Source organism: Emys orbicularis, chromosome 17, assembly GCF_028017835.1.
Source record: "Emys orbicularis isolate rEmyOrb1 chromosome 17, rEmyOrb1.hap1, whole genome shotgun sequence".
In the NCBI taxonomy this organism is placed as follows: Eukaryota; Metazoa; Chordata; order Testudines; family Emydidae; genus Emys; species Emys orbicularis.
In genome coordinates this window covers 12,264,701-12,553,058 of record NC_088699.1, presented here as the reverse complement: position 1 = coordinate 12,553,058, position 288,358 = coordinate 12,264,701, and the positions used below count along the sequence as shown (strand labels likewise).

The 288,358-nt window shown below is 42.2% G+C and overlaps 1 protein-coding gene across 1 annotated transcript; it reads left to right on the top strand.

Annotated features, from left to right (window-relative positions):
• The first annotated feature begins 45,804 nt into the window (after nucleotides 1–45,804).
• On the top strand, nucleotides 45,805–286,171 carry PITPNM3 (PITPNM family member 3). The gene is made up of 20 exons (XM_065418512.1): nucleotides 45,805–45,848; nucleotides 46,188–46,339; nucleotides 97,169–97,276; nucleotides 141,786–141,836; nucleotides 183,962–184,038; nucleotides 190,530–190,765; nucleotides 223,571–223,760; nucleotides 231,094–231,213; nucleotides 240,717–240,898; nucleotides 244,282–244,454; nucleotides 250,985–251,155; nucleotides 263,072–263,266; nucleotides 264,261–264,409; nucleotides 270,584–270,700; nucleotides 272,067–272,183; nucleotides 279,619–279,767; nucleotides 282,696–282,845; nucleotides 283,792–283,975; nucleotides 284,942–285,070; nucleotides 285,863–286,171. Exons 1-20 carry the CDS (start codon nucleotides 45,805–45,807, stop codon nucleotides 286,169–286,171), a joined length of 3,003 nt encoding a protein of 1,000 aa, XP_065274584.1.
• The last annotated feature ends 2,187 nt before the right edge of the window (nucleotides 286,172–288,358 follow it).

The following is a 288,358-nucleotide window of genomic DNA, read 5'->3' as shown; positions in this document are numbered from 1 at the left end:
AATAATTCTACTCTCACCCAGGCCCTACACCCCTTTGCTGTTCCTAAGTTGAGATCTTCAAAGCGGCCTAGTAAATTTGGATGGCAATTGGGAATCCAAATCCTCTGGGCATCTTTGAAAATATCCACCATAGAGCTTGGGATGTTGTTCAAATTACTTAAATTTCTTTTCTTTCACAACTGCTTTGGTGGCACTACTGAAGCAAAAGCGTTTCTTAAAATCTCTAGTCACTGTATATAATGGTATGGTCACAAATGGTCATCTCCATCCCTTCCGTCATACCAAGGTCTGCACTGGCCGTTCCTCTCACACTTTGAACCATAGCCTCTAGTTGTCTCTGGCCTCCCCGTTGTGCCAGGAGTGCAGGTCCTGGTGCGAGAGGCGCTTGACAATCTAGGGTTAGAGGGAATGGGTTAGCTGCATAGGAAGGTAGCAGGTTTGCACCTGCTGCACCATTGCATCGGCTGATGATGCAAGCAGCACTAAGCTGTGCCATTTGATCCTGCCTTGGGCTCTGGCCCAGTGCACAAGGACCAAGGCGCATGGGCCAAAGACGGGTTTGTGCTTCCATTCGTTCTCCCTTGGCCCTGTCTGGGTAATGTTCTCTTCATTAATGGGCACAGAATATGCCTAACATTTAAACGACATGCTTCTCTCTCTGCCAATCTGTGTGTCTTTCTGTGATCCCGAGCAGTTTTTCAAAAATCTACCACACCTAGTGATGGTAATTGCCTGATTGATTTTGTACGTGTTTAGTTTTGTATGGAATTTTGCATCTGCCTGTCAAGGCCCTTAATTCTGCTTCTTAGCTTGGGGCCAGGGATGTTGGTGCCTAGCTGCAGAAGGTATAAGTTGTCCGAGTAATATGGAAAAGAAAGGATGGCCTTGTGGACAAGGTGTTGGACTGGTACTCTGCTCTAGGATCAGCTCCTAGCTTGACCAGACTCTCTCTCTGACCTTGGACAAGTCACCTCATTTCTTTGTTCCTGAATTCCCCATCTGTGCAATGGAGAAGATACTTTCTTGCTCCCACCTTTTGTCTGTCTTATCTGTTTAGTGTCTGATCCAGAGCCCATTGAAGTCCATGGCAAAACTCCCACTGACTTCCCTGGGCTTTGGATCAGTTCTTAATACTTAATATTCGATGAAGCACCCAAGTCTCCTTGATTCCCAGTCTGGTGATCTATCCAGGCTGTTACTCCCCCATGAAGTCAATCTAGGAAGGGCAGAGATCACCCTCCCCCAGCCTGTGTCTCATGTCTGCCTTTTGGAGAAAGGGGGATGAGAACCCAGCTGTTGTTTGGGGGCCGGTGGAGTCCAAGGGAGAGTTGTCAGCGGTAGGTGCTGCTTCTGCAGAACAGCACCATCAAGCAGAGAAGATGCTCTTCTTTTAGCCACTGGTCAACACTGCTAGGGGCTTCCTCCTTCCCATGCTGGCAGCTCAGCTCTCAAAACTGCAAATGCCCCAGCTGGAATAGGAGCTGCCAAGGGGAGCTGTCCATTGCTGTTGCTCATGCGAAATACCTGCCGCCTCTTGTGCTGTGCTATCAAAGCTCCCTTTGATAATTAGTGTCTTGGAACGTAGTCAAGTGGAATGATGTTTAGAATGGCATCCTTCCTCCATGAGATGAGATGTCAGCTTTGCCCTCTGCGAAAAGATCAATTTTCCCTCTAGTGCATTGGTCAGAAGCACTTAACGCTTAGTAGTTGCTCTTTGTTCTTCCCGTGACACGTGGCACAACCCTGAAAAATAGCTTGTTTCAAATCTCTTCATTGTAATGACTTTGGCATTCCTTTTTGGTTGGGGTGAAGGGGTCTTGTTCCTGTAGTCCACGTTGGTGAAGGACTGAGTGGAAGCCCGAAGAAGCCAACAATGTGATTTACATTCTGAATGGCTGGAATTTTGTTACATCCTCACGGCTTAAGCAGTCAGTCAAAGGTCTGTCAGCTTTCTAGACAAATCTGTAAGAGCTGTGCCTTTCTTCCTTGCCAAAGAGCCTTGAGAATGAAAGGCACGCACGTGTTCCCTGAGCATTCTATCACTTTGATGTCTGCTGGGATGCAGTGTGCATGTCCATTGACTCCTTCTGTAGGCTTCCAGACGCTGAGATTTACGGCTTGTGGTCTTATCGGAGACGCATTTAGAATCACACAGTGACTTGTTTATTTGACTCATATCTGTAAGTTTTGCATGTATAGCTTAAGGATGAGATTTCTCAAAGCTGATGAGGGGATTTAGACACCCTCTTCCGATTTAATGAGACTTGGGCATCCAAATCTCTTAGCTGGCTTTGAAAATCTAAGTTTAAGATGTGGCTTTTCCAGCTACCTGTCTGCGTTGCCCATGTATCAGCTAGGGTGACCAGACAGCAAATGTGAAAAATCGGGACAGGGGTGGGGAGTAATAGCAGCCTATATAAGAAAAAGACCCAAAAATCGGGACTGTCCCTATAAAATCGGGACATCTGGTCACCCTAGTATCAGCCTCTCCTTTGTCATGTATTTCCAGGGTGCAGCTTTAAAATGTGTCATCAGAAAATAATGCCCTATCTCCTCTTGCAATCTGAAAATGAATTGTATCTGTTTCTGATCAGAGGATCAATAACAGGTATCAAAGGTGGAAGGGGGAGCTGGGCAACCCACGTCGAGAAACTTTGATCAACATCTATATGCAGTAGCTGATTTTTATCCTTTTGCTTTTTTCAATCAAAATCCTGTTTAACTTTATCCCCGTGAGCTCTGATTGATTATAGTGGAGCTAAATATGCTGTAGCTTCCTTATGAGAGAACTATATGGAAAAGAAAGGATGGCCTTGTGGCTGAGGTGTTACTCGGATCTAGGATCAAGAACTCCTAGCTTGACCAGACTCTGTTTGGGACCTTGGACAAGTCCCCTCATTTCTTTGTTCCTGAGTTCCCCATCTGTAAAATGGAGTTGATAATACATTCTTGCTCCCACCTTTTGTCTGCCTTATATGTTTAGTGTCTGAGCCAGAGCCCACTGAAGTCAGTGGCAAAACTCCCACTGACTTCCCTGGGCTTTGCATCAGCCCTTAAACGGTAAGTTCTTTGGGGCAGGGACTGTATGTATGTGTCTTTATAGTGCCTAGCACAATGGGGCCTTGATTTCAGCTGAGACTAGAATATAAATAGTAATGATAGATGAATAAATACACAGTAGGAATGGAGGTGCTTTGAAGGACTGAATCTCCTGTTTAGCCAAAACACCATTTTTATACAGACTTAAATATTGTCCAAAGCCTTCTTGGAAATTAGAGTTTACCTGCATGCACTTTATAGGCCTATACAAACAGCAGTTGGAATGGACTGAGGTGAAATTCACATTAGAGCGTAAACAGTTCAATTACTGGTGACATAAGAGGTTATAGAGTCAAAACTATTCTATCTGCTGCCTTAAATAGGCTATAATTAGGTGCCCTTTGGATGTAAATTACTGTCTACTTCAGCTTGTGCTGCCCATCTGTGGGGGCTAAGGTCCAACAAAATATCTAATTTCTTGCATTTTATTTGGGAAGAGAGACATCAGTTTGAAATGAGTCCTAGAGAAACACTGAAACCATCACCTTTTAAGAGGATTGGTTCACAATTTCCCTGAGGTTTTAGTTCTTTAGTCTGAGCTAAAGACCTGAGTGTTGGATCCCACAATTATGGAACATGAAAAATGATTCCTTTAAAGAAAAAAGAAAAAAAAAACGTTAAGATTTGGAGGGAAAATGCTGCGTCTCTGATTTAAAGTAAGGGGGAAGTGTCAGAGAATGTGGCTCTTTCTTATTGACAGTTTGTTTTGGCTACTCAAGAAGTATTGGTTACTGATCCTACATAAGAATGGCCAAACTGGGCCAGACCAATGGTCCACCTAGCCCAGTATTCTGGCTTCTGACAGTGGCCAGTGCCAGATGCTTCAGAGGGAATGAACAGAACATGGTAATTATCACCTGATCCATCCCTTGTCGTCCACTCCCATAGTCTGGCAGTCAGAGGCTTAAGGACACACACAGCATAGTGTTGCCTCAACAACCTCTTGCCTAATAGTCCTAGATGGACCTATCCTCCATGAAATTATCTAATTCTTTTTTTTTAACCCTTCACAGCATACCTTGGCAACAAGTTCCATAGGTTGACTGTGCATTGTGTGAAGAAGTATTTCCTTACGTATGTTTTTAAACCTGCTGCTTATTAATTTCATTGGGTGGCCCCTGGTTTTTGTGTTATGTGAAGGGGTAAATAACACTTCCTTATTTACTTTCTCCACACTAGTCATGATTTTATAGACTTCTATCATATTTCTCTTTAGTAGTTTCTTCCCCAAGCTGAGCAGTCTCAGGCTATTTTAAATCTCTCCTCCTATGGAAGCAGTTCCATACCCCTAATCATTCTTGTTGCCCTTTTCTGTACCTTTTCCATTTCTAATGTATCTTTTTTTGAGATGGGGCGACCAGAACTGCACGCAGGATTCAAGTTGTGGGCATACCATGGATTTATATAGTGGCCATATGATATTTACTGTCTTATTATCTATCCCTTTCCTAGTGGTTCCTAACATTCTGTTAGCTTTTTTGACTGCCACTGCACATTAAGAGGATGTTTTCAGAGAATCGTAGGACTGGAAGGGACCTCGAGAGCTCATCTAGTCCAGTCCCCTGCACTCATGTCAGGACTAAGTATTATCTAGACCATCCCTACAGGTGTTTGTCTAATCTGTTCTTAAAAAATCTCCAATGACGGAGATTCCACAACCTCCCTAGGCAATTTATTCTGGTGCTTTTTTGCCCTGACAATTAGGAAGTTTTTCTTAATGTCCAACCTAACCCTCCTCCCCCCCCCCCCACTGCAATTTAAGCCTATTGCTTCTTGTCCTATCCTCAGAGGTTGAGAACAAATTTTCTCCCTCCTTCTTGTAACAACCTTTTATGTGCTTGAAAACTGTTAAGTCCCCTCTCACTCTTCTCTCCTCCAGACTAAACAAACCCAATTTTTTTCAAACTTCTCTTCTCCAGACTAGGTTTGTTTTAATCTTCCCTCATAGGTCATGTTTTCTTGACTTTTAATCATTTTTGTTGCTCTTCTCTGGACTTTCTCTAATTTGTCCACATCTTTCCTGAAATATGGCACCCAGAGCTGGACACAATACTCCAGTTGAGGCCTAATCAGTGCGGAGTAGAGCGGAAAAATTGCTTCTTGTATCTTGCTTACAACATTCTTGCTAATACATCTCAGAATGATGTTTGCTTCTTTTGCAACAGTGTTACACTGTTGATTCATATTTAGCTTGTGATCCACTATGACCCCCAGATCCCTTTCCACAGTACTCCTTCCTAGGAAGTCATTTCCCATTTTGTAGGTGTGCAACTGATTGTTCCTTCCTAAGTGGAGTACTTTGCATTTGTTCTCATTGAATTTCATCCTATTTACTTCAGACCATTTTTCCAGTTTGTCCAGATCATTTTGAATTTTAAACCTATCCTCCAAAGCACTTGCAACCCCTCCCAGCTTGGTATCGTCCGTAAACATAAGTGAACTCTCTATGCCATTATTTAAATCCTTGATGAAGATATTGAACAGAACCGGACCCAGAACTGATCCTTATGGGACCCCTCTCGATATGACCTTCCAGCTTGACAATGAACCACTGATAACTACTCTCTGGGAATGGTTTTCCAACCAGTTCTGCACCCATCTTATAGTAGTTCCATCTAGATTGTATTTCCCTAGTTTGTTTATGAGAAGGTCATGCGAGACATTATCAAAAGCCTTACTAAAGTCAAGATATACCACATCTACTGCCCCCCATCCCATCCACAAAGCTTGTTACCCTGTCAAAGAAAGCTATTAGGTTGGTTTGACATGACTTGTTCTTGACAAATTCATGCTGACTGTCTGACTGTTACTTATCACCTTATTATCTTCTAGGTATTTGCAAATTGAGAACTATCCACAATGACTCTGAGATCTTTCTTAAGTAGCAACAACTAATTTAGACACCATCATTTTGTATGCACAGTTGGGATTATGTTTTCCAATGTGTATTACTTTGCATTTATTAACACTGAATTTCATCTTCTATTTTGTTGCCCAGTTACCCAGTTTAATGAGATCGCTTTGTAACTCTTCACAGTCCACTATGGATTTAACTTTCTTGAATAATTGTGTATCATCTGCAAGCTTTGCCGTGTCACTGTTTACCTCTTTTTCCAGATAATTTATGAATATCTCCTGCAACTTGAAGTGTGCAGACAGGCCCCTGCTCCCTTATGGAGCCCCACTGACTTCACCAGATGACCTTGGTTTCCCAAATGCCCAAGGTCTCTAACTCAGCCCATTATAGAGGGAGGTTTGAACTGTGAACTTCAGTCTCCGGCTTTGGTTCAGGCTCCTCTCCAGAGGAAAGTGAGTTGCATTCTGTCCATCTGTGCCCTGGGGTTGCATCAGTAAGCAGCGCAGAACTTCCCCAGTGACTTTAGTTTGTATGTAATCTTGAAATTGAAGCTATGCAGCTTCCTCTTTGGCTCTGTCAGAAGTGCTTGTGCAAACTGATTGTGGGTCAGAGGTTGTGTTTGTGTCCATTTTCCCAGTTGAGGGTAAGGGCCCAGGCAGGGACATGTGCATCCTGGAGATGAATGCATGGCTTCCTTGACTGAGTTGCTGTTCCAGGAATAAGGGCTGCTAGGAAGAGAAGGATAGGCTCATCTCCTGTGGAGGTGGGGAGAGGGGAAGAAATACTAGCAGTTATGAAGTCTTAATTGCTTTATTTACTATATCAATGAATCCTAGCAAATGAATGATCATCATAATCAAGAATGAGTCCTCAATGAATCATACTTACTGTATTGGGGTGAATGAATAATTGGGCAATTATTCAAGTGGATGCTTAACAAAATATGCAGGAAAGATTCAGGTTCTAGTGAGCAGAGAATTGCACTGATTGAGTAGGGCTTTTTGGCCTATCTATCAAATGCAGCCATCACTTGTGGAACGTAGCATCCTTTTTAGTTCCCCTACCCACCCTCTCTGTGATGAAGGTCCCAATCTCAGAATTAAACACTTGATGTAGCACTTACTCATTGATTTCAGTTGGTCTGCAGAATTATTATATATACGTTTGCTTTGGAGTAGCACCCAGGCGCCCTAATCATGGCCCTGGGCCCCATTGTGCTAAGTTCTGCACAACCACAGAACAAAAACACAGCCCCTGCCCCAAACACCTTACAATCTAAGTAATTTCCTCCCCTCCCCAGGGCTTTCATAATGTTAGGATCTACTATACCATAATAATGTCTGCACTTTGGGCTATGAAGTCTTTAAGTTTGTAGATTCCAGTAATTATCTCAAAGAATGGGGGTGAAGGCAACAAGCCATACTCAGTGGCAGGATTACATTCTTCATGGTAAGTTTCCAAAAATCTGAAATATATTGTAAGAATATTCTATTTATTTTTGTCTGACTGGTATCCTAATGATCAAGCTCAATTATAATACACTTCTATAGCAGAAGGTTTGCTCCTGACCCACTCAGATCAATGGGAGCATTGCAATTAATTACAATGGAGGAGGAGGATGCACGGATACTGTATATTCACATGAAAGTCTCTCTCAAAGCAGCCACTTGGGAACATTTTGTTATAAAGTGCCCTTTACAGCAGATATTCATCTTCAGTGCATAACATTTTAACTGGTAAACCATGTCTTCATTTTCTTGACAGACAACTTAAAGCTATACTTCATTGTGTTATCTTTAAAGCTTGAAATAAGCCTCCCATCATAGTGACGCTGACTCAAAAACATGAGGCTTTTAAAATCATTTTAGACTGTGTCACAGATTTAAATAAAAAAATACATAGTGCGCAAAGAAAGCTCTTTCTTTTGTGCACCACATACACAGAAAAATAGGCAATGGATCAATAACTGAAATAAACACTTTCTAAATACCATCACCTCAATTGCAAAAGCCATATTTCTTGGGCTTTTGCGAGCATGTAGCCTCTCTAATGAGACTGTCAAACATGACTTCTATAACCACAGTGTAGACCCTGCATTCTATGTACCCTGCAGGGACTGAAGTGCAATCATCCGTATTCTATAATTACTCTGAGTGGGGTGGCCTTGGAGTTGTGTGTCATTCAAAGAGGAAGGCTGTTCTCTGCTTTGTGAAGACTAGAACACTTGTAGCATCTAACACATTTAATAATAGATCTCAGCCAGGCGGGCCCTCACTTATGGTAATCTGCAGCTGACTAACGTGGTGCTGTCTAGTCCTGGGGCTGTAGGAAGATGTTAATAAGTCAGTAGAGGTGGGTGAACAATGCCATCCAAACACACTTCTTGTGACTGGTTATCCACACTAGGATTTTGTGGGGTTCTCTAAAGGTTCTTGCATTCACCTTTACAATTAAACCTGTTCTTGCCCTGCTTTTTAGCCCTCCTTGGTAGAAGGCAGCTCCAGTGGTGTCTTGTAGCTCACGATGCACATGTCATCAGGAGAAACGTGAAAGATGACCATGCTCGGAGAGAGAGGCACTTGAGTAAGTGAGGCCTCATCTCCCATGCCTTACAGCCCAGTGCAGTAAAACACTTTAACCTGTGCTTAACTGTAGGCTTTCAAGTGCAGGGTGTGGATACATGAGTGTTTGAAAACTGGGACCCCCTGTTAAACTGAGACAAGGAGAAGTGGAGTCATTAGGGACACTGAGGTCTTGCACACATGAGAAAATTGTACCAAGTTAACTAAATCTGTTCAGGAGCTTATTTAGTTAAGTCAGCAGTTCTCAAACTGTGGGTTGGGACCCCACAGTGGGTCACAACCCTGTTTTAATGGGGTCACCAGGGCTGGCACTAGATTGGCTGGGACCTGGGGCTGAAGACTGAGCCCCACTGCCCAGGGCTCAGTCTTTGGCTTCAGGTTACAGGCCCCCTGCCTGGAATGAAGCCCTTTGGCTTTGGCCCTCCCACCCGGGGTGGCGGGGCTTGGGCTCTGGCTTCCCCCCGTCCTGGGGCGGTGAGGGTCAGGCGGGCTCAGGCTTCGGTCCTTCCTCCTGGGGTCATGTAGTAATTTTTGTTGTCAGAAGGGGGTAAGTTGAAAGTAGCTGGGTCTGGATGACAGGAGATGGGTCACTTCATAATTGCTCTGTTCCGTTCATTCCCTCGGAAGCATCTGTTGCTGGCCACTGTCGGAAGACAGGATACTGGGCTAGATGGACCATTGGTCTGACCCAGTACGGCCATTTTTATGTTCAAAATCTGAATGATGCAGTGGCAAACTGCAAATGATTCTTAGCTTTTTTTTAAAAGCCCTTTACACTACAGACATGAATAATTTTTCCCTGCTCCAGTTGCTAGAATTCCTATTCCACATTCCATTGAAGGATTTCTAGGAGAGTTGTTACTGAGAATGTACAAAGCTGAATGACTTGTATCCAAAGAAAAAGAAAAGCTTTAGCAAGGTGAGCTGAAAGTAAAATTTGTGAACAGCATCTGTTGCAAAACAATTAACCAGAAAAACTGTTTTTTCCTCCTAGAAAATTGCTATCTAAAAATGCAAATTAGCCCTTGAAATTCTGTTGGAGGCTCCATAATTTGAAAACGTAAATTAACATGTTGTGATATTAGGAGCTACGGTGGCAACATAGAGGAGTCTAAAAGAGACAAGCTTAGCGGGGGAAAAAATAGCATGGTTGCTAATTATATGTAGCATATAATTGCAGGGGTTTTCAGAGCTGAAATCGCCATGGTGGCTGTCAGTTTTGATATAATGGGAAAGAAGCGTTTTTGTTTACCAAGGTATTGTGTAAGCAAAGTCCACATCAAATGCAATCAAGGTACACTAATGCTTACTGACTACTGGGAGACTCATTGCATTATGGAATTTTGCAAATTAGCAAGTGTGGTGAAATGTATTACAGTCACGTTGTCGTCACATGCCCGACTGGATAGGGCACTAGACTGTGAGTTAGAAGACCTGGGTTCTATTCCTCGCTCTGCCTATTGACTTGGGTATGATCTTGGTCAAGTCACTTAACCTGTTTCCCTTCCTGTCAAATGGAGTTCCCTTCTCCTTTCTAAAGTTCTGTATGGATGAAAAATGCTACCTATTCTTAATGGTCACTAAGATCTCAGTCCTGGAGTTGCTTCATATCAATTGCACTGTTATACTGCCATCTACCTAACAGTCCCTTTGATGTCTGTTACTACTAAGTTTCAATGTAATGCTTTCTTGTGCACAGGAATCATGATTAACTATAGTATAGTATCACTGTATCTTAAGGCTGCTCCTAAGCCCATAGGAGTCAGTGGACCTCTTTCCACTGACTTGAATGGGCTTTGGGTCAGGCTCTTCATACTTTTCGTTCCTTGGAACAGGAGAGTAACTCTCAGGCCACTACTGTGAATATGTGATCCTGGCACCATCAGTCCCAAAAGCCTCTGCCCTGGTTGGGGATGGATGCTTGACCTCACAGACTCGATGGGAATATGTCCTTCCTGAGCTAGAAGGTTCACCCATGGTGTCCTTAGTCTGAATAAGAAGGATAGATTTAAGACCTGGTGTCTGTACAGTAGACTTTGGTTTGCATGTTGGTAATGTAGATCAGCCTTGAACAGGTAGAATCCTCAGTAGGATTTGAGAGTATAAGAGAGGCAAAATGGGCAAACTGAGTGTGGTGGTCACCATCGGGACTTGAACCAAGGGCCCCAGGGCTAGATGCATGCGTCTCTACAGTATAAGCTAAAGAACTAGATCGTGTAGCTAGGAGCTGTAATGGACACTTATTCTCTGTGGGTCAGGCACAGAGTGAGATATGTAATACATGCTGACCAGTATATTGCAGGAGTATACAGAACCTGATGCTGAGTGGGTCCAAATGTCCTCAACTCCCAATGAAGTCTATGGACATTTAAAGGAGCATACAGTGTCTTGCAGAATTGGGTCCTGGCTGCTCATTCCTCATTTACAGAGCTCTTAAATTAATCTGGAATCACAATTCCGTAAAGCAAGGTGCTTCCCGGCAGACATTACAAATAGACCTTATCTCTAGTGTAACTCCATTGTGTTTGGTGGAGTTACAACAGGGATGCATTTGACTAGAATAGTCTGTCTTCATTAAAATGAAGTGTGTTTGAAAACAGGCTACAAAACAGACCTCTGTTTTGATCTCTAGATAGATAGTGTGCCAGTAGATGGTGCTCAAGATTATGCAGCGTCGTTCATGGGTAGAGGGCGTGAAATTTTTTGCCTGAAACATTTTTTTTCTGTTTAAAAAAAAAAAAAAAAAAATGCACATGTGGCGACACTTAAACATTTTGTGAATTCAGGATGGATTTTTTCCCCCAAATTGTTCATTTAGGAGGAGGAGGGAAGCCTGAAAAACTGAAATGTGTTTTTAATTTTGACATTTTCAAAACAAAGTGTTTTCAATTTTTTCAGGTTGAAATGACTTCTTGCTTCAAAATTTCCTTTAATTTAATTTTTAAAAAGAATCCAAAACCATTTTAAAAAGAATCTAAAACCACATAACCTGATGCACCTCACTCATTGTATGCATGACTATTCCTTTTGAAGACTGATTGTGTAAAGTTGTGTGTCTAAAGCAGATACCAATCAGACAAAATAAACGTTGTCTCTGGAATATATAGCCTATGATGTCATTACTGTGGCAGTTTACACAACTGAAGGGACTTTGTCAACTAGTTTAAGGCCAAATGTTTAGATTTTGTTTAAAATATTGATTAAAAATATTGTGGTGTGCATGTTTAGGTGTGATTTGATAAGTACAATAACTTTAAATAGATATTTCCATAAAGTTTTGTGAACCATACAATATTATGTTAGTGTACAGGAACTATTGAAATGAAACCTGCTAGAAAAGCAAATGCCAAGCTGATTGGACAGCATTAGTTGTTGCTGAAAAATATAATTCCACTGAAATTATGTTAAGCAGAAATAGCTTTGGTTTTCATTAAATTTTTCAATTTCAATTTTTCAACAAAAATGAAATGAAACTAAATGATTTTTTGTCTTTGAATCAGTTTAATTTTTTGATATTTTTTTCAACATTTTTTTTCTTTCTTTAAATTTTTTTATTCCTTTATCCACCCTATCTCGTTTTTCCTGCACACTTCTTTTTCTGTAGAAAAAGTGAGTAAAATTGGTGGGGAAAACAGATTCTTTCCCTCCTCTACACACTTTCTCCCCCCCCCCCTTTTTTTTTTTTAAATATAACTTTTTTGGTCGGGGACAGCATTTTGATTTTTTTCGCCATACCAGCTCTACTAGAGATGAATGAAATGCAGAAATATAAACAAATAAAGGGAGGGGGAATAAATTAAAGTGTATGCATCTTAAAATTCAATAATTTTTATTTTTTTAAAATGTTTAATACATTTGAATGTACTAAAGATGGATTCCACCCAGTGCAGAAGGCCAGCCTAAGGTATATGCATCACAGCTTAAGTGGAGCATAGACCTTGCACTATTCCGCTGCATAGTGGGGAATTTCACCCTTAGTGGGTGACTATCAGTTTCTTGGTGTCATCAGAACAACCCAGTGGAATTGTAATGATGCCTGAGAGAGTTTTTTCCCTTTTATCATAAGGAGAGAAAACCCTTTAGGTATGAAAATCATACCTCCAAGTTCAGGTAGGGAGTCGGACTTACCATTCCAAGTTCTTTGGGATAGCAAAACCCCGTGGGCTATCTAACTTCAAGTGAACCCTAGTGATAAGCTTGGCAGTGTCTAGAAAAATTGCAAGTGAATTGAAGGTGAGTCGCTGAGCCAGGAGAGTTGAGAAACAGCATGAAACCGATGATTTGATTGTTTTGCGAATCCGAATTAGGTTACTGCAGTGCTTGGAAGGAAGAAATGACGTGACTAGTTAAGATAGACGAGCGAGAATAATGCCTCCGTGTCCTCGTCTATCCATCCCAGCAGGCGTTTTCTGGCCTCCGGAGTAAGGAAGCAAGGGAACTTTGATGAATAATTCAAAGGGCAAACATGCTTTTGCATTAATTAGAAGTGACCTGCTTTTTTTTTTTAAGAAAACTAAAATTGAAAGAGTATTCTGAAGATTTGAAAGATGCTTTTTGTTGTTTCTGGCTCTTCTTAGATTGTTGCAATCTGACCAAGACAAGGATCATAAAATGAGATGATCCGTATTCATGCTGAACACCCAAGAACCAGAAGGCAGTAGTCAATGAAGATGTGTAGTTTGACTACAGAACTCCTTGGATTTCATGGCTTGAACAAGCGTTGAGTTAGTGTGGAGAGGGCTAGGAACATCAGACACACCAAATGCCTGCCCCTGCCTACAAGTTTCTGGCAAGCTGAGATACTAAGAATACATTTTTATTTTCATCCTTTTGCTCTTGAAGGTCTGAAGCTTTAGAAGGTTTCTTGCATGAAGATCAAAATCCTGCTTCTTGCAGTCTTGCTTTCTGATGGCAGCCATTCCCTAGGTACTGTGTGACAGACTTCACCAGATTTCCTAGAGGGAATGTATGGGAAGGAGCAAACTCCTTATGGTTTGAGAATAAACTTAGTGGGTCAGCTGTATTTATTTTTGTTTTAAATTGGATTTTACACTCAGCAATCTGAGCATTGCTTGATCTTTCTTTTCTAAGAGGCAAAGGGCCAGGTTTTCATTCGGCATAAACTGACCTAGCTTCACCGAAGTCACTGACTTATACCAGCTGAGGAGCTAAACTAACCCATGCTGTTTGACACTAACTCACTGGTGAGATGCAAACAGTAGTTAGTGAAGGGTGCTTTCAGGAACTACTGCTGTGAGGTTAGGTTGGACAAATGCCCCTTCTGATTAGTGATGGTCTGGTAATTGCTGACTTGTTTTCCTGATACATTTCAAAGCGAGAAAAGAATCTGAGGCCTCAACATGGGGACCAAACCTTTTTTTTGTCCCTAAATACTGACCATCGTCAATCATGTCTGCTTTCCAACTGCACCAGTGTTGTAAAGAGCGTGAGCGAGCTTCATGGTTGAATCAGTATCCTGATTCTGCCCAGTAACACAGGGGTCATTGTTAGAGCTGGCTGTAAAATGGTTAGGTTCCCACCTGCTAGTGGGAAAGCTTGGTGTGTGAGGTCATCTCCCCCACACACAGACACACACCATTTTTTGGCTTATGGACAAGTGAAAATTCTTGACCAAAAAGCAATTTTTTTTTCCCAATTAAAAATTGTCAAGGCAAGCAGAGACTGAAATTTTGTATTTGGTCAAAAATTTAGTTTTCTTTAGGGGACGGGGGCGAGATTTGATGGAATAATTTCAACCAGCCTGAGTCATGGTAGCTTCCTCTATAAACATTGTTTGTTGGCCTCCATTTATCACTCCTTGTTGCCACCCAAGCACTCCTTTTTTGGTAGCCGTACATGCTTGAAGCAGGAGTATACACACAAGCTGCCAATCAGCAGCATCTGTGCTTGACAGTCTTGGTACAGGACAATTCTGTTCCCTTTTCAGTTCCCAAGGACGTCCCTCATTTGATGGGTTTATGTCAGTGTAGTTCATTTTCTGTGTTTGCCACTGAAATCTTTGGTTGAGATTTTTCCAAACTGCTTTAGGGATTTGGGCACCCAATTCCCATTTTAAATTTGGGTGTCCACATTTCCCTAGGTGGCTCCTGGAGTGAAAACACATTCTTTGATCGTAACCTTTCTGTATAACTAAGTTACCATGGTGAATCCTCTTTGAAAATCCTCCACCTCTTAACCTGGGTTCCATTTTGATTCCTTTGCTGTTGGCCATGTTAAGGTTTGTATACACTGGAGCTGGAGGCATAATTTCCAGCTTGGGTGAACGTACCCACGCTAGCTTTGATCAAGTGTGCTAAAAATAATATTGAAGCTGCTGTTGGGGCAGCTAACCCAACCCCACCTGTACACGTACATATCTAGGGTTTAAGGTGGGACTTTACTTGTGTGGCTAGCCCATGCGCTGGTAGCTACACTGTTATTTTTAGTGCACTAGCTCAATTGGTTATATACCTGAGCCAGCAATTACTCCTACAGCTCCAGTGTAGATGTACCTTAAGCTGTTGTGAATTCAGACAGCCGAAACAAATGCACTAAAATCATCGCTCACGGAATTGGAGGAGTAGAATTGATGAGAACAATGGCATGTTCTAGAAGGGATCAAACTGTTTGTAAATGAGCCGCATAGTCTAAAATGTGTCCAGCCACCCAAAATGGTGATTTATGATTTCTGAAGCTTTTCTGTTTGACTCCCACTCCAATGTCATTTGTCTGCTGCTTGTTATTTCAAACCTCAGTCTTGCAATCAGATCTGCGTGAATGTACCCTTGCAGAGCCCCATCAAGGACGGTCTGTGCAGGTATAAAGGTCTGCCTGCATGGATCCAATTCAGGCAATCAATAATCCTGCAAATGATCAACTCTTTGGTGTCTCTGCTTGTGTGTTCAGATCTAGCACGAAGGGACCTTGTCTTGACTGGAGCTTCCAAGCACTACTGTAATAAAACTATTCCTTACCAAAATATTACATTAAAAGAGCATTAAGGTTGCAAAGTCAAGCCTTCAGAAGCTAAGAATTGCCAGAATTAAGTTCGCATCTGCAACTTTAATCTGAGAGCAACATCAGGGGACAACACCCATCATGGAAAATTTCAGCCACAAAGTTAAAATTTGGCAAATTTATAAGCAATTGAAAACAGGGTCTTATAATGGAAAGCATTAGGTGACCTTACCTGTAGGTGTTGCTACCAGCTTTGCTTATAATTTAGAACTACTTTAGTTACATCTTTAAAAACTAAGTAAACAAAGGGGAAAAAATCTCTTGACCCAATAGGTCTTTCATGAGAAGTCTCAAAACCGTCTATGCTCCATAGGAGGAAGAAATAGGGTCAAAATGCTTACGGCCCTGATCCAAAGCCAACTGAGGTCAGTGGGGAATCCTGCCCAGGCCTGCTGATGGGGGAGGGGACGGGGGGGAGGGACAAAGGGGGCAATTGCCCAGGGGCCTGGGCGACTTAAAAGGGCCCAGGGGCCGCTGGCAGCGCAGCAGGCCTATGGCACTAAAGGCAGGCTTCCTGCCCTCCCTCACTTTGCATCGCTCCTGGATGTGGCCGGTATATCCTTGGGGAGGGGGACTCCACGTGCTGCTGCCCCCACCCCGAGCGCTGATGGGAGCTGCCGGGGCTTTCACCTCCTCCTGCACCCAAACTCCCACCCAGAGCCTGCACCCCCTCCTGAACCCCAGGGGCGGGATGGGCGTGATCTCAGGGAAGGGGCGGGGCAAGAGTCTTTGTGTTTGCACGATTAGACCATTGGCAACCCTACCGGGCAGGCATGTGGAAGCCCTGTCCGTGCCGGAAGAGCGTGCCCAGCAGCGAAGGCAGCAGCTCGCTGGGCACCAGCCAGCACTGCCCAAGTGTCAGGTGGACCGCGGGCGCGGCTTGTGCATGCGTGGGGGCCCACTGACTGTTCTGCCCTGGGGCCTGAAATTGCTGTCAGTGAGCCTGATCCTGCCCATCCACTTCGATAGGCTCTGAATTGGGCCCCGAATGCTTCTTGTAATGGCAACAATAATGCATCTTTCTTGGGGAAAATGATACCGTTTTTTGACCAGCTTGGCCACTAGAAGTCTGGCAAATGGGTGTTTCTGTGCTGCTCCTGGCAGCAGACACAACTCCTAGAGAGCAAGGCAGCTAAGTAAATGGCAGATGGCATCCCTATTCCTTTTCCCCCTGCAGCATTATAGCGAGAGGCTGCAGCTGCCTTGGAATTATCTCCAGTAAAGATTACAGCAGAAATCGATCAGTGGAGGGGCTTCCCATTTGAAAGCTTACACCCACTAGTTCTGTTTGCTTTTTAACCCGCAACTTCCCTTGGTTTGTATTGATTCCTCTCCCTGTCCCCCGCCTTGAGCCTGATGAAAGCTGTATGTTTTCCATGCTTAATCGGTTCTTCTACAATTAGTCTCTTCCCCCACCCCACCCCAAATATTCTTTCTGTTATGCTAAGCCTCTCTGGCCTGTTGCTCTGATACAGTCTGATGGCTATGCTCCCCAGGGCTCTCAAAATCCCTCCATTCTGCCTGTGAACTCTGCTCCTTGTGTTCTGCCACATAGATCTGCCTCTCCTCCCTGTGTAGAGCTGCTCAGAGCTGCGAAGCATGAAGAATTTTAATCTGGGCACTCAGGAAGTTTTTCTTTATGTTCTCTTTTGGGGGCTTCCCCTCCCTTCTCTGGGCTGTTCCTCACCATTTTCCTCGGTCTTCCATGCCCGTTTAAATGGTTTGCTTTAATGCCCCTTGGCCTCTTTCCCTCTATCCTCTCATATTTCCTTGGACTTTTAAAAATAAATATTGCCCTCCCTTTTGTCTCTCTGTTCTTCCCAGTGAAATGGTTTCTCCAGCTTAATTAAAATCAGACCTGGTTCTTCGATCTCTTTTTTTTTAAAAGGTCTTTTGCAGCTGATTAATTTCCATGAATTAATAGGTGGTGGCGGATGTGTGTTTTGGTGCTTGGAAATGATGCCAGCCTGGGTTCTGTGTGATTAAAAAATATAATCTGTCAACTTGCCATTGTTTATAACTTTATGAATTTAAACATCATATTTTGCTTAGATTTGTATTGAATATCTGCAACAGATGAATGAAATCACCCTTTCTCTTCCCCCCCCCCCTCCGCCGCCTTCTTAATAATTAGAAAATAGTGAAACCTCCTTGACTGAGTGCATCACTGATTGATGCTTTTGTCCGCCTCAGAATATTTAATATAATTGCAGTGACTAGGAGTTGAAAGGGCCAGTTATCAGCAGTAAGATGTATGCTGTACACTGCTTGTTCTCATTCTGTCTACAGACCTGTATCTCACCAGCAGTATGTAACTTTTTTTTTTTTTTTTTTTTTTGGCAAGAGACATTATTCAGCACAGGATCTGTTTTACAGCTGCAAACCATAAATTTAAGATAGCACAATCAATCTATAAACCTGGATGAATTAAATGTATTAAAAGCAACACCAGGAATTTTCTGGCTTGGATTGATCATTTCAATGTGAAAGCGTAAGACAACAGGTAAAATTTTTAAAGGTGCCTAAGTCCCATGGGGCTTAGGCTCCTGAGTCACATAGGTGCTCTTGAAAATTCCGCCCTAAATATTAAACATTTTAAATATAGCTTGAGGCAGAGTGGTTTAGTGGATAGAGCGCTAAACCAAGGCCTGGTCCACACTAACCCCCCACTTCGTTAATAACGTAGCTGAAGTCGAAGTACCTTAGTTCGAACTTACTGTGGGTCCAGACGCGGCAGGCAGGCTCCCCCGTTGACTCCGCGTACTCCTCTCGCGGAGCAGGAGTACCGGCATCGACGGCGAGCACTTCCGGGATCGATTTATCGCGTCTAGAGAAGACGCGATAAATCGATCCCAGAAGATTGATTGCTTACCGCCGGACCCGGAGGTAAGTATAGACATACCCCAGGACTCAGGAGACCTGTTGGGTGACCTTCGACAAGTCGCTTCAACTCTCTCTGTCTCATTTCCCACATCTGTTAAATGAGGATAGTGACACTACCTCTCTCCTTTGTAAAAGTGCTTTGAGAGCTCCTTATGAAAAGTGCTATATGAGAGCTAGGTGGTGGCATTATTAAGTTCATTTCCAGGTGAGTGTTTCTCCAAGCATAGGGCACTGATGTAGGAAGACGAAAAATTGATCATGTTACAGAGGAATAAAGAATGCAAGTGCACAAAGAACAGGTCATGAACATCAAGCTGCATTCCCATCTCCAGCTTTCTCTTGATTTTTGCTATTTAATTCCTGAATGCTGTGGCCTCTTCTCTCTCTCCCACCCCCCCCCCACAAAAGTGATTAGGAATTGTGGGTATTCAATTTTGTGTGTATCTAATTTGGTGACACCATAAAAGAGGCCTGATTCTCAGGATTTGAGTGCTCAACATGTTCTGAAAATTGGACACCTTTTAAGGTGGGCACCCAACACCATGACACTTTTAAGAACGTAGACCTGTGTCTTTTTAGTTTACCTGTTGCTAAATATAGATATAATCTTAAATACCTCCTTGCTTGCCACCTCAATGGTCTCTCTTGCTTTATTACCAACATTTTAATTACCTGTTTGCAAATCAGTGTGATTTTCTTTGGTTGCACCACCACCACAATTAATTCACAAGTTGCATTCAAATGATGTGAAGCTGTTTTTCAGCCAGCCATAATGTTCTGAATTTCCTGAGCTAATTCACATGTGATCAGGAAACAGTTACACAGTGCAACCCAAGGGGTTAAATTTCCAAAGAGATGTCTGTGGTAATCTCCAGCTAAATCCTTGTGTAATACTTTGAAAACGTTGACACTAATCCAGCCAAACATACAGAAATATACGGATACAGCATTTTTGCAAGGATAGCCAAAAGGATGCATTTTACTCAAAGCAATGTTTTGAAATAGCCATGGGTGTTTTTAAATACTTGCTCACTCCAAAACACCTTGAGATGCTCTTTTAATAGATATTGATATTTCTACCCTAAGGTGTTCTCATGGTTTTTTGTTTTAAGTACCCTAACCACCTTGGTGTATATAGCTGTAAAACTGTGGTGCCATTTTGTTTTCTGTTTACTAAACTTTTTAAAAATCCTAAAACTCTTTCTGTGTGTAGAGAGAGAGCTCTCATTGAGATTTTTATTTTTATCCTTTCTTTGTGGTATTTCTCCTTACCCTAAAATAAGTCACATTAGACAGGCTGAAAATATTTGGTAGCTCTCTGAATATGGAAACACATAACATTGTCCTTACTTCTATAGGGAATTTGTATACTATAGGCTTTGTCATATTCAGTAGTTTTTGTTTTTAACTGAATCTTCCACGTGGAAGGTATTGGCTATTTCATTGTGTTCTGGGTATCTTTGTTTGCTTTTCAGTTAAACATATGCTTTTCTACCATTCAACACATTCTATGGTATATGGGAAATAGGGTAGTATCCCTTTAAATAGCTTGTGAGCCCTCTAGGGGTGCTCACTGTGTGCTATGTTTTTGAAGCTTTCAGAAATCCGTCAGAGCAACGGCATGCTGTGTGAAGAACAAAAGACATGACATAACATTTCTCTGCACCAAGCTCCAGCCTCAGCTTGTGTCCTTGCCCCTGCCCCTCCCAACATCCCATCCCTTTCCTCCAAGTGAATGAGCAGTTAATGTGGACAGTAAACAAGGCCCCATCTTGGAAAGACCTCTATATGAACTGATTTTCGACAATTGATTTTCCATCATTCAATTAGCATCCATGGGGTACCACAAAGGCACAGCGGGAACTATGATAGCCCTTTCCTTGCCATCCTTAACTACTGTTTGCTGGGGCTGAGTAGCTGCACTGAAAAGATGGAAAAGCCACTCCATTGAAAAACTGTTCCTATGGGGGTTTCTTTCCAGTATTGACATTTTTAAAGTGCTGTAATTGTATAGCAGCGCATACTGCAGATTATTGATTTGGTATAAAACTGTTCCCAAGGATCATTGTTGAACTTCAGCTACTAAAAGCAATAAAACATTAACCTTCATCTGTCAAACACCTTTATTTCTGTGTAGAACGCTTTAGTTTCAATGGTTTGCTCTTGTTCCTTAACTAACACTGCTCTATAAACAATATAAGAAAAAATATTGTCCTAAAGAGAAACAAGTGTTTTTTGTTTTTTTTAAATTAGGAAAAGCTATGGTTCTTTGCTGCTTGTGGTGGTGAGTTTTCAAGCAGAGGAAGGATGGTCCAGTGGTTAGGGCACTAGCCTCGGATTTGGAAGACTTGGGCTCAAGTCCCTGCTCTTGTGTGCTTGGGCAAGCCACTTAGACTCTCTGTGCCTTAGTTTTACATCTGTAAAATGGGGATGATAGCACCACTCTGCTCAGGATCGTGTGGCTAAATCCATTCAAGATGTATGGTTCAGATATGTGGCTCGCAATACCATAAGATGTTGCTGGTACTGAACTGTAGGCCTGATGTATGTATTTCAGCAGGAGACACTTGTCTCACAAGCAGATATAGCAAACTACACAGCAGTGAGGCAGCTAATATTTTAAACAATCACTTGGACTCTAAGGCCCTGGACGTTTTGCAGGATATTGTGTTTCAGGGCAAAATTGCTAGGCTGGATTCAGTGTTTTAGAAAAGACCACTGGCAGCTGGTAGTGACTTTTGGCTTCCTTCTCGTTAGCTCCTCCAATAAAATGCAAGTCCGATTACTTCTGCGAACACCACCGAATGATTTCTTGAATGGAACATTGATTTCGCTGTGTTGCCAGGAGGCTTCATTGAGAAATGCATTCTATATTTAGCTCAGTTCAGTTAGGCTTTCCTTTTGCACAAAGAGCAAAGCTGTGTAGTTCTCAGTCTTGGATGACTTTTCATTTCAAATTCAGAAAACAACAGAAGGAAAACCAACACAGAATTTCCAGGAAAGTGGCAGGGAAGCAGAGCTGCATTCTGCTGCTGAACTGACGGACCTGACTCTCCATTCTTTGTGCCAGTGCAGTTACGCGAGCTGCATCAGGCCCTCAATTTAATAGAGTTTCACCAGTGTGAAAGAGATCCTGCAGATAGCTGCTGCCTCTCCAACAGGATATGGGACTCCTCTACATTTTAAGGTGAAGTACACAGAAAACAGACTCTCTTCTGTTTTCAGTTTCGTAGCTTCCCCTTGAAGTCCATATTCAAGCAGAGTCAGTCAGCCTTCTCACTGGGGTCACTCAGCCGTTGTGGTGAGAATCAATTAAATATTTTGAGTCATTGCCCCAGTCTGGGCTGTTCTTGTCCTTTTGATTTGCTGTTCATACTTTAAGATTATATTTTGTTAGACTATTATAGCTCTTAAGTAGCGAGACATTTCTGTAGGCATAGAGAGGATGTTAAAAGTTCAGCACTCGCTGGCTCAGGTTCCCGTGGGTGCTTCTGTACTGGGAACAGGGAGTCTCAATCACAGTGGAGAGATCTATAATGAGCCTGGATTTCCTCTCGCAGAGGTATAAATAGGGAGTAACTCCACTGGCATCAGTAAAACTGTTGTAATGAAGTGGAGGATCAGGTCTGCTGTTTTTAATGTCACCCTTTGTGTTTGTATTAAGGGTTAGAATTCTGGAGAAATGTTCTTATGGTTGTCAGATATGGAGCAAGCAACTAAAGAGTCGGTAGTGACCATACACTTGAGCAGAACAAGCAAGGCAGCCTAAGGCTATGTTTATGCTGCAATTGGAAGGTGTAATTGCAGTTTGTGTAGATGATGATATACTTGAGTTAACGTTAGTCTAGCTAGCTCGAGTACTGAGAGAAGTGAAGCTGCAGCAGCCGTGAACTTCAGCATGGGTTCGCTGCTCAAGTAACTACTCAGGGTTCCAGGCAGGCTTGCTGCCTATACAGCCTGCTCTGCCATAGCCTCACTGCTGTCGGCACCCTAGGTAGCTAGATTTAAAGCTGCCCTGAAGATCTTACAATTTAAGCAGACAAGGGTTGGGGGGGGGGGGGGGGGAGGGGGAGGGCATTCAAGCAGAGTGAACAGAGTGGATTGCAAATGTCATTAGTGCCATGATTAAAAAAAAAAAAAATTCCTTGAGGTGGGGATTGTTAGGAGGGGATTTGCTAAATGGAAAGACAAGGGAATGTAGCATGAAGGGTGGGGGGAAGTGGGAAGGTAGAAAGGAGGGGTATGAGATACGTGGATTTGCCACTGGCTCCAATTCTTGACTTTTTTAACTGAACAATTAAGAATTCCAATGGTAGCAATTACTAGCATTGGCCAAATCCATTGGCGATATAACAACTGGCTGAGGCCATCCTATCGTATTGTTCTTGACTAATATAATTAAAAATGATGAGCCCATTAGGATGTCATGACGATCTTTTCCTTGGTTATAGGGAAAGAAATTGCTTCTGGCCAAAATAAGGGATTAACAAGCATGTCCCCAAAATACTACTACTTTTTTAAAAAACGATGTGTTTGAAGATTATGGTGCAGTAGATAATAAAACAAACAGCAAGATGGGCTTAAACCTTCTTCCCTTGATGCTGGAATGTAAGGCTGAGATTAAAAAACAATAAGAGCTGTAATCTAGGCTCTGAAGTACATATGTAGGCTTATAAATGAGTAGCTTGATTTTTTTCCTAAACGCCAAGCACTCAGTAGCTCCTCCTGACACCTACATTTTCTAAAATGTCGTCTGACTTCGGATACCTCAATATTCTGATGCCAAACTGTAGACCTATTTAAAGCGGCCTTCTTTTCAGAAGTGATGAAAATCTGGCCCCACCAAGGCATCTCAAAGTTAGACACCCAAAATTGCTAGTCTCTTTTTTGAAAATGTAGGCCATTGGCTTTTCTAGTAGTTTAGGATGCTCAACGCTTCTGAAAATCAGACTCCTTTAGGGTTGCCACCCATCCAGGTTTTAGCCAGACAGTCCGGTTTTTGGCTTCTGTGTCCAGGCATCATTACTTAGTCTTAAGTCCGTAGTTAGGCACCTAACTCTAAGCACCTGTTTTTGAAAATCTTGACTGAGACTTCTCAGTGTGAAATGCATTTGTGCTAAATGTGGGAGCTTCTGAATCCCCAGGCCCCCGAGCCATAAGGGGGTGCATGACAGCCTGTTTGCAAAATGTCAGTGTGCTAACAACGAAGTCTGTCAGTATGAATGCTACAGCTCTTTTATGAATAGCCATAGCACAAACATTCAGCTTCAGTCAGTTATTTGATTACCAGGGTAGCTGAACCATGGACTGCTGCTTACTATGAGGAAACCTACAGAAAATCCTGGAGATTGTCTGGGCTGAGTCCTTGGCCTTCTTGTGACATTTCTCTCTCTGATCTCATATGCTCCTATGGGTTTAGCTGTCACCTACCATGCTAAATATACCTCTCCACTCCTTTTACCTTTTCACTCTGCCTATTCATATATGGTGAAGGCCAGAAGGGACCATTTTGAACATCTAGTTTGCATAACACAGGCCAGAGAATTCTACCCAGTAATTCCTGTATCAAATCTAATAGCATAATTGCATCATGTTTTTCCCCTCTGCTCTTCTCTGTGTCTAATCACCATCTCCAAAGGTGGGGCAGATTTCCCCCCCCCCCTTTTCCACCTTTTTGAAAGATGGCTCGGCTGTTACCAAAGGCAGAATTTGTCAGATGTCCCAAATCAACGTTATCCCATCTCCTCTTCTGTCACTATTGAAAATCCCATTATCCTTCCCGTTTTTCAAGCTTACAGCTTGGAATACACCTCTTAAAAATTCCTGCTCTCCTCCCCTCTGATCCAGGTCCTTGCCAAATGCTGACTCTGCTTTCCCCCTATTATTAGCAACATTTTCTCTCCTCCGCTGGTGTGATAACTCTTAGGATGTGGGTGTGTATTTTGGGAGATACCTCAGTCATCCTCTGGCAAAACATTCCAAGCCTGACCAACTCCATCCAGTTTGCAATTCCCTCTCATTATATTCTAGTAAGTGTAATGATCTCTAGGCATATTTTGCTAGCAGCACAAATTTCCCTGGGTGCTTTCCCAATACGCACTGTACTGTAGTAATGAACAATGACTCCTTGATAACCAGTAAGTTTGTATTTTTTTTAAAAAGCTGAACTTTCTGCCATATAGCCCACTAAAATCTGTTTCCTCTTTCTACCTCCTCTCATTCATGTTGGTTTTTTGTTTCATCTATAAATAACATAAAAGAACAAAAGGATGTTGGGTTTTTTTCTTGCCAGGATATTGCAAGTTCTTTCTGAATGATCCTTATCTTATTGGTGAAGACAGGATGCTGTTGTGGCCTGGGACCCAGAAGTTCTGGGTTAAATTTCCCATTCCCCATGTGACACTTCATCTCTGTGTCTTAGTTCCCCATCTGTAAAATGGAGATGATGATAATACTCCTCCCTTTGTCTTGTCTATTTAGATTTAACAGCAGTTCTCAAACTGTGGGTCGGGACCCCAAAGCAGCTAGTGACCCTGTTAGACTTGCTGGGGGCCAGGTTGGTGTTAGACTTGCTGGGGGCCGGGGTCGAAACTCAAGCCCCTCTGCCCAAAGCCAAAGCCCGAGGGCTTCAGCCCTGGGTGGTAGGGCTTGGGCTTCAGATTTGGCCCCCCTGCCTGGGGCGGTGGAGCTTGTGTGGGCTTAGGCTTCAGGCCCCCTCCGGGGGTCATGTAATAATTTTTGTTGTCAGAAGGAGGTCACTGGGCAATTAAGTTTGAGAACCCCCGGGTGGTAGGGACTAGTCTTTCTTACTACTTGCCTGTAAAATACTTAGCACAATGGATGGAGCCTCAATCTTTGTTAGGGACTAGGGTGACCAGGTGTCTGGTTTTCGACCAGAATGCCTGGTCGAAAAGGGACCCTGGCAGCTCCGGTCAGCACTGCTGACCAGGCTGTTAAAAGTCCGGTCAGCTGTGCCTAGGTCATGGGGGGGGGGGGGGAAGGAGGCCACAGGGCTCCACATGCTGCCCCTACCCCGAGCACCGGTTCCACACTCCCATTGGCCAGGAACTGCGGCCATTGAGAGCTGGGGGGACGGTGCTTGCGGGTGAGAGCAGTGCGTGGATCCTCCTGCCGCCCCTTCCTCTCCCGCATAGGAGCCGGACCTGCTGGCCGCTTCGGGGCACAGAGCGGTGCCAGGACAGGCAGGGAGCCTGCCTTAGCCTCACTGCGCTGCTGACGGGAGCCGCCTGAGGTAAGCCCGCACCCCGAGCCCCAGCCCTGAGCCCCCTCCGGCACCCGAAACCCCTCATCCCCGGCCCTACCCCAGAGCCTGCACCCCCAGCCCAGAGCCCATACCCCCTCCTGCACCACATCCCCATCCCCATCCCGCATTCCAAATCCGTCAGCCCCACCCCCTACTCTGGAGCCCCCTCCTGCACCCCAAACACCTCATCCCCAGCCCCACCCCAGATCCTGCACTCCCTGTCGGAGCCCCCTTCTGCACCCTGACCCCCTCATTTCTGGCCCCACCCTGGAACCCACACCCCCAGGTAGAGCCCTTACCCCCTCCCGCACCCCAACCCCCTGTCACAGCCCAGTGAAAGTGAGTGAGGGTGGGGGAGAGCGAGCCATCAAGGGAGGGGGAAAAGAAGTGAGCAGGGGGTGGGGTCTCAGGGAAGGGGCAGGGCTAGGGTTTTTGGTTTTGTGCGATTAGGAAGTTGGCAACCCTATTAGGGACTGTAGGCACTATTGTAAAACAAATTAACAGTAATATGGGGCTTGATCCAAAGCTAAGCTATTGAAGTCATTTGGGAATCTTCCTTTGGCTTCAGTAGATTTAGGATCAGGCCCAAAATGCCATAGGATGCTTCAGGGTGTTGTTTTCTTAGGCCTTGTCTACACACAAAAAAATTGTACTGATTAAACTAAATCAGTTTAGTTACATTAGTCAAGCCGCTTGTGTGGACTTGCTTGAAGAGAAATGAGAGTGCAAGGGGTTTGCACCTGATTTAGTTAAATCAGTACAATTTTCTCAAGTTAGACAAAGCCATGGAAATAGGGTTAATTACCCAATCCCAGCACCTTCTTTTAAAAATTTAAGCTTTGTTCAAGTATATATGGTACGTAGAGCCTGATTCTGCCACATTTACTCACATTGAGTAGTGCACACTATGGGAGTGATTCCATTGGATTAATGCAAAATTGCATCCTACCTGAAATCAGTGGGACTCTTTGTGGAGTGAGGCACTTCTTGTGAGTAATTGGAGGCAGAATCTGCTCGTTCAAGATAAAGCAATAGTTGAAAAGCAGAGGATAGCTGGCCTCAAGTGCACTTTTGTTCCCTTTCAAAGAGCTGTGATTGGATTTCTCTGAAGACTGGATTTCTATGAAGGCAAGTTAAACAAAAGCTTGTCCTTGAGAAGCACATTAAAAGTCATGTAAAACATACATACTTTGTTGAAGTATATATGGTACGTAGACCCGGATTCTGCCACATTTACTCACATTGAGTAGTGCACACTATGGGAGTGACTCCATTGGATTAATGCAAAATTGCATCCTACAAGTTAAACAAAATTGCATCCTACACGTTAAACAAAAGCTTGTCCTTGAGAAGCACATTAAAAGTCATGTAAAACTACAGATACGTGAGACAGAATGGTAGCCAAGTTTAGACAGGTTCTGCTCTTCATAAAGAATTTATATATTTGGCTCCAAGTTATGAGGTAACTTAGTGCATTCAAGGTCAGGAAGTTTTGTGCCTTAGGCCATGTCTACACTTACCGGGGATCGACGTTGCTGCGATCGATGCAGCGGGGGTTGATTTAGCGGTCTAGTAAAGACCCGCTAAATCGACCGCAGAGCGCTTTCCAGTCGACTCTGGTACTCCACTGGAACGAGAGGAGTAAGATAAGTCAATGGGAGAGCATTTCCCATCGATGCAATGTAGACACTACAGTAAGTTGACCTAATCTATGTCAACTCCAGCTATGTTATTCACGTAGCTGGAATAGCGTAACTTAGGTCGACTTAAGGATAAGTAAGTGTAGATAAGACCTTAGAGTTGTCAAAGGTTCTGGGCTGTGAATTGTTAGTCTAATATGAAAGACTTGTAGACTGTCATTTTGAAAACAGATGGGGACATTCAAAATAAAAGGAGAAAGGAGTGTTATTTTCTCTACTTTGAATTATCGGTCACTGATTTGAAATAAACATTTACCTTGTATGGCCTTGGATTCTGAGGTGCCTGGAAGTATAGCAGCGCTAGCCATTAATTATTAAGCAAGTAATTATCTCAGAATGGATGTTGAAGGAAGTGTTGGAATCTGAGTAAAAACAAGTTTAGGGGTGGGGGGAACCCTTGAGTTTTAAGATACATTGTGAGCTTTTAAGACCGATGTTTCCCCATGTTATCTTCCTAAAATAAAGCAAAATGAGTTGTAGATCATCACCACTTGTTCAATGGAAAACTATTTTTATTTAAAATATTAAAGTCCTTGGTTTGATCTGATGTTTAAGAAAATCATGTCTCTCAAGTGATTAATGCAACAGTTGGGCCTGATCCCCATCCGGTGTATATCTGTGTGGCTCCATTGACTTCAACAGAGCTATGCTGATGTGCACTAGCTGAGGATCTGGCCTATTGATTCTACATTTCTCTAAAGAGTTTCTTCCAGTAGAATCCTAAAGATCTCAAGCCACATATAGGAATAACTTTGCCTGCCACCAAGATACAGTCTCTTCTGGGTCAAGATCTGGCACTTTAGGGAAGAGAAGAGAGATGACATGAGCACAATCTAGAAGTACTTACACTGGTAGATGATTGGGGGGACTACATCCTGGAATGCAGTAACTCTGAAAAGGACTTTGGGGTTGTGGTAGGTAACCAGTGAACATGAGCTTGCAGTGCAGTGCTCTGGCGAAGAGATCTGGTGTGATCCTTGGCCATCCTAAGGAGGGGAATGTCAAGTAGAAGTAGGGAAATGGAGTTACCACTGAATACAGTGCACTGCTGGCTACTGTGTCCAGTTCTCATGACGTAGGAATGACCGAGTGAGATTCTATGGCCAGTGTTACGCCGGAAGTGAAACTAGATTATCAGAATGGTCCCTTCTGGCCTTAAAATCTATATCTAATATTAGAGAGTTATTTAAATTAGCAAATAGAGTCATGGTTTTTAGGTGAAGTCGCTTGTTCCACAGTTTCTGTAGTTAAAATCCATGTAAACAGAATGTCACTTTTCCCACTGAGGAATGCTAGTCACATTGGTCATTGAAGATGCTATGAAGTCCATATTTGCTAATAATTTACACTCTTCACAATGTGCATTCTTAATACAAAAATGGATGAATGGAGGCTGCAGCTTTTGATTTCTCTCTTCTTGGTGAATCTTTCTGGGTTCATTTAATAAATGTTAGAATTGGTTGAGTAAATCCAAATGGGTGCCTGTGGTCTGTACATTGGCAACCTACATTAGACAACCAGTATTACTATAAGCATTTTGGCTATGTGGTTCTTTGTTTCTGACCTACCATCTTCATCTGATAGACTTTCAGTTACTGCCAAAGGCTTGTGGCTTGATATTGTGAATAATGGTTTTGTTTTAGGGTTACCTCCCTGCCGTTCAAGAAGTGATGATCACCCCATTACAGGAGGCTGCAATTTTTCAAATTTTGATTGATCTTACTATGTGAATGCTAAGAATGCAGTTAAAATATATTTAGGGATCATAGAAGTGTATGAGGATGATCCTAGTTTACATTTGTAATCTTCTTCATTTTGATTGACCCCAAAGAACTTTACCAAGTACATATAGAAAATTATCTCTTTACCTCTTGCTGGAAAACAGACACCTCTAGAACTGAACTTAGTAGCTGCTGAACAATGAACAGTGACACCACAGAATGACTTAGGACAGGAAGTGGCGGGGGGGAGGGGGAGAATATTGTATGCATCTGAAACTGCAGGGAAATTTAGATAGACTAAGATGGGACTGAGACTCTGACAGGGACTGTAGCTAATATTTTGGTTCTTATAAAAGGAGATGAGGAAGCTTCAGTAAATGCAAGAGGTCAGGATCTGTTTTACATCTCATTCAACGGATTGCATCTGCAGCAGTGCCGTGCTCATGAGCACCAGGCTGGGGCACTGTTTCAATACTGACTCCCAAGGATGAATGCTGCCTACTGAATTGCCAACGTAGTTACTTGGGGCATCTGGGTTTCCTCTCCCCAAAACTGGCAATTTTTAGATTCCATTTAAACAAATGTTCCCTCCCAGGGGTATTCTTAATGAAACTTAAGTCATCCACAGACATAACTGTGATCCTAGAAGTTATTTTGTACGAAGAGTTCATTGGAATCTAGTTTATGCCTACTTGTCTCCTTTTGCTGTGATTACTGATCACCTTGCTGGGAACAATTGGCTTGCTGTAGTGTCTGACTCCAAGTGATTTTTGGAAGCCTTTAAATTTGACACTAATGTGTGAGTTGTTGCCTTATTTTGACATGCTCCTTCTAAATGCACCAAAGGTCTATGGGCTAAATTGTTCTGGGATATGGAAAGCCATGCAGAAAGTCATTAAATTAATGACTCTCTCTTTCAAGAGAGAGGTTTCTAAGCTCATTATATTTCTCAACAATTGAAATCTGATGCACTGCTTGCATGGTGTGCAAGGGTCCTTTCTGATTTTATAGGAGCCAGGGCAAAATTCCTGAATGGATAGCCATTCGGCAAGAAATATAATGACTGTTATAGGTACAGCTGCTGGTAAAGTCTGTAGTTAAGTTTACTTGCCTGTCTCTATTGATAGTGTGTGTGTGTGTGTGTGTGTATATATGTATAATATTACGTTGTTTGTTCCTCAGATTTAAACAATAAAAAATTAATTAAAAGCATTAACTCTTAATTAAATCTGCCAGTAAAATGGGCCCAATTTAGGCAAAGCATTTTAAGTACATGCTTAATTTTGACCGAGTCAATCTAGAATCTCCCATTGAAGTCAATGGAACTGACACACATGCTTAACTTTAAAGAAGCACTTTGCTGACTAGGAATGGGCTTCTGAATCAGGGTCATAAAGATAACCCAGCCAGCAGCATTCAGTCCTCCTATAAATTTAACAAATTAACGCAGCCAGCCAGTAAATCAAAGCAATAGAAAGGCCCTTCCCTCCCCTTGGCTTCAGCAACATACCCTCCACCTTCCCTCTCAACCCTGTCACATAAGTGTGTGTGTGTGTGTGTGTGTGTGTGTGTGTGTGTGCAGGGGGGTACACAATATACATAGAGAATTATTGTTAATCGGTCTCTAAACAATATATTGATCGTTTTTATATTAGACGGAGACTTCTTCATCTCTAATGATGGCATGAATTGAATGGCTGAGTCCAAAATAAAATCTTCTGCCAGTTAGAACAGCAAGATCACAAAACCCACGTAGTCCTTCTGCAGACAGTGCAAGTTACCATTTATAGTATGTTGTAGGATAGCTTGAATCCTGACCTGAAGAGTATTATGTTGCCTTGGTTCTCTCCGATCAGAGAGGGCTTGATGTTGGCTTAGTACAGACCTCGCTGTTCCTTACTGAGGCTGAGATCAAAAGCAAGGAAGAAAGCAATTTGTCACATCAGAAAATGTAGCATTCCTGCAAGAGAGAGGAAGACAGCCATTAATCATCTATGTAACTTGTATGCTCTGCCTGTCATTTGTCTAGTGGAGAACTGATATTAAGACCACAGAATAAATGACACTTATTTTGACCAGTCATGCACTATGTTTGGAAAGGGTGTGTACTGTGTTCAGTATATACATTTTCTATGAATAATTAGGAACACAGGAATTGCTACACAATGGTTCATCTAGTGAGGTGGCCTGTCTCTGACAATGACCAATACCAGAGGTTCAGAGACCAGTGCAGGAAATCCTATAATAGACAACTGTGGAATATCCTTCCCATAAGCTAAATTTCTTCTGATCAAGCAGATACTGATTGGTTTATGCCCTGAATCCTAATGGCATATAACTCTTATCAGGTATCATCCTGTATTATGTAGCTGTGGATGTTCTCATTACCCATCTAAATGTCTAACCTGGTCTGAATCCCGCTAAGCGCTTGGCTTCAGCGGTACCTAGTGTATTTAAAAATTAGGCCCATAAGTGGAATTCTTAACAAAGAGGCTGTAAATACTGGTGTGTGTGTGTGTATGTATGTGTGTGTGTGTGTGTGTATGTATATATATATATATATATGTATGTATATTTTTTTATTTTTTTGAATGCCAGCAGTGATTTGTTTAATCTGTTGTTGAGCTGGGACCATTTGAATGAGGGAGATTGCTGAAACCAGAGTGAGATTTTAAAACTCATTGCAAAGCACGCACAGCAGAATCTTTCAGCACAAGAGGGAGATTTTTACTACTTAAGGCATGTTTTAAAATCCTTAAAGTTTTAAAAGGAGAGCATTTCCTTCCTTCCAAGTGTGTGAAACGTGCCAGCTGAACATGTGTGACTGCTCATGTGAGTTAATGAAGTAAAAGGCATGCACTGGATGGTTGTTTCATGTCCCCTGTCGTCTGCTCTTACTCCATCTGCTGCTGTAGTTTAGTCTTGGAAATTACAATCTTTTTAAAGCAGCATTTTCAAGACTCTGGGACATGCCAGATTCTTTAGAACCTGGAGCTGTGCTCCGGCTCCACTCCAGCTCCAGGCAAAAACCTGCAGCTCCACTGCTCCGGAGCTGCTCCGGGCTCCGCTCCAAAGCCCTGTTTAGAACAGCACTTTATGTATTGATGCATGCTCCAGCCTTCCTACCCAAACCCATTATGAGTTTATCTTATAATTTTGAACGTGTAGGGCTAGAAGGAGGTTCTGGATTGACAACCCTGCAAAGTGAAGGCCAGATCCTTAGCTGGTGTAAATCGGCAGAGCTCCACTGAAGTCAGCTGATTGTATGGCTGCAGATTTGGCCCAGAACTCCTCCATGGGATAGGTTTAGCACAGGCAGCAGTAGTAATATAAGATTTTCTTATATCGCCCTGTCAACATGCCTCTGGAGAGAGCATCTGTGTGGGCTAGCAGGGAGTTCTGCCTTCAAGGGCCATTCATAGTCTTTTTGCATTTTGCCAGCCAGTGCCAATTGTGGGCGGTGGCTTAGGGATAGAGACAATCACCAGTTTGTTTCAACAACTCTCTTGAGAACTGCTAGTTGGTGGCAGATCTGAAGTGGTGACCTAGATGTGAATGCCTCCACAGTGGATTTTCCAGCTTCATTAGTTCCCTCAGTAAGGGCCTTACCTGCCAGGTGCTGAATGCCCTGAATTCTGTGGCCTCATTGGGATCCGGAGACACCTTGCAGAAGACTCAGCACAGCGGCAGGATTGTTCCTTAAGTAGAAATTTAGCCTGAGTACCAGCTAGGTGTCGATCACCACTATTTTTGTTAATGTATTGTTGATCAAAAGAGAGCGCATCTTTAAATAGAAAACTTTTTGCACCATACATATTTTATTTAACATTTATAACAGGAGCTTATTATGTAATCTGCTGCTAGACTGCACCCATTGTTGGGGGTGTGCAGTAGAGTTATAAACATGCCACTTAACACACACACACACACACACACAAAAGTCAGCTTGCATGTGTTTTTTCTCAGCAACATACAAATGAACAAACAGCTGATGCCTCAATTTATGTCTCTGCAGTTAGATACCTTAGATTTGCTATATCCCGTTGATTAGCACAATTTAATTGCTAACTCTTCAGCAAGCTCTTGGTGCTGGTATTCAGTTCCTTGGCTCTTAAATGTAAGGCTAGTCAAAAAATGTTGGATTGAAACTGATTTTGACCCCTGCCCCCCACCCCCCAAATAAATTGTTCGTTCTCTCTCTTTTTTGAGAGAACATACTTCAGTCTAAAATTGAGTCAGCTTCTTATGGAAATTGTTGATTTTTTTTATTTAAAAAAAAAAAATGCATGAAAATATTTTGATTTGGACATCTCCCTGCAGTGCTCCGTGGGAGTTGGGATTTGCTTTCCTTGTGTTTCCATTCTTCTCTAGGGGCTGGATTTCCCCAGCTGCACCACATCTCCTATGATGAAACACAGCCAGGGATTCTCAGGATGAAAACACCTCCAATCACCATGAGGGGATACTGTGGTTCATCATGGATGATGTAATTCAGCCAAGGCATCCAGCCTATAGAGGAGAAAGGGAGTTTGAGGCACCCAAACTACAACTCCCCTGAGACACTGTAGCAACATTTCTTAACTGGAATATTTCAGTTTTTGATTCCTTTTTTAACAAAAATCTTGAATTTTTCTATGGAAATTTTTTTGTCAAAATTTTCATTGGGGGGGGGGGAGCCTGTTTTCCAGTCAGCTCTACTTAAATACCTTGACAAACTTTTTTGTTTCTTTCAATAAACCGAATTGTCCTACAGATGTGCAAGATCCAAACGCTTAGATCTTTAAAACTGAATCTTTAGCAACTGGACCTAATCTTGTGGTCTGAATCAAAATCCTGAATCCAAACACGCTTGAAATTTAGGATGTTCAAAAATCTGGACCTGAATTTTCCTCCTTAGGTCCATCTTCGTGTCACCCTAGAATCATTTATTGTCCCTATCATCTGGGATTGCCGTTTGTGAGCAATAGAGCACTGCAGTTATTGGGAGAAGAAGCAGTGCTGTAACAGCTCTTATAAAGAGATTCCCTTATAATTGAAGGTATTTTGCCTGTCTTCCCGTAAGAGCTGAAAATTAACACTTGTCTTTCTATCGGTGCCTATTGATTTGGCCCAGATCTCTCTTGGTGCAAAGCAGAAATAAAGAGAGAATAGTTATCTAGCTTACAATACACTGCATTTTTACATTGATTGGTGTCACTATGTAGAAAAAAGCTGAAATTGAGCAAAATTTTCCTCTGTGCTCTTAAAGGAGACTCTTAATCAAATCTTTTCTTTCTAATTTTCCCTTAAAAGCCAGACAAAAGGAATGAATTAGAGATGGGACCAAAGCTGCAAATTCTGGATCTGCAGCCAAATGCCTCCCCCTTCCTCTCCTCCTATCCCTCCTACGGGGCTTGGGATGAGTTCAGAGCCAGAGCATTGCTTCTGGCTTCTTTCTAGAATGAATTGTAATGACAATGGACTTCTATTTACATCAAATGTGCACAACTGCAAACATTTCATTTAGGAAGTGAATGTAAATTCTAAAAGATTGTATCAGATTAGAGAAGTTAGTTACAAAAGGACCTCCCCTGTAGCCATAATTAATAATGTTTAGTTCTCATGTGACTAATATTTAGCTCTGAATGAAAAACTAGTTGTTGGTTCATTTACACAATTACTTAGGTTCGCTAAATTATTCTAGTTGGGACATTTGGATGGAAAGATTATTTTCCATGATTGTTAATGGAAGCCAGAGCAGAAAGACACTTTATCAGGAGAATTCTATTAATTGGTATTAGCTATAATGTAGGGGCAAGATGAGATTCCTCAATATAAAACTAGGAAAAAGGAGCCACCACTTGTTAAGAATTACTGCACAGCATGTTTGAGATACCATATTTCCACTCATCTTCCCCCCCCTCCACACACGCACGTACCAGTAACTATGGTAACCCTGTGGTGGGCAAATGCTGACTTTTTACTGGTGATCATTATATTTACTACAGCAAGTAATCCTTATTCAGGCAATTTAAATTGGGCCACCAGCACTGATGTTGTTGGAGCTCCAAATGATATAGTGGGGAGGAGGGGATAGCTTTCAGAATAATGACAGAAAATAAGAAACAGGCAGTGTTTACTGACAACTGTTAATTCATATTGAAAAGCTGAACTTTGCTGATGGGATAAACATATTGATATTAATCCACTTTAGCCCATTTCAAAAGCAGGAGAGAGTGCTGGTATTGGAAAGAACCCCAAGAGGGTTAAAGACAGAAATTAGATTTTCAGCCAGGTCTGTATCTGTAAACAATACAGTAGCAATGAAAGTGACTAACTGCTGCTTTACCATATGAGCCATTGATTATATCCCAGGCTTTCTCTTCTGGTCCCACACTTTCACACTGTCCTCCTATTTATAGTAGGAGAGAGGGTTATCACTGCATGCTGTTAATGTTGATGAGCCAGATGGGTGGCTCTGACAGGAATTAACAGGATGAATTGCAGAAATGCACAGATACTGAAAAGAAAGGGGGGGGGGGGGGAATCTCTGTCTTGCTTCCATTTCTGAGTGGCTGAGCCGACATCTAATTATACTATGGGGCTTGTCTGTGTGAATGAAAAGACACCAACCACTATGATTGTGCAAATGCTGGGGGTTGAGAAATAGACGATTTTGATTTATGGTCCCAGCTGAGCACTTTTATGTTGGTAAACATTTTTGCTCTGAAGCAACGGTTCTCAAACTCTGGGTTGGGACCCCAAAGTGGGTCGCGACCCAGTTTTAATGGGGTTGCTAGGGCTGCTGTTAGACTTGCTGGGGTTCGGAGCTGAAGCCCGAGGGCTTCAGCCCTGGGTGGCGGGGCTCGCGTTACAGGCCCCCTACCTGGGGCTGCAACCCTTGAGCTTCAGCTTTGGCCCCTCCACCCGGGGCAGTGGGGCTCGGACGGGCTCAGGCTTCGGTCCCCCCTCTTGGGGTCATGTAGTAATTCTTGTTGTCAGAAGGGGGAATGAAGTTTGAGAACCCAAGCTCTAAAACCAGGATAATAAAGGAAAACGTTGAGAGAGGCCGCAGTGGTATTGAGTGAGTTGATGAGATACTGGGCTTGGATAGTTTTTAATTTTTCACTTGTGTAAAAGCAAGGTAATGTTCTTCTCTGATGCAGCATTACCCTGCAATGCAAGAGCATACCGTAAGTAAAATGAATGGCCTCAATCTCAATACAGGCCCATCAATTTACAGAGCTCTTGACCTAGAGCCTAATCCTGATAAATGTAAGGCCTGATCTTGCAAGCACTTACAACCTGACGTTGGGTCAAATCCTCTCCAAGGGTAAATTGGTGCAGCTCCACTGACTTCATTGGAACTGTGCCAATTTACACCAGCAGATAATTTGACACATTATTGCTTACTACTGTACTTGTAATCTTATTCTTTTAAATGGTTCTATAACATGCTAGCACGTGGTAGTAGGCGTTTGCAGGATTGGACCCCTCGATTCAGGCGTAATACCTACTCTAAAGAGCTGAGGATATGCTAGACAAGACAAAAATGTAGAACAATAGTTCAGGAAAAGGAAGAGTGTGGAGGGTTTATCTGAGAGCAGGGCTGCATTAGAGTTTACAGTGGTGCAGCTGTGAAGCTGTAAGATCTCTAATGTAGCCAATCTAAACGGAAGGGAGAGAGCTCTCTTGTCAGCTTAACTCCTCCTGCCCCCACGAGCGGCGATTGCTATGTCATCAGGAGAAGCTCTCCCACCAACACAGCGCTGTCCACACCAGCGTTTATGTCGGTGTAAATTATATCGCTCCGGGAGTGATTTATTTACCCCTCTGAGTGACATAAATTATGCTGAGAGAAACTGTAGTCTGGACATAGCCTGAGAAGAAGTTAGGAAAGGTTCCTAAAAGGAAGGATTTGAAGGATGTTGCTTGGTGGAGAAGTGGGAGGCTGGGTGGGTATAGGATGTGCATGGGATATAGGAGGTCTGGGTTCAGTGAAGCTCGTGGTTCGTATTGAATGGTGCGGGAGGAATGGAATACCGAGAATGGACAGGAACTTTCCATCAGTGTTCTTTTTCAATAGAAAACGCAGTTTCCACAATTAAAATTTTCTGTGGTGAAAATTTCAGTATGCCAAAGTATTTCAGTTTTTCTGTTGGAGAAAAATTAAGCTTTTGAGCTTGTAGTCTCTCACCCACAGAAGTTGGTCCAATAAAAGAGATTGCCTTACCCACCTTGTCTCTCTGATTTCGTTGTGCGTCAGTTTGGCATTAATCTGTGTTGGCCTGAGCTGCCATGGTAGCTCATGGGAATTATAGTTTGGGTGCCCTCCCCCCAACTGCCTTCTCCTGTATGGACCGGGCTCTGTGTATGGACTACATCTCCCAAGAAGCAATGTAGTCTCCCTTCTAGTTGAGCTGATGCGATGTATCAAGAAAGCCCAGCTCATGAAGTTGTAGGTGTGTTGTTTCATGGCCTCATCCAATCCTTATGAGGTGCTGTGACAGCTCAGGAAGATGGAGATTAATGTTAAATCAAGCCAAAATGAAATATTTCAATTAGTTCAATAAATGAAACACAATATTTAAATTTGGAAATGCTAAAATGTTTCAACTGGAAATGTACAAAGTGTTTCTGGCTTCTTTTAAATTTTCTGTTCTGTGCTATATTTTGACTTCTCATCCCAGTTCGGAACTAATTTTTTTTTTTTTTTTGTAATCAGAATTTCCTATGGGATGGAAATTCCCTTTTTGAAGTAGTTATGGTTTAGGGAGTTCCTGAAAAGAAGCATAATGTGAAGATTCAAATTTTGGGGATGGTCGGTCTCTGACAGGCTCATTGCTTATGTGTTTCTTAAATCAACACGTAACATTCCCCGTTAGGTAATAAAATAAACTGCAGCAGTGATGTTAGAGATTCTGGTGGCTGAGTTAATTATAACAACTTTCCCATTTTAAATGCAAATGTAAAGGCTTTAAACAGTCCTTACCCTAAAATGAAGATGGAAAATAACTTGTCCTTCAGGTATCTTGCTGTACACGGCAGAGGGAGTCAAAGCAAGCCATAAACATTTGTACTAATCAGATGCAGCACTCAATTAACTCCTGCTTTGGAGGTTTTCCAGTTTAATTTAAAGGGAGCACTGGGAGTCTGGGAGCACTTCCGCATAAGTGGGTGCTATTGAATAGGAAACAACATTAGTATTCCTTGTGCTCGTATGTATTAGTCTGCATTATCCAGGTGTTACTCCATGGGTGCCATTTTCATTAGCAATAATGGGACACACTATGTTTATGCACATTACATTAAGAACACAGTCTGTGTCGATCAAATGGGATTGATTAAAGTAATCGTAGTATTAACAGTGACAGACTGAGTATTGTTTAGCTACAAGGTTAAATTTGCCTCTACCATTAATGAATCAGTGTGGTTTTCCCACATAGACAAGGTGAATCATAGGAAATATTTTGTCTCTTCCTTGTCTAATTTCTGTGATTCTGTTAGATCATCCATTCCTCGGAGATCTGCACTTCCGTGGAGGTTGTCTTTTCTCCTTCTTTGTTAGAGGGTAGCAGATTTGGCTGGAGGATTCTGTAGAGCACCCTCCCGTTATGGGTCTGCTGTAAAGCACCATATTTTTAGGGTCATAGTGATCCAGGACTTTTTAGGGTGTTGAAAGTATCCTTACCTGGTATAAACAGCCTTCTATTTTTGCATGCTCTGAAGGACAAGTGACTGTTTCAAAGTATGATATTTTGAGAAAACCCAAGGTTAAAAACTGAGGGCTACATCCTCAGCAGAACCCAAATTCCAACAGCCGGGGACTGTTAGGTTGCAGGGACACCTCTTTTCCCCAGACACTGCTACTACAGAGGAGGATAGGTGAGGATGTCATAGGAACTGCTATGATTGCTCTGGGCTACAGGAGGATTCCCTATGCAGGACTCCCCTTCAAACAGCCTTGTGCCTGGAGTCTGGCACAGAGCAGCCTGAACTTGAACAGATCTAGAAGCTATATGCTGTCAGAAAGCTGACAGCCCCCGAGTTCCAGTGACGTAGACCAGTTTTATTCTAGCTTTGGTGGCTCACAAGGTGTCAGATGTTAAAAGCTCATTATTTTGATTATGTGATGGGGCATTTGTGATGGGGCACCTGCCCCACACTGGCCCTGACAGGGTTAAAACCCAGCCTGGAGGGTTGCAAAGAAACGGCCAATTAGGGCAGTGGCAGCAGTCAATTAGGGCAGCAACTGGACCAGCCAATCCGGGCCCAGCTGGAACATATAAAAGGAAGCTGCAGGCCAGAGCAAGTCAGTCTGCTGCAGGAAGCCCAAGGGAGGGGACCAGCTTCCTAGAGGGTTGCAGAGACTAGCACTGGGAACAGGGCTGCTAAGGTGTGCAGGCCTGAAGCCCTGGGAAGAGGGTGAAGGTGCCAGAGGTGCTGGGGCTGCAGGGAATTGAGATAGACTGGTGGAGAAAGAAAGGGGCAGCGGGAAGCTGTTGTTTTCAGGGTCCCTGGGCTGGGACCCAGAGTAGTGGTGCGCCAGGGTCCTATCCCACCCCCGCCCACACACTCGCCGCTGAAGAAGCAGCCAGGCTATCGACCTCCAAGCCACTGTGAGAAGCAGCTAGACTGTTGCGGTCCCCCAGAAGGGGGAAAACCGGATTGTGACATGGCCAGAGGGGAGTCAGACTGGAACCGCAGTGGGTCTGCAGGCAGAGACGAGGACGGGAGAGCCACCGGAGGGCACACCCGTTGACCAGAGCTAATTCCTGAAATGGCCAGCAGGAGGCGCCAGTGTGGTGAGAGATCCCGTGACAGCATTTCATATCCACAGTGTGCTTATCAAATAGCACCCCTGGCTGTGACCCAGCCAGTGTACCTTTGCTGGCTGGATGCATAACTCAACAGCCTTCTTTTGGCAAGAACCCTCGATAAGTATTTCTCAACCTTTGTAGGCTGGAGACTCCTTAGTCTAAATAAAAAAATGTTGACGGCTCTTATGTATAGTATAAACTTAAGAGTTAAAAAAAAAAAGAGTAAAAAAGTGTCAGTGAGAACAGTGGTAAGTCTATATAATTTATATGCATGTATGTGTGTTCTGAGAGGTTGGCAGAGTACTTACACGTAAAGGGTAAAGGTGTGGTGGGAGTGGTGGAGTAAGGATTTCTTTGCTTTAGACTATAATAACATTTTTGATGCCTCACAACTCCTGGGATCGTCATCTGGGGGTCGTGACCCACTGGTTGAGAAACCTTGCCCCGTGTGCGACGTAGGTTTAGTTGATTCAGACCTGAGAGACAGAATCCCGGTCCCCTGTAGGTTTGTCCTGAGAGGGCTGTCTACAATAGCAAAATTTCACTTTGCTTCCTGATATTTTTCACAGATTAAAATGTTTTGCAAAATTCTCATCAGTGGGTAAAGTAAATGACTTCACTCAGCTCTAAAACCAAACATACACTATTTCAGCTGTGTGAAAGCCCCTCTGAGGTCATAATAAATACCAACCCGTACAACTCTGCAACCCCTTCCATTTTATATTTTCATTGCAGTTGTGCCTAGAGATCCTAAACAAGTATCCAAGCCCTGTTGTACTAAGCAATGTATGAATGCATTATACAAAGACAGTCCCTGCCCCAGAGAACTTGCAGTCTAGGATTCATTAATCTGTGGTGTGTTGTCTAAAGGAGGACAATGGAATGGTAGAGTCATATGTGGTTACTTAACTTGGCGGTCACAGGTGTTTTCCAGACTCAGTAAAATGTACATTAAAACCTTTGTTCTGGTGCAAAAGCCAGGCTGATATTTTTGAAATTCAAGTCCAAAAAACCTCTTATGCCAAGATTCAGCCCAGAGAGACTTGTTAGAGCCAAGATATAAACCCCCTGCAGATAAAGGCTTACAATGGGAGTGCTGACACAACCAGGTGCGAATGAACTACTGTAATAAACGTTTTCGTTTAAAGCAAATCTTTTAGCACTCCTAATCCCTATGTGGACCTCAATGAGAGGTTTACACAGCTATTAGGCAGCTCCTTAATGAAAGAGCAGGTTAGATAACATCAGCACATCCCCTTGGTACAGACATGTTTTTTTCCCTTTGGGGAAGGAAGACTTGCCACTTTCTAGTAAAATCATCACAGTATCTCTTCCAATTCAGCCTTCTCTGTGTGAGATAAACCAGAAGGTAAAAGATCTTTAGAGCTCTCCTTGTCGTACCGGATTCTGTAATCTGAGCAGAAATGTACATGGGAAGCTCCTTTGTTTGTTTGTTTAAATAGGGGGTGGTTAGGTCAAATATTAGGGCCAGATTCTGCTACTTTCTCCACAAGCAATAGCATTGAAACCAATGGGTTTACCTGTGCAATCAGGTGCTTTTCGGTGGAGCTGGGCAAATAGCTGATTTTCCAGTTTGCTGGCAGTTCTGAAAAATAAAATAAAAATCAGTTTGACCCAAACCAAAATAAAAAAAAAAATCAGAATTTTTAACAAATTGAAAGTCAACCAAAATTTCATTTCCGGTCAAATGAAACATTTGATCCAAAACAAAATTGTTTTTATTTCTGAGCATTTTAATTTTTTATAAACAAAAGTAAAGGGAAATGTCCCCTTTTTATCCATTTGCCCAGTGGTTAGCACACTCACCTGCGATGTGGGAGACCAAGGTTCAAATCCTTGCTCCAGAGCAGGGATATGAAACTGGGTCTTCCACAATGTAGGTGGGTGCCCTAAGCACCGAGCTATCTGTATAATAAGAGTCCAGAAATGTCACTCCGCATGTCACTCTTAAGTCTACAATTTCTGTTGAGTCAGTGTGAAGCAAACGAAGCAGCTAAAAGCACGGTGAGAGATCTTTGTTCAGAATATCACCAGGCTGAATCATCACTGGGTTTCACAGTGTGTTACCATCCAATTTTTAAGTTCTGAGCCATTTTTGGCTTTTTTACATATGACTTTACACCCATGAGACAGCATAGGCTTTCAGATACTGAGGATATCACCATCTCCTTCTCCTTCCTTTTTGTGGATGGCACTTGAGTCCTGAAAAGGGGAGTGTGTTCAAAACTATTCAGTGAATTCATGTCAAATTCGTGGATCATTTCAGTCAACCTGAAACTGCAATTTTCAACAAATAAAATTATTTAACTGAAAAGTTTTTCCCATCTCTACTACTCAGCTCGTATAAGGGAATCAGGATCTAGCCCTTTGGTTTTACAAAAGAAGTTTGTCTAAAGCCGAAGCCTTTTAGAAATGTTTGAATAATTTATTTTTATTCCACTGGGAACAGTAGTTTAAAAACAAATAAACATTCTCCCTCAGTGATGGTAACCATTGCCTTGGGTTACTTCACCAGAACGCTTCTTGTTTGTCTGTTTCCCTTTCCCAACTTTATAGAGATGCAAAAATAACTGCAGATGGCACATATAGCACGAAGTACCCTCATATCCACGTTTGATGATCTAAGACAGTGTTTCTCAACAGGTAAGTTGCACCCCCCCGGGAGTGTCATTAAAGATATTTGAAGGTTGTGAGGTGCTGAAAATCTTATTACAAGCTAAAGCAAAGAAAATCTCACTTCCCACAGTCCCCTGTCCTTCAAGGTCAAGTATTCTCTGTCAATCTCTTGAAACACACAATTACATTATATAGGTTTATCATTGGTATCACTGATACTTCTTTATTCTTATCTTTATAGTAAATGTAAGGGAGGCGGGGTCATGAAGATTTTTGACTTCAAATTAAGGCATCGCCAATCTGGAAAGGTGGAAAAACCTTGATCTTAGGTGCTGGGTCTGAACTCTCCTTCCTGCTCTTGGCCTTTTGGCACAATTGAGATTCATGTCTGGATCAGAACTTCAGCACAGGCCCACCTCTCCAGTTATTAGTAATGTGGGTAAGGGTGTCTTCATTGTTGGCAGTGGACTATATCTCCCATGATGCATCATGACCAAAGACTCCCAGGATGCAGCTGCCTCACGTCAGTCTTGCATAATGGGAAATGTAGTCAGACCAGGGAGCTCTGCCTATAGAATAGAATGGGAGCATAAACCACTTGAACTACAGCTCCCATGAGGCACCATGACAGCATTTCCAAATTGAAATATTTTTGTGTTTTGGCCCAAATATATATATATATGTGGGGGGCCTAAAAATAAAAAAAAAGCATAAAAATAAACAAACCAAAAAATCCTTTTGTTGAAATTTTCTGTGCAGGTGGAGACAGGAAGGGATCCTGTCTTCTGGTCAGCTCTAATGATTTTTAACTTGACAGTGTCCCTTGTAATAGGGCGGTTGCCTGGCACGGCACCTTCACTATCACTGAAGGAAGGGAGGTTTCTATGTAGATGAGAGAGATTGAGACGTAGCATCACCAGAGCAGAGTATTGCTGCACAACTCCTCTGGTAGCTGAAGCATTTGTGTTAATTGTCACTTCTTCACTGACTGAGGGCAGGTCTACACTACAAATTTACATCGGCACAGCTGCATGACGCTGTAGCGTGTCTGGTGAAGACACTCTAAGCTGACAGGAGGTGGTAGCTATGTTGTCAGGAGACGCTCTCCTGCCAATACAGCGCTGTCTACATGGGAGGTTAAAGTTGATATAACTACATTGCTCAGGGGTGTGCATTTTTCACATCCCCGAGTGACCTAGTTATACCGAAGTAGTGTATACCAAGCCTAAGTGTGATTGAAAACTTGCTGTTGAATGACAACTTCCCTAAAAGGGATGGAGGAAACCATTAAGGCTCTGAGGTGCATTGTCTTCAAAAGAATAGTTGATGAAGAACAAGTTCTCATCCTTGCACATCCCATTGAATTGGAAATTGTTTCACAGTGGTTTGAAGGACACTGAGAAAGTGACGCAATGCACCGGACTGATACTTTTGCACTGTACCTACTGTAATGTTGAGATCTTCAATTTTATGAGCTTTTCAATTTTTATGATTCCCCTTCAGTCCCCTGTTAGTTTGTAAAATATGGGTTTTACTTTGTGTGTGTGTGTGTGTGTGTGTGTGTGTGTGTGTGTGTGTGTGTGTGTGTGTGTGAAGAAAAAGGGGGGGGGAGGGTTTAAAATATGTATGAATATAAATTCCTTCATACCGTTCATGAAGTAATCTCCCCACAAAACTCCTGCAATGAGACTACACCACTGAATCATTCCTCTTGCTTTGAAACACTTCTGTCAGGTCAGTGGCAGTGATGTTACCAACTTATATTAAAGTGAAATGGACAAAGGCTTTTTCTGGGTGGGTTTGATAACAGCACAGTGGATTATTGATTCTGGCCACGTAGAAATGAAGATTGCTAAAAAGCTTTAAATGATTGCTTGTTGCCTAGGCATTTGCTAAGTGGGTAGCTCTGCTCTTACATTATCATACAATGAAATCACATATCTTGGTGACTGTGGGTTTCTCTGAGGAGTCCAAAATCTTCTGCATTAACAAGGGACGTCAGTTGTCGCTAACGAGGAGCAGAAAGGTGATGTCAACTAGAAGATGGACAGAGTTCAGATCGAAAGCCAAATGCTGTGGTTGGCCCAATCTCTCTATCAAGGACCATACCAAAATGCTAGATGGAGGAAAAAACTTGGTTTGGCTATTAAATCCCCACCATGTTACTTAACACCAGGATGGTGTCTCCTCTTCTCTGCGTCCCTCTGGGTTGGTTGTGTGTGTGTGGGGGGGGGGGGGGGGAAGAACAGCCAAGGAGAGAGAAAGGGTTATAGAGATTGAGAGGCAGCACACTCCATTGGACAGGGTGCTAGACTAGGACTTGGAAGAAGGTGGGTTCTTTTCCCAGCTCTGACATTGGCCAGCTAGGTGACTTTGAGTTGATTCACCAAATGGTGCCTCCATTTTGCTATTTGTAGAACGGGGGTTGTGATACTGACCTCCTTTGTACCACATTTTGAAGTCTAAGAATGAAGAGCCCTATTACAAGAAGGAAGTATTATTACTAGGTAATAATAAGGTTTGCCAGAAGGCCACCAAATTAAGATGACCAATTGGGCCATTGTAGTTTGAATCCACCTCTTTTGGGGACTCACTAAGTGAATAAAACTTAGGGGGCTGTTTTGATATGGTAAGTAGATGCTCATGAAAAGATTAATTTAGTTCTAAAATGTTAATGATGGACCTTTTCCCCCCTTGGCCCTCCCATTGGTTTGAAGCGGGATTGTAAGTTTACATGTCTTGTGATACAGCCTTTCCTTCGTAGAAATAAAATACAGCCTGTGTATATGAATGCACTAAATGGAATGAAAATTGTGGCAATATTAGCCTGGAAGAACGCTGGCCAAATTCTTGCTTTCTCCCTAGCTATGTATCTCTCTGCAGGGTTCAGTTCTTAGACATTTTGTTACATCCTGTCCGAAAGTGTGGTGTAGTCCTGTCATACACAGGTACCACACACCATCACATCTGAGGAATGGATGACGCAAACTGCGCAGATAGCTTCATGTTTTCATATCAGCGTAAGGTTGTATAATGTGTCCTCGCTATATTAATGTGACTCTGTTATTTAGCTCTCCCAAAATGTTTTGGCCTTCTTATCTTCAAATGCCAAGCTTCTGTCAAAAGCTACGGGAACATTTATGTTAACAATAAAGAAAACAAAGCTCTTTGGTGTTCATTTGAGGAAGCCACTCAGTGAGTGGGAAATTCAGTAGTTTTGCATGCAAATCTGAAAGCCAAACAGAATGGTGCATCTTCATAAGAGCTATGGAAGAAATTCAGTTCTAACGTGAGCTGCTCTGCTGTCCCTAAGAAATGCTTCTTTCTGCCTTTAGAAGTCTTTGCACAGCTTGAGGGTGAGCTTGGAATGTAATGGTCTGACAAGTTCAACTGAGTGGAATTTTTCTTTGTCTTAAGTCACTCCATTCGGTGAAAGCATTGCACACTGAATCTGAACAAAGGGTTTGCTTTAATCATTTTAATTCAGATGATTTTGCAGAAGGTATAATTTTTGCTGTCATCCCACATGTTCTGAGTGGCCCTCTCATTAGGTTAAAAAACATGAATTGGCCAAAATGAGCATCTCACACAATTTAGGAGGACTTAATTAGACTTTTTCTTTTTTTAGCTTGGCAAGCAGATCATCATTTAATTTTGTTAATGTGAGTCTGTCTTTATTTCCAGCTGGTTCGCGCAGATTCAGTGGCACTCAGTGGCACATGCAGAACATCATTAATGACTCTGTGGAGAGCTCAGACGATGAATTTTTTGATGCCCGAGGTATGTACAGTTTTTTTTTTCTTCCCCCCCAGAATTTTACGGCAGGGATAGCTCAGTGGTTTGAGCATTGGCCTGCTAAACCCAGGGTTGTGAGTTCAATCCTTGAGGGGGCCACTTAGGGATCTGGGGCAAAATCAGTACTTGGTCCTGCTAGTGAAGGCAGGGGGCTGGACTCAATGACCTATCAAGGTCCCTTCCAGTTCTAGGAGATGGGATATCTCCATTAATTTATTTATTTTTTTATTTTAACACAAGTAACTACATTTGGATTTGCTTTTTAATCTTCTACCTGCCAGGTCAAGTTTTGTAGACCTTTCTCCTGCAAAGTCTTATGCATGTGCTTAAATTGCACACTGTGTGTATTCCCATTGGCGTCAATGAGGCCACTCAGGTTGTAAAGTGAAGCATACATGTGAATCTTTGCAGGATTGGAACCTAAAAGCCAAATCCTGAGGGACCTGATTATCTAGCCTATCAGCTAATCATCCCTTCATATGTCACCTATCACCAGAGCATCAGAAGTACTTTGCATCCACAGCTCCTAATGAAGTCCATGGGAGTTGCAAGTGCTCAGCACCTTTGAAAATTGGACCCTCCATCTTTACTCTGGCAAAACTTCCACTGAAGTCGATTCGAGTTTTGCAAATGAGTGAAAACTGCATAATTAGAGCTTCAGGATATGAGCCATAATGAATGCGGTCAACAGGTTAATCTGAAGGGCTAATTTCTTTCTGTAACCCCCTGGGGCACTTAGACAGACCACAAACAACTTTTACTAGGGAATTCTGGGTTGTCTTCTGTAACATGCTGGGGAGTTTTTGGATTGGAGCCGATGTGGTTTTGTCTACAGGAAATTAAAAATGCGAACAGCTAAACTGCAGGCTTCCATTGGGTCTTTTCCCACAGGAGATGATTGAGTCCGTCAATGTTGAGAAATCTACTTGTAGCAGTTTTGTAATGTGGGCTGTTTGAGGTGAATAAGATTCTTTTACACGCCAATAGATGATGCAAACTCAAGTTGCATTGGTGCCTGAATTCCAGGAGTGAAGAGGACTAGAAAAAGAGTTCAGTGAATTTACTGGATTTGTAGCACTTGGTAATTTTAAAGGGCGGAGCAATCTGTCTGGTCAGAAGCAAGAGGATTTCCCCCCCCCCCCCCCCAAGTTGGTTGATTATAGTGTGTACGTATGTGTTTGAAATAATGAAGAAACAACAACCCCACAGGCCAAAGCTAAAATGTATGTGCTTTCAAACCAGCATCTGGACATTTTTTTTCCATTTGATTGTTTTGGGTAATGGCATATTCAGCAGGCTTCTTTTGATGACTTCTTTTTGAAAAAACATTCAATGCTTAACAAAGAAAATGGATATTTTATTTCTAATGGCTGAGATTGTTAAATTTCCCCATCTGTTGATATTTATAGTACAGAGCTGACATTTTCCAAATGCTTCCACTCTCCGTTTGAACATGGCTTCTCTGGAGCAGATAGAATTAATTTTATGAACTTTCTAGGTTCTTGCCTCATTATTGTGTGTCTGTTGGATGTCTGGGGATCTTGATGGTGCTACAAAAGGTAATTGGTGTTTTTACGTCGTATCCAGGCATGCATGTTTGACTGCTTTGTCTGCTGTCTTGCAATAAAATTTCATAGCTCAAAATGGGTTTTCTTTTCCGTTGGTGGGATGATTGGAGAACCAGCCTGCATTCATTAGGGAGCCACCTGGTGGGTTGAAAGTCAGTAGGAAGGAGACATTTTGTTAGGGTTTTTTTTTTTTTTTTGGTTTGCTTGCGAAATCTAAGGGGGGGCGGAGAAGGCAAAAAGGCTGCTGCAAAGAAGATGACAGAGCAAATATGAAAATCTGCCATAAACATGAGAGCTGTAAAGTAGTGTAATGGAGGAGGTAGTTTGGCGAATTTAGGAAGAGGAAAATCCAAGCACTTTTGGTTCGAAGGATCAGTAGCGTAACTTCAGAGGAGATACAGCCACTGTCAGATTCTGACCCCAGGTCCACTGGTGGTAAATCTAGAATAGCTGAACTGATCTCAGTGGAGCTATTCTGATCTCAGTTACGTGAACATAAATCAGAAATATCCTTCTCTCTACCACAGGCTGTTTCATTCTATATGTATGATTAGTACGGCTGACATATTACCTGGGGAGAAGTGTGGTCTGAACACAGGACTAAGAGCCACGAACTTTTGAATTCTCTCCCTGCCTCGGACAATGGCTCCCTCTATGGCTTTGAACAGATTGCTTAGCCTCTCCCCTTCCATTTTGCTCTCTGTGAATCACTTACGGTAGCTGTAAAATTAATGCCAATTTGATACTTGGAAGACCAGGTGTCTGCCTAAGAGCTATATTTATTCCAGGGTTGAAAGGCAAACCCTTGATTTCTAAATCAAAGAAATAAAAATGTGTTTAAAATAAAATTTCATCATGAAATTTGGGACAAAATTCTATTCTTGTTCATACCCTTGCCATCCATGTGGGGCAGCGGAGGGCTGCAGAGGGGTATGCAAGGGTATTCGAATGGATGTCTTTCTGTGCAGTGCTGTAGTTGTGTTGGTCCCACGATATTCGAAAGACGGTGGGTGAGGTAATAACTTTTATTGGACCAACTTCTGTTGGTGAAAGCGACAAGCTTTCGAGCTTACATAGAGCTCTTCAGGATGCCTTTCTGGAAGATGTGTGTTAACTAAATATAAGTTATTGGGCTGAATGAAGTTGACTTGGGAATCTGTTTCCATGACTCTCAAATGAAACTTGCTCACATCGTATGGAATCACAGAAGATAGAAATGGACCCAGTAAAGTTACAGCTATAGCTCAGACAAGGTGGTGTTAATGTTCTCTGCATTTTCATCCAGAGGGACATGTGTCTATGACCTCCCCCTTCATTTATTTGTAAGCGCAGTTTCTAGAACAACATTTTCTTATCCCTGACCTCTGCGTAGTATTAGTATTATTGTAGTGCTAATGAGAGTATGCTGTTTAGGGCCTTTCCTGACTCTCAGAAAAATGCATAGCGTTGCAGGCTTCTTCTGTGCTTCTGTAAATTAGAATTAAAATATTACTGGGCTGTTCTATAGGGCCTTCCATCTGAAAATCTTCAAGTTGTTTACAAATAATTAATGGATTAAGTCCCACAACACTCCTGAAAGGTAGATAAATATTATTTACCCCCTTTTATATATGGGTAAACTGAGGCACAGAGTGATACGTGACTTGCCCGAGGTCACACAGCACATCTCTGCCAGAGCTGGGGATAGAACCCAGATCTCCTGGCTTTGAGCTGTGTTCTGTAAGGAAGAGCCTTGCACAGTTGCAGTATTTCTTACAGGGGCTGACTACAAGATCTCAGCTGCTGTAGTGGGACATTGTACAGAGCAGGTCACTGCTAGCATATGAAAAACCAACTCAAGTGACTAAAACATTCCTCAGTGTAATAGCTTCCTGAGGTGGGACCAAAGCAATTTGCATTATGCAAAGCTACTGTTGTAAGGAGGCTATATGATAGGTAGAGTAGATGATGACTCTTATGGCTCATTGTGATGCGTTCCATCTTTCTCCATGCTTTGTCCAGTGACTTACTATGGACAAACAAGAGTGGACAGTGTTAGCTAAAAAGCTATAGCCAAGTTGGCAGAAATTTGCACGCACACTGCCACACAATCCACAATCCACGGGCCTGACTCCGAGCCCGTTAAAATCAATTGAAGACGTCCCATTGATTTCAATCTTCAATGGGCTTTGGATCATGCCCTTAGCTACTGAAGTTGAGGTATGTTCATACATGAAACTTTGTATCCATGCCAACCTGTAGTGGTTGGTATGCACATACCCAAGCTGCGTTATGCATGTTTGAATATTTGGCCCTAAAAGCATGAAAGATCTTGGTACTTCTTGGAAGTGGTGCATTTTCTTAGCCAGAGTGATTTTGCTAACTTGGAAAAACATTTTTCCAACTAGAGTGATGACTTGGTGCTTTCATGAGTATATGGGGCTGACTTTTCGGCAGTATATGAGTAATGTAGTGGATCAGAGCTGTGCCAGCAACAATCATATTTAAACAAGGTTGTTGCTAGAAAAATATTAGCCATAAAATCCCTGTACATATTTGTCAGGGAAACCATGCTAACAATTGTGTTAGAACATGATTGAAAGAGTGCTGCAGGGTACTTGGGTGGGTGGCTTGTATAGCACAGGCTGTCTAGGATGGTTTTTAGAAGGAATAATTCCTGACTAATGCAGATTTCAGAGCAGGGAAAGTCTTATCCCATAAGGAAATGGAAAACAAGCAAAATGTGTGTCTCAAATTTTTCTCAAATATATACTTGAGATATGTTTTCTCAAGTATTTCAAATCTCTTTTCCCAGGAGCTCACTAATGCAAAGGAGGAGTAATTTCTTGGGACAGAGTGATGTGAATGAAGAGATGTAGAAAGAAGAGGATTCTGAATGTGCAGTGGAAGTGTAGAGCCAGATCTTCCACTGATGTATATCAGTATAGTTCTGTTGAAGTAACTGGTGATATGCCAATTCAAACCAGCTGAGGACCTGACCTATATTGTTGAACTGTGTGTATTTTTTTCAGTTATCGGTGAGGAGAGTGTAAAAAATACACATTTAACTGTCAAACAGTGAGCCTGATTTTCTTCTTCTGTTGGCACCACTGTAGCGTTTTAAGAGCCCTAAGAGAAGAATTGCCAGGCTTCCCTCATAGCTTTTAACAGTTAAAAATGATTTATTAACTTTCCTGAATGTGCTATTTTCACCTAGCACTTTTTTGCGGCAATAGGTGTGTCCTTAGTAGGTCTTGCCTTTTAATGCACTGAAAACACATGCTTTATTTTTCAGTGGTTTCATTTTAAGTCTAAATAGGCTCAGCCGAGGAATGTGATACCAATTAAGTAGAAGATAAATCACAGGAGTGATGCTCAATCCATTTAGCAATGGATGTGGACATCTGAGATTGAATTTGAGACCCAGTCTCGGCACTATGCTTCCATAATCCATATCTATTCAGCACCATTAACCTAAGGAAGAGCAAGGCTGTCTGGAGTTGCAGTTGTATTTTCAGAATAAAAGTAACAGAGACTGGCACATCCAAGAAGAAGTTTCAGTGCTACTGTGTTGGAGCCAACTGCACCAGCATAAAAGGATAGGAGGAAATAGGATAGTTATTTAGTGCTAGAAATAAGGGGAAAGCACTTTTTTAAGAGGTGTCAAGAACTTATTTTCCCTGGAAATAGATAATCTTATGCCAAATATACATGTACGGTTGCATTTAAAAGTTCTATTTCAATGTTTGCATTTTTAAAACCCATGACAAGGTAGCATACGTTTTGTGTGTGGATGAGATCTTTGATTTCCAGGGAAATCAAATAAGTTCTTGACACCTCTTTAAAAATTCTTCCCTTATTTCTGGCACCAGATAGGATACGTTATTTCCTCCAACCATTTTATGCTGATGCAACTGGCTCGAATACAGTGGGGCTGCTGCTTTTTCCCTGTGTGCCAGTCGTGGATACTTTTACTCTGCAAATACAACTGCAACTCCAGGTAGCCTTGCTCTTCCTTAGGTTCATGGTGCAGAAGCTAATCTCCATATGTGAGATTTTCTGTATAGTATTCTGTAATGGTTGTGTAACTCATCCTTGTTGTGGCTCTCTGTCTCCCTCTAGTAGATGGGCCATCTGAAGCTTTAAGAGGCAGTTACGGCCTTTGAGCTCACACATATGGGACATTTAGCTTGGGCAGTAGACACTCATCGTTTTAGATCCAGAAGTCACTGGTTCATTCCCTGCCGCTGACAACCTCCACAGGGATGTCATGTTAGGCTTGCTTCATGCTCCTTAGGTCTGTGGCTGCAATGGTCTTTGCACGGAATCGGTAGCTGCACTGTCTCCATGCCTATATAATTATGGATGCTGGCAGAGATACTGTCTCGTGTGTCTGCTTCAACGTCAGCAGTCAGTGCATCATGCAGCAACTGTCTCAAGATGGGGCATTTCAATATACCTTTTAAAATAAGCCTATTTTTAAATACGTAAGAGATACTTAGACACTGATGTGATGGGGCCATACGAGCACCTAGACGCCCACCTTGGCTTAGCTACAGTTACTTTTAATTGGCAATTTGACAGGAGACGGAGGGTATGTTTATACTGCAGTCAGGGACTGTAATTGCAGCACGTGTAAACATACCCCACCCCAGTAGCCTTTAACCCAGCTTGGGTACCAGAGCAGTGCGGCCATGGCAGCCCAGGCTTCCAAACGGGCAGTACAGATCTGCCTGGGTCCTCAGATAATTATTCGATCAGATAGCCTGCACTGAAGTCCATGGTGTTGTGGCTTCACTGCTGTTGGTACCCAAGCGGGGTCCAGTGAGCGAGCTCGAGTATGTCGACATGTTCTGCAATCACACTCCCAGTTGCAGTGCAGTCAAATCTATCATTAAACACACACGTGCCTGGATGACTATTCCTGGAAAGCCATTGCTAGATTGACACTTGCCTCAGTTACAGAATCTGGCAAGATGACCTGCATTCACAGCATGGTAGATGCTTCCAACCAGTGTGACAGGCTTCTGAGAGAGGAACCCATAGAGAAATTGTGCTGCAGTCCTCTCATTTCCTTACAAAAACCTCCCTCTTTCAGGTGGAGACCTCTGCCTTTGGAGAAGAGGGAAGGGGGACAGGAGGTGTGAGATCCTGTTCCTTAACCCTGCATATCTTCTTTGATTTTGCTTATGACACCCGTTTAGCTAAATGATGTCTCTTCCTGTTATACACATCTCCTATGAGCAGATGCATTCATTTCCCCCACAGCTTGCATACAGGTCCCATTAGCTGCTCTTTTGTAAAGTTAATGACTCTGCACAATACTTTGATTAGTAGTACATTACCATGAAAATGGAAGCAGTATGCAGCCTAGCTCAAGACAAGGAAATATATTTTTTTGAGAAGTATGGATTCAGAATACCAAAGACGAAAATCACTGGGATCATATAGCAGGTGCAATTAATACCAGGCAGTCTGGGCATAGAGTCACAGGGCTACAGGCAGATTTTGAGTGCACAGCTTGAGGTGCCTGATCTTCAGAAGGTGGGAACCCAGCATTTCCTGAAAATCAGGCCTTTCTAAGGGGTGTTAGGGTGTGGGACACCCAAATACAAAGACATCCAAAAAATCACTAGCCACTGTCGAAAAGCTTGGACTTAGGGTGATCAGATGTCCCGATTTTATAGGGACGGTCCCAATATTTGGGGCTTTTTTATATGGGCTCTTATTACCCCCCTGTCCCGTCCCGATTTTTCACACTTGGTCACCCTCCTTGGACTACATCCTTAAAGTTGTATGGTGTTCTATATAGGTATGATAGCCACCATCTTGGCTGACACCAGGGATTCAACCAGGGACCTCTAGTGCTAAAAGCAAGAGTCCCAAGAGCCTGAGCTAAAGAATCCGCCTCTGTGGCTGTAACAGACTCTCATCTTCTCGGAGGGTGGTGAAGCACTGGAATGGGTTACCTAGGGAGGTGGTGGAATCTCCTTCCTTAGAGGTTTTTAAGGTCAGGCTTGACAAAGCCCTGTCTGGGATGATTTAGTTGGGGGATTGGTCCTGCTTTGAGCAGGGGGTTGGACTAGATGACCTCCTGAGGTCCCTTCCAACCCTGATATTCTAAGATTCTATGAAAGATTAAATCATTTTATACCATTGTGCAAAGCCCTAATTGGGCCCAGCACAGGACATACTGTTCAACTTGGGATCGCTTACAAGATGAAGCCGGATGTGCATATCCTGGGGAAGGCCCAGAGCAGAACCACCAAATGGATCAAAGATAGAGGGTCTTGGATAAGTTGGTGCTAACTGAATTGTGTAACTATAATGGTGCCATGCACTGTAGATACTGCAGTGGCTGGTACCCTATAAATAGACGAGTGAGAGGTGGAATTTAGATAGCTCATCTCATCCAAGGACACCCAAGTTCCAGAATGGAGAAGAGGAAGCTATGTGAGTGGGAGGTCTCATTGTCAAACAGAAATGCCAAGACGGGCTCATAGAAATATATGTAAGGATGTTTTTGAACTAAGCAGCAACAGGGTTGGAGAGTGGGGACAGAGGGAGAAGCATGCGGACACTATGAAAATGTAATAAGAATAAACATCCAGCTCTTAGGATTGGGTAGGCATATCCCATGATAGCCATTCCCTGCAGTTGCCGTGGGCTTGGCGATGGGAAGACCTCTGTCCTTGTGATCGGCTTCTATTTAGGTGATTGATGTGATTAGAATGCACATTATGCCCACCTGAAATAAACATTTCAAACCTGTCACCATCTCCGTTCAAATCACTCTCGCCAGAGCTGATGGAAAGAGGTCCAGACTGCCACACACTGCGAGGGCTGCTGGCTTGTCTCCTCCAGCCCAGGAAAGACTAACCCCAGCCCCAAAGTCTGTTCAGGCCCTTCCTTCAGGGCACTGGTCTTCTAACACAATAAATCAGTTCCACATATAAACCTGGGCTTTCCTCCTGACTTGGGGTCTTCTGCAGGGGCACAGTGGTCTTTCCCCGGTGTGTCTTTCTGTTGTCAGGTCCTGGCACAGGATCCATTTAACTTCCTGCAGCTCTTCAGTAAGTGAACTCTTTCAAGCCTTTATAAGAATCACCTGACCCCTTCCCAGCTGCGTCTGAATCCCTATTCCAGGCTTAAATGCCTGTCTTTTGGAGGGCGGGGGGAAGGCTCTCTCTCCAAACTGGGCTGGCTGCAGGCCCCCCCCAGGCTTAAAGGGGCAGAACACGGTTACGCCAGGCCACAGCTTCAGAGCAGATCCACTTATTGTCTCAAACCTTTGAATTGGTTGTTTTTGCTGTTTGTAGTAGAGACTTGGCTTGAAAGGCCTGTTTTATTTTTTCTTCAGGTGCTTCGTTATACTTGCATGTTTAAAATTGCCTTTGGTTAAGCCTACGAGCAAAGTTGAAAAGCAGAGGAGGTTCTGACGTTGCACTGGAAAGAGAATACCTCGAGTGATGTTGATGAATCGGGAACTAGGTATTGGATCTGAATACACATACAATTGGTGTTTCATTCCCTAAAAGCCAAAGGCCTTTGGTTGGGCACCATTTCTACTATGAGCTTTAATAACTTTTTATGATTAGAAGGATAGTAATGAGTTTTTTAAAAAGTCCTTGAATGTCTCAAATTTCTGCTTTTGAGTCATCCTCAAAAAGTTGCTATTAGTGTTCTTTGCCCTTAGCACTTCTTGCAATAACACCAGCTGCTGATAGATTCTTTCAGAGAGTTGACAAAGGAATACGTTGAAGTGAGATTGAAGTATCTTGAGGGTGAGAGAAGTAGTTAGAATTGCTCATGTATAGAACATACCCTTTTAGCTGGGAGCAGCACTCCAGCTCATTCATCATGGCTACGGGAAGCAGAAACATATTTTTCAATCTCCTGGCCTTGGTACAGTATACAGAGCCACAGAGTAGTGAATAAATGAAGTGTCCTTTCAAACACTATTGTGACACAGCTAAAACAATTGTGTGTGTGTGTATGGAAAGGTTGTAGAAACAGCAAAGACGTATTTTGCAGCTAAATGACAGCTGTTCACTTCTGGTGATTGCCTTTCATTTCCCCACACACATTCTGGTGAGTAGAAAGAAATGGTGATCGCTGTTTGTACTGCAGTAGCAACTATGGCAGTCTGGTGTATAACTGGAGTCCTTTGTGCTAGGTGCTGTACAAACACCATAACGAAGAGATAGACAGTTCCTGCCCCAAGGAGCTTACAATCTAAGGTGATACAAACGACGAATACGGCATATAGATGGGGAGCACAAGATACTGATGAGACGAAAGTGGTCAGGATGAAATGTAGTGGTCGCACTTTGCTGTGAACTTTCCAAAACAGAGCGTGCGTGTGTGTATGCACGCGCACACACACACGCGCGCGCGCGCGCGCGCGCACACACACACACACACAGGGAGTGGGGTAGGGTAGGGTCAGGGGGAGATTTTCAAAGGCACAAATGGGAATTAGTCACCCAACTCCCATTGGCTTTAGTTGGCATTGGGTGCCTTACTGCCTGTGTAAATTTCCCTGGTGTGTATTACCAGCAGGTATACAGAAAGAACTTGTGGGTTTTTTTCTTTGGCACAGCTCTAATCAGCAACTGACCTCAGGGTGGCATGGGTGAGTACAGTGCTGTATGGCAGCTGTTACACCCCTGTGTCATCCTCATCAGTTGCAGTGCAGAGGGGTGGCAGGAGAGCGACTTCATGGGGCTGCTACTCCCTTTCCTGCATGGGTGGTGGGTAGAACCCTGGCTCCACCTCTCCCAATGCACTTGTTAGCACAGATATTGCGTTGGTGCAGATTGCTTCTTTCCCACTGGAGCCAGGGGGAGCCAGAGGCCAGAGTGTAGCTCTGATACATGCTGATTCCTGGTCTGCCGCTGGGGCCAGCACCTCTCTACAGGTTGCTTCTTACTCAGAGCTTGTGGCAAAGCCACAATTAGGGGGAAGTCAGGGAAGCAGGAATTGGCAAGGTCTGTTCATAGAATAAGTGGAAAGTAACTGTGAACCAGATTTTTAAAGGTACTTGGGCACATAAAAATGTAGATAAGCACCCAGCAGTGAAGCCACAACACCATGGACTTCTGTGCACAGAGCCAGCTCAGGTCCTATGTACCATTGATGTCCCATGTAAAGCAGCAGATAGCCATACTATTTCAATCTTAGGGAAATTCTGGACATTCCCCTCAGTAACACCAAGATTTGAAGGATAATTTCGAGGCTCTTGTACTGTTCTCTTAGTTAATGAGGTGATGCCGACTAAACCCCACCCTCTACCCTCATAAACACATGCACTCTTTTAATTCAGATATTTTTAACAAAGTAAATCTATATTTAGATCTTCCCAATGCAATACAGAATTTTAGATGCAAACTCTTCCAGAAGCCTGTGATTTTGGCAGAAGCCTGTGATCTAGTTATTGGTCTATAACTAGATAGTTATAGACCAATATTGTGGGAGCTAAAGGTACTGATGCAGAGAGAGGCTAAAAAATGTTAGAGTGACCTGCATATTGAATCTTCTTGTTCTCTTTCTGCCCTTCCCTTCTGCTCTGGGATTTTTCCCTGAAGATGAGTAGTTATCTTAGGATAATTATAGTTTGGGCAGACACAAAAAGCAAAGGTGCAGTGAATAAATTATATTTAATGCCCATCAGTAGCAACAACTGAAGGGAATCATGAAGGACAAATAAGTCCATTTACTGTTCATAATTTTGCCATTGTTTAAAGTAAAGTTCCTCCGTGCTCTACTACTTTGGGCTTGGTGCACGACTGTGCTTTGAGTTCTGCACAAGTGAATGGTTCTACATTACCAATTTCCTCATTCATCATGGCTTGGAAAAACTGCATTGAGCCATGGCTGGACGGCGAGGGGAGAACTCAAGCTTCTGAAGAACGCTGCTAAACCAGGAGCTGTCTGGCACTTGCTGCTCAGTGCCACAGCGAAGCATACAAATGGAATGCTGCTTTTGCCTTTGGGCAGCCCCATAAGTCATTCTGCCTCCTGTTGTTCTGTTAAAAGAACCAAGTGGTTTATATAAACTAAGCAGCAACATGCAGCAAAAATGGAAGAGAACAATTATTGTGCTACTCACCCATTTTTCCTGGTGTGTTTTGTTAGCGGGACGAAGACGGTATTGAGTTTGAAATCCTTTTAATAGGTTACTTGAGCCTCAGTTATAAGGCCTGTGGCATATAGGGGAGTAGGAACCCTGCATGAACTATCCATGTTGCCAGAGCCTGTATGGGGTGGAGAGCAACCACCAGCCTCGTATGGGCCGAGAATGGGTAGGCAGGGGCAGGGATTGGCAGAGCCAGAATGCAGAGCAGTCAGTAAGCTGGGGTGAGATTTAGGAAAGCACTTAAGCCTGTGCTTAAACTCATTCCTACTTGGAAAAGCACTTAAGTGTGTGCTGAAGTCCCACTGATATCACATATACCTAAGTAGAAATGGGTTTAAGCATATTCTTAAGTGCTTTACTGAATCAGGGCTGTGATGGCGAACTTGCCACTGAAATGATCGTATGATGACAAACCGGGCTGTCAAACATCTAGTGTTCTGACTTTCCTATGGGAATAGAGAGAAACAGGAGCTGGACTGGGAGGAAGCACTATATGCTACTGTAATCTTCAGAAATAGGGGAGATCTGAGAACAAAAAAATTAAGATGAGAGAATAAATACCGTGTGACAGATGTGTAGTCACTTTGCTTAATATGCTACTGGAAGGCACGCAGATACTACAGTCATGAGCATGGGATAAGAACCTACATAGACTAGAATAGAATGCACAATGTTTCTTTAATGAACATGCTTTCCTAGGATGCCTTAATCCTAGAAATCCTCTTTAGATGATGATCGTCATTGTGATTCTTTTTTCTTGCTGATAACTAATCACACAGAGCATTAGGTATCCTGGAATGATGAATGCAATAATAATGAATGTTATACAAATCCCATGATGACTGGTGATCATTGCCATTAGAACACATTGATTAAAGCGTGGCATGTTTATCACTCTACATTTTGTATGGTTTATAATACGGTCAGATGAAATCATAGCTAAAGCATAATTTGATCTTTCCAGCAGGGGATATAACCATTGGAACGATAGAAAATTGGTCAACACAGTACCCTTGGAGTTGCCTCTGAAATAAATAATTATGGAAGTTGCTAGTGCTCTTTGTATACAAGAAATAAGCTTGATGCAGAAAGGAGCATGTGAATTATGAACATGAACCTGGGAATTAACATCTAGACTTGTTTACACACTAGGAGTTCTCTGACCTTGCCAGCTCTGACTATAAAGTGCCCATTGACGTCGGTGTGAGTTCATCTGAAGGGAGCTGGCAGGATCAGGCCCAGTACATTACTCCATACTACCATTATGACAGCAGCATAGATCTCATTGAGATTATTTTTTAACAAGAGATGCTTCAGAGCAAGTGATTTTATGCAAACCTTTTAAAGTAATATTTTGTTATTAAATTTCAAAGAGAACCCACAGAATGACAGAACAAAGGGATAAATGTGGAGTTAATTATTCCATTGAGCATATACCAGTAATGCTATATTATCATCATACTTTTATAGAAGCTGATTAAATTACTTTCAGAATCTTATTTGATACAGACTGTTTAGGGTCTTTTTCCCCCCCTTTGTTCCCTACTGCAAAATAATCCTGGTTAGTTGGAAATCAAGCTGTGTAATTTAGAAAACAAGAAAAGCCTTTTTATGGAAGGGTATAATTCAGTTTGTTTCAGTTTTCAAGCTGTACCTCAGGCAATTAGTTACAGATCTCCAAAAGAATAAATTCATTTTCAAGTACCTTGAAATATTTAGAACACTTGTAAAATTTGTTGACAATACAGTAGCTTGCTCCAGTGTCCCTGGATATTTTAAAATAGAAATACGTATCCCCAAGCAAGCTCTGTTGAAAACAAAAGAAAAAAGCATAGTTTGAAAAATATGTGAGGATCGTGTTTTGTTTTTTTTTAACTGGGAAAGCTCAGATCTAAGAGAATGACAGTGTGTCAGCTCACGATCTCAGTATGTAGAGGATGGTAAACCAGGGTATGATTTGTGCCAGCTTGCTGCGCAGTAATGTTCCATGTGGACAGTGTTATAGCCACTCTTCATGACTTTCAGTGTACTGTAGCAATGTCCACCTGAGACACCATGACCCCCAATCCCTTTTCAGAGTCACCACTTCCCAGGATTCAGTCCCCCATCCTATTTAGTGTTCTTTGTTCCTAGAAGTCTGACTTGACCATATTGAAATGAGTATTATTTGCTTGTGCCCAGCTTGCCAAACAACGCGGGGATCACTCTGTATCTGTGACCTGTCCACTTCGTTATTTATTACTCCTCTAATCTGTGTGTTACTGGGAAACTATCAGTAATGATTTTGTTTTCTTCCAGGTCATTGATAGAAATGTTAAATAGTGTAAGACCCACTGGAAACATAATTGCTCGATCATGATTCCCCATTTACAACTACATTTTGAGACCTATGAGTTCCCCGGTTTTTAATATATTTAATGTGTGCCATATTGATTTTGTATCATTCTAGTTCACTAATCAAGGTGTCATGTAGTTTGACAAGATCTATTTTCTATAAACCCATGTTGATGGCATAAGGTATTAGTCGTCTTTCATTCTTTTCTAATTGAGTCCTATATCAGTGTTCCATTATTTTGCCCTGGATTATTGATAGGCTGACAGACCTGTAATTACCTGGGTCATCCCATTTTTACCCTTTTAAAAATATTAGCACAACATTAGCTTTCTTCCAGTCCTCTGGCACTTCCATGGTGTTCCCAGACTTGCTGTAAATCAACATCAACAGTCGCAGGAATCCTCCAAAATGACCTATAGAGCTGGTGGGAAACTTTCTGGTTGAACTTTTTTTCATCAGAACATGCCAGTTTGTCAAAAGCAACATTTTTTGCAGAAACATATAGATTTTGACTAAAATTTTTTGTTTTGATAGAAAAGTTGGGGGAAAAGAAGTGTTTCAATAAGGTTGAAACAAAACATTTCAATTTTTCATTTTGACACAACTTTTTACTTCAATTTTTAAAAATTTATTGTAAAATATACTAAAGTCAAAACGGGAAGGAAACATTTTGATTTTGTACAAATGAAATATTTCAATCCACCCAAAACTAAATTTAAGTGTTTTGTGGGAGTCTTTCATTTTTTTTGCTTTCGTTTGGTTTCAGAATGGATTTTTTTTTAAACTTGTGCCATTCCCCGCAAAATGGAAAATCCAGTTCTTGCCCAGCTCTAACAACCTATTTCCACAAGATGTTTGGGGTCAAGAAATCAAACCCACTGCCTTCCATTGGCTGCTTTTGAGTGGAAGTGGTAACTCCCATTTGGTAATCACAGAGCCCTCAATGATTTTTCTTGACACTTTATGGTGTGTCCCTTCAATAGCTTCCTTTCCATTAATATACTACTGTATCAGTGGCCTGATAGCTCTGTATGGTAATAGCTGCGCAGCTTGAGATAACTTTTACCTCTTCTGTACCATCCGGAAGCTATAGACTCTGAACCAAACTTAGTTGTCTGATGTGCAAGCACAGGTCCCATTGAAGAAAAAGTGGAATTGTATGCACGTAACTAAGGGTAGAACTGGGCTCCAGGTCCTGTCTCGGCTTCTTAATTTCTTTGGTTACACATCTTAACATATATGCTCCTTTTGTCTAGAGCGTTTCCACACTGATGTGCATTTGGGGCCTGAGCCAAAGTCATTAAGTCAATGGAAAGATTCCCATTGACTTCAAAGGGCTTTGGTTTGCGGCATTAGGTGAGAAAATTATGTACTTCCAAATGTTATTGCTATCGAGACAATAAATTGGGTGGAAATTACCATTTTTTTGTGCCATTACAAAGGCTGCGATGAGGATTTCCAAAGCAGTCTAAAGGGAGTTAAGCGCCTTTGAAAATCTTAGCCTAGATTCTTGAACAATTGGGTTATTTTTATGTCAGTACAAGAAGCTGCATTAATATGAGACATCACACCATATTCAGAAATGTCGTCGTCTTTATGCAGCATAGTGAATATACAAGGCCCTGTGTACCAGTCTACGTATGTTGTTATATTAACAACAGAAAAAATTCTTAGGACTTCTAAAGTTGCTGGTCTGCTTGCTTTTCCTGTCTCCTGTCTCTGGGCCAACTGTCTGTCTGCTTTCCAGGCCCTTTGTCTCATCTTCTAAGGAGCTTTTCCTGTCTCTGTGTTTAGATTCCCATTTTCATACAGGCAGGACTGACTTCTCTCCCATGCAAAGATGCTTCTGCATCGCAAAATAACTTTGGGGCTGACACTGCATCATCCTCTTGTCTCTCACAGCAGTGATTCCACAGTGGCTCCGAATCTTGGCTGCATAATCTCACAGCAGAGACCCACGTTAGTTCTTTGCTGCAGTCATTGTCTCTTAGTTATAATTCAAAAGTCCCAGCTCGGTCTCTCCCCCCCATAGCTGCCAGGTACTTGTCTACTCTTCAGTCCTCTCCCGTAGTTATATGCTTTCCTCTCTCTGCTCCAGATCCTCTTCTAATTTTGCTGCTGGACTTGCTATGTGAGTCACCTTTTGCCACTGCCATCCTTTATAGTTCCTTCTGGGGTGCTGGGTGTGCAGCAGCACCCCCTGGCTTCAAGTAGTAATAACCAAATATATGCTTTCCACTTTTAGCACCCTCACTATAAAAATTGTTCCAACTCCCCTGCTTCCGTCAAATGCTCTCAAAAGATCCTAGATGTGAATCCCTCTTCCATGAGCGGCGGGTGGAACCCCCCCTTCGGGGAGACTATCATCCCAGCTCTGTCCCTTCTGCTTGAGGGCTCCCCCTCCCCCCTGGCGGCTGGAGCTAAGAGTCCCTTTCTTCTCTCCCCCCTCCCCCCCCCGCCGCCAGACGGCCTGAGCCACTCCTGGCTGCCGGTGGCCGAGCTCCAGCTGGAGCTGAGCCCCCGCTGGCTTCAGGGAAGAGAGGGAGCAAGGGCAGGGCCTCGGGGCAGAACACGGGTGGGGCCATGGCATGGGTTAGGCCTTCCCTGGCCTTTAATACCCACCGCCCATGCCCTCTTCCCCTTTTGTTTCACTTCTTGAGCAAAGAGCTGATTTACTCATGGCAACTATTTCTTCAAAATGTCTCTGTCACAGTGCCTCCATGGGTCCCAACTGAGAATACCAAATTCAGGACAAACCCCTGAGAAATAGGGCAGACACCCCCACAAACTGGTGGTTATTCTCCCATAAGATCTACCAAACCAGCAACAAAAGTAAACTTCTGTTTCACCACACTGGCTAACAAGAAGTCAGAAAAGCAGTTTCCTTAGGTATTCCAGTCCTTGTATTACCACCAAAACCACTAGATTTAAAGATGAGTGGTTCTTTTAAAACCAATTTCATCAAATAAAAGGTTCTTCTGATCCCAAAGGACCAGCCGCACACCCAGGTCAATACACAACTCAGATCGTACCCAATAATCACGCAGTTGCCAATCCTTTAGTATCTAAAAATCTAAAGGTTTATTTATAAAAAGAAAAAAAGGTGAGCGTTAAAATTGGTTAAAGGAATCAAATACATACAACCTTTGCAAAGTCCTTGGTTCAGGCTTGTAGCAGTGATGGAATAAACTGCTGACTTGTTAAGTCTCTGGTTGCTTCCAAATCACTGGAAGGTCCTCAGTCCTTGGGTTAGAATGCTCCCATTAGTACAAGTTCATCATAGTCCAGAGGTTTGAGCAGGAAAGAGGCAAAATGCAGATGTTTCCAGAGCCTTTTATAGCTTCTGCCATGTGGAGGGGAAATCCATTGTTTCAAACAAAGCCCTCAGCACAGCTAGTGAAAAATTACAGGTAGCAAGATGTTGTTTGGAGTCACATGGGTGAGTCACATGTCCATGCATGATTTCAATTATGAAGTCACAGGAGAGGCCATTACCTATACTTCAGCTGGAATGGTCACAGGAAAGTTCATTCAGTGTAGATGGGCGCCTTCCATTGTGAGGTAAGTGTTCTTTTGATGGGCCACTTAACTTGAATGGTCCCTTCAAGATATGCAGGCAAAATACCTTGTGGGCGTTACTACAGGAGCAAACCTATTTGAAATACAGGTATAGAGCCAATTATCATAACTTCAAATACAAAAATGATACATGCATACAAATAGCATAATCATATTCAGCAAATCATTACCTCTCCATAGACACCTTACTTGACGTAATTTGTACAAGATGTTGCAATTATATAACAGTGGTAGCAACAATGATCTACATGGTCATTAATCAGATGATGTCTCAGTCTCCTGGCAAGCCTTAAAGAGACAGCACTTGTGACACTTGTCACACATAAGAATCTCAGCCTATTATGTTGAAGTGGGTGTGACATTTGCTTCAAAAGCTCTTCTCGTTGGGGGAACTGCTCATTTCAGTAACATTTCAGGTTGACAATTTTCACATTTTCATGAACCTCAGTTAGTGTTTCAGAAGGTGGTTTTAGGAGCGGGATGATTCTTCTTTGTATTATCGTTGTGCTTAAAGGCGCCAACTGAAATCCAGGTCCAGGATACCATCTATGTTTTGCTTGTTGGTTGAGGGGACAGAATCACCTTACCACCTTTTCTCTAATTTTTAGGTAACTGCGTGTTTGTGTTTTTAAGGTGGAGGTGGAAGGGGCAAACTGATACTAGCCCCAGTATGGATCCTGCCATGTATCTAAATGGCATTCGCTTTAGTTAACCTATCAACATTTCAGGAAAAGTCTGTCGCAGTGATGCTGCATGAGCCTCTTAATGCCAAGGGATAAATCTTTGCCATCCCGGAGGATGATTATTTTTTCCAGATAATGAGTTTTTGTATTATTGGAACCCGTTTCTATAAATACAACGTTTTGTTTAATTTTACATGTTAGTTCTTGAGTATTAAGAAAGAAGAAATTGCTAAAACTCCCAATGTATGTTTATCGCACAGTTACGGACAACACATGCCACATGAGGATTTGTGTTTATCAGGTGCAGTCTAAAACTGCCACTATGGCTCTGGCATTGTTTTTATCCCTTAATTTTAATTGTGTTGGGATATAATAAATCCATGGAGAAGAATCTCTGCCCTGTTTCTCTCTCTCATATTTCCCTCTCCTCTTCTTTGCTTAATGGATTTTTCTATTGCAGGAGATGTGTCGTGATTATACTTTCTGGATATTTCTGTGCAAAATGCATTCAAGATGTTCAAGTGCTTCCTGTTCATAAATCTTTTGAGCTGTTGCTTAAAAATGAATAGCAGCTATTTCTGGTCTCCCATAGTTAGCTATATAAATGAAAGCCAGTACAGCATCTTTCATCAGACGGTGGCTTTAACACTGGAGTTGAGTTGCTCCATAGCAACTAAAATACACTGTGACAATAGCAGTTTCAATATTTTGATGCTAAAAGACTTGAAATTAAAAATATTTTATAGTTCATCAGTGAGCAGCACAGTGAGGTTACACAGACAATAGTCACTTTATCTATTCTTAGATGGTATAACACACATTCCATTCAATTTAGTGCAGATGATGTTACTGTATTGATAATTTATATAGCACCATCAGTCTACACAATGCATCACAAACCTAAAGGGTAGATGAATTCCCTGCCCTGAAGAGCTTACAATTGCTTAAAAGAAACTGAGGACTGACTGGAGCTACCCTAGACTATTGTGGGGGGGGGGGGAAGCTATCCAATCAAGCAAATGGAAAGACTTCTACATTTTGGAAAGTTGCTAGTGATTTTCAAGTGCCTAACTTTATGGGTGCCCAATTGTAGGCACCTTTTAAAGATGGCTGGTTTTCAGGAAGTTCTGAACACCCGCCTTCTGAAAACCAAGCTCATTGAAAGTGTTTCTAGATGGGCATCCAAAAAGCAGAGTTATCAAAAATCTCACTACTGATTTTTGAACATTGTCCCAGGCAGTCCCAGGGTCCAACAAGGCCAGCTCGCCTCCTTACGCAAGCATCAAGTAATGTTTCAGTCAAACCCTTGAAGCAGCATTTGTCTTTTCTTCGTGTCGTCTCTGTCAACTCTTTGTGGTTCCACACGATGGAATGTAGAGGGTGAAGTGCTGGCCCCATTGAAGTCAATGGGAGTTCTGCCACTGACTTCAGGAGACCAACAATTTCACCAAGAATCTCTAGAGACCTGTCTCATCTTCTGGCATGGCCGAATGTTGGATTGGTTACCACCATATATGTACTGTACTAGAATTCAGATGTGTCAAATGATAAGCCCTCATCTCCTGAGTCCTAGTCTGGTGCCTTAATCACAAGGCCATCCTTCCCAATCTCTCATTCTTATTTAAGGAAATCTCCTTTAAAACAGTATCTTCATGTGGAAGTTCATCTGCTGCGGACGTTTATTTCCCACTGACTCAGCTGTTTGTGGCATGATTATTTCCAAAGCCACCAGTTGTAAGCTGTGGTTAGGCTGGCATTTGTGTGTTGGCTTATTTTTTTCAATGCCTGGTGGCAATCTGAGGCATCTGTTGTGTTAACCTCTCTGCAATCATTGGTCCTTATCAGCTGTGCTCATAGCTTGCTCTTGTGCTATTGTGCCACTCATTTTGGATGTTTCATGCATGGCCAGGAACTCTTAGACCTGGAGACAAAAGCTTTCTGAGAGGTAATGCAAAGATCACAGTACCAGAAACTCGTTTAGGGAGAGGCGTGGGTGGTTGTGTGGCTAAATTATAAGACATGAGGCATGTTTACGCTGACCTCCGGAGTGTTCGATCCAGCGGGGGTTGATTTATTACGTCTAGTGAAGATGCAATAAATCGACCGCCGAGTGCTCTCCCGTCGACTCCGGTACTCCACCGGAGTGAGAAGCGTAGGCGGAGTCGACGGGAGAGCATCAGCAGTTGACCTACTGCACTGAAGACACAATGGTAAATAGATCGAAGTACGTCAACTTCAGCTACGCTATTCACGTAGCTGAAGTTGCGTAATTTAGATCAATTCCCCCCCGCCCCCCCAGTGTAGACCAGGCCTAGGATGTCTGGGTGCTATTTCCAAATTTGCAACAGATTTCTATGGAACTACGAACGTTCTAGGTGGTGGTGGTGTTCATGTTGTGTATTTATACAACCCTTTAGAGAAAACAATAGCTTATTGTTTGGTTACTTCAGAAGTCTGTACTGTTCTGCATAATCAATAGGGAAAATAGTGTAGAGGGCTATGTTTATTTGGCCTTCTGGCAATATCTGATGCTTTTGTGCAAAGGACCACCCTGATTATAATTTATATTTCAGTGTTTGGGATTTTGATTTGTGGGTGGGGCGGGTGTTTTGTATATATATAGTATATATATAGTTTAGTTAGTTTTTTATTATTCCATTGTGATAGAATCACAGTTGGGTTGAGTAACTGATGCAGGAATAGTGTAAATCGAAGACTAATAATACAAATGTTTATATATGAAATAGACTCGTATCACTCTATAAAAGTGGGTGATAAACATTACCATCTCCTTTTTGTTCTGTTTGTATAACCCCTACCACAGTGGGGTCCTGGGTTCTAGTCCCAGATCTGCCACTGATGTTCTGAATAAGTAAAGGAAAAAAGGGAACTTTAATATCTACGGGGCTATTCTTGGGGTTTCTACATTGGCAAAATTCCTATTGACATTAGTGGGCGTTTTGCCTATGTTATGACTGAAGGAACTGATCCATAATTTCATTCAAGATTAACAGTGGTTTCAAATAAAGATGTATAATAATTGGCAGTAAAACACGCAAGCAAATTTTCTGTTTGAAAACCCTGCTGGCTGCTGCTTGGTTTTTTAACACCAGCAGAGTTTTTGCCATTGGCCCCATCAGGTTTGGATTTTTGTCCTTTTGGTGTGTACAACAAACCTAAACCTCGAAGCTAAAGCAGATTGTAAGATGCCTATAAGTAAGTAAGTGTGTGTGTGTGTGTGTGTGTGTGTGTATGTGTGTGTGTGCACATGTGCGTGTGTGTGTGCATCTGAAAGAAGAAGGAAATACAAGTCAAGCATAGATAAGCATAACTGTAATAAAAAAAAATTCATTGAACTCTTTAAAATTCTTGCGCCCTAAATAATACAGAATCTGGCCAGGATTCCTAATGACACAAGCTTTCTCTAGCATTTATTGCTTTTCTCTTTATTCTCTGTCGGTAGTATCTACCCAGTTCTGTCTCATCTGTCTAGTCATTTTCTTTCTTGATGGCTATAGTAATAGAACAACTGTTGTCAGTGAGCCCACTGAAGTCAGTGGAAAGACCTCAAAAACCTTTAGATCTCAGGCCCTATGTTAACAAGGGTATGTCTACACCTAAAATGCTAAAACTGTCTGTGCCTCTGTAAGCGCTTCAGTGTAGATCAGTGGTTCCCAAACTTTAACAACCTGTGAACCCTTTTCACTAAAATGTCATGTCTCGCAAACCCCCTCCTAAAAATGAATATTTCCAGCGATTTTCTTCTTTACCTGAGTATAAATTATAAAAGCAGTGATCTTGGAAATATAAATTTGTTTTTATGACATGCTTATTACACACTATTTATTATTATTATTTATCATTACAGATTTTTATTACATTACAAAAACGGCAACACTCTTCCAAGATCTCACTTTTGTAGCTTGTATCACTTTGAATGAGCCTGTTATAAGACAAGGCTCCTATGTTTCATCAAGGAGTATCATGTGAAACAGCATGAAGGTATTTAAGAAGCCATCTCAAAGAGTTCCTCCTACGCAAGCATTCAAGTCTTGAGCAGTCCAGGCAAACAACGCACATTACAACAAAGCTTAAACTTGTTCTTAGTAATAATTTTAAAAACAATACTAGCTGCCTATTTAATTTTAAAAACAGGTAAAAAAATCTCCTCCTCCCTTTCCATTTCTTATAAGGAATCTTGAAGTTTAAATCTCCTCAGTGTGATAGATATGTTTGCTTTGATCTGCTTAGCTCTTGGAAGTCCAGGGGCTCCAGGCTGCTGGCCCCGTGCTGCTCAGGCTTCCTAGGGACAGTTCTGTCTGCCATTAGGAAATTTTTTCCTGAGAACCCCCTGTAACATTTCACGAACCCCAGTTTGGGAACCACTGGTGCAGATACTCACTGCAGCAATGGGAAGGGTTTTCTCATCGCAAGAATTCTTCCATTGATCTGGCACTGTCTACACTGGGGGTGAAGTCACAGAGCTACGTCTCTCAGAGGTGTGGATCTTTCACACTCGAGATATAGCTATACTCATGTAAGTTTTCAGTGTGGAGCATCAATACTTGCTCCTTTTATAAGATAAGATTCTATTTATTGATCTAACTGAGAAGGTTTCTATAAACTTGCAGTAAATGCTAACTTTTTTTTAATTGAAGTTGCTAAATTACTTTGAGTTGTAGGTTTCTTCTATAACATTTAGGTTGAACAACATAGATGAAATCCTGACCCCCACTGAAATTAAAGTGAGTATCAAAATGTCTGTTCCATGTCTATGTAAAGGCCCTTATTTTCCAAAGTTAGCAAATCCAGCATCTTTCATAAGCACTGAATTAACATGAGTAATTTTAAATAGTCGGGATATACGTATGTGTTTTGCATAACTATATAATAAATATAATTGGGGAAAATGCCATAATACACCCAACTATTGCATGCTGATGACTATGTATCAAGTGTATTGCTTTTACATAGCATTTATTCAGTAGCTACTTTTTAATAATCCATTGTTTAATATCGGGATTAGTCTGCTTTAGGTACGTCTACTGAAAGAGATGCCTCTAATAGCAAGTTCTTTTTCATAATCGGTTGTGGTATATAGATAATTGATGACATCTGTCGCATAGTTGTTAATCCTCTAATAATAGGCTTGTAATAAGAGATTATAATTTAATTAATATTTAGTAAATTGCATCTATGAATCAAAATTAAATGAGATATTTTAGGCTGGAATTTTCCAAGGAGCCTATAGGCATTAGGCACTGAACTTCTATTGAAATTTAATGGGAATCAGTGCCTAACTTCTATAGGGTCCTTTGAAATCTCAACCTTCATTGAGGGGGATATTTTCAGAAGGAATAAATGGGTATTAGGAGCCGAACGCCCATTGATTTTTTCCGCTCACCTGCCTGCCCCCTTTGTGCCTTTGAAAATTTCTCCCTTGTGTGTTTGAAGCAGCTGTCTTGCCACTGGTATCTTGAGGTGCTCAACAATGTTTCCAAATTTTGAATAAAGTTTGAATTTTTACTCCTCTTATTAAAATGAAATCTCGATCTAAAAGAGGATTAAAAAGGACCTGGTGATTCCAGCATGTGGATGAGGTCGTTTCTGTGATCGGCAGTGTGTTATTATTAGACACTGGCTTTGGGAATATGACCATGAACTGTATTTAACTAGGGAATAAGCCTGTGCTCTGTCTGAGTTTACACTTTAAAGGTCAGCATAGCAACTGGTTTTTTTCAAGCTGTCAAGACATTGATCATAAAGCAAGGAGAGGAGAAACTGTGCTCGGAGAGAGTTGGTATTTCAGGCTAAAGTGTAAAAGAAACCAACATAAAATTACTGGCTGTAAAAGACTAAAATGTTGGAAAGGGGGTTATACACCAGAACGGTTTGTTGGTGTGAAACCTTTGCAGCTAGCTTTCACAACTGCTTCTTTACTTCACTCTACTCAGGCATTTCTACAGAAGGTTTCACTGCTCTATTTAAATAAAAAAAGATGGCCAACATTCTTCAGCTTTAGGTACAATGTTCTTAATTATTTGTTCAATAGTTGCACCCGGAGGCTCAAACCAAGATCAGGGCCTCATGACACTAGGCTCTGTATATACACATAATAATAGATGAGACAGTCCTAGCACTTCAGACCTCACAGACAATTGGACAAATGGTGCAAAAACAGGCCCAGAGGTGAAGGGACTTGCCCAAGATCACACAGCAGGTCAGTGGCAGAGCTAAGAATACCACCTAGATCTCCTCGATTCCAGTCCAGTTCCCCATCCACTTGATCATCTTGCATCCCAGGGATAATTTTGACCACTCTCTTTCTAAACAGAACACTACACAAACTTCTAGGGTCTTATTCTAAAATGGCAATGGAGTAGCCGTATTCCTAGAAAGAGACATGGCAGGTAGGCAAGCATTTAATATAGACTGGTAGCCAGTTAGGGATAGATGTAGTCCGGGGGGCCGACACTTATGAACTGATAACCCACGCAAGGACTCGCGTGATGATCTTTGATCCTGGGCATAACCTTTCTTAACGCATGGTGGAGGCTGTTATATGCAATGGATAGAATGGGATGACTGTAATCAGATGTTCTTAAATCTAGTTGTTTTTTTTCTGCTCTCACCAGACAGTTCTCCCTTGCCATTCACTTTGTTTTAATGATTCTAATTTATTTGTGTATTTATGGATAATGTTAAACATACAAAGACCTTTTTTCATTCAAATACTTTTGAACAACCTCAATTAAGTATTGTTTGAGTTCCCCAGGCAAAGATCTAATGCGGGATTAAATCTCCACTTACTTTGTAAATAATTCTGTAAGAAAGCTGTGTACATATCTCTGGGGTAGAGCTGGTTGGAAATTTTCTGGTGGAATGTTTTTCCATCAGAAAATGTGTATTTCTTGAGAGCAAAATGTTTCCTGGAAGCGTGTAGATTTAAAAAAACTTTGATTCAGGATAGGGGTAGGGGAATTAAAAAAGTGCTATGATAGGGTTCAAATGTTCCATTTTGACATTTTTAGAATAAGGTCGTTTTGATTTTTTTTTAAAGACTTTGTTTAGAAATTTTGTATATTATCAATTTTATTTTTTTTAAAACTCCATTGAAATTGAAACAAAATGTTTTGATCTGAAATGCCATTTTTAAAAGAATTTTTGTTTCGTGGGAAATTTCAAAACTTCTTGTTTTTTTTATTATTCCATTTTTAGAGTGGAAATTTTTTTGAAATGATGGTATTTCCCATGAAATAGAAAACCTCATTCCTTTCCCAGCTCTACTCTGAGGTCTACTTGGATATATTGCGTCTGATTTTGCTTGGACAAAGTATGGACTCCATGGGTGCATACTCTCATCCTGGCCACGATTTTGTTAAGTTCTTCAGTGTGTATGGAGCCAGTGCAATCATCTGGAATTGAAACAAAGGGGATAACCGACCAAAATCAATTTAGGCTTTGAAACTTGGGGCAGATTCATTTTTACTTTTATTTGTAAGAATTAGAGCTGTGCAGATGGTACAATACTGGAGAACCTCGAGACACTTAATTTGCTGCAAATGACATTGAATCTGCTGTGCTTTGGGTTCAGTAAGGAGAACCTCTAAGTCCCTAGGTAGAAAACACCCGTAAAAGACCTGTTGAAATGAATGGGAGATGAGCTTTATCAAGGGCTAGTTCCTAGGGTATTAATGGCCCAAAGGTAAAGCCTCAGACTATCCTCTCTCCCAGTCAGTGATTTAATCCCGAGGAAATTCCCTGTGCTGTGGCTATTATTGCTTTATTCACCTGGCAGATTCAACGTGAGATGCAATAACATTAAGGTGTCACGCCCCCCGCCGCCGCCCCCAAAGAAAAAAAAGAAATGAGAGCAAAAGAATTCATTTGCAGTGCAGCCATAGATGAAGAGCCTGGATGCATTCAGTCTGGCACAGTTCCTGAAGGATTGAAGTGATCTGGTATTTTATCTAGAGCCTTGGTAGTCAAATAATCGATGACTTGGCAGGTGCAGCATGTTGAAAAATGGTCCTGTTTGATATGCTCCCCTATCTTGCTTCCAGGCAAGCTTCAGAGGTAACATGCGCTATTCTGCATTTAGTGTGAAATTTGGACCTACCGGCTTATAAACCTCAGTAACTAAGGTTTGCACAGCAAACTAGATGGGGCAGGGGAGAGAATTCATCCCCAAAGGAACTGTAGAAAGCTATTCCCTTGACCCGCACAGAGTGCAGGGGCCTGGAGGCGTTTCATTCTGGGTATGTCTACACTGCAGTTAGACACCCATGGCTGGCCTGTGCCAGGTGGCTCTGGCTAAGGGGCTGTTTAATTGCAGTGTAGGCATTCAGGCTCGGGCTGCAGCCCCGGCTCTAGGACCCTATTGGTGGTCCATGGGATTCTGTTGCAGCCCCTTTGACACTGCTGTTCCAGGGTATGGGGATAACATCTGGGCAGTGCTATTCTCTAGGCTATCCTGCAGGCTTTGTCATTGTGTAGGCTGCTTTGGAGTGGACAGCTGCTGTACATCTGTACTCCCTGTAAAGGATCCTGGGCCACTGAGTTTTGATTGGGGTTTTCAAGAGGGCTGCAGGTCTGTGTCCTATAACAATGACGGAGAGAAAGGGGGCCTCTGAAGGGGTCTGTCAGAGCTTTTGTGAAGGGATTAATTAATGCTGCCAGGATTTCATTTGTTGTGGTGTTAATGCTACGGTGCCTAAAGCCTTGGATAGGCCTCTGTTATATTTTAAAAATCTAAATAAGCCACCATCCCATGCTTTCTTCTCCTCTCATGACTCTACGCTGGTACCAATAGTTTGAGCCGGCACAGAGACCTTCTCTGCAGCATGCAGGTCCTGACGCATTGTGTATGTGTGAACCTTGTGGAAAGCACTTTGGACCAGGGACCATGTCGTGTTATAGCCATGTCATAGTGTGTGTTTGTACAGCACTAAGCACACAGCCGGCTGTCACTCTATGATTAATATCAACAGCGGTAAATCTTCTTTTTCAGAACTCCGTGTCCTGGATTGGTAAGAATCTTATGGGACATCAATAAAAAAGCACATGCTTATTGGAAAGCGGAAGGGTGAAAAGGACACTATTACCCTGCCTCTTCATTAATGAACATCCTCTGCTCATAAAAACTGGTCACTGGAACCAACAAATGATCCGTAAGCTGCCTCTGCACTTCTTACTGCAGAGAGCCTGAAAAAATTAAGTGATGCATAGACCTATGTGCTGGCCTCCTATACAGGGATTAATTTCACCCATATGCAACAGTCGTCTGGAAGCCAAGGTAGAGTCACAGTGGTCAAACTAGCTGGAAGTCTGTTGTCAAAGTTCAGAATCTGCAAAATGTTTAAAAGAGAAAATGATGCATTGCCTGGAATTTTTGATTAATTGCCATTGAGGGACATGATGCTGTATTGTACACAGCAGTTTTGGAAGGGATATAAATCCTCATGCTTCAGTGCATAACACAATCCCTGACTATTGGGGGTCAGGAGGAAACTTTCTCTGGGAACAAGTTATCCCATAACTGCCTACTGCATGGTTTCTTGCACCTTCCTCTGAAGCCATAACATGATACTTGGCTAGATGTACCAGTGATCTGAGTGATAGAAAGCCTGCACCTTCATTTAGAGGTGAGAACCACCATTCAAGCTAACCTAATTGACTCATTAGCCAATGGAAACAACTACAGATGCCAGGGAAGACCTATCCTGGGGTCTGGGAAGTCTGCAATGAGCAGTGTTGCAATCCTACTCCCAAAACACTGGTCATTGCCTGGCTCTGTCACTTCGAGTTCAGCAACCAACTCCTTTGTTTTCTGTAACCCACTTCTTACCTGTGTCTCCCACCCATTTTCCAGCATATGTTTGGAGCATCTCTTCTGTCCTGTTGTGGCACTCTTGCAGCTGGAAGGACACTGCTTAGTGTAGCATCCTAGATTATACATCTGCCCCTGTCTAATTTAACCATGTGAGGTTTAATCTGAACCGGGAGGCAGTAAACACAATTAAATCTTAACAATGGTGAGCTACTTGTGCTTTCTGAAAAACAGCTGATGGCAAACCTCACCTGCTCAACTAATCCAGTTTCTCGGTGATTACCTAGTCAACACAAAATCATACACCTGTGTTTTGGATAGAAATAGCTGTACGTGTATTGGCTACTGATCTATCTGCCCTTACCAGCTGCTTGGTTTAGGGAAATCCACAGGGGGAAAAAATGGAGAGGTTATTCTTTTTTTCCCCCCCCTCACTGATCTCTTTTGATCTCTCCTGTATGTTATGCTTCCCTTCCTTCTCTGAAAGTGATACTGAATACTACAGACACACAATTCTTAATCCTTTGCAGGGTTTCAGGTTGGGATGATGCTTCTGATATGTTGGCAATGTTTGGATTATTTTTTTTTTTTTTACCCCAACGCCAGTAGACAGTCTCCTAATCAAATTATTTATTATCATTGTTACTACTGTTAGTAAAAACATTTGTAGTCCAGTAATCTCCAGATGCTGAGATCAGCACCCCCATTGAGTTAGATGCTCTATGTACACCATAGTAAGAGGCAATCCTTGCCCCAAGGAGCCTGCAGTCTCTAAATAGATAAGAGATGAGAGAGGTCTGAGCATCCCTGTTTGACAGATGGGGAATTGAAGCACAGAGAAATGAATTAACTTGCCCAAGATCACACAGGTATTCTATGGCAGAGCTGGGAATTGAATCCTGGTCTCTTGATTCCCAATCCAGTGCCTTAAACATAATGCTACCCTTTCTCTCAGTAATGCCCTTTATGTGACAGGATGGAGGAAACTCTACAGCTAGAGGATGACTGTTTCATTACTTGAGTGTTTTGGGACAATTTAAATTCATCGCTACCTCTTTACAACATACTGTCTCTGTGTTTTCATCACCAATAAGCTTTCATCTTCCCTTACAACTGATAGGCTTGTGTGTGTTCGATGTGGGTTATGCATTCTGCTCCAGTGGTTGGTCCATAGAGGATAAAGGTCTGCTAGTATCTCCCAGCCAGGGGACTTAGTCCTTCACGTCAAAGTGGAGAGGATCATGTTTTAGATCTGGAAATCCAGTGTTCAATCCATGGCGATCAACCAGGCAATGGTCCTTATGCATGGCCCTTCCTCTCTTCCCTCCTCCCCCAACTACGGGAAAAGAGTGTGGATGCATCTAAATCACCCTCTCGGTAGAGTTATATGACAGTGGTGGGGGATGAGTCCAACATTCCTTCCTAAGGATAGTCACAAGGCCAGGTTGATCACTCCAAGAGTAAGTGAATCTACTTGCCCTTGTGTAGTCACTGTCTACCTCCTAGAATCTTTTACTCTTTCTTTTTTCCTTTGAGCTGATTATTTGTTGCATTCTTGACAAACCATCTTTTTGGTTGTTCTCTTGATACTACTACTTCTGGCCTGAAGCCCACATTAACTCCTTCCCAACTGAACTGAACCAGTGTTGCTAGAAAGGTTCTCTGCCAGGTTGTATTAAAATGGAGACAGACCATAGCTTGCATTCTCTTTCCTTCTCTCCTAGATACTGAGCTTCAACCCAACGTGCTCTAGTGGCCTAAGCATGGGGCTGAGAACACACAGCACCAATTCTGGCCTTGCTGTTGACTCCTTGAGCAAGTCACTTAATTTCACAGGATGAAATTTAGCCCTGGTGCAAGCAGGTGGGATGGCTGCCATCTCCGCCAACACACTGGGATTTGAATGGGGGCTCTTCTGAGCTGAAAGCATGATCTGCTATAGCTTGAGCTAACGAGCCCAGGCTTTCTACCTGGGGCTGAAACAGACTCCTATCCTCTGCAGATTGGTAATGGAAGTTTGCCATTATACAAACTCACCGGTGAGTTATGCAGCCACAAACTCCCAGTGATGAGAAATACCTGCTAATGGTAGAGATGAGTTTGACCCTCTTTGTGTTAATTTACCCAATCTGGAGTGGGACTAATAGAATTGGGCCCATCTTGCAGGGATGTTGTGAGGCTTAATTGATATTTGTAAAGTGACTTGAAAAATAAGCAACATAGTGATTTGAAAAACGCTACACAGAAGCAAAGGGCCAGATTTAGCCACCCTTCCTCTCACTGAGTAGTGTGTTACTCTGTGAGTAGTCCGACTGATTTCAATGGGGACTACTTGCAGAGTGAAGGACTACTCAATGAGAGTAAGGTTGTGTAGAATCAGGCCTCCTAGCACTATCTGAATGTCATCATCCCTTGGTGGTGGTGTCTTGTACTCCAATATCCCAGTCAATGGCAGGCTAATTGTACTAACTCTTCAGCAAAAATGCTAGTGTTTACAGTAAAGTGAAACAAAGCAAGCAGTGTTGTTCAATAGTTAAAATTCTTTTGATTTGATTTAAAATCCCCCCCCCTAACCTTTACTAAGCATTTAAATGTAAAGTGCAAATCAATATTCATGAGGCAGACAAGTCCATGATAACTGCGCCAAAAAAAAAAAAAAAATCCTCAGTGTCTTCCGAATTAGGAAAATCACATATTTATATTCTGAGCACATAAAAATGATGCATATTTTACTTTGCATGGAGACAAATTACACTTGAACAATGGAACAGAATTTGAGCTAGATTTTTCAGTCTGGCGAACAGCAGCTTCTTGGTAATCATGAGTGTATAAAACTATCCTACTGCTAATCCGCTCCCCTCCCTGAAATTGTAATTCCTATGCTCACCTAGTGGTCCAAATTGTCTGGTGTTGTAAAGTAATGCATCTCAATATCAATATTGATTACATTCTATACATTTATTGTTTTAAACCCAGATTATTTTTCATCTGATTTTTACCGTACAGTATAATTATTTTCTTGTGGATGGAACTTCCGTTTATATTTTTTTAAAATCCAGTCTTGTTGGCTGGCTTTAGATATCTCCAAGTCATCTTGAAATGCTTTCCATGACCATTTTAATTGGTTGGCTGTGCTGAATGCTTTGTGAGGACTGATCTGATTGAACTCAGCGAGCTGCCTAGGATTTATCATTTTCTGAACCAAAGGAATCTTTATAAAGATTTTATTGCTCCTAGGTAAACCTGGTAGGGTTTCAAGATATTTTTGCTTTGTGATTTTTTTTTTTCCATACAGAAATGAAAGCCATTTTTTAAAATGACCTGCCTGTCCTGTAAACTACAATGAATTTTTATTTTGGTAATATAAATAGAGCTGGGTGAAATGTTTTGACTGAAATTTTTTCAATAAAAAATGCAGGTTCAGGTTGACCAAAACATTTTGTGAATTTGTATTGAATTTACTGAATCTTTCTGTCAAGAAACAAAACAAAAAGCCCCAACAAAACTGTGGAAAAAATCCAAACATATTGTTTTGATATTTTTGAAACAAAATTTTTTAATTTTCTATTTGAAAATACTTTTCACTTCCAATTTTACTTCTACCCAATATATACCTCTACCCCAATATAATGCGACCCGATATAACACGAATTCAGATACAATGTGGTAAAGCAGCGCTCCGGGGAGGCGGGGCTGCGCACTCCAGTGGATCAAAGCAAGTTCGATATAACACGGTTTCACCTATTACACGGTAAGATTTTTTGGCTCCCAAGGACAGCGTTATATCGGGGTAGAGGTGTATGTGAATTGCTTCTGTTAGGAAGAGAAATTGATGATGGAGTCAGATATTTCTTCAGTACCATCCAGTTTATTTACAAAGAATGTACAGAAAATCCTGTTTCCCTGAGCACAAAGGAATCAAACAGTAGGATGTTTCTTTGCTCACAGTTACAAACCTCTTACAAAGCAGCCAGAACTCTGCTCAGAAAAGCTCTCCCTCTTGGCTTTCTCTAAGGGCCACGTTCCCCCATGTTTCTCTTACTGCCTGCGTATGCTCTCACACACCCCTCCACCAAACAAAACAATACCCATCCAGCCCCCAGCAAAACCCCACTTCTCACAAAGTTTAGCTTCTGACCAACCATGCAAATAGCCTGTATTTTTGGGTAGTGGCACCCATCTTGCTCCAAAAAACAAGCTTATCTGCTTCTTACTTTTATTCTGAATTAAGGGCAACTATCACACCCACCAGCTTCAATGAGTTTCACCCAACCTCCTTAACAGTATTTTAAAAATCTCATGATTTTGGGGAGGGGTTGAGTCTCATCAGTTTTGAATGCTTAAGGTTGACAATGAGTAGTTTTTTGCAGTGTTGTTGTAGTCATGTTGGTGCCAAGATAGGAAAGAGCCATGGTGGGTAAGGTAATATATTTTATTGGACTAACTTCTGTTGGTGCAAGGAACAAGCTTTCAAGCTATCCAGAGCTCTTCAGGTGGAAAAACATTTCCATATAGAGTTTTACCATTTGAATGTTGTGGCCTTTCTCTGTGGTTCAGGCATGACAGCCAGTGGTAAATATTTAGCTACTTGGGCAAACCAGAATTTCCCAAACCATGCAACAATGTGAGCTTTTTATTTACACAGAAGCTGAAATTGAGCCTGTGTCATGCATGTTTGGGTGGGACAGCGATTCCTGGTCTCTTGCAAGACGAAAGCATCACAGCTCCGAATGGTAGTCAGTCATTTTGTTAGTCCAGACCTTAGGCTGGCTCTTTCTTTTTGATTTTTGCTGTTGCAGCAATGATGGACTTACAGAATTAAGCAACCAAATGTTATTTTTGCCTGATCAAATGCCCATTGGGAGAATCTTTTTATTGATTTCACGCATTGGATTTAAGCCCATTATCGGCAATGCTCTGAGGTCAGTAGCTGTCTCTACTGCCCCGAAGAACTCTGTGTATAGTATTTGTAACCCGTGAGGTGAGGGATGCTAGAATTCCACATCAAGCCATGACAGCATTGAACAAGTTGACACTGAAAGCCTCTGAGGTGAGTCATCATTTGATCTTGATTAGTTTTATGTTTAATCCATTTTGCACACAATGTATAGCAGTGACCTTGGCTTTGAGAAGAATATCCTATTTGGCAACTAAAGAGGTGTGTTTTAAAGTAAAGCTGAAAGAGAATTGTTTTTGTTCAGTTGGCTTTCTATCTGTTCTAACCTCAGCTGGATGCATTATATGCAATTTTGTGGTTTCATTGGTTTCCTTTTGGTGTCTCCTCTGGTTATGGGGTGGAACTAGAGCTGTACAAATAATGGATTTTTCACTTTGCTGGCAGTTGTGAAAAAGTGTTTGGGGTAGAACAAAACGTTTTGGTTTTGTCCATTTAAAATGTTTTTTGGTTGTTTTTAATTATTAATTAAAGGAAATTCTGAAATAAAAAGTTCTTTTGGCTGAAAAATGAATGTTTCATTTTAAAATATCAAAATGAAGTATTTTACATTTTAAGTTTTGTTGTTGTTGTTGTTTTCTGTTTTTTTTCACTAAAACAATTTGGCAAACACTAAACACACATTGCCAAATCTGTAATTTTCTCTGAAGAACTTTTGTCTGAAAAAAGTTACCCAGCTCTAGGTGGAATGCTAGCACCTGCTGTATAAGCACGGCATGTAAATCCATGTCCCTTGAAAAATTTCAAACAGCCTTTTATCAATTTTTTTTAAATAACTGCTTTTTGAACTATAGCAAGCATTTTTCTAATATTTTTCATCTAGTATGAAACTTTATTTTCAATGAAAATTTTGAAGTGAAACTATTCCCGTATGGCTGTTTGGGGAAAATGCAGTTTAATACTAAACTGACTCGAAATGAAGTGTTTTGGGTCAGTTCAATAAACTGATATGAAACATTACGATTTTGGGAATGTTGAAATGTTTCAATTAAAAAATATTGAAACATTTTGACATTTCTGGAATTACCATTCCATGAACATTTTCAAAACTTTAACTCTTTGTCTTGATTTGGGGCAAAAACAAATGATGAAATGTTGTAGGAAATTTCAAGGTAGAAATTCCACATTTTGCTCAGCTCCACCCTGTACTATCGGCCTCTAAAGAAACAGGGCTCTTGTTTTCTCATAGTTCCCTTTTAGCTTTATTCTACTATACATCAAATCTAAATTATGGACAGATTCCTGTCACTCTGTCCCAGGAACAGACAGCAAGTAGGCAGCTGTACAAATTGCCTTTTCAAACAAAGGCCAGGCTGTAATTCTCCAAGGAGGGGACAGCAGACAGCTAGAGATCAGCTAGTCCACCTTTCCACTTCCACAATTTATTTTTAGCACGTTAATTGCTTTCTGAAATACTTTGTGAAATGTTGTTGTAAGGTAGAAAAGAGTATTTAATGGATTGTCTGAGAGAGCTGGAGCAGTGTGCTGTATAAGGTTGAATGGGGCTGCATTCATTTATAAAATAGATATCTCAGTTTGCATTGTCTCCTTTCTTTTATGTCAGGCTATGCAGACAATGTACTGCTCACCGAAATACCCAGTAGTTTTTTAGTGTTCCTTTAGTTATATGGTTGAGTGAGGTACTCTTTGAAAAGCATGAGGCTGGGGTGGGGTGGGGGGGACGACAATGATGAAAATTACAAAAAGAAACAGGAAATACTTAAGCTGCATAGAAATTTTCATTCCTATTCTATTGAGATCTTCATTTGATCTCCTTTGATGTAATTTGATTTTTGACTCTAAAAAGTTTAGCCTCACTTTTGCAAAGCTGGGAATAGTTACCAAAATCCTAATTTAATAGTGTAGTGTAGCAGAGAAGTCTCAAGTTACTGAGGAATGTGTCTATGTTGCAATCATAGCTATGTTGGCAGTTTGTGTGGACGTACCTGTCCTGAGCTAGGTTTAGTCTGGCTAGCTTGGATACCGATAGCAGTGAAGCCGTGGCAACACGGGTTTCAGAGTGGACCACGTGGCTGAATAATTTCCGCCTGGAACCCTGGGTATCAGCTAGATCAGAGCTAGTTCGTCATGTATACATGAGCTACAGCCAAACCTCGGCCCTGACTGCAGTGTACATGTACCCTGAGACTTCATCATTACTACAAAATCATGGATGTACTATGAAGAATCCTAAAGGAATCTGAACTAAACTTGTCAGGGGAACAAAGTCCGTTTTGTGGTATGGTAACCTTTTATTATTTTGTTGCTAATTCACAAAATTCTTTAATCCTTATAGAGTTTACAAGGCATGAGCACAATTAAATGAGCGAGACTATATTGTAGCCAGTGTTTCCATACCTTGTGTCTTAATTGTGAGTTTAATGATATTTAGTATTTTTCTTAAAGCCCGTGCTCCTGTACTCACATCAGAAGAGAATCTCGGCTTTAATTTTTTTTATAAAGTAAGTTTCCTTCCCTTCTGAATCCAGAGAAAAGCTTAAAAACATGACCCAAGTGCATCTTAAATAGAGCTGGGTGAAATTTTTTGACCAAAACTTTTTTCCGACGACACGTGAAGATTTGGTGACACCTCAATGTTACGTGAATTTGTGTCCGTTTTGCTGATTTGTTTGTCCTGGAAAAAATGAGAAGAAAAATCAAAATATTTAATTGTTGGTTCAAAATAACTTTTTGTTTCGAAGTTTCTTTTAATTTTATTTTTCAAAAATAAAAAACATAAACGATGCTTGACATTGAAATGAAATGTTTAATTTGACCCCAAACTACTTTCTTTTCCAGCTTTTTCATCTAATGAAAATCAGTTTTTTTTTTTTGTCCAACCTGAAACACTTTTTCCCTACTTTCCAAAATTTCCAATTAATCAAAAAGCAGTTATTCACCTGGTTCTAAACATAAAGGCTCAGAAACTAGAAGACCGATAAAACAAGCCCCAAACATATTTTTAAAAAACCTCATGATTTTGAGGCCTGACTCATGATTTTTTTAACAACTGGAGTTTGCAATATTGTATATTACATCTTTGAACTCTCATCATTGTCTCCCTATTTTCAAGTCCCTATAAATGCTACAGAATTGATCCCAGGAGGTGCAGAGACAAATCCCTAAAGCCAGTAGAAAATCTGTGTGACCTGCACCTATCGGATGCGTGCTGATAGCTGTCGTATCTAAGCGCCTGCAAATGTAACACATTCACCAGAGAGATTAAATGCATTTTTAATCACTGTTGTTTCTGCAACCATTGTTTTCTACTTACAGAATCTGAAATGTTTTTGTATCTGTTTATTCTGCTGTTCTAGATGTCTCAGAGTGCAGGAAACTATTATGTAGATTTCCATTGATGTCGGGCACTTTCCAAGTGTGTGTTTACTAAGTACTGATGTTCCACTTCCTGGATATTCCTTGACTCAAAATTATATAATCATCTATATCCTTGCCAGTTTAGTCCTTCATATAGCTGTGTACTGCAGAGTTGCCTCAAGTGGAGCTGCTCAGATATAAACAGAGCGGTGTTCAAAACCTAGCTGGCAGAAGCCAGTTGCAAAAGCAAGAGTTTTCTGTCTACGAACCTCTGCCTGCAAGCACGTAATCAGGTGTGCAGTCCCACTGACTTCAGTGAGACTGCTCGTGTAAGCAAATCTATACGTATGCTTATGTATTTTCAGGTTTGGGCCTAACTGGTTTGCTTTTGGGACAATTCCCATCCTACCCCAAAACAAAATGTAATGCATAATGCTGAAGAACATAAGAACGGCCATACTGGATCAGACCACAGTTCCATCTAGCTTCCTTGGGAAGCATAGACATTGGAAGATGGGGGGTCAAATGCTACTGCTGTGCCAGATCAGATGACTCCAGTGGATTTACATGAATGCGGAATCTGGCTGAGATGTTTGCACCTCCATATATGGCCTAAAAGAACTGAAAAGGGCATCCGCAATAAAATGAAAAATGTGTTGACTTTTTTTGGGGGGGGGAGGAGGGGTTTTTTTTTTTTTTTTTTTTTTTTTTTAAGCACTGTATTTCAAATTTCAGTTTGAAACCTTTTCAGCCACTCAGCTGGAGCCAGACTTGCTGCCCTGCAGGAGCACGCCGCCCCGCCGCCCAGAGCACTGCCCGTGCGGCGGTGTGGCTGCGGGGGAGGGGGACCAGCAGGGAAGGGGCTGGGGACTGGCTAGCCTCCCCGGCCAAGAGCTCAGGGGCCGGGCAAGACGGTCCCGCGGGCTGTAGTTTGCCCACCTCTGCTCTAGTCTCTGGTTTATCAGCCTACAGGAATGTTCCAATTCTGTGAACAGAACTTGGACGACTTTCTGGTTCTCTGGCGCTATAAATATTTGAATGCTACTTTTTGAAATGTTTGCGCTGGATGTATGGTACTTGGGGAGGTTTTTTGGAACACCTGCTGTATAATGGATTTTTTATTTGAAGATTTCCTGGAACACATCTAAGCACGCTGTGTCTCTTTGATGCTTCTCATTCCCATTCCTGTGAACAGAAGTCCTTTTAAACCAGGTAATGAAATCTTTCACAATTGTGAACTATCAATGGATAATTGCATTGCATTTCTGGCTTCCGCAGACAAATGCTTCAAAAGCCTCACGAAGTGCCTGATCCAACCCCCCACTGAAGTGTTTCCAAAGGGCTTTGATCAGGCCCTTAGAGGTGCTGTGCCCCTGCAACTCCCAATGAAGTTAATGGAACTAGCAGGTATGATAAGCGTGTCTGAGGCGCCAATTCAGCGAACATAAGAACAGCCATACTCGGTCAGACCCAAGGTCCATCTAGCCCATCTTCCGACAGTGGCCAATGCCAGGTGCCCAGAGGGAATGAACAGAACAGGTAATCGTCAAGCGATCCATCCCCTGTTGCCCATTCCCAGCATCTGGCAAACAGAGGTTAGGAACACCATCCCTGCCCTTCCTGGCTAATAGCCATTGAGGGACCTATCCTCCATGAACTTATCTAGTTCTTTTTTTAACCCAGTTATAGTTTTGGCCTTCACAACATCCTCTGGCAAGGAGTTCCGCAGGTTGACTGTGAAAAAATGTGTGAAAAAATACTTCCTTTTGTTTTGTTTTAAACCTGCTGCCTATTAATTTCATTTGGTGACCCCTAGTTCTTATGAGGAGTAAATAACACTTCCTTATTTACTTTCTCCACACCAGTCATGATTTTATAGACCTCTATCATATCCCCCCTTAGTCATCTCTTTTCCAAGCTGAAAAGGCCTGGTCTTATTAATCTCTCCTCATATGGCAGCCGTTGCATACCCCTAGTCATTTTTGTTGCCCTTTTCTGAATCTTTTCCAATTCCAATATATCTTTTTTGGGCTGGGGCGACCACATCTGCACACAGTATTCAAGATGTGGGTGTACCATGGATTTATACAGAGGCAATATGATATTTTCTGTCTTATTATCTAGCTCTTTCTTAATGATTCTGAACATTCTGTTCGCTTTTTTGACTGCCGCTGCACATTGAGTGGATGTTTTCAGAGAACTATCCACAATGACTCCAAGATCTTTCTTGAGTGGTAACAGCTAATTTAGACCCCATCATTTTATATGTACAGTTGGGATTATGTTTTCCAATGTGCATTACTTTGCATTTATCCACACTGAATTTCATCTGCCATTTTGTTGGCCAGTCACCCAGTTTTGTGAGACCCTTTTGTAGCTCTTCGGAGTCTGCCTGGGACTTAACTATCTTGAGCAGTTTTGTATCATCTGAACATTTTGTCACCTCACTGTTTACCCCATTTTCCAGATCATTTATGAATACTGAATAGGACTGGTCCCAGTACAGACCCCTGGGGGACACCACTATTTACCCCTCTCCATTCTGAAAACTGACCACTTATTCCTACCCTTTGTTTCCTATCTTTTAACCAGTTACCAATCCATGAGAGGACCTTCCCTCTTATCCCATGACAGCAAAACATTTAAGCCTGTGCTTTTGTCCATCCCTATTCAGAAAAGCAGCATGTGCCTAACATTTAAGCATATGGTAAAATGCTTTGCTGAATAGGGATGGACTTCTGACCTGGGGTCTGAGTTTGGACCCTAACTGTAGCCGGTAACAGGTATCCTAGGATATGTGTTTTTCTTTTGAATGCAACATCAAGAATACAAGTCAGGTCATCATGACACATATTCTTTTCACACTGTGTGAAATGATATCACAGCTCATTGGAATGGAACACAGGGGTAACTATATTCTATTTCCGTGTCTCATTTTGAAATGATAATTTGCTTTGTGTAACTACCTTGCTTGTTTCCACTTTGTTCCACATGTGGAGTATCCTTTCCATCTAGATGTCTTTTTGGATGAATCTTTTCATACATATATTCTTAAACCCCAGTCCCTGAACCTGCAATGAACTCCTTATACACAGCTAATTGTACATAACATCAGGATAGTGCATAGCCATCTGCTGATACATCCCTGCTGTGGATCATGGTGAAAGTTTGTCACGACAAGAAGGAATGTTCAAGGAATCTGAGAAGCTGTTGGAGGGAACAATAAAAGTGAAAGGGAAAATTGAATCCTATAGAAGGGGCAGAGATGCTTTATCGTTCATCATGTCCTGTCTTATAAATTCCCCCAGGACCTACTGCACATAGTTCACTGGCCAGGGGAAGTGGTTTGAAACAGCAAGCTCCTACGCAGTGAAACAAAATCAGTGTTGTAAATTAGATTGTCCTTTAGGCAGTTCCAAGTTTTATTTGGAACAGTGGAGAAGAGAGTATATCTCTGTATTTCTGCAGTGAGGAGCACTAGGCCACCTTTGGAAAATCTCCACCTTAAATACCTTTTGGTTCAAAGTGCAAAGAGAAGGTAAGGGGGAAAGATGAGTGGTTTGGTTTTTGGAAGTGCCAACCACCCACAACTCCACTGACACTGATGGACATTGTAGTTGCTGCATAATCTTTGAAAACTGAGCCAAAGCCTCTTTGATTAGGCGTACACTGCAGTCTGAGGTGTATTTGCAACTTGGGCTGCTGTACTTGCACTAGCTTTACCCATGCTAGCATTGCTAAGAACAGCAGTGTAAACACAGTGGCACAAGCTTCAGCACATGCTAGTGTTGTGAGTGACTCTAGGGTCCCCGGCATACATGTACAGCCCATGCTGAAGCCTGCGCTGCCACATCAGTCCAGCTATTTTTAGTAATGCTCGTGTGTGTGAAGCTAGCTGGGGGTATGTTTACCCAAGCTGCAGTCACACCTTGGATTGCAGCGTAGATGTATCCTTTGACATGGGGCTTCTCTAAATCGCCTTGCAGTCTTCATTCTCTGTGGACAATTTTAATATTCTCATAATGGCGTTACATGCCCTTTCTGAGGAGTGTGAAGAGTGCCCTTTGTTGCTATTCAGCCTGTACAAACAGGAAAGGCCTGATTCTTCTCTCACTTGTGCCAGTGGGTGTGTCTACACTTTGATTCCCAGTTCAAGGAGATGTACCCCTGCTAGCTTTGATTGAGCCAGCATGCTAAAAATAGGGTGTAACTATGTGGTATAAGTGCCAGGCAGGGCTAGCTGCCCAGAGTACATGCCTAGTGGCTCAGAGGGGTATGTACTCAGGCTGACGGTCCCTCGCACTGCTTGCACGGCCGTGGATACACTTTATACCAAAGGTATGTCGTCTTGAGCTGGGACTTGAACCCCAGCTCAAAGCGTGAATGGGAGATGGCTAACTCTGTTGGAGTCAGTGGAGTTGCAGCAGTATAAAGCTGATGTGAGTGGAAAATCCGGTCCATAGACTTGTTGAAATTGTGGCTATAGAGAATGTTCACTTTCTTGCCTTCCCCCGTGCTTGTCCCCGCTCTGTTCTCTGAGATATTGTTCATCTAGAATAAATGTGATGAAAATAACTGAGATTAAGGAGTTGAGTCATGACTGAAATGTGTCCTAAACCAGGGAATTTTCCACTCTCAATGTGCAAAAAGCTTCCAGTGGAGTAGCGGGGCCATCAGGACTCCGGGTTGGAAAAAGTAAATGAATATTTATATTGGGATTTCACATTTAACCAGTTCATGAACTTTCAGCCTGGGGCTTGGAAATATCTTTCAGGGTGCACGCCTCCCCCTTTCCTTTCACAGCTAGGTAGGAGTCGGGATCCCAGAACTTATGGGAAGGGCATGTGTCTCAAAACTACTTTGTGCTGTGACACAGGGTCACAGTATGGCTCATGCTGAGAGGCAGTGCATCTTGTTAAATTCCATCACATTCCAGACCATATTAAACGCTTTCTGTCCAATGCAAAATCCAATAAAAATAACTATGAAAGTCTGTGACCATTTCATCTTACTTTATCTCAATATTAAACATTAGGGCCATCTGGAATGGTTGGCTTAGTGGATTACGTAACAGGAAGAATGATAAAATAATATTGGTTCTAAAGCTCAAATAGTTTTACAACTCTCTCTCTTCTCTTTCGCACACTGCTTCTTAGCATCTTTCTGACACATTTCTGAAATGATAATGCCACACCACAGTTCAGGCAGTACAAAGCTGGATTTAAACCCAGCTTAAAGGGATACTTGCAGATTGTCCTTATAAAGGGAATTCCTCAGGTGGCCTAGAGTTCCTATAGTGATTTCGATGCAACCCCACCAACGTTTGACCCCCAACCACAAGGGCTGTGGCTTGGACATCCATCCCTAGACATTTAAGGCTGTGGGTAGCTTCCAGCTACTCAAAGCCTAACCTAAGGATTGGCAGGGATGGTGTCCCTAGCCTCTGTTTGCCAGAAGCTGGGAATAGGGGATGGATCACTTGCTGATTGCCTGTTCTGTTCGGTCTGTCTGCAGCCCCTGGGATTGGCCACTGTTGGAAGACAGGATACTGGGCTAGGTGGACCTTGGGTCTGACCCAACATGACCGTTCTTAAGAATCTGACACTTTTGATTCAGATAGCTCTAGCCAGCCTGAGGGCGATCACAGAATCATAGACTTTAAGGTCAGAAGGGACCATTATGATCGTCTAGTCTGACCTCCTGCACAACGCAGGCCACAGAATCTCACCCACCCACTCCTGTATCAACCCCCTAACCTGTGTCTGAGCTATTGAAGTCCTCAAATCGTGGTTTAAAAACTTCAAGGTGCAGAGAATCCACCAGCAAGTGACCCGTGCCCCACGCTGCAGAGGAAGGTGAAAAACCTCCAGGGCCTCTGCCAATCTGCCCTGGAGGAAAATTCCTTCCCGACCCCAAATATGGCGATCAGCTAAACCCTGGGCATGTGGGCAAGATTCACCAGCCAGACACCCAGGAAAGAATTCTCTGTAGTAACTCAGATCCCACCCCATCTAACATCCTATCACAGGCCATTGGGCATATTTACCGCTAATAGTCAAAGTTCAATTAATTGCCAAAATTAGGCTATCCCATCAGACCATCCCCTCCACAAACTTATCAAGCTCAGTCTTGAAGCCAGATATGTCTTTTGCCCCCACTGCTCCTTTGGAAGGCTGTTCCAGAACTTCACTCCTCTGATGGTTAGAAACCTTTGTCTAATTTCAAGTTTAAACTTCCTGATGGCCAGTTTATATCCATTTGTTCTTGTATCCACATTGGTACTGAGCTTAAATAATTCCTCTCCCTCCCTGGTATTTATCCCTCTGCTACATTTATAGAGATCAATCCTATCTCCCCTCAGCCTTCTTTTGGTTAGGCTAAGCGCAAGCCAAGCTCTTTGAGTCCCCTTTCATAAAACAGGTTTTCCATTCCTCGGATCATCCTAGTAGCCCTTCTCTGAACCTGTTCCAGTTTGAATTCATCCTCCTTAAACATGGGAGCCCAGAACTGCACACAGTATTCCAGATGTGGTCTCACCAGTGCCTTGTATAACGGTACTAACACCTCCTTATCTCTACTGGAAATACCTCACCTGATGCATCCCAAGACCGCATTGGCTTTTTTCACGGCCATATCGCATTGGCGGCTCATAGTCACCCAGTGATCAACCAATACTCCGAAGTCCTCCTCCTCTGTTACTTCCAACTGATGCGTCCCCAGCTTATAACAAAAATTCTTGTTATTAATCCCTAAATGCATGACCTTGCACTTTTCACTATTAAATTTCATCCTATTACTATTACTCCAGTTTACAAGGTCATCCAGATCTTCCTGTATGATATCCCGGTCCTTCTCTGTATTGGCAATACCTCCCAGCTTTGTGTCATCCGCAGACTTTATTAGCACATTCCCACTTTTTGTGCCAAGGTCAGTAATAAAAAGATTAAATAAGATTGGTCCCAAAACTGATCCCTGAGGAGCTCCACTAGTAACCTCCCTCCAACCTGACAGTTCGCCTTTCAGTACGACCTGTTGTTGTCTCCCCTTTAACCAGTTCCTTATCCACCCTTCAATTTTCATATTGATCCCCATCTTTTCCAATTTAGCTAATAATTCCCCATGTGGAACCGTATCAAATGTCTAACTGAAATCGAGGTAAATTAGATCCACTGCATTTCCTTTGTCTAAAAGATCTGTTACCTTCTCAAAGAAGGAGATCAGGTTGGTTTGGCACGATCTACCTTTTTTAAACCATGTTGTATTTTGTCCCAATTACCATTGACCTCAATGTCCTTAACTACTTTCTCCTTCAAATTTTTTCCCCAAGACCTTGCATACTACAGATGTCAAACTAACAGGCCTGTAGTTACCCGGATCACCTTTTTTTCCTTTCTTAAAAATAGGAACTGTGTTAGCAATTCTCCAGTCATACGCTACAACCCCTGAGTTTACAGATTCATTAAAAATTCTTGCTAATGGGCTTGCAATTTCATGTGCCAGTTCCTTTAATGTTCTTGGATGAAGATTATCTGGGCACCCCAATTTAGTCCCATTAAGCTGTTCGAGTTTGGCTTCTACCTCGGATGTGGTAAGATCTACCTCCATAGCCTCATTCCCATTTGTCATTCTACCATTATCCCTAAGGTCCTCATTAAAGCCTGAGGCAAAGTATTTGTTTAGATCTTGGGCCATGCCTAGATTATCCTTAACCTCCACTCCATCCTCAGTGTTTTGCAGTCCCACTTCTTCTTTCTTTGTTTTCTTCTTATTTATATGGTTATAGAACCTTTTTACTATTGGTTTTAATTCCCTTTGCAAGGTCCAACTCTACATGGCTTTTGGCCTTTCTCACTTCATCCCTATATGTTCTGACGTCAATAAGGTAGCTTTCCTTGCTGATCCCTCCCATCTTCCACTCCTTATAGGCTTTCTTCTTTTTCTTAATCACCTCTCTGAGATGCTTGCTTGTCCAGCTTGGTCTACAACTCCTGCCTATGAATTTTTTCCCCTTTCTTGGGATGCAGGCTTCTGATAGTTTCTGCAACTTTGACTTGAAGTAATTCAGGCCTCCTCTGCCTTTAGATCCACAAGTTCTTCAGTCCAATCCACTTCCATAACTAATTTCCTTAATTTTTTAAAGTTAGCCCTTTTGAAATCAAAAACCCTAGTCACAGACCTATTTTTGTTTATCCTTCCATTTAGTTTGAACTGAATTAGCTCATGATCGCTCAAACCAAGGTTGTCCCCTACAACCATTTCTTCTGTGAGGTCCTCACTACTCACCAAAACCAAATCTAAAATGGCATCCCCTCTTGTTGGTTCAGCAACTAATTGGTGAAGGAATCCATCAGCTATCGCATCCAGGAAAATCTGAGCCCTATTATTATTACTAGCACTTGTCCTCCAGTCTATATCTGGGAAGTTAAAGTCTCCCATGATCACACAATTCCCATTAGTATTTACTTCATTAAAAACATTAAAGAGGTCTCTGTCCGTATTCAAATCAGATCCCGGTGGTCTACAGCACACCCCAAGCACTATCCCAAGGGAGGCTCTAGTAGCTTTCTTCCCCAATGTGATTTTTGCCCAGACAGACTCTGTGTTATCCATTCCATCACTTCTTATTTCTTTACAGTCTACCTCGTTTTTGATATACAATGCTACTCCACCACCCTTGCCTTTATTTCTGTCTTTCCTAAACAGCACATACCCTTCAATACCCGTACTCCAGTCATGACTACTATTCCACCATGTTTCTGTTATCCCTATAATATCTGGTTTCACTTCCTGCATCAGTAACTCTAGTCCCTCCATTTTGTTACCTATGATCCTCGCATTGGTGTATAAACATCTTAATTTTTTCTGTTTGGCTTTGCTCACATTCTTTACCTGATTAGGCACAGATATTCTACCTGTCAGATATTCTACCGCCAGATATTCTACCGCCAATCCACCAAGACAAACTTTCAAGCTTACACAGAGTAAGCTGTGTCAACTCAAAAGCTTGTCTTTTTCACCAACAGAAGTTGGTCCAAAAAAAGATATTACCTCACCCACCTTGTCTTTGGGACCAACACATCTACTACAACAGCACTGCAAACTCCCAATGTTGACAGCCCCTTCTACCCAAAAAACCCCCAAACCAACTCCTCCCACCCTAACCCCCCCCCAACCAAACAACGTAAACAAAAACTCCCGAAAAGGGTAAATTTAATAAAATTAAAACCAAACAAAAGCTAGCCCAAGTAGAATTTTTACCCCCAAAAGACTGCCAGAGATTTCATGAAGTCCACTTCATGATTGGTATCAGTTCTGCTGATGTTTGAAGACTGGCCATCAGTCTGTACAAAAGAGGCAGGGTCTGGGTGACCTCTCGGTCAGTAGGAGATCAGATACTATGGTGATGAATGACAGTATGAAACCTTAATAGATTTTTTTTCTTCAGTACTCCTAAAAAAAAAATTCTTTTTTTTAAATGCTTTACTTCCAAATAGACCTACCACTATCAAACAGACCAGGTACAAGATACTATCGGTGTTTGCGTTTGAAGAGCCAGGAAATGAATTTCCTTTTAAAAATGTTTGAAATGTAAAACTGAAGTTGGTTTAAATTTAGATAGTGTATCCTGAAATCTCCTGGCCCAATTCTGCACTGGTTACTCTTGCTGAACCTTTATTTGTAATCCACAGTACTTCCCAGGGCTCATTATCCGAGTCAGGGCCGGCTCCAGGCACCAGCTTAACAAACAGGTGCTTGGGGCGGCCAAGGGAGAGGGGCGGCACCTGCGGCAATTCGGGGGCGGCAGGTCCCTCACTCCCTCTAGGAGCGAAGGACCTGCCGCCGCCGATCGTGGCTTTTTTTTTTTTTTTTTTTTTGCTTGGGGCGGCAGAAATGCTGGGGCCGGCCCTGATCCGAATCATCATCTTGGCAAATAAAGAACTCCCAATCCCCCATTTTACATTTGCATTCTCTGTACTCATACTAAGCACATAGTCTACATTGACAGCCTGTATAAATCCACAGTGAAATGCTTTTAAATAAGTCCATTCAGAAGGGACTAATGCACCCCACTTCCTCAACAGCTGGTAAACCGAATGGAAATATTTTCATAGATTTCTAAGCCTATTAAAGGAGAACATCTGCAACATTCCATTTTTGTCTGTGCTTCCCAGCCCCCTTTTGAGATGAGCTCCTGATAAAAGAACAAATCCTCTAACGGAACTGATTCGCTGTGTGGCAGGGCTGTGCGATTCCATAATCTCTTCTGTGCTGTCAGATAAAAGTTTAATAGCTCATGTAGCACAGATGGTTTTTGATGAAAGGATAAAACATGCCTGAAATTTGTATGAGAACTGGTCTGGTGGGCCCATCCCCTTCCCCCTTTTTTTCAGAAATTAATGTTCTGACATCAAAAGTCCAGAACAGTGAAATCTGAAGGACAATTTCTGTGTTTTTTTAGCATTGAAATGCCTGAATTTTCATGCTGGGTTAAAATCTTTAGAGAGAGAATTTTATTTAGGATTTTTCTACACTAGAAAAGTTTATACCTGGGTATATCATCAATTAGTGGCATAACAAAATCATACCAGTATAAGCCCTAGTGTGGATTCAGTTATCCCCGAATAAAGGGTATTATACCAGTATAGCTTATTTTCTTTCCTGAACTGGAATAAGCTTATACTGGTATAAGCATTTTATACCATAAATAGTAGTAATATACTAGTATAACTACATCCACACTGGGGGGCTGTGTTCTGCTTTACCTGTGCCAGTGTAGTTAAAGCAGCAAAACTTTCTAGCATAGCTTTCAATGTATTAACATGTGTTTGACTAGTACACCTGTTGTATGTTCAAGTATACTGGTGATTATATGATTTGAAGAATGGTCTTGTAGTTAAGGCACTTAATTAGGACTTGGAGAATCTGTTTTCAGTTTGTGCCTTTTCCACAGACTTTGTGAGACCTTTGGCAGGTTACTTAATCTCTCTGTGCCTCATTTTCCCATCTGTAAAATGGGATTAAACTTCACAAGGGTGTTTTGTCAGAATAAATGTATATGTAAGATGCTACATTAATTGGGGTTAAAAAAAGAGCCTAGACAGAGAATTCAGGGAACATAACCAGAGTTAGACTGGTGTAAATCCAGCTGACTTCAGTGGATTTACACCACTGTAAATCAGAATCAGTGGATTCTGATTCTCCCAGAATTACAGTGGTGGAACCAAGAGCAGAACCTGACCACAGTCTTCATATACAACAGGGGTCTCAAACTCAATTACCTTAGGGCCAGTGTCAGTCCTCAAATCCTCCCAGCAGGCCAATAATGTCACTGAAGATGGTGTTCATAAAAGAAAATGTTTATATTGTATTTTTTATTTCAAATTTCTTAGAAATAATAAAACTGGCGTACAACGTTATACAATTCTTCGCCTGCCAGAGAGTTTTTAGTGTTTGCCAGACACCTGGCAATGCTTCAGTTGTCAGTTTGTTGATGTTTGGCCTCAGTGACTGAGCAGTTGAAACCTTCAGGATTGCAGCAAGGTGTGCATCAGATAGTTGTGTTCGGTATTTTGACTTGTTTATATTCATTGTGGGGGGAAAAAGTGTCTCTGCCTCCATGGCTGACTTCTTCACATCCCTGATTGCCATAGCTATGGCAAACCTTAATTTTAAGTGTAGACCGAGCTTGAGACCTCCCCTCTTCTTTCTTGTCTGTCCTCTATTCAGAGGCGGCTCCCAGTACGTGCCGGTTGCTGTGCGGGCTGCAGTCAGGGAGCCTTCGGCGGCCTGCCGGTCCAGCGGCTTTGGTGGCAATTTGGCGGTGGGTACGCCGAAGGCGCGGGACCGGCAGACCTCCCGCAGGCATGCCACCGAATCCGTGTTACCAGCGGACCTCCTGCAGGCATGCCGCCGAAGGCTGCCTCACTGCTGTGCTTGGGGCGGCAAAATACATAGAGCTGCCCCTGCCTCTATTCCAGCCAGGATGATGATCGTCTTGTACCACAACTCCACCCAGATCTGGCTTCTCCTTCCCCTCCCCACACCCCAAATCCCTGCACTGCATCCCTCTCTTACTTCATAACATCCAAGTTTTTATTTACTTCCAAGGCTCTCTGAATGATTCCTTTCCCCTCCCTCCCCCCAGCTCCCGCAGGTCTGTGCAAACCTCTCTCCTGTCTCCTATTGCTCACCCCACATGTATTCCTTTTGGTCTCTCCTTGTACTTGGCTAGGCTTGCAGACCCTCCTCTTGTCAAGGAGCTTCGGAAAACCCATTTCAGCTATAATGACTAGACACTTTCTGTAAGACTCTTTCACATGTTCTATTCCCATTCCTATCATTAGCCCGTGCTCTCCTTGGAGCAGGGTTTATATTCTTTTGTGTAAGCATGAAGAGCAACTCCAAAGCACTGTGGCACACGTTATGGACCTATATAAATTATTTCTATTATTGCTTATGTGACACCATAATTTTACGTGGTGCTTTACAAATCTAGAATAAAACATACATTACCTGCCCAAAGGAGTACAATTAAATCTCACCAAGCCATCAAAGTTGAGTTGAAAAGGCTGCCAAGGAGTGCATCGTGGTCTAGAGCAGCCATTCTCAAACTGTGGGTTGGGACACCAAAGTGGGTCGCCAGGGCTGGCTTAGAGTTGCTGGGACCCGGAGCCGAAGCCCGAGTCTAATCACCCAGGGCTAAAGCCCAAGGGCTTCACTTCTAGGTGGCAGGGCTAAATTACAGGCCCCCTGCCTGGGGCTGAAGCCCTTGGACTTTGGCTTTGGCCCTGCCGTCTGGGGTGATGGCGCTCAGGCTTTGGTCTTCCCTTCTGGGGTCATGTAGTAATTTTTGTTGTCAGAAAGGGGTCACGGCACAATGAAGTTTGAGAACCCCTGGTCTCAGGCCCGCCAACAGGGGAGGGTGGGTGATTACCCAGGGGCCTGGGTGATTTAAAAGGGCCCGGGGGGCCCCGCTGCTGCTGCATTAATTACATTTGCGACTGTACTCCTTGGGGGAGAATTGTATGTCTCCTGTTCTGTTTTTTCTGCATTCTGTCATATATTTCATGTCACAGCAGTCTCGGATGATGACCCAGCACATGCTCGTTTTAAGAACACTTTCACAGCAGATTTGACAAAATGCAAAGAAGGTACCAATCTGAGATTTCTAAAAATAGCTACAGCACTCGACCCAAGATTTAAGAATCTGAAGTGCCATCCCAAATCTGAGAGGGACGAGGTGTGGAGCATGCTTTTAGAAGACTTAAAAGAGCAACACTCAGATACGGAAACTACGGAACCCGAATCACCAAAAAAGAAAATCAACCTTCTGCTGGTGACATCTGACTCAGTTGATGAAAATGAACATGCGTCGGTCTGCACTGTTTTGGATCGTTATCGAGCAGAACCTGTCAGCAGCATGGACGCATGTCCTCTGGAATGGTGGCTGAAGCATGAAGGGACATATGAATCTTTAGCACATCTGGCACGTAAATATCTTGCGGCAATGGCTACAACTGTGCCATGTGAGTGCCTGTTCTCACTTTCAGGTGACATTGTGAACAAGAAGTGGGCAGCATCATCTCCTGCAAATTGTAACCAAACTCGTTTGTCTGAGTGATTGGCTGAAGTAGGACCGAGTGGACTTGCAGGCTCTAAAATTTGACTTTGTTTTATTTTTGAATGCTGGTTTTTTTGGTACATAATTCTACATTTGTAAGATCAACTTTCATTATAAAGAGATTGCATTACAGTACTTGTATTGGGTGAATTGAAAAATACTATTTCTTTTGTTTTTTTTACAGTGCAACTACTTGTAATAAAAAATAAATATAAAATGAGCACTGTACACTTTGTATTCTGTGGTGTAACTGAAATCAATATATTTGAAAATGTAGAAAACATCCAAAAATATTTAAATACATGGTTTTATTTATTATTTGTTTAACAGTGTGATTAATTCCGATTAATTTTTTTTATCGCTTGACAGCCCTAGTTCCTAGTGAACTGCTTGGTGGGGGAGGGAAAATATTTCCAACCAGATCTGTTAATTAGATAATCAGTGTAAATCAGTCAATCAATATTTATAAAGGGCTTTGCACATATAAAATGCCAAGTGATTTTCCACCTCTTATGAATATTTATTTCAGTCAACTAATAATTCTGCAGAAATAAACTGCAAAGATTTGCTAAATTCCCTTTCCCTCTGTGTTTTCCAGTATGCAATGAATTTGGCATGCAAACACACACCGCTGTGGATGTGTAAGCAGGAAGCCTTCTCAGAGAATCCTGTGTATGCTATGTGCTGTGTATTCCCTTTAGGGATCGTAATGAGCTGCATGTTTCTCTGATGGTTGTTAACAAGGTAATCCTGTCTTTATTCTCCAGCCTGTGACTGCAGTTTACCCTCTTCTCTGTTTTCTTGCTGCAGAGGAGGTGGTGGAAGGGAAAACTGCCATTCTCATAGGAATGAGCCAGTGGAACTCCAATGACTTGGTAGAGCAGATCGAAACAATTGGGAAGCTGGAAGAAAATCAAGGTAAAATTTAACTTGCTATATGTATATATTTAGGTTAACAAAGAAACCGCAACACTTAAGCTGTCAGCTGTCTGATTTTGTTGAGACACCTGATACAAACAGCATTTACAGTGTTACAAAGCATAACTGGTATTACAATTAACATTGATATACATCTGTTAACTATTTCCCTGTATTAAAATAATTCAGGCCCTATTTCTGCAAGATGCACCCTGTGGGCAGACTGTATATTCACACCTGGGGCTCTGCTAGGGTACAAGGCTCCATCCACACACAATAGCTTGCATGACCAAGACCTATGGTTGTATATCTGTCACGGCCATGACACACATTAAGGGCTTTAGGGTCATTGTCCCCCAGGCCAGGTAAGTAGCACTGTACTAGTTCTGCTCAAGTCAGTGGAACCATTTGGTAGTAAGGGTGTGGTTTTTCAAAGGGACATAAAGGTGTTGGGTCTCCATGCTAAAATTTTCAAAATTGCCTAAGTGACTTAGGAGCCTTGAATTTCAATTAGACTTAGGCTCCCAAATCACACAGGTTTTTGAAAATGTTACCCCCGAACTCCCACTGACTTTAAACAGGAGTTGTCTTTGTTAGTCAAAATCCCACCATAAGATATGATTCAGTGTAAGCAATGGTGTCAATCTTGCCTTTAAGTAACTTGGTAAATTTGTCCAGTGAAGTATGGGGTTTTCAAATGATTAGTTGAATAGTATCAAATGGTTTAAAGCATTTTTATTGTTAGTTAAATGGTATTTATTTGGTTTTTTTCTGGTTCCCCCCGACAAAGACAAGTTATTTAATGTATTCTGAGCCATGAGTGTTTGTGTTTTTAGGCTGTTTGTTTTAAAAAGACTGTGACGTTGAACTCCATATGCTTTATAAAAACATGCTTATGAATGTGAATATGATGTAACTGGAATAAGTTTTATGCAAAAGGTCTCTTGTAAGGTATCATTACAAAGCTTATGATCTACTGAGTGTGTTCATCCTATTTGTTTGCATGTATTATTTCTGTGTCTGGAATTAGGAGAATAAGATATAAACTTGTATTACTGATGTAAACATATTAAGAGGAAGCCATTAAGGGTGCTTCAGAACCAATGACCTGTAAATGGCTCTGTTTACTTGCAAACCTTCCTGGGCAAGAATGGAGGCTGGGGTCTCACAGGACATATGAACATGTTACCTGATACTGGAATCCCATCTTAAACCTGGTGCTTTTGCATTTAGAAGGAGGGGTGGAGACCCAGAGAGACAAAGGATTCCCACCTTGTGCCAAAGCTATAAAAGGGGGTGGAGGAGGACAAAGGGGGGTCCCAGTCATGAGAGAGCCCCCACTAGCCACCTAAGATGTCGGCTGGAACTAACAAGGACTGTACCAGGGAAAGGATTGGGTCCAGACTAGGAAGGAGTCTAGTCTGTGAAAGAAGCTTATTGGAACGTCTCTGAGGGTGAGATATTACCTGTAATTAGTTTCTTAATGTATTAGGCTTAGACTTGCATGTTTTGTTTTATTTTGCTTGGTGACTTACTTTGTTCTGTCTGTTATTACTTGAAACCACTTAAATCCTACTTTTTATACTTAATAAAATCACTTTTGTTCATTAATAAACCCAGAGTAAATGATTAATACCTGAGGGAGCAAACAGCTGTGCATATCTCTCTATCAGTGTTATAGAGGGCAGACAATTTATGAATTTATGCTGTATAAGCTTTATATAGAGTAAAACAGATTTATCTGGGGTTTGGATCCCATTGGGAACTGGGTGTCTGGGTGGTGGAGGCAGGTAACCTCCTAAGCTGTTTTCACTTAAAGCCTGTAGCTTTGGGGGTGTGGTTCAGACCCTGGGTCTGTGTTGCAGCAGGCTAGCGTGGCTGGCTCAACAAGACGGGGTTCTGGAGTCCCAAGCTGACAGGGAAAACGGGCTCAGAGGTAATTTCAGCACATCAGGTGACAGTCCCAAGGGATCTCTGTGACCGAACCCGTCACAAAGACTTTCCCCATTTCTTACTACAAATAACTGGCCTGAAAGATCAGTATGGACCGGAGTGTGTTAGCCTGTAGAAAAAGAAAGGAATATTTCTCTATAACTATATGTATTTTCAGCAATCGCTTTTGGAGGGAATTCATTTATTAATTATCTTTGTTTAGTGACTCTCTTCTCTTCTCTTTTTATCTTCTGGATGTTTCCTTTGCTAGTGGTTAAGTAGCACATTGACCAACCAATCCAAATGGCATGTTGTTAAAGATTATTAAGTGGATAATTAGAGAGGGAAGAAGTTTGTGTCTTACATCTGCCCTTGACAGTGGCATAATGTGTTCCCTCATGCTGCTTGGTAATTTATTTCGATTGGAGTCAGGGATTCAATGGGGATTCGTAAGAGATGCTTACTGCATTGTAAATGTGCCTCATCTCTCTGCTGTTAGACTATTGAGAGAAATTTGAGCCAATGTTGCACCACAAGTAAGAACTTTTTTTTTAATGACCACAGAAAAGCAGGTCACTCTGGACTATTTGCCGCTATTCCTGGACTTTCTTCACTGGCTGCCAATTTTTAATATATTTACTTCAATATTACGATGTTAGATATTGTGTCTTATTGTTTCGATAGTTCCCACTAAGATCATGGCACCATTGTTTTAGGCACAAAAAAAACAGCAAGGGACAGTCCCTGCCCCTAAGAGCTTCCAATCTAAGCAGGCAAGACCGATAAAGGGAGGATTATTATTCTCTCCATTTTACAGATTGGGAACAAAGACCCAGAGAGCATAAGTGCCCTACCCAAGGCCACACAAGAAGGCTGTGGCACAAAGCCAAGAGTTGAACTCTGAATCCCAGTCCAGCGTCTTAACTGAGACCTTCCCTTCCTTATTTCAATGGTGTCCCACCCTTTTTTTTTTGTTCTGTGGACTTCTTTGTAAGACAGAACCACCATGGTCACCTCTCCTTCTTAGACCTCTTTTCTCGCATTGCTTGGTGCTCATCTTATTTTCTTCTGGAGAATACTAGGCAGGGCTTAGAGGACTACTGGTCTAGTTGGGCCATAGTTTGAGAGTGGGCCTCCTTATACCTTCTGGTGGCTTTTCACAACACGGTAGCCTGCTTCAAGTTAATGTTCACTGTGCTGGGGTGTATGACTTTGCACACTATGGGCCTATTTTCAGAGGTGCTGAGCAACTGTAACTCCAGCTGAAGGCAGCAGGAGCTGTGGGCAATAAGCACCTCTGAAAATCAGACCTTACGTTGCGTCCACACAAGGCAGCTCACGCCAGAATGAGATTTCTTATTTTGTTATATCAATAACGTAAAAGAAACTAGAGCAACAGCTGTAATGCATGCTGCCAGTTAGGAGTTTTCCTTGATTGGCCTCCTGCTAAATTCATCTGATTAAACTAGGCCATGCATCTCAATGCATCTTCTCCTCTTGAACTCTGCCACATTATACTGCGAGATTCAGTTCTATTGATTAGCTACCTATTGATTTTTCCTGCTGTGAAATTACCTGCCAAATGCGTATAGATCCTGTCGTGTGTTTACTGCAGCGAATTATGCAGTGCTTCTGTTAGAGAATGAATAGAGTTAGGGAATTTTAGAACTCCACTCTGTGATTAGCAACTGCAAAACACGAATAATGAAGGCACAGAGCATGCAAGAAATATTTGATGGGGAACTATATCATTTTCTGAAATAGCTGCAGTAAAAAAAAAAAATTCAAATGTTAATACAACCATTTACATTCAAAGCTTTACCAAAAAAAAGCTGGCAAATTTTTTTAACTGAATCATTTCAGCTGTAAAAATAGAGGGCTGGATTCTGATACCTTCATTCAGGGTACGTCTTCACTACCCGCTGTATCGGCGGGTAACAATCGATTTATCCAGGATCAATATATCGCGTCTCGTTAAGACGCGCTATATCGATCCCTGAACGCGCTCACCGTCGACTCCGGAACGCCACCAGAGCGAGCGGCGGTAGCGCAGTCGACGGGGGAGCCGTGGCCGTCGATCCCGCGCTGTGTGGACCCCAGGTCATTCGATCTAAGATACTTCGACTTCAGCGACGCTATTCGCGTAGCTGAAGTTGCGTATCTTAGATCAATTCTCCTCCCCCCCCCCACTGTAAACCAGCCCTCAGAGTGAAATAGACCCATTGTCATCAGTGGAACTGCTTGTGGAGTAAGGTGCTACTAAACTGTGGACTCAGCTCCATGGTTAATTCTTAATCCCCTTTGAACAGCTGCATTGATTTATTACCTCTTCAGAGACTATTTGGGGAACTCATCAGTGTTTGCCAAAATAAAGTTGCATTTTTAAAGCCCGTGTGTCTTCGTTAAAGACATGCCCAGAAGTGGCTGGATAGTCCATCGCTCGCCTCCAGATTTTCTCTCTTTACACACCAGGGCTGGAGTTGCCTTTACCATTTGAGAGCCATACAGTGGTTTGTGAGAAACGAATAGCTGGTCTCAGACCAATATCTGTATGACACAAACTACAACCATGATTGGCACCTTGTCTAATCGTATCCTCTTGGCTGACAATGTGTACAAACTACCCTTATGGTTGAAACCCACTGGCTAATGGCCTGATCGTGGATCACTGAATGATTGCCTGTTCTGTTAATTCCCTCGGAAGCATTCAGCATTGGCCACTGTCAGAAGACAGGAAACGGGACTAGATAGATCATTGGGTTGACCCAGTATTGCCATTCTTATATTCTTATGATCCATACCCATTGAAGTCAATGTCCACTGACGTTGATGGATGCAAGATTATTCTCTAAATTAGGATTTTCAGAGGAGCCCAAGGGAGTTAGGTGACTTTTACTGGGGCCTGGGCGCACAAGTCCTCTAGGCGCTTCTGAAAATTCCAGCTCAAATGTGCCATGTCCCCCTCTAATGGATTATTCCCATAAAAGATGAGGGCCTAGTATATATTAGCTCTTTTTAGCTCAAGGGATAGAGGCTTGTGGTTGGGTTCTAAAGGTCTCTGATTCAGTCCCATCCGACGCCTCTTGTTGGTAGTGAGGGTGTCGTTTCATTCCCTTTATGGTTGTGCCCTTCAACACAGGATCAGAGAACATCAAACAGTGGGATGCTGGGGGGCAGCATGAGGTGCTGCTGCCTCTGTTGCACCTGTTTTTTGGCTAAATCAAGGGTTGTCATCTTTCACAAACACTCATATTTGCACCGGGTCTTTAAAAATACAGGACCAAATCCTCCAGGCATTAAGAGCAGAAAACTCCTGTTGACTGGCCAAACCACCAGAATCTGACCCATGGTTATGAACAACACATTTAGCTGAGAGGGAAGTGGCTGTGTTGCACTTTGTTGTAGTTAAACCAGCTTCCAGGACCAATGATTCTGCTAGTTGCCTTTGCAGCAATTTTGAAGTCTGTGTGCATTGTTTTTTTTTTTTAATGGTTTAATAGATTGACTAGTAAAGCACACAATTAAGAGCTCTTTCAACAAATGAAGATGTATGGGAAGCTGCAGTATGCTCTGGGCAGAATTAAAGGCACACTGGGTACTCACTACAACTTTATGAAACAGCATTGCCACAATTCCACTGAGAGAGACAAGCTTATTAGCACCCTTATGAATAGCAAGTATATAAATTAATTCAATCGCTAATTCTCAGTAAGTACACCTGAGAGCACGTGACCAATACAGACGTCCCCATCAATGCTAGAAATACTTCTTCAGGGGAAAATCTGGGAATCTAGTAATGCCAACTTAATACAGTTAAACAGAGAATAACACAAACAGCAATCAAGCTGAATTAAAAACCTGTAGAGCTGCATAAATTATCTTGATGGGGAGCTGGTTTTCCTGTGGCAGAATCAAAGCACTGTATTAAATATATTCTCAGGCCCAAATTCATGACTGGTGCTAAGCAGATACCCATGGTATCAATGGAATTGCACCTGCTTAATGCCAGGAATTAATTTGGCTGATTAGATTTTATTTTTTTCTGTTCCTACACCCCCCACTACCTTTGGTCCTGACCCTGCAAGCACTTAAAGCACATGCTTAAGCTACTCTGTAAGTGTTTGTAGGATCAGGGCCTTTGTGTTTTAGTTTTGGGGCTTGTCTACACTGTGCTGCAGTGCAGACTACCGGGTGTGTGAACTGCCGGCATGAACTAAAAGGTTTGAAGGAGGACTGTTAACACAAAATATGTACCTGTTAATTCACGCTTGAGGCATCCACGTGAGGCAGATAAGAGAGCAGCTCTTTGGTGTGGTCTGCAATACACACACTCAGTCTGCACTATGGCTCAGAGTAGACATACTCTTGATGAGATACAGTAAAATAAAATCTTTGACCCCTAACGGCATTGTGTCCAGATACTTTTATTTCCAATGCAATTATAATGTCTGTACATACATACATGATTTGTAATTTGATTTGTTTACTATAGATAAATGCACAGTATTCTCATTTTTAACTTTATAGCAAACTGAACTATTTTGACAAAGAATATCTGCCCTCCTCCAGATTTACTAATGAGACGTCACAGATTTAAGGATGTGTCTACATTTCAGTCCAATTGATTAGGACAGATATCCTCCAAGACGTCAAAGTGTACGTCTTGTCATAGAAATCTACTGATGACTTGGGCTATACTGTGTGATGAAAAGCAGTGCTAGTTAGTGGATAGGGCCCTGGCCTAGGAGTCAGTGACCTGTTTCTTTTCCTGATTCTGCCATTGACCTGTTGTGTGACCTTGAGCAAGCTTCTCTGTTTCCCCTCCCACCCTTTGTCTGTCTTGTCTGTTCTGAAAAGCTTACAGTCTAAACAGAGACTGTCTCTTGCTACAGGTTTGTACAGTGCCTAGCACAATGGGGCCCTGTTCCATTGGGGCCTGCCATCACACTAATAAACAAAAATAATAACGGTCACCAACAAGAATTTCATAGGTAGCTTCATGATCTCATGTGCAAACTGTAAAGACTCTTACCCTGGCTATCTACTTTGCCATTTCCCCTGTCCCCCTTTCTTCTGAAATGTAGAATGTTTATTAAATTAGGCCAATAATTACCAAGCTTAAAGAAAATAAGGCTATTTTCCCCGTAGAAAAGCTGTCCTCTTTCTTATCTTTATATGGAACCATCTGCCCCTGAGAAGACCATATTGAAAATGTGCTAACAGTGTTTATTATACATAAAGATGAGAGTACCATGAATGTAACAATCTAGAATGAAAATTGGTTTGTGGCATGTGTTAAACAGTGTGTCATGGTACATAGAGCATTGGACTGGGACTCAGGAGACCTGGGTCCGATTCCTGGCTCTGCCGGTGGCCTGCTAGGAGGCCTTCAGCCTCTTTGTGCCTCAGTTTCCCAATCTGTAAAATGGATATAATGATGATGACCTCCGTTGTAAGGTGCTTTGAGATGTATGGATGAAAAGTGCTATATGAGAGGTATTATTATTATTATTATTATTTATTATAGCATTATTACTTTTGTTTCTGAAGTTTGCATGCTGTAAATTTTCTGTAAATGCTGTAGTAAAATGAAACTTTTAAAAAATGAAAATCAAAGCATCTACTACCCATATTGTCATATATTTGTTAGGTTAATAATGGTGACACTGATGTCATTAATATTTTTGAAAAGCCATTGGAGCTAAGATGTCACATTTTTGCTTGGAGCAAATTATTTCCTTTTTTTTTTAAATTGGGATTTTCAAAGCTGCCTAAGGAATTTGGATACCCAGCTCCCATTATTAAAATCAACATCGGTATTGCCACTAGAAGATATGGATACTCCCTGTACTGTAATGAGTGACATACATGTGATACCATAACTACAGGCTGTTCACTATGCCTGTGCTAAAAAGTATGATGATAGAAATGGCAGGGGTATTCTTGTGGTTGTTTTGAACACAAAATACACTGTGTACCCATGACATTACTGTTCACTTACTACCTAGAGGTAAATGCAACTCTGCTTTGTGAGAAGCTTTGGAGAAAGACCTTTCCTTAAGTTAGACAACAGTGTAGCTACCATGCTTATCTTTTGGGGCGAGACAAAGCAGTAAATATATGCCCCTTGCAGTGAGCGCGGAGGTTCAGAATGTGAAACCTCGTAAATGGTGCCACCAAGATAAGTATTTGTTTGCCTGTTGACTCCCACCTAGACTTCTCAGCTGGAAAGAAAATAATTTTCCATGTGCTTTACATGGGTGTATAAGCAATGGCCTCTCAGGGCAGATCATTGTTTAGCTTACATGGTGAAACTGTCAACACTAACTTCAGAAGAACAAATACATAGTGGTTTGTGCAATAGGCAGCAGTGGGTCCAAATGTGCTTTTATAGAAAAGTGGCAGAATGGGGAGGGGAAAAAACTCAGCACAAGTAAACCACGGTCTTTTGGAACCCTGAATCTCTTGTGAGCAGAACTTCATGGCTCAAAGTCTGTAATTAGTGCTGAAAATAAAATATGATTTTGTGAACCCCCACTATTTTCTGAAGGTTTCAGATGCTGTTTTGAAGTGAGATAACGCTTAGGAGCTGCAGTCATGGACTGGAACCTTATTGCGCTAGGTGCGGTACAAACACAGAGCGCAAAAACAGTCCCTGCCCCAAAAGAGCTGACAAGCTAAGTCCTTTTTTAACCCTCCCCAGGGCTGTCACAGCATTGGAGTTTATTTATAATAATGGCTATACTTTTCGACTTCCAGGTCTTTGCAAGACCTGAAACCCAGCAATTTAAAGAATGGGGGTGAAAACAATGAGCCATATTCAGTAGTGGGTTGTGGGAACTGCACACAAGCATTTTTCCATTGGTAAAAACAGTGCCAAAACTTCAGCAAAATTTGTCCTCAATTCTTCACTCATTCATCTTGTGTATGTTTTGACCAGGTGAAAATAGCTTCAGATTTGTATTTAGCAACAACTGCACCTCTAACACCAACTACACAAGCTGGTCACAAGCTGCAGAGACTTCTCTTTAGTTCTGAATGTCCTTCGTGAAGACCCCAGTGTGTTGGCTAAGATGCTGGTTGTCCTGCTGGTACCCAACTTGAATAAGTGGGCAGAATGGAGGCCTGATGCATAATTTTTAAAGGCTTGGGGTTGGCAATATTAGTAAGTACATGCAGGATCAGGGCTTTGGTTTAATAATAATAATAATAAATTAATAATACCTAGCTTTTATCTAGCGTTTTCATCAGTGTATCTGTGTGCTGTATAAAGGAGGTCAGCATCATTATCCCCATTTTGCAAGTGGGAAAACAGAGGCAAGAGAGGGCAAATGAACTTCAGTTTTATATTCAGATATCTATAGGAACACATATCATTTCATCTCTTCTGCTAGTTCTGCCTTAGCCTGAGCTGTGGATAACTTCTCATTCCACCCACAAGTTACGGAGATGGATGACACAGTGATGCACAAATGATTCCCCCCCCCCCTTTTAATGTTTTATATAGTGTAATGTCGCTCCCATTATCTCAATTTTTGGGCCATGGAATTATCACACAATTACGCAATGCCATCACCATTAAAATGATTCCTTAAAAAACTCTGCAAGAAACTTAACTGCTGTCAGACTTGTCTATCAGATTCTTTTCAGGTTTGATCAATCCGAAGGTGAAGTTGAACTAAAATGGCAGGGAATGACTCAAATCATGATAGATATTTCATGTGACTCTCAAGTTGTCTTGAATAGTTTAGTTATCATGAAGTCAAAGAGGAACTAGTTTAAGCTGTCTGCAGAGCACGGTTCATCTATTCAGCTTTTGCCTTGAGATGCTAAGTGAACATGACTGTCTAATATAATATATCTGGAGCAGAGAGATTTAAGAATTAGACAAAAGCCAGACTTTATTGTTGCAAATCCTGAACTGCATTCTGGAGCGACCAGCTTGGCCAAACTAGGAATCCGTTTACTGCCAGGAAAACTGACAAGCTTATTGCCCCACTACCCTAAATATTTATAAGCCCCGGACAGCAGGTCCAGTACTGTTGTGCTGATGGTAGCCAACACGCAGTACTTCAGAAGAAAGTATAATGCCTTTAATCCTTCTCCCCTCATGCATTTACCTTTGCAGTGCTCTACCCTGGTCGGAAAATTTTCCTGGCTGTGGCTTGGGATCGGCTAATGTTGGAGACATGTGGAATCCCAGCCCTTGTACAGTATAAACTGACCTTCTTCTCTTTATTGATTTGCACTCGTTGTAATTTGCATTTGGAAATGACCGTTTCCTCACTTCATAGGAGAATCCCCAAAGTCAGAGTTGGAAGAGACCTGGTAGATCATCCAGTCCATCTCCCAGCCAATGCAGGACTACAGCCCTACAAAACATTTGCTGCCTTTTAAAAACTAGATTGGAGAAAATGTCCTACATATTGGGGCTTATAGTGCACAGCTTGATTGTCAGGTCTTCTCTAATATTGAGCCTATTTGTTCCTCTTAAATTCATCATGTTATTTCTAGTTATGCTTCCGTGCATCTTGCTAAATAATCCCTCCCCATTCTTGGTGCTAACATTCTTAGCCAAAATTTAACGTTAGAGTCCTGTAGTGAGCTCTCCTGTTCACTTCATTCATTAATTCTCTGGCTCATGGAATGTAGAGTGCAAACTTTAGATCATCCACATCCAGAAAGCTCGGTCTCCTGTCAATATTGAGTCCTGCTCTAAATTAAGGCTGAGGCAGCTGAGGTCAAAAGCCACGACATCCCGACAGTGTGTGTGCGGCAGTCCGTGAGGTCTTCTCCAACCAGCTTTTGTTGAATCAAAGCTGGTATGGACTCTGGTATATAGAACACATGGCCAAGCCACATGAGAGGGTGTTGAGTCCCTCAGAAAACATTGGAAGCTGGTTGGTCCGATGCCTAATCACCTCATTCGTAGCATGAAGTAACCACCATATACCTTCAATAAGTTGTTGCTATTTCATGTCAGAGTCCAGCTGGCACATTTGCATCTCTGGGTTGGCCCAGGTTTCAGAGCCATACAAAAGGACAGAAACCACTGCTGCTTGATAGACACCCATCGTAGTCTGAGTTATGTGGCATTGACACCACAAATACTTCCAAAGAGCGTGCATAATACACGTGCATAATAGTAGACTGGTTGATTTGATGTTTCACGTCAGCAAGGCAACCTCCCTCGGTGACAACAGAGCCAAGGTACTGAAATGAGTTGATTATGATGGGTGGGGGCAGAGATTCATAACCCACTTATATCACTTTGGGCTTCTTCCAGTTGACTTGAAAAGCAAGCTTACTGCTTTTTCCACAAACATATTCAGGGCATTGATGACGTTAGTTTGTGAGGACGTGAGTACAGTCGTGTCATCTGTATATTGCAGGTCAGTTATGCTGAAATCATGAAGCACCATCCCGGGCATGTGGCTAGTGACAGCTTCTATAATTCGCTCAGTAATAGAGCGGAATAGATCAGGAGAAGCCACACACCCTAGATAGATGCACTGCTGTGCTCAGGCTGGTTGGACATCCTAGTACCTAAGTGGACACAGTCCTCACTTTAGTGAAGCATTTCTGTGAGACGGTAGAGGAGCTCGCCAGGCACACCAGCTGCTTGCAAGCTGAGCCAAAGAGAGCAACTATCAGCGGAGTCAAAGGCAGCTTTTAAATCAATAAAGGCTATATACACCTCATCCTTCCTGTGTTGAAACTCTTGAGCTTTTTCAGTAATTTGTCTAATGGCAAAAATCTGCTCCATGGTTGATCGGGCATAAACCTGGCTTGCTCTCCAATTCTCAGACTTAATTATTTTCCCAAACGCTTCACTGAGGACATGGTGAGTTATTATATTATTGAAATGTAACTCTGCTTGTCAAAGTGAGTGTCGTCATATCGCATTTCACTCCATCTTCACTTTTCTTTTTAAATGGTTCACGTAGGATCCGTGGAGTCAAATGACAAACTCCCGTTGGCTTCAATAGGAGCAGGATACTGGGTCCTTACTTGCTAATGAGCAATAGGTCTCCAGTAATCAATGCATATCAGCAAGGCTCTGCTGATACTCAGTATGTGTGGGTTTGTATAGCTCAGTGTCTCCAGCAGAGCTATGCTGATTTATTCTAGCTGCAGATCTGGCTCGGTTTTTAATAGCACCTTCGATGGAAGCTCCCCCAAAGAGCAAGCATTTTCTTGTCCAGCTATTTAAATAAGGCAGTCATTAGAGAGAAACTCTAAATTAAATGTGTATTCGCAAGCTGGAAAGCGTAACGGGAGAGCTTAACATGGCATTACTTCCCTCTCCCTCTCATGCGCAAATTAAAGTAGCAAGGACTCTAGAAACATCTGGAGCTGGATAAAGAGAAGCAGAGCTTCATGGGGAGATAATAAATACTTGCCATTGCATTTAGAGATTAGCAGTCATGCTGGGATTCAGGCTCTGCAGGGGATGGAGCTCCTTGCTCGGGGTTTTGGAAACACTTTTCTGTTTTTCCAAGAGTGAGAGAAACCCTGGAGTCTCTGAACTCCACCATCCAGGGCAAAAATCCCCTGGTTAAGGGGGAATGACTGTCCTGCACAATTCACCCCAGCATAACTCAGTGTTGCTAGCTAACTGGATATGACACAGAGCCATGAGCCAGAACAAGTTTCACCCACATCAAACTGCAAAAATCAAAGGGTTATGATATTCCCATTGCACTTCAACTCTTTTAGACCAAACAACCCCTACCTGGCTGGCTCTTCTGCTATTTACCTTTGAGGCATGCCTTTCATCCCCCTGCTGGTTGGTAGGCAGTGCCAGCCAGCAATAGTTGCCGTTTCATCCGTAGATACAGGCAGGGGCTAACTTTGTCCATCCAGGTCTTGATTTTGGGCATAGATCCAGCAAAGCACGTAAGCACAGGCATAACTTTAAGCCGGAGAATGCTCCCCATTAGCAGTACCTTCGTGCTTAAATTTACACATGGTGTAAGTGCTTTGCTGGATTGAGGCCTTGGTTTCCTAATATTGTCTCTGCCATTTTGTTCCTCTTGTCCACCTGTTGCTGCTTCACGGATGCTCCACAATCCAGCCAACTTCTCCCCAGAGTAGCCTTCCCCTTGCAACCTCAAAAAGTCTGTTCTTCCCCCCCCCCCCCATCTGTTCCTCCTCCCTATATATTTTGCAAATACACCTCTACCCCAATATAACGCTGTCCTCGGGAGCAAAAAAATCTTACTGCGTTATAGGTGAAACCATGTTATATTGAACTTGCTTTCATCCGCCGTAGCGTGCGGCCCTGCCCCGCCCCCCGGAGCGCTGCTTTACCGCGTTATATCCGAATTCGTGTTATATCAGGTCGCGTTATATCGGGGTAGAGGTATAATTCAGGCGTTAATGTTTATAGCTGCAGCAGGGACCTGCTGACACCTTCCCATTAGGTTGGCAAGATGTAGGCTGTTGTGAACAGAACACACTTTGGATTGAGTTCAGGGAGTATTTATTCAGACTGATCCAACCGTTCAGAAAGGCTAGGGTCAGCCAAATGCTGTGGCTTGATCTTATATTTTCCAGCAAGTAAATATACCAAATACAGTACTTAGGATAACGTGCACAAAAAAGGTTAGAGCTATGCAAATAACTGGTTTTTTTTTTTAATGGTTTGGTGGTTGAACCAGGAAAACAAAAATTTCATGTTGAACTGAAACAATTTAAAACACTTTTTAAATTTTTTTCCAGCAAACTGAAAAAGTAAAACAAAATAAAATAAAACTAAACATTTTGTTTGACCCAAAACAAAAATTGGGAGGGGGTGGAGTTAAACTTTTAAAAATGGGAATACATTACAAAATGAACAGTTGCTTTGAACCAAAATTGAAACATTTCATTGAAAAGTTGAAATGAAACAGATTTTTTTTTTGGCGGGGACGGTTATTTTGATCAAAAGAATTTGGCAAATTCAACCCAAGTTTGTGAAATGTTTCAGATGACCTGAATCTGTAATTTTCAGTGAAAAAAGCCTTCATTTCCATACTTCCATCCAGCTCTAGTTATGAACTAGATTCTCTGCTGTGCTGAGTTTCTGCTTTGGTTAAGGGTCCCCGATATTCTGCTTGTCCCCATCCTCAGCACAGGTTAGAGCAGCCCGGGTGCTGTTCTAATCTGTGCTAGCTAGCAACAGTGGCTCAGGGGTATATGTCTAGACACTGCCCTGTGTCACAGATCCTAGCAAGCATCCCTATCTGGCCACCCACTAGGATGGCTGTGAGGGGAATCCAAGCCTTTGTGCTTCGGATCCCCTGGGGTGTGTTTAAGCTTCTGGAGCCTAAATGGACTCCAACCACTGCCCCAATCTCAGGATCCCTAGGTATAGTCTCCGGGCACGGACCTTCTATCTGGCATCCTCCTTGAATGTCAGAACCCACTGTCCAGCTGCCTAGCCTCTCGTGACCCCCTTCTGAGTACTTGCACACTGCTCTCCCAGGACTCCATCCGAATGGCGTGAAGGTTCTGATGGACCGTTTGCCTTTCAGGGGCATGTAGTAATTGTGAAGCCATCCACACACAAGTTGCCCAGTCTAACAATGTTCTGTTCTTTTACAGTTAGCCATGTAAAGCGCAGCAGAGTACAGATCATGCAAAACAATAAAAGGTGCAGTGTCCCTCGCTAGCTCATCCTTCCCTTGGAGATCATCTGCATTCTGTGAGTCAGGCAGGGTTAGGGTGACCAGATGTCCCGATTTTATAGGGACGGTCCCGATTTTTTGGGTCTTTTTCTTATATAGGCTCCTATTACCGCCCCCCCCCCCTCCTGTCCCAATTTTTCACATTTTCTGACTGGTCACCCTAGGCAGGGTCCTCCATCCTTACCTATCTTGCCCCTTCAGCAGCCTCCCTCATCTTAATCTTCTGTAAAATGGCTCCCCATCTCCTCACCCTCCCCCCCCCTCCCATGAGTCCATTTAAAAATTCCTCCTGGGTCACTTGCTTCTTTTGTTCTGCCCTGATAACTTTCCATTATATTCCAAGCTTCCCTTCAGCGAAGAGGAGGAAGTGTCTTCTCCCAGCTACAGCAAGCCCATTGTCCCAAGATGGTGTTTTTTGAATAAACCATCGTGGAGTGCTGATCACACTGGTCTGGCAGGGAAATGACACACAACTCTGGGTGGCTCCATTACAGGCACAATAATTTCATGATACAATTTCATAAAATCATCTGCATTTCAGAAGACTGAACCCCCAATTTGTCACGCCCTGTTCTTCAAGAGCTGAGCACAGCTACATCCCCTGAACAAGGCTGGCTGACCACAGCAGGACAAGAGAGAAGCAGCTGTGCTTTGTCGAGTAGAATGGCCTCTGTTTATTCTCAACAGAACAAAACCATTCTGAACTTTGAAGGAATTCCCTTGCAGGCTCTGAATGGATTAGGGTCCATTATCTCTACATGTTTCAGTTAATTGGTAGAGATTTTCTATTTGCAAAACTTTCCGGTACCCTCTTACTACTCATAGTGTGTCTTCTGCAACCAAGCATGAAAAGTGTACGTATATGTCAAATTAAAGGATCGCGTTATAGAAAGAAATTACTGTCAGTTCAATGGCGTTATCAAAAACAAATTTCAAGGACTTTGCAGTTTTGATACTTGCTTACAGAAGTCGTCATACAAATATAGTCTTTAAACCACTGTCCTCATTGTCCCTTCCAATTGCTTACTCTGGCTACTTAGTCTCACAATTACCTGCACTCCATCAGGAAAATTAGTTTTCCTTTTGAATAAGGGTTACTGTAGTGTTACAAAACGCTCAGGATTTTGTCATGAGTCTCATGATAATTGTTCTGCTTAAAGCCCCAGTTCCTGGAGTCCTGGAGGATATGTGATGATTTCAGTCTTCATTCTTAAAGAAAAAGTAAGCTTCTAGGCAGGGGGGAAAGTAAAATGGAGCTCTTACCGGTACGGGGCCAGCTCTCCCCCCACCTCCCCGGAAGGGGCGGGGCCTCGGGCAGAAGGGGCACGGCTGGGGTCAGTGTCCTCCAGCCAGCCCATCTGCGCCGCCTGGCCCGCGTCGCCCGCGATTTAAAGGGCCCGGGGCTCTGGCGACAGTGGCGGCCGGAGCCCCGGGCCCTTTAAATCGCAGCCCCAGGGCAGCTACTTGTTTTGCCGCCCCACCCCCATCGGTGGCCGGGGGGGGGGAGGGACAAAAGGGGCAATGACATTAAAGCGGTGGCAGCGCTTTATCATCGCTGCCCCTTTTGTGCTCCCCATCGGTGGCCCTGCCAGGTCATCGCTGCCCGTTTTGCGCCCCCCATTGGCGGCCCTGCCGGTAGGCACCCAGTAGGGCCGCCACTGGCTGGCGCAAAAGGGGCAGTGGCCTTAAAGCGCTGCCTCGACAGCGCTTTAAAGTCAGCGGTACGGGCCGCTACTGGTGGCTACTTTTCCCAGTATGCCATACCGGCCCATACCACCTTACTCTCACCCCTGCTTCTAGGCCTTATGGCTGTGGCGAGAGCTTCAAAATGTGACCCTAGTTCACCCTAAAGGCTCAAAAAAGCAGAAGGCAAATAAAAAGAACACCAAATCTATTTTTAAATAAACTCATGATTCTTGGTATCTGAACATTTGGGGTTGACAGTACTGTTCCTGACTTGTTTTAATTACATAACCGCCCCGTCCTCCCTTACATTAAGATTGCAAAGTCAAGTACTGAAGAGTTAGGAAATACCAGATGTCTGGGTACCTGTGCAAACTTAATTCAGTCCCCTTGTGCGTATGCATTATGATACACTCTTTAATTACAGGTTTCAGAGTGGTAGCCGTGTTAGTCTGTATCAGCAACGAGGAGTCCTTGCGGCACCTTAGAGACTAACAAATTATTTGGGCATGAGCTTTTGTGGGCATCTGATGAAGTGGGTTTTAGCCCACGGAAGTTTATGCCCAAATAATTTGTTAGTCTCTAAGGTGCCACAAGGACTCATTGTTTTTTCTTTAATTACACAATCACATAGTATTTCCCCCCACTGGGCCTCATTCAGTGCACAGTTACGTCCACTGCCTCTAATATTGGACATAGAGAGTCTGATTCAGCAAAGCACTTAAACACATGCTTAACTTTAAGCATGGGGGCAGCCCCACTGAGTCAATACGACTTCACATATATAAACTTAAAGTGCTTAAGCACTTTGCTGAATTGGGACCAGAGTAGGCCAATAAGGGTAACCTTTGTAGTATTCACATCAAGGATCATTTAACTATCTAAGTATCTTATGTGCATACAAGATCCAAATATAGAATGGTGAACTGATTATTAATCCAGTATCATTCAGTGTTCCAGGAAACAAATTCACACACGCGAGCACTGAAGTCAATGGAAAGACTGCCTTCGACTTCAATGGGCTTCCTTAGGGAAAACTGGCATTGGATTTTAAGGTGGATATTTTGGGCTCATACTGTTTGCGAACAGTTTTTCCCTGTGAGAATATAAATGTGGCCTTTGTAATGCTGTGAGGATTAGAGAGACCTTAAGGTGATCACCAGAGAGAGAGAGAGATTGAGAACTGGTTTCGGGAAGCTTTATTGTAGGTTATACGAACCAAACAGAATACAGAGGTGACATGAATTCCTGGAACAGTTACTAGGCAATCACTAGCTGTGATGTTCATGTCTTGACGTTATTTCCTATGGAAACGGTTTCTCTTTCATGTGGATCGTTGTAAGATGTACAAAGAAACTGGCATCTCGGAATGGCTATGAACCATTTCTACAAGTTTAATTTGTTTGTTTGAGCCATCTGCCCCCTCTTTCATTCTCCTGCTCCTCGTGAACACAAGTACATTTTTTTCTGGTATGTTTTATCCAAAGATGCACTAAATTTGAAGGGGAGGAAGGTGCTCTTGTGTATGATTTTAATGTGGATTAAAGTGGCGATAGGTGACTTTTTTTTCTCATTCTGAACCTTCCCAAAGGTATATTATTATTGCAGGGAGGTAATGAAACTGTTTACCCACATTATTCGGGAGCAAAAGAAATTAAACTTGACCTTAGTATGGCACACAAAAGGAGTCTGTTTTTGTGCTCTTGTCTCAAAGGGCCATGTTCTGTGACAGATTGTGCATTGACCTCTGCCTGTTTAAACAGGAGAAGATAATTAATAGTTTATATGGAAAGCATTCAAATTAATGCCTTATTCTTGTTCGCAAAGAACTTACTGGAGTATATGGAAGAATCTGCTCACTAATGGGGCTCCGTTGCAGCTTGAGATGAAAAAGTCTTTTATTTATTAATACCCAAGGTGCCTGGATAGTTCAGAGGATTGGTAATGTGGTGTGGAGAATTTAAGCTCTAGATCACCAATTCAAAAGTAGACCACATGAGTTCTGACAGCCATTGATGTCTGAGGCTGTTCAGAGAGCTGTGAGAAACTAACCGGTGGTCTGTCTAGTGGAATTGCTAGTGGAGAAGTCTTCACGTTACCAAAAATAAACCAACCTGTAACTCACCTCATTTGGCACTAACTGGCTCCTTGTTGGGTGTCTAAGCAGAGCAACTAAAGACTCAATGGGTTATGGAGTTTAAGCTTCCCTCTCCCCATTAGAGGCAGTCCTTACAGGCCAAAGTGGACGTTGTTGGGGCTAATGGGAAAGCTGGCACTGCTGTTGCCCATGCCGCACTTGTGTATGAGTGTTTTAAGGGCTCTGGTAGAGCAGTATGGCCCATATGGGGCATATGAATGGTTATAAGGACAGAATATCCTTCCTTGGCTTTTGATTTCATTGTGTTGAGGTAAAACACTTACAGGTCCTCGTAAACATGGTGTGTCATTTATTACAGGATCTGAGAGCAAAGTGGACAGTGACCGACAAACCAGGTTACTCGGGCTGGGTTTGTTTTTTTTATTTATGCTGGATATAATGCTTCTGTTCATTTGACATGACTCACAAACGTGGTAATTACCGCGTTGGCAAAACTGTAACAAAAGTGCATTATTTCCCATCTTAAAACAGGGCTTAATTGAAGAGCTCATGAAAATTAGATGACTAATTGGTTTCTTTTCTCTGAGTTTTTTAAATGAAGCTTCCTCTTTTTGCTCTGGTACAGTGGTGCTAATGGCACATCATCTTTTATTTGATGTTCTTCATTCTTGTATAGATGCCTTGTCAGATCATTTTTTAGATGGGGTTTTCTACCATAGAAGGTGAATGAGAAATGAACATCTATATACCTGGGGGAGGTATAAGTGGTTAGGGCAGGAAACTATGAGTCAGGAATTCTGGGTTTTCTTCGTGAATTTGCTGTGGTCTCTTAAGCAACTCAAATATTCCAAAGTTCCACCTTATTTTGAGTGGCCAACTTTAGACATCCAAATCCTGATTTTCAGTTATTCTGAAAATAATTGGATGCTTCTGAAACTTGTTTTAACTTTTCTGTGCCTTACGTGAGTATTTATTCATCAGTGATTTGTGAAGCACTTTAAGGGCTTTGGATGTAAGGAATTTTTTTAAGGCCAAAGTATTATTTTGGTCTCTGAGGTTGGGATTTTCAAAGAAGCCTTACAGGAATTTGAATTCAAAGGGAGTTGGGTGCCTGCTTCCTTTAAAGCCTCTTTGAAAATCCCAGCATAAAGATGAAACCCCTCCACCTAGCAAAACCTAATAGGACAACGGACAAGGAATGTCACACATCTGGTGAGATAGTGTGGGGTGGGGAAGGAAGTGATACTCTAGGTTATTATTATTTGTATTACGGTAGCTCATAGAAGTCCTAGTCATGGAATAGAAGCCCATTGTGCTAGGTGCTGTATAAAACTGAACAAAAAGAGCTTACAGTCTAAGAATAAGACTGGAGACAAATGGTGGATACAGACAGATGGAAGAGTACAAGGAAACACGACACAATATTGTTCAGCATGATGGGCTGTCATCTTAGCACACACCAGCTGTGTAACTGTTATCAAGGGATTTTTTGTAGGCACCTTGGTAACAGAGTTCTAAGGGTTTTGAAGGTTTATAATGAGTTCAGTTTGCAGATGTTTATCTGGAGCTCCTCAAAAGCATGAGGGGCAGTATGAGCGAAAGCATGAAGATGCTGGTTTGAAAACAGATGCTATGGGATTATTTTACTGATAAGATTTTTTTCTTTGAGTGATGGTCCCTATATGGATTCCAAACATGGGTGCGCATATGCACCGGAACGAGATCATTTCCATCCTGATAGACCGCCAGGTGGAAGGATATCAAGGGATACAATGGCCCTACAGTAGAGACTTGAACTGGTAATTCCAGCTTTTCTCAAAATTCACATGAACAAAATAGTGAAGACTCAGGAAGCTCAATCTGTTTAATTTATCAAAGAGAAGGTTCAGGGTTGACTTGATCACAGTCTATAAGAACTAATGTGGGGAACAGAAATCTGTGCTCTTCAACAGAGGGCTCTTCAGTCTAGTAGACAAGTCTAGTAAACAAGACTAGTCTACCAAGACCCAATGGCTGGAAGTTGAAGCTAGACAAATTCAAAAATGAAATATGATTCAACTTTTTAACAGGGAGGATAGTTGTGCATTGGAATAATTTACCAAGGGTTATCAGTGATGGAGAATGCACACCACAATTTAAAAATCAGTATTGGATGTTTTTCTGAAAGATATTCTCTAGTTCAAATAGGAATTAATTCAGTCCAGTCCTATGGCCTCTGTTATACAGGAGGTCAGACAAGATGATCACAATGATCCTTTCTGTCTTTCTAATCTGTGAATCTCTGAATTTGAATTTTCCATGTAATTATTTGAGTGCTTTACAAATGTAAATGAATTAAGCATCAAAGCCCTCCTGAGAGGTATGTATATATTAGTATCCCCATTTTAGAGATGTGGAAAGTATGCTCTGGAGCAAGGAATACCCAGATCTCCTGACTCGCAGTGCTGTGTTGTAACCACAAGACAGTAATTCCTTTCCTTCCAACGTGCACCTCCGTGCACACTTGAACAGATGGTGCTATTCCTTCAATTAGAGTCCTTAAATACAGTCGGAATCTGTAGAGACTTGCTCCATAAATTTTAAGTTGTAGTGAAGAGAAGCTCAAACACTTAATGGGAAGAGGAATGGGCCCACTTCTTTTTTTAATGGTGCCTTTTCCTTTTTGCTGCCTTTTTCATAGCAGCACTTTTCTTCCCGTGGCACCTGTGTATACAGTTTGCACTGATGCCATCTGTTTTTTTTAGGCTGTTGGCTTTAGTAAATCAGCCCAAGACCAGAGCTGGGCAGAATGAAACTATGTTGGAAGGGTTCCCATCCAAAGAAATCTAATTTTAAAACGAGCTGGAGCAGTTTCCAATTCAACTTAACAGTGGGAATCAATCTTCAGGCAACAAAATGGTTATGAGACTATTGGCTTCCAAAGCAAACAAATTTTGCAATTGATTTGGCCTAACGTTAAGAACCAGGCTAGTAAAATTTAATGTATGGATGCAGGAATTGCTTTGCACAAACCTGTTTGGAAGTAAAAGACCGAGCCAGTGTTCAGTAAAGTAGTTCTTCCGAGTCTGATCTTGCTCGGTATTGAGCAACGCCCTCAGCTATGACTTTGATAGGATGCTATTGAGGCTGGCTGAACCTCTTGTGGGAGGAACTCCTCAGTAGTCTGGAGGTTCAGTCCCATGGAAGCCAAGACCCTGCTAGGAATGAGACTGACCCCCCAACACACTCAGCATGATGAACCTTTTCTCTTTCTCCAAACCAGCCTTTCAAGACAACTCTTCTGTTTTGAAAGGCCCTGGCACCTTTTAACCTTGTAACTTTACCTAGAGCTGATGAAAGGTTTTATATGTATACTTATGGGCAGATTTTCAAAAGATCTCTGCAAGATCTCTACAATTGGGGTCAGATTCTCAGAAGAGTGTAGGATGTTTGATGCTGAGCTGTTTGGAAAATCTGGTGACAGTGGGTATGTCTACATTGTAATTAAAGACCTGTGGCATGGCAGCAGCTGGCCCAGGTCAGCTGGCTTGGGCTGTGGGGCTAAACATTGCAGTGTAGATGTTCAGGCTCGGGCTGGAGCCCAGGTTCTGAACCCCCATGACAGGGGGGAGTCTCAGAGACTGGGCTCCAGTCCAAGTCCGAATGCCTACACTGCATTTTTAGTTCTGCAGTCCGAGTCCTGCAAACCCAAGTCCATTGACCCGGGCTCTGAGACTCGGTGCCATCGTTTTTTTATTGCAGTGTAGACGTAAGCAATAAGCGCTGCGAGGTGCTGAGTGTGCAGAAACCTGGCTCAGGAGATCTTTCAATAATTGGGCCCCATGTGAACCCATTCTTCCCCCTCCCCCTCCTCCCACATTATAATTTCTACTGAATAGTTACAAATTCCATTGATTTAACTCGTTGTTCCAGGTTGAAGGTAATACATTTATTTTTCTTATTTTTATCTTTCAGTGCATAATAGACTTAGCTGCTGTTAGTTAAATACCTTCATTAACTTACCGTCCTCTGACTCATTATGTGCTGTTTTTGTTCTCTCACTTACACTTCAAAATCTTACTTTCTGAAATGTCAAACACACTTTTGTAAATTTCATTTTACTCTGGCATTTAATTGCATTCAGCTTCGCATCCTCTCCAGTGAAGATAATGAGTTTGTCTTAAATCCATTCCTTGTTTGAAGATACAGTTTTCCAGATTGGGTGATAATTAACTCTGCTTTTAAATAATCTCTTCTCAATTAAGTTTTCTCTGGGTTATATAGGCCCAGTCTAGTTTCTTAGTCATAACCCATTTTTAGAGGCAAAGGATAATCTGAAGTATATAGCAATCATCAATTGATATTTCAAGATCACATCAAATGTAATCAAGTTTGGTTCCTTGAAAACAGTGGCCCTGCAATTCATCAGTGGCTGATTAGGTCTCTGTCTAGACACACATTATGTTTGGATGGATTTCTGCCATGCTAGGTCAGGAAACTGCCATTTAGTCTATTTATCATTGTAGTCCTTTTAGTATGATGATTTCTTTCCAGGCTCCTCTGGCTCAGAAAAATGAATCTGGAGTCCTCTATAATTATAGTCTTGATGCTTCATGATTTCTTTGCTCTGACCTCTCCATTTTTTAATTTTTTTAGGTTTTTATGTGTAACTAAAATCAGGTTCGTTAAGGACTTTGTAAAAATATAGACTGGCATTTTTAGAGAGTCCAAAGGGTGTTAGGTATGCATCTCCCATTGACAGTGGGAGATAGGTACCAACATTCTTGAAAATCCCAACCTTAATAATTACCATCTCTTTATACTTTAAAACCATTCTAATTCACCTTGAATGGGAGGTGGGGGCCTAACTCCCTTAGTCCATTAAAATATTTCAAAGTAAATATATTTTGCAAATTAACAGGTTTTCTGGCTTCTAGTCCACTGCTTTGTCTACTAGACCATACTGCCTCCTGTTGCTTCACTTCAATAAAATTTTCAGTTGCGACGCCGTGCTTTCAAATTTTAAGCCTAGCTAGAGGCTGAAGGGTGAATTCCATCTCATTCGGCCTCTGCTTAGTTCCCCAAGCAAATCTTGATCACAGGCCAAGATTTTCAAAAGTGGCTAACAGTCATGGGTATTCTGACCCATCTTAAAGGGGCTTGCTTGATTTTTGAAAAGGTGCTGAGCATCCTCCCTGTGAAAATCAGGTCCCTTTAAGGTGTCTCAGGTTGAGTGTGCAAAATCACTAGTCACTTTTGGAAAATCATGGTCATAGCACATAAGGTAACTGCAGCTAAGGTCCTCTGTTCACAGCTCTCCCTGTCTTCCACATGAGTGATTACCCAATTATAACATACCTTTATAGCAACTATGTTTGGCTGAATGGTGCTGCTGTGGTGGTGGGGTGTGTGTGTGTGTGTGGGGGGGGGAATTTTGAAGGAAACAATCTTATTAATTTTGGGGTTGGATTTTTGTTATGATAATTTTGTGGTGATGCAGGCTGTAGGTGCTGGATTGACATCTCTAAAGAGTGAACTCGTTTGCAGAAGCAGGGCATCAAGGTCGTTGGGCGGTACAGCTCCACCAATGTACCTCATCTGGATCAGCCACCTCTAGGAGTAAAAGAAATTCATTCTCCAAAGCCCATTCACTCCTTGTCTTCTCAGCTGAGATTGCAAATAAGGCAGCCAGTTAATGCTAAATGCAGTGGTGTTTTTGTAATGCGAAGCAGATTCAGACCACTATCTCGTTTCATGTAGGCTTCTAAATATCCACTAAAAGTTAATCATTGGGGGTTGCTATTGACATGAGCTGGATTGGAACGACCAACGAAGAGGGCTGTGCATTCCATTACCCAAATCCCTCAGCCAGCCATTGTTTTGAGGATAGAATCCCCACGTTCTGCTCGTGACTCTTTTCTAAGCCAATTATCTAACTGAAGCAGAGTTCTACTGCTTTAAGATAGTCCCTTCTCGTTCCTTAGCAGAACAACATTTGAAACTTGATAGGGTTGGGGTTTTCAATATGCTTCCCATGCTTATAAGCCACAAAGGTAATAAATTCTAAAGGCCACAGCATACCATGGGACTGCAACCTAATCATTGTTACTATATGAAGTCTCAAAATAGAGGCCCGCATTTATTATTCTTTTTGCAGTACAAAAAGTAAACAGGCAAACAAGCAAATGGCAATTTGATTTCTGCAATGCAGCCTGCCACTGAAGTTGCTTATTGATTCAATACACCCTAATTAAATTTGAAGAGCCATTAGTCAATTTTGGCACCAATACTCTAAAGTTTTACTCTGAATATCGCAGCTAATTCAATTAAAATTCTGCAGAGGATGATGAATTCTCAGCTAGGTAATTGACAAAATGTAATTATTAGTAATTTAAAATATAACTGACTTTAAACTGCCTGGGAAATTCACCTTTTCTGTGCTCCGTATGCCACAAATGCAGACTGATGTGTTGTCTTCCCAATGATCCTTAAGACAGACCGAGGTGTCCAGCTGTTGCTACTGGGAATTTTCACACCATCTGAGCGAAGCATTTGGACTTGTCTCACTGTAGCAGTTGATTTATTCCAGATCAGCTCTGACTGCTTTGAATTGCAACCACATATCACTTCCACCTAAACATATAGCGAAGTTTTAGCACATTAAGGAAGGATGAGTTTGTCTGACCCCCGGATTTAAAAAAACTCCCAATAACTATATCAGGTTAAAAAATAATTAAAAATGCCAAGGCTGAATAACGTGGGCTAGGATCTGACAGCCTGTCCCTGGAAGCTTTGCCGTTTGAGTCATTCAGAGACACTGATGCCTTTAACAACACAAGGGACTTCTCAAATTCTTTCCTGGCTTTGGCGTGTCGGAAGTTTTGTCGCACTGGTGGGGCTAGATTTTTGACAGAGCTCAGGGATGCATTTTCCTGTGCTCAGAGCCCAAAACTGCAGCTAGGTTTCAAAAAGTGCTCAACCCCCAATGCAGTGAGCTGCTTTGAAAATCTGGCCTTGATAATGGGTGCTCAGGCAAAACTACTCCTGACTGTTGGGGAGATTTTGTCTGTGTCATGACTGAGCCCAAAGTCTCTGTGTGATCAGGGAAAAAATGGAGACATGCGATAGACTGTTGGAGTCCACTGATAAACGTGGTGTGGGAGGTATATACTGGAATTATCCATTTTGACAACATCTCTTGTGGTCATTATGGTCAACGATAACTAGAAGTAAAGCCATGAAAATAGAAGCAAAATCTCCATCTCGCCAGGATAGCAAATTATATGTTCGACATTTAATACAAAGGCAGGTCGGCCAAATCATACTTAGCTGTAATTGGCGGTAACACACTGTACCTGCAGCTGAGCGTTGTTCAAGCAAAAACATCATATTTCTGCCTTACCTTTTCTTTCAAATTATATGCAATCCAGTCTTCACAATGGGGAGCCCCACTGAGTGCTACAGGCAAGGGACAGAAATCTCATCAAGCTCCAATAATATGTTTTCCTAAGGCCACCTTTTGCTTTCTATTTCTTCTTATTCTTGTTGCATTCTCTTCCAATTTTCCTTCCTCAGTGGCTCTTCCACTCTACTGACCAGAAAGCTACATGATGCTTTGGCACAGAGAAAATAGAATACTATGTCCTTTCAGTCACACACACACGTCCCATGGGATTTACACCTTCCTCTGAAGTGTCTTGTATTAGCCACTCTTGGACATAGGATGCGGGGTTAGAGATGGCCCAATCTCATACGGTTATTCCTGTGAGAATAGAGAGGGAAGAAGGAAGGTTTCTGAGGGGCTAGCCTCTGCTTTATTCCCTGTGTTTATGCCATGTCCAGCGGGAGAGAGATCCTGGGTCCTGCATCTTTCTTCACTTCCTTTATTGCGCTCCTCTGCCTCACACCCTCGATAAACCTGGTGCCTGCCTGCCCCTGTCTCCCTATTGGTTGGAAATACTGTCTTAGGCCATCCATCCAGTGTTCTCCTTTTGGGACCTCCAAGGACATTTAGCCCAGTATTTACACCAAGGCTTGGTCTACACTACAATGTTTTGCTGGCAGAGCTATGTCAAGCAGGAGTGTGTGTTGGGGGGGGGGGGGGGGGGGGGGGGGGAATCACATGCCCTAGCTGACACAGTTACGCTGGCAAAACCCCTGGTGTAGATGCAACGATACTGACAGAAGAGGGCTTCAGGGAAATGGTGTAGCTATGCCAGCAGAACTATTCCTTTTGCCAGCACACACTGTGGCTATAATTGCACTAGAGAGTTAGTGCAGATGCTCTAAGCCAATGGGCGAGAGCTCTCCCGTCAACTTAATTAATCCACCCCCAATGAGCGGCAGTAGCTATGTCAATGGGAGAAGCTCTCCTGCCAACATAGCACTGTCCACACTGGTACTTAGGTCGGTGTAACTTAAATCACTCGGGGTGGCTTATTCACACCCCCGAGTAACATAAAGTTATTGTCACATTGTCTGATATGTGGCTCACAACGGAGAGTGCCAAACACAGGTCAGACTGTCAAAAAACAGGGCAGACAGCTCTGCTGGGCAGCATCACCGTTCTATTGACCTAAGCTGTATTCTGTGTCTCCACTAGGATGCTCATTTGACATAGTTATATCAGCAAAAGTTCTGTAGGTAGGCAAACTGTCAGACATTAGACTAAACTTGTTCCTTCTCTAGTGACCTTCAAAGGGGATTCAGGCACTGCAGCTGCTCAATAGTTACATCCTACAAGAAAGGCATTGGAATTAATATATGCTAACGACACTGTAAAACCCCTGGCCTCTAGCTGGCCTGAGGGTGAGTTTTATGTTGCACCCAGATCATCTTCATTACAGTGTGTAGTGTTATCTATTAATCCATTGGGCTGTATATTAGTTGTCTGGTTTTTGAAATATGGCTGAGCAATACCTCAAGATTAAATTGTGAAAAATTGTCATCCTAAATTTTCACAATGATTTTATCATGACTGTTTTTTTGAAAAGTCAATGGAACTAATTTATATTTTTAGCTTGAAGGCCTAATTTAAGGAATACTTACGTGCAGTCTGTATGTGTGAGCTTCATTAACCTGTCACCTCTCTAGGTGCCTATAAATTGAGACATCTATCATTCTGTCAGCTTTGTGTCAAGACCACTTAAACACTATCTGCCTATCATCCTGAAGGTTTTTTCCCCACCATGAATACTGAAGCAGAACTCCCAGACTTTGTGGTTCTCTGGGCTAGTAGATTTGAAATAGCATGAAACAAAACTGGCTGCACTGGAGAAGAAACTAGACAAGGGTATACAATGAATCATGCTGAAATCTCTAAATCTTAATGCATCATGGAATTTTCTGGAGAGAGTATTTTGTATACTGACAAAAAGCATGATCAGGCTTCACTCCATTAATTTACAGCATTACTGAGACTGCAATAAACAATTGGCGGAGTCTGATCAGGTAATTAATTGTACTCGTGAACAGTATGTCTACCTTTTTTATTTGCTCATCTCCGTGGTATTGGAGCACCAGTGTATTTGCATACCATCACTCTGAAAGATACTGTCTTTCCTGCTTCCTTGAACAATACTGTCAGTGGAAGGCTAGTCTTGTGGTTGAGGCGCTGGACTGGGATTCAGGAGGTTCAATTGGTGGCTCTGCCACAGACTTCCTTTGTCACCTTGGGCAAGTTAATTTAATGCTCTGTTTTGCATATTTCAGTCATTACAGTTGCACGTGTCTGGTTCCGGGAGGGCGGGGTTTCTACAGTGATGGGAAAACTCCTTATGTCACTCTACGGAACGGTGGCAGAGCCACGGTACTCCAGATGTGCCACCGTGGCACCCGTATTGTAGACTTAGCCTCAGTTATGCAATTCCCACTGACTTTTTATATAACAAATTCCATTATGCTCTTTTAAATAAAACGCAGAGGGATTGCTCTCCAAAGACGGGATTCTGCAAGGTGGAAAATAAAATTGTGCTGAATCCTTGCCATATGCTGTGATTTTTAAAAAGGGTCTTTGTAACTCCCTCCCTCTGCCCTGTTTTTTCCCCATGCTTTTTGATCAAAAATATGATGGTTCCATTGAGCTGTGATTTCTTCTCCTCCATTGTCCTATCTTTGGATCTCAGTTTTTCCCACCATTATATAAAAAGAGCCTGTTTTATATGTGGACTGGTGCAGTTATAAGTGATGACAGGGACAATTTCCAATTGACTCTCCGAGCTGCCACATCTGGTTCCCTGCCAGGGATGATATCTGCAAAGCACTGAACAAAATCAGAAGACTAAAATAATTTTTCTTGAGCGAGATTGATTTTGAATTGCATCTGTGGAGTGAGCTAATTAGACTTTTTTCTATTTCCCTCCAGTTCAAAACAAGCCTGTTTTATATAAGCCTCCAGGAAAAGCAATCTGCTTGCAATTGCAGCACATACTCAGTGGGTCCTCGCTCTCACCACCAGCGGAGCAAAAATCGGGACGGGGTTGGAAGGTACTAGGAGCCCATATTAAAAAAAAAAGCCCCAAATATCGGGACTGTCCCTATAAAATTGGGACTTCTGGTCACCCTAACTTCAGTAGAGTTACACAGGGTGTAAACCAAGGCAGAATTTGGGACTCTGGTTTCTGCAGAAGTGAAAATACATTCAGTACACATGCAAAAGGGTAACATTCACAAGCTCCTATTCAGTACTTAAACTGCAACCTAACAGCACTGGGATTTAGGATGGCGTTTGTTGTAATGCTTGGAATTCCTGTTGTCAATAGTGTCGTGTGTGCACATAGCACATAGCACATTACAGACAGAATAAAAAACTGGGAACAAGGTTTCCAGAAGTGACTAGAGATTTTAGACACTACAGCTTTTGGGTGCCCAATTGGAGACAATTTCAGGGCCCTGATTTTTCAGAGTGCTGACCATGCAGAAAAATTAGGCCCCTTTAAGTTGTCTCATGTTGGGTGTCCAAAATCACTAGTCATTTTAAAAAAATTTTTGCCACAACTCTCTGCCCCAAATAAATTAGGATTTCGGTTTTCTATTATGTGACATGATGCAGGGAGAAATGACATCAGGCAAGGAGGGAAAATATGCTACAAAATAAATGATTGAGGTGTTAACGGATTCACTAGGGAAACATTGTTTTAATTTCTCCCTGTAGATAAAGGTTCAGAAGACAGAATAGTCAATATTTGGTTGTTCATAGAACATCAGCACTTTTTAACTGTCTGCTGGGTGGCAATTTTGCTTTAGCTTTCCGGCAATTTTGCTTTAGCTTTCCGGCAATTTAAGAGCCTATCCAATTAAGTGTTCTGAAAAAGAGGGTAGGAAGTGGTAGGCTGCAGGAGATCTTTGAATACTGGCCTTTCTAAGTGTTTCTCAACTTTTTAACTAGATTGCTGTTAAATATGAATCTTAAGTATAGCGTGAGAGATGTTTATATAAAATAGTCCCTGACTGAGCTAAAGACAAAGAGGAAGCTCCTTTTAACAATTAAACCTTCTATTGTGTCTCTTGGGGTGAAATTCACTTGTACTTAAGGGCCAGAATAAGGCCTTCATACTTCTTCATTCCTACTTAAGCATTCCTTTCAAGGGTTTAAGTGGTGCATCAGGGTAGTGCCTGCCCTTTGTACAGAGGTGAATTATACCTTGGTGAGGAAAATCCCCAAGGAGCTGACAGGCAGCAATTTATTAATTGCAAAGTACAGCAGCACAGTAAATCCAGGTTTAGGGAAAAGATTTTCTAACAAGCTCATCATCTTGAGTGTATAATGTATTTCCCCTCTTCCCCCCTCATTTTGCAGTCAATTTCTACTAGTGTATGCAATCTGTCAGAGTTAAGGCATTAGTTGTTTCTCACAGCATATCAAATAGATCGTTATTACAGTAGTGTTTATTTTCCCAGAAATATTTCCAGTGAGTTTGGAGATGAGTCAGTTCCAGCCCTGTACAGCCAGCCACTTCAGCAAGGCTCTTAAGCACATGGTGAATTTGAATGTTATATCTACTACACTGTCTCATAGTTCGGACTATGAGGGTGTGAATAGGAGTGTATGCCGCCAGCTAGGAACCATTTGACGTGTGGCTGCAGCATCCACATGGCGGAGTTACAGCACGCCACTGCTCTTCAAACTCCCCTCCGCTGAGGGCTAGTACAAACTGTGGGGCAGCGTGTAGACAAAACCACCTGTGTTTGTGAAAAGTGTCGGACTGACAGATCTGGAAACTAGTGAGCAAACAGAAGAGGTTAAAGCTGTAACATAGACCTGCTAGGATTAGCTGGGTGTATCTCACTTAATTATTTGCCTGCCATTGCAGGGGCCTCGAGCACTGATGCACCTTGGTCCCTCCTATTCTCTGGCTGTGGCACATGACAGTCTAGTCTCCTGTGGGCTGTAACACTTTGATTTCATTTCGGTGGTTGGGTTTTGTGTGTGGGTTCTCTGGGTGTTATGGGTGGCCTATGATACACAGGAGGTCAGACTAGATGGCTTTAAACTCTACGACTCAGTGCTTCCTCCGTACTGAATTGTCACATTAGCAATAAAACCTCTGTGGAGGGATCACTTCTAGGGGTGAGTAAATCAGTCCATAACCCCTCTGCTAAGACAGGTGCCAGTTGCAATATAAACACCAGCCCAGCAGGACCTGAAGCCAAACCACCATCTCATTTCACATAGGCCAGAGGGAAGCTATCTGATGCCAATTAATTTTGGTCACTACCCACCCAACAATGAATTGGAGCCGCTGAGGGCTACTACAGCCTAAGTTGATACAACTTACGTCGCTCCGGGGTGTGAACAGGCACCCCCCGAGCAATGCAGGTTTTGCACTGTCCACGCCGGCACTGTATCATCGGGAGATGGTGGTCCGCTTCTCACCAAGGTGGAGTAATTATACCGATGGGCGAGCGCTCTCCCATCGGCATCACGCGTCTTCACCAGCGGTGCAGCTGCGGCAGTGACGCTGTGCTGATGTAGCACTGTCGTGTAGACTTGCCCTCCGTTCCTGAGGCAAATCACTTAAAACAAACACATTCCCCCCCCCCCCCAATATTATGGCTCATTCCCCAGTATTTTTCTGGAGCTCTGCTGTGCAAAGACTTGCTCTTGCAAACGTGTCACCTCTCTTGCTGTAACTGCTGTGTCTGTCAGTGCATTAAGAATTCTTCAATGACTTATGAGCATCTCCCCTCAGCATAGTTAATCCACCTCTGCAAGAGAGAGTAGCTGTGTCGACGGGAGAAGCTGTCCTGTCAACACAGCGCTGTTTACCCCAGGGGTTAGGTCTATGTAACTACGTTGCTCAGGGGCTTGGATTTTTCACACCCTGAGCGACGTAGTTATACTGATGTGTGTTTATAGTATAGAACTGGCCTAAGTCTCTGCAGCCTTATGGCTCTTTATTTTTAACACAATGGCTTTTGCTTAGTTCTCTCTTTCCCCACACGCCCCTATTTCCCTCTTCACATTAATTGTGTCTACAGTGAATCAGTATTTGGTATAAACAAGCCACTTGATTTTTTTTTTTTCCAGGTGGTATGTGACTCCCCCCCCATCTCTTCTCAGAGTCAAATAATTAAAGGGTGTTTGTATATAACTGACGGTGCAGTTTATGCTGCTATTAATTTTACTGCCATAGCATCTGCTGTTGCCAAATGATGTGAAGAACAGCAAACAGAATATTTGGCTTAGTGCAGCAAGTAGGGAAGGGAGAGGACAGATACATTTTGGAATGCTACTGCCTATTACATTATCAGATGGCTGATGTAAACAACAGGCGTACTTATACCAGCAGGTTCTAGAGATAAATGATGAATTGGATTCCTGCTGTCCTTTACGTGCAGATCGTAATTGACGGCATCTTGCCTCAGCACAGGTTACTGGCGCTGTTCTGCAGCTGCTATCTTCTTATTTTTTAAATATTGTTTTATTTATGTTCTAAAGTAGAGATCAGCAAATGCATAGGAAATGTAGAACGCTTAAATTGATTGGCACATGAGAAAATGTTACATCTTATGATTTTGAAAATGGTCCCCTAAGGCCCTGACCCTGCAATGAATCCCTCAGCTGGCTCCCCTCTTCTTTTTGCTCTGTTAAAGGCCAGTTCAGCACCCACTGAAATCAGTTCCATATAGGATTTTTCATTGGTAGAGATCAAAAGGCTTTACAAAGGAAAGTCAGTATTATTATCCTGATATCACAGATGGGGAAATGGAAGCACACAGATGACTTGCCCAAGGTCACATAACATGTCAGTGGCAGAGCTTGGACTAGAATCTGGGTTCTCTGACTCCCAGCCCAGTTCCTATCTCTTGGACCATGCTGCCTCTTTTCCCTCTTCTCCTTCAAGGTTTGGTGCAATTCTATTCCTATCAGTTTAACATTGATCATGGACAGATGAGAAAACAAAACCTAGACCTTGAAAACACCGTTTAAATTAATCTCTAAATCTAACCACAACATCTCTCAGTATTCTTACCAGGAGGGGAAAAAACCTGAATTCTGAAATGCAAAATAAATAGTTTTACCCCAATGGTATTTTGATTTAAAATGTAAACTAGAGTCAGATCACTAGCACAAACAGACTGCAAAACTGATTGCCACCCCAGAAGCTGATGTCTCGAGGCCCCAAAAAAGTCTATTGTTTGACTAATTCTGTGGCTTTTCATACTCTGCTCTGTCCTTCGAAGCTACTCACAAGAATCATGTAACCTCAGGGAATGGCAAAATGTAAGCACAAGAGACCAGAAGAATTGGGCTAAACACCTGATGACGACTCTGGAGTACGGTTTCTGCAAAGGTTGCTGCATGCATAATGACTACATATTAAAACGTAACTTTGCTCTGAAAAGTGACTATGTAAAAATTGCACCCTTCCCCTGTGTATTTTCTGAGTCCTATCTGCTTACTTTAGTGACTAAATAGGCTTTACCTCTGCTAGCTCTGTAGAGCCAATGCAGTTCTGGGAGAGTGAGATAGATTTATTCTAAGTTTTGACTGCAGAATCTCTGTGGTTGGTGATGTGACCCAGAAAGATTCCAGCTCGTCTTTTCAGATGCAGAGCTGGGTAGGCAGCACCAGCAGATATAATGTGGAAATTATTGCCGAACGAACATGGGAACCCAGGATGCTATTTTTGGTTACTTTTCAGAGCAGAAATCTCACGTGGGCTTTGATTTTGGAAAGTACTTAAGCATGTGCCAAACTTCCACCAAGCGAGCAGTCCTGTTGACTTTAGTGAGATTACTTATATGCTCAAGTAGCTTCCAGAATCAGGCTCTTTAAATGTAGCATAAATTTCAGTCGCTTCACTAGTCTAGTCTTGGTCACAGATCTGAACAAGCGCATCCTGCTGACCACGCACTAGGATGGCTCCGAGGGGAGTCCAAGCCTCTGTGTGCGTTACGCTTCCTAGAGCCTCAGCAGGCTGCAGCACTGCTTCCTCCCATGGCGCTCTCTGGCTCATTGCCTCAGCACCAGCTACCTCTTCTCAGAAATGGGGCTCCTCAGCTCACCTGCCTTAGTCCCAGGACCAGGGCTGACCCCCAGTGAACACAACCCTTTCCCAGAACTCCTCCTGAAAAGTGTGAAGCTTCTGGTTACGGTTGTAAAGTAGTCACACACACTCTCTCTCTCTCTCTGCACAGCCTAACACCTTTGTGCTTCTTTATACTTTAAGCATGTAAAGCACAGGAGAGTACAGATCATACAAAACATTAAACTAAATTAATGTCCCTGCCCCAGTTTCCCCATCGCTCTGGGGAATTCTTTGGGGTGGTGTCTGAGTCCCTTGGGTTGTCCAGAGTCCTTGGACCCATCTGGGCTCAGGAAAGTGGGCCACCAGATCACCTAGTCTGACTTCCTGTCTATCACAGGCTGTCAACACTGCCCAGCACCTGTGCACTAAATCGAACAACCAAAATTGGACCAAAGTATTACAGCCCGTATAGCACTAAATAGTTATGGGCCAGAGGCAGAGAATAGGAGGGACTGAGATGCATCAGTGTCTAAGGCCCCTGCAATGGCAGGCAAATGATTAAGTGAGATATACCCAAATAATCCCGGCAGGTGACCTGCACCTATGATTGCCACCTTTCTAATGGCTGGTAACTGGACTCCCGAGGTCTCACCCTCTGCTCTGCCTCTTCCCCAGCCCCGTCCCTGCTCCATGTCTTCCCTCGAGGCCCTATCCCCTTCTCCACCTCTTTCCCCCCCAAGCCCTGCCCCTGCTCCACCTCTTCCCTCACAATAAAAAATAAATGACATCAGGACTTGTCAAATAGCACTCAGAGACACACGCTAAAACCCAAACTGTCCAGGTGAAAACAGGATGGGTGGCAACCCTACCTGCATCCCCCCACTGCAGAGGAAGGGGCCACTGCGAATCTGACCTGGGGGAAAATTCCTTCTTGACCCTATATATGGTGATTGGTTAGACTCTCAGCACCTGAGCAAGAACCAGCCAGCCAAGCACCTGAGAGAGACTGCTCAGTGCCACCTCAAGACCCTGGCCCTCCCTGCCCAGCGTCCCATCTCCAGCTGTGGCCATCTCTAATGCTTCAGAGGAAGGAGGGAAAAAAAATCCCCAAACAAACAAAAAACCCAACCACCACCACCTCTGAATACACTGGAGAAAAAAAAATCCCTTCTTAACTCCTGCAAGTGACCAGCTGAAGCCCTGAGGCGCGTGTGTAGTCCCTTGAGTATGGGTAATACAATCTATCCCTATGAATCTATGACTGACCAGATCTTACTGAGCCTATATATCTTGGTTCACTTTCTTGTGACGCATCCCCCAGCAGAGCTCTGGGTAACGATGGTAGCACCAGGTTTCAGTTGTAAGACTTTTATGTTGTCATATCCTTTTGGGTCCAGACTTTTACATGGAGTATAAAATTGCCAGTTCTGTGGTGCAATCTAATGATGTTTTTGGGACCTATAAATCTGTTAGGAACATCTAGACTTTCACAGATGCCTTTGGTTACTTTATAATCACAGTAAAGCAGAGTAATGGTAGCTTTCTGTGATATAACTGAACCTTAAGGAGTTGTGAACAATTGGCTGTACTTTATGCCTCATGATTTTAAGTGCTTTCCAGTCTCGAGCTAACTGAGGCCTTGTCTTCAATTAGGGTGACCAGACAGCAAGTGTGAAAAATCGGGACAGGGGGTTGGAGGGTAATAGGAGCCTATATAAGAAAAAGACCCAAAAATCGGGACTGTCCCTATAAAACCGGGACATCTGGTCACTCAACTCAACTTCATGCTAACCACAGGGTAAGACATCATGGGTTAGTCAACCTGTGGTAGCCTGGCCCACAAGAGCACAACCACACTTACTGTGCTGTCACTCCCTGCATCTACGCTGGTGTTGTATCAGGCCGTGACCAGCATTACAGCTATCTGGGAGTGTATGCCAAGATTCATAGTACAACGACTCACTGAATAGCTGTCACAGGGTGGCTGGCCCCTGTGATTAAAGCAAGTCCAGCTCCCTTGTGCCAGGGACATAGCACCGGTGTGGACAGCCAGAGTAGTGAGTGAAGATGCTACCTACGCCAACGGGCGAGCTCCCCCATCAGCGTAGGTATGCCATCTCCCTGCGAGGTGGTAATTTATGTCAATGGGAGAAGCCCTCCTGTCAACATAGCGCTGTCTACACTGGGAGTTGGGTCGGTACAACTGTGTCGCTCAGGGTGTTATACCAGCGTGAACTGGTAGTGTAAACGGAGCCTGAGAGTAATCTGCAAATGGGTGGGGGGAGGGAAGAAGACTTGGCGTGCAGGGTCTGACATCTAAAGTAAGGGTATGTCTGTGTGGCAAGTGAAGGTGTGATTGTAATATGGGTAGGCATACTTGTGAGTTTCACTGTGGGCATTGTTCTGCTGTATCAAACACGGGCGGTATCGGAGGCTGAAGAAACTTCAAGCAGGCAAACTCAGGAGTGCAGGCAGGTGCTGAGCAGAGACTGATAATCTACTTCCAGTCAGGGGTCAGAGCACAGGTAGATGGCAAGATAGTATGCAGGAATGGGTGCCCAGGGGGTTAAGAGGAAAGGATTTGAAGGACCATTGCATCTAGATTGTTGTGATTGCCAGTGGCTGCACGTTTTCACTACAGCTAACTTGGGGTCTGCACTATAGGCACACTGTGCAGCACTGACAGAGGTGTGTGCATGTGTGAACACAGAGTGTGTTAATGGGAAATCCTGTGGTTATGTCTTCAGTGAAGACAAGACCTGAGGTCTCGTTCCAAAGGGGCCCAAAGATAAGAATCCCATTGATTTAAGTAAGTTTTGGATTGGGCCCTAAATCTCTAGGGCCAAATTTTCAAAAGAGCACTGGGCCAGATTTGCAAGACCTCAGCACCCATAATCAGGGGCCAGGTTTTCAAAAGATCCCAGCTCCCTTGTAGGCATCTGAATATGGGCCAGACTTTCAAAAGCATTCAGCCCCCAGCAGTTCCCATTGTAATAGTTCAGCCAGGGGAAAATGAACGGTGCTCAGCATGCGTTGCCCAGTTGCAAATTTGTGCATGGTAAGTTATCTTAATTCTAATACATGTGTTTGTTTTTCCCCCCATGCAGGGGCGGCTCCAGGCACCAGCACCCCAAGCGCGTGCCTGGGGCGGCAAGCTGCGGGGGGGGCGACCTGCCGGTCGCCGCTAGGCCAGTGGTCAGGCTCCCTTCGGCGGCATGCCTGCGGAAGGTCCGCCGGTCCCGCGGTTTCGGTGGCAATTTGGCGGCAGGTACGCCGAAGCCGCGGGACTGGCGGACCTCCCGCAGGCAAGCCGCTGAAGGCAGCCTGCCTGCCGTGCTTGGGGCAGCAAAATACATAGAGCCGCCGCTGCTCCCATGTGATGTGACATGAGCTTTTAGAATTTTAAACAGACCCCATCAGCATTAAATTAAATTCCTTGAACCACCATGAAGTCAAGCCTGTTGTGCTGATTATTTTTTTATGTAAATGTAATTATTTTTAAATTAGATTTATAAATTATGTAGATCTTTGATCAAAGGCTGTGAAGTGAAATGAAAGGATGCAGTTAAATATGCCATTTCTCCTAACTTCCTTTGGGGGAAATAGAATTGTACTCCCAATAAGAGAACCCTGTTCTCTCTCTCACACATTTATGTGCACATGTAACCCACTGGTTAGTGAGTTACAAGCCAGTATCAGGGATGCTTTATATTTATTATAGATCGTTGCCCGCTGGAATGTGAGACTCCATAAACATCCCGCCACTCTGTGGAATATTTTGCTATAAGTGAGAAAATTACAGTGCTGCTTAAAAATATTCCCAGCATGGATGAAAGTGTGAAAGGCTTCTGATCCAGAACTCTTCTCACCTCTCCTCCCCTGAAGAAAGAATTAAACATCAAGGATGTCTGGAACCTGTACAAGAGCAGGCATTGATTGGAACTTTGGGAGTGGAAGGTGTAACGCAATGACACATTTTTAGCATTGGTCTTCATTGCAGATGATACTGTAGCCTGAGGCAAGGTTAGTGGCTCCTGAGAAAATGTCTTTTTGTAAAAAGAAAAATTAGTTTAGATCCCAGGAAATGAATTGGCGTTCAGATCATAGCTTCATCCCAGCTCTGCTGGCTAAAGTCAATTTTCCTACCATTCTCTATTTTCTTTTCATTTCTGGGGCTTTCATTGTTATACACGCTAAGCTGACAAAAGTGCTCTTCAGTCACAATTTCATACTTTTTGACGTAAATACATGGAGGACTCTCCTGTCAAGAAATAACACTGAATGGAAACATGATGCAGGTTATGAGTTGACTAAATCTAGTGACTTGAGAGTGAGCCACAGGTGCTGGAACTGGGGGGGTGGGGGTGCTGCTGCACCCCCTGGCTTGAAGTAGTTTCTATCATATCCAGGGTTTACAGTTTGGTTCAATGGCTCTTAGCACCCCCCACTATACAAATTGTTTCAGCACCTTTGGAGTGAGCGGCCAATTTTTAGTCTGTTTTTCAGTTTTCAATTTGTAATCCCCCCCCCCACCCTTTTTCCTTTTCTCTCCCCTCCCTCTAGTTCATTGGCAAAATGGAAATAATTTTTAAAAAGGCAGGAGAAAGGAAAACAAAAGCATTGATTTTTTTTTTTTAAACAAATGTTTTCAAAAGTGAAAATTTTTGATACAAATTTTGAATTAAAAAAAAAAGTTCCTTTTTGAAAGCTGCAGAACAAAAATGAGTTTGAAAGCCTTTGTGGAAGCTATTTTCTATTGTTCATCCAGCTCTGTTGTTCAGGGTTGGACAATTTATATGCAGTGTAATTTTAAGGCATCTTTATCCTCCCTCCATGATTAATATTTAGTAAACCAGTACTTGGGAATATAAGCACCTGGTGAGCAGAGTTACACACCCCGTGAGCTGTAGCTGTTAGAGGAAAGTTCTGTTCCTGAATTCCTTTGTTGTTTAATGGACGTCTTGTATTTTTGTAGGCAGTGTTGTTGTAGCCGTGTTGGAGTCGGGTCCCAGGATATTAGAGAGACCAGATGGTGAAGTAATACCTTTTACTGGACCAACTTCGCAAGCTTGCTTCTCTCACCAACAGAAGCTGGTCCAATAAAAGATATTAATCTCCCCCACCTTGCCTCTCTAATATCTTGGGACTAACACGGCTACAACAACACTGCCTACAACATTATTGGTTGGTAAGAGAGACAAGCTTGGGAAGTTGGTCCAATAAACGATATTACCTCACCTCCTTGTCTCTTGTGTATTTTTGTTGCATTTTGGACTCAAGTGATTTGAAACATTTGACTTTGCTAACGATATGGAGGCTCAGCCCTTGTTGGTTGAGCTTTCGAAGGCCTTACGCTCAACATGACTCAATTTCTCTGTCTCTGTCATGTGATAACTTTTGAACACTGCATCTGATCGATTCCAAAATTTCAGAAAATGTTCTAGACAGCAATGGCCAGAACCTTATTGATTTTTGGGAAAGTTGGGGGGGAAGCCTCTGCCAGCTTTTTAGGACAGCCACAGCCTCAGCCTCAAACACCTCTTCAGTTGTCTGTAGATCAAACTGGGTGATGGCATCCATTAATGCCTTCCTGCATAACAATATCCCATCTCATTTCTGCCTGTTCTCCTAGAGTTTAACATATTAGCATCTTGAATGACTTAATTCCCAGACAGAAAAATAATGGTGGTGGGAGGAGAAGGGTAGTGAAATGGGGGGCATACACACAACCTCTGGCCTGGGATGGGGTAGAGAATGGGGGAGCCTGCTGTGGGGGAAGGAGTGAATAGAGCGCACACAACCCCTGGTTGAGGGAAGAATTGGGGGATGCTGGTAGGGGCTCTGTGTGCCCCCCTCCCCTTATGTCATGGGGGGGGAGATGGGAAAGGGGAGCAGACAGGACCCTGCTGTGGTAGTGGTGGTGGGGGAGATAAAACCCCTGCCATGGTGGGAAGGAGTTGAGGAATCCTGGTGAAGGAGACCTAGGGGGCGGGGGAAGAGGGAACACATAGAGCCCTTGCTGTGGGGGGAATGAGTGCATGGGGGGAAATGGAATGGGATGCACACAGAGCCATTAGTATGGGATGGAGAATGGGGGGTTGCACAGAACCCTGGGCAGGGGGATGGCTGGGGAGAGTTGCAGGGCGTCCCTGAAATTCAGGGGGATGGGAGCATGGCACATGGAGGTTGAGAGAGGGAATGGAGTTATTCAAGGAGCCCCTGGTGTGAGCAACAAGCATGGCCTATGCAAGCCACAAAGTGAGCGATGACCTAGTTTTTAACAGCCACGTTCCTGAAGACTTCAGAAGCCCTTCCACGGATAGTGACTGATGGCTCACCTCAACAATTACTCCTCTGCCTACGAGCTACTGCAGATAGCATTTTCTCCCCAATAAGCTAAAAGTAGATAACATTTGCGACCAAGCTCTTTGGCAGTGCTGCAATCCACCAAATGCCCCGACGAGGTGCTGATAAGTGAAAGAGATGGAATATGAAGATTGAAAAGAGGTTAATTCACACAATTTTCTTGCCTCAAATGTCAGATGCCAAGAGACTTTCATCGCTTGCCATTTCAGCATGAAAAATGCAGAGTGTCAGCTTTTTGCTGCTGCAAATTAGAGGGCCTGTCGCTTGTTCTTTTCAGCATGCTCCGTGCTGCAGAGCGGTTGAAAAGCGGAGGTGCTGGCTGTGGTAACTTGAGGACCTGTGACAAAAAAGAAAGGGTTTGACTGAGCTGCTGTTCTCAACTGGTCCATCCATCAGTGGTAAAAGGCATAGATTCCTTTTCCTTCTGGGGCTGAGCCTCAAGGCGTTCACTCTCTCTGGCTCTCTAATTCTACTAGTGCAACAGCAAAATCTATTTAAAATATGTTAGCTGAAGAAGAGTACCTGCTGGGAGCTAACTCAGCGTCCTGTCACTCAACTCCCCGCCAGTTTATATTAATTGAGCTCTCATTGAAAGACAGGCAGTCGGCAGATGAGGCCAATTAACTGAATGGAGATAAAGCTGAGGAACTAATTGGGTAGCATTATCCCTAGCAGCCAAGACCCTATAAGCAAACAAGGAAGGGCTGGAGGAGAGTAAGGAGCCTGAAGGAAGGCAGAAGTAGGTAGGTCTGGCTGCTGCTACCACCCTGCCCTTCCCCAGAAGCATGTGGGGAAGCTGGCTTGTGATTGGAAATATCCTTGTAATATAAGAGGGACGAGTCCTCATTATGTATGTATATATGGCCCCTAGCCCAGTAGACCCTTGATTTCAATTGGACTGTTGGGCACTACTACAATACAAACAATCATTAGTAATTATTAGAAGTGGTCAGAATTTTTTGAAACACCAATTGAAATTTTTTTGTAGCATTGACAAAAGTTTTCAAAAAGTCATAATTCCGACAAAAGAAACATTTTCAAACTGCTTCTTGAAATTATAATGTGCAGTTGGCAGCTGCCTCAGAAATGGCTCTTTCTCTTGTCCAGGCTATAGAATACTAGGTCTGCCAAATGGGTAATCACCAAAAAGTCTGTAGGCCCTAGGAGAAAGTACCAGATTATGTAAAAGAGAAACTGTAATTGCTATTGTCTCTGGGAACTCATCCACGATTTTCCACTGGTTTTAGATGCAAGGAGCTGTGGTTTATATCACTGACATGATATTTTTCTTGGCCTGTGACAGTTAAAATATTTGTCTGTAATTGATGCTTGTTGGGTGTTGGTATTCATAATTATTTTTGGTTGGTTGATGCTTGATAAATTAGCAGTTTTTGATAGTGGAGGTCACCTTGGCCGTTAAAGACCCGATAAGGCAGACCGGTGAAGCATTTAATCTGTATTAAACTGAAAGAATGATATGGTGATAAACCAGCTGGAGTCGATCAGCAGGATTTAAATTTGAGACAATGAGATTTGAAGGGCTTCATAGTAGTTCATGCTCTATGGTTCCACGTTAGATCTGGTGTCACCTTCCTACTGGTCTGGATTCCGTACACTCACTGCTGTAGCACAGGTTCAGTTCTTGGTCAGAGAAGCTATGAATCAAATTACCAACCCCTCTAATACTGACACTCAGGAAATTCAGCTAGAGAATTTCTTATCTTAGGCCCTGATCTAACTCCCAGCAAAGTCAACAGGAATCTTTCCATTAACTTCACTGGGGGCAGGTCTACACTACAAATTTATATCGGCACAGTTGCACTGTTAAGCTTTTAACAGGTGCTCCTGATATGCTTCTACTAGTGGATTTTAGTGATGTGTATTTAGTAAGTTTCTCAAATCAGACAGACACAGAGGAGCATTAATTAGACCCTAGGCTGACAAGTTGCCGGCACAAGTAACCAAATTAAGTAATATACTTTCCTGGCCCTTCAAAAGCTTTTGCTACTACATGATGAATAATTCCATTGAGTAAGACTGAATTTCTTTTAAAACAAACAAATAAATAATCCATTCCCATTCTGAAGGATAAAAGGAATATGAAAGATTCAAGTGTGTATTCTCTAAGGTCCACTCACAGTTTTTTGTACCGATATAACTATGTTGGTAATGGGTGTGATTTTTTAAAAAAACTGATAAGGCTTATGCCGGTATGCGCCCTATTGTGAACAGAATTATTCCATGATAAAGGTCCCTTATACCAGTATAGCTTATTCTATACTGCTTCAACTATGCCAGTATGTAGATAAGGCCTAAGCACTTTGTCACTTATTGAAGAGTGAATTTGTTTCTGCCATATGCAGCTATTTAAACTATGGATTTTTCTTTTAAAATGCTATTTAACAGGTCCATCTACTATGATCCTGTCTCTTACTGAAGCCAGGTCTGTTTCTCCAGAGTAATGCCTACAGCTATTTAAAAAAAAAAAAAAAAAAAAAAAAAAATTCATGTGCATCCAAAAGCTGACATTTGCTTTTACTCTTCAGACAGGGGTTTTATAAAGGTATAAAACTGTGAGAAATCCAATGTGCAGAATCCATAAATTGAATCAAGCAGAAAAGTGTCCAGTAAATGACAAAAAATCTGTGCACCAAATGCCGCAAAACCAAAAACTGTGCATAGAAGTACTCTGTAGTGCTCAATATTGTTTGCAAATATTTACTGTTACCACAAAGTGGTAACTGGGACACTGAAATTATTGTGGAAACAAGGAAGGACTTCTTTTGTGAGTGAGAATTTGCAGCTTCAATTATGGACAGAATGGCTGGCAGGGTCTTGGTTCGTTGACTATTTTTCTTCAAAGGATCATAGCAGTTAGAGATAGAAAAGACGACTTGACTGAGTCCATCTTTGTTCAAGAGCATGGTGTAGTCCCCTAGCAAAGGTTGTACCAGATATAAACTGAGACTATGCTTGAAGTTCATATAACAGGAAATGGAAATGACACCTGACATTATGAGGATATTAGAGTTTCCAGGGACATAGGCCTGTGTGGTTTATTATTTCCATAAGACTATTTGAAACATTGAAAACTATATATTGCACTGAGGTTAGGTTTACTAACTAGGCTTTAAAGTCTGTGTGTGTGTGAGGTTTACTCCAGTTCTGCAACTTCTTCCACATAGACAGACCCCTGACCCCACACAGAGCCCCACTGATATAACTGGTGCTCCACACTGACTTTAGTGGGGCTCCATTTCGGTGCAGGGGTCCACACATGTAGTTTTCGTTGCAGGATTAGGGAATTATGAGACACTTGGCATCCATGGATCTCAAAGCACTTCACAAAGGAAAAACAGTATCATCATCACCATTTTACCAGTAAGAACCACTAAAGGTACATCTACACTGCAGCTGAAGGTGTAATTTCCCACTTGGGTAGACATACAGGCACTAGCTTTGATCGAGCTAGTGTGCTAAAAACAACATTGTAGCTGGGGCAGCATGGGCGATGGCGTGGGCTAACCACCAGAGCACAATCCTGTCCGAGGTAGGCTCAGGCAGCTAGCCTGTGCCACCATGGCTACGCTATTTTTATCATGTTAGCTCAAACAAAGCTAGTGCACGTACATCTACCCAAGCTGGAAATTACACCCTCCAGCTCCAAGGTAGATGTACCTTAAGGCACAAAGAGGGGAACTGACTTGCCCAGGGTTAGTGGAAGAGCTGGGACTAGAACTCAGGTCTCCCATCCTTGCCCCACAGTCCCTGTGACCCATACTGCCCTCAATGTACTAACCTTTCTAACACACACACACTTTAAAGCCTAGCAGATTGTTGTCATTCATATTTCCTTGTCCCAGTTTTGCACCATTTAGAGCTAAAGGAAAAACCCCTTTGTCTACAACTTTCATCCCATAAATGATTCAAACTGTTGTTCTGTAAAAATAAGTAAAGGAGATTGATGGTTTATAACGTCACTAAATTGGTTACAATTTTTGTGGCAGATAAAAAAATTCCCAAGGGGTGATGTTACAAACAAACTAAATGAACTGCTGGGTAGGAAACCTACCTGTGATCCCTTCTTATGAAAAAAAAATCTGGCAAGTGGAGTAGTATTGGATGAAAAAGTAGAGTCATTTCCCAACATCATTCTGCTTGCTGAGCTATTCCCATTGAAGTCAGTGGGAACTGTGGAAATCAGTGGCAAATTGTGGCCCATTGTGATATGCACACAGTATATGAGAAAAAGTAAAGAGCGTGACTCATGTAAACAAGGCTCATTTCACTTTGTCTTATTTTCTTAGCAGGTGAAGAGTCTGCGGTTTGCTCGTCTGGCTTTCTCCAGGAAAAGCAACGTGAGTCAAGGTTCTTTCCTTTTTTTGTATTCTGTGCTGTGCGGCAAACTAGAGATAACAACAGAAAACAGGGCTACATTAAACGTTGACCAGTTTTAAGTCAATTTTTATGCTGTTGAAATGTTAGGTCTGGGAAAATTGGAGTTGTTTTTGTCTGACATTTAACTAGAATGATAAAATTTATTAATCAAGTTACTGTAGCTTTTAATTTTTTAATGTGTTAAGGCTAAGCAATGTTTTGTACCCATGGTTAGAGTTGTGGGGCTCTAGTGTAATTGGAAAGTCGGGGTGTTGCCATGTTTCAAGGCATGTCTTTGTTGGGACAACACAGGTTAATTCTGTTCAGAATGATCATACAGTTCAGAATGATCCCTATTCAGTCTTCCATGCTCTGCTGACTCTTATATCTTATAGAGATGCAAGATATGTTGCTGTTTTAGATGTGGGTTCCTGCTAGAGACAGGGCTGGGCCAGATAGTGGTGCCAAACCTGCAATTGTGAGGCATCTTCATGTCATGGCGCCCCACCCCATCAGGGACAGGTTTAAATACCAGCCTGGTGTTTATTGCTCATGCTCTGGTGGTGCTAGCTGTGAAGAGTGAGTTGTGATGGAGAGCTCTGAGTTCCTTGGAGAATTGGGATGGTCTCACCTTCTGCCATAGCCCTGGCTGGGAAACATTGTAGGTTTCCCCCTCTTTCTGTTCACTAGGAAATCTCTCTAACTCTGTCCTCCAATGCAAACTGCAAGTCTGGACATATTAACTAACCCTTCCACCTTGAAAGTAATATCTCACCCAGCATAGGTGTCTGGGGCTGGTACCAGGGGAGAAGGCTGCTCACGGAAAACCAGAATCTGGGCATTGCTCCATCTCCTATAGTCCACACTGGTAGCATCTAGGGTCTGTAAGAAAGCTTCAGTGGCACTTGAGAGAATTCTTCTGATGCAGGAGCAACATAGAGCTGATATGGTGCAGCCCTACTCTGCCTGCCCTTCAAGTTTCCAACAAAGGATCTGGCCCATTGTGTTGCATTGTTTTCCTCTAAACATTGCAGTCTGCGAGAATCTCCAGTACATTAAAATATTCTTTATCATTGGTTAATAGAAAGCATATGTTATCGGCTTTATGTGAACATATTTCTCTTGACAGATTTGTTGTTATAAACAGCTAGTAACAGCGCAGCAGATGGCAAAGAACTGCATGATTTCTTATGGGAGTGTGGCAATGGAAATACAGTTTTCTTCAGGGATTGAGACCATCTTACGCTTTTTTACGTGTAGTTAGTTTTCTCGGTGACAGTTTTACTCTAAATTCCTCTTGAATAAATGTATCAGGAAATTAGGGATGGGCTGGATAAAATGAGAACTGACCTAAATTTTGATCCAAACTTGAACTGAATCTGAACTTTAAGAAGCTAAGGAACAGATAAGTTATTTTCCCCCCGTATGGGTGGGTGGGTGGGTTGGTTGGTTGGTTAACTAACTACAGGTCTGTCGCATCTTATGCGCATTTAACATGCGCGATTTCAACTTTACGCAGTCGGCAAAAAAAAAAAAAGAGAGAGAGAGAGAAATAACCATTTTAATACTATACTTGTAGTGCGGGCGATTTCGCCCGCCATTGAACTCGATGGGATTTTGGCTATACGCAGTTTTCGCTTTACGCGCTAACCACGGAACGGAACCCCCGTGTAAGATGAGACAGACCTGTATGTATGTATGTGTGTATGTAAAGACTTGAGCTGGTATTTTCAAAGCTGCCGTGGGATTTGGATGCCCAGTTCCCCAAATTCCTGAAATGGCTTTGAAAATCTTGACCTTGCTGTGTAAATACTTGTTCTACTTCCCATTCAGATCCTTCTTTTTTCTACTGCGCGAACTTCCAATCTGATGTACTTCGAGTGCAGTGATCAGTTTGGCTGTATCCCCAGCCTGACAGTGAAACTCCTTCTCAGAGACCTTTGTAAACCACTGGTGAATGTATTACAGGTCCCTCTCTGTCCCCAAGCCACAGAGGATATGACTCTGTTACAGCGCCAGCAAGAGAACCTGATTCCTCTTAGCTCCAGCTGTAGTAGCTCATGCTTTTATCTTTGGAAGTCCCTAGTTCAACCCCCAATGTGTTGGTCAAGATGGCAGCCATCAACCCTTGATATCGACTGTAAGGCTACAAAGTATAATAGTTTCTTAACCGTTAATTTATCATGTCACATTTGATTTACTTCTGTGAGTTGGCAACTTTATAATTTGCCAATTCCTTTTCTCAGCCATGGATAACTATTTGGTACTTTTGTGTCAACCCTATTTCATTTTAATTGTTGTGGGTCGTGAATTTTGCTAACAATTGCAGAAGTATTAGCATAGTTTTTAATGAGCTGGTGTGCAGTCCAGCAGCTGTCCTGCCAAATGATGCTTACTAGTTCCTGCTGATTTTTATAATGAGACCTTATATCTTTTAAACAAGAAAATCGTTTTATCTTAAGACGGATTGAACTTCTTTTAATTTGCTGCTGTTAATACAATTATCTGATAATCTATGACTCAAATTCAGCAAGCTATTTAAGCACATACTTAAATCTCAGCCAAGGGAACTATTCTGAATTGGTGCTGTACACCTTATTCTACCTTTAGAAACTATGGAAGGCCACATCCTGCAAAGACATGTGATTAACTTTATTTACCATTCGGGTCATTGCAGAATTAGGGCCTGAATATGTATAACCCCTATTCCTCTATAGGATGCTGACCATGGATATAGGGTGGTAACACTCTACTACTGCTGCTAACTAATGGAGTTACTTCTTGAGCTCAAGTGGTAAAAGTCTTTTCTGAATGGCTACAGTTCAAGCCCTGCTAATGACCTATGCGAGAAGTCTTTTAGTGTTCCTCAAATACACTGATAATTAAGATCTGCTTTCAAAGCAGAAATAACTAATTTTATCAAAGTCTAGCTAACTTGCCTTTTTTATTAAACTTTAATTTTCTTGATAATCTGTGACTATAATCTTCACATTTAAGATGATGGCTCTGATTCTCCACTCCGTATCAGTCAGGAAGCAAATGGAGTTACAACAGAAGTCAAACCAGTGTAAACGACAGGCGAATAAAAAAGCCATAGTGTTCATGGGAAGGGACAATGATGCTAGTGAACACGTTGGCCAAACGTTGTGAATCTTAAACTTGGAATAAATACAGAGTTGTTGAAAGTAAAATAAAACAACCCCCTGAAACATTGAACATGCAGGTCTTACTTGGAAAAGTTGGGTTTTTTTCTTTCACATTAAAGTTTTTTAATTGAATCGCTTTGCTGTTCCAGGATAGAACACACTCCACTTACTTGGGAAATCTGCTTAACTGGGAAGTCTCCCAGGGAGCTGATTTAAGCCAGTGACTGTTAATAGCAATGTCTGCTGCTTAAGCAGATGGTAATTTTGCCTAATTGGGGTTCCTTTTGGTGACTCAGTGGTACTCAGACCTTTTGTGCATGTCGGTGTCGTGCTGGTTCTGTCTGATTGCTCCTCCAACTGCAGCTTTCAATCCCTCCATTGCTGTGATAGTGTGAACAGCTTCACTGTTGCTAGTTCTTGGTTATTTTGCTGCTTCCATTCCATATAAATGTACTTGGTCCCTCCCAGGTACCACTGCTGCTGGCACTGGACAGATTGCAGGCTTAGGCTCTATCCATAGATCAAATCTGATCCAGTGCCCCATTCAAGTCAATGACAGTCTGTCCATTGACTTTAATTGGCTGTTGATTAGGGGACCTTGATGCTTTCTCTGTACTCCATGGGACTGGTCTCATAACTTGATGGGCTTGTAGCATTTCTACATCTCCTTGAACAGCAGTAGTACTATCCACCTGCAATTCCTCAAAATGGAAATGAAAAGGTATGGGCACTAAGGCATCTGAAATAAGAGGATTCTGCAGCACTGTGGGTGATACCCGGTGGTCATAATTACTCCTGAATCTCTGATGAGTAAGTCCAGTGCCACTCACCGTATGCCTTATAAGATTGTTACCCATCTACTTTGTTTCTCTGTTGATAGCAATCTTGCATCTGATCCAGAAGGTCCAAGACCCTAAATCCAGATATAACAATGGCCTTGTACATTAATCTGTGTGTGCTGGAGTTTGGGCAAAGTGTACTGGAAAGCGTGCCATCCTTTTTGATGAGATGCAGCACCAAGGCCCCTTCTACTCATCTGTTTTGTCTATCCAAGTTTAAAAATCCATGGCATACTTTAAGGTGAATAATCCTGTGTCCCAGTCATCATTGCCTCAGTAATAATGCTTATTATTTGCATAGCACTTGATCATCATGAACACTACTTCAACTTTGCAACAGCCCTTTGAATTGGATAAGTATAATTGTCCTCCTTTTTTTGATTGGGAAGCAGAGACCAGAAAGCTACTGAGCTTGGATTCGAGCTCCAGAGTAGGGCTGGTTGAAAAATATCTAATTTCAAAATTTTTCCATTAGGCAAAAAGGAAAAAAAATGTTTCATGAAAGTTCACTTGAAAAAAAAATTCCATTTTTCAAACAGCCCTACTCCAGAGATCTTGGCTGTACAGTCTTGTGCTCACACTGCACAGCTAAACTGTTCAATGCTATATATCCGGCTGCTGTTGCTCAGTGCATAATGGTGGTTCTGTTTGGCTCGCAATGCAGTTACCTGAATTCATCACCAAGGTCTTCAGTGAAGCTGCACCAGTGGAGCCGAGAGCAGAATTTGTCCTCATTGTCTCCAACACGTATCTTTGAATAGTTCTGTTGGTAATGAAGCAGAGATCAGGACTTAAGCTTGGCAGATTTGTGGCTGGGAGAATATACAAGAATATATGGCTACTGAAAGTGGCATATTAGCTGTGTTTCTAACCAGTTTTACTAGCCAGGCACTAGTTAAACATGCAAACTGGTGATGCTTTATAAAGCTAAATGGTAATGATCTCGGCATACATAGTTGTTGTTGTAGCACGTGATAATGTTACTTGGTACTAAGGTGAGTTTATGCAACACACATTGAGTTTTAAGGACCTATCTACATTAGGAAAAAAGGTGCTCTGAGAAAACATGCCTTATAGTGATAGACTCAAAAAGCTCAATTTATTTAGCTTAATAAAAAGAGGTTAAGTGGTGACTTGATTACAGCGTGTAAGTATATCCATGGGGGAATAAATGTTTAATAATGGGCTCTTCAGTCTAGCAGAGAAATGTACAACACAATTCAATGGCTGGAATTTGAAGCTAGATGAATTCAGACTGGAAATAAGGCCAGTATTTTTAACAGTGAGGGTAATTAACCATTGGAACAATTTACCAAGGGTCACGGTGGATTCTCCATCGCTGACCATTTTAAAATCAAGATTGGCTGTTTTTCTAAAAGATGCGCTCTAGGAATTATTTGAGGGAAGCTGTATAGCCTGTTTATACAGGAGGTCAGTGATCACAATGGTTCCTTCTGGCCATGGAATCAATGGACCTCGACCAGCTAATATGTATTAAAAGTGCAGTTTCCCCTGTCTAGGCTAGGATTGTAAAATGTGTTACAATGCATCTTTTCCCCCTAGTATATTCATACCCTAACAGGACAATGAAAAAAGTTATCAAGCCCTGAGCACACTTGACATTCCAGCATTGCAGATGATATGAGAAACGTACGGAATTGTGTAATAGCTGGTATCTGCTGTCCTGCCCACTCATTTTTATTTCTGCTTATTGGTCTGCTATTGATCCTCTGCTTGGTATGGGATTCTAGCACACAGATTGGAAATTGGCAGCTTGAAACAGCTGGAGCCATCTCTCAAGGCTGTTTAAAAACCCTGATAATAATTATCATATCAGATCTTCTATAAGACAGGCCTAGATAGGCTTACTGGCATTATTCCACCTGGCAGATAAGATCTGAGATGGCTGGGGCATCTGTGTAGCCAGACAGGTCTTTTCTGGCATGTATACAAGTATCATGTGGTTCAGTGATGTGGTATCATCCACAGTAATGATTTGGGGGGCTTTTATTTTGGTACTGTTACTTGAGTTCATGGACAATGAAGAAAAGGAATGCTTTGAGAACTCATAATTTTTTGTTGATGTTGATAAAGAAATCAATTCTTCATTGTTTTTTTGTAATAACAGGCAATGAACTGTTACTTTTAGTCAACAGGGTACTAGCCTGCAGCAGTATTCTTTCCCAGTAATATAAAGCTCTCCGGAGAAAAGACTGTAACATTGAAACAAAAACAGGCAGAAAAATCATCTTTGAAAATAAGAAATAAGGAAATGGTCAGAAGAACTGCTGACTTTTACCTTCACTCATTCACACTTAGGTGCTATTAAAGAGGGAGTAAAAACACTATTTATATTTTTGCTTAAATTTTAAAAAGTGAGGGAAAATAACTAATATTTGCTCAACAAAGTCAGTTGCAAAAAAATCCCCCAGTAACACATGTAACATTTATAAAAGCTGGAGATATTTTATTTCTCTGAATCACCAGCTTTGATTGAGTCAAGCTGGAGATGTTGTTGAGGCAGAACTGCCTAAATACTAATTTAAAATTCCTTTTCCTGTGTTTTAGGAGTTCCCCCATTAGCATCAAGTGAAATAACACAAGTCCACTGACTCATAGTCTGTTGGGGAAGCCGCAAGGACTGATGACCAGTCATGACCATGCTGTCTATAGAGTTAAAGCTGGTTATGAATTTTTCACCAACATTTTTGAATGAGAAAATGGCTTTTGATATAATAGAAACTTTTGCCAAAAAAAAAAAAAAAAGACTGGGTTTTAGTTGCTGAACGTGGGGGGTGGGGTGGGGAATTAGCTTCTTTTTTGACAAAAATGTGAAAAAAATCAAAGAAAGATATTAACAAAACTGAACAAAATTCATTGTCATGAAAAACAGTTGTGGGGAAAAGAGAAAATATATTTCACAACCAGCTTTACAGAAACCAGAGTTTGAGTAAGTTCATGAGGCTCAGGTGTCAGGCGGGTTTTTTTAAACCATCCTTTACAGCTAGAGCATGACAAAACAATCTGCCCTGAGTAAGCAAGCGGCAGTGCATAGCTGCAACATCTGAGGAGCTAGGCCAGAGAATGAATTGCATCTCTGAGAGTCAGAATTTGTTCCCTGGTTCTTTCCTTTCCTCATCTTGCTGCCAGTAGCAGATTATGTCCTCTTCTATTTTACCCATATTTAAGATGTGAAAATGTAGCAAGACTCTCACTGAAAATGATCAGGAGACTTAAGTTCCTGGAAAAAACATCTGTTAACTGCCTGCTTGTCAACGCCTCTTGTCTCAGTTTATATCCATGTCATCACTGATGGGCAACAATTGCCCCTAGCCTGAAGAGGGTGCTGAATATGCATAACTTTACTCATGGGAACAGTCCCATTAATGATTCAGTATCTGAGTCCAAGGTTGTACAATGGTCCTTTAAAAAGTTGCTGATTGCCTTACATAATTAACATTCCCTTCTGTAAGTATTCCCTATTCTGGACTTATGGGGAATACAGAGGTAAACGAATCTATATAAAGCACAGTTGGCAAGATTTTAATGTGACCAATGTAAATCTACTCTTCTGTAGGAGTTTTAGCTTGTTTAACCTAGGTGACCTATCTCACATTGTGTATTGGTGAGTCACGGTAGGTGAGGTAATATCTATTATTGGACCAACTTCTGTTGGAGAGAGAAACAAGCGTTCGAGATTACACAGAGTCTAAGTCCTATTCTTCCCCCCCCTTTCCTTGATGTATTATACGTAAGTGTGATGGGATCTGTGGCCCTGTTTTGTGTCTATTTTAAGTACTTTGATGTACACCAACACTTTGGTATCCAAGATGATCAGTGTCTTTCAAGCATTTATCCCAACAACACCCCTGTGAGGTAGGGCCGTGCAATTGTCCCCATTTTAAAGATGGGGAACCGAGGCACGGAGAGACTTGCCCAAGGTCATACGGGATGTCTGATCACAATCGTCCCTTCTGACCTTAAAGTCTGAGAGTCTATGGTAGAGCAGGAATGGACTGTGGGTCTCCCACAGCCTAGACCAGCACCCTAACTGCTGGATACTCCTCCTTATCAGATTAATGAGGCGTTCAGTACTTCCCATTGAAGTCCAGAGGAGTGGATGGCTGTCGTCACCTTGGAGGATGAACTCTGCTCCTTGCCAGGACCAATATGTTACATTATCTATGTTATGTCTCAGCAGTTTTCAAGTGAAAACTCTCAAGTGGAACATACATAAACATCCCAAGCAAATGGGATTCTTGGTGCCTCTGGCTTTTGCTGCTTTAGACTAAAGGATACTAGCAGCGTTACAACAATAATGTTGTATGCAGTGTTTTTGTAGGCATGTCGGTCCCAGGATATTAGAGAGGCAAGATGGGTGAGATATTATCTTTTATTGGACCAGCTTCTGTTGGTGAGAGAGACGAGCTTTCAAGTTTACACAGAGGTCTTCTTCAGGTTTGGAATTACAATAATGCAGCAAATCACCACTTTGGATTTGCTGTACTGCAGAAATGGCTTTGTGCATAGCACAGATAATGCACCTTTCAGATACTTCACAAACAAGGAACAAGTATGACCTATGGAATCAGTATCAGGGGGTAGCCGTGTTAGTCTGTATCTACAAAAACAACGAGGAGTCTGGTGGCACCTTAAAGACTAACAGATTTATTTGGGCATAAGCTTTCGTGGGTAAAAACCTCACTTCTTCAGATGCAAGAAGAAGTGAGGTTTTTACCCACGAAAGCTTATGCCCAAATAAATCTGTTAGTCTTTAAGGTGCCACCAGACTCCTCGTTGTTTTTATGGAATCAGTAGTATCTTTACACAGCTTGGAATTAAAAATCATTGGGTTAAATGTTAGATTTGCAAGTTTAGAAACTACATTTTTATCCTGTTATGAAAGGGTGCATTAATATTCCATTTTAAATTTCTTATTTAAGGGGACTTGAAACCAAACAACCCCCTAAGGATTATTAAACCTACAAAAAGAAAGAAATAGGGGGCATTTAAAATCATGAAATCTATGATGAAAAATGACCACTTCTTCCAAGGTTTCATCATAATAAATTCTAAAAGACACCCCTCAACCCCAAACTGTTGCTTGATTAAAATGACAAAGCAGTAAGTTGAGAACTAATAAAAGGAAATGCAGTGTTACACCACTTAGTAACAACTGGTGGGAATTACTGCTGCACGCATCGAGGCTGTATGGGATATATTCTCTCAGTATAGAAAAAGTTGGCCTGTAACTGATACTTGACTTGGATGAAAGATGGCTTGATCCCTTTTGGGAGACTATGCATAGAAAACTCCCATGAGCTAATGACTAAAAGGGAGGATGGTTCAATCACTAAGGCCTGGTCTACACTGGGGGGGAGAGGGGGGATCGATCTAAGATGCGCAACTTCAGCTACGAGAATAGCGTAGTTGAAGTCGACGTATCTTAGATCGAATTAAAATTACTTACTTCGCGTCCTCGCGGCGTGGGATCGATGGCCGCAGCTCCCCCGTCGACTTTGCTTCCGCCTCTCGCACTGCTGGAGTTCAGCAGTCGACGGGAGAGCAATCGGGGATCGATTTATTGCGTCTACACTACACATGATAAATCGATCCCTGATAGATCGATCGCTACCCGCCGATCCTAAGGTACTATCCTGGCACTCAGAAGAGCTGGGTTTAGTTCCCTGCTCAGCCACAAACTTCCTGTGTGACGATGGACAAGTTACTTACAGTGCTTCTAGGGAAGGAGTGTGTGTGTTTAGCGCGTGGTGACTAACATGAGGTAAAATCCTAGTGGAGACAAGGCAGTTCATCATTTTCACATGTTAGCAAGTTGAGGTAAACACTAGGCTCCTCCAATAGACGTTACCTTCCCCTACTAACTCATTTAAAACTACAACTTGCTTTGTCTTCACTAAGATTGTACCTCATGTTAGTTACCACGTTAGTTAACGTGAGTTAAGAACACACCTTTCCCTCTGTCCCCCCTCCCCCCAGTGAAAACAAGGTCTTAGTCTGTCAGTGCCTTAGTTCCCCACTTGTAAGCTGGGGATAATAGCACTGCCCTACCTCACAGGAGCGTTGTGAGGGTAAATACATTAGAAGATTGTGAGATGCTTAAGTACTATGATAATGGGGAGCCATGAGGGTACCTAACATGGGTAAAATCAAAGTAAGAGGTATTTTCTTTGGAATATTATATGGGCTGGATTATATATATATATAATACCAAATATGTGTGTGTATATGTGTGTGTATATATATATATACATATATATATAATAAAAAAAACCCTCCAGCCCAATAATTGACAGATTCAAACTTTTGGTGGTATTAAACAAAAAAAGTGTGCTTTTTTATTTATTTATTTATTTTTTGCTGCCTTGCAAGTGCCTGTACTTTATTCTTTAATAAAGCCTTCCATTCTATTGTTGAGCTGCATCTGATGTGCTTTTACAGATATGATCTTATACCCAGTCACCGGCTTAGCTGCTGGTGGCAGACAATACCTATTTATATTTAGGTCAGCCTTGAATAGAGTCAGCTGGAGACTGAATCCAAAGTATCTCGCTCCTCTGGAAAGCTATTATTGAAAGCTTTTACTAGATCGTTGTTTAGACAGTTTGACTGTCTTTCCTTCCCTTGAAAGGCTGGACATTTTTCAGATCTTCATAATGTTTCGCTTTCATCTTTTTCCAAGAATGCCTTTTTGTACCTTTGTCATTTTCCACTAGCATGGCTCCCCCAATCCAAACCGCATTTCCATACAAATTGCCTCTCTAATAATTGCCCCAAACTAAATTTTCTCCACCTATCCTTCCCTTTGTAAGTTTCTCCGAGATAAAGCAACTGATCTTCTCCTTAATCATATCTGACTTCTACAGTGGCAACATGAGATGTTTGCATAACTGTCAAGGGATAATGTGATAGCAGTAGCATGGATGGTCAGGTTGGAGCAAAGGAGTTTGCAAAGGAGCAGTGGCAGTCCGTTCCAATGAATACTGTGCAGTTAATGGATTTTGTTATATATTACCCCGAGCCCCTTTCACTTATGAACAACACTTCACACAGGTGTGTGCAATCAACAAAAACAAGTAAACTAGATAGAACCATTTGTGAAATTGACATAAGCGAGATTAGGAGAGACCATCTTGGATAATAGAGGACAAGAACGTAACTGGCATTCTGAGCCCTGGTCTACACTACAGAATTCCTTAGTTATAACTACATCGCTCAGAGGTGTGAAAATCCGCACTCCTGAATGACATAGTTAAACTGACCTAATCCACCCCCCGTGAGAGAGTTTATCCCGCCACCATAGCTAGCACCTCTCCGGGAGGTATGCCAACAGGAGAGCCGATGCAGTGTTTTAAGTGTAGGTGTGCCCTCAGAAGGAATTTCGTTGAAATCAGTAGTTACACAACTCTTCACAATATGAGATCAGAATTGGGCCCAGTGTCAGTGAAAGCACAGGATTCAGCTGATAGTAAAACTCTAGAAAACCTTTTTCTTTAAAAACCATTCTGTTTTTATAACTTTCTGTAACTCCTTTCCCTCATTCCTTATTATCATTAAGTCCATTGGATGAGCTACAAAAAATTCCATATCACTGCACCAACCCTCTGAGCTGGAGTTAGGGATTCACCTGGTAAAGGGTTGGCAGTGTTTCCTCTGCCATCTTCTCTGGTGGTTTCCACTGGGGGGAAGCACAGAGCAGCTTTAACTGCTGCCATGGTACTTCCGAACGAGATGCTAAACTGCCTCACTCCCAGGTTGCCCTGACAGAGCCACTTTCCCTGTCAATGCTGGCCCTTTGTCTGCTCTACATGGAGAAGCTGCAGCCACTTGGTTGCACTGTAATCTGCCTCCCACATGGAAAGTCCTTCCCATACGGCAATCACAACCCATTCTTGTTCAGTCCCTTCTGAGTGATCTTAAGCAGCCCTTACTTGGCAAGTTTGTTCTCTTGGCTGTAATTGCCATGCTAATTACTATAAAATGTTCCCAGTTTCTTAATGAGTTTGTTTTATCAATACTTTAAAAGGAGAAATTTAAAGTTCTTTGTCAGTGGTTTTTAATCACCAGAACTCATGCATCATGATTAATACATAATATCGAAGTGGCTTATTGTGTGAGATTTTTGTTAGTTTCTCTTAGAAAATTAGCTTATCGGCCTTATGTATTAAAACTTTCAAATCTCCAGAGTAGCAGTAATTTAGTCTGTCCCTCAGAACATTGTGGTCGTTAGTAAGTCATTGCTAAAGAGGGTTCCCCCCCCCCCCCCACCTCATTTCATAATAATATTTTGATTGGGACAAAACTGTAAATTCCACAACTCCATTCTTAATCATTAGAATTTGCTTTATTATTTCAATCGCTTGCAGAAAAAATGAAGCATGTTAGATTGCAATCTATCTAATTTATCACCTGTTCTTCTGATTCTCCTTGTGCATTATTATCTCTGCCTGTTTTCCTTCACAATGTATAAAAGTAGGGCTTATTGATGCAGAAATACCGGTGTGTGTGTGTGTGTGTGCTCGCGCGTTAAACAGCTTCATCAGGCTCAGTGCAGGAGGGCCTTTTGAGTGATGAGAGATTAAACGGCAATGCTGTTGTCTTTTGGCATAAACAACATAGGTTGAATTCACGTTGGCAATGTGTGCCGTTTCCGATAAAATGAAGCTGACACACCACTCTTATGTATCAGTCAGTGTATTAGAAACCACTAGACACTGGTTGCATAGAATTCAAAATTAGGTCTGCCGTTTCAGATTAACAGACTAATCGCAGTTCACTAGAAGGCTGCTCAATTTATCCATTTATTTTCCTGATGGTTAATGACAGATGAGTTGAAGGACTGAGGCCAGGAGATCTTACCCTTGTCATTCAGGCAATTGTGGTGTTGATGAACTACTCTGTCTTGTTCAGAGATACCTGTAGAAGGCCGGATCATCGACTGGTGTAAATTCGCCTAGCTCCATTGACTTCAGTAGAACTATAATGATTTACGCCAGATGAGGATCTGGCCCTGTGTATGTGTGTTTCATTGAGAGACAGTACACAGGACTATTTGGAATGCTATTCTTGGCTGAATGTGGTGCATTTGCTTCTTTTAATACCTCCCTTTTTAATATACAACTCCCTTCATTCTAATGCAAAATGGGTGCAATCCAATGCCCATGGAATTCAGTGGGAATCCTTCCGTTAATTTCCATGAGCACTGAATCAGGTTCATTATCACCAATATAATGTGTTTCCTGACATCCATGAATCTGGAAAGAGATTTTGGAAATATGCGTATTAGTTTAATGATGTTCGTAATACATCAGCCTGCTTTACTGAACTATGGGTGATAAAGTATTTAGAAATTACACAAAGAGGATTTGTAGTGTTGTTGTAGTTGTCAGTCCCAGGATGTTAGAGAGACAAGGTGGGTGAGATAATATCTTTTATTGGACTGACTTCTGTTGGTCAGAGAGACAAGCTTACAAGATATTACCTCACGCACCTTGTCTCACAAGGAGGATAGAAATACTGTAATTCCCATCTACCAGTTTCCTTTAAAAATAATGTAATTGTATTTAACTACTTATTGATTTTGATTTGTGCACTCACTCAGTACAGAGGAGCACCTGTTCTTTGCTTTAAATGCCCCTAATGCTGTACAAAAATAGTTATAAAAATAGGCTCCCCCGCTAACCTCCTTTGACAAAACATTAACCTATGTAGTAACCTAGCCAAAATCATGTGTAACATTTCCCATTAAAGTCCTCCTAATCCCTCATGGTACGGGAGGAAAACAGAGCTTGCTTTGTAACTGGAGGTCAATCAATTAGGACTATTGTGGAATGGGAATGTGCAGGGGCAAAATGGAGTGTGAAGAGGCAATGTGTCAAGTGGGTGGAGCACTGGACTGGGACTCAGGAGTCATGGGTTCTACCCCCAGGTCTGCCACTGGCCTACTGGGTGAGCTTGAGCAAGTCACTTTGCCTCTCTGTGCATCAATTTCTCCCTCTGTAAAGTGGGGATAATGATACTGATGTCTTTTGTAAAGCATTTCAAGACCTACTGGTGAAAAGTGCTAGATGATGTTATATAATTCATTCGGTGTCTCTGAATAAACTGGATGAATGACGTACAGGTGAATACACTTGATGCAATGACTTCAGCTCTTGAGAAATAGAGTTGCTCTTGGGAGTTGAAAATAACTAAATTATCTGAATCAAATGAATTCTAAAATGGGAAATAAATAGTTTCTGTCCTGATTTTATTTTCACCTAAGTGGTTTCTACCTGTTGATAACCCCAAACACTCACATTGTGGAAGGTCTTTCAGACAGCTAAGGTGTGCTGTTTCCAAAAGAAGTGTCCAAGTGGTCTAGTGCTCAAAGCAGGGGACTTGGAAGGATAATCTTGTGGTTAAGGCACTGGACTGTGACTCTGTAGATCTGTGTTTAATTTTTGGCTTTTCCACACATTTCCTGTGTGACTTTGGGCCAGTCACTTTCTGCCTCAGTTCATATCTCTAAATCAGAGAGGACAGTGCTCATCAGCTCCTGCCTCACAGGGGTACTGAGGGGCAAAAATTATTAATGTTTCTGAGGTACTTGTGGTCCTGGATTCTGCCGCAGAGTCATGCATTCTGCAGTCATTTCCACCCCTGTAAGTTGGCTGCTTGGAAAGTGAACTGAACAGTTTCAAAGCAAAAGTGGTTCAACTGAGGTGGCTCATAAGCAGCAGTCAACTTCACACGTATGCTTCTGCCTCTGGAAGCTCTTGGTTAGATATTGCACCACCAGAAACACCATTTCCTTTCCTGCACACTCCAGAATATTTTGGACTTTCTATTATTGAGATGTAAGAAGAGCGTTGATGTCAGTATGCTTAAGGTAGACTCCTTTGCTACTTCTACAATCCACGGAGAATTTGGGGGTTGGGATATTTAGAGCAGAGGTTCTCAACGAGGGGTACACGTACCCCTGAGGGTATGCAGAGGTCTTCCAGGAGGAACATCAACTCATCTAGATATTTGTCTAGATTTACCACAGGCTACATGAAAAGCTAAGTCAGTACAAGCTAAAATTTCATACGGACAAAGACTTGTTTATACTGCTCTATATACTGTATGCTGAAATGTAAGTACAATATTTATATTCCAATTGATTTATTTTGTAATTATATGGTAAAAACGAGAAAGTAATTTTTCAGTGATAGTGTGCTGTGACACTTTTTTGTATTTTATGTCTGATTTTTTTTAAGCAAGTAGGTTTAAGTGAGGTGAAACTTGGAGGTACGCAAGACAAATCACACTCCTGAAAGGGGTACCGTAGTCTGGAAAGTTTGAGAGCCCCTGATTTAGAGAACTCCTAAATCAAGAGGCTCTTTCATTAATCTCTATTGCTGAGGTCTGCTATTCGTTAGACAGTCCCACAGTAGGCTCTTCCTTCACTCTTCAGGTCCTAATGTGACCTTCCTTCATGACTCTTTACAACTGCTTTCTTCTAAGGCTTTGTCTTCACTACCCGCCGATCCGGCGGGTAGCAATCGGTTTATCGGGGATCGGCTTACCGCGTCTAGTGAAGACGCGGTAAAATCGATCCCTGATCGCTCTGCCGTCGACTCCGGAAATCCACCTCGGCAGGAGGCGGCAGCGGAGGCGGCGGCAGCGCGGCAGCGGTCGACTTTCCCGCGTCCTCACCGCTAGGTAAGCCGACCTAAAATACGCAACTTCAGCTACGGTATTCACGTAGCTGAAGTTGCGTATCTTAGGTCGGACCCCCGCTGCAGTGTAGACCTAGCCTAAAAGAGCATTCCCAGCTGCCATGATTTTTCTTAGGAGGGTTGGTTACATGAGTTCTCTAGCCTTCCTTCATCACCCCCTATATTTTTTCCTTCAGAAGTTAGCTTTGCGTCCCTCGCTGGACACAATTCTCAAGATGACCACAGTGTTTCATCTCCATGAGACCGCTGTTCTACCTACATTTTGCTCTAGCCTGATATACCCCCAGGTTAAGAAGTTTTGACATTTTAGCTGGATTGCTCTCTAGAGTTAAGGAAAACAAAACACTAACTTATCTGTTTTGAGAGTTGTGATGAAGATAAAGAGGAATCAAAGGCTACCATTGCTAGTTGGCTACCCACTTGCATGCTTGTAGTTTACAGTAAGGCTGATAGACCCCAAGCTGTTGAATAGTTTCACTCTGTGGGTAGTGAGGACCAAGGCATCCATCTCTGTAAGTGTGAGACAATGGCCTGGTCATCTCCTACCACCTTCATACATACTGCTGGCTGGACTTCTCTGCATCCTAGGACACCTTCTTTGGGCACAAAGTCCTTCCAGCAAGGGGAATTCGCTACATGTACTGACTGTCCAGACTGCCTGTCAGAGGATGAGAGGAGAGAGAAGTATAACAAGGGAACATTACTCACTAGTAATTGTTGTAGTCTGCTGTTCACTCCCTGTAATCCTGCCCATTTCACTTCTGAGACAGGCTGCTGCTGCTCTCCTGGTCTTCATTTTGCTTTCAACCTTACTCCTCTGTATGTAGCTCTGCAACTGGAGGGAAGAGGGGACCACCTGGTATTATACAGAGAATGGTGCAGAGATGACCCATACCTGCCAATAGTGGGGAGGGGGGACAGAAGGATGGCAGTGGCTTCAACAGATGTTACTGAGCATGCTCAGTCCGTGTGAGCATGCTCAATACAAGCCAAGCAGCAAATCGGGGGCGGGGGATGTGATCCCCCCCCCCCACACACACACACCTTGCATCGCCTCTGTAGGGGTGCAGCTGTTTTGCCTTTTTGCCTCCTTGAGCTATTCCAAATGCCCGTCGTAGAATAAGAGGAGGTGATGACAATCATCATACTGGAAGTAACTTCCCTTGATGATGTTTGTTTGAGGCAGTAATGTCCTAGCATTAAAATCCTGTTGTTTTTGTTAATTTCTTCACTCCCCCCCCCCCCCCCCCGCAGCTGGCTTTGTGCTCCTGTATGTCATATACACACCCAGCCGCAGCATGCTTGCTGACATTCACAGTGCACAACATGTTCATTGACCAATGAAGCATTTCTGGTTCAGCGTTAAATTTTAAAGCAAAGCACGGATGAGTTTCTGGATACACTCTGGCTCAAATGGCACGAAAAAATCGGACCATTGGATATGGAGTTTCTATTTCATTTACATTTTTATTAACATTGCTGCTTTATCTGTTCCTCCCCATTATCAAACCGTGAATTTCAGTTACATAAAAGCTGGTGTCATCACACCCTCTTTGTCAGCAAGGTTTCTCCTCAGACTCCATTACACAGCAATTTATAGTCCAAAGGACTGGGAGATGTATAATGCCTTCTTAATTTCTATGTCTACTGCAGGCTGCTCTTCACTGAATCCAATTCTTGGGAATAACTATGTTTTTTATTTTAAAATGGCTTGGCTTCTGGATTCTTGGTGAATAGCTGGGCTGTTGGGAACAGACAATTCTGAAGCTGGAATCAGAATTCCAGCTTCAGAATTGATGACAATTTTAGTCAAGCGAGAAAAATGCAATGCTATAAAAATCCCTTTCAGTTTTTCTGGTCACTTAAAATATTGTGAGAAGAAATGAACATAGCAATTCTGGGTGAGATTTCCAAAGCTGCCTAGGGGAATTTGGACACCCACTTCCCATTCATTTCTATCTGGGCATCTAAATTTGTTAGGTCTGTTCTACACACACAAATTTTACCACTGTAATCATAGTTAAACTGGTACAACTCCCTTCTATTGCAGATGCAGTTGTACCAATCTAAATGAGTTTATATTGGCATAGCTTATTCCTGTACAGGAAGGTGTATAAGCTATACCAACATAAGTACTTTTATACTGGTATAACTGTGTCCACATTATGGGTGGTAGTGGTCTAATTATTTCAGTTAAAAAAAAAATCACACCTGGTACAAAAACTACGTGTAGCCCAGGCCTTAGACAGCTTTGAAAAGCTCACCCTCTGTTTCTAATTTTAATGTTGGCTGGAAGCTGGGTTTTTTCCTATGCCAACTTTCTGCCCCTTCTTACATGATCGCCTCCAGCAGGCCATAATTTCAGGTGTTCACTTGCAGCTGGAATTACAAGAGATATTGCCTCTCTTCGGTGTGTAGTTTTGTATAGGGGATGTGACCGGCTTGCTCATTTATAACAATTTTCCTTAGAAGATGAGCTATGAGATCTGCTCCTTTTACTTAGCATGAAGAGTAGCCAAATATGTAGAGATCAGATTCTGATGCCTCATCTTTTTATGATGTGTGTAGCTGGTGATGACTGTGGCGTGTGTGTACACAGTAACAACGCCAGAGGTTGCTATCTTAGGCCTTGTCTACACTGGTGACAGTGTAGCTATGTATTGCAGTGAAAAGCAGGGCACCTGAAAGGTTTGTTTTACTGGAGGGGATGGGGGAGAGACCCCTTTTCTCTTCAGAAATGTATTCCTTCAATCAGGCTATCTTACCACTAGAAAACTTTCCTCACAAAACCAGTGCCTAATCATCAAAGAAAAGCCCCCCTAAATGGCTAGTTATTGATCTGGGACATGAAGAATGTTTTTTTTCAGATGAAAATTTGGCTAAGCACTTTACATTGTTACTGTGACTGGAAAAGATCCATTTCTGTCAGGTACATCTGTCTCGTTTTATCCTGCTGTCCAGTTATGTTGGGATCATGTGATTAAAATGTCAACTGACACAATAAAAAGTCACCAAAAATAACTGCTCTTTACGGAAGAGAGAAATGTGAGTTGATGAAATATCTGCATTGCTGTGGAACCAGTGCATACTGTTCACTTTCTACCTGAGTTATCTTTAGGTGGATTGGCAGAACTCAGACACTGTCTGTCTGAACCCATCTGCACAGCTAGTTGCTCCGCTGCACACTGTCCTATATTTTTATTACATAAAAAAAGCATTTTTCTATAGCCTGGATACCTTAAAACTCTAAAGTCATATCGTGTGTGTGTGTGGGGGGGGGGGGGGTTGTAATTCAGTTTCTCCCCTCCCCTAATCCTTGCTCAGGTAAAATCCCAATGGGAGTTTTGTGTAAAATCTTCATGATTTGGCCTATTGTTCTGAAGAGTTTCAGGATTTGTGGTACATTTTTCAATAGAGGTCAGGCACCTAAATACCTTTGAGGATCTGGGTCAAAGTGGCTTGAGCTCCTAAGTGCCTGTCACTTTTGGAAATAGGCACCTAAATCCCATTGACTTTCAGTGAGAGGTAGGTGTGATGCTGGCAGACCAGGTGCCAGCTCATTCCAAGGTCCCTAAGGCTCACTGAACACAGACAAATGCATAGCTGGAAACCAGTCAGATTCACCTGTGTGTTAGTCTTGTTAAAATAGATATTACATTTATAGAGATGTGTTTTAATGTTTGGACTTTATTAAATGCTTGTGAGTCGCTGCATGCATTGATCTCACTTATAATAAAATAAAAAGTAAAGCTTTTGATACTGTCTCACATGACCTTCTCATAAACAAACTAGGGAAATGCAACCTAGATGGAGCTACTATAAGGTGGGTGCAAAACTGGTTGGAAAACCATCCCCAGAGAGTAGTTATCAATGGTTCACAGTCATGCTGGAAGGACATACCGAGTGAGGTCCCACAGGGATCAGTTCTGGGTCCAATTCTGTTCAATATCTTCATCAGTGATTTAGATAACGGCATAGAGAGTACACCTATAAAGTTTGTGACAATACCAAGCAGGGAGGGGTTGCAAGTGCTTAAGCTCTGGAATAAATTGCCCAGGGAGGTTGTGGACTCTCCATCATTGGGGATTTTTAAGAGCAGGTTAGACAAACACCTGTCAGGGATGGTCTAGATAATACTTAGTCCTGCCTTGAGTGCAGGGGACTGGACTAGATGACCTCTCAAGGTCCCTTCCAGTCCTATGATTCTATGATAATTAAGGCTACATTTTAGTCATGGGTATTTTTAGTGAAAGTCATGGACAGGTCCCGGGTAAACAAAAATTCATGGCCGGGACCTGTCCATGACTTGTACTATATACCCCTGACTAAATCATGGGTGCTCTAGAGCAGGGGGCGGCCCAGGGGCGTGTGGGCCAGCGGTGCAGGCCCCCCACTGCTGATGGGGAGGAGTTGGCGGAGCTGGCAGGCTCCCTATCTGGCTCCGTGCACCTCCCTGGAAGCAGCGACATGTCCCTTGGCTCCTAGGTGGGGGTACAGCCAGGGAGGCTTCACGTGTTGCCTCCGCCCCGAGTGCTGGCTCTCAATGGCCGCCTGGCCATGCCTCCATCGAGGAGCTGAGGGACATGTCGCCACTTCTGGGGAGCCCCCCGAGGTATGCACCGCCTGGAGCCCTCACCCCCTCCTGCACCCCAACCCTGTATGTGAACCTGCTTCAACCTTGGAAAAAGAAATGAGAGTTGTTAAACCTTTAGTTAGTTTAATATAGGATTGACTAAGAGCATTATCTTTGGTGAGAGATCTAAGGTACAATTAACTTGGGGTAAGTGACTGGTCCTTTGGGAGTGGGAGTAACCTGAATATTGTGATTTTTGGGGTAAGGGACCATCTATCACAAAGGCAAGTTTGCCTGGGCGGCCAGATAGACTGAGTACCCAAGGGGATTGTAGTTGACTCCATGGTTAGGCTATTGTAGTGCTTGAGAAGTTCACACTTGATACTTTGGTTGCAGAAATCTAAGTATAGAGCTCACCACCAGTTTGTGCCCTGCTAACTGACAGACTGCCCTGAGGTTGGCACTTGGTCATGAGCCACTCCAGACAGCTTGACATTAGACTCCAAACTCATTTTTGAAAATGTCCCTCTTGGTCCAAGAGATTTACTGTGTAAAGATTCAGTGCTCTACTGTGTGTTTTTATTATTTGAATGAACACAATAAAACATATAGGAACAAAAAGTGTGTGAGGATAAACTCTCTTGCTGTCCGCTTTTGACTATATGCAGGAAAACAATGTGGTGGATAGAAAATATGATGTATTCAGAAAACATTTATACAGACGCTGGGGGCAAATACATAAAAGGCATTTTGGCTGAGACCAAAATGACAGCAGCCGCCGTCTCAGACAATACACACTCTTTTACTTGAAGACCTAAAAATCTACATTCCTTTCTGTAAGATGCCACTGAACCTTATTAAAGAGCAACTAGTATTGATTAAACGTCAATCTCTGTTGGTTAAACAACTTGGCTGTTTCCTCAAGGTGTCTGTGTCCTTTGCACTGTGGTCTCAAGAATCCTCATCCCGCTTCCAAGCAATTCAGAAAGCTGAAGGCCAGGATCTTACTGATTAGCCAGTCTTGTTGCTTTATTATTTTGGCAGGTGACCTTTCCACTAGTCTAGAAAGTATCAGAGAGGAGGACATAACTGCTTCAGAGGGGAGTTGTTACTTCATCACAAGCACTGGTCTTTTGTGTTGGCAATAAAAGAAACAGAGCCTGTTAAGAAAAAACTATCCTTTGTTGGTAAATATTCAACACAAATATCCGTTCTTAAGTAAATGTCAGTTCTTAATTGGTCTACATGAGAGGGATCACTCTCACCCCGTGCCACACTGCCACAGCTGCAGTCAGCAGTGAGTTGAATCCTCCTCATTATAAAAGAGAGGAGGTAGCTGGCAGGGCTTTCTCTGTGATGCTCCAAGACTCTGGAACTTGCTCCCTATTTTAGTTCACTAGACTCCAGATTTGGTGGTCTCCTGGACACGCTGCACTAGGGTTTTTGGAGAGGGCCAAGGATCTGCTTCCTGAACACCGAAGGGGGTGGAAAGAACTGGCTGGCTCAGCTCCTGTTGAATTGATGATTTTAGTGGTGCAGCGAATTTACATTGTATTGTTAATGATGTGATAGGGCACCTAAACCTTTAGATAATCACCATTTTAGTCATTATTTAAATTGAAATTAATAAATAGATCCAGGTTAAAATCTTTAACATATTAGCGGCATGGAGAGTGGGGGGGGGGGGCGGAGGGGAAGGTCAGATCCGCCGTTGCTGTAAATTGATGTAACGCTGTTCAAATCACCAGATGAGCCCCTCTGCTTGTGGCCCATAACCTCTCCTGCAAATGTCAGTAGCTTGGAGAAGTGACATGATGTTGGAGGAGAAGTGAAGTCTCCAGTATTGCCATGTTTTCATTCTGTGACAGTGCTGGGGGTGGGCAACTTTTGAGAAAGCAGGAGCAGAATGTTCTGTCGGTCAGAGGAGACCTCTTCTAATTAAAGCAAACAAAATAGAAGGTTTGTTATAAGTGGTTTTTTTAAAAAAAGTTGTTTACTGAAAAGAAAATGGACCTAAAATATATTACATTTGGGTTAACACTTTTGAGCATCTCATCAGATAAAATAGAAAAGGCTGAATGCGCTCCCACCGGATTCATAGATCCTAAGGCCAGAAGGAAACAGTGGGTCATCTAGTCTGACCTCCTGCATAACACAGGCTGGAGAACTGCTCAGAAATAACTCTTGTTTGAACTAGAGCAGATCTTTTAGAAAAACATCCACTCTCAACTTAAAAATTGCAATGATTAATTACCCTCACTGGGAAAAATGTATGCTCTATTTCCAGTCTGAGTTTGGCTTTCTTTCTTTGTTTCTCTTACGCAGTGTCTAGTGGAGATTTTAAGACCTTGATCCAGCCAAGTACTTAAATGCTTAACTTTTAGGACCTGAGTAGTCTGAGTGACTTTTTACTAAAGTGTCTTTTGTCTTTTCACCTCTGAAGCAGTTAAATACTTCTCAAATACGTTATAGACTAGTGAAAGGTCACTCATGGAACTGCTCAGGTGTTTAAAATTAAGCACGTGCTTAAGTACTTTACTGGATTAGGGTTATGCTGTGATTTTGGTTTTTTAAACTTTCCTGTTTTTCATTATTTCCTTCAGTAACAGTTAAGGGGATGTGGCTTGGTCATGCTTTTTTATTGGCTTTGCCCTATGATCTTGAGTTCCTATTGTTCCTGCAAGGATCCTTATGGATCTTATGGGCTGAGACTTTCAAAGCTACTTAGGGGATTTAGGCACCAAATTCCCTTTCATTTCAATGAGAATTAGGTATTCAGATCGTTTAAATGGGGTTGACAATCTCAACCATATAATATTATATTACTGGAATACTCTTTATGGGTTCATTGATTTGTTTTCCATATTGCACTTCTTCCATGAATTACTATATTGATTCTTTAAAAATTAATAAAATAAATTACCAGCAAGATGAATACACTGAATTATTGCTAGTGTTTGGAAAATACTGTGTGTTTTGAGACATCCTTTGTTGTCTATTTTGATAGGCCTCCTTTTGTGATTCTATTGCTGCAAGTGAAACTGATCTGGAAATGTATAATTCAGTAATTGTGGTAACCCGCATCTTCCCTTTTGAGACATGTACCCTCTTCAGTGTTGTCTATGCAAAGATTTCCAGGCTAGTGCCACAGAGGCTCAGGAGAACATTTTGAGAAAAGAGAAAACAGTTATTTAGTTCACAAGCCTTGAGAATTTTGAATTTAAAGGAAAGACATTCATATGGAGAGGGAGAAACCATAGCCTGTTCAAGGCTGACCATGCACTTAAGAGCTCTGAGATTACTTCACGTCAGAGTAGTGGATTGTGAGTCTCAGATTTTCCTACCCCTACTTCTCTTTTCAGAATGAGAGCAGGACTGAGATCATTCTGAATATTATCTCCCTCTTTCAGGGCTTTCATTAGCTCCTTCTCTTAAAGTGGTCAAAATGTTCCGGTGACCCGGTGGTTTATTGGCACTGTTTTTAATTTCCCTTCATTGTGAAGAGATGAATGTTAAATAGTTTGTGAACTTGCTTCATGAACCTAAAGGACTTTTCCTGAGTTTGACTCCCTGAACATAGAATCATAGAACTGGAAGAGACCTCGAGAGGTCATCTAGTCCAGTTCCCTGCACTCAAGGCAGGACTAAGTATTATCTAGACCATCTAGACATGATGTCTATGAAATTCAGAATGCAGCATTCTTTTAATTTATTTTAAAAAAGGAGTCTCTCTTACTATTTTAAAAAACTTTATTGAAGCCATGATTTTCAAGAGCGACTAGTTATTTTGGGTGCCTCAGTTTGGGTTCCAACTGGAGACATCTTACGGGGACTGATTTTCAGAAAATGATGAGCACCAACTCTCTGAAAATCAGGCCCCTTTTTAGGCATCTCAGGAATACCAAATCACTAGTTCTATTGAAAATCTTGCATTTAAAAAAAAAAAAAAAAAGCTAAGGGCATTCTACTTGGTCTCAATTTACTAGTTTTATGGAAAGATGGAGGAAGTGCAAAGACAAAGGCTCTGACCTTGAGGTGTTAATAATGATGATTTTTATTGTGTGGTAGTGCCAGCTCAGGTTAATAACCATAGAAAGAACTTTTATTGAAGTTGGAGAAAATAACTTTAGGGTTGGACCCAAAGAATAGACATTTAGTTCAGTGCTTACTCTTAAAGTAGATGTGCATCTGAGCGGTTGAGTTCAGATCCCAAAGTTTCCCCAAACCATGGTGGTTGTTGGATTTGGGATCTTGAGTCAGGGCCATCTATAACTTGTAGCATAACCTAGAGCAGCAGTTCCCGAAGTGTGGTCCATGGAGCACTTGCTGATAATCTGTGGAAAGCAGGCTGGTCACATGTTATTGCCTCTCCTCTTCATTCCCAACTGCTAAACTGCATTATAAAGAAGTGGAAAGAAAAGGGAAACTGGGAATGGGCAACAGGGGTGGATCACTTGATGATTTCCTGTTGTGTTCATTCCCTCTGAAGCACCTGGTAATGGCCACTGATGGAAGACAGGATACTGGACTAGATGGACCTTTGGCCTGACCCAGTATGGCCGTTCTTATGGAAAATGCAGTAAATACTTCCTTCACATTTCTTGCTTATCTACGCAATTGCTAATGTTGCCAGAGGGATGTTGTTTGATTATGAAAGGAAATTGAGGTGGTCCGCGAAACAATAAAAGAAAGGAGAGTCTGAGACAATCTCTCATCCACTCTACAAAAAGAGTTGGATAACCTGTGGCACAGAGCATCATGAGAGTTTTAAAGATGTTTGAACAAAATGTAAATGACCTTAAAGATTTGAATGACAGTTTAACTTTAGGAGACATGACACCCTTTGATTATGTGTAAGGAAAATGGAAGGTACAATTAATGTATGTTTAAAAAAAAAACTTTAAAAATTGTTTAGTAGATATGAAATTGACAGTATGCTAAGATTGACATCTTATAAGAGTTCTCTTTTTCTGAAGGGTTAGTGTTGTGTTTGGCCAAATGAATGTGCAACTTGTAGAAATTAAAGGGGTGGGGGAGGCAAAACTATTTGAACTAGTGCTGTGGAGAGGATGTAAGTTCTATTTCGTGAAGGGGTTAAAGATTTTGAATTTTGGCTTCATTCCAAATGAACAAAAACTGAACGTTTCAAACTTCTTGGAAGGAAATTAAAAAAAAAAATGTTTTGGGTAGTTTGAAACGTTTTGATTTTGACTTCTTTATTTTGTACAATAATATATATTATAATAATATGTATTAATAGATAATACAAAATAAAAAATTTGAAACAAAAGATCATTTCAAATGAAAAATGGAAACAGTTCATTCTGAAAATGTCAAAACGTGGGGTTTTGACATGGTTGGAACTTTTTTCCCCCTGGTTTTCTTCCAAAATGAAATTCTGGTAAATCAACCTGATTTTGTGAAGTGTTTCACTTTTGATGGAACTGCATATTCTAATGGAAAATGGTTCTATCAAAATTTCTTTGACCAACTCTTATTTTAATTAATGTTGGCTTAAATGACTTGCCATGGAAGAGGTTTCTTTAAAGAAAAAAATAACTTTAAAAGCCTAAAATAAAACAAAGGTGGAGGGAGGTTGTGGGACAATATTTTACATCAAAAGAAGATAAGCCAGCAGATGTTTACAATTCCCTTGTGTCCTAGGAATCTAATAATGGCGTTGCACTCTTAGTCCCAATCCAGTGAAGCATTTAAGCATGTACTTAACGTTAAGCATAAGAGCAGTCACTTCAATAGGGTTACTCGCATGCTTAAAGTTAAGCACATGCTTAAGTTCTTCAGGAACTTAGTTCTCTGAGAGGTTGTAAACTATTGCAAAAGGCGAAGAAGGTTTGCCTCTAATGCGGGGTGGGAAGATGGCTAAGGACCAAATTAAAGCTGCTACGGTTTGGGCTACGGTGGGGTGGAGGGAGGGTGCCCTACTTGACTGGCAGTATCTGGAGCTATTGCATCTGAAGAGGAAAGGAGCAGACATAATGACACCGGAGGAAAACTATACAAAAGCATTCTTCCCACAATAGCACAAGCCTCTAAGAGCTTGCTGGAGCATGGGAAGCAGGAGCAGCCATGGCTGCCCTGCAATATATATTTTTTGGCCCCCATAACACTACCAGTAGTGTTAGTGGCCTTCCAAACCTGTGATCTGGAGCATATACAGCCCCATTATGACTGCCCCCAGCATTGGAGCGTTAGCAGAGGGGACATGAGCTTCAGTCACCATTTCTCCTCCAAACATTCATTGTAAAGGCTTCATCACTTGTTCCCTAAATGTTCCCAGACTGTCTCACCTCTGATAGATCCCTAAGCGCCCAGTATTCTGCTTTCTGAAAACAGCACTTATAACTGATTTATTCTCAATGGTCTTTACCATAAAAGAAATTGGATCAGCAGAGACTATTGTGATTCAAGCTAGTAGCTGGCATGAAATATGGGGTCATTCCAAAATGTTTTAGAAGGAAACTAATCCATGTTATTCATGCCAGTCTTTATTAGAATCCTGTTTTCTCTCTCTATCTTGAGTTCACTTAGATGGGAGGCATGAAATGATGGTGACAGCACTCATGCCATTAAGGTTATGTTAAACAATCAAAGAATAATCCTGTTATACAGTGGTTTTCAGAACTTGCACTTTGTGGGCAGTGCACGCTTTTTAAAGCTCACTTACGTGCTTCTTTAAAGAACAAAGGAATAGCTGAAAAAGTTGTTGCTATGGAGGTAGCACAACTCAAGCTACAAGCTGTGAATTTTGTCCTGGCAAAACTGTATTAACCTGTGGGTTAGGGTTTCCATAGCTGTACTCCTGTCAAATATAGCTAGAATTCCACCTATACTTTCCAGCCATATGAGTGTGTCTGCATCTTGGGCGAAATTATCCCTGGGGCGACTCACATTACATTCTGTGGAATCTGGCCCTTGTTGGCTTCTGCATGGCTTGTTCCGTCTTTCTAATCCAGCCCAGGTTTCCTAGCCATTTATACACAGCATAGCGCGGACCAGCACAATGACTGACATTAGCATGATGTGATAAATTCACTGACACTGCAGACTTGAAACCACTTTGCTGACAGGGATAAGCAGAACATCATAGCCCACAAAAGCTTATGCCCAAATAAATGTGTTGGTCTCTAAGGTGCCACAAGTACTCCTCGTTCTTTTTGATCATATACACAGATACTGGTTACCTAAGCGAATCTGACTTTGTATGTACATATGATCAGAAATAATGCACTTATTTAGTACTAATATAAAACTTGCCACTGTTTTGTTATATCCTATATGACTGTTTCAATCACAAATGGGAATATAGTTGAGCAATACTGCTATATATACCTTATCAGTTACAGATATTTTATCAGCATTTTTCAGGTTGGCTTGCAGCACTTTATGGCCTGCATCATGCTTCTCAGTGAAGTGAAAGGCATAGCAAAAGGTGTCTGTTGGGCGGTGACGTGCCTAAATAGACCAACTAAAATATGACAGGCCATTCACTTGACAAAGCTAATCCAAGCATCAAGAAATGGTGAAGTCTCCTCATTCTTTTCCATCAGGCAAGATGATGGGGAAACATTTAAATACAATGGAGAATATTTCTAATCTGCATTAGTGATTTGCATTGAATTTACTGAATTATGCCCGGTAGAATGTTAATAAAGTATTACATTTATAGAGATGGAAAAAGTGTGTAGGGGTGTGTGTGTGTGTGTGTGTGTGTGTGTGTGAGAGAGAGAGAGAGAGAGAGAATCATGTGATAAATTGCAGAGTCACATGATAAATTATGGGACTGTATGATAAATTGCAGAGCCATGTGGTAATTTGTCATACAGTTTTGACTGTCTTACCACCTCTCTGCCCACTAATCCATCACATCTGGCACTTACTCTGACATTTTAAACCCTGGAGCAGTTTCAAACAAAACTGCACCATTTTTTTTTTTTTTTTGAGAAATCTTTCCTCCTCTCAAATGTGGAAAGTCCCCCCTTCTACCCTTCACAGGGGCATAGGATGGGTGGCATGCGGCCATACACCTGATACAGCTTTTCTAGACATGTCACACAGCTTTAAACTCTGATATATCACAGCCCTGCAGAAATACAAATGAGCTTTCTGCCACTGGAAAATGGGTCGGTCCCATCTTTATAACAGGACCCAGTACTCATTTGCAACTCTGGGAGGGCCCAAGAAATGACTTTACTCTCCAGTTGTGAAATTTTCAGGGTCAGAAAAGTTTCTTAGGGCATTTTTAGACATTCATATTGCTGTCTGAAACCTGTACAGTTGGTAGTAACAGCACCTGGTTTTACATGTGGGGGAGAGAGAGAGATCTCATTCACTCGCAAACCGAGTATAACATGTTTTTAGAGTACTCCTAGTCTCCCTAGTATATGACTTATTTTAAGACAATCTTAATATATACTTAGATTATTAGTTCTTTGGGGCAGAGACTAACTGGGTTCTCTGATGGGCCACTGGAAGCCATCATAATACAAGTAATATATAATAAATAATATTACAAATCCACATGAAGAGTTTGTGCTGGTTCTTACCTTTACAGCATGTGAGTTCAACAATTGCTATATCAGAATAGATTAATGGTCCACATAGTCCAATATGTTCTCTAGTTGGATGCTATAGAGGAAGGCATACAATTCTTATAAATCTACCAAATTGGACTATCGGGAGATTTTTTTTTTCTGACCTCTGATCTCTATGTTGGCTGAAAAAAATGTACAAAATTTCAGGAAGGCATTTAAACTCTCTATTGACTTCCCATCTGAGGAGGCTCCTGTGTGCTGTTTGTTCCAGAAATATCCTGATACTAATGAATCATGGCACAACTTGCCTTTGTCTGGCTGGAGTATATAAATTACTGACATGTAGAACCAAAACCTCCTATGCTTTCATTATCCATGTTCTGTATGGGTGGGGGAGGGAATATTGGTGTATAAGTGTGCTAAACATGCAGCTAACATGTCTTTGGAATCACATTAGCACCTGTTATGCATAGAATGTTCTTTACAGGGCTATGCCAATGAAATCGAGCCCTTGGTCTTATGTTGCTTCTGTCAGTATTTGCTATCTTGGCAATATCGCTCCAAAACCAAGACACTTGTTCTAATCTAATATAGTGGACGGGTGAGATTGGTGATTGTTGTTGGTGTCAGTAATCTAGGCTGGAAACGGGCCTATTTGAGGGTAGGTTACATCATAACTGATTATTAATGTTGAATAAACTAGAGACAACCCCAAAGTGCCACACTAAGTCTGATTACTTCTGAACTTCAGTAGTGTCCAAAACCTAAACCTGGATTTGAAATTTGCAAATGGACTCCTACCCTTTACAATGGACTGAATACTCTTAATTTCCTTTACATTTTGTAGTGCTCAAAGGTGGTGGCTTTTTTTTGTTTAAGTGTTGACATACTGGACTCTAGATATTTCTCACTGTGCTGATAGATGTAAATTTGAGGCACACTGAAGTGTATCCATATTAGATCCCAGTGGATCACAAATAGAGAAACATTGGTAGAAAAACACTCGTGATGACACAGGCTCCAAGAGTACTTGTATCTCCTCTTACCTCTGCTGGACTTGGCTAATAGTGATTGCACTTGGAATTTGATACAATGGACCAAATTCTCTGCTGGTCATTGAATGTAGTTCAGTAATACTACTCACTTATTGCTTTTAGAGGTTCAGATTGAAGCAAAGGGAATACAATAGCCTTCAAGATAACCCAATCATGCTTTACTGAATAATACATTTTTTAACATGTAATTTTATTTGGTATATATTAAGTTAATGTGTGAATGGTGAAGGGGAGAACAGGTTTCTGTCAGCGAGATGAGTACAGGAAGCATAACATGTCAAGGCTTTGAACTGTATAGATGGTCTGAAATCTTTGTTTGAAATGTGAGCTTTAAAAAAACAAGATATTTCCACTCGTTAAATTGCTTCTGACCTAGATGTTGTAAGCTTGTTAATCCCACATACTTCATAATATGCATAAAAATGTCAGCTCTTTCCCAGCTCCTGAGCAAAAATTCCATAGCTAGTGCTGTAGTGAGATGCATTCTAGTGAGTACTAGTCAATGCCCTGTAGGGCAATCCTGAAAAATAATGGAGAATTATTAGAAATATTTATTGATCTACAGTTTGCAAAATAAGTGGCCAGGTACATTTTTATACTGCTTTTATTTTTCCTCTTTTTATTACTTGTTCTCTTCTTTGCTGATTCTCAGAATTCAGTGATTCACAATGGGTTTTGAAGTGCTGATGCGGCCTGCACAAGGCATAGCCTCTGAGAGCCTCACAATCTTATTATGTATTTATTCTCACAACATCCCAGTGAGGTGAGGCAGTGCTAACATACCTATTTTACACATGGGGAACTGAAGCACAGAGACACTAAGTGACTTGCCCAATGTCTCAGAGAGGGTCTGTGGTAGAGCAGGAACTTGAACCCAGGTGTCCGAAGCTAGTGCCCTAACCACTGGACCATCCTTTCTCTATCATTATTCTATATAGATTCTTATATATAACCCTCATCTCCATTGTATCTGAGCCTCTTCCATTAGTGCATTAAGTGACATGACTAACATCTGTTGTGAGGCTTGTGCTCATTTTCATACTCTGCAGGAGGAGCATTTTGTGCATGGTGTAATGCTTTGTTTTGGTAGGACTTGTTTTTATAAATGTCCAGGCTACTATATATTTGTTAGAGAGGGCAGAAGGTACTGAGGCTTGTGATGATCTTTTTCTTGCTCTGGGAGTTGGTTCCTCACTCTCAGACCCGACCCCTAGAAAGCTTTGTCTCCTGTACAAATGAGCTTTACCTTATTTTAGAAAGTTCCATTGTGCCTGAGGAGTTCTTGACCATGGCCCTCATCCCGGTGCTTCAGGTCGTCTTTTAGATATCTTGGGTGCGCCTTGAAGATGACGACAGAGATTTTGAACTTGATTAGATATTCTATGGGAAGCCAGTGTAGAGAGTGGAGGACAAGGTGTCTCGTTAGTATGAAGTAGGATCTGATCCAACACCTGCTGAAGTCAATGGGAGGCTTTCCATTGATTTCACTGGGCACTGGGCCAGGTGAGTGGATCAGATTTTCAAAAGACTCAGCACCCATAGCTGGGGCCAGATTTTCAACATCACAGCTCCCATTTAGGCACCAAAATTCATAGCCAGGTTTTCAAAAGAGCTCAGCATGTTCCATGCACATTAGGTGCTGAAGGCTCACATCGGTAACTGCTGGCTACTGATCTGTTGAAAATCTGGCCCCTCTTATAGATGTCAAAATAGGAGCTGAGATTTCTTGAAAATCTAGTATTCAGGATCTCCTCCCATCCCTGTGACTTCTCTGCTTGTTCCAAGATTTGAGATACCTAGGGCAGTCTGTAGCTAGTTCATTTTCAGGTTTAAATTTTAAAAAAAGTCATTGTCAATGTAATCTCATCTCTAACCTTCCCCCATCACTTGCTATTAGAATGTAAGCCATTACAGTCCGTTGGTTTCTGCCTCTGTATGGGATCTGATTATCTTTTTTGTTACTGTAATTTACATAATGATGTAATTAGCATAAATTGCTATAATGATGGTATAAATAAAGACTGCCAGAAAAAATCTGTAAAACGTTGATATCTCATCAGAGAGGTTCAGTCCTGCTAAGCCTTGTTATTATTTTACCTCATTAAAACGCTTTCAGTAAATAATAAAACACACAATTTCCCCGTAATCAGCTTCATTTCAATGGCTAATGAAATTTCTCTGGCATTTTCTCTAGTAGGTCATGCTGTACAATCCTCTCTCCCACAGAGCTGTAACTCTTCAATAGTACTATTGTGTTATATTGCCATCATGACAAAGAAGGCCTCCAATTATGTAAGCCTCCATAATTTCGCCTGTACAATAAAGCCTGTGTGGTCCTGAGATCTGTTGCTTGTTCAGAACCCAGGAAGAAAAAGTCCCTTCCGATGAGCCAAGTTTTTAAACCCCTTCTTTCTATACTTTTCTGTAGGTATGTATGGATGCAGAGGAGTTTATTTACTTGTTTGGGTAGCAAAATGTGAAATATTTATCTGCTAAAACTAGAGCTGAATGAATAATTGATTTTTTTTTTCTTCAGTTCAGGGACCCAACTTGAAGCCTCTCAAAAGATTTAGCTTTTTCCATTGAAACAAAATGTTTCAATGGACCCAAAACAAACTTCTGTTGTTGTTGTTTTTTCTTTTTGTTTTGGGTCACTTTCAGGTGTGTTTTATTTCATGGCGAAGAGAGGAGCTTTAAAAAAAAAATCTAAATTTCTCAATGAACTGTTATGAAAAGTGGAAATGTTTCACTTTAGTATTTCAGCTTTTTCAAGAAAAAATTTCCTTCACTCCTCCCTCCCAGAAATCCCCAGTTAATTGAATTAAATGCAAATTCATGAAGTGTTTGAAAAAAAAATGCATTTTCCAGCAAAATTACTATTTGGGGGGGGGGGAAATATCCACCCAGCTCCATCTAAAATCATTTATCAGTGATGCAAACAAGCATCTTCCTCCTATTTAAAGTCTGCAGATTTTCCATTCCATTAAAACACAGTATTTTGTGGTCTGGGTTTTCAAAAGAACACTGCATCCAGCAACTTCTATTGAAGAATCAAAGATGCAATAGAATCCAAAGCTCGAATAAAACTGTGCCCCTATATAAACCTCTGTAAATTTAACAGTAATATTTTATGACTAGGAGGGGCAGGGGGAGAAAGGAAGTTGTTGTTTGGAAAGCACATACACCCAGACAATGGGTATACACCTCATAACAGGATACTGAGCCTGGGGCACATGTGTACCTCCTAGTGGCCCGTGACGGTCCTTGCTCCCTTCCAGACTGGGAGCTGTAGTTGCAAGTCACATGTTTGCTCCTAGTCTGATGCCCAATAGGAAATTGCATTTTGGGCTTCCTGCCTCTTTGGCTGGAAAGCAGACAAGAGAAACCTAGGCCCAGGGGAGGTTCCAGGCATCGGTCAGGCAGAAGGCCTCTGTGTCACAAGAACACATGCTGACACTGTGTTTTACAGTACGAACAAAATGCCACTGCACCTCCCTGAGGATAATGATAATTGATCTAGTAAGGCCAGTTCAGGCAGAAGGCCTGAACGCTGTTGGGGGGGGGGAACCCAGCCCACAGCAGCGAGTCTAAGAGCCCGGGCTAACTGACTTGGGCTCGCACTATGAGTCTAAAAAATACCAGTGTAGACATTGCCTCTTGGGCTGGATCCTGGGCTCTGAAACCCAGCTGGGGGGCGGGGGGTGTCTCCAAGCTCAGGTTCCAGCCCAACTGGGCATGTTTACATTGCTATTTTTAGGGTAGGTCTACACTTACCCGGTAGTTCGGCGGCAAGAAAATCGAACTTCTGGGTTCGACTTATCGCGTCTTGTCTGGACGCGATAAGTCGAACCCGGAAGTGCTCGCCGTCGACTGCGGTACTCCAGCTCGACGAGAGGAGTACGCGAAGTCGACGGGGGAGCCTGCCTGCCGCATCTGGACGGAGGTAATTTCGAACTAACGTACTTCGAACTTCAAGTTGCGTACCTTAGTTCGAATTGGGGGGTTAGTGTAGACCTGCCCTTAGGCCCATAGCATGAGCCCCATGAACCAGAGTCTGTTGATCCAGGCTCTGAGACTTGCTGCTGCAGTGTGTTTTTGTGTTTGTTTGTTTGCAGTGTAGACATACCCTCTGGGTGAGGGGCACACCAGCAGAGGGAGGGCTGTAGAACCTGGAGCTAAGACAAGACCCTGAGGGGACAGGGAGATGGGGTTTGGGTGGCATTTTGAATCTTTATGTTAGTAAAGAAAAGCCCTGAGCAAAGGAACTAAAATAACACAGTTGTTTGGAGTATGATTTTCCCCTCCCCACCTAGTGGATGTCCACCACTTCATACACCTCCTCCCAGAACAGAGGATGGAACCCTAAAGACACTGAATAGGACTATTTAAAATAAAGTAGCTAAGCTGAAATCTCACAGGCCATGTGTGGAAAAGCAGTCCGGGATACTTGATGACCTGGTTTAAGGGGAGGGAGATCTCTTCCTAGGAATTGAACTATGGACAAAGAGTGCCTTGTTAATATATTTATGGACTATCCTCTGAGAAACACTGGGAGAGCAGGAAGAGTGGTCTACTTAAGAAGACTATGTCAAGGTGTGGAGGGGTTGGATGCTGTGATTTTGACAAGGGAATCAAACCCCAGAGTTTGCTCTCTGAAACATGCATGCTTTCTTTTGTGAAACTTATAGTGAGAATGCCTTCTCTAGTTTAACTTTTTGCTAAATCTAGGTATGTCGAGACAACCATTTACTGTAGTTTTAAATCCTTTTCTCTCTACCTTTTAATAAATCTTGTGTTTATAAAGAGTTCCGCTGTTCAGTAGGGTTTTCATGCAGTTCAGGCTCCGAGGAGAAGAAACATTCAGACAACCTCCTAGAGAGGGGCCCTACAGGGTCAAGTATTCTGAAAGCACTTAGCACTCCTGTCAAACAGCATGGATAGACCCCAGTGAAATGTGATGCTATGATTGGCTAGCGTCGAAGGGGGAGATGTTGAAAGATCAAACAGGAGACAGAAGTGGAGATGGGTTTGGTGGTGACAAACACCTAGTGCTAATTATCCAAGCACTGTAGTGTGAACTAATTAGGCTATCCTACATTAATGATAGGAATTGACAGGAATGGGAGAATTCTTCAGATTGACCCCAATCCTGCCAAGTGCTGATCGCTCCCAACTCCCGTTGCAGCCAACTGGTGTTACTGTGCTAGAGAGGTGAAACGTAAACCCAAGACCTTGTCCACTTATCAGTAAAGATTCCATGGCTCCTTGCCCCTGGCATGGTCTAGCCCATTGTTTTCCTATTTCAGTTTTAGGTTTAAGATAAATTTTAGCTCCGTAGCTATTTCACTTTATCTATGACATGTCTAGTGCCCTTCTGTAATCCTTTTTGGCTTGCACACCGCTCACATTCAAGCAGTAGTTGGCTTCGTTAGGAGTTTAGCCAGCTTTTGAAATCCATGGCTGCTTTTTATGTTGTTAGGGTTTCCAGAAAGCACTTATATTTAGCTAAAAATTGACAAGTTTTTAAAGTGCTTATATACCAATGCTAGAAGTCTAAATAATAAGATGGGTGAACTGGAGTGCCTCGTATTAAATGAGGATATTGATACAATAGTCATCACAGAAACTTGGTGGAATGAGGATAATCAATGGGACACAGTAATACCAGGGTACAAAATATATCGGAAGGACAGAACAGGTCGTGCTTGTGGGGGAGTGGCACTATATGTGAAAGAAAGCGTAGAATCAAATGAAGTAAAAATCTTAAATGAACCAAACTGTACCATAGAATCTCTATGGATAGTAATTCCATGCTCGAATAATAAGGATAGAGCAGTAGGGATATATTACCGACCACCTGACCAGGATGTTGTTAGTGACTGTGAAATGCTCAAGAAGATTAGAGAGGCTATTAAAATAAAAAACTCAATAATAATGGGGGATTTCAACTATCCCCATATTGTCCTGAGGTGATATGTACCCAGTCAGGACGCAGAGATAAAGTTTCCTGACACCTTAAATGACTGCTTCTTGGAGCAGCTAGTCCTGGGAATGGACGACAGGGGATGGATCGCTTGATGATTACCTGTTCTGTTCATTCCCTCTGGGGCACCTGGCATTGGCCACTGTCAAAAGACAGGATACTGGGACCTTTGGTCTGACCCGGTATGGCCATTCTTATGTTCTAAGTGTGCTGGATGTTTCAGGGTTGCTAGGTTTTTTTGTACAAACATTAATTGGCTGATCCTGACAATCCTACGAAGAAGGAAAGCATAATTACCCCATTTTTACATATAAAGAAACTGAGATACAGAGAATAAATGTCTTTGATTTGCCTGTGGCCATTCAGCATGGCAAATGGCATAATCTGGAAATGGATTAGTGTTGTTCTGTCATACAGATAGGTATAAAGAGTGCAGAGACCCATGTGTGGTTCCGGCAAGGGACGCAGATAATTTGTGGGTGAAGGTGAGGCCTACAATTAATTCTTTCAGTCCTTTATTGGCGTTCTAGTTTCTAGTCCAATACCAGTTCACAAGAGCATTCTATGAGTGTTATGTATGCTCTTGCTTTTATATACACATGAAAGCAAGCCTTGTGCCTGCGGTATTATGTGATGCACTCATTCTCTGTCATCATGCTGAGAGAGAACAGAGGAAATGTTGGCTGTTTAGAACTGGCAAGCTACCTTCCCCCTTTGCTCTCATACTCTCTTAAAACTCTCCAAAAACATTAGAACAACCACCAGAAACCCATAGCAGCAGCAGAAAACAGGGCTGCCCGGGGGGGGGGGGGGGCAATTTGCCCCAGGCCCCGGGCTCCACAGGGGCCCCCACGAGAATATAGTATTCTATAGTATTGCAACTTTTTTTTATGGAAGGGGCCCCCGAAATTGCTTTGCCCCAGGCCCCCTGAATCCTCTGGGCGGCCCTGGCAGAAAATGAGAACCTACCTTAAACAGTGACTGGGTTTGTTACTTTCTCAATAATATCCTTAACTTCTACTGCTTTTACAGGAAGGAAGCACTGCTCCCCTGTCAAAGGAGCGAATCCCTGCAGAACAGGTGGGGCTGCCACACGGTGCTATGTGTGACGTTATAAAGCGCATGTTTTCTGTCATTGACTTTCAAAAGGGTTTCATGGTCTCCTTTCCCTCTGAGACCGATGAGAAAGTGTTAGAGACTAGAGATTATACATTTCTGCTCTCCCAGGATTTAACAGCCTTCCTCTACAAGAAAAAGAAGGGAACATAGTTAGCTTGTTGCGGTTTTTTGTTTTTTTCAGGGATGCGGAGTACTCACTCCTCGAACTGAAGTAATCCTCTCTTGTTTGGGTGTTGTGGTGCTTAATTAGTTTATAAAGTCACTTGAGAACCTGAAATGAAAGATGCTATGCCAGAGTCAAATGGTCTTTTAACTTTATTATGCTTTGCTTGTATTGTAACATGGCCTTTTTAATCGCAAGTCTGCTATAATTTACAATGTCTCTGATCTTAAAAATAACTTACCTCTTCTCCATTCTGCTTCTAGTAAGGTATCTTGAGGATGAGCTGCAGAGCCCTGTGGTGAAATCGTAACTTCCCCTCCCATCATGCGTTGTGCCTGATCTGGGGCTTCTAATACTCTCAAATCAGAGTTCCCTTTCAGCACATGGGAGGCTTTAGTGGTTCGCAAGATGTGGAACAACCATCTTGGGCAATGCTGGAGAGAAAGGAGAGTTCGCGTAATCGAAGCAAGGGTCATGAGAGGAGTAGACTGTAGGAGGATATGAACAGGTTTAGGAGATAAAGCAGAATGACTCTGTTCTTGTACCAGAGTTCTCTGAAGCTTATGTTCAGGCATATACCAAAGGAAATGGATTTTTCACCCTTAGTTCAATGCCTGGTTGGTTCTATAGATTGTTGAGTCACTAGACAAATAGCAAACTCTACTTATTAAGGTTTCAGGTCTTGAAGGTTAAATTCATTTTTCACTGTTTGGATTATTTGTCTTCAAGTCAGGTGAAAATCTGTTGCTGGAAAAGTGTGAGAAGGCAGGAGAAGGGGCTGTATCAGATCATTTTCTAGGTTCAGAGACAGAAATAGGTCCCTCCTGATGTGAGGGCCTCTTGAAGAGACTGAACTGTCTCAAAGACTCTGTAACCTCTTGAGTCTGTGGTAATGATGAGATCCCAACTTGACTGTGCTGGCAGACTCTGGCTGAAGGGACATTGGGTGGGGGTCTGGGCATCAATTATTTGTTAGTAATGTTTATATTAAAATAGGGAAGATGTATCATGATCAGTGGAGTGGATCAGTGTATCATGATCAGTGAAGTGAGTGGGTCCATGTTCCCTGAAGGGACTGTTATTCACACCACTTGTTCAACTTGACCTGCATTCAGCTTCACTCTTTGCTAATGAAAAAGGTACCACCTTACAAGCTCTTTAAATTCTACAAGGAATACTATCAGACCTTAATTTCTGTCCTCTAACTGCTTTTAAATGGCTTTCAACAAAATTTTGTGTTAGGTAAAGTTAATGTGCTGTTTTAATAACTTCAGAAGCTCCCTTTATTGGAAGCTCTAAGAACATAGTAGCAAATATGGACATAAAATGGACTTTTAGGGTATGATAATCCCTGGATGCTTTTAGGAGAACTGCCTGCCTTGCAATAGAAACCAATATAGTACATCCCAGCATATTAATGTCGGGTCAAACAGTCAGTAGAATTCACCAGGTAGAGACAACAGTGGGTCAAGATAATTTTAATGATTTGCTCTCCAAAGTACTTTAAGAAATGGGTGCAGTTTCTTTTCCTTCTTTCAGTTGGAGCAAACAGGCAATCATCACAGGGCAGAGAAAGTCTAGTCAGATCTACGGAAAGTGTTCAGAGTGTCTGAAGGTCCTTGCTTTGGCTACTTCTGCAGCTGCACCTTAACAGCTGAAGTCTCTGGCTAGTTGCTCTCTGCAGTTTTATCCCAAGCTCGCAAGGCAGGGGGGAAAGGATCTGCGATTCCACTGTGTGTGTGTGGGGGGGCGGGACAGGATCGGAACAGGTGGATTTTTTCTGCACAAAGCTTGACTGATCACTTCTGATGCAGATGTCTCCTAACTGCCATAAAACACAGTAGGGTGGAGTGTCCCTTAATGTCAGCAGGTGGTTGGCCCCAGGTATAAATGTGACAATCAAGCTGACAACAGAGCTAATCAAATCCCATCCTACAACCGTTTCCTAGGTAACCAACACACATAGCTAGAGAAAAGGTGCTGAACGCTGTGCGTGGAGACCAGAGAGCGCCTTGGCAGATCTACTTTTAAATGCTTTTAAGAATAGTGCAGAAAGCAGCCCCCAAAATGGACAATGTGATACTCCATTTATCCTTACTGGGTTTGCTCATGAGGAAGGAATTCTTAATGTGAGACACTCTCTTTTCACATGGGCTTGAGGGGTTTGTTTCCCCTAGGCTTACCAGTAGAGACCCATTCATGTCCACCTATCATCACTGTCACAAATGTTCTGCCATCCTTAATATATTGCTACCCAGGCAACCTGTTTGTGATAGAGCCAGCTGTGGGCCCTTCAGGAGGTGAGGATGAATGCAATAGTCATTGAGGCCCTTGGTATATATTTGTCTCTCTTTTTTCTCTCCTTTTCCTCCTTCCATTGTGGTTGCTAGATGGAAAGACATTTCTTGATGCTCTGAGCAGTGTGTGAGATTTTTTTTCTCTTCCTCAGCAAGGCTTCAAAATCTGGTTGTCTCCCCCCACCCCCACCCCAAAATGTTCAGACTGGAGAATCTCACCCTTTCCTTAGCCATGGGGACAGTGCAAACAGTTTCTTCAATGCATGATGTGAAACCATAGGGCATCTGCAGATTTGTGTCCTGCTTGCCTGACCCCCAAAATAGATAGGTTCCTTTCCTTTTAGAACATGCATTTGGGGCTCCTCTAAAAATGGAAAGTTAAGCAGATTTAAATTTAGGTTGAGTCAATAATATGTAGAAAACCCCATTTCTATAGACTTTTGTACTCTCAATTCATTCGATTAAAGCACAGGGTCTGTTAATGTAGCTTCTGAGATCTGTTTCCTAACCTGAAGGGTTTTATTAAGCTAAGAAAGAAAATGATTTGCACATGATCAGCAAGGATTTTCTCTATTACGGAGGGGAAAAAATGAGGATTAAATATAGATTTACCCATACCAGTGTCGTCATCTACCTGGCTGCAGTAGAGATGGATGACAGGATCATTGCAGGAGACCAATCTAATACTGCCAATTTACATTGTCTGAGAATCTGTTTTGATCATGGAGATTTACAAGTTTCGTCCCTTAATTTCTGAGAACAGAAATAGTGCAACTTTGCTGCAAAGGCACCATTTCAATCATAATTTCAGCACATCAGCAGCAGACACGGTCATTAAGGCATGGATGGAGGATATATTGCATAATGCAGCTTATTTACTGGTCTTGCATCCGACGAAGTGGGCATTCACCCACGAAAGCTTATGCTCCAATACATCTGTTAGTCTGAAAGGTGCCACAGGACACTCTGTTGCTTTTTACAGATCCAGACTAACACGGCTACCCCTCTGATACTTACTGGTCTGTCACTTGTGTTGCTGTGTAAGATCACACCAATGGTCCATCTAGTGTTCTCTCTCTTTGAAAGCAGAAAGTATGTAGAGGAAACTACAAGAAATCCAGTAATGGACATTTATGAAATAACTTGCCACAAGGGAAGTTTCTTCCTGACCACAGCAAGTTAGTGATTGGTTTATGCCCTGAAGCATGAAGGTTTACATTGAAAACAAACCAGAAAACTCTTCAATTTCACTTTTTTTTATAAATTGGATGGTGAATAAGTATTTAGATAACTATCTATTATTAAACCTCTAGGCTCCTAATCACATTCAGATACATTTATATAATGTGTGTCCATGTCAAAAAGTACATTAAATTGTTGGTTTCCCCTTTGTGATTGGATTTTTTTTTTATATCTAACTCTGAGAATAGACTATAACTGGATTCACTGCTCTTCTGTTGTTTGTTATGTAGTGAGTGTTAAAACTGTATATTTATGCAAATTAGGGGAACAAATATTCCCGGGATGCTGTATCCAGACCTCAACCCCTTTGCTCACAAATGTGACAAGTGCTTTTAGTATAAATAATTGTCTTTACCCCTGTAGGTTAAAGAAGACATGAGAGAAACTATCTTCTATAAAACATGGCATGGTTGCTATCAATAATCTGTGCTTGTTGAAGTTAATGGCACTATGGCCCTCATCTGAAGCCAGTGGAGAGGTTTCCCATTATTATTGTTTACAACAGGTAGTTCTCCAACAGAATTCTGGGCCCTATTGGGCTAGGTGCTATAGAAACGCACAATGAGAGACAGTCCCTGCCCTATGAAGCTTACAAGCTGAATTGACGAGACATACAAGGTGGGAGAAAGGCAGTAATATTACATGGGAAACTGAGACACAGAAAGATTACGCGACTTGCCCAAGGTCAAACAGGCGGTCTAATGGGCTCTTCAGTCTAGCAGAGAAAAGCATAACACAATCCAATGGCTGGAAATTAAAGCTAGATGAATTCAAACTGAAAATAAAGTGTACATTTTTAATAGTGAGAGTAATGAACCATTAGAACAACTTACCAAGGGTCATGGAGGATTCTACATCACTGAACATTTTTAAATCATGATTGGCTGTTCTAAAAGCTCTTATTTAGGAATTATTGTGGGGATGTTATATGGCCTGTGTTACAAATGAGATAAGTTTACCTGATTACAATGGTCCATTCCGGCCTTGGCATCTCTGAAACCTATGGCACAGCCAGGAACCAAACTCAGCTCTCTGAGTCCCAGTCCAGTGCCTTAACCAAAAGACCATCCTTTCTCTCTGACTTCAGAGTGTATTAATTAGATCATGCCCTGTATAAGAGCTAAGCATTCTTCTAAGAATGAAAGATTCTGTTGGATGTGGAACTGCAAGACATCTAGTCCATGCTTCTGGTTGATCACAGGATTCCCAACAGAAATGTTTCAAATTTAAAACCAGACTAAATGTCTTGGCTACACATGGAGCTATTCAGGAATAACTATTGCACTTTAAATCTGAATTAACTTGGAATTAACTTGTAGACAAGCCCTTAGTGACTCATCTCTACAGATCTCTTTAGACAATCAGTTAGCCAAATGCTAAAGTGTTACGTTTCTTTTATTTTTCTCCCTTGCAGGTGAATTATATAGAGCGTCTTTGAGAAAACAAAGATTCCCTGCACAAGGCAGCATTGAAATACATGAGGACAATGAGGTGAGATGCTTTCCTGCAATATAGCTTTGTTGATTTCCTGAATCTGAAGACTAGATGCAGAAATAAATGTTGATTACAAAAGTCTAACTAACCCAGTTACATCAATACTTTTATCTGAATGTTCCTGAGAACTATATTCTATTACAGCTATTTTATTTATTTGTTACACTTTATACCCTCTCCACACCCTCTAGGTGCTTTTGGCACAAATATAAAATCCATCAGTATCTGCAAATGGAGCCACCTGTACCCATCCCCACAACGTACTATATCAACTAAAATCAATCTTTCCCACAAACATCGACACATGTCACACTTTCTTCCCCAAAAGTCTGTCTGCTTTGCAACATGCCATGAAGGTCAACATGTCCAGGTTATTTGGGGACAAAAGGGAGTTGAGTGTCAAAGGTGAGGGACCCTCCTGGAAAATGTCCTGCCAGATGGTCTTGTAAACCAAGGTGGTCCAGAGAACATGCTTCTGCTCTTGCAGCTATGACACAATCGAATGGGGGGAGGGAGTCTCTCATGCAGGCAGGTCCTTAGGTCAGTTAAGACTTTGTCAAGGTGATATAATGCTGTCTTTATATCAAGATGAATTTTGGGAGTAAAAAATCAGAGTATAACAGCATCAGTGTGTTGAGCAGTACCTGGGTCAAACTCTGCCACCTCTACTTAATACTAGGTAGCTCTTTATTCTACGAGTGACCTTGCTGATATTGGGTCTGCTTGCAAAATCAAGTACCACCTAACATGAATAGAAGTATCAGAATCTAGCCCCTTGTAATTCTAATTGCAACAGCTCATCACTCTATGACCATGACCCCATCTAGAGAATTCCATTTTCAAAGCACTTTGTCCAAACCTGCCCCAAAGTTCCAAATTGTCTGAGCGCTGAGAACATACTGATGGAGTTATAAGTGCTTTTGATGGCTCAGTGCATCCTTTCTCCCGTCTAATAGGTGCACGTGCAGTCACTGGAAATCATTAAAAAGAACGAGGAGTACTTGTGGCACCTTAGAGACCAACAAATTTATTTGAGCATAAGCTTTCGTGGGCTAAACCCCACTTCGTTGGATGCATGCAGTGGAAAATATATAAACAGAGAACATGAAAAAATGGGTGTTGCCATACCAACTGTAAGCTTGGCTGAAAAACAGACACATTTTCCAAAGAGAGATTGCCAAGTCCATTTAGTGCCACAATGTAAAGACCTATGTTGAAATGCAGATTTAGTAAAAGTCTCAGTAGCAGTAATAGAACATAAATTTGGTTTCTAGAAGAAAGAACAGAAACTGAGCAAATGAACAACTCTCTAGAAGTTTTTAGCTAGCCAGGGTCTATCTGTCCACACAGTAGTTACAGTACAGGCATCAGCAGTGCAAACTTTCCCACTCTTACCCAGCCTGACCCAAAGCTCATTGAAGTCAGTTGTTCCACTGACTCCAGTGTGTTTTTGTTGTCTCTCTGTAAGCTTAGAAGGACCACCTCTAGGTGTGAATGCAGTTCATTCTGAGACACAGTTCATTCATTGGTTGAGGCTGCCAAGAAGTATGCCAGTTTAAATCGATTTGTAAGTTGCTTTTGTGATAATAGGAACGGGACTAAGTCCATTAACTCACTTCCCATATTCCATCTGATGACAGTGACTTTCTGTCCTTACTGACCTGGCTTGGATTTTAAGTGGTAACCTAGATGCTGCAACCTATTCCTTGAGCTTTCTAATCCCTCAAACAGCCTTCTGCAGTGCCAGCTGATCAAAGAGAGAGAATTTAGTGTTGGCTGTGGAAGGAGGTAATCCTGTCCTTCGAGCAAAATTGAGTTTCTATATTAGTAAATCGCATAAAGAACATTTGGGGGGAAAAACTGTGAATTAGAAAAAGAATAGAACCTTATTAATGTTCACTTGGGTGATCAGCAAAATCTTACGACAAACATAGTAGTAATTGCTCTACTTCTCGGTGAAGATTCTGCAGCAGAGCATTTAGTGGGTCTGTCATTACTAAGATCTCATTTCTTTTTAAAAAATATAATGTACTCCATTTAGTAGAGGTGATCTCGGCAATTACAAGCCGATAAGCCTGACTTCAGTACCAGGCAAACTGGTTGAAACAATAGTAAATAATAAAATTGTCAGACATATAGATGAAGATAATTTGTTGGGGAAGAGTCAACGTGGTTTTTGTAAATGCCTCACTAATCTACTAGAATTCTTTGAGGGGATCAACAAGCATGTGGACAAGGAGGATATAGTGTATTTAGATTTTCAGAAAGCCTTTGACAAGGTCCCTCACCAAAGGCTCTTAAGCAAAGTAAGCTGTCATGTGATAAGAGGGAAGGTCCTCTCATGGATCGGTAACTGGTTAAAAGATAGGAAACAAAGTGTAGGAAGCAATGGTCAGTTTTCAGAATGGAGAGAGGTAAATAGTGGTGTCCCTCAGGGGTCTGTACTGGGACCAGTCCTATTCAATATATTCATAAGTGATATGGAAAAAGGGGTAAACAGTGAGGTGGTAAAATTTGCAGATGATACAAAACTACGCAAGATAGTTAAGTCCCAGGCATACTGCAAAGAGCTACAAAAAGATCTCACAAAACTGGGTGACTGGGCAACAAAATGGTAGATGAAATTCAGTGTTGATGAATGCAAGGTAATGCACATTGGAAAACATAATCCCAACTGTACATATAAAATGCTGGGGTCTAAATTAGCTGTTACCACTCAAAAAAGAGATCTTGGAGTCATTGTGGATAGTTCTCTGAAAACATCCACTCAATGTGCAGTGGCAGTCAAAAAAGCAAACAGAATGTTGGGAATCTTTAAGAAAGGAATAGAAAAGACAGAAAATACCATATTGCCTCTATATAAATCCATGGTATTCCCACATCTTGAATACTGCGTGCAGATGTGGTCACCCCATCTCAATAAAGATATATTGGAATTAGGGCTGTCAAGAGATTAAAAAAATTAATCGTGATTAATCATACTGTTAAACAACAATAGAAAACAATTTATTTAAATATTTTTGGATGTTTTCTACATTTTCAAATATTTTGATTTCAGTTACAACACAGTGTACAGTGCTCACTTTATATTTATTTTTGATTATAAATATTTGCATTGTAAAAAACAAAAGAAATAGTATTTTTCAATTCACCTAATACAAGTACTGAAGTGCAATCTCTTTATCATGAAATTTGAACTTACAAATGTAGAATTATGTAAAAAGAAATTGCATTAAAAAACAAAACAATGTAGAACTTTAGAGCCCTAGGAAGTCCACTCAGTCCTACTTCTTGTACAGCCAATTGTTCAGACAAACAAGTTTGTTTACATTTGCAGGAGATAATACTGCCCACTTCTTGTTTACAATGTCACCTGAAAGAGAGAACGGGCGTTCGTATGTCACTATTATAGCCGGCATTGCAACATATTTACATGCCAGATATGAATCTTTAGCATATAGAGTCATAGACTTTAAGGTCAGAAGGGACCATTATGGTCATCTAGTCCAGGGATCGGCAACCTTTGGCACGCGGCCCACCAGGGTAAGTGCCCTGGCGGGCCGGGCCGGTTTGTTTACTTGCCGTATCCGCAGGTCCAGCCGATCGTGGCTCCCACTGGCCGCGGTTTGCTGTCCCAAGCCAATGGGGACTGTGGAAAGCGGCGCGGTCCGAGGGATGTGCTGGCCACCGCTTCCCGCTGCCCCCATTGGCCTGGGATAGTGAACCGTGGCCAGTGGGAGCCATGATCAGCCGAACCTGCGGACATGGCAAGTAAACAAACTGACCCGGCCTGCTAGGGGGCTTACCCTGGCGGGCCGCGGGCCAAAGGTTGCCAATCCCTGGTCTAGTCTGACCTCCTGCACAATGCAGGCCACAGAATCTCACCCACCCACTCCTGTAATAAATCCCTAACCTATGTCTGAGCTGTTGAAGTCCTCAAATCATGGTTTAAAGACTTCAGGGTGCAGAGAATCCTCCAGCAAGTGAGCAGTGCCCCACGCTGCAGAGGAAGGCGAAAACCCCCCAAGGCCTCTGCCAATCTGCCCTTGAGGAAAATTCCTTCCCAACCCCAAATGTGGCGATCAGCTAAACCCTGAGCATGTGGGCAAGACTCACCAGCCAGACACCCATATGTCCCTTCATGCTTCAGCCACCATTCCAGAGGACATGCATCCATGCTGATGACTGGTTCTGCTAGATAACGATCCAAAGCAGTGTGGACCGATGCATGTTCATTTTTAACATCTGAGTCAGATGCCACCAGCAGAAGGTTGATTTTCCTTTATGGTGGTTCTGGTTCTGTAGTTTCTGCATCAGATGTTGCACTTTTAAGACTTTTGAAAGCATGCGCTACACCTCATCCCTCTCAGATTTTGGACAGCACTTCAGATTCTGACCTTGGGTCGAGTGCTGTAGCTATCTTTAGAAATCTCACATTGGTACCTTCTTTGCGTTTTGTCAAATCTGCAGTGAAAGTGTTCTTCAAACAAACATGTCCTGGGTCATCATCAGAGACTGCTATAACATGAAATATATGGCAGAATGCGGGTAAAACAGCAGGAGACATACAATTCTCCCCCAAGGATTTCAGTCACAAATTTAATTAATGCATTTTTTTTAATGAGCGTCATCAGCATGGAAGCATGTCCTCTGGAATGGTGGCCGAAGCATGAAGGGGCATACAAATGTTTAGTATATCTGGCATGTAAATACCTTGCAATGCTGGCTACAAAAGTGCCATGCAAATGCCTGTTATCACTTTCAGGTGATGTAAATAAGAAGCGAACAGCATTATCTCCCTTAAATGTAAACAAACTTATTTCTCTTAGCGATTGGCTGAACAAGAAGTAGGACTGAGTGGACTTGTAGGCTGCAAAGTTTTACATTGTTTTGTTTTTGAATGCAGTTATGTAACAAAAATCTACATTTGTAAATTGCACTTTCACGATAGAGATTGCACTACAGTACTTGTATGAGGTGAATTGAAAAATACTATTTCTTTATCATTTTTACAGTGCAAATATTTGTAATAAAAATAATATAAAGTGAGCACTGCACACTTTGTATTCTGTGTTGTAGTTGAAATAAATATATCTGAAAATGTAGAAAAACCATCCAAGAAAATTTAATAAATTTCAATTGGTATTTTATTGTTTAGCAGTGCGATTAAAACTGTGATTAATCGCAATTAATTTTTTTTGAGTTAATCATGTGAGTTAACTGCGATTAATCGATAGCCCGAATTGGAAAAGGTTCAGAAAAGGGCAACAACATTATTAGGGATATGGAACAGCTCCCATATGTGGAGAGATTAGTAAGACTGGGACGTTTCAGCTTGGAAAAGAGACGACTAAGAGTGAACATGATAGAGATCTATAAAATCATGCCTGGTGTGGAGAAAATAAATAAGGAAGTGTTATTTAGTCCTTCTCATAATACAAGAACTAGGGGTCACCAAATTAAATTAATGGGCAGCAGGTTTAAAACAAACAAAAGGAAGTATTTTTTTCACACAATGCACAGTCAACCTGTGGAACTCCTTGCCAGAGGATGCTGTGAAGGCCAAGACTATAACAGGATTAAAAAAAAGAACTAGATAAGTCCATGGAGGATAGGTCCATCAGTGGCTATTAGCCAGGATGGGTAGGGTGTCCCTAGTCTCTGTTTGGTGATGGTGTCCCTAGTCTCTGTTTGCCAGAAGCTAGGAATGGGTGATGGGATGGATCACTTGATGATTACCTGTTGGCTGTTCATTCCCTCTGGGGCACCTGGCACTGGCCACTGTCGGAAGACAGGATACTGGGCTAGATGGACCTTTGGTCTGACCCAGCATGGCCATTCTTATGTTCTAGGGTAAAGCATTCTCTGTCAACTTCTCAAAGCAGACACGTCAACATATAGGTCTATCACTGTTTCACTGATATGTTTTTCATTCGTTTCCAGTAAATGGAAGTGTGTCATGAATGTTTTTGACTTTGAACAAGAGGTCCCTGACCTAAAAAAGTTGAGAAATGCTGCACTCTAACCGCTGCTGACGTAGAGTGTTGTTGACACAGAATTATTTTTCTTCTTTAGAAAATGTGAGGATTTCAGTTTAAACCTTTCTGACAAATCCAACAAAATGACATTAGTTTAGCTCCTGATACTAGACATTTAGGATGCTTCAAGATTTTGGACATCTTCCCATCTGGATATACTGCCAATAGCATTTGTTGTGCATAAAACCATTCATAATCTTCTTTGGATCTGACTTCTACATCTAAGCCTCAGGCATAAAAGCTTCTACGCTAGAGTGTAGTGTGCTGTATCTAACTCGGAGATACTTGAATGAAATTGATTTTTTTCAAAGTAAAATATACAAAAGATCACTCCGAGCCTGAAAATACATCACTAATTGTCTATGGAGGTTGACACCAAGTGCACCAACATTGCTCTTGCAAAGCCTGTTCTAACAAAAGCCTATTCAAATGACTATTTCTTTTCTTCAGGAAGGAGCTCAGCACAGGAACTGTAAAACTCACGTCCTTATTCTTGTCCTACATGGGGGCAACATCTTAGATACAGGAGGAGGGGACCAGAACTGCAAGATGGCTGACATCAACACCTTCAGTTCCGTGTTTGAGAAGGTGACCCGAGCCCATTTCCCTGCTGCACTGGGCCACATCTTAATCAGGCTTGTCCACTGCCCAGCCATCTGTTTGGAGGCTTTCTCTCTTGTTTCCAAGTAAGTTAATTTGCATTCTAAGGCACAGCTTTGCAAAGTGTGGCCCTCCAAGGTCTATGCTATTCACAAGCTTTTTTATATGGTTATAGTGCTTTCATTGGCCCGGCATGGAATACTGCAAGTCCTCCTTACCCTCTTGCCCGTTTAATTAGTAAGGACATGGTCCTGTCCTTTTCTGGATGGATGCAGCAGTAGAAAAGAGGGTTATAAGATGACTCTGCCTTCCCATTCAGCACTCAATGGTGACTGCAGCTTTGTGCTAGGCTTTCCACTGGTGCCGAAATACTGTGGCTCCCATGGGAAGGGGGCGTACTGCTGGCTCAAGAAGTTGGTCAGGTCCTTGGCCCTAGTAGTGGGCTGTGATGTGCAGGTACCGTTAGGTACACCCTAACATACGTTGTCTCCTCACCCCTTGGCTTCCCACATCCATCTTACATTGGGTTGGCAAGTTAATTCCAATGACTGATGTGTCCCCAGCTCCCACCCTCAATAGTTGTTCAGCTCCTGGGGCTTTAAATTGGGATTCAGCTCATACTGTGTGACTAGTAGTTATGATGTGAACAATGGATTATTGCTTGCTGTGTTTAGACTTGAGTGTGGATTACATCATGATCAGTTTCAGAACCACGGAGCCCAATCCTGAAGTGATTGCTTAAGGAGGCTCAAAAAGTAACTCCAAATCCATGTCACTGCTCTGTAGCTGTAATATCTATCAGTGTGGGCATGGGAGATTTTTGAAATCACGTAGGCAATTAAGGTGCACAAATACCATTGACTTTTAACAGGTATTGTGCTCCTAAATCCCTTGGTTTTGAAAATATATCTTATGGTCAACAATATCAGTAAAAAAATGTTTACCTGGCATCTATGTCGAGAAATATGATGTTACCCATACGTCCTTTGACACTTAAAAGAAATTTAAGATGTACAAATTGCTTTTAAAAATAAACTCCCGTATCCCATAAGTGGGGAAGAAAACAGGCTGGATGAGCATTGATGTTCCTTTTCTCTAATATCTGACAACTGCTGTGAATAATCCGCAGTCACCGTTTTTCTTGCTTTAAAAGCTATGACAGCTAGATCTGCGTGCCAGTGTCCCAACTGGCATTGACAAATCTAACCTCGCCTGCTCGTTGTTTAGATGCTGCAGTGCTGGACACTATAGAAGAATTTGGTAGATAATTTTCATTGTTTAAACAACTAAGATGGTTTATTGCTTAAATTGGTTTAGGAATAAAGTGGAAAGAGAATTCTGAGGAGTTAAAACAGAAATTATGATTAGCTTTGACGAACTCTCCTTAGCACTGGAAAAGCAGGAAGGAAAAAGCCTTTAACACATAATAGTGGCTTGTGATCAGCCTTGTTGCTGGGGAAGAATTTAAATCTGAACTTTTTTTAACTGTGTAACACAACTAAAACACAAAAGCATTATAGTGTCTATTCACCTGCTAATGGCAGTTAATGTAACCTCAAAATGCTATAGTGTTTTGCAGTACAGCATTCATTTATCATAATTAACTTAAGAGATGGCAAGATAAAGCAAGGGTTTGAATGAGCTATTAAGATGCTTTTTAGAACACCTATTGACTTTGGATGATGAAGGTACTGGCCTTACAAAGGAGGATTTGGTAGCATGAGAGATACATTGGGTCTGATGGATTTTTCTTTCTTAACAGATGCTCTTGCTAGAGGATATAAATGAATATGGTGCTTGGGGCCTGTATTTATATTAGAGAGGGTGCCTCTCATGTTGATCAATTCTTGGTCTATATAGCTATGAATCTGCAGTAAGTGGTTTCTGATTCCTGATTATGAATATGAAGCTCAACTCTTAGACCAATAAAGTTAACCTTTGAATATAATGGGAATAGATTATAAAGTCACTTAATTGTTTATAGAACAAACATTTGCTTTTGATCTCTACTCCTTCCTTGTTTGGGTGTAGTCCTGATTGAGTGGTATGAGGGAAATACCACAGCCCTGGAGGGCTTAGACTTTTTCAGTGGATTATTTCCTTGTTGTGAAAGAAATTAGTGTGCTGAAATGAAGGATGTTCTTTCCTAGTCTATTTTTAGTTAACGGAATGCACGTAAAGCCTAATCCAGCACTTGTTGAGAATAATAGCAAAAGACTCCCACTGATTTCAATGGATACTGGATCCGGCCCATAGCTCCCATGAATTCAATGGACTAAACAGCAACAACAAGGTAGTAAAGCTTCCACTGACACAGCATTATGGTATTCAAATATTGTGGACATGAGCACCATATGCTGGAATCTTGAGCTGGTTTATTTCTTTCACCAGCGGGAATGCCTAACTGCTTTGCAAAACTCCATTCCAAACATGTTAAAATGGCTTTGCTATGCAAGAATGTGTGGGCTGGTGTCTTGGTCTCATGGGTGGCTGTTGTGCTGCCTGGCCATCTGTTTGTTGTGCCCTCTGCGTAGGGGGGCGTGTTGGAGGTGATAAGGGGAATGGGCATGTCAAGGAGAGGCTAGCATGATTGCTGCAACTAGAGAAGTTTAAAGCAGCCCTTAGGAATTAAATTATCTCTGCTCCAGGGAATGATGGATAGATAGACTAACCAGTTTCACTTTTGTATCTAGTCACTTTGAGGTTCTTTTTTCGTTGTTTATGTTGAGAAAAACACAAAAGATAAACAAAAAGCCCCAGTAGAGAAAAGCAATTTTGTTCTTTAAAAATCAGTTTTGTTAACCAAATGTTGTTAGTAACATAGATTAGGAAACTCGGGTCTTAAAAATAGATAATTTTTAGCTCAACTCCATCCTTGGAAGTATGCCACACAGTCATCTGTCAATGTAAACTATGCACGAACCCAAATTGTTTGTGGACACTGCATGACATAAAGTAGTATCCATTTTAAAGACTGGGTGTAAAGCAGAGAGCATTTTGCTACTTCCTTACATTTCTAGTTGCTAGGTCCAGTCTGAGGCACTGTTCTAAAGGAGAACCACATTACTTTGTATAGTTAGCAATGACAGTGCTTTCAGTTTATAAAGTGACTGAAATAAAACATTAGTTTGTATTTTTTTTAAAGAATCTTTCACAAAGATAGTTTAGTTCCTGCCCATCTTTCTTCAGGGCAATATATTATGCCTGGTTTGTACAATTAATCTATCAGATCATATTGTCGTTAAAGCCAGTAGCTTTCTGAGATTTCTGGTGGGAATTCTTCTGTGCAGTGAAAATGATTGTGCTATAAAACATACGCATAATATTTCAGAAGAAAAACAAGTCACCATGAAAAATTAAATGCAACTTTCAGTGAGATGATAGTCAGCAATTACACCTCAGAGACAGGCTTAGTTTAATATTTACTGCATTCTTAAAGCAAAAACCAATCTTCATAACTTTAAGCTGCTAACTAGACATTAAAAATGGACACATCCTAAAGTGCCCGTTCTGTGTGCTCATATAAAAATGTCTTCCCCTTGAATTAGTTTATCATGACTATTAACTTTAGCATTTATCATCATTGTAATAGTAATAATTCCAGATTCGTGTTCCGTTCAACAATGCTGTGTGATGTGAGAGATGACATCCAGCAGCTCCTTATAGAGAGGAAAGCTGGCCTTTGTAGTTAAGGCACTGGCCTGGGATCAGATGATCTGGGTTCAATTCCTGGATCTGCCACAGACTCCCTGTAGGGCCTTGGGCAAGTCAGTTCATCTCTCTGTGCCTCATTCCCCCACAAAATTGATTAACAGTGACATAAAGCAACTGCATTAGAAAAGGAACTCTTCTACTAACTTAGGGCCCATTACAAAGCCTATAGAAATCAACCGAAAGACTTCAATGGACTTCGGGTCCTAACCTTAGGCCCTGATTCTGCAAAGGGAAGTTAATGGGACTTGGTGAAGGAGTAACAGTCCCCTTGTAGGACTGGGGCCCTAATAGCAACCAAGTAACAGATTTGATTTTCCTTTCCCTCTCTGCCAAAACCATCCTCCCACGTGACATGCCTACACCAAGCAAACTAAGGCAATGGGGGCTAATCCTGCCTCCTTAGCATCTGGTAGAAAAATTGCCATTGACTTTAGTAAAGTTGGCTCTCATATCATTGTAATGGTAATTGATTATTTTCTCCCCAATTCTATTAATGTAATTCTATTTGCCTGTGACATTAGACCAGGCAGCATTCCAAAAAGGAGGCTAGCTGTGTAAATATAGAATGTTCAGTAATGGGTTTAATTAAAACCTTTAACAACCTCTTCACTGTTTTCTCATGGTTGGGTGAAATGAATTCAGAAATAAATGATATGGCTTTTCTTTGGTTTCATCCACAAAATCACTTTGCAATTATTGGCCTGGGACTCATGTCAAAACATATCCACTTCCCTAATTGCCCTTTTTTTTGCTCATTATTTTTGCAGCACTGGAATTCATTTATTAAATGACAGAAACTTTTCAAGTAAATAATTAGGTTTTTCCTTAGTCTTGAGCTCTTCTGTGCTCATAGCTTTTGTATTCAGTAAACAGTATTTTCTAGGCCAATTTGACTGTAAACTCTGGGAACCATGGTCTGTTCCCTTTAAGAAAAGGAAATTTGTGTTTGATGCAAGACAAAAAGAATGCAAATGGGGGGGCGGGGACCTGGCCTTTTTGGTAATAGGTTAATCCAGTATCAGTAGAGGGCAGAGGGGAAGTAGATAGTATAGGAAATACCCCACCCATACTATTAAATCAGAGGTGCAACCCATGGGCCCAATTTTCTATTCTGCTACATTCCTTTTGTGTCACTCTGCAGTCACAATGGCTAGAAACCCCGTGGAGCAGGCCAGCTGGGAAATTCCCCTGTAAAGGGGGAATCCCTGGGTGAAATACAGTTGGTATAAGTTGCCACTTCTAGGGTATAAAAAAATGGAACATCCCAGCATGATCCTGAGCCCATGCAACTGGACAGCTGGCAGTGTGCGCTGAGCATCCTTACAGGTTTCCCGGGACAGCTACCTCAATAACGGGATGATCCTGGAAAAAATTTGGGCAGGTGGCAACCCTGACAGCTGGGATAGTAGCTTTATACCACCTGGCCTCACAGGCCCTACTGTGGGGGCAGGGCTGAAAGTCTATTCACCAGTGCTGGAAGAGCCCCTTGGGCCCATAGGCAAGGGTGTCAGGTAGAGTTGCTCCTGAGTCTGCTCTAACTTACGGTGGAGGCCAGACTGGCCGACCTCCGAATCAGAGAGTAGTAAGAGTGGCAGAAAGCCCTCTTTGGCAAAGCACAGATTGGCCAAACCTAAGAATAAGGCTATATTAAAAAGGTGTATGATGTAATGATTTACCTGTTGTAAACAGATGCCGTTTCTATACAACTTACACATACCAGCAAGTCGATAGTAGAATCCTGATTCTTTAACCTTCAAAACATTGACTACTACCACTTAAGTCACAGGAGATTTCTTTTAGTAGCTGCTGGTATTTGGTCTCTTACCCATGATGTTAGCTAGCCACCAGGGGACATCATCATTCATAGCCACAAAGCCAGTGCTACTGAGTGTCTTGTAACAATTTAAGCGCTTGTGCTGCCCTACCTGAATCCCTGACACTTGTGCAGTTGTATCAAGGGGATCCAAAAGTCCAGAAACTTACCTGTCAACCTTTAGCAACTAAGGGACGGATCCAACGCCCCCTTGCATTCAGTAGAAAAACTCCAACTGACTTCAATGGGCATTAGACCGTAAAAAGGCAAAATGTAATTATTTAAATATCTCCTTTTAGAGTTTGTTTCTGATTATTGCCATGCTCTGAGTCAGCAATTAACATAATGGATGGACCATTTTCTATCCATACAAGATAATCAGTGTCTCAGTAGTTTATATCATAAATACTATAAATGAGCAAAGGGATAAAGTTGCGTTTTTTATAGTTGACTTGTATTGAAAACAGAGATATTTAGCTTGCCAGAACTGTTCATTATTTATTCAGCTGATAGCATATTGGAACCTGTTCTTGAAATGTAAATTTTATTTTTAATGAACTTAAAGTAATAATTTTGAGACTGCTCTGTTGTGGAAGATATAGGGAGGAGAATCATTCTGGGCAACAATTAATATATTGTGGATGAAAATGGTGGCGAATAGAACTCTGTATATAGGGGCTAGATTGGTATTTAAGACTTGTGCCAGTGTCATTTTAAGAATAAAGGGAGAGTCAATAGGAGTTGGATGCCAAGTTGTCATTTGTGCCTTTGAAAATCTGTTGTCCCTAAATGAGGAGTAGCTGTTATCTAATTGAACCACCTGTAAATCCAGGTTTAAGCTTCCATCCTGCAAAAACACACAAGCATATGATTAGCTTTCTGCGTACAGCTATGCTTGAAATCAGTGTGACTGCTTGCGTGCGCAAAGTTAAGGGCATGCTCTGTGCCTGATCATGGCATTAATACCTACAGACCTTTGTTTGAAAAGAATGCTGGTGACTAGCTAGCAACCCACTATGTATAACTGTCCTGTGGTGTTGTAAGCAGATCATGAGAGTCCCATTGTTCCTTGGAAAAGATAAAATGGGAACTGGGGGAAAGTGGAATTTCCATCCCATGGGAAATTCCAATATGTAGAAACTGGTTTTCACTCTGAATCGGAATGAAAAGGCAAAATTTCTTGTGGAACAGAAGCTCCCAAAATTGCTGATTCAGAAACATCACAGTGTTTTGTTTTGATAATGTCCAAACATTATCATATAGTATAAAATAATAACTATAAATGTAAGTCAAAATGGAATGTTTCAAACCTATCAAAGCAAAATGTTTCCTTTTGACACTTCTCCATTGAAAATTTTACCAGAATCAGTACATTCCCAGAATATATTTCAATTTTGACAAAAACAGATTTTTTCCAGTAGAAAACTGTTCCACCTAGAAATTTTCAACAGACTCTAAATGGAAGCATATATACCTTTCTGGTTGAAGTGGGTAGTGTATACCAGTATCTCTTTGATATTGAGCTATGTTCTTACTTTGTAAAAACCTTCCCTGTTGAAAACCAGAATCCTAACAGAATGTTACCACAGTAGAGATATTCCACTAAAATTAATTTCAATTGTACTCAATAAAGCTGAGGAAGGTTTTTGACAAGACTCTCTCCTCTCCAAGGAGCTTACAGTCTAAGTATAAGACAAGAGGCAACAGATGGATACAGACACCAAAGTATCTGAATTAATAAAGGTTGTCAGTCTTGGATGGGAAAAAATGGCTTGTTCTTATGTTCTTGAAGATACTAAACCATGATGGAATAAGTTTAGATGAAGGGAAGCAAACAGAAGGTTGGTAGTGCTGTATATTTCATTCTGTTTTCCTTTCGCATTCTAATCTTTCATTCAAATGCTTCCTCTCATATTTGAAAGAAGACACTCTGTTAAGATGGAAAGCTTCTCTCTCTCACCAACAGAAGTCAATCCAATAAAATATACTCACTCACCCACCTTGTCTCTCTCATAGCCTGGGATTAACACATTCATAACAACACATCTTCTTATAGTCAGCATTTTTATTTTAAGTGCAGCACTATCAACAATAGTAATCCATTTCTGAAGCCTGAATTATGTGATACCTGACATGCTTATTGGTCTGATAGGAGTGAGTATTAAAATGTAACATTGTAAGTAAAGTATATTCTCGTTTCCACCAAAGTGCTGCAAATTGATCCCTATGCATCGCCTCACCGCTCGCAAATTCTTACTATTTTCCTATATTGAGTGCTTTCCCCCAGTCTTTGTGGCCTTGTAGAGACTAGACCAGGGGTAGGCAACCTATGGCATGCGTGCCGAAGGCAGCACACGAGCTGATTTTCAGTAGCGCTCACACTGCCCGGGTCCTGGCCATCGGTCCGGGGGCCTCTGCATTTTAATTTAATTTTAAATGAAGCTTCTTCAACATTTTAAAAACCTTATTTACTTTACATACAACAATAGTTTAGTTATATATTAAAGACATAGAAAGAGACCACCTAAAAACATTAAAATGTATGACTGGCGCGCGAAACCTTAAATTAAAGTGAACAAATGAAGACTCGGCACACCACTTCTGAAAGGTTGCTGATCCCTGGGCTAGACTGTGTCCTTATCTGTCTTGGCCATGCATTCTTTACTCTATTAGATCTGTTGTGAAGCACAGTCCCCACTCTTTAGTTTCTCCCTCCTGTGATTAAGTGGGTGGCGAAAAGAGGGAGAAACAGAATAACTGGCCAGACATGAGGAATATAGAAAACGGAGCCCTTTCAAGATGCAGAATAAGATTGAGTCATAATTCCTCCCCCGAGCTGCCCCTGGTTTAAAGCACTTCTACTCTGCCCACTGTTCAAGGCTAGGATTGCCAGGCATCCGGTTTTCGGCCTGAATGCCTGGTCGAAAAAAGGGACTCTGGTGGCTCCGGTCAGTACCGCTGACCGGGCCGTTAAAAGTCCAGTTGGTTAAGGCAGGCTCCCTGTGGCTCCCAGAAGCAGCTGGCATGTCCATGCAGCCCTAGGTGCAGGGGCAGCCAGGGAGGTTCTGCACGCTGCCCCCAACCGACTGTTGGCTCCGCAGCTCTCATTGGCCGGGAACCGGGGCCAATGGGAACTGTGGGGGCAGCACCTGCGGGCGGAGGCACCGCGCAGAACCACCTGGCCACTTAGGGGACGCAGGGACATACCGGCCGCTTCCGGGAGCTGCTGAAGGTAAGTGCTGCCCAGAGCCCGCACCCACTCCTGCACCCTGAACTTCTCGGCCCCAGCCTGGAGCCCCCTCCTGTACCCCAAACCCCTCACCCCACCCCATAGCCCGTCCTCCCAGTCGGGGCCCTCACCACCTCTCATACCCTAACCCCTTGCCCCAGCCCTGAGTCCCCTCCTGCACCCAAACTCCCTCCCAAAGCCTGCACCCCACACCCCCTACTGAATCCCAACCCCCTAGCCGAGCACAAAGCCCCCTCCCACATTCTGAACCCCTCAGGCCCCACCCCTAGCCCGGAGCACCCCCCAGAGCCCACAATCCCAGTTGGAGTCCTCACCCCCTTCCACACCCCAACCCCTTGCCCCAGCTTGGTGAGAGTGAGCAAGGGTGTGGGGGAGAAGGGGCGGGACAGGGGCAGGGCAAGGGTGTTCAGTTTTCTGCAATCAGAAAGTTGGCAACCCTATTCAAGGCTGAGCCTCCAGGGACAATTCTAGTTCATAGATACTTCAGCACTATGGGGGCTGATTCTTATTTGTGCTGCATCTTGCGTGTGTTGCTTACACCAGTGCAAAGTGGGTGTAAAAATGCTACCATATTGGATAGCTATAAAAAAAAAAAAAAAAAAGCATCCCATACTCTCTTTGTACAGGTGCCAATGACTGAACAAGGACAGCGGTGAATCAGACTCTATAGATTTCTTAACAGATTATGGAAAACGTTCATGATACCATTCGTTCATGCATCTTTCAGCACTTGTTGGTGGTCTTTGCAAAGCACAGCTTCTGGCCCAAACATTAGATTTGTATATTCATAGATGAAGGCCAGAGGGGGACCACTATGATCATCTAGTCCGACTGCCCATAGAATTTTCCCCAGAATCTGGATTAAAGCATACCTTTTACTAATGTACAGAGTAGCACTGAAAAGAGCCCTTAGAAAAAGAGGTGCTATAGAATGATAAGGCCTGGTGATTTAGAATGCCTTTTATGGCACCCTTAAGTGTCTTTTCTAAGCCAGCATTCCTGAGCAGCTAACCAGCCAGATGTGATCTTTGCTGCTTCCTAATGGACTCTCAAAGGACTTGGGTTCTGGATGATGGAACAGTGTTGTAAATATATTGAAGGGACAGGACATCCGTACGCGTAACCATGTTAGGCTCCATTTGGTTCTGTAAGATCTCCACAGAGAATGTGAAATTGAATGGAATCAGAGAGAAAGCACCTAGAACTTCTGCTCTCAGTTGTTTCTTCCACCAAAGGGTAGAAACGGTTGGGTTTTTTTAAGCATGCTGTATTCATGAGACTGATCCAGATGAAAAGGCTGATCATAGCCAATATCTACTAAACTGTAATGTTATATCTACATGGTCCTGCAGTCTGCATCATGAGGATGTGAGTTGCAGTACACGCTAGGGTGCTGTGCTTTCTAACTCCCTTGCATGGATGTTACTGGTGTGAGCTAAAAGGTACCTAGTTTGTGGTTAGTGCGAACTAGCTGCCTTTTAGTTCACACTAGAAGTATCCACATGGGGGAGTTACAGCATAGCACGCTGCAGTTCATGCCCTCATAGTCTGAACTGCAGGGCCCTGGAGACAAGCCCTTCAATCTGTATAAACACAATACTGCATAAAATGCACAAAGACAAGTGAAAATGGTTTCTGCTTTAATTTATGCCTCATTGTTCTGAACAATGACGACTGACTTAATATGGCAATCACTACTGGAGAGAAATGAGGCCAGTGCTTAGGGCACTAGTCTTAGTCTCTCTTCTTTATGCCTCAGTTCCCCATCTGTACAATGGGGATAATAGCACCTCCCTACCGCACAAGGGGTTGTGAGGATAAATACTTTAAATATGGCGAGTTGCTCAGATACTATGGTAATGGGGACCATATAACTACCTGAAATAGTAAGATATGACTAATTTTCAGAAATTAGATTTTCTAATAATAAAATGCAAACCGGTTGATTTAAATGTAAGTTGTCCAGTACAGATATTCATAATATACTGCTGTATACATCTATTTAGCAGAGTAATGGAAAACTTTACTTATAAGTTACAAAGCAATCCACAGTGTTGTAGAAGCGGTGTATGCCAAAATAATTGACTAATGGAATTGTTTCAATGAACCCCTTGTAAAAATGAATCTTGCATTCTTTAGATGTATCCACTCATCTTTCAAAATTTCTTTAATGGATTCGAAGGCAGCTTCTATTGTCCCTTTTTATTTCTGCTATGATCTCATATTGTTTTCTCCCCACCCCCAAATTTGCAGAAGAATGAGCACAAGTTATAGAAGAATTAATCATCCTGGTGCTGAAAAGACAAAATGAACTTATTCCATAAGATAGTAAAAAAAAGGTTCATTGGCACAGTTAAGATCACCAATCTCTTGTCATCCCAAAACGGAGTTTTGGCAGCTTTCCTTACAATGAAAGATGCAAACCACTCACTTGCATTGACAACACATTTCTACTTTAAGACATATATGATGGCTAAATACCAAAGAATACCTAACAGTAATCAATAGCTCAAGAACAGGTCCGCCATCAATTTTCCCATACCTCTCCTCTGTTTCATTTTTCTCCGTTTTCTGTTAGTTTCGTCAGTGATAGTCCTACCTAATCCAAGACTCGAAAAAGCAGTTAGCCTTTACAGAATAGAAAAGTATTGGATTAAATATCTTAATGGGAACTGTTCTTCCCTTATTGATACCTTGGAAGTTGCAGCTTTTCTGATATTTGGAAATAAACTAGTTTTTGCTTTCAAGCCGTTAAAGGACTTGTACATTGTAGCCACTCTGATTTTTCTCTGCATGTATCATTAACAATGGTATCCTCATGTATACAAACGAAGGGGGAAGAATTAAGGTTGTACAAGCACCCCTCTCCCTTGCTGGCTTTTGAGTTTCTGACTTGGTAACCTTACCATACCATTGCTATTGGAGGCTATTTAGATGGAATTCCAGCTGTAGATTCTTTAGTTGTTTCTGTGTTGTTATAATGTGCAGAGGTATGATACTGGCTGAAGGCATTCACTGCATTGTAAAGGCAGGTGGTTCTTTTAGCCCCTGGTGTTTCTCGCTCCATTAGCTCCTGATTGTATTGAATCAATCTGTTGTATTGCCTCTTTAACTAAAGCACATTTGTCTTCAGACTAACAGAGTACCTGACAACTTGATGTCAAATGGGCATTCTGTTTTTGTGCTGACCATATAAAGCCATTCAACTAGGATGAGTCTTATAAAACACATCTGTATTTAAATGGTAACTGAGATGGATTATGGATTACTTTGCAGTAATCAACTAGCTGCATTATGGACCTAAAACTCATTAAAGCTCAGTCAACTGGGGGAAAACTATATGTATTTTGCACATCCCTATGCATGGTATTGGTAATGCCATTGCTGAGACCAAAGTCCATATCAATTGAATGATCAGTGCTGTATTAGCAGCCAGATTTGGTCTTCAGTATCTTTCTTTTTCAGAAATCAGTCCCCCTGCTGATCATCTGTTGGACATGGATGCTTATTTGTAGAAACAATAGATTTAGTTTTCCCTTTGTTTGTCTAAAACTCAGGAGTTATTTCCTGAGAGCACTTCATAATCCTACCTCTCCACTGTCCCCCATTTCAAGGAACGATACTCATTTTAACTCCCAAAGTTATCAGTGTTCCATGCACATTTGATGTCCCTTCATTTTTATTACTGAAAATTATGTACATCAAAAGTAAAGAATCATGAAACTGAGGCTACAGAAAGGATCATTTAAACTAAAGCAATGGATGCCACAGCATCTTAGGTTTCCTGCATGACTCATTTTTTGGTGTCCCTTATTTTGGGTCTTTGTCAAATGTTGCTTCCGCAATTGGGCCTGGGCAAGTTGAGAAGTATATTTGTACTTCTGTCCTGGGACTTATTGTGGTATGATGAGTGGGACTGGAAAAAGGAGGTCAGGTTTCAGGACGGACCTAGTTAGGTGTGACAGGTGGAGCTCAGGAATGTGAGCTGGTGGCCAAGTGCAGGCTGCAACCGGCCAAACCCAGACCTCCCAGCATGTAATACCAGCCTCTATGCATGTTCAGTAAAGATCTCTTTCCTGAAATTCTGCCTGCTGCCTTCTGCATCGCTTATTGCTAATGGACCAAGCATGAAGTCTTGGAATTCTACAAGGCCTCTAAAGGAACCTGGTGTTATACAGTGGAATTTTCCCTACAGGGCAGGAAATGCTTTACTGTGGTCAGGGGAATTTTAAGATGATGCCTCAACCTGTAATTTATCCGGAAAGCCAAAATTAGACACACCACTTTACTCATATGGTGAACACTAAATTGAAAAGTTGGAAATGCACTCTGAAAAGCAGGGACTAGCTTTCAGAGTGTCAATCGCATGGCAGGACCCACGCTTTGCAGCTCTCTCCGTGCCCTGCAAATATGGCTGCAGTCCTGTGCGACAGTGCCATTAATAAAACTCAGGACAAACCATATGAGAAACAGAGAGAAAGCTTTCTTGGTTGAGAGGGCTCCAGAGAAGAATAGATTAGAGTGATCTAGCATCTAGCCATTTTAAGCTAGCTGCAGGCCCCATTCTTTAAAAAAGATTCCCCACCATAACTGGAATGATTAAAAAAAGAGAGAGAAGAGCCCAATATTCTATGAAGTCCACCATGGAGTTCACTCTGCAGAGGTAATTTACTTGTGCAGCACTTACATGCTACAATGATGGGTCCTAAAAATAAACCCTAAGGTTTGATTTATATGTTTAAAAGCACTTTGAGGTCCTCTAATGAGTGCTCTGCACTCAAGCACATTAGCGTTTAATGTGAACTCTTTTCTCTAGGAGTCCAGTGCCCTGAGTTATCCTCCCTGTTAGAAGGGCGACCCAAACTATAGGCACAATGCAAACTGCATCCAGCAGGAGGTATACATTCAAAAAAGCCACAAATCCAATGATTACAGTGCAAGTACATTGTAGCTCAGTGAAGTACAAGGTTGAATGCCACGATCCATGATGTGCGTTAATAACTCAAATTACTAACTCACATTAGTTTCAAGACATTTCTCTTTCCTCTTTCAACCAAATAAAGGAGGTGTTTGATTTTTTTCCCCAACCCCCATGTGATAGATTTTTGCATCCCCCAGGTGAAAGATTTCCTATCTTCCCATTGAGTGCTAGATTTCCCCCCCCCCACACACACACACTGTGCTAATTTATACCCTTTAATAAGATAGAGACTTTCTTGTAGATGGCAAATGGATGTAAGCTCCATTATGCCTTTTTTTCATGCCTTGTAAAAGTTCTGAGGTTTATTATGAGGATAATATTTGTAATATGCTCTTAGTTGACCGTGCTATGTCAGCCCAGCAGCCAGTAATGCAATAAAGAGAGATGAGACACTTCAAGCCCTTAACTGCATTGCAAGGAGTAATATTTTTCTGCACGGTGATAGGATGCTGTTTATAAATAACTGCAGTTCTGGCATTCCACAGCCATGCTGCAATCTGTATCCCAAGTTATCTAAGGTCGTTGTAACTCAAACACTTGGCAGCTGTTCCGCTAAGAAGGCTGTAGCCACGTTATACCCTATTAAAGAGAGACCCAATAAAAATGGAAAGGCATCATTATTGCAATATACTGTAACATGATCTAAACTAAGAACAGATAGTAGATAATGTTTTCACCCCTCAGCTCATAGAGAGCCGAGAAGCAACAATCGTTTTGCAAAACGATGGCCCATTTGATTCCCTCAGGCATACAATGTAAACTCTACACTGGTATATAGGACACCTGCCATTACATACAGTTAACCTGAAGAAGAGCTCTGTGTAGGCTTGAAAGCTTGTCTCTCTCACCAATAGACGCTGGTCCAATAAAAGATACTACCTCACCCACCTTGTCTCTCTAATCCTGGGAGAAATGCAGCCACAACAGTGCTGCATATTATATAATATGAGCAGATAGTTGTTAACTACTCGGCCATATCATTTAGGACATACCCTCAGGAAATGATAAACCTTCCAAAGATCTTTGCCCTGATTTCAAGGGACACTACCAAGGATCTACACTGGGTAGGGGTTTTCAGATATTGCGATCCATTTATGCTGAATTGTCATGGTTATTGTTTGATACCAAGCAGGCCAATTTAGGATAGTTCGAGTACATGCAATCAGGATCTGATATAATGCTATGTTTCTATGGTGCCTTTCAAACAAAAAGTATTTCATGTTGCTTTCTAGCCAATTAGTTTTCTTCTGTAAATATAATGAATCAATCTAAACTCTCTGGGGGCAGGGATCATCTTTTTGTTCTGTGTTTGTATAGCACCTAGTATCAGGGAATCCTGGTCTGTGACTGGGTTCCTAGGTGCTATGGTATTACAAATACTATAATAATAATTAATACATTAATTAATAGCAAAGTTCTGGCCCTTTGTGACTAAGTTGATATAAATAGGCATAACTCTGTTGAAATCATTGGAGCTACACTGCTTTACATCAGCTGAATATATGGCCCAACCTCTGTTGTATTAAACTTCTATGCATCTAGGTCCAGCTAAACTAACCCGAACACACTCGTGAAATTTTAGATGAGGAAGTATGGGCATTTTTGGCTCTATCATTGATCTGTGTTTGGTCCAGGACATCTAAAACCTAGAGGTATAATGACCTACCTTAAAAGATAGACTTGTTTTCTAATGCTCAGTATTTTCATGGTTTAAAATATCTGGAAGCTTTTTAAATTACCAACAGTGAGAGAAAGTGACAACTGAATTAAGAACACCTGTTCTTACTTGTCAATCAATAGCCCTTAGCCTTGCTTTAAATTCAGTAGAGGGGATATTATGTAATACGCTTATTCCCACAGCGTCGTTACCTCCATCATAATGTATCACTTGAATTCTCTGAGCCTAAAGATGTGAGCCAATATGTATGTTTAAATGAAAGGTGCAAATAAAGAGATTCATGAAACAAAGCACCTAATGACTCACGCTATAATTGCCTTCTGCAAACTGACTTTTTATGGTGGTTCTGTTTCCAGTCATCAGATTTTCTTTTCCTGTAGCTCTCAAGTACACACTGTGACCCAGTTGCACATGGTGGCTATCATAAAGTTAAGCACAGTCTGCCAAGCGAATCTCTCTAATTAACTAGACACTAGCATATCTGAGTGCATCCTTCGTCTTCAAAAACACAAATAAAATTTTTTCCCCTCTGAATAGTTTGATTAGTTCACATGGTTGGTTGGTTGGTTTGTGCTGTGTGGGTCACTCTGTCCTATGTCCATATAAGTTTGAAAAAAGAGGGCCTGTTCCAAAGCCCATTGAAGTCAATGTCCTTCATGCATGTGCTTAAGTATTTGGCTGAATTGAAGTCTGAATTCTGAAAGCGGTGACGTCCAGGGGTGGCTCATGTATATAGGGCATTGAGACACTACCCCACCTAGGTGTGTGTGAGAGAGACTAAATACTTATCACAAATAAAGAAAATCTATAGCAGGTGGCTGTTCACAATTTGTGTTTAGTAGCAGGGCATTCGCCACAGCCCCATGTGTGGACCACGAAGTCAAGGTCTGACAGGAGACAAAGCCACAGTGATCTTCAGTGGGGCTCAGGGCACTGGACTCGCCGCCCAAGCCACAGGGTGCAGTGACTGTAGAAGTAGAGTGCTTCCCTAGGGCGGGTCAGGGAAGTGGCAGGCACTACGACCGGCTTGGGCAGCAGGCTCTCGCTCCCTCTCTGGGACTCCGCTGGATAGGGCTGTGTGCCTTTGTGCTGCAGTGAAGGCAGCAGAGCTGCTGGAGGAGGCCTCGCCAGGCGGGGCAGGAGGAAGAGGCAGAGAGAGCGAATGCCATAGCGGAAGAAGAGGAGGATCCTGGGAAGGAGGTCTAGACCCAGGACTGGCCAAGGTAACTAAGTACCCTGGGTGGCATAGGAAGGTCTCATTCCTAGGGCAGATCCTCCCCTTCTGCATGTTTGCAGGTGGTGCCATGGCCACAAGTGGGCATGGTGGTTTGGTTTTGTTTTCTGCCATGCCCCACTTTCCCCAATGTCAATGGTTTGTCTCATTGTAACAGTGAGTTCCATAGTCTGCTGGGGAAAGGGAGGGAATTCCTCTCTCTGCTGGCTGCTTCAACTTGCTTACTGGTGGTTTTAATATAGATTGAGAGCTGTAGGAGCTGGAGCTCTTTGCACATATAATTCAATTCAGCACGCATTTAAATCTATGGAAAGACTCCCATTGACTTCAGTGGGAGTTGAATTAAGCCCTTACCTAGCACTTTTCAACCATATTATTATGTATTGTTTTGTTAGGAAGAGTTGAGTCTTGAGATTTAGAATTTTGGATGTAAGTGGCTCATCTGTGGGGACTTTCTCAGCTGGTTTGTTGGGGGAAGCTTGTTCTCCAGGGTAATGTTAGTGGTGATCAAAAGCTGCTTCAGCAAAATATTGTCATATTGTATTAAGCCCCGATTCTGCAAACCCTTATACCTGTATGTTTGCAGGATTGGACCCTAGGTTTGCATAATAGGAATTTAATTTTTAAAAAGGGAAGAGTCAGACTTCTTTAGTAAGGTCCTTCTGGGTGCTCTGCTTCAAGTGTGCCTGTCTTCAATTGGAGATTTTTGTCAGCAGTGTCTGTTTGGGCTGCGCATGCACCCAAGCTATCCTGATGCCCCTAGGTGCTAAGCGTATACAGGGCTGGAACAGACTAATCGTCCTCAGTTCACTCTCGACTACCTCAGCCAGAGATGGAGTGTACAGCTGCATTCACTTGCATTTCTATCTTAACTAGTTGGTAGCCCATTTTGTTCTTTTATAGTTTATACTTTTTATGTCTTTAATTAGTTAGTGCAGAGCCTTGGGGGGGTTCTGTGAGTCGAGGCTTTCGCCTTCTGCTCGCCCCCCCCCCATTACAGGGCGATACTTGAAGAAGTCTGCCTTGCTATTGGGGTATGCTGAAGTCCCCATGCTTCAAACATCGACTCACTTGCCAGGAGTCCTTCCCAGCTAGTGACGGCCATTCACGCTATAGCCACTGCCTTGGGGATAGACCCATGGCCAGATCTGCACAAGTTTCAAAAGCTACTCTAGGAGGGACGGGAGATAAAACGGTGTCTTCTAATGATGGAACACTCCCTCTTCCCAGCTTCAGATCCTGCCCCAGAGATTCCTCCCTCCTATACCGCAGGCTCAGAGGTAACAGAGCACCCTGTCATCCTCCACGGCTTGCTCACCCTCCAGAGGTGAAGCGGTTATGGACTCGGAAGACTTCATCCAGGAGATGCATGAATTCTCCTCAGGGAGAACTTTCTTCTAACAGACCTACCACACCGGAGACCCCCACACTCTTGAAAGGTTTCCACGGAGGCTTGGAAATCAAAGTCCTCTAGTGTGTCTAAGTCGCAGGGTACCCATCGCTCAGTACCAAAGCCTGCCCCTCCCTCCCCCCGGTACCATCAAAATATGAGCAGAATACTAGAGATAAGGACCCTGCACCTAAGAAGTCAGTGCCACCTGCATTGACAATTCATCTGATGTTGGTGCCACTCCCGGTACCACAGCCTTATTCCTCTGGAGCTCACCAGGTCTAGGCATGAGCCCACACAGGGCTACAGGAGTTCAGATTCTCCAGGGACCCATTTGTCTCCTCTACTGAGTTCGGTTAGACTCCGAGTACCACAGCCTGTATTAGCGCTGGCACTGCATGGTTCCCCAATACCCCCACAGTCTGATAGGCAGATCCAACATCTGCTCCACCATTATGCTACATATATGAGAGCTCTTCAGGCTCTCCTGGAATTATTGAGCCCATGAACACTTTGCGACCTCCACGACCTTGATGAGTTCAACATCCTCCCTGTTATAGCCAGTCCTGGATGACTCCCTTGTTTTCCTATGGGCCACCTCAATGGGACCCTTGGGCATTATATCACCAGTAAGTTCCGAAGGCATCTAGCACTTCCTTTGGAACACCAGAGATAGTGCTCCCAGGCTTCAAAGATTGCCTCTGTAAATACAGAACTTGACACTTGGAAACAGAGCTCTTGCGAGAATCCAACTGAGAACTTGACTTTCTTCTCATACAGAGTGAGTTGTTTGGGGCCGTAACCTGCTGCAAACCACTTTAATTAAAGTAACTCTTCCTCCAACACCAAACAGTGGGTTCTGCTGGTTCCTGTCTTCAGATTGTTGTTACATCTTCAACTGCATGGGCTGCAGACTTCATCATTGCCAGCATTAATGAGAAATTAGCAAAGCATCAAAGGCCATGATAGACTCCCTCACAACAGAGTTACTTCAATATTATCCCTTTCCTCTCTAGAGACTGGCTTTGGTTAATGAAATCATCCTCCCTTGCTGGGTGAGCATATGTTTGCCTTTCCCTATTCTAAATTTCAATCGCAGGCTGTCTCTGCAGAGACAGGGCGATAACCATTCCATTCTTACTCGGTAGTAAACATTTATTTTTCTCTTTCACAGCATAGTCCCTGATATGAATATTTTAAACAATAGTGCAGTAATGTAGTTAAGATTGCGGGAGGGTGGAAGATAGACACATGCTGTTGGTCTGGTTCCCCTCTCACATCTGGAATAACTACATTGAATTCAATGGAGTTACACTGTTGGTAGTGAGAGGAGAATCAAACTTTATGTTGGGTTTCTTTCTTTCTTCTGTCTTGCATCTGAAGAAGTGAGGTTCTTACCCACGAAAGCTTATGCTCCCAATACTTCTGTTAGTCTTAAAGGTGCCACAGGACCCTCTGTTGCTTTTTACAGATTCAGACTAACACGGCTACCCCTCTGATACTTTCTTTCTTCTGTTTCTCGGCAAAGTTTGAGAACTCATTTATGTTGGTTTCCTCCAGCACTTCGATTTAAGAAATGGTTGCATTTACAGCATGCCACAGATTTGGTCTCTTTGTAAAAAGTAATACAGTATGTTGCTCCAAACTATGCATTTAAGCATGATGGAAGATAGGATTAAAATTCCAAATGATCTGGACAAACTGGAGAAATGATCTGAAGTAAATAGGATGAAATTAAATATGGACAAATGCAAAGTACTTCACTTAGGAAGGAACAATCAGTTGCACACGTACAAAATGGGAAATGACTGCCTAGGAAGGAGTACTGCAGAAAGAGATCTGGGGATAATATTGGATCACAAGCTAAATATATGTCAACAGTGTAACGCTGTTGGCAAAAAAAGCGAACATCATTCTGGGATGGATTAGCAGGAATGTTGCAAACAGGACACAAAGTAATTCTTCCGCTCTATTCTGCGCTAATTAGGCCTCAACTGGAGTATTGTGCCCAGTTCTGGGCACCACATTTCAGGAAAGATGTGGACCAACTGGAGAAAGTCCAGAGAAGAGCAACAAAAATGATCAAAGGGCTAGAAAACAAGACCTATGAGGGAAGATTGAAAAGATTTGATTTGTTTAGTCTGGAAAAGAGAAGGCTGAAGGGGTACGTAAAAAGGTTGTTACAAGGAAGAGGGAGAAAATTTGTTCTCTTTAACCTCTGAGAATAGGACAAGAAGCAATGGGCTTAAATTGCGACAAGGAAGATTTAGGTTGGACATTAGGAAAAAATTCCTAACTGTCAGGGTGGTCAAGCACTGGAATAAATTGCCTATGGAGATTATGGACTCTGTCATTGGAGATTTTTAATAGCAGGTTAGACAAACACCTGTCAGGGATAGTCTAGATAATACTTAGTCCTGCCTTGAGTGCAGGGACTGGACTAGAAGACTCTCGAGGTCCCTTCCAGTCCTACACTTCTAGGATTCTATGATATATCCAAATTATCAGTCTTGACTTGTATTTGTGTGAAAACATATTGTAGGCATAGAAGGAGTCTGATGAGAATAATAATACTGCCAAGCAGGGCCAGCTCTAGGTTTTTTGCCGCCCCAAACACGTGCTTGGTTTGCTGGTGCCTAGAGCCGGCCCTGCTGCCAAGCTCTTACATAGTGTTTTTGATCTATAGATCTTGAAGCTCCTTACAAGCGAGATCAGTATCATAATCTCCATTTTACAGATGAGGAAACGAAGTCACAGAGAGGTGAAGTGACTTGCCCAAGGTCACTCTGTCAAGAGTCAGGCATTAGAATCCGGGTCTCTGGAGTCCCAGTCCAGTGCTCTGTTCACTAGAGTATGGTGCCTCATCATAATCTGTTGATATGGAGTGGTTGTGACTTCCCACTGCCACATCATTTAGAAGCATTCCCTTGATTTGCATCCAGTTGATCATCCCAGTGTCCTTTCCAAAGAGGTACATGTCACCTCCTGATTCTGAGGCACTATATAACGGGGCTAGCTAGGCCCTTAACAATAACGAGAGAGGAGGATGGGAACAAATTAGTGATTTAAACAAAGGTCTTTGACCTGCAGTCTAATCTCAGCCATTATGCTGAATCCCTGTGTTGCCTTGGGTAGGTTTCTTTGCCTGAGTTTCCCCACTTGTCACATGGAGATAATTCATCCCTCTCCAGGTTAATCTAGACTAGGAAAAGTAGCTGAGGTCGGGTTTACTAATATATTTTACCTAACATGACCTAATCTGGATCTTCCCCCTAGAGTAGATAAAGGTTTAACACCTTTTACCTCAATTTAGCCTCCCAGATGGGACTGCTAAGTCTAGGTAAATGGCATTAACCTGTGCCTATGGTAGGGAGACGGTCAGGGTTTACTAGCTTTTTCCTAGACTAGAAAAACCCACAGGGTGGTTGTAAGGATTGGCAGTTGTTTGTAAAGTGCTTGGATATCGAATAATCGACACTTAGCTCTTATGGAGCGAACTCTTTCCTCTGTCAATATCGAAGTATTTTACAAAAGCAGGAAGGTATTGTAATCCTTATTTTATTGATGGGGAAACTGAGGCACGTGCAGCTGGGGAAACTAGTCCGGAGTCGCATAGTAGGTCACTGGCAGAGGTGGGAGTGAAACCCAGGTCTCCTGACTCCCAGTTCAGTGCTCTTCCCACTGGACCACACTGCCACTGACAAAACATGTACACATTTGTGTTGAGAGAATACATGATGGTGTGGGATGGACTATAGGTTGAGTTTGGAATAGTCACATTGCTCACGAATGGGGTAAGCCTGGCAGCATGCATGAACTTATCACCAGAGCAGAAAACCCTAGAGGAGATGAGGCGTTTTCTCTGCATGCTTCTCCCTCTCTGTGTTGAACGAGTGAGCAGACTGAGAGTTCTGCTATAAAGTGCCTGTCTCCAGCCCCATCAGCTGGTAGGGTGAGGTTGCAGCAGAGGGAAGGGAGACGTGACATTTCTGGGAGGTGATCTGGACTCTAGCTGGATGATGGCTATGGGAAAGGAGGCTAGGGGTTTGCAGGTGGGAGTGGTGGCTGGCTATGCGTGTGGGGGAAGAGCTGTGTAATGGAGTTGGGGGGAAAGAGTGTGTGTGAACAAGGTGGTGCTGTGCTGGGGAAGAGGACTGCTAGTGGATTAAAGGAGTTGCTTGCTTATTTTGCCCGCTGCTTGCTCATTTTGCCTGGTTAGTCACGCACGCAAGCCAGCAGCATGTGCAGTAAGCATGGGATAACATGGCCCATTCCTCTTTCTCTCTAGCTGTGCCCTGATGTCTGATCCATGCTCAGCCATCTGGAAGGGTAAAGGAAAAGCCATGCCAGAGGCTGCAGGGAAAACCAGTAAATTGGCAGTGGAAGTAAGATGCAAATAAGCTGAGCTCCTGCAGTTTCCTGTTTTGCCTTCCCTTAACCAAAGCAGACGGCACCAGAAGTGTTTAGCCATATCAAAAAGAGCTGAACTAGAAGTTTGAATGACTTCCTGCAGCTAATCTCAGCGTCTGGCATGATACCAGCACTGCCTTGATGCTTTGTAGCATGGAGTAGCCTGTCATGTGCACATTTGGGACTGTCAGAGACCGATTTTTCTTGAGTTTGTGCAGTTTTGCACCTGGAACATTCAGGGTTTAGAACTCCAGGATGCAATTAAGCAGCATAACTTGTGGATAAACATCTTATTTAGTAAATTGTAGGGGAGGAGGTGTGTTTTGATTACCGCGGTATTCCAGCCATGAGGTACCGGATGACTGATCTACCAGCAGCGTTAGATCTAATTTTAAATAATGTTATCCTGCATTTTCTGAATGTGGAGGAATAATTAGTTGTCAGGTAAGGAGAAGAATTGTCCTACCATACTGTCAACGGAATCAGAAGAGGTCTTGTATTGTATGCGCAGATGCTGTGTATATGCACTTGAAGGAATTATACTTTGGTTTTCATTTTTAACACACTCAGTTCTCATCCTGCAATCCCTTGCTCGCTCAATTAGTCCCCTGAAAGTCAGTGTGGCTGCTGATGCAAGGGAAGGGAAATGGGAACTTGCATTGCAAAGTTTCACAAGCTGTTAAATGCTCAAGGTTGTGTAGAATAGTCTGCTCCCATATACGTGGCTCACTTAAGGTTCCCCACACTTGTCGTAAATCAGAAAGAGGCTAGCTATATATAATATACAAATATATACAGGTAGCATATATATATATATGCTACCTGTATATATTTGTAATGCATGACTGATCTCCTGTGACATTCATCTCCAACCTTCACTGGTGAGGAGAGACAAGGATAACACACACTTGTGGCGATTCTCTCTCCTTCTCAGGAAGACTAATGTCAGAATGTAGATCAGCCATCATGTTTTTGATGGATTAATTTCAGGAACGTACATTTATACACACATCAGTACAAGGCTCCCAATCTCAGACTAGAATTTCAAATAGACGGGCCGTTGTGTAAACTGGAAAATATTTATTACAAGTAAATAATGGTTGTTAATTTTAGGAGACAGTTGCGCAATTATTGTACTGCAGTGATTTGAGCTTAGTATGAAGTGATTTCTGGTTGCTGTTCAAGGAGCTGGTTTCAAATTCTAAGGCCTTGATTCTGCAAAGCACTTAAGCCTGTTTATAGTCCAGCCCTATTCAGTAAAGCACCTTGAGCATGTGCTTAAGTCTCATTGAAATCAATGGGATTTAAGCATGTGTGTAAAGTTAAGCACGTGCTGAAGTGCTTTGCTGATCTGGGACCAGTATTCTGACACGATATGAGGCCTGCCTGTGTGAAGGATCACCTCTCTGCTTTGTAATACAGTGGCAATGATGACCAGTGTTGGCATTTGAGTGCACTGTCCCCTGGTTTACGCATAGGTGGGATAGTGGGCAGGTTATTTCATGGGAAGAGACATTGACTTTGGAGTTGGTTTCCTTCGTTGGTCTATCAGAGTCCAAGTCCATTGATTTTTCAGTTATTTTGCAAGGCCTGTCTGTTCTCCCAGGCTTTGGAGAAGAGGGTAGGTTGATGAGACTGAGTCGGCTCCAGAGGGGATGGCATTTTTTACTCATAATAAGCTGTTGGGATTCAGCCACTTTATTAGTTTGTCTGTACAATCTGTTATGCTTTCAAATGTACAGATGTCTATCGAGCAAAAACCCCAAGTAGTGACAATGTTGTTTGAAAGTACATTGACACACTCAGGCTGGAATGATTTTCCAGGTGTTTTATAGTAGGAATAGAAATCTCTCCTCCTGTTGTTGTGCCACAGGCATTGTCTCCTTGGGGGTATTTTTAAATTTCAAATAAGAGTTCTTTGAACCTGTTTGTAAAGCTGGCCACAACCCACCTTGTAATGAAGTTCAAAAGGAGTGAAGTTCTCTTCCTTTGTCTGTACTTACATTGCCCTCATGACAGTAATATCTGAGCGCTTGATCTTTGCAACATCTCTGTGAGGCAGGGAAGTGCTATGATCCCAGTTTTACAAATGGGGGAGCTGAGGCATAGAAAGATTAAGTGATTTACCCAAGGTCAGACAGGAAGCCTGTGGCAGAACAGGGATTGACCCCTGGTCTCCTAGTCCTAACCACTGGATCATCCTGCCTCTCCCCCCTTTCTACAGCCTAAACTTTCAATTTAGCCTAGATACTCAAATAGTAGTTTGCAGTCGATGTGGAGCCCTGCATTATTTTTGTCTCAGACCATAGTTGGCTGATGCCAGTATTTTAAAAAGAGGTTTAATTTTTTGTATATCAAAGTGGAATGAGGCTCTGCAGGGATCTGGAAACGGAACAAAATTACTGATGGGATATTGCTACCAACTTTGAAGCCTGCCATTTCCCTACATCTTTCGGCGTTTAGAGAAGGAATGGGAGAAAAGCCTTTTCTGATTGAGGTGAAAGAGTCTCTGCTTTTCATTTGGCTCTGTAATGTTTTATCCTTCCATCAGTATGCTTTTAGAGCTACCATTTCCACCAATCGCCTTCATTTTCTTTTGAATCACACAGTGTTTGAAGCAAGATGCCTGCAGAACTGAAGGGGAGAACATCCTGTGTTTTTTCCTTTATAAAACTATAATAGATTGTTTGTTTGTGGGAGGGGGAATTGAACAACTAGCAGATACTACTGCTGACACACTTCACAGGTACAAACAAAGTACAGACCAGCTTGAATGATGCCAAATAATCCAGGGTTCTGCTATGCAATCTAATTGCATAGCAGAGGCCATAAGACAACTATACAGGGATATGTCCCTGCCAATTACCCGGGGTCCAATTCTGATTTCAATAGGGCTGTGTGTGGAATAAGATACTACTCTCTGTTCCATGGCATGTGGAGAAGGAAAAGGAGATCACCCTCCCCAGGCACATTTTGATACCCAGCATCATCACATGACGTCAAAAACTTTATCACTCAGAGACCCGGCCTGCTGATGGGACGTTGCAGTTCATGACGTAGTCGTATTGTGATTTCTATTGGTATTGATGCAATCCCAACTCTTGGGCTGCAAGATTGCCCTGATAAAGATGGTCTTGCAAATCTCAGGAGAGGCTGTAATCTTCAAGTAGTTATAAGGCACAAACAAATGCTAAGCATGCATCAGCTCTGAAAATCGTGTACTAAAATTAATAATACTTCTTATTTTTAAGCAAATAAAAACCTCCTGATGAGGCCTGTGGAAAAACCTTTCCATTGTCTCCAGTGGTGCAGAATCCAGCCCTTATGGAATTGGTCCCACTGGTTTATTCACATATCTAAGGGCTGCAGGATGTTGCCTATGGGGAATTTTTAAAATACTATTAGGTTCAGTGTCTTATACTACTCATCTAGTGAGTGATGTACAGAAGAGCCTCCTAGACTTTTGATGTTTAACCCAGAGTCCTTAGCAGCATTGATTTAAGTGACAAGCCAGTTCAAGATGAAGTACTCCATTAAATGTAATGCCTGACAAGTATGAACTGCTTTGAGGTTTACTTATGAAAATAATTACTGTAATGGATGGGATGCTGTCCAAATTAACCTTGGTAAAAGGGGACCGCAGTTCTTGAGAAACAACAAAAGCAAAAGTGGGGAGGGGAAGCATAACATGGCACTTAGTGAAATGACAATGTGTCTAACGGACCACATCTGACATTCTGAAGGAGCCGTAATGTTAAGTAATGAATTTAATTTTCAGAGTATCTAGGGTGTATTTTCTCATTTTTCCCCTTTTGTCTAGAAAATACCCAATGACAACAGGTACTAACTATTTCTTTTCTATTCATCAATCTAAAAGTCCTCTGAGACAACCCCCACCCCCCTTTCAGGATGAAAAGTTGATGCTTTACTTCACATACTGAAGGCTAGACCTTTGGCTGGTGTAAATGGACATAGCTCATTTACACCAGCTGAGATTTGGTCCTATGATTGACCCTAAAAAAATAGTTCCGTTGAGTTTAATTGCACCAGTTTACAACAGGCTTGTGAGTTTCCCTGGTTGTGTGGTTGTAGGCAGTGGTACTGAATTGCATATTTTCAGCACCTCAGTTTCTATTGGTGGAAGTTTGCAATCATCCTACTTCCTAATTTTATCTAAGAAAGCCCCCAAACATCTATGGACAAATTCATTTGTGTGTTGCCTGGAGGTTGACCGATTGGTAGTTTGGAATTGGGTTACAGTCAAAAAAGAGACTGTTAAAAATGATATCCTCTTACTGCTCTTTGCTTCCTAAGTTTCTTATGCGTCACATCCATTTAGTTTACTGATTTAAAAGCAGACGTTTCCTGCCCTCCTCTCTCGAGTGCTAATGGTGGGGAAGCCATTGTGAAGTGTCTGCATTAGGAAGAACATAGCTTTACTTTCTGGCACTCGGCTGAACTTGGGTCAGATCAGTGTAGCTGCATCGTTTTACACCAGCTGAGGATCTGGGTCTCCTATTGGAATTGTCATCTAATGGCCTGATTCTCCTCTCTCTTAGGCCTGGTCTACATTACAGAGTTTGGTTGATGTAAGGCAGCTTACGTCGACCTAACTCTGTAAGCATTTACGCTACAAAGTTGCTCCCACCGAAGTAATTCGCTCACTACATCAACCTAATAACTCCAGCTCTGTGAGAGGCGTAGCACTTAGGTCGATGTAGTTAGGGCAGTGCAGTGTCTGTGTAGACACTGTTACTTACATTGCCTGTTGGCTGTCAGCCCCATGTGGGGCTGACAGCTTAGGGTGGGGGGGCACTTAAGTCTGGTGAGGAGACACATCACCGACAGACGCGCTTCTGGTGAGGAGACACCTCACCAACAGAAGGAGGGTAATGTGGACATGAAAAACTGCAGTAATTACTGTGGTGGCTGTACATCCATCTACCTTAGGTCGACTTAATTTTGTAGTGCAGACAAGGCCTTATTGGTCTTTCCTCTGTTTTACTTGCGCAGCTTCACAGACTCAGAGAAACACTGTTGGTTTCCACTAGTGTCAGGGCTCGATCCTGGAAGGTGCTAAGCACTCTCTGGCCCTGATCCAGCAAAGCACTGTCAGAATGTAAGTCGTCCCATTTCACTGTCCATGTGCTTTGCTGGATTAGAGTCAGAGCGCTCAGCACTTTGCTCAACTGATTCTTAAAGGAAGGGGGAATCGTGTTTTACGGGTGAGGTAGGGAGCACCCACAGCCTGCGCTGAGAGCAGCACCTCACAGGATTAGGCCCCAACATGTGTAACTTGGAAGTTAAAATGAGTTCTTGGGTTCATAATCCATTTTAAAACTAATTTTAAAATTACACTATCTAGCACATGTAAAACGCTAGTATTCATGGCCTGTGATCTGTCCCTTGCCCTCCTTCCCGCTAGAAAGGGAACTCCACACACGCATGGCTTGGCTTTTGAAACCAACCTCAACTCCCTAGTGAAGCTAATGGGAGCTGCAGGCCACGTCTACAAGCAAATCAGACCATAAACTTCTAATTCTCCCACATGCAACAATAACTTGAGGGAAGCTCTAGCAGGCAGGTTAGCACAAGCATTGGCACGTGAATTGGTCCCTCTGCCTTTTCCTTTCCCAGGTGTTAAGCCTCAAGCACCTCTCCCCAAAGAAGTCAGTCAGAAGGGACCTGCATCATCTGGTGTTTGGAAACTATTTTGCTAACTCCCTCTGTTGGATCTTGAATATTCTCTCTATCTCTCTCTCTCTCCCACCCCCTCCGCCCATTATGTACAATCTGTTACCCCTGCAAGCAGCTGGCTCTGTGACATCATATCATTTGTGCCCAGTCAACGGATGCCACTAAAGCAGGGTTTGGCAACCTTTCAGACGTGGTGTGCCGAGTCTTCATTTATTCACTCTAATTTAAGGTTTCGCGTGCCAGTAATACATTTTAACGTTTTTAGAAGGTCTCTTTCTATAAGTCTATAATATATAACTAAACTATTGTGTGTAAAGTAAATAAGGATTTTAAAATATTTAAGAAGCTTCATCTAAAATTAAATTAAAATGCAGAGCCCCCCGGACCAGTGGCCAGGACCCGGGCAGTGTGAGCGCCACTGAAAATCAGCTTGCGTGCTGCCTTCGGCACGCGTGCCATAGATTGCCTACCCCTGCACTAAAGCCTAGCTCTCCAGGGTCCTGGATCTGTCTTGGATACAGCACGGGCAATGAAGGGGATGTGTCTGCAATTGCAACATTATTACAATTAATGGCTTCACCTCCTCCCCCCCACCCCATGATTTCCTCTCCTCCCCACCCCACCCCACCCCTGCTTTGTGAATGCAGCACTTCCAAACTGGCGCATGTAAGGGCCTCCTGCAGTGCTCTGTCAATGCACCAAGCTAACAAGGCTTTGTGTTTGTCTCTGACATCCTGCCTATCTCTTGTGATAAAGAGCTTCCCCTTTTCCACCGCGTCCTTTTCAAGTGCTGCTTTTTCGTTTTCATTGTGTTTATGATAAGAAAATAAAAACCTCCCCTTACGTGACCTTTGCAATAAAAGAAAAATAAACTGTTCTTTTCCAACCAGGTAATTATTTGTAATTAATTTACCAGGAATTAATTGCTGAACTGCAGCTTGATTCAGATTCCTTTGCTTACTCATGAGAAATGTTGCTGGCTATTTTTTTTTTTTTTTAACCCTCTGCTTCTGTATATTTCTCTTCTGGATTTCCTTTTGCATCTTGCTTTTATTATGTAGATGTGATTTTTTTTTTCTCTTTTGAAAATTCCCATTCTAAATGATTATTTTTGTTTTTTAAGTGAGTGTTATATGCTAGGGAGGTCTTTTTATTTTATATTTTTAAAGTTTGGTTTTTTTATTTTATTTTATTTTTGGCACTGGTATTCAGCAATCTGTCTGCTTTGCATTTGGATGGTCTAATCCACTGGCAGAGTGAAGTCATGTTAATTGATAAATTGATGCTGCCTGGCAGAGCAGCTCCAGGTCATTAAAAATGTTGAACTTCTTAAGATGCAAAATATCTGTCATTTGAGTGCTTTAGCACAGACTAAACATGGAAATTTGCAGTGAGGCTTAGAGGAAAATACAGACCAACCACTGCATTTCAGAGCTGTAAGTGGTTTTTGTTTTTCTTAAATTGCTTTTATCTGTGGTGGTGGTAATAGATCCATAGATCTAATCCCATCTCAAATGGCACATTGTTTAATATTGTTATAGCACAGAGGTTCCTATCAGAATCTGGAACCCGTTGTACTAAATCCAGGGCAAGCACATAGTAACAGGGAGTCCCTGCCCTGAGGAGAATATATTCTAAAAAAGAGAAGGGACAGACAAAGGAAAGGGGTGCCAAGTGGACAGATGGTGATATGCATGTGTCTGGCTAGTTCCTTTGTGTGTGTGGAGTTGGGGGGGGTTGCCCCCAAGATGAGTAACCTGAGTTCTTTGACTGACTCAGCAACTGCCTCACTATTTGAGTTTGGGGGTAAGTCACTTACATATCTGAGTGAAATTTACTTCACTTTCACTCCCCTCCTCCCCCAGAAAGCCTTACTCTTTGAGCTTTTTGCGGTGAAATCCAGCCCCACATACTTCAAATAGAGGCCATGGTACAGAGTGATAGAGCAAAATATTTTTTCACACAATGGATAATTGGGCTGTGGAACTCATAGCTGCAGGAGGTCATTGAGGTTAAGAATTTAGGAAGAGTCAAAAAAGGGATTGGACATTTATATGGATCACAAGAATATGCAGAATTAAAATAGATAATCCTAACAGAAGCTTGGAAGGGATATTGAAGCTCATGCTTCAGGGCTTAAGCCAATCTCTTACTATGAGAGATTAGGCAGAGACCAATTGCAGCAAATCATCCCGCATCTGCCTGCTGCAGGGTTCTTATACTCTCTCCCAAAGCATCTGGTCCTGGCAACGGTCAGAGAAAGGATATTGGACTGGAGAGACCTTGAGTCTGATCCGGTTTGGCAATTCCTATGCACCTGTTCCTGTACAACTGACCCACTCCAGCATTCATTTGTTCAGCCTATAGGATCCTCTGCAGTATTTCCATGCATTGTTAGCCCATAAGGTCATGTTTCTGTGTTGCTGGCAGTTCTCTCCGTCTGTCTAAACTGTGGCATTATGAGATGTGCAGGCCCCCCCGCCACCAGGGTGAATACGATTCTGCGTTCAAGTAGTTAAAATGGGCTATAACTGTATTGACCTCTCAGGGGTGGCGCAAGGCATGATTCATGGGGGCAAGCACTTTGAGATCTGCAAGTGTAAGGGTATGTACTGCTGCAGAAGTGCTATGGTATTATAAGTGTATCTTATAAAGAATTACATAGGTCAACCCAACTTGAGAGAGAACTACTAGAGAGGGAGAGAGTTTACTGTAGGGTTGAAGTTTCCAAAGTAGTCTAGGAAATCTCAGCCTCATTTCATTTCAAGGGGCCATTTAAGGTGAAGTTGTCCATTAACACCCCTCTGGTCATAGTGGGGGAAAGTGTGTGTGTGGGGCGGGGGAGGGATTGATGGAATGCATGTGGGGGGATTGCTAGTTGGCCACTTCACCTTGAATGGTCCCTTGAAATATGTGTTAACGACTTATGCTAAACAATCTGTTCCACCTTGTATTTAGCTGTGACACTCCGAGTACGTTTCCCAGACCCGAAGAGCTCTGTGTAAGCTTGAAAGCTTGTCTCGCTCACCAACAGAAGTTGATCCAATAAAAGATATTACCTCACCCACCTTATCTCTCTTATACCCTGGCTGTGACATGGCTACAACAACACCCCATACAACAATGGCACAATTAATGGTGTCATTTGAAGTTTATGCAGGAATTAGATTTTTTTGTGTTTTGTTTTGTTTTTTGTTTTTTTGCTATCTTTCCCTGACTTATACACACTCAGCAGGTCCAAAAACTATTATACTGAAGGAACCCCAGTAATTTTGGCCAGTTAGTGTTTTATACTTTGGTTACTGGAAAAGACTTCAGGTAACTTTAAGAAGTATCTTCTCCATATCGCTCTACTCTGAGATCTGGTTGCTTTTTCTGTCTGATTACCAGATGTAGATTACCCAACCACTGTAGACTCCTATTTCTCAGATGTGGGGCTTGTTTAGTTCCCTTCCTCTTAGTTGTTTTTTAATTAATCATAGCAAACTTCAGGGATTGACCATCTAGATCGCAAATATTTATTTTTAATGTCTAAACTAATTCACTTCAAAATCTGACCCTCTGTGCTTGTTTCCCCATGTGTGAGATGGTGATGCTTACCTGCCTTGTTGTGAGGTTTAATTAAAGCGCACTGAGATCTTTGGATGGGAAGTGCAAACTACTTTTATTTATGAAGTCTTTGTTTTCTACCTCTGCAGCCTTGGCTGAAATCCAGCCTAATTTTCAAAGTACTTCTGACCTTATATTAGTCTCTAAAGGTGCATAAATATATTCTGAGAACCTGGCATGAGGTGATATGACTTGCAATTTCTGCTCTCTGGGAATTGTTTTTCCCCTTCACTTTTAAAGATCATCCAAAGCATGACTGACAGGTTGGTACTGGGAAACATGCAGAAATGAAATCTAGACTAGACATAGAGAGTTTAAAACAGTGCTACGTTAAAGTGCACTAAGGAACCTTTAGTGCATTCCAGCAGGTTCTGAACAGACCCAATTAGTACACAGTATGTTCGTGCACTTTAGAAATCAAACCCCTGTAGAGCACATTACCTCACCATGTAGATAAACCCTCAGATAAAACTGGTATCCTAGTAAATCTAAACATCTGTTTTCAAGCCAGTCACATTCTTTTGTATAATGCTAATAGGTGAATGTTTAAATGTTGTTTCAAGACATATGTTTTAAAACTACTTTTATGTAATTGATCAGATAATAGGCTGATCTTGTTCTGTCTTTTGGAAGGAATATTGTCAGGTCAGATTTTCTCCAAAATTTATACAAACTTTTACAAAATCTCATTGACAGAAATGTTTCTGTATTTTTTAAAATAATTTCAATGGGAGCCATTCATTTGGAAGACTATCATATTCCAGTGCAGCAGCTGCATCCCATCAACTGTTGTATTGTGCTAATGTATGAAAACCAGAAACTGAATCTGTTTTCTTCTTGCATTTATCTCGGCTTCTGGAGTAAAAATAAGGAGCATAAATGATGAAGAATAAATCAGATTGATAAAAACTCCTTCCATTCTAACAATCTAAAGCAGTGTCAATAACAGATCAGGAAAGCCTAGCTTTTAAACAGATGGGTTTTTAAGGTGACGGTGTTTTGTACCAAACCTGAATAGCCCAGGATCATTTCAGTTTAATACACTCACATTAGGGCTGTAATATTGTGCACTTCCTTTTGTTGCATTTTCCTGACGACAGTATCTTCTTCTTCAGCCTGAATCCCTACAGCTATGATGAGAATTGCCTGAGCAGTAGTGAAGACCACATCCCACTGGCTGCCTTGCCCTTGCTGGCCATTTCCTCCCCTCAGTACCAGGATGCAGTTGCCATGGTGATTAACAGAGCCAACCAAGTTTACAATGAATTTCTCAAGTCTCCAGATGGGACTGGTTTTAATGGACAGGTAGGACCATTTCCTCTTACGTCAAAGAAAAATGCTTTGGGCAAGGCTGAGTTTCCATTATTTTAGGCCATTGCGTTGCGTGTATCAAGTTACTAATATGGGGCTGACACAGCAAATGAGATGAAGCAGTGTTAGCATGGGAGTGCAAAATGTCTGTTAAGCCTCTGTTTACATTTCCCAGACCTGAAGAAGAGCTCTGTGTAAGTTCAAAAGCTTTCTTTTGAAGTTGGTCCAATAAAAGATATTTCCTCACTCACATTGACTCTCTGTTCAGCCTCTGAGGATGCTCAGGGTGAACTAGGAGCTTCCTGAAACCTGTCAGTTTGAGCTGGTAACCCATGCAGTTAATAGAAAGCACTGGACCTAAAGGTTTGAGAATAATAAAATTTTTGCTTCATTGGCAATTTAAAAAAGTTTTTAAAATAAATATTTGGGGTCAGACCAAAAACTAAAATATAGAAATTTGTCAGCAAATTGAAAACCTGAAGAAAAAATTTGTTGTGGATTGAAAAAAATCTGAAACACTTCGTGTTGCAAATGTCAAAACAAAATGTTTTGATTTTTTTTCTGACTTGTTCTCTCCGCCCTCCCCCGCACCCTCCACCACCACTCCAAAGTGAACAATTCGGCAAAACCAACACACATTCATAAAATGTTTTGGTGTGGCTGAATCTGCAATTCTCACCAGAAAAAGTTTCAGCTGAAAAATTTGCTCAGCTCTAGTTGTACCTTCTCTCCCAGCCAGTCCAATTCCTAAATTCGTATAACCCCTTTGCAGATGGTGGGAGTTGAGGGACCTCAGCACGTCTCTGATTAGACCATAGGGAATCAAACATTTAAGTACTGGTATCTCCCTCTTTTGTCACGGTGTCAGTAAAACCACAGGGAGGAAGCATGATCTTATGATTGAGGACTCAGGAGATCTGGGTTCAGATTTTGGCTCTGCCAGAGATTCCCTTGCGTGACCATGGGCAAATCACTCAATCTCTCTGGGCCTGATACAGATCCCAATTAAATCATCTAAAAGACTTGCGAGGAGTTGATTGGGTTTGGGATCACCACTCTCCTGTAGCTACCTGGTCTCTAAATGGGGTTACTAATACCTTATTGAGGATACATTTATTACTGAGTGTGAAGTGCTTATATACACTTGTGATGGGCCTTTAAAGGTCTAGATAGATACAGTTGTTTTAAGTACAGTGAGGTTTCAAAGGCTCTGAAAGAAGAAAAGATTTTTAATCTGAGGGTACAGTATAATCTTCTGAGGAACGCATGAGTCTTATTACACAAACAAATTATTTTTTTCATAACAATAATAGGATTATACTGTGGCATATCAGTTTTTTAAGCTAAAATTTGGTTTGGAGCCAGTTTAATATCCGTAGTAAAAATGTTCTTGCTTGGAGCTTTAAAAAAAAACAAACCCCGGCTATTATGACAGAACATTATGAAAGGTGAGATTATGAGAAGAAAAATTATACCAATTACAGAGATAATTATAAAAACAGATCTCTTCCAGTAGAAACTGAATGTTAAGAGGTTTGTTTTTCTTTAGGCCAAAGCTACAAAAAAGGCTTTTTTTTAAAAAAAACATCTATTGATAATTCACCTGAGATGGTGTAAACGATCTCAGTATATTTTGCATGTTTCCACCGCACAGGAGAAGTGCTGATATCATTAGAACGAAAATGTTGTATTGTTCATAGTCCTCCATTTTGGCAACTGGATAAAACCATCAAATTCACCTCTAAATATATAGGTCTCTAGTTATAAAATATGTACAGTATAATTCAGTGAAACTGGACAGGGAGTCGGGCCTTCAGTTCTATTCCCAGCTATGCCACTGACCTGCTGTGTGACCTGGGCAAGTCACTTAATGTATCTGTGCCTCAGTTTCCTCCCCACCCTTGCCTCTTGTTTACTTACTTTACAAACTCTTTGGGGCAAAGGACTGCCTTACTCTTACAGCGGGAGGAGCTAGCTATCCAGACTATGTGCCCATCTGAGACCACAGGCATGTACTCAGGGTGGCTAGCCCCACCTGCCACTCATGCCACTATAGTGACATTCTGTTTTTAGCACACTAGCTCTCATTGAGCTAATGCAGGTATGTCTCTTTGAGGTGGGACTCACACCTCCAGCTCCAAGTGTAGATGTACATACTCTAAGTGCTACTCTAACACTAATAATCATCATCAAGATGAGAGTTGTCATGGTAAGTGCAATGAGATGCCATTTATCCCTCACAAAACATTCTGTTAATGTAGTGTTAAGGTTCGTGTATCCAGGTGGATTTTCAGTTCTTTGTGGTGTGCATCAGAGGGGATACTATTATTAAATTAAAAACTCACCTGGGATGTGGGAGAGCCCTGTGTTGCTTGGTTCAGAGCAGTGACTTGAATCTGAGGCCTTGTCTACACTAGCAAGTTTCTGCGCAGTAAAGCAGTTTTTTGCATTGTAACTCCCAAGGTGTACACACTGCCAAGCCACTTAGTGCGCAGAAAGTGCGCAGTAGCAGCACTGTAAAAAACCCACCCCGACGAGAGGCGGGTACAGCGCCCCAGTGCCAGTGTAGTCACGCTGGTTGGTTACAGCGCTGCGATTGGCCTCCGGGAGGTGTCCCACAATGCCTGTTCTTGCCTCTGGTTCTTGCCTTTGGTCATCGGTTTGAATTCTACTGCCGTGCCCTCAGGTGACCAACCGGGATCCCCACCCCTTAAATTCCTTGGGAATTTTGAAATGTTTGAATGTTTGATCGGTGACGCGTGCAGCGGTCTCAGTGCATCTTTCCAGGTGACCATGCCAGCTCCACACAGCAGGCGATCCACCTCTTGGAGCAATGCCGAGCTGCTGGACCTCATCAGCATTTGGGGAGAGGAGGCTGTCTAGTCCCAGCTGCGCTCCAGCCGTAGGAATTATGATACCTACAGACAGATTTCACAATGCATGACAGAAAGGGGCCATGACCGGGACACACTGCAGTGCAGGGTCAAAGTGAAGTAGCTGCGGAATGCCTACCACAAGGCACGAGAGGCAAACTGCTGCTCCGGTGCTGCGCCCACAAGCTGCCAGATCTACAAAGAGCTGGACACGATACTCGGTGGCGACCCCACCTCCGCTGCGAAGGCCACTGTGGATACTTCGGTGTCTCGTGTGCCAGTCGAGAGTGGACTGAGCCAGGAGGAGGAAATCTTGGACGAGGATGGGGAGGGGGACCCAGAGGCAGAGGACGACTCAGAGGTCAGAGGTGCATGCAGCCAGGAGCTCTTTTCTACCCTGGAGGAGGCTAGCCAGTCACAGCTGTAGAGCTTGGCAAAGCGCAAACAGGAGAGGAGGCCCCTGGTAAGTGGCTTTAATTTTGGGGAATCACTGAAGCGAGTTGTTGGGGGCAGGAGGGTTGCAGAAAGCAGGCTTGTGTTTGTGCGATGCGCGTACCACCACATGCCTAGTCTGAGCGGCGGAACAGGATGTTGATTGACTCCCTCACTTCACGGGAATCTTCCTCAGAGATCTCCACAAAACTCTCATGGAGATACTGGGCAATCCGCTGACGTAGGTTCTTTGACAGAGCTGCTTTGTTTCTTGCTCCATTAAGGGTAACTTTTCCGTGCCACTCTGCCGTCAGGGCGTGAGGGGACCATTGCTGCACACAGGCAAGCTGCATAAGAGCCAGGGCGGCAGCCGCAGTCTTGGAGAAGACCCTCCCTTGATTCCCTGCTCACCCTCAGCAGGGGATATCTTCCATAATGAACACAGCCTGTGGAAAATGTGGGGACAGTAATTATTATAAGCTCCCCCCCCCCCCCCCCCAGTGCTGGCTCCCCCCAAGAGCCACGTGCCCAGTGTATAGTACGGTCCTGGAACACTGATTTCCCCTGCCCCTGCGGTTACTCACCATTTTGGGGGTCTTGTGGCTCATGTGTGTTTGCCTGGGGTCAGCCAGTTAGTGACAGGTATGTGACTAGTGGCTGTGTTTTAAATCACTGAATCACTGGTCTGTGTGTTGCAAACAAGACTGCTTCTGTAAAATGTTGCATTTTGGCTTCACAGATATGATCTTGGGAACCCAGCCTCCCTCTTTGTTATCGCCGGCTGAACAGCTGCGCAGAATTAGAAAGCGGCCACAAAGAACTAAAGAGGACTTTCTGCGTGATGTCATGATGCACTCTGCGGCCGAAAAACAAGAATTGAAAGAGTGGCGGGACAGCGAGAAGAGGGATCGAAAGGAGAACGCGGCACGCCAGAACAAAGCCACGCAGCGGCTCTTAAACATTATGGAGCACCAAGTGGACACGCTCCAGGTGCTACTAGCACTGCAAACTGAGCAGCTCTGTGCCCGCCCTCCCCTGCAGCTGCTGTCGCCCCCCAGACACCGGCAACACAGGTGTTATTCATACCAACAAGGGTACCAGTTGGTATGAATGTTAATGGCTGCTCCCCTGTCACAGTCCAGCACTGAGGACTTTCAGTACCCACTGCACTCAACACCCATCCCTCTGCAGTTTAGCCCTGCTGATATGTTGTTGTTTTTTGTCTCTGTCCACTGGTGGTGGTTGTTTAATAAAAGAATTGTTTTGGTTTGAAAGCTAGCTTTATTCTATTAATTGAAAGCAAACAGAGCCCTGCAAAGCAACAGGCAATTTTCTTAAACCTTCATCGTGCATCGTCTGCACCAATCACAATCACCTCCTAGCATTACAAGCACTGCACTCCCGAGCATAGCAACAAATATTAGTGGCTTACAACTTCAAATTGCTGCCTCAAGGCATCCCTGATCCTTATGGCCCTGCACTGCACCCCTCTAATAGCCCTGGTCTTTGGCTGTTCAAATTCATCCTCTAGGCGCTGAGCCTCAGCGGACCAGCCCTGAGTGAAGCTTTCATCCTTCCCTTCACAAGTATTATGGAGCGTACAGCACGCGACTATAAGTATAGGAATATTGTCATCGGCCAGGTCCAGCCTCCCACAGAGACAGCGCCAGCAGGCCTTTAAATGGCCAAAGAACACTCCACAGTCATTCTGCACTTGCTCAGCCTGTTGTTGAACAGCTCCTTGCTGCTGTCAAGTTGCCCCATGTATGGCTTCATAAGCCACGTCATTAAGGGATAGGCAGGGTCTTCCAGGATCACAATGGGCATTTCGACTTCCCCTATGGCTATTTTATGGTCCGGGAAGAAAGTCCCTGCTTGGAGCTTCCTGAACAGGCCAGTGTTCCGAAAGATGCGTGTGTCATGCACCTTTCCGGACCAGCCTGTGTTAATGTCCGTGAAATGCCCACGGTGATCCACAAGCGCCTGGAGAACCATAGAGAAATACCCCTTCCGATTAATGTACTCGGTGGCTATGTGGTCTGGTGCCAGAATTGGAACATGCGTGCCATCTATCGCCTCTCTGCAGTTAGGGAAGCCTATTTGTGCAAAGCCTTCCCTAATGTCACACACGTTGCCCAAAGCCACGGTCTTTCAGAGCAGGATGCGATTAATGGCCCTGCACACTTCCATCAACACAAATCCAACCGTCGACTTTCCCACTCCGAACTGGTTAGCGACCGATCGGTAGCAGTCTGCAGTAGCCAGCTTCCACAGTGCAATCGCCACACGCTTCTCCAACAGCGGGGCAGCTTTTGTTCTCGTGTCCTTGTGCCGCAGGGCTGGGGTGAGCTCATCACACAGTCCCATCAGTGTGGCTTTCCTCATCCGAAAGTTCTGCAGCCACTGCATGACGATGTGATCCCACCACTCAATGCTTGTTTCCTGAGCCCAAAAAGCGGCATTCCACTGTGGTCAGCACCTCCATGAATGCCACAAGCAATCTTGTGTTGTAGCTACCATGCCTGGTGAGATCAATGTTGAACTACTCTTGCCTTTGTAGTTTAAGGAATAACTCCACTGCCACTCGTGACATGTTAGTGAGAGTGAGCAGCATATTGGTCAACAGTGCGGGATCCATTCCTGCAGACCAAAGAGGCAGAGCGTGCAGTACACAAACCATTGAAAGATGGCACCAAATGCAGATGGAAGCACAGGGATTGCTGGGATGCGAAGCAATGCATCACAGGATATTGGGACAGGACCCAGGATGCCCTGCGGCCCCCTCCGCCTTCCCACAACCCCTAGCGGCAGAAGAGGAAGAGATGCTCTGTGGGATAGCTGCCTAGAGAGCACTCCTCCGCATACTGCTGCAAGTGCCGCAAGTGTGAACATGCTATTGTGCACACAATCCCTTCAGCATTCTCTGAGCGGCGCTGAACCTGCTGGCGCTGTAACTCTGCCAGTGTAGACAGATTCTGAGTCTCCTGCATCCATTACCACTGGGCTATTGACTATTCTCAGGGGCGGGAGGGGGGTTGCCCACCCTCTCTCTGTCTCTTTGTGGTTTTGACCAGAAATTCCATTCTGGACCCAAGGAACCTTCCCGACGAAAGTTAAGTCCAAACTCATATGTTCACACATACAGTTTCGGTGTTGATGCATCTGCATTTATTTTGGACCAAAAATAAGTTTTGTTGAAAAATCCCTGACCAACTCTAGTCATGATCGTAGTGGGGAAATTCATGCCTTGGGGTGGGTATTGTATTGGGTGTGACTATTGCTTATGTTGCAATTTTGTGGGGAAATACACTTGAACAACCTTAACTCTGTCAAATAAGAGTGTGGGATTATAGAGAGATGGGAAAAATTGCAAATCTCTGTCACCACGCTAGTGAATTCAGTTTCCCTAAACGTCACAATCTCACCCTAGTGCTATAGTCTGAACCATAAGAAAGTATATACCTGTGTGAAATCTGTCCATTGGCACCTCATTTCACAGTTTGGGTCACTTGCTTTGACCAGTGAATGACAGCATATTTCTGCTTGCAAATCTTTGCTAGAAATCCAGTTGAGAACCCTCTTGATATCTGGGAAGAAATGAACAACCCAACCTGTGTCTGTGGGGTGCATTAAATGGATTGAAGCATGATCAGCCAGGTTCTTTAGGGATCCAGACCCTTTGTGCTGGATTCTGGCTTTAAGGAGCCAGCAGGGATTGCGGCTAGTGCTGGGGAATTCCCTTCTGGTGTAAAGCTGATGGAGGCAGCCCCTGTGCCAGCCTTTGGCATAGGGTGCGTGTTGGTGGGAGAGGAGGAGTGGCAAAGTGGCTATATCTATCCCGCACTGTAATGGGATCCACCAAAAACTTTGCAACCCTCGGCTGCTGCAGGCTAGTCCCCAGGACCAGGGAGCTGTAATCAGGCTCCATGACGCCACCCCCCCTTGCCTCCTGTTTTGAGTCCGTGACTCTGGCTGATAAATATCACTATGTCTGACTCACATGAAATCTTCTATTCCTGCAGGTGTGCCTCATCGGTGACTGTGTTGGAGGAATTTTGGGGTTTGATGCCATCTGCTACAGTGCTGGCACCGCGGGCGAGAGTCAGAACAGTAGCAGGAGAGGGAGCCTCGGCAGCATGCAGGTAAAACTCCCATAGGTTCATTCCCTGGATGGAAGCCAACTGGCACTATAAGCAGCTTTCTGTGAGAACAAATACAAAGGGTTGGTAGATTGCAGTAGTGCTGAATATTTCAGCTGTTATTTTCAAGGAAAAAGTCCATTGATGTATAGGAAAACTTTCCAACTTTGGGTTTAGAATACTTGCAAGTCATTAACAAATGCTTTATTGGCAAATCCATGGGGTGGGGTCATGAAGTGCCTTTCAGTGTATCCCTAATTGTGATTTTTATGGTATCCTCTCCCAATAATCTCCGCCAGCTCCTGTCTATTGCTAAAATCTGCTGGTTTTTATTTTTCACCATAGTGTCTGGAATTCTTAATGCTGCTGCTAGAGGCTAATGTTGCATTAAGCCATGCTCGGGAGTGTGTTTTAATGGCTCATCGAAAGCGCGCCTTGGTTACACTGGGGAATGCCAGTCAGCTGAGGGTCATGTGAACGGAGCACTAAGCACACTCGGGAGTCTCTAAATGAATCCTGTTCTAATGAGAAACTCTAAATTCAGATCGTTTTTGAGATGTAAATCTGCTTTAGAAAGTAGTTTGTGATAGAAAAAAGCAGAATTAGGTTTTTTATTACTATTATGTTAATGTTTATGTTGCATTATTGATGTACTATTTAAGAAAAAAATCAAAGATAAATTTAACTAATCTTATGTAGTCTGAACAAAGTTTCTGGGGCCTTGAGAGGCAGTGGGTATGTCTTCACTGCACACTAAGCCTGGGTTCTCACTCAAATTTAAGCCCAAGCTCCCCATTCCATCCACATGCAAATCAATCTGATTTGGGTCAGCAAGAACTCAGGCCCTGGATGCTGGGACCCTGCTAGTGGGGTTGGTCAGGGCCCAAGTCACACTGCGACTTGGATCCAAGCCCTGTTATTTTGCCGTGTGGACACCGCTCAAGCCCCAGACCCAAGTCAGGAGGTCTGCGTAGTGCAGTATGGATGTACTAGCAAGGCTGTGAGACCCAGATCCACCAATTGTAAACCCACGTTTACAATGCAGTGTGGACACTCAAGTGCGGGCTTGAAAACACCGAGTCCACAAGCCCAGGTGTTTCAGACCCCGATTTACAATGCAGTTGTAGACATGACCAGTTGACAGGGTAGTGGACTAGGTAGTGTTCAAGAGATGTGGGTTTTATTCCTGGCTCTGCCATGGGCCTATTATGAGATTCTGGGGCCAGATCCTTCATCTTTTGGTTCTTCAGTTTCCCTATCTCTACAACGTGGATAACAAGACTGACTTCTTTTGTTCAGCACTTTGAGATGTATGGATGAAAAGTGCAATATAAAAGCGAAATGGTATTTTTATTAAGAAAAAAAGACATCCTCCTAATACTTGTGGGAAAGGAAATATTCCTAAAACAAATTACCCCATAGTTACATTGCTGAAATTTCTCAGCAGCTAGCCATTCTAGCACTGCACATTGTCATGTCACTCAACATTGTGAAGAAACTCAAATCGTAGGTCCCTATCCTGCAGTTGGATGCCCAAGAGCTTCAGTGGGATTCCGCAGGGGACATCATGAATCCTACTGCAGGACTGGATCTTGGAAGTGCAAATTATTGATACTCTTTTTAAAACGGAAATATTTTCAGGATAACAGTCACTCTATGGCTTGGCCAGTAGCTTGACTCTCATCATTCCCTTCCCTTTATCCTAGGGTGACCAGATGTCCCGATTTTATTGGGACAGTCCCGATTTTGGGGTCTTTTTCTTATATAGGCTCCTATTACCCCCCACTCCTTGTCCCGATTTTTCACATTTGCTGCCTGGTCACCCTACTTTATCCTCCCACTCTGTTCCTTTCTTCCTCCTCTACTCCTTTATTTTCCCTTTCTCTTCTCTGTATTTACTTCTTGTCATGATCCCCACTTTCCTCTCCCCCTGCCCACACTTTTCTTTTTCCCCCTGTCCTTTTGATCCTCTCTCACCACACCTATTCATCTATTTCCCCCCGCAGCAGGAAATATTAAACAAACAAACAGAACAAAACAAAACACTTGGGGTGAAATCCTGGCCCTATTGAAGTCAAAGGCAGTTTCACCTTTGGTATATCATCATCATTGATCGGAGCGTGTGGCTGGTCTATACATCTATCCGGGCTTTATGGGTGGCTTGGGGTGCTTTGAACTTTTCCCTTCTCTTACACAGACAGATTGAGAGTGCTTAAATAGGATCCAATTTGTTTCTTGGAGTAGAAGTTCAAAGCGACTTTGCTGTCTGCAGAGAACAGTTGAGCAAAACAGTCAGGCTACAGGCAGAGGCAGGGCCGGCTCCAGGCACCAGCCCAGCAAGCAGGTGCTTGGGGCGGCCAAGGGGAAGGGGCGGCACGTCTGGCTGTTCGGGGCAATTCGGAGGCGGGTCCCTCTCGGAGGGAAGCACCTGCCACCGAATTACCGCTGCCGAAGAAGAAAGCGGCGCGGTGGAGCTGCCGCCGATCGCAATTGCGATCGCGGCTTTTTTTTTTTTTTTTTCCCCCCCGCTGCTTGGGGCGGCGAAAACCCTGGAGCTGGTCCTGGGCAGAGGGACATGGCGTTTGTCTGAATTTTGGCAATCTGAGCAGTGCTGGTAGGAGCAGAAGGTCCTTATGTGAGAGGAAAGGATGCTACTTTATATGTGCAGCATTTATGTTTATTATATTTCACCTGCAAAGCAGACTTGTGTAAGATCAACTGAAAGCAATTGTAAGGAACCTTTCGAGCGTATTCAGTTGGATTTAGCACCTGGTCCTGAAAGATGCTCAGAAGCTGTTGCCAGGTACTTCATGCCTCTCAGGACTGGGGCATGTAAGGAGGAGATAGTTGTAAACGATATCTCTGTTGCTTGTGACCAAAAGTTGGTACTGATGTTTGTTTGCTGGCCTAGGTGGAATATGAGTTTAGTGGCCCTTAATCTATATCATAAAAGCAGCCATTAACATTCATACCAACTGGTACCCTTGTTGGGAGGCCTAGCCCAGAGTGGATCTCCGAAGAGAGGCCAAGGATCAAATAGGCATGGATTCTGGTGGAGAGGAGATGATTTTTAGTTTTGTAAGATCTCCAGGGGAGGGGTTGTCTCTTGTCTGTTTGTAGTACACTCAGCTCCCCATCCCACTAAGACAATTGGGTGTTACCTTTATATAAATGTTTATTGATGACAATGCCTGTGTTTTTACTTCTTCTTGGGATAAATAGAAGTCAGTTTCCTGGGTTCTTTGTGCTAGCAAAAGGCATCATAACAAGTTTACATAATTATTTGTACTGTGGCAGTCCTCACAATGTGTTAGGTGCCTTCCAAACACAAAGCAGGACACCGTCCTTGCCCCAGGAGTTTACAGCCTAATCAGACAGATAGGTAGAGAATATGAATTCCAGATATTCTTCCTTTGAATAACTATCAGCTACCCTCAGCTGCCCCTGCCTAGCAATTTACTGGTGTTTCAGTAGAAATGGATCTTAAGGAGGGGTTTGGGGCGGAGGGTGGGGGGGTAGATTTTTGTTTTGCCAATCCCAAGGGTATTTGTGAAATTAAATTAATTGGGTATGAGGATGGGAATCTTATACTCTGAATTGTAACCAGAGAAGAATTTTATGGCCTGATTATGAACCCTGAAAATAGAATAAAATTAGGTTTATATAGCTCCCTTCATACTCCAGTTATTCCGAAGTGCCTTATAACAATAAGTTAGAGAAAGGGTACTACAGAGACCATTATGTTCTCTGAGTTGCGCACAGCCTTGAGCATTAGAAACTTGTGCTACAGGAGTGTATGTTTATATATTATGGCAATGTAAATAGGGAATTATAATAGAAATACCAATCAAAATTCATCTGCAGCAGCATTGGAATGTGCCACTGTAATTTCTCTGCAATATTTTGGGTTCCAATATGCCCAGAATAACTGGTGGAGAATTACAGTATGAGTTCTCATCATACACAGAAAAAAATACGTGTTCCCATTGCCTATCATGTATAAGCCTTACTAGACGAGTATTTGAGGAGTTCACTATACATTCTAAGGTAGTATAGGGAAATAAGTACATTCTGCTTTGACCGGATTAATAGTAGTAATAATACCTAGCTCTTATATAGCAGTGTACGTCTGTAAATATCAAAGTGCTTTACAAAGGAGGTCTGCATCATTATCCCCATTTTACAGTTGGGGAAACTGAGGCACAGAGCGAGAAAGTGATTCAGACCAGTGGCAGGACCCTCCCCCACTAGAACACACTGTCTCTTAGAAGAGAATTCTGTTCTCTCTTGCTGATGCTGTTAAAATAGCATTCTGAAGCATTCAAGATCATATTGAAAGACGTTTGTTTGACAGGGTTTTAGGAGGAGGCTCAGGGTTTGCTTCTAGTAGCAATAAAGAGGTGGAAAGGAGTTTTTGTAGGTGGCTGGTTGAGCTTCTGTTGAATTGATTATTTTAATGCTGCTGAGATTTAATTGTATTACCGGCATGTTAGGGCGCCTAGAGCTTTGGAGAGTGGTGTTTAGTTATTAATTAAGTTGAAATAACTAAATAGTCTCTTCAGCAATCATCTCAGCTTTCTTCTAACAGAGTATGCTTGGTGATTTCCTCCCCCCCCCCCCCAATAGTTTAATTTGTTTTGCAGAATAGTTTCCAAGTACGGTTAAAATAAATGTAGCAATTTGGCACAATGTTCCCATGCAGTGCATGAGAGACAAATGGCCGTGAATCTGACCCCAAGTAGTTAAACTAATGAGATTTGAACTCCAGCAAAGCTTTTCAGCTAAGCTTTGGAGGCGTGAATGTATGTTGTTTTAAATTTAAAAAAAAAACAACCCATGTATTTAGAATGAGATTAAATGTAACAAGTCATCTTTGCCTTAGCCTCAGTGCGTTTAGGCATTTTGGCACAATATAGTCTCTAAATACTGGTGACGTTACATGCTTCTGCCCTTCTTGACAGATGGATGGAGATATTGCGGCAAAAGTGATACAGAACTCAGTTACAATTGCAAAGGACTGGATGGCTTAAGGGGATCCATTCCTGAGTAACAGAACCTGTAGGTTACCAGCTAATATCTAGCTTGGGTCAATAGTACCAAAAAGCCTTTCCAGTCTAAAGGCTGTTTAGTAACATACATGAACTGAATTTGATCCCAGTCCAAATCCCATTGGGCAGGTTGTCCACATGATGAAAGCCAACCTTCTAATGGGTATTACCGGGCTCCCTTGCTTGCCTATCTCAGCAGAAGGACTAGTTATTGAATGCACACATTAACAAAGCTGCCCTCTTAGCGGTCCCTCCAGGGCAGAGTTGAAGTCTCTTTTCTTGAGAGTGTGGGCAAGTTTACAATGAAGCTGTATATGTTCTGGGGATAAACAGGAGTTCGCTGCAGGGTTGTGCATCTGGAATAATTCACCTGTAATGGATTCGCATACAGATTTGAAAAAATAATAGGCCTATCCACACGCTTGCTGAGAAGCATTTTCCTTGTGGCATATAACGGCCTCAGATTTGTGGGTCCATTTTGGCTGCACTGCCTTATCAGAGAGGTTTTGACTTCAGTGCTATGAACCCCTTAACTCTGAATTTCTTTCTCTTTGTGGTTCAAGAAATGTAGGTGCAAATTCCCAGTTCTGCCACAGACCTTCTGTGTGACCTTGGGCAAGTCTCTTAATCTCTCTGAGCCTCAGTTCTGTCTGTCTCATCTATTTACATTGTAAATGCTTTGCAGAAGGACTCCTGTCACTGTGTTAGTACAGCACCCAGCACAATGTAGCCTTGATCTCAGCAGGGACCTCTACTGTAGTAAACCATAAACAATGATTTTGAAAACATTTCAACATGACACCATTATGTCCCCGGGAGGACCCTGAGGGGAGCAGTGTGACAGAGAATGGAAGCAGGGGCAGGGGAGAGTTGTGTAGGGACAGGGGGTAGGATTCTGCCCTCAATGAGGTCACTAGAAAAACTGCCACTTACTTCACTGGCCTGTGGAAGATAGAGAAAGAAGAAAGTTACGAAATAGTTAATCCCTTCTCCATCCAGACTTGTTCATTCCTTCCACACAACCCCCTCCCTCCTCAAAACCTCATCTGAAATGCATGTGCTTTGGCAGCTACATAAAATGTAATCTAAAAACTAGGTGATATTGGGGTTACCTCCTACTCTGTTGAGTAAAAAAAACAAAAACAAAAAAATGTGCAGTATCCTGTTAACTTAGATTAGTTTTTGTCACTAAAGAAAAGAGCTACCACATCTGAACAGGATCCAGCTCAAACAGCAACATCATATCCAGTAAATAAACACACACAATGGAAATGCCAACTTAACCATGGTGGTGGCAGCCCTGCAGCGGGAGTTTGGATGTTTTTCCACTCAGTATTGGTCTAAGATCATCAAACTGTGCAAATAGTAATCTCACAGTGATTGCCTTGTGACCCAGGGGAAGAAACCTGGACACAGGTTTTAATGATGCTCAGTGGGCAACTGTGAACTGCTGCCAATTTCCAACAGACTGAAGAGACCTGTAACTTCCAGTGCCACTGGTCATTCTTTTACTGAACATTCGGTTGAGCTAGTTCAGTGGTAGCACAAGGTAGTGTCTAAATATTGCTTAGAACCAGGCGAGCAAAATATACACCTCTACCCCAATATAACGCGACCCGATGTAACACGAATTTGGATATAACGCGGTAAAGCAGCGCTCCGGGGGGACGGGGCTGCACACCTTGGTGGATAAAAGCAAGTTCAATATAACGCGGTTTCACCTATAACGCGGTACAATTTTTTGGCTCTGGAGGACAGCATTATATCAGGGTAGAGGTGTATGTGGGATTAAATAGAAATAGGTGTGTTTGTGTTGCGGTATTGCCAACTCCATGTATTCAAAAATCGAGTCTAGCCCCTAAGAAAAACGTGATATTGGCATAAAAATTAGATTTTAAAAAATTGGATTGATTGGCCTTCTGGCTTTTTATTTTAATTAATTTGGCTATTTTGGAGATTTTAGGCTGCACATTTGCAAGCCTCTCTGCACCCAGGAGGACTAGAAACTTATTTTTTAAACAAAATATTAAGATTTTTGTGTATTCACATGACTCCAGGGTCTTGGACTTTAACACAAAATATTACAAGGCTCATGATAAAATTGTGAAAGTTGGCAACCTAATGATATTTTCTGAAACTATCTTCACAGTGCTTAGATGATGTGACAATGAGAATTATAAAAAAGCTTATTATTCAATCAGATGTTTAAGTGCTGTATCCAAAACCTGTTGAAGTTAATGAATTGCAGGAGGTATGTCTAAGGCACTAAATTATTTTGCTGTGTGTGTGTGTGTGCACGCGCGCGCACACGTGTGCTGTGTCCTCACCACCTTTTGTGTGTGGTAGCCATAAATATTCTTAAAAATGAATTTACAGGAAGGAAAATTCATCAAAATTATGAATTTTAAGCAAAGATTGCAGCATATTTGTGGAAAGCAAATTTCAAATTGTTATATCACAAATACACTGTCTATTTACAACACAGTTGGTTGTGGACAAGCTACATAGCAAGATCTCTTCACAGAAGTTATTCTGCAAATAATTTTGAATAATTAATCAATTTGAGATAATAGAAAAGAGATTCAGTGAGTATTCAGGAGCTGTCCACAGCAATAATTCCTTTGCTGCTCAGAATTGCTGCTTTGTTAACAAGTGCTGCAAAAGGGACCTGTAAAAGAAATCCAGCCAGGAAGCATTTTGGCAAAAGGCATTTTGACTTTGAGAAGTTCACTGTTTTTCTGTTAAGATTGTTAATAATTCTTATGGTACTGAGAGTTTCACTGTAAGATTGTACGTTGATTTGCTGTGCAGATAAGAGATTCAAAGGCAAATTTAAAAATATGATGAGTTGCGTAATAAGAATTGAGTGGAGACTCTGTTGTTCTCCACATTAACACACACAAAGCTCATGTTAAGCAAATAACTTTTTATTTTAACTTTACATCTACCTATTGCACGACACAGAGCCCACTCATAGCTGCAACAGGCAGCTCTTTGTTCTGATCAGCATTCAGGGCCCCATCTTCCTATGTGAAGAATGATCCTTTGAAATCCTTTTGTTTGAAACCCAGCTCCTCTACACAGGAACTAAGGGATGGGGCTAGTTATGGCATTACAGATAGCTGCAGTTTTAAGCCAGAAGTGTCCTGGGTACTGAGGAACTTTAACAGTGGACGTGGCACCATCTGAATTTTGCTGCAAGTTTGATGCAGTTAACAGGAAAACTTTCCAAGAATTCTAACTGCATGTTATTTCTGATTAATAGTGATTTTTAGTAGTTGTACTGCAGGACTAATTGTTTCTATGAACATGGTGGTACAAAACTAATCTTTTGCAAAAGTCATTAAGATGATGATGGTTATATCATATCAGCCCATGAATGGTAATACTGCATAATATGAGCTAATAGGATATGGGTGAAAACTGATAATTACACAATTACAAGAGGTTCTTTGTGTCAGAAGGTTTTCTCCATGCACGGTACCAATTTTCACATGCTTGTAATTCTGTTAAAATAGATGTTAGGTATTTTCACCTGTTCTTATTTGTTGAAATCAAGTTTAAAAAAGATTAAATTTGATTCAGACACAATAATTGCATATGACCAAATCCCCGGAGGCCTTAAGTAGGCAGATCTTACGTATTCACTGCAGGATTCAGCCATTGGAATTTGCTTCGACAAGCAGGACTTTGCTTGTGTGCAATATATTGCCCGCTGAAATTGATGCAGGGTAAGAGCAGGGTTTCAGGGGAAAGATGGTTATTAAAAGGAGCTGGTAAAATGAACAAACTGATTAATGTTCAATCCTATTTAAAGTGGTCTCTGCAATATATAGGCACCACTGGCCTCACTGTGAGTGGCAAGTGCTCGGTATCTTTGAAAATCAGGCCTCACATCCATGGGCAGGGCCGGCGCAACCCATTAGGCGACCTAGGCAGTCGCCTAGGGCGCTACAATTTGGGGGGCGGCAACCGCAGCGGTATTTCAGTGGCAGGACCTTCCGCCGCCTAGGGCGGCAGAAAAGCTGGCGGCGCTCCTGTCCATGGGGCATGGAGGGCTATTCCGTTAACGTATTTCAATATATTCTGTACACTTGGATCAAGGCCGCTTATGTCTGTCTATTATTTAAAGGGCACTCAAAGGACCACTGAGGTCAATGGAATCTGGACTTCTGATCGGGCCCCAAGCCCAGGAGGGGGTTACCAGGGTTAAAGTTGTCATACAAGTGACCTTCCCATTAGCTGCCCTTCTCCCCCAGTTTGCATGACACACAGCTAAGACAGACATCAGGCCTTTTCTCAGCCTCTTTAGTCTTACCTTGGTAGAGATGGCAGCTAACAATTCTACCCTCTGTTGGATAATACAATACAACTATACAAATAGAACTGCTTCATATTAGCTATGTTTTATTTTGGTCGCTCTTTTAATCTCCCTTTTGCTTTGTTCATTCTTTGAAGGATAATCCCCTCTTAGCAGAGGATTCCAGTCTGGGTGGCAGCAAACGCCTAAGCAAAAGTAATATTGACATTTCGGGAATCATGGAGGATGAGGAGCCAAGGCAACCGTTGCCAAGGAAACAGAGCGACTCATCCACTTATGACTGTGATACTATATCCCAACACCATGCTTTCCTGTCTAGGTAACTAGTCCTTCATTCAGTAAAAGCAATAGGATTGCAATTGAATGTGGAGTATTAATACAGTCAATGCAAGAGTAATGGCATCATTTATATAACACACGTAATGTTGCTGCAGACTTAGTTTAAGCCTTGGCAAGCTACTCCAGAAAAATGTAGATATTTAATTTTTGGAGGGTGGGACATTGTTCTGGACCCACTCAGCTGTATTTTTTAATTCAATTTTTGTTGACTGGTGTGAATTTTGAATGCAGAAACTGAATGCAAAAAATCCCAGTTTTTATAATGCACCTCTCACAAGTCAAATCAAATGAAGACTTGGCATTTTTTTGGAATTTTTTTTATTGTTATTATTTAGCCCCATCTAACTTTCATTAGAGGCTTTGCATGATTCTCTAGAGAATTAGGAAATTGACTTTTGGTGCTCCCAGCTGTCTACAAACTATGCAAGCTTTTTTGAAAACCTCCATAAATCTTCAATTTAAATGAATAAAAAGTAATCTTTAAAGGAAGCTTACTTAGCTTCCCTAAATCCTAAAAAAGAAACCTTTTAACAATATAACTAGCAGGGGAGGTTCATCATTTCCTTTGTCTGTCTGTCTCTCTCTGTCTTTACCTACCTAGTTTGACTGCTTGCTCGAGTATCTGTATCCTTTGTGCTTTATTTTTTCTTTCTGTTTGTTCTTTCTTCCTTTGTTTCGTTGGGGGTGATGCCGATAGAGAGAAAAGCCCCATTGTGTGCTCCCAAGTTTCAGTTCTGTGAGAGCTCAGGTACAGTGCAGACTTGCCACAGTGCTGTACACCAGCCTGCCTGTTTTGTCAGTAATAGCTCAAGGTAATTTTATTCTATCTCTTTGGCTGCAGTCAATGCATTCTTTGCTTTGGGTTCCTTGATTATTCTGTTTGGTTTTCACATCAGTGTGCTGCTGCTCCTTTCTGGATGCCGGGTCCTTACATTTTAAAGTACCTTCCTGCTTCAACAAAACAATGTGTCTTTTTCCATTTGTCTGTGACAGAGAATTTGTCAAGAATTCTAGTCCATCACTTTTAGCTCCCTGTGTAGCAGCAAGAAACTCCCAGGCTATCTAATCTGAACTCTCCATTCAACCCATTTATAATAGAATCTGGCTCAACTGAACTAATTTATCAGGTTTTGGCGTCTGATCTCTCTTACTTACAAATTGAAACATCAAAATATTGGCACTCTTCTTTCCTAATACCTATAGAATATATTTGCATGTTAGCTGCAAAATAAATATATTAAAGAAAATCCCCCCCCCCCAGTACATTATTTATGTTTTCACAAAAGAAAAAAAAAAAGCCCATCTTTTTATTTTTTTTTAAAAAAAGGATAAAAATAACAGTGTATGCCCGTGTTCTAATGACAAACATTTGATCTTCAGTCTTTGTTCATCAAAAGCAGACAATGACATTCTACACTCCTATTTATAAGTTCAGAGAAATATGAAAGGGAACATAATAGAGCTTGAAATGTGAAGATAGAGAATCATTTGATTAGCATTAATAATGTTAAATGACCAAGTAGTTCTGAATGATCTTTTTGCTATAATTTTTGCCTAATCTGGTTGATTTAAATAGTAGAACCCAGATATATTTTAGCTTGGATGGAGAGGTGGGTATTGGCAGAAATGTAGTAAAGAGAAGGGTTCTTGTCAGAAATGTATTTCATACTCATGGGGAAAACAAGATAATACAAAAAGCAATACAACAGTCCTCCTTAAACCTTCCATGTTTCAGTTTCTAGGTATTTACAATTTTTTTAAACTGAAAACTATTAAACTTATAAGTACATTTTTGCCTCTGCTTAACCCCCCATGAACATTTTACACCCCACTCAGATTTCTGACTCTTTAACCACCAGGTTTGCACAAATCTATTGCAAGGTAGCATGGAAATGCACAGATTGAGGATGAAAAATATTCTGAGAGATGTTTTTTAAAAAATCAGTGTGTTCTCCCAGCATGTGCAGCAATTTAAAAAGTTTCAGTTTTCTACATATCAGTTCCATGTAGGATTATTAACAATTGTTGTTGTTTTTTAATTTAGAGATGTTATCCCAGTTTGGATAATGAGATGACTGGGATACCTCCTAAGCATGGAAACTTTCTTGTTCTGTATACTTTGACATGTTTGCCTTGGCTACTTTGTGCTAGCTTCTCTTACCTTGTAGTGTAGCAATGACGCAACATGGGGCCAATAATGCAATTTAGGGATGGAGTAGTAACTGCACTGCCCAAGCAGAAGATGAATTTGACTCCTGGATTCATTCTATTCTGCATGACTGTAAACTTGGGGGCACTGTAGGGGTGCTAAACCCTGTCCCTAGTGGTTTGAGTTCAAAGTGTCTTATCTCTTCTCAATGAGAAGATCAGGTACAACATTGATGGGCTCAAGACAGTACCATTAAGTTCTCAGGTTGGAAAAAAGGCCTGGTCTTTTACTCTGAGTGCAGGACTGTGAGCCAGGGACTCCTGGCTGAGCCTCTGATGTGCTGTGCGGTCTACGGTAAATAATTTGAGGCCTGATTTTCAAAAGTTGATAAGCACCCAGAACTTCATTGGCAGTCAGAATATCCTGCATCTCTTAAAATTAAACTCTTGACTTCTCTGGGACTGGCACACCACCATTCTGATTTGGGAGCATTTTACACCAGCTTTGCACAGACGTGAATAGCGAAGTAAGATGCTTGTCAGTAGAGAATCCATTTTCTCTAAAAAAGGGGATAATGATACTTACCTACCTCAACTGTTGGTGGTTTGAGGGTTAATATAAAGTTTGTAAATCACTTCACAATGCAGATTAAAAGCTAGACTGCTGCTTATTATTAAGTAGATAGCTGCAAAGCGGGAGTGAAAAGTCAGAGAAACTCTCATGGACATGAAGATCCTTGTAACACCAAAAACTCTCATGTACAATGACATTTTTGAGTCAGATTCTTACACAACTTGGGTCCATTACAATTTGCAGCAAACACTTTTTCAGTGAATTCCTGTATGTGGCTTTAATTATTTTTTGGGGGGTGAGGGGGAGTAGTCCTGAGTCATGCAATGCCCACACAGCTGTCTTCTGTGCCAAGTATTTTAACTGCAGGGAATTACTGATCTTTGACAGTAGCAAATTTACTATGTAGCTGCATCAGAAAATAAAATATTCCAGATGACTGTAACAGAAAGAATGGGAAGCCATTATGGTTAGGGTGTGGCTCTGCTGTATGAGTGTCTCATTAGTAAAGCAGAAAATTTGGACCTACAGACCGAGACTGGAGTTTTCTAAGCAGCCCCTCTTTGAAGTAGAGCCTTTGCCCAGCAAGATGGAAAGGGACCCCTGGTTTATTGTTGTTAAGTCAATCCATTTTCCTTGTTCAGTATCCACGCGAGTGTTATGAAGAACGATGCAGACTTTCCTCCTATGAGCAGCTCCAGTCTCTCGGAAGTAAACCTGGGACGGTTTGAATTTGAAGTTTCAGATTTCTTCCTGTTTGGATCACCACTTGGTTTAGTACTGGCCATGAGGAGTACTGTTCTGTCTGGACTGGATGGTAAGTGCTTTTCAAGGTTTGAATACTGGCTGCTTAATGGCCAGTATGGGCAAAGAGAGGTACACACTGTTCCATTAAGCAAAATTAGAGATGAGACAGCAGATGAATTCCTACCTGTAATGGACCAGCATGCTAAAGGTCCCAATTCAGCAGGGACGTAAATGTAGGGTTGCCAGTTTTGGTTGGACGTATTCCTGGAGGTTTCATCACATGACATAATTTTTAATTAAAGATTAATCTTTAATTCCTGGAGACTCCAGGACAATGCTGGAGGCTTGGCAACCTTATGTAAATGCCAACTTAAGCAGTGACACTTGCACTGTTTTGGTATACAGTATTTGTACACAATGGTCCAAATCCTGCTCTACTATTTACCAATGTAAATTCAGAGTAATTTTAATGAATCCAGTGCAACTAAGCAGAATATGGCTTTAACGTGTAACTTGCAGCATTTTAGCTTTCCATGGGGAGCAAATTCAGCACCTAGGATAAGTGGGCTCAAACTGATTGGGCCCAGAAGTATTGAGAAATGGTGCAAATACAAATTGTAGCCACCTTGCTTAATCTCCTCTTGATTTGCTTTTTGGACTGTACACACCTGTTTTTGCTTTCTTGGCAGGTAAGCTGTACTCATTTTGTACATCAGTCATGACAAACTGGGGCATGTTAGGGTACTATACCATTTACACCTGTTTTCTGACCCATTCACCCTCATGTGTAACTCATACCACTGCTGGCTATGCATTTCAGTGTCGTACTGTTACAAGCAGATACATAAATGTAATTGTAGGAACAGTCCCTGAAAAAGTGCCCCAAAAAATCACCTCGGAATTTGGCCCAGAGACTTATTCCAGGTGGCATTTGGATGAATCTGGGTCTTATTTGTGATAGTCACAAACCTCTTTTTCCCCTTTAGTGATGGCCTAATGCCCAGTGAAGTAAAAAAAAATATTTTTTTTTAATACACACCTGGATATTTACACTATTTCTGGTGACTCACCCCATTCTCCGGAGACAAGTTGTATCCTTTGAATCTTCACGCTGTGTCAGGTTCTGTTAGCATAACATCTGTATGCTGCAATGTGCGAAATAATGTGTCCGAGCTCTGTGGCCGGTGACAAATGTGAGAGCATGCAGTAACATGTGGTAGATGAATGTATAGCTAGATGGTCTTCAGGGTTAATTTCTGGTTTTGTTTAAATCTATGACAGATGACTGTGATAAATATAAGAAGCTTCTACTGACTGTCCATTACAGCTGCTCGAAAGGTTTCCAATGAAACCTTTTGCCATCAAAAAAATATAGTTTCATCCAAAGTGAAATGTTTTGCAGTAATGTGCAATTTTAAATGAAAATTTCATTGGGAAGGTTTCTCAGGTGAAAGATGGAATTTAGAGAGAGAGAGAGAGCATGTGCTACATTCCAGGTCAGTGCCTTGACTATCCGGCTATTGGCTACTCTGGGGTGGGCCTCGCCCTCTTTCTCTTTTCGTGTTTTTTTTTCACAACAGTTTTCCAAAGGTCTTGGTTTTGTTCTTCATCGGAATGAAAACAAATTTCAAAACCTGAATGTTTCATGAAATGGAGTTGTTTTCTGGCTACCCTTACTATCTACCTACCTACCTACCTACCTGTTGCCAGTAGCAAAATATAGAAACCACAAAGATCTTTCTATTGCAACTTGCGTGTTTACTACCAATCTGATATTTGTACTTTCAAATCTCCTACAATACCCCAGTTTTTATTGGTTTTAAGGCCCAATCCAACAATGTACTTAAGATGCTGCTTAACTTGAAGCACGAGTCGTCCTATTGTCTTCAGTGGGGCTACGCCGGGTACTTAGATGCTTTTCTGGATCAGGGCCATAGTCTTCTAATCTCTCTCGCTTTCAGTCCTTCTCTCCTCACTGTCTGAGTACAATGCTGGAACAGTGCAACTGTCATCGCTTCAGGCACTGTGGAATACTGAGCAGCAACATGCTGCTAAATTAACAGTATTTTGAATTATTACAAATTATTTCTCCCAATTAGCTCTCACTTCCCTCCTCCCTCAAATATCCTGCAAAGAGCTGCTTTTGAGAGCAACCTTTCTGACCAGTATTTCAAAGACATTTCCAGCACGAGCAGAGTCTACATGCAACGTGAAGTGTTGTCAGTCCTCAGAGGGAGGTTCTCGTTAGGAGAATTCCATAGGGGGGGAAAAAGTTGAATCGTGCTGCCGAAAGGAAAATGTGTGACCAGAAGGCTCCTGTCATGCATATGGCTGAAGTTAGTAAAGTGGTGGAGTCAGAGTCACTTCTCATTGAGATGAGAGGTAGAGAGCAGAAAACATGAGAAATATAAGGCTAGACGTCCTTTCGTTTTTGATTTAAAGTTTTATTTTGTGTTTTTACTAATTACTAAAATGAAATGTTTTATGAGTTCGTGGGCAAAGGAAAATTTGCCCAATGGATTGTGTATTTCCTGCTGCAGAATGGGACCGCATGGCGTAGTGGGATGCTGTATAATGTATACACACAATATATATATAACATCTGTCATGTGCTCAGGCATCATAGCTTTGAATGTTGATTTTTCTTCTGTGGTAGTAGGAATCTAGCTAAAAAGTGAACTTTGGTTCCAATTTTTGCTATCTTTTAAAGGGGTCTTCTATTTCCCCCTCCCCCCCCCATTCAACATTCCCCTGACACTCCATAGCAATTTTTAATGTCCTCTCTTGCAGTTAGTTCTTTCTTTGCTCTTCCAATTGTCTAGTCACAGTTCTCGTCCTCTAAATCACAAATCATTTACAGCTCAATTTCATACTCTTCCACCTTCTATGTTCCTCATTCAGGGTTTTCTAGTCCATCAAAGCTTTCCCAAAGTTTGATATTCTCTAGCACTCACACTCTTCTCAGCATGCAGACCGTGGCCTCAGAGCTTTATGGGTAACTTTTTTCATCTAAAGCTGACCAATTACTTTAGCTAGTTACCTCGTTAAGTATTTGGAACTCAATCCATAGAACTGCTGAAATGGATACATCTCATGGTCTTCCCAAAATAATGTCAGTGACCAGAAACTCTGTAGGGACTAGCAAAGTTTTCTACTGGATCCTCTACTTGGAGCACTACAGACAATCTCTTAAAGACAGTGAAAGCTTTGCACTGAGTTTTAGCTTGTCATGCTTTCAAAATGTTCAAAGAACTGCAATTTTTTTTAAAAAGACCCAAAAATGGCAATTATAGAAACATGGTAGCCATTTTGTAAGTATTAATTAATCCTTACAATCCAGTTATGCTCCCTCAAACATTCACACAGGGAGCATAAAAAATGGACAGAGGAAACAGAACCAGAACATATCAGATAAAGTTACACATTCAGTTACACTTTAGTAATATAGGCAAATGATATACAATGAATAATACATAAAACATCTGATAGGCTAATGAGTAGCCCATATTCAGGTACTAATGGGAAGGGGGAAAGAGTGTCTTTAGCAAACACTCTGATTATCTCCTCCCACTCCCAGAGGATAAGATCCCAGAGTACAGGATCTGCATCTCCATGACATACAACTCAGGAGAATAGGGTTTTTTCCTCCAGATGAACTAGAGAGGTCAGTAAAAGAAAGGGGTGAACTTAAAGCCTAAACTGTATTTTAGAAATTTGTCAATGAATCCATGAGCTACTTACTACTCCTTGCACCCAACACATTCACTCTTGGAGATGCCTGATTGGGGCAAATTTTTCAGTAGTGACCATTGTTGTTGCCTGCTGGCTTCTGCCCATGCAGTGGATTCACCTATAAAGTAGATGCTTACCCATTTCTGTGAATTCCAAATGCAGAGGCAGCCATACGGTGGTGACCACCTACCTGACTTGCATGCACAAGCCATAGGCTGAATAGGTGCCTACTTTTTAGGGTTGCAGTCAACTGCACCTGTCTAAACAGAGGCTAACTGAAAAGATGATGCTTTGATAGCTTATTTGAGGTCACATGTGGTTTGGCTGTTTAATTCAGGTTAGCCCTGACTGAACAGAAATCTGGTTTAAGTTGAATGTGGTCCAACTTAGGAAGTACAGTTGATAGGTGCTTGGTGCAGTTTAGACATCATTTCAGAACTTGGGCCCCAGCTCTGGGAGGTAAATGCCTAGCAACGGACATGCTTTTGCTTAGACACCTTCGTGAACTGAAACCTTCTTGAGTGATTATTTTTAACAGCCTGTTCTTGATAAGAACACTTAAAAATTTATTTTCTCATTACCCTGAGAACTGATGAGGAGGCTACCGAGTATGTCTGAACATTCTGCCCTGCTGTTCCTGGCACAGCATCCTGCCTGTATAAAGTGAATAATACTGTAAGCTGTTGCTACAGTCTGCCATCATATTGATTGTCCATGGGGATTCTTTAAGGGTCAGATCATGGTACCATCATTTGGCCCTAAATGCCAATTAGACTTGCAGCTTATATGGCATGGATTTTCAAAGCCCATATAGCAGCAGGGGGGCTTACAAAGCCTGTCAAGCTTCAGTGTTTGCCAGCTTAACTCTTTCATTCCTCTCCCAAAGAGCACATGTGGCTGAGGAATGTGCGGTGCCTGAGCCAAAGTACATCACATTTTATCCAGCGGCTGGCTGAACATGTCGGCTGTCACCATATGAAACTTTTGAGAATGATAGTGAGCCTATGTGTTGTTTTTATTTCCTTCTCTAATTTGAGCCTGTTGTCTTAGGAGCCCTCTCCTCAGGACAAGCTCCATCAGAAAACCCTGCAACACAGAGTAATTGAGTGTAAGCAGATTCCTTCAGAGTAGTTCTCAAGTTAACAATCAGTCTGGCATATAGGTTTCCCCCTCCGGGTAAAAGCAGCCTAAGGCCTATTTCTGCAACATGGGGCTGGATTCTCAACCCTAATTCCATTCTCTTTCTGGAAGATGTGTCCCAGACTGTGGGGTGAGGCAAGATACACAAACAATATTCTTCTGTAAGATGGAGTCACAGTTCAAAGATGGTAGAGAACCACTGCCCTATTTCATTGGGAATCCTTTCAGAAGGAAGTGGGAAATGTGGGAATCTTTCATCTTGACTGTTAAAACTGATACGAGATGAGGTAAGGATGGTCTAGTGATAAGGATGCTAGCCTGGGATTTGGGGACCTGCGTTTAAGTACCTGCTCCACTACAGACTCCTTGTTTGACCTAGAGAAAGTCACTGCGGGAGTTAAGGGCCTGAATACCTTTGAGGATCTGGGCCTTTGCCTCTATGCTTCAGTTCCCCATCTATCAAATGGAGATAATGGCACTTCCCTACCTCCCAGGTGGGTTGTGACAATAAATACATTAAAGATGATGGGGTGATGGAGTGCCCCAAAACAATTTGTTTCCACCCCCCACCCCCGTGGTGTTTACAACACCAGCACTTGGATGATGTTCAAGAATAATGTTGCACAAGCAAATGAGCCTTAAAGAAAAGCACCATGCGTGTTATCAGTTTGATAGGATCAGTGCAAGAGAACAGTAATAAACTGTAACAGAAAAGAGTTTAGAGATTATTCTATTGCACAGCAGTTTGGAAAACATTAAGGGACGGATCCTGCTCATATGGAGTTCAGTGGGAGCCGGCATAATATTCCCAAACATCTGTTATAAGTACTTTAATCCATTCTTTACTCCTACAGTTAATGAATTGACTGTTGTAACATATTTGTGCTGCTGTAATATACTAAGTCTATTAGCATAATTAGCCCATAATGGATTGATCTGCTAACGCTGGAGAGGTTCACAGTGATCCAAATGCAGTTTGGTTAGATGGGAAGTGACTACACCTGCTGGCTTACAGACCCCAGCAGCCGTCTATGATCACCCATTTGAGTACAGGAGATGTCTCTATCTCAGTGCTGTACATCCAATTGAAAGAGTGCCTCATTAGCTGAGCGAGCGGGTGATTTTCAAACATCCATTTACAATTGCTGTCTGAATTTCTCCGTAGCTGCCTCTCTCTGGCAAATATTACAAGCCACGCTCTCCTGTTTTAATGTGTGCAGTTTCATTTTATGCATTAACTTCAATAAATTGACTTCTGAAGCTGCCTTGCTTCACATACCCACTCCAGCTTTCATCTCCATTTCAATCCTTCCTATTTAATGTGCCCATCAAATAGTTTTGCCTTCAAATATTCCAAGCAGAGGATGCCTCATGCTTTTATAGGTGCAATGTTCGATAATATATTTAGAAGGTTTTAAAACTTTATTGACTTTCTTGCTTCCATTGATTTCAAAGGCTGGCCTTAGCCTCAGCAGGTTGCCTATTTCTCAGACTGTGATCCATTTGCAAAATTACCTTTCAGCAAAGCTCATTTCATCGCCAAAGGAGTATGAAACAATTTAGTTGAAGAATCTCCTGCCTTTTGACTGTATATGTAGTTTGGGCTATTGTTTGTTTGTAGAATTGAAGGGACTATATATTTAATCACACCCCCACCTAGACCTCTCGAAAGATACGTGAGCAACCCATAAAGATGCAATGCTGATCTCTCTCTCTCTCTCGTTCCAGTGTGCCAGGTCCGTCCAGCTTGCAGCCAAGTGTACAGTTTCTTTCACTCTGCTGATCCCTCTGCCTCCAGGCTTGAGCCATTGTTGGAGAAAAAATTCCACCTCTTGCCTCCATTTAACGTCCCAAGGTACCAGAGATTTCCACTGGGAGATGGAAGATCACACCAGTTAGGTATGAGAAAGATTTCATATTGTATTGCTTGGATTTCACCGCTCCTACCCCATTAGTCTCTTGAGCTCTTCAGCTACTCTGTTCAAGAGGATTTTAGATACAGATACAACCAGCATACTGCAACAGAGGGTCCTGTGGCACCTTTAAGACTAACAGAAGTATTGGAGCATAAGCTTCCGTGGGTGAATGCCCACTTCATCAGTCTTGCGTCTGATGAAGTGGGCATTCACCCACGAAAGCTTATGCTCCAATACTTCTGTTAGTGTTAAAGGTGCCACAGGACCCTCTGTTGCTTTTTACAGATTCAGACTAACACAGCTACCCCTCTGATACTTGACAACCAGCATACTGATAGTCAGATAACTTTAGGGCACGAGGGGTATTGCTTTACTCTGTAGTTATAAGCCCAAAGGGATGCAATGAAAGACATAGGGTTCCTAAAGGTATGCTTTTCTGCTCTCTTTGTGCCACTTCACAGCCCCTTCTTTCACGTACTCTTACTGCAACTTAGGTGTCTGCCTACTTCAGTATTTTTTAGTGTGGAAAGTGTTGACAAAAATGAAAAAAGAAATTGTAAAAAAAAATATTAAAACTAAACATTTTGGGGGTTTTGATGAAAAATCCATTTTTGAGTACAGCAGACACAACAATTTTTGTTTTTTGTTTTTTTTTGTTAAAAACCCAGTTTTGCATCGGGGAAAATATTTGGACTGAACGTTTTTGACCAGACCCCCTCTCTAACTCTAATAGCTACCGTAAATGTAACAGAGATTCAGGTTCATCGTAGGAGGTATGCGGTGGGTTCACTTATAGCATGTGAACAATGCCCCGTTTACTATGAAAGAGTCCTCCAAAGCCAGTTTTATAAAATAGTTAGGCTGGCTACTGAAAACAGAGCAAAATCCTTTTTAAAAACACTAATCCTACATAGGTACAACAGAAACCTAGTTAAGTACATTACCAGTAAACACCTACCTAAATGTACATGGGTATTTCAGATGTCATTGTGCTATATTATTTGTAGCTGACTCATCCCACATACCTCCTAAGAGATTGTCTATTTTCCATCTAAAAGTGGAGAGGCGGGAGTGTGCCATATTTGACTTTGTGAAAATTTCATATGGAAAATAAGGTTGGAAAAAGTCACACGGAGATGAAACATTCTAACTGATAACATGGTGCAAAAATTCTATTAATCGCCCACAATTTATTCTCCTTTTTTTTTTTGGTTACAAATCCCAGACATAAATTCAAGCCTCAGCAGGATATTTCAAAAGCCATTTGCGACTCAGAGCTTGGAAGGTAAAGGAGTGAAATGGCAGAGTTTTGTATCTGTTGGATTCATGAGAACACAAATCAGTGCAAACCTGTTTTCCTCATTCAATAACATAGCTATAAATCCAACATCAGTCTTGTTTGCTAAACCGTGTGCTGGGCCCAAGGTGTAAATAAACTGTGGTAGATTTGATCCTGATTAACTTCATGTTTAAGAAGCTACAGAAAATCTGAAGTTATGCCATCTCACAATAAAAACAATCATATGTTTAACAAAACTTCAGATGAACTGAGTTCCATCTATTAACCCAAAATAACAGTACTAATACGGGGCACTATCATTTATCCATTACTGGTTATTTAACAAACACAATGACTTAAATGGATAACACAGAGGTTAATACTTTAATCTAGTATCAGTCAAGTGTTACTAGATTTAATGTCAACCTTTTTATAGTAGCTAAAATACTGATTCTTCACTTAATGTGTCGCTTTGACAAACAGCTTAATGTCAACTTTCAATAATTTCATGGAGAAACTCAGTTAAATCACGACAGGGTTTTTTCATTTGAAATTATAGATTTCTTTTCCTCAACAAGGTTAAACTGGGCCACATTTTTCATTACAGTTAAATGATGCCTACATAAGTGTATTCAGGGATAAAGGAATTATAACAAGAAACCAAATGGAATAGTTTTACCACTTTGAACAAGACTAATAATTGAGGTCCATCCACCATGACGCTATTGTGTATTTTTATTCAATCCCCTAACTATGCTGAGATGGGTCAGGTGGAAATAAGATAGCAAAGGTCAGGTATAGAGCTGGTCAAAGTGTTTTAAACAAAAAGCAGATTCCCAAATACTTTGCATGTAGAAATTAATTTCTCTATAGCAGATCATCTTGCCATGGTTCTGCTCTGTACTTAGACAATCATTGGCAATCCCAAAGCAAGGGAACATATATCCCTCTGAATGGCATGAAATCATATATCCCATCATGCTTCTCTAAGAACATAAGAACAGCCATACTGGGTTAGACCAAAGGTCCACCTAGCCCAGTATCCTGTCTTCTGACAGTGGCCAATGCCAGGTGCCCCAGAGGGAATGAACAGAACAGGTAATCATCCAATGATCCATACCTTGTCGCCCATTCCCAGCTTCTGGCAAACAGAGGCTAGGGACACCATCCCTGCCCATCCTGGCTAATAGCCATTGATGGACCTATCCTCCATGAATTTATCTAGTTCTTTTTTGAACCCTGGTATAGTCTTGGCCTTCACAACAGCCTCTGGCAAGGAATTCCACAGGTATACTGTGCGTTGTGTGAAAAAATACTTCCTTTTGTTTGTTTTAAACCTGCTGCCTATTCATTTCATTTGGTGACCCCTAGTTGAAGTGTTATTTACTCCTCATAACACAAACTTATTTACTTTCTCCACACCAGTCATGATTTTATAGACCTCTATCCATATCCTCCCTTAGTTGATTCTTTTCCAAGCTGAAAAGTCCCAGTCTTATTAATCTCTCCTCATACGGAAGCCGTTCCATACCCCTAATAATTTTTGTTGCTCTTTTCTGAATCTTTTCCAATTCCAATATATCTTTTTTGAGATGGGGCGACCACATCTGCACACAGTATTCAAGATATGGGCGTACCATGGATTTATATAGAGGCAATATGATATTATCTATCCCTTTCTTAATGATTCCCAACATTCTGTTCACTTTTTTGACTGCCACTGCACATTGAGTGGATGTTTTCAGAGAACTATCCACAATGACTCCAAGATCTTTCTTGAGTGGTAACATCATTTAGACCCCATCATTTTATATGTATAGTTGGGATTATGTTTTCCAATGTGCATTACTCTGCATTTATCAACACTGAATTTAATCTGCCATTTTGTTGCCCAGTCACAAAAGATCCTTTTGTAGCTCTTCGGAGTCTGCCTGGGACTTAACTATCTTGAGTAGTTTTGTATCATCTGCAAATTTTGCCACCTCAATGTTTACTCTTTTTTCCAGATCATTCTTTGTGTGCCTCAGAAATTTTTTAAGTCTGTTGGATGTGCCTCCTAGGATATGTGAGATGTGTTTGCTTGGGTTTTTGGCAGTCTGTGTTATCCAACTGTTGTCTCCCTCCAGTATAAAACATAACACAAATTGGATCTAAGATTTGTAAAGCATTCCTATGCTCAATGGGCAAGATTATGAATTATGCAGCAGCCTGACTGAGAGACTTTTCAGTGAAAATAGGTTCAGCTGCAGACACTTCCCCACTGTGAACAGTTGGCTTTATTTCACTACTTAGTGCAGAAGACTCCAAATAGTTTGAGTTGCTGTTTAATATTGTCTCACCCATCCAGTTCCCTGTTCAAAGGTGCATCTCTCTTCATTTTTATTTATTATTTATCTCTTCATCTCTATTAATATCCTTTGCTCTTCCCTGGAAGCTGCTCTGGATTTGTCTAGTGTAGCTACAGCCTGTATGTGCTAAATCCAAAGTACTTATTCCCAGGCTAATATAGAGGGCTGGATTCTCAATGCAGATTCCTTTTTACAGGCATGTTTCTGCACCAATACTGAATAGTGTCTGCAAATGCTATCATTTAGACACCTTTCTACATAAATATCCTAGCAAATCAGGTATGTAGACATCTAAATGGCAGGACTTATGCCTTCCAAAAAAGGAGACCATGTCAAGATCACTTTAAATATCTGGCCCATAGAATACTTCCATAGGACTGGTAGCAAAGATACAGGATACTGTATTAGTGCAGCCTTGCTGTCTTCCATGGTGGTCCCATTTGCTCTTTCAAGCTAAGCAGATTCAGATAGAGTGAATGCTTGAAGGGGAGACCTTGCAGATGCTGCACGGTGTGGTGTTGCTGATTTAGTAGTAGCAGATCTTCTTTCTGGGATCATGTTGAACCCACTTCCCAGAACGTTCTTACAAGGCCAGTGTGCAGCTGGAGGTGCTGTCTGTTGCATGAGTTGTAAAACAGAGTCTCTGAACTCTTGTGATTATAACAGATTCCATGTAACTTTTTGCATTAATCCCAGAATAACTGGAAACTCCAACTTCACCTCCTGGCTTCAAATCTATGTAGACTTAAGTTGTTGCCATGTTTTACCCCAAAGTGAGCTGTATTTCAATGAAGGATGAAATCCTCTCATTTAATTTAAACAAAATAAAAGTGCTTTGGGATCATCTTTTGGAATAAAAGGTGCTATATGAATATGGGATTCATTCTGTTGATTACATGGATTTTTCCTTCCTGTGGCAGACCAGCTTGCAATATCCTTTATGTAAAGTGCAAGTCTTAAAACTGAAAGGTTTCATGGCCCTTACGGAGAAGCCTAATCCCATGCATTTCATGATGTTTATACCGCTTTCCAAAACTTCCTTTCTTGATAACCCTTCATCTTAAAAAAGAGACTCTTCTCCAGATCCTGTTTCAGAAGATTTGGAACATAGTTAAAAATGAGACTGGTTCTATTGTAGCTGTGGGCCTAGCATTCTTAACTGGTGCCTTTATGTGAAAAGGTAATGAATCTGGAAACCCAGTTGAAGTGGTTACCACCAGAAAGGGAACTTCATGATGTGACTCACAGGAAGGATGTAGATAAATCAAGCTGGAGAACATGGTGAAAACTGAGTTTACTATAGCTACCTTCCAATTCTTGCTAACTGAATGACTATAAAAGACTTAATGCCCACTGCACTGTGTGTAGGATTAAGCTTGAAACTTTCAGACCTATTGATCAGATTTATTTTTTCCATTTAGAGTCCGATATCGTAAGGAAAAGTGGCTCAGGTTTATGCAGATGATCTCCTTTTCTCTTCAGTAGGCAACAGCATCCATCTCTAAGTCCACTCAGAGGGGTTAATTTATGGCGTCACTTATATGCATATCAAATCTCTGCCCGCATTGAGCTGTTCCTACTGTCTATTATTATTCCAGTGAGCCACCATTGTTTCACAAGCAACATGCAAAGAACATGTTAAGAGTTTCAGTAAACCAAAGTTGTCTCCTTGCGTTTAATGGTGATCAAGACTGACCTTTGTCAGATGAATTTTTGACAGTCCCTGGGGCTTGGCTAGCCTTGAGAACTGTTCTTTTTCCTGATGATTACTCATTTGACTGCAACTATCAATACAGTTGCTAATGTGGATGTGATTACCTTGTTAGGCTATCGATTTATCAAGGGCAATTTCAGTACATAAGAACATAAGAGAGGCCGTACCGGGTCAGACCAAAGGTCCATCTAGCCTAATATCCTGTCTACCGACAGTGGCCAATGTCAGGTGCCCCAGAGGGAGTGAACCTAACAGGCAATGATCAAGTGATCTCTCTCCTGCCATCCATCTCCATCCTCTGACAGGCAGAGGCTAGGGACACCATTCCTTACCCGTCCTGGCTAATAGCCATTAATGGACTTAACCACCATGAATTTATCCAGTTCTCTTTTAAACTCTGTTATAGTCCTAGCCTTCACAACCTCCTCAGGTAAGGAGTTCCACAAGTTGACTGTGCGCTGCGTGAAGAAGAACTTCCTTTTATTTGTTTTAAACCTGCTGCCTATTAATTTCATTTGATGACCCCTAGTTCTTGTATTATGGGAATAAGTAAATAACTTTTCCTTATCCACTTTCTCCACATCACTCATGATTTTATATACCTCTATCATATCCCCCCTTAGTCTCCTCTTTTCCAAGCTGAAGAGTCCTAGCCTCTTTAATCTCTCCTCATATGGGACCCGTTCCAAACCCTTAATCATTTTAGTTGCCCTTTTCTGAACCTTTTCTAGTGCCAGTATATCTTTTTTGAGATGAGGAGACCACATCTGTACGCAGTATTCGAGATGAGGGCGTACCATCGATTTATATAAGGGCAATAATATATTCTCAGTCTTATTCTCTATCCCCTTTTTAATGATTCCTAACATCCTGTTTGCCTTTTTGACCGCCTCTGCACACTGCGTGGACATTTTCAGAGAACTATCCACGATGACTCCAAGATCTTTTTCCTGACTTGTTGTAGCTAAATTAGCCCCCATCATATTGTATGTATAGTTGGGGTTATTTTTTCCAATGTGCATTACTTTACATTTATCCACATTAAATTTCATTTGCCATTTTGTTGCCCAATCACTTAGTTTTGTGAGATCTTTTTGAAGTTCTTCACAGTCTGCTTTGGACTTAACTATCTTTAGCAGTTTAGTATCATCTGCAAACTTTGCCACCTCACTGTTTACCCCTTTCTCCAGATCATTTATGAATAAGTTGAATAGGATCGGTCCGAGGACTGACCCTTGGGGAACACCACTAGTTACCCCTCTCCATTCTGAGAATTTACCATTAATTCCTACCCTTTGTTCCCTGTCTTTTAACCAGTTCTCAATCCATGAAAGGACCTTCCCTTTTATCCCATGGCAGCTTAATTTACATAAGAGCCTTTGGTGAGGGACCTTGTCAAAGGCTTTCTGGAAATCTAAGTACACTATGTCCACTGCATCCCCCTTGTCCACATGTTTGTTGACCCCTTCAAAGAATTCTAATAGATTAGTAAGACACGATTTCCCTTTACAGAAACCATGTTGACTATTGCTCAACAGTTTGTTTTTCTATGTGTCGGACAATTTTATTCTTAACTATTGTTTCGACTAATTTGCCCGGTACTGACGTTAGACTTACCGGTCTGTAATTGCCGGGATCACCTCTAGAGCCCTTTTTAAATATTGGCGTTACATTAGCTAACTTCCAGTCATTGGGTACAGAAGCTGATTTAAAGGACAGGTTACAAACCTTAGTTAACAGTTCCGCAACTTCATATTACATCACACAGTAAGAAAAGGAATGGAGATACTTGAAATGTATGGGACAATGGTATGGAAACATGATATTCATGATATATAAAAAGGTAGGAGAATAAATGTAGAATCAGTTTAATATCTGCTATATGTTCTACCAGTGGACTACATCCCAAGTGCAGGTGGATAGAGCAAGTCGGAGGGGAGAGGAGAAGGATACCTCGGTGGTTTGAGCATTGGCCTGCTAAACCCAGGGTTTTGAGTTCAATCCTTGAGGGGGCCACTTAAGGATCTGGGGCAAAAATCAGTACTTGGTCCTGCTAGTGAAGGCAGGGGGCTGGACTTGATGACCTTTCAGGGTCCCTTCCAGTTCTATGAGATAGGTATATCTCCATATATTACATATTAATATTAAGCCTAGTAAGCCTTCCTATCCCTAACAAAATCCAACTGTTATCCTAAAAGGACTACAGCTAGATCCACAAAGGGAAAAATATTACCTCATCCACCTTGTTTCTCTAATGTCCTGGGACCAATACAGCTATAGCTACGCTGCATAAAGTAATGTTTGTAGTTTTCTTGTGAGATCCTTTTATAGAGGCATTCTGTTAGAAGTCACACTTTATATCCGGTTCACCAGGATGGCTTGCTGGGACAGTAACAGCAACAAAGTTATTCTTCATCTTTTTATATTCTCTAGCCTTCCCTTAACCACACACAGATTGTCCTGCCCTTCTGGTTTAGCAGGATTCTTTTGTAAGAAGGTTTTCAGTGTGGTTTGAGGAAACTCAAAACGTGGTATGTTCCCATGGAAACTACAATTCAGCATATTCTCTCCAAACCTCATCTTCCATTATTTGGTGCTAGACTTTAATTGCTTTCCCTGGCTCAATTGTAATAGGGTTTGGTTGCTGTCTCTTCCGGTTGAGATGTTCGGGCTGAAATCAAAATAAGCCAGACTCTCGCAAAGGGTTTCAGTGTGTGTTCACAGGAAACCCATTCTGCTGCATTTCTTTCAAGCATTATCAGTTCCAATAATGTACAGAAAATTTAAGCTTCAGATGCATTTTTTAGGGGGAGATTCTATTATGCCCTTAAAAACTGGGGCTTATCATGACTGCGTGGGCAGGCCCCATTGCATTCCCCTCTGTGTGAATGTGATGAAATAGTTGTGGTGTTCAGTACAATGGAAGCTGGTGACACCTGGATGTGGGAAGGCAAACCCAGCACGTTAGTATTATTTCTATGACAATAATGAGATCTGGGCCCCACCATGCTAGACACTCTACAAACACGTGGTAAAAGAGAATCTGAATAGACAAGACAGAGTGGGAGGAGAAGTAACTTGCCCAAAGTCACACAACACGTCAGAGCCAGGAACAGAACTCAGGTCTCCTGAATCCCTGTCAAGTTCCCTTTGCAATAGACTAGTGGTTCCCAACCCGCAGCCTGTGGGCTATTTGCGACCCAACCAGCACAAAGCTGCGGCCCATGTGACAACCTCAGGGCCATACAGATAGTGTATATATTGTGTGGATGCGGCCCACGTAACACATATGCGGCCCGCAATGGTAAATAGGTTGAGACCCAGTGCAATGGACCATTCTGCTTCTATTGCTCTGTTCTCTGGACTGAGTCCCATTTTCTCCTCTTGCCAATATCACTAGGGGTTTGTGATGTCCATTGAAAAACAAGGCAGGTTCTGCCCGCCTTGTCTGCTCTTGATCAGCGTTCCTCCCTTACCGTACATCCCATCCAACTGGTTACCAGTTGTGCTTTAACACTTTGTAGCTGGTACTGTAACCACCTTAAGATGCCTGCCCTTCATATGTGTATTCAAGATGGACAAGCCACTTTAAAGAAAGTGTTATTGGTCACACTTTATATTAATGGCACATTTATAAATGGTTGATAAATGTTATGCGCATGTTACAGACCTGGGTAGTATGTGTTATAGATGGTTACAAGAACATCACTAGAAGGTGTTGTACATGGTTATAAGCCATTGTGATAAGCAATCTATTGACTTGTTGGCCTTAACGATCCTTGACACATGATTAGTAGATGTTTTAATAAATTTTGTCTTTATAAGCGACTTATAAATGTATCCTTAATTTAAAGTGTGACTGTTATCACTTATTTGTATTCTGGTAATGCCCACAATATTAAGCACTGTCCACATAGAAGGAGAAATGGTATCTGCTCCAAACAGCTTACAATCTAAGAAGACAATCAGCATACGAAGGATGCGGGAGATGCACCATCAGAATTGGTTTATTTTTTTTATATTTCATATTTGCGGGGTAGGGATGGTGGGAGAGGAAGTTGGTCTATTTTATTAAATAAATACACATTAACCATGCTCGGCTGTGCTGCAAACTGTCCATTGGTAGTTGGCCAGTCCTTTTACAGGAGTCACAAAGAAGCAAGAATTCTGTATGTAACAGACATGCCTACAGTCCACTCTCTCTAAAGCATCACTGTTACACCATTACAGAATTGGTTTGATAGTATCAGGGGAATAAAGAAATCAACATCACAGGAATAATGTCAGTCTCCTACACCTTGCTCTTCCACGTATTGGTACTGCCTAGATAATCTGAGGGTGAAACTCCCATTGACTTCAATAGACTCATAGACTTTAAGGTCAGAAGAGACCATTATGAACTTCTCGTCTGACCTCCTGCATGACGCAGGCCATAGAATCTCACCCACCCACTCCTGTAACAAACCCCTGACCTATGTCTAAGCTATTGAATTCCTCAACTTGTGGTTTAAAGACTTCAAGGTGCAGAGAATCCTCCAGCAAGTGAGCCGTGCCCCACGCTGCAGAGGAAGGTGAAAAACCCCCAGGGCCTCTGCCAATCTGCCCTGGAGGAAAATTCCTTCCCGACCCCAAATATGGCGATCAGCTAAACCCTGAGCATGTGGGCAAGACTCACCAGCCAAATAGCCGGAAAGAATTCTCTGTAGTAACTCAGATCCCACCCCATCTAGTGTCCCATCACAGGCCATTGGGCATATTTACCGCTAATAGGCAAAGATGAATTAATTGCCAAAATTAGGCTATCCCATCATACCATCCCTTCCATAATCTTATCAATAGGGCCTGGAAAGATAACATATCTCATCATTTTCAAAGCAGTCCTATTGTGCTGTCCATATTTAGCCCTGTAATAATTTGTGCAAAAACTTGTCTGTGTGCACAGACGTATAAAAATCGGGAAGCCAGATGTCTAATAGACTTCACCACATTTTGGCTATTTCGTATTTAGCTTCCCAACTGGGACTATTAGGATGTGCACTCTGCAGCAATCAAACAGCAATTAAAGTAGTGAGATATGTAGAAAGAAACCTGCTTCTTCTTTTATTTCCGGGTAATGATTTTGGTATCAGACATTTTACTATTCTTGTATAGGCTGAAAATATAATTTCAACTACTTCTCAGTTGGAATAGGTCAGCAGTAAAACCACTTGCTCATGACTTTTTTATTGCACCTAGAGAGGATTCCTTAAACCTGTTTACTTCTGTCGCACTTCCTTTTATTTGCAATCATTTATTTTTGGTGGGAAATCAGGCGGTATTTGGGCAAAGCTAATGGACGTTAATGCAATAAGTTGGAGCATATGAGATGAGTCAGAAAATTCAATCTCGAAGAAAGATGCTCACATGAATCTTTCACAGTCAATGAATGACCATCAGGATTCCATTAATTTAATAACAAGGGTTTCATTTTTTCCATTGGAAAAAGGCATCTTTGTGATTTAATAAACTTTAAAACTAAAATTGGAGTGGAAAACACGGGGGGAGGAAACCCAAAATCCACTGAGTGTGAGAATGTCCCTATCTTCCTGAACTACAGGGAATCGTGTATAGCAATGCAAATAATAATAATAATGTACCATTGTCTAAGTGGCATGTAGCACTTGCACTGATTGATTAACTATGTGCCACATCCAACAGGGTGAAATTCACCCCTGTGGAATGGGCCAGCATGAGGCCTATGCACCATATGACTCACTTAAGTCTTATTTTAAGGAATTAGGCAAGATTTTGCAAAGGAACCTAAAGGAGTTAAGCCAAGATATTCAGATCTGATTAGTGATTTTTGGATGCCTCAATTTTTGGGTGCCCAGTCTGAGATACCTTAGAGAAACGGTTCTCACCCAGAGGTCCGGGGTCCCTGGGGGGCTGTGAGCAGGTTTCAGGGCGTCCAGCAAAATAAACCAGAGAGCAGGGCTGACGTTAAACTCTCTGAGGCCGAGGGCAAAAAGCCGAATCCCAAGCCCCGCTGCCTGGGGCTGAAGCTGAAGCCCGAGCAACTTAGCTTTGCGGGGCCCCCTGTGGCGTGGGGTCCTGGGCAATTGCTCTGCTTGGTACCCTCAAATGCCAGTAATGTCATCTACTGAAAAACAGTTGTAGCACAGGTGGGCCATGGAATTTTTATAGCCTGTTGGTGGGGATGGAAGGGCTCAGGAAAAAAAAAAGGTTGAGAAACCCCTGCCTTAGAGGAGCCAGATTTTCTAAGAACTAAGCAGCCACTGTCTGAAAATCAGGCCTATTTGAGATGTAGCTGGTCACAGAAATGGAGGCATCCAAAATCACGTCGTCACTTTTGAAAATCTAGGCCTAAGGTAGCCAATTCTCATTGAATTTCAGTGGGAGTTGGTAGCTTCCTTCATATAGGCTCCTTAGCTTGTACTTGCTCTGTCCAGAGTGAACCTCACCCATGATCTTTATTCAGGCAAATTCCCACTGACCTCAATGAAATTGTTAGAAAACAATGTTCTTCTTCTCTTTGATTTTCATGTTTAAAACATGCAGCTGACACTCTTCACAACCAGAGCGCCCTGTTTCTTGAGAACATCTCCAGGGTCACACCCGCCTCTCCAGAGACTCCAGAATCTCCAGACACGCAGAGTCAGTCACAAGGAAAGACAAGGAGGACAAGCTTGGTCAGCATGAACAGTGAAACCTCCGGGTCAACAGAGAGCTTGCCATCAGCAAACATCTCCAGTAGTGAGTGAGGCTTTGTGGTGTTTATTTCTGATACAGTGGCAATCCTTCCATCTGCCTCAGGCCTATGGAGGTTTATTTTGAACAGGGAATCTTCCATTTCCAGGAATACTAGTAGTGCTTTTAAGAGCCTAAAAAGCTAGAATTTTAATTAACCCAGGTTAATGTCCTCCATTTATATAGTTGTGGTTTTTTGCATTTTGCTCAGATAAGGTAATTAAATTGAGGTCATGCTTTTTATTAAGGGTATTTTTAAGTCATTTATAAGGAGTAAATTTTAATAGGTGTTATAAGCATGTTCCAATCTTGGATACTGTTGCCCCTTTTTTGACCCAAGCAACTAGTCAAAGTTTGGGTCCCTGTGGGTGTTCCATTTGGGAGGAGAATTTGGTGATAGTCAGGTATTTCTTTGATGCAGTTTTGTTTATTTACAAAGAATGTACAAAAGTCCTGTGTCTTAAAGTGCTATAGATCATTATAAGCAACCTATTGGCTGCTGGACAATACTAATCTATAATTGATGAATTTACCCTTTTTGAGAACATCTATTATTCAGAGATGATTAACCCTTTAAGAGCTATTTGTGGGTGAATTCTTAATATAAAGTGACAAAATTAAACTAGTCAGTTTCATTGTATATGGTGTTAAGACATTATAACTTATCATCATTTATATGATGGCAGCATGCAAAGCCCTCAGTTAGAATCAAGAGCCCATCATGCTGGGATCTGTGAATATGCTCCCTGCCCCAAGTAGCATGCAACTAATGGTACAATTTGCATTGAAAACACTTGAGCAACTGTTTGAAACCAAATGATAGACTGTTTTTGATTCATGAAAACATTACAATTAATATTAGGCTTTATAATGTCTTTTACAGGAACCTAAATTTTGGGAGAATCTTTTTAACCAAGTTGCCTAAATCAAAAAGATAGCGATTATTAACAGGGTATCTGTTAGAAACGTGGTGCCATGTTGCTTGTTTGTTATTTTGCAGTTACTGCCAAATGGTGGGGAACAAAGCGAATAGATTACGCCCTGTACTGCCCAGATGTTCTAACAGCATTCCCAACAGTGGCCCTGCCCCATCTCTTCCATGCCAGCTACTGGGAATCAACTGACGTCGTGGCATTCATTTTAAGACAGGTAATTTTATCCTGATGTCTGTCTAAAGGATAACTCAGTCTGACTCAGTAATAATCTGTATCAGACCCCTTTGAATGTTAAGCTATACAGCAACCTTCGTTTGGTGAAAAGTTATTCATCCTTTCCGAGAAACAGGCATTGTCTAGGCACATGACCGGGAGTCAGGAACATCTGCTTTCCACTCCCTGCACTGGCACTGTTCCCAGCGGCATCTCACATTTGTTCTGTTTTGTTTTCAATTTTGCTGTCAACTCAGGTGGAGGTCACCTCTTTAGTGTCCAGGTGAGGTATGATTGTTATATACTATAAGAGAAGGATGCTTTCGTAGCTAGAGCACAGGACTGGAAGTAAGATGTGGGTTACAGTCTCAGTTTTGTCATATCCTCCTTGATCTTTGGGAAGGCATTTGCCCTTTCTGCTTGGCTTCCCTAGGGTACCACCCAAAAAGTGGGGAGGGGAGATAATACAAAACAAGCGGCAGTGAGAGCTGAATAGTTATCTACAAATCTCTTTGAAGATGAAAAGCACTTATAATAAATGAAGAAGAGATGAATTGTCATAAGCTGGCATCTAAAAATAGGCACAAAGGATAAAAATAGTAATTTAATGTGCAAGTTCCTGGGCTTTAATCAAGGTTATATTTTTGGATCAGAATTGTCTGCATAGTCAGTATGGCACTGTAAGCGCTACTCTTTGGTAACAGAAGATGCTGTTGATATCAGGCAGCACTGATGTACTTTGGAAGAAATAATAGGTTGGTCTAATTGGATACTGTGTTTATACGGAGGGCATGGAGGAGTCTGAGCTTTGACTCCTGATAAAACAGGCCCCGAGTGACCAAGACATTAGTCTGACCCCATGATTAGTATGTGTGTGTTTTACCTTTATTTATCAAGAGTAAGTTGACTTCTGTTTACCTGGGAGAGGATTTTCTAAGGAGTGTAAATGAGGAGTAGGTGCTCTTTGCATGGTGATCAGCACAGTATAAATACAAGCGCTGGTCGAAATTTTTCTGATGGAGGAGTACTGCATCTGAAAAATGCTGATTTGATGGAACCAAAATTTTCCTTGGGGATGTGTCGATTCAGCTGATGCAGATGTAACACACGCACCTCCTGGCTGTGGTGTTCTGTCCCTCCTAATGGCACCAATACCACTTAGAGAAAGAGATATTAATGAGTTTGCTCTACAGCCTTAGCTAACAGCTATATGGCTTTTAGCTCATGCAGTAGAGGCTCATGCATACAGCTCCAGAGGTCCCAGGTTCCAGCCCGCCCGCCGACGACTGGGGTCTGTTGACTTTCTACAGAGTCTGCCTGTCTGGTTTCCTGCCAGCCCATCTGGCTCGCTGGACTGCCCAGCTCCCCAACTGCCCACCTACTGGACTGGCCTGGCTGGCCTACCTGCTCAGCTCTCTGGATCCCCAGCTGCCCAGCCAGACATGTTGAAAACTTCCATTCAGTTCTTCTGAAATAGGGTTGTTGTTTTTTAAAACTTCCATTGCATGGAAAATTGCACATTTCCAACTTTTCGTTCAGATTTGTAACAAAATCTTTTTTGGAAATGTGCGTTTTCCCTTGGAACGGGAATTCCAGTTCCCACACAGATCTAATAACACCTAGGTAGAAAAAGGTACATGCACAACTTGCAAGAGATCCACTGGCTCCAGAAAAACTACTAAAGAAACACTACACATGAACAGTTGGAGTTTTTAATGTCTCTCTTTGACTTTTATTGTCCAGCCAAAGAGCTTCATAACATGAATAAAAACTGTGTGTCAGTGGAGCACTAAAGTCCATTGCTAAATTTTTATGCAAGTTCTCAGAAGAGTCATCTGCCTCCAGTTGGTGCAGTAGCTTATCAGCCGATTCTGAGTCAAAACCTATATATTCCTGCCCCTGTACAGTATCAATGTATACTTGTTTTAATTAACTCTGGTTTTATCAGAACTGAGGGGGACCTTTAGCTTGGACACGGGTGCCAAGATCTGGAAAGAGGTTTTGTTTTCTTCAACAGTCACCTTTTTCAATGGGTCCTTCCATTTTGTAGAGTGCAATCCTTATCCCTCAAGTTAATCAAGTGAGTAGGAAGTGTCCTCATCAGTCTATCATTTGCCTATCAAGAAGGAACCTAAAAATATCTACAGCTTACACTGATTTAGTAACTTCATGCCATTTCGTTTGAACAGAATCCTGTGCATTTTCATAAGAAACCAGTGACCGTTAAACTTGTCATTATCATGTTCCTTATTCCAGGACAGAGGACAGCTGTAATATAGATACATCTTGGACTCAGTCTAAAACCAATCTCAATCTTGAAGTCAATGGAAAGACTTTCACACACTTACCATCTCTGAACAGAGGAGGGAAGTGTTTCTTGTGTTTACCCTTATAATTTACTCTTTCTATACATTCTGCATAGCCGTTACGTGTATTTGAGATCAAAAAACCTCAGAGTTCAACTTTTGAAGACCCTCTAATTTGGGGGTTTGTAAACCTTCCTCCCCCAGGTCAAATGTTCCCCTCCCCCACGCATGTTGATTCAGTTTCTTTCCACAAGCCTATCTTCTTTTAACTGGTGTTATGTGCTAAGAATAGAAGAAAACTTCCAATCCAAAGCTAAGCTGCCAGAGGTAGACATCCTGTATATGCTATTTGTTTTTCAGTACTCAATTTTTTCTGCCTCCTCTTTTACCTTCCCCCACGTTCCTAGTAGTGTCTCCATTTATTTTTCACTCTGCCTCCCCACCCCCCGCACCATTAATGAAATACGAACCCACTGCTATTCAAGGTTTGATTCAGAGTCTGATTCCCAGAATGTCTGAGTGGTTTGAAAATTATGCAAGACACGCTTGTGCCCATTGTGGATATGGGTGTGTGTAGGTACATGCATATACACAGCCTGTGCCTAGCAAAACAATCTATCAGATACTGCAAACTTCAATGTAACTCATGCTTTTTTGGCAAAGTTCATACAAGCATATCATCCATCACCCTTTGCGCTTAAAATCAGGGGCTTAGATCCAGTGTTCATAACTTCCCCGTTCGATGCTTAGAGATTAAGGTAATGGGCCCCTTAGAAACACCTAAGGTAGACAGATTGAAGAGGTTATGCAGATATCTTTCTGAGGATTTCAGCACAAACTTGGCAATAAATGGTCAGAGCCTCTCTCCACAGTGGAATTCTCAAGGCCAGTTTAAGTAAACTTTGCTAGAAACAGTATCATCAGTCAGTTAAAAGCAAAATTTACCCATTAAACAAAACAAATCTCCATTTAAAGGAATAATAGATTTGCTGCTCTCCTTAAAGCAGAGAAGTGGTCACATTTAGAATTTTATTTTTAGAAAATAATTCTTCAAGTAATAGAATTCAAGTCCCTGATTTTCAGCTCTGCAGACACAGACACATACACACAATTTGTTCTCATTTCCAGTGCTTGTGTCTTACTGCTCCCTCCCTCTTCTTCTCCAGCTTTGGACTTTATGCCTTTTTATCATGGCATGGTCTTCCCTCTTCTATCAAGCACCCTCTCCTTTCCTCTTTCAAATCCCTCCCTATTCCTACTTCTCTCCAAGCAATCCTTCCTACCTTCTCCTCCTCAGTGTTCCCCAACCCCCAGCGCGCAGCTGAGCTGTTGTGCTGTGTCTTGACCCGTGTATGTGATTTTTCTTGTGTAATTTGATTATAAGGTTTTCAGGGGCAGGGACCATGTCTCTGAAGGACCATGTAGATTTACAGCACTGTGTAAATGACTAGGTAATACAGGTACAACTTGTTCGCTCTGCCTCTATACAGATTCAGGTTAATGAACGTTCTGTAGGGCCGAATTGTCTTGGACTGAGCAATGCCCATGGTGAATGGGATTTGTGCTGGTGAATAAATACCCTGTCTAAACTAAAACCCCAGAGTCCTCTATACCTGTTAGACAGTCACTCGTATAGAGTAAAGCCAATCATGGGTTACCCAGGTCTGCTTGTACTTATATTTCCATTAGCAAATTTGATTTTCCTGTTCGTTCTCCCCATAAGATTTTTTGCAAGTTAAGACAACAAGTAGCACAGATGTAAACTTCAGGTGAAAGGCTTCCCAAGCCAAATCAGGTCTGTCTTGACTCATACAAGTAGTCCCTAGAACTCCAGTAGGTTTATCCATGTGAGGAAAGTCAGCAAGACTTGGCTGTCTTTATGTGGAGGGGAAAAAAATCATTGTGGGCTGAATGTTACCATGTCATTTTCTATGAAAAGATATTTTCTTTCCTCTCATACCTCTAAATATTAGAGGGGAAACACCCCTCATCCTCTGCCCCCACCTTTGCAATGCCCTTCTCTCTGCTCATGACACATTATATTTTATAAATGTCAAGACTGAGTGCTCTTCAATGGTTCCATTAAAGCCCTATCCTGAGAGGGAGATAGCAAAGTCGATCAGTACCATTCCTGAAGAAGAGCTCTGTGGGAGCTCGAAAGCTTCTCTCTCTCATCAGCAGAAGTTGGTCCAATAAAAGATATTACCTCACCCACCTTGTCTCTCCAGTGCTATTCCTCTCACTTCTCAAAATAACCCCTCTGTCTGTGAAGCGGGTGAGGTAAAAAACAGTGGACAATTAATTGGTTAGTCAGTTGTTCCAATAACTATAGAGGGTTCTTCAGGTGATCCTGCTGAGATTGTTGATGTACTTTGACACAGGCAAGGAACCAATCCATTGGAACAACTGTCTCAGAAACATAGCATTACAAGTAAATGGCTGCTTAGCCTGGATTGGAAAGGAATGCTGGCTTTGTGGTGAACACTGAATTGGAGTCTCAGAGACCTAGGTTTAATTCCTGGTCCTGTCACAGGTTTCCTGTGTGACTTTAAACAAGTCACTTAGGGCCAGATTTACACTGGTATTTAGGTGCCTAAAGTTTCAGATAGGTGCCTAACCTGCTTCGGTGCTTTTGTAAATCTATTAGGCCCCTAATTCCAGTTGAAAGCCGTGGGGCTGTATATAGCAGGCTTTTACTCAGAGGACCTTTCTTTGAGACAGCAGCAGCTGCACTGGCAGGTCTGCGGGTCTCACTAACTTGCATATAAATATACATTTAAAACAAAAGCGAGGCTGAGATTTTCAAAACTGCCTAAAAAAGTTGGGCACTCATCTCTTCTAGGCAGCTGGGACATCTCCGTCTCAACAGGCACTTTTCCATTTCAGTGTGAACCAGGCTGGGGACATCAGATTGGCTTAAAAGGTTCTGGGTTTGGCTCCTCTCTATTAAATGCCCATCAGGAGGGAATCTTGGACACCAGGTTGAAGGAGTGTTACGATATCCATATGGAGGCTGAAATAGTCAACAGCAGCCATTTCACATTAGCTCGTGGAGGAGGCTGAACTGAAGGTTTATGCTTGGTGAGCCAGTTGCTCATTTACACAGAAGTAACCTCATGCTATCCATGGTCCATCGGTCGCCAGTCAGAGTACAAACCTTCTCTTGTTAAAGTTTGTAGACTGTTCCTTTAGAACCACAGAGAGCACAATAGCTCCCTGTTGGGTGCTGACATTTAGATCATATGGGAGTATGGCTAGACTTGTATTTTAATCAAGCTTTGCATGTTCAACCACTGGACTGAATGGTGCTGGCATCTTTGTTGTTATGCTACTGCATATGGACCTAATACGTGGAACTACTCGCATGGGGGATAGGTGCGGAAAGCCAGTGCAAGTGGGGTCAGGGAGAGGGCCACCAGGCCCATCAAGGAAAGGGGAAGGTTGCAGCAAATGCTACTATGGTCCATAAGCTACCATGCGACTGCTTTGTGGATGGCTTCACAGCCCAGGAGGAGAGGATGCAACTGTCCCCGATCCTTATGTAACACTCCCACTGTTTACTCTAGCTTCTGTGGGTTGTGAGGATTTGAGTCTGAAGCAGGAATAAATTTGCTTCATTGTGAATGGAAAACAACACAATGAGCTGCTGACCTGCATTGTGCAGATACAATAACATCCTCTGCTTGCTTGACACTTAAGGTGAATGAAATGCAGGTACATTAATATTCCTGATCCGATTACGCATTTCTCTAGCGTACTCTTACCATATGACTGGGGAACACAACTAAACTGTTGCAGCACTGTGCTTCCTCCTCCCCCACCAATCTGGTGGCTGCCCATCATTTGTTATAACCTGAATCTCATTTCAGGTGATGAGGTATGAAAATGTGAATGTCAAGGAAAATGACAGCTTGGACCCTGCAACACTAAGCCCCTCCAATCCACGAGAGAAATGGCTACGCAAGAGGACACACGTCAAGCTCCGAGTACGTATCATGTATCATCCCAGAGCAGATGCAGATATATGTCTTTCCTGGCAACAATTTCAATGGAATGCAGTTCTCTCACCTGCAGTGTGATTGTTGCATAACTGCAGATGAGTAAAGAATTGAAAAGCATTAAGTATCCCTAGGGAGAAGGAGGGAATGTGTGTGTGCATGTATCCTACTGACAGTGAACGTATAGAAGTGAGAACTAAAAGAACAGAATTCTGAGGCTTCAACAAAAAAAACAACCTTAAGTGCTATAAAACAACAAAAATGGTGTTAAAATTAAAGCAACATTATTCCAAGCACAATAGGTTGATCTGTAAACTCAAAGCATCTTTAGGTGAATAGTGGATATTGGTTACATAACATTTTGCCCTTGCTTAGCTTCTTAATTCTCAGAAACACAGAGATTCACAAGTCAGAGCTCTCCAACACAGTGTGAGGTAGGTCATCTGCCCTGCTTTTCAGAGGGAGAGAACCAAAAGGTAAAGTGACCAGTGCGTACTTGGCAGAGTTGAGAATAGAACCTGAACGTCCTGACTCCTTACTTGTGTGGCTAAGGCACAGAACTATCCCTCTCCGGTGCTATTAAACCAGACAACACGGGGATTGTGATTTCTAGTCCTCAATCATAATCTTGCTATTAGGGCAGTGGGATCCAATGGTGAGATCCAGGAGAATTGGGAATTGTGACAGCTGGGTTTGAGTCTCCTCTCCAAGAGCAAAGGCCTAAGCGTTCATGTGCTTTGTCCTAGCCTTCTGTAAGGGCCAGGGCAGAATTTTAACCCCAGGGAGTAGTGTTAATGTTTGTTTAAATACAGAGTTGTCTGGATCTGTTCAGCACCCAGCATGCTGAGGCCTTGGGGTACTATTATAATACTAATAAACAATACTAGAACATTGGAGAGAAAGGGTGGCCATGTGATTCAGGTACTGCACTGAGATTCAGGAGAGATGGGCTCTGCCAGATTCCTTGTGTGACCTTGAACAATTTCCTTAGGTGCTTTTGAAAATGCCATCCTAAGCCACTTAAGAAGAGCACACGTCCTGCTGATTTTCTCAATGGGACTTGGGCTCCTCCTAAGTAATTCATGTGTTTTTGAAAAATCCCAATCTTGATCTCTCTGTGCCTCCGTTCCCCATCTGTAAAATGGGGATAATATTCCCTTCTTCCCGCCCTTTGTCTGCCTCATCTATTTAGATTATAATCAATCTCTTTGGGACAGAGACTACCTCTTAGTATGAGCATCTGTTGTCTCTGACCTTGATGGGGCGTAGGCACTAATATAATACAAACAACCTAATACAAAGCCTATCAAAGGCATAACAACATGGAAATACTAACCTTTTGCTTTCATTTCAGAATGTAACTGCCAATCACAGAGCAAACGACGTCATTGCAGCCGAAGATGGTCCTCAGATACTGGTTGGGCGGTTTATGTATGGCCCCCTGGATATGGTCGCTTTAACGGGTGAAAAGGTAAAGCTAGAGCTTCTGTGGATCATTTCCCCCAAATTAATGTTAGTGGTGACATGTGTTGAGCACACTTAACTGTCTATATCACCATAGATGACTCCACAGTGATGGGGACTATGTTTAGTATCTCCTGTCACCCTGGCAAACGTGCTGAAACAACCCTTCTGATATCTGACTTTTTCTACCCATCACCTTTCTTATGTGCTCCTGGCCATCTGAACGGGTGGATGCTGAGCGTCAGCTGTGAAGTGATTACTAAGCATTCCATCCTATCACACCACCTACTGGAGACAGAATTAACTTCCTGAACAAGAATTAAAAGAGAGAATTCTGTAGCAGCGGCAAATCATGGGAGAAAAATGTATATCCCCCAGATGAGACATTTGGATAAAGGAATTGGGACTCTGGGGTAGTCGCATCATTGTTTTCTCTTAAACTAGGAAGCCTGAAGATGAATTTTAGCACCAGAGTAATAATGTGACACAGCTGGGGCCATTGCTGCTCCAAAAGTCTCATACAATAGAAGTGTTTAAGGCTAATAAAGCCAAGCGTTAAGCTACAATAAACCAGTGAGTGTGTATGGTCTGATCATGCAGTGAGCACTGGAGGGGCAGAGCTCCATTGGTGTCACTGGACATCATTGCGCTTGTTGCAGGATCGGTGAACCACCCAGCCCACTTTTGGGGTAGAACGTCAGGCCCACTGACCTGTGTGATGCCCATTAGTGACTGATACGCAGAGAATACAATACTACCCAGCCTATTGTAGATTCTCTTTTAGCTCAAGTGGCAGGGCTGTGCATTTTGGACAGAAGTTCTCAAGCTACCAGTGTATCCCCGCTGTTGACCAGGAAGTGAATTTCGCAGTGAGGCATATAGCAGTGCAGTGGACAAGCCGCTTGCCTGGGTGTCAGGAGACCAGGGTTCTGTACCCAGCTGAGCCACAGACTTTTTATGTGATTTTGAGTAAAGTAAAACAATTCGCCTCTCCGTGTCTCAGTTTTCTCATCTGTGACATGGAGATAGAGATGCTTATCCTGATACCTTTGCATAGAGTTTTGAGTTCTGCAGATGAAAAACATTATACTAGTGCTTGTTGTTATTTTATTACATAGGCACAGATTCATTGCAAACTGTAATGGTGAATCTTTTTGTGCTTCAGTAGAGTCATATTTAGATTTCATGATCAGTGCAGTTTTATTTAGTAACAAATGTCTGTAACCGAAAATAATGACAAGGTCCGACATTGCTACACTTATACCATCAGCTTGTATAAACAAAAATGTGTCCCCTCTAGATGTGTGGTTTAATACCATGAACATAGCCTTAAAAGAATGACTTGCAGTTGTTTCCTTAAATGAGTTATCAGCCTTCATTTACAATAGGTGATGGCATAACTATCACTGTTTTGTCAGAGGAAAATGGTGGTGGTGGTGGTAGCTGAATTATTGAAAAGCAACAGATAGCATCCCTAGCCCTGTCATTGCTGGCAGGGTCGTGACACAGCCGAGCTGAATGTAATCACAGGCTAGGAATGAAATAATGGGTTCTGAGCACAATCTACTGCTTGCACTCTAACCTCGGGCATCTTGCTTTTGAAACCATCTGCAGTTAAATAATCACTCTTAATAACTGGTCTACATAAAGGAAGCTTGCGTTGTGCTCTCACTGCTATTTAACACATCTCAGCTACCAGGAAATACATGCCCCTTCTTTGTTTCATGGAATGTAGACGTGGGGCAGATTTTTTTTTTTCCTTTACCTGATGCAGTACAATCCCTGGCACCACACGTGCTAAACTGGGGAAAGTGAGCTAAAGAAGCCAACCGGGACTAATTATCAGGCATAAGCCCTAATCAGTCTGTATTATGACTTCCTCATGGCACAGTGAGACTCTTACTTCAGTGCAAAAGAAGTCTTGCTTGGAGTTCCAGTACTCTGAAACAGCCATTATTTCATGTGACCTTGGATAGAGAATTGGCCACAGCAGCAGTTTTCAACGTGAGGGTCACAACCAGCTGTCCTACTGCCTTTCCTTTCTCAAATTGCGACATGGGAAGGTGGTGGGGATCCTGGTATGGAAAAGGCTAAGAACCTCTGTGCTTACAGGTACCTTGGTTCCCGTAGCCTGGCTGTGACAAATGTGTATAGAATGCTGGCAGTCACATAACTGTAGTGAAGTTGGGGGGCACTCACTGCATGTACCAGGACTATTTAATTTAGTCACTGTCACTCTCCCCTTTGGTAGCATTTCTGATGCACTTTTCCCTTGTAAATATTTGGATTCTCACCCTATATAATTCAAAAGCACCATTGGCCACCTTCTTGAAAACCTAGCAGACAGGCTAAGGCTTGCTTGGTGCCAGATATCCATATCAAAAGGTTGTCCCCTCAGAAATTAGGACCATTGCAGGGGTAGCAGGAGGAAGCCTGAATTTCTGCTGCCATTGTTGGACTGGTTCCTTGGTTGCATAGTGAACTTTGGTTAATATAGTGCTCGTTAAAGGTGAAATGTCTGGAGAGTAAACTATTAAAATGGGCCATTTAATTTCAAGAGGTGTGCAGATCCTGTAGTCCAACCCCCTCAATACAACAATCTTTATTGTCTGGGATGGTGGCAGATTGCAGGTACATTTCCAAAAGAAAATTGTGTGCGCACGCGCCAATGGCTTTTCAAAGCAGGTTTGTTCCCCATTCCACTGCATTTGGAAACGCAGCTTAGGGAACCTCGTTGCACCTCTGCCTTTAATGTAATAGCAAAGTCCCCCACAACTGAATTACTGTCAAAGGCAAAAATTGCATGGCTTTTCCTAATGCAGCCATAGAGAACTCTTGGTTGAGTGACATGGTGGAAGTTGACTAAATTTATTCTGGGAGTAACTCCATTGAAATCAATTAAGCTACAGCAGGGGATGAATTTGCCTCCTTATGTTGACTCCAAACCCAGTAGAGTGCATATAACAGTATTTCTGTCATAAACAGTGCTTTGTTGTTCTGCTCTACAATTCCTAAGAATGTGCTGCTGCTATGATCTCATTGCAGAATTCAGCCTTTCCTGTGCCAATATAAATTTAATTATCAAAGTGGGGTGAGGTTACATTTAGTTAAGATCGTTGTTTCAATCTGGTGTCTTGGTTTGTAAGAACTCTGAAACAGCCCTATTACTTGAGATGACATAGGGGATAAGATCACAGATTTGCTCAAACTTTATTGCAGATGTTTATCATAGCCCTTTTATTAGATTTTCAACCACTCTTTATTCTGATCACATTTTATATATATATATATATATATATATATATATATATATATATATATATATATATATATATATATATATATATATATATATATATATATATATCTTTTGGTACAGTGATGAATAGGAAGGTGGGAGCGGGCATCAGTACTGGCATTATGAGAAGCACATTAGTTATGTTGCTCCAGAACTTGATTACTACTTATGCATAACATTCCTCAAATGTAGAATTAATTGATATTTTGAACCTATCTGGTTATGAGTGAACAATGCAGTCTCATAGTATATTTGCTTTGTATTAAAAGGCTTCAGTTATGCATTCAAGAAGACTACACCTCCCGCCCGCTCATGAAGTAACCCCCCTCCACATCATTTTTTATTTATATTACAGTAGCGTCTAGAGCCCCAAGTAAGACAGGGGCCCCATTGTGCTAGGTACAATTGTACAAACAGAGAGAGTGAGTCCATGTCCCAAGGATCTTAAAAGTCTAAATAGGCAAGACGGTGACGGGGTGGGAGGGAAAAGGAAGCAGAGAAGTGAAGTGACTTGCCCAGCACTACATAGCAAGTCAGTTAGAGCCAGGAATGGAATGCAGGTCTCCTGAGTCCCATCCATTGGACCACCCTGCCTTTCGAGCGGTTGAAGGACTAGATTGTGGCATTTGCACTCACACGCATGTTTCCAGGTGGGGGATGTGCGCCGCCCAGGTGGCATTTTGCCTGCTCAGTGCTGAGGCAGGCAGGTAGCATTTTCAGGAGCAGCAAATAATCTATGCTTTAAAATGATGCGGCATGTGTTCCGTTAGTGCCACTGGCTGTGCTGGGAGGGTGAGACGCTGGCTCCGGCCCCTTTCATGTGTGGAATGCCTGAGGTCCCCTTGCTTGTGCTTCGAGAACTGAATCACTGGCACGCTGTCTGCTCTCTGTGCCATCTACTCCCCCTCCCTGGTGCACTTTTGCAGCAGCAGTTAGTCTGGCCTAAGTGTTTGATCTGCCCCTGCTTCCTGCACCGAACTCAGGAGTTGGGGTTGTTCTGCTAGCAATGCAAGAGAACAAAGCACACTGTGTCCGCAGAGGATACAAGAAGGTCACTTGAAATCCATACTGATTTTGATTATAGAGGCACGAGAAGTAGCTGTGGGAGGACGACAACTCTTAAATTAGCTGGATCCTGTGCTGATTTGAGCACTCCATAAGCATCACTTTATGCATGATTTGGGAGTCGGATGTAGTTAGCTTCACTTTAGGTTGCTCTCATCAGTAAGCAAAAAATTCTGTTTGAGCTATGATTGCTTTCAGCCTCTTGTGTAAAAATACACTAAAGGAGTCAGTGTTGGATGCTAGTAAGGGGAGGCGTCCCAGTTAGAGCACAGAACTGGGAGACCAAGATTCTAAACTTGGCGCAGTGCCATGCCACCTTGGGGGCAAGTCATGTGACTGCTCCGTGCCTCAGTTTCCCCATCTGTAAAATGGGGATGAATAGTTACTGACCTCACCCTGGTGTTGAGATGCTTGAAAAGGGCAAGAATTTCTTTGTTCCTGTCAGGCACAGTGCTGTAGCTTACATGTATATTCCATTTTCCAAGGGAATTCTTCAAAAGAGTCCATTTAGGATTTCTACAGACTGCTCATTTGTATTCCCATCGACTTTCTGTCATCTCAGTAACAGTGAACACATTTGGCTTCTAACAGGTACAAGCATGAAACTAACTAGATTGAAAACGTATCCCAGTTTATTCCTCTTTCAGACTGCAGACCCACTACTGCCATTTAAATGTATGTCTCTGGTATAACACAAAATACAGTGGTGGGAGAAGGACATAAAAAGACTAACTTGGAGAGACATTACTTATTAAGCTATAAAGATGTGTACGGAAACAAACTCATGCAGGGATGATGAGTGAGGGAGAAGGTAGTGCAGTTAAACCAAATGCTGTTCTGATCACAGTCAGATGCTTAATTTGGATGTTTCAAAGGCATTTTACATGCTTTATTAATATTTTATTTGTTTCCAGTGTCTCTTTCATTATGCATTTTTCTGCATGCTCGGTGTTCTATGGGGAGGTGCACTGTAACATAAATAGTTTCAGACTGGCCACACAACATATAACTCTATTTTTGGGTAATGTTGGAGTTTGCCCTTCTGTTAAATGTAACCCCAAATCCCATTATTTTCTCCTGCAAGGGAGACTCCAGGATTTCAGCCATGAAATGCCTTGATTCGACATGCAATCCTATTAAGGTCAATTTAACCCCAGTTCCGAGGAAGATAAGTGGAGTTCCATGTCTGTTCTGTCGAAGCTGGGGGTTCCTAGAGTGCCCATCCCCATGGTATCCAACGCTCTAATTCAGCAGAGCTCTTTTAAGCACATGTTCAAGTGCTTTGCTGAATCAGGGCCTAAGCATTTAATTTATGCCACCATAGCATCTAAGCCCTGTGTTGCATGTTCAAATGAAAACTTTAGAAACAGAGTCCCCAGCTGTTCCATGTGAAAGCTGGGCCAGATTCTCAGCCAGTGTAAATCAGCCTCTTGACTTTGGCAGAGCTGTGCCAACTTACACCAGTGTTTATTATTTTACGGATTTTTTCCCCCCCGTAAGGGCTTTAATGAGCCTGGGGCTTTGTCCTTTGACAACACTTCCCACCCCCACATTGTTGTGTGTGCCTGTGGTCTGCCTTGCTGCTGCATTCATGCCTCAGAAAGGGCTGCATTTCAGCAATGGGGAAAGCAAAGCTTGCGTTAGGATGTAATAAAATTCTGTCGTTAGTAAAGGTCCTTAGTCTCTCGTGCCTTTAATGGTGCAAAAGAAGTGTTTGTCATTCCGACTCCCCTGAAGAATTCATTTGGGCTGTGGAATTTTCACTCATGCAAGTGTAGTTAACGTTCTAATTCGGGGGGGCTGTCAAATCTCACAATGAAAAAGTACAACTCTGCACTTGTACATCACGCCTTTCATTTAAGGATCTCAAAGCACTTTGCAAAGGAGGGCAAGCATCGTTCTCTCCATGTTATATGGGGAAACTGAGGCACGGTGAATAGACATAGCAATCAGTAGCATTTTATGTTCCTACCATAAAGTCCTTGCTGTGGAATGGATATGATTGAGGAGACTTGTTTGAGAGTGCGAACCAAAGAGTTTGTGTGTTTGCTTTTTCTGTGAAATTGCTTTTTACTTTGACACCACAGAAGATTTTTTTCCCCATCTTTATAAAAGAAAAAGGGAAGAACTGAATGGTTGAATAAAATAAAGTTCAAGCTGTAATTCACTAAAGAAAATACATCTCTTCTTTCTTTATAGATCCACTACTCCTTTGAAAATTGTCCATAGAGAAATGATTCTTCTCACTTTATTGTTATCAAAACTTTCTCATGTTTTCCCCATTCCTTCCTTGTGCTAAGGGGGTACTTGAAAGATTCAGATACAGAATCCACTTAGGGTACAAAATGAACAGTGTGAGCAATAGAAAGTTTCAGGACTTAGAAACATCCTGCTGTGTGTCTATATGAGAACTATGACTTCACACTGAAGTCTAAAAGCAGCTGGAGGGGGGCAGGGGGAGGGAGGGGGGGGAAATGCATTGGTAGATTTTGGTAACACTTCTGTTGTAAGCTTTCAAAAGGGTTTTAGCATTTAATTGTATTCAAACCTCATTGCCACAAGGCGTCATTCAGGCCAAGAGAACTGGACATTTCTAGGGATAACAGGAATATGCGAAGTTAGGGGCTCGATTCTGCAAGATGCTGAGCACTCTGGTCCCAATCCTGCACAGCACTTAAGCACACTCAGTGTAGAAGTAATCCCTGGTGACTTGAATAGGGGCAATTGTGTGCTTAAGTGCTGTGCAAGATGGAGTCCATAGTACTCAGTATGTTGCAAGATTGAGCCCAGTAATTTAAAAAAAGTGGTAAATAATAGATCTTCATGCTTCAGGACATAAAACACCCTCTAACTATAGAGGGGTTATGAGAAAACTGTCCAGTGGGCAGATTATCCCACAACCATTTACTGTGGGGGTTCTTGCACCTTTCTCTGAGGTATTTGGTACTGGCCCTTGTCAGAGACAGGATAGTAAACTACTTAGATCACTGGTCTGAGCCAGTCTGGCATGTGCTATGAGTCTGATGGGTGTTGTAGTCTAACACATGTAATAGATTTTTGTTTGTTTGTACTTTTACAGGTTGATATCCTTATTATGACAGAACCCTCTTCGGGGAGGTGGGTGTATTTCGACACAGAGATCACCAATAGCAGTGGCAGAATATCCTACAACGTACCCAAACAGAAGAGGCTTAGAGTTGGCGTGTATCCCATCAAAATGGTGGTTAGGTAATATTTTCAGATTTCAATGTTCGATAATTAAGGTGTGGGATTCCCTAGTACAAAGAGAGTTATGCCATTAAAAAGCAAACAAACAAAAAACCCAACAGAAAACTGCATTTACCATGAGTGCCATTCTTCAAACGGAGCAAAAGCACTTTTTGTTTGTCCACAACAATGAGCAAAGTTATTGCTCTGGAGATGTTTATTCCACCATCATGGGCTCAATATGTAGACAAAGAGCCCATGCTTTTAGACAACGTGGGCCAAATGATGACCCTTGTCTGGATGGAGAGAGCATTGAGAGTTCGGTCACGTATCTGTTCCAGCTGTGGAAATGAGTACTGCTGTGTGGATAGACAGAGGGGATGGGGGCAAATATCAGTTAAAGGGGTTCACTGTGGGGCTATGATCAGGATATCTGCACTGGGAGGTGGGACCTCTTGGCAAACCCCCACTGAACAGATGTTTTAACTTTTGTACTCCGAGGTGGCAGTTCTGAAGATGAGCAAGGCAGTCAGCTAGCCTGGCTCTGAGTGAGGACGGAAGCAGAGGGAAGGGGGTTACTTACATTGCAAGCGCCTTGGGGCAGGGATAGCTGCCTTGCTGTGTTTTGTACAGCATGTAGAACAGTGGGGTTCATGACTGGGGCTCCTACGTGCTACTGCAGTACAAATAATAACTGGCAACAAACTACACATGTGATCCTTAGCTACCATCTGAAAACATGTTTTAATTAATGCACATAAGGGGAATGATGCTCTTTTAGAGGGACAAGTCTCCTGTTAATTTTGCTTTCTAGACCAAAGGCAGACTTGGTTAATTGCTAAGATTAATATACTAAGCTGTAGGAGTAAAACTAGTCAAAGTGCTTTATGATACTTCAAAGCCCTCACTTGCAGGAAAGCCTCCCCTGGGCTTCGTAATGGTCATTCACATCACGTGAGCCATCACTGCAGATTTGAATAAGATACTGGAGACAGGATGGTTTTGTGGCCGGTGTAGTTCTGCCACAGACTTCCTGTGCAAACTCGGGCAAGTCACTTCATCTCTTTGTGTCCATTTCCCAGTGCTTCCTTTCCCCAACCCTTTGTGTGCTTTGCCTATTTTTATTTTAAGCATTTTGGGGGCAGTGAGAGTCTCTTCATATGTCTGTACAATGCCCAGCCCAATGGGGCCCTGATCACGGTTGCAATGTATAGACATTGCAGTAATACAAATAATAACAGCCAGTGGGACTCCACTAACTAGTGTTTAGTCTTGCAAATGCAGGGGATCAGTGCCGTCTGAAGGCCCTAGCAAAGGTGTAGCTTGGGTAATCCAAAGCCTGCTTGTGGGTGGGGTTGGGGTAAAGGATGATCTGCATTCCTCAGGGTGGTGACCAGTTTCTCCTCTTGAAATGAATAGTGAAGGTATTGCCATGTTCCAAGTCTGCAGTTCAGTTCATCTGTTGATGTCAGGCTGACTGAAGGAATCACTTTAATTCTGTACTCAGTGTCAGGCTTATTTTAAATTGAAAAACACAGCCTTAAAGCAACAAGTCAGTGAAGTGAAATCAATTGACTCTCTCCTAGCTCTCAAGAGTTTCATGAAAAGCCCTCTGCTGAGTCAAGCATAAAGAGGAAAAATGTGTGAAATAAAATTAATCTGTCTAAGTGTGTGGATGGGGGCAGATGTGCTTCTAAAGCTTTTTATGTTTAGTAAGAAAACTGCTAAATGCTTTGACATAAAGTTTTAATTTAATACTCCACTTTAGAGTTAAACTTCAGGCCCACTTGGGAAATAACTTGCAGATTCCACTAAACATCTCCTCTAAAATAAAAATGGAACTAAAGGTGTCCTCGCAGCTAATCAAATGGAAGATCAGCTTTCCAATTCCACATATATATTTTCTTAATTAGTAATAATTCCATTGGAGAATAGCAGGCAATCAATTTGAGAAGATAGGGCTGCTTAAAAACAAATTAAGGTCTATTTTGGGAAGTCTGCAGTTTAAAACATTGCAACTGACTCAGGAGCCAATCTCCTGCTTCCCTGGGTCTTAGATTGCAGGTTTAATGTGCTTCATGCTAGAATGGAAGCAGTTGTTTCCTCCTTACCCTTAAATGATCATGCCTGGACCTGACGTGATGCAGGCACATTTCCAAGCAGAAATCCACCCTGCAAGATGTTGCCAGTAACACCAGATATAATTTCCCCTATAGCTGTAACGTTCACTGTGACAAAGGGGGCAGGGCTTGGGTCAGAGCTGCAGAGCAACATGATTCATATGGCAGGAAAAGGTGAGGGAGTTGTGGAATCTCTGCACCTCCCTTTTGCAGGTGTGCTAAGAGCTGTGCTCCAGTGAAAGAATACTCAATGAGTAGAAGCTTGCAGATGCCAGAGCTCCGGAAGTAGGCACCTAGTGTTCGAATTCCTCCCCTTTTGTGAATTTGTTAGACTCTTCTGGGCCAGCATTTTCAGCACAATAAACAGGGACAGAGGGATGGTCAATTCCTGTCCATTGCTGTTACATAGTGAGGTTGACTTTTTGCAAACATGCACAGTCAGAGAAGTACACATCGCTTTTTTCCATATAATTGTGGATGCCTGGTATTTTTAGGCTGCTTTAAAAAACCCAGGGCTAATTTTTATTTCTCAGTTGCAAAAAAGGACAAACCCTCCAGGACTTTATTGTATTGTCAGTGATTTTTGTTGTTGTCTTGAAATGCTTTAATTGGATTTATGCAAATCTCACTGTTTTAGCCCAGTGGACTTGGAAAATTAGCTTCTTAAAGGGTCCCAACATCTTTACTTTCTGGTTTAAAGTGGAAACCGGATAGTTGAGTCCCGTTTGGCTTGTGGAGCCTTGAATGCCTTGTCCCAGACAGACCTCATTTCTGGATTTCATTGTAATTCACAGAGTTTGAGTTCTGATGCTTTGCTTTTCTTCTCCAGGGGCGACCAGAGCAATGCACTGAGTTACTTGACTGTGCTTCCCCCGGGAATGGAGTGTGTGGTGTTTAGCATTGATGGCTCCTTTGCAGCGAGTGTCTCAATCATGGGTAGTGACCCCAAAGTCCGAGCTGGGGCAGTCGACGTTGTCCGGTAAGGGACACGTACACAGTGGTGTTTTTGGAGTCCCTGCCTCATCCCTTCTTAACAAAGGGGATCAAACTGGAAGCGAGAAATAATAGATTGTTCACAAATGTTATGGATTTTAAGGCCCATAATTCTTTGCAGATACATTTTTGTATCATTCAGACATCCAGCTATACCTGATTCGCACAGATATTTACACATTTTATAGATGTTTAATTTCATGATTTCCACACTAAATTGCACCAAAGTTAAAAGGCTGCCTCTGGGAAACATGGCCTAAAAGTGTATGGAGTCAATGGATAATTTTTCCATTTATTACTCTGATTATCAAAAAGGCTGGTGAGATATTGAAGGATTTTATGCTATAATGAATTTTAATCCCGAGGCATGCTGTACCTTCCGGATGTAAAGCACTATGAGAATCAGTTTTAAGAACCACCTAATTCCTTCACTTAAGAAGTCAGTTAATGCTGCACTGGTGAAAGAATTGGGGTCTATCATTTTAAACTCAGTGCCCCTTGAACCCTCCTGAAAATGGAGTGATGAGCATCTCAGTTTCCCAGGCTGTGATTCTGCTCTTGTTGAAGTCAAAGGCAAAATTTCCATCCATTTCAAGGACAGCAGGACTGAATCCACAGGGTGCAGAATATTTAAGATAAAATACATTTGGAAATATCCCTGGTGTTTTATACAATAGTATTTGCACAAGTCTGTCTTATTGCTCTTCCCCATTTCTCTTGAGGCATACAAATTATTGCATGTACACACCAGGATGTTAGCTATTAAAATCAGAAGCCTGACCCCATCCCAGCTAGCCTTTTACCTATTGAGAGAATAGGCCTGGCTTTTCTTACATTGTCCCCATGTTCAGCAAAGATGTTCATTAAGATTAAAATGGATGGTGACTTCTCCCCCACTTTCCACTCTCCCATGCTGCTTTTGCTTCTAACAGCCACTGGCAGGATCTGGGATACCTGATCATCTATATCACTGGCCGTCCTGATATGCAAAAGCAGAGAGTGGTCTCCTGGTTATCTCAGCACAACTTTCCTCAAGGGATGATTTTCTTCTCGGATGGGCTTGTTCATGACCCACTACGACAAAAGACGATTTTCCTCCGGAATCTAATGCAAGAGGTAATAGAGGCTCTTGTGTACGTATTGAAATCGAATGATCAGTTGCTGGAAAATCAGATCTCTATTGTCATTGTCAAAGGGGAGGGTCTCTTCCCCTTGGAAGGAAAAGACCATTGTCCATTACAAGGTATTTTGCTGTATCTTGGTTTCCTTCCTAGCATTCAGGTGCAAAGAAGGCTGCTCTGCCTTCTGAGGGTCTTGGATCAAGGCTAATCATTTTGATGATGCATATAAATAAATCTAGTAGCTATGAACAGTACAAGGTCAAATGTGTGTAGCCAAGCTATTGTCCTGATTTAAGAGAATCCAGTCAACATGTCTGATCATGGCTGCACCCTTCCATTTGCTAACAGTATTGAAATTCCATTCCTTGTGCTGTGAGCACATAAAATCCCCCAAAGCAAGGTTGGAGATCTTTAAGGATCATAGTTGCTACAGGAAATGATGCTGGTTTCTCAGTGGGGAGCAGATATGGGTACAGACTAGGGTTATGTTGCTTTTGAGAACCTGGTCAGTCATGTTTATGGTTTGGATTCACATCCAATGGGGAAAATGTGGCTCATTTTCACTCCTATAAATTGTGGATATTTAGCACCTCTGAAGATCAAAATTCCCAAGTATCCCCTGCTCCTATGGACCTTTCAAATGGAAACATTTTTATTGCAATTCTTGTTCAGCATCTAGAAATAAAGGGAGAGATATTCTAAAAGGCCTGTGGGAGTTAAGCACCCAACGCCTGTTGGTTTTCAAACTAATCCCAGCAATTACTTAAAAATGCAGTCATCTTGCCACTTTTACTGGCAAGATGTCTGATGTTTCTTTTTAACAAGGGCAAGTTTATAAATTTGGGTCAGTAACATCAGTTTATCTGGAGCTTCATCACAAAGAAAATGCCTGCTGTAAGATTTGTGGGTCAGTCATTCAGAGCGTGTGCAATTAAAACAATATTTGCCTTGGTTCTTTCAGTGCTACATCAAAATTTGTGCTGCATATGGCTCAATGAAGGATATTTCCGTGTACAATGTTTTGGGTCTGTCGCCTTCCCAGATCTACATAGTTGGACGTCCGACAAAGAAATACCAGACTCAATGTCAGGTATGTAACTCTTGCTAAAGAGTCAGTGTCTTTTGGGACATGCACAGGAGATGAAGAGTGAACATAAATCTTGTGTGTGGCCAGGACAGCATAAGTCTTAAAGAGGGCATTTTCATGCAGGAATGAACAGCAAAAGGCTTTTAGCATCTAAGGAGTGCAGGTTGCTTGACAGCTGCATGTAGAATGTATGGAGCAAGTTAAGATGCACAGCTATAATGTCTTAAGTATTAGCATCTTCTGCCAGAGTGGTCCAAAATTAGTCATCCATGTGTTTTGATCAGGAGTATAGTTACTCTAAAGGAGGGGAGGGGACTTAGCTCTAATTTTCCACCTCTCTAGAGCTTTCTTTTTATCCTTGCTCTGATTCTCATGCAACTCTGCTGCTGAACTCATGGGGAAAGAATGTTACCCATTTGGGCCCTTCTTGTGCGTTAGTATGAAAGGACAGATCCCAGAGAGGAGCAGGATCCCGCCCTCATTACAGTAGAGCTCTACAACCAAAGTATGAGGAGATAAATGCGAGTGGTAGAAAAGCCATTTTGTTCCCTCCATCTCGGAGAGTCTGGCCTCTCATGGCCATGACTTAACTAGTTACCCTGAAGTTGGAAACATCGCTCCAGAAAGGAGGCTGTGCCTAGTCAATACGCAATACCTGTGCGTTAGCGGGCATGAGAGCAGCGCATGCTGAATGCTTCACCACCACCCAAGAGCAGTGTTTGCTGGGGGGTCTGTCAGATTGCTCAGGTGGATCATTAATGCAGAATGTTTTTCTCTTTCCCTCCTCCGCTCCAGTTCCTCAGTGAAGGTTACGCGGCGCACTTAGCCTTGCTGGAGTTCAGTCTCCATTCACGGCCCAAGAAGAACAACTCCCGGATGATCTTGAGGAAAGGAAGCTTTGGCCTGCACTCCCAGCCCGAGTTTCTGCGGAAACGGACTCACCTTCGCAGGACTATGTCTGTGCAGCAGCCTGACCCACCTTCGTCAAACCCCAAACCAGAGCGTGCCCAGAGCCAGCCTGAATCAGACAAAGATCACGACAGGCACCTGCCCCCCATAGCCTGGGTTCGAGGTGGGGTCCATAAATTTGAGTCTGCGCCTTAGGAAGCATTGAGGTGTAAGTCTTGGGTGCCGGCCAATCAACCTGTAGGCATGAGGTGGGACACATAACCAGAGGCTTCCTTGCTCTGGAATCTGCCTTCTTAAACCAAGTAGGGAACTTTGTTTGTTCCTCTTAACATACCTATTATAAAACTTTAAATCCAGATCTAAAACTAATCGCAAGTGCTTAACATCAAAACTGCAAAATATGTCTTATTATTTTTTTTTACAAGACACATTATAAAATGTGCAATAAGAGAAAAGCTGTAACAGGCTGATTTTACTCAAGGGAATGTGCTAAAAGGAGTGACATCAGCTAATTAGTAGCACCTTAAAAAAAGCATAAGCAGGTAAAATGAGTGAAAGAGAAGGCTTACATTTTAAAACCCTAGTGGCTGTATCAATTGCTGCTATACTCCTGAGAAAGTGTTATACACAGAAGGGAAGTGCAGGTGGAGTGGAATGTGGAAGGCAAACTCTTTGGGTGCCTTAAGCCCAAGAAAATTTCCTTTGGCTTATGGTGTTGATGAATGTGCATCAGCTCAAGTTCTGATCTATACATCTTATAAGTCAGGTAGCTAGACTTAAAATACACACTGGAGAAATCTACTTATGAACCAAATCAAACACTTGATTGATAAAAAAAAAAAAGTCTCTTTACCGCAGTCTGAAGCACTGATAGTGTTGCTATATACAAAGATCACACATTTTTCATGGAGTTTGGTGACTGTACAAATGTTTGAATTGCTTCAAGCAACAAGATGGGTTTGACCCTTTTGATACAAGACCTGGATCCTACATGGGTAAGCTAAAGCAACCCCTCTTCTGTAGTGTCTCCAGAATTTTACGATGGATGAAAATGAGTGATAAAATCATAACTGGTTTTATATGGGTAATTTTCTCCTTGTCACTGCTGTTTAAAGAAACGATATGCTATGAAAGTGTAGGTGCCGTTTCTGTTAAAACAAATCTTCCTGTATTTAAAATACCCACATTTAAGCTTCATAGAAACTAGATGCTATGAAATTGCAGCTGCCTGTTAAAAGTACTCATTTTCTAATTATCAAAAAATTCCATTGAGATGGTCTCAGCTCACAGAGGTAAATTGTGTAGTCATTTTAGGATAGAAGCAAAGAGCCAGATCCTGCAAATTCTTACTCCGTGATAACTCCTACTGAGCTGAATTCAGAGGAACTACTCAAACTTTTCAGGATTGGGTCCTAACAGGCATGTTTCCCCATCTTTATTAAGGTTGTAAGTGCTCATAAACCAGTTTTTAATCCTTAAAGAGGTGGTGTTCCTGAGCCTGGGAGAGTTTAAATAAAGTTACCCATTTTTCAAGTCTTCTCCATCTTGAATGTAGGCCAGATGCAGGCTCAAATGAGCCTATTGGTTATTGAGACATAGTATGTACAAGAAATGCTATGGGGGAAACGACCATGAGGCAGTAGACGGAAAAAGGAAACCTGCATTATTTGAAGACCCCAGAGAGCTATGAGAGGTTCCGATGGGTGATTCCTACCCAAGAAAGCAGCAAATTAGCTCTACCAGTGGAGCACCTTAGGTACATTTCTGTATTTTATTCTGTGGGAGGAATGCCAAAGTTACCTGCTCTTTTGTATTACACTTGTAATCAGTCTACATGCAAAAATTTAGCTTCACATTTCCTGAGAGATCTAATAGCATTTCACATTAACTTTGTTTCTCTTAAATTAAACTGGAGTGTTGAAGTTAAAATTAAGACACTAAATGTTTTGCAAGCTCACACTAGTTAGGATCGGGTACTTAAGGTAACTGTTTTATTTATGTCCTTTGCTCAGTGTCTCCTTGGTGCCAGGTCATTTGGATATAAAAGCTCAATGTAAGATCCCCAAGAGCAACACTTAATAGTTTTTAGGTTTACAAATGTCTTTTTCTGAGTAATGTCACAAGTCCTCTAACACACAGCACTTTAAATGGTTAAGTGTTCTGTCTTTGCCCTGTGTCCCTCTCTTCCACCCTCTGCAACCAGACTGAAATCACACAGGCTGCAAAGCAGGGCAGAAACTAGCTCCCTGCACTAAACTGACTACTAGCATCAGCATGCATGGCTCCACAGACTTTAGTGGAGTCATGGCTGCTTATCCCAGTGATGAATTTGGCTCTCTGCTGCTGCTGCTCTAGGGGCAAGGAAAAGCAAGTAATGAAGAT

What these genes read in the sequence shown, in the direction of transcription:
- PITPNM3 (XM_065418512.1), top strand. Translation starts at nt 45,805, where the DNA reads ATGGTGCATCTTCATAAGAGCTATGGAAGAAATTCAGTTCTAAC. An exon ending in GAAGCTGGAAGAAAATCAAG is followed by an intron (nt 97,277 to 141,785) that starts GTAAAATTTAAC and finishes TTATTTTCTTAG; the next exon opens with CAGGTGAAGAGTCTGCGGTT. An exon ending in TGTTCTGTCTGGACTGGATG is followed by an intron (nt 244,455 to 250,984) that starts GTAAGTGCTTTT and finishes CTCTCGTTCCAG; the next exon opens with TGTGCCAGGTCCGTCCAGCT.